We start from the raw sequence: 271606 nt of genomic DNA on the forward strand, positions 1-271606 counted from the left end.
ATCAAAGAAATCTTTCCATTTTTTCCAGAATTCCACTATTGGTCTATTGTGGACATAGGAAGTTAATTTAGCCATTGATGCATATTCGTACGTCTTGTCTATCCACTCTGGCAAGTCAGGGCACAAATCTGTTTTCCATTTTGCTGCATATAGTACTGTTGCTTACTACTTCAGCTGGCCCTAACAAACATAATACTCTACTATTGATTTCCCCTCCCCCAATAGACCAACACGGCTATTTTTATGTGCTAATGTAATGTGTTACTGTCCCTTTAAGATATGTTATTTTCTTATTTTTAAAGAGAGATCGCACAACAGAATTTGGGGGAAAGTCACTTCTCAGGGTGTGTACAGAAGCCAAGAGTTCAGTGAGCACATGTAAAGAAAGTTGATCTCTTAACAGCAATGCCACAATCCTCATTCAGGTTGGCCAGCAGCATGAGGGAGGAGGCCCACAGCTTAATTTGCCAGTACTGCTGATTTCTTTGCAGACTTGTGGCAGGCACTCAAAATGGAGACAATGCAGATAGAATTCCTCTGTACGGAGATACTGTAAAAGAAAAGGGGCTTCCTGTTGTTTTTGAGTTGTGTAAATGCTTACCTATATGGGATCTGTCACTAAGTGCAGCCTTCAGTACATACAAGTTTCCCCCATGGTGCAAACAGTGGCTCCCCTGGGCCATTTCAAATTGGGAAAATGGTGCAGGAAGAAGGCTGAAGCCTGCATTTCATAGTCCCAATTTGAATCAAGCCCCCATAACCTGGGAACTGAGTTCACAGCATGTAATTCCAGGTGCATGTTTGATCCAGAGACCTGACGGCCACTTTGACATCGTAAAGTGCTAACTGGCCCTCAGAATCTTAATTTCTACACCTGGTCTCTAGAGGACTTTTGAATGATTTGTTGCTTTCTAAATATTTGTAGCATTTTAAGAACAAACATTGTTACTTCTCTTTGCCCAAATAAGATTGGATACATTTTAAATCAGCATAACTAAAAAAAAAAACCCAAATGACCTGCAAGTCACAGCAGCACTAAGTTAACACCCACCTACAGTTGATATACTTCCCAGCGGCAGGAACTCATTTCCCATCACTAGTAACAACTCAGTTGTTTAGACCATAACTTACTGACTTGAGCAAGCGTGCAACTTTTTTTTCTGTAAGGCATACAAAACTTCTATGCAATCCATCAGGTTATCTATGTAGTTCCTTATCTTCAAAGATAGAGCCCTCAGAATTGCTGATGTATTATCTTTCATGTCTGGACCTAGCAAGAGTATTCATACCTTCATTAACTTAGGGATTGACTAAAGCAATGCACTCTGCCTGGGACTACCTTTGGTAATTGTTTGTTGTGATCTGCCTCCTGTCATGTGGTGAATCACTGGAATCAAAACAAGTGATTCAGTATCACAGTTGGCCCTCTAGTGCAGTGTTTCCCAAAGTTGTCTGGACCACGACCCATCTAAAAAAAATTTCAAAGTTCGGGACCCACCTAATACAATAACCATATATAATGCACCCGTGCCTAACATGAAGGAAAAAAAGCAGCGTTATATTGCTGCTGCAGCATTTTCTTGTTAATACATATCGTAACTATGTGAAGGACTGTTCAATTAAGAAAAAAAGAAAAACATCCAGTTATAATTGAAATTTTTACTTACTAAATATAAGATGTGATATTTCAATGAGAAGGATGTATTTGTTTCCTATTTCTTGCCATTACAGCTTTAGCGTCGACTTCGATTTTAGTCACTTTTAATCGCAATGAATTCGTTACTTCCAATTTATTTCGGTATTTAGTTTTAATATGAACCATGGCTGAAAATCCCACTTCACATAAGTATGAGGTAGTGAAGGGGAGGAGGACTTTCAGGGCTTCATCAAACAGGCAGGGATAGGTGTCAGCAACTGAAAGCCAGAATTTCGTTAATTGATTGCGATTAAAAGTGTTTTTCAGCGATGTATCTTCTGATAAATCAATCAGTTCTTCACTTGCTTTTGTTGACATTACAGTTGGTATGTTGTCTTGAAACGGGTTACAAATCCAGCTCATCGTGTCGAACTTTTTCATCTCTTCCCCGAAGTAGGCGTCAAAGTTATTTTTCAACTCTGTTAAATGAGTGGAAATTGCAGACACTACATTGATATCTGGCTGCACTTCGTTTTCTATAATGAAAGTTTCAAATGTTTCAAAACAATCATACTTGCCTTCCTCGATACATCTCTTCCACAACATAAGTTTTTTCATGAACGCTCGAATTTTATCGTGAACTGCAAAAATGTTGGATCCGTCTGATCCTTGCAGGTACAAATTGAGTTCGTTTAACTTTGAGAAAATATCCGCCATGTATGTGAGCTTGAGAATGAATTCTTCATCCAGTAGAGATTCAAGATATTCATTTTTTCCTTCCAGGTAAACTAACTTCATTGCGTAATTCCACTAATCTTGTCAGTACTTTCCCTCTGGATAACCAACGTACCTCTGTATGCAGAAGAAGAGATTTATGGAGACTACCCATCTCTTCGCACAGCTATTGAAATAAACATGTTTGTAAGGGTCTTGTTTTAATATAATTTACAATTTTCACAGCGGTATTTAATACTGTTTTTAAATCATCAGGCGATGGTTTTGAAACCAGTGCTTCTCTATGAAGGCTACAGTGTGTCCACAAAGCACTGGGACTTCGTTCAAGAACCCTCGTGACCACACTGCTATTTTTGCCGCACATAGCTCGAGCTCCATCAGTGCATATGCTGACACAGTTCTTCCATTCCAACCCTTTTTCTTTTGTATAAGAATCAATTTCTTTGAAAATTTAGTCGTCCGTTCCACGAATAATTGGTTTGCAGAACAAGATATCTTCATGCGTGTTGTTTTGCCATATATAACACACGAAAACAAGTAACTGAGATAGGCTTTGCACATCGGTAGACTCATCCAGTTGTAGTGTAAAATATTTACTACCAACTACTCTATGGATTAACTCATCCTCTGCCCATTCGGACATCTCGTCAATTCTTCGTGCAACAGTATTACTGGAAAGTGGTATACGTTCAATTTCCTTTTCTTTTTCTCCAAACATCACTCCAACAGCATCTTTAATCGATGGCAACACTAAATTCTCGCCAATGGTATGAGGTTTACCTGCTCAGGTGATTCTTAAGCTAATAAGATATGAGGCATAAGTAGCATTTTCATTAATATTTATGAAATGTGAAACAATATTCTTTGAAGATTTCATATTCAATAATTTTCTTTGAAAAAAATCCACGGGCTTATTTTTTAAATGGGAATGTTTCGTTTCTATATGATGTGTCAAATTACTTGGACGCATACTTTCATTCGCCAATATTTCGCAGCAAATAACGCATTGAGGGCATGGATCCACCATAACTTGATTCCACGTGACTCCTAGTTTCAGGTATTCGACATCATATTTTCTCACAACTTTTCGACGTTTTGTTTCATGTGAACTCGTAGAGGGAGCTAGTAGGTCAGGCTCAGTGTCACTTTTGTCATCCGAAATAACGTCTTCTATTTTTTCATTGCTCTGTACACAATCCGCTGCTGGTGGCATACTTTTTGCTATCTGTTTCAACCACTTGTCCATTATTTAGTTTTAAGAAGATAATAAACACACAATATGTGACGATGAATACTACAGTGACGACTGACGCTCGGGCTCACGAGTTGGCTTCGGCCGCCCCGCCCCGGCCCCGCGCCCATGACGAACGATCACACTCTGCACCACGCCGCGAGAAATTAAATTATTAGTAACCGTTCGGCTGCTGGCCAAACGACACGGCCTGGCCAACGTGTTGCGACTGTCACCCTACCAGTTTCAGGGCCCACCCAATATCCGCTCGTGACCCACCAGTGGGTCCCGACCCATACTTTGGGAAACAGCGCTATAGTGTCTTTCAGGCTCAATACAAGGCATAAATTATGATCCTAAATAGCCTGATCTAAGTATATAAATCTGAGAGCCAAACCAATGGGACAAATACCAGTTCTGCAAGGCCATCTCAGATTTGGAAAATGGTAGATAGGAGAGGCTTACCATCCTCTTCTGAAGTGAGGGCCCACTCACCTGCTCTTCAACAGGAAAAATGCATGGGAGCTTATTCATGGGACTCTCAGTGTGACAGCTGATTTGGCCCCAGGAGACATCCTCTCGGAGTGTACCCCATAGGATCAAACGAGTAAATAGACATGCTTAGAACTGCACTGAGCTACAAATGAAACTTCTGGTAGCCTGAGGCAACTTTTGCTCTCTCCCCCTCTCCTTTTATTGTTCTACCTTCCAGTACAGTATGAATTACTGAGATAATGAATGTAGCACTTTCTGAATACTGCATGCATGCTAGTATTACTAATGTCTACTGCCATTGATATTGACAAGATTAACTATTACAGTTGCAGCGTGGGCATACCTTTAAGCTCATTTTTGCCTAGTATTCCCTAAGCATCACTTCATTGATCCAAATGTACTAGGGCAATTAATTGTTGCAGGACTATTTGTTTATCAAGTAAGGATTTAAACTGCATGGCCTCTATATTTCACTGATACAGAAATACAATTTGTTTCATGTGCAGCATTTTGAATTCAAGCCTCTAATACGTATTTTCTCTTTGCAACCAGAATGAATCCATGCTGAGAAGATGTCAGGTTGGAGAAAAATGCTGAAAAGATGTCAGGTTGAAGAAAGAGTCTGCTTTCATACAGAGAGAGAGAGAGAGAGAGAGAGAGAGAGAGAGAGAGAGAGAGAGAGAGAGAGAGAGAGAGAGAGAGAGAGAGAGACGCACACACACACAATGCTGAGACCTAGCTCCAATCTGTTTCTAAGTGTTTTAAAAAACACAATAGCAGACACACACACACAATGCTGAGACCTAGCTCCAGTATGTTTCTAAATGTTTTTTTTTAAAAAACACAATAGCTGGAAAGTGTTGTAATGCTCCTCTTATGGAATTAGCAGAGTCACAAATATTTGACCCAGATGTCATACTTCTGCCCAGGGGTCATTTTGTAGAAAAAGAGCTGCTGGAACTTATTAGCATAACTCATTAGCATATGCCACGCCCCTTGACCAGGCCGAAATGGCCGGGATTTGGCTGCTGCCAGAGGGGGGAGTGTTCATCCACCTGGCAGTGGCCCAATCAGGGCCGTTTTGGCCCCAATCCAGGCCGAAAGGGTCCCAAAATGGCTCAAAATGGCCATTTTGGGCACGTTTTGGCCTGGATCAAGCCCCAAATGGCCCAGACCAGGTCGGTGCTGGGCAGGGGAGGGGTTCCCCACCAGGCAGTGACCCAATCCTGGCAGTTTGGGCCCTGATCCGGGCCTAAACGGGCCCCAAATGGCCAAAAATGGCCATTTGGGGCCCGTTTGGGCCGGGATCAGGGCTGAAACAGCCTGGACCAAGTCAGTGCCGCACACGGGACAGTTCCTCTGCCCAGCACCAACCTGATCCCGGCCATTCTGGCCCCAATCCCAGTGGAAAAGGGGGCCAAAAATGGCTATTTTGGGCCCGGATTGGGGCTGAAATGGCCAGAACCGGGTTGGTGCCGGGTGGGAGAGGCTTCCCCGCCCGGCACCGACCCGATCAGGACAGTTTCGCCCTGATGAAGGCCAAAATGGGTGCAAAATGGCCGAAATGGCCATTTTGGGCTCATTTCGGCCCCAGAAATTCCGCCTAGCCTTAAGCTTAAAGAGATATAGAGATTTGCTACAGCTTCTGTGACAGTAAAAGAGGACCAGATGATTCAATATTGTTCATTAGATACCTTCACAAGTAAGAACTGGGTCATATATCACTTTCTTTCTCTGCAGGTGGAAACTGGAAGCCATGACTCCATTGAAAAGTGAAGTGTAACAGATGATGTGAAAGTTTTACTTGTAGTGAATGTCATTATTTTAAGTGATCAAGTGATGGCCATGCCTACGTGAATCAGTCTGCAAACTGACTTCAGAGGGACGGAGTTAGTGTCAGAGAAAAAACTCTAATGGATTGGTAGATTGGGTAATCTCAGTCTGTATGAAGAGCAAAAATTAATTAATACAATTAAAAGTATTTTATCAAATGCCTCTCTCTTAGTTCTGTACAAGGCAAGCACTCTGAAGAAATCCTAGATGACAGTTCCTGTGCTGTACAACAAAGTTTGCACAATATATTGCTCTTGCAAAGGTAATTGTAAAAACAGATACTAAATCAGGCCAACAAAGAATTAGTCTTCCATGCAGCAGTTCAGGTTATTTCTAACAGGTAATTAGTTTTTGGTTGAGTAGTTTCTCTTTAATTCTCTAAAGAGAAGTGAAGAAATGGAAATGGTTCCCCTCCTCAGTATGAATCAGGAAATGGGAAAAGCACTAAAGGACTTGAGTGGGGATCTCAATTATGGTGTTAGAAATGAGGGGGAAAGTGATTTTTATCTCCTTTAGACAAAATACACTGACACTCTTGAGGAATACTTTCTTTGCAATAATATGGGAACATTAAGCCTATTTCATTTAAATATCATTTGAACAAAGAACATGGTTGGAAACAGCCGAATTAATAAGTAAGAAAAACTAACCATCATGGCACCTCAAAACTTCAGAAAAATCCGATCTATTTTGATATCTACACCAATGAAGCTGTCTTAGACCACTGCTATCTTTTCAAATGGGATTTAAATCCCACCTTTCTTTCATTATGACACTTGGCAACTTATATTGGATTTTCAGGAGTTCTCTTATTCAGGGCACTGCAAGGTTGTTGTGTTATGTACCATCAAATCATATCCAGTCTTTAGCTCTGTATGGTTTACTCTGACTGAAAGTAGCTGTCTGGCATATCATTTTAACTTCTGATATCAGGGATCGGATCTGGGATCTCCTGCATGTTCTGCCACTAAGTTATACCTTTCCCTGGTATTTTCAAGGAAATATACATTAGAGCACATTATTCTATTGAACTCTGAATGAACTTTACTGTAGATTTTTTCTAGTATGTTGTATAACTACACAGATGCACCTTCATCTTTGACAGCCAATTAAAAATAGTGGACAGTATCAGATAAATGTTCTCTAATTGTGATGATCTGCTCACTTAACTTTTCCTGTCATCTTTACTGATTTATCTCTCTTATCTTGCAGCTGGATATATTGTCACTTTTTGACGAGGAAGAATGTCACCTGAATTAAAATATGAATAATTAATTAAATCTCAAAGCAATCATAGTTTGTTTATGCTATCACATGAAAAAGATCTTAGATTTCTACATAGATAAAACATAAAGCTGTCAATCCAGATAGTAGATCAGAGTTTTGGCTGAAAGAAATCTCATGAAGATCTAGGTGAGAAACTTCCTTTTGTAATGTGTGTGATGGGAATTTCAATGTATTTCATAGTAAATCTGATTGATTTAAACTTAGATTTAATTGAGAAATGTTAGGAGACAATTCTTCTTGCCTTTATCTGTTCCTAATCTGTAGGTTTTTTCTTAATAAGCATTTATATGTTGATGTCTTGCTTTATTAAAAAGACTAGAGTTTATTTTAATAAAAGGAATTATTAAGACAAGTCTCTGTGTCTTGGTGGGGAGAGTACTGCAAGAACTCAATTATCTTGTACTGAAAAACAGTTTCTCTAAAAGGAGCAAAATCTGTTTTCAGGTCTCACTTAAAGGTCTGAACACTGCTCAGAATATAAGATAAAAACTTTAATCTGAACAGTTGGAAGCCTTAATGAGATGTAGATAAGCATACCACTACAGTATAGGGTGACACTTTCGGCATGGCACAGTCCTCTTGGAAAAGACAAACTCTTGGTTTCATGCTTTTATACTACAGCTGTAATTCAGAGTCCTCCATGCACACTGGACTCCACTACTACCTAAACAGAAGATGCTCTGTAACGACAATGAGCATCTTCCCTTTTCATTGTCAAAAACATGAGTGCACAGAGACACAACGAAGCCTAAATTAGATCTGTTCAACTTGGGAAATCTCAAGATGAACACAGTACACCAGTAATGTATGGTTGCAGGCCACCACCACTCCACCCCATCCCATCTTTGCAATCCTTGACAGGCAACAACAGAACTCCTGGGAGCATAGGAGACATAGTTGGGTTGACTTGAGTGAGGAGTTATATGTTCGGTTCTACTCCTTTTCTATAATATTCTCAACCAAATGCATATCAAAGGAGAAATAATCCTCCAATCACTAATTCTATTTGCTTAGTTCCACAATCATCACCACCAAGTTAGGAATTACGCTGGGACAGGAGTTTTATTTAGTAACATGTTTCTAGAAGAGACAATAACAAAATGCAAGGAAAAACTTTCCATTTTCATACTGCCCTAAAGCTCTAACAAACCAACCAAGCCCAAGAATTCATCATAAGAGTGCAGGAGCAATTTCAATGGTGTTTATCCTGAGAACAGTCTGTGGTACAATCATAACTGAAAGAGAATGGAAAAGTAAAAATCAAAGCATGGCCTTACAGATAAATTACCTGAAACGTTAACATAAATAGCCAAATAATGGAGAAATCCTCATCACAGAAGTACAGTTAAAGGTTTCAGTCATATGCATCTGAAAAGATTCTTGCCCAAGGCACTCAGGAATAAGCTGTTACTCACAAAGAAATGCCTTGTTAACATGTGAATCAAAGCTTGCCTAAAGATATTCTTACAGCTTATTAACATCTGTGGATTCATACATAAAGATATGCCCGAAGGGAATAAATATTTTATTGTAGAGAAAGCTAAACTAAGAAGGGTTTATTGGCAATATGGGTTATTCTGCCTTGTGCATGCAAGTGCACACCTCTCATTGCATTCTTTGGAAATCTGATTATTGTGGATCACACTCCTACATCACTTAGTTTTATATAGCACCAACTAAGTACAGCCACATCATTCTGTATTCTGAGGACCGAGAGATAAGGGATTACATATTTTTAAATCTTACTTCTCTTCCTCTGGAAATGGCGTTTTCGACGAAACCTCATGTTAATTTTTGGCCAAGATTCAGTCTTTTCAATAACAGTAGCCTCCACACGGACAAGGTCTTTTCTATGTAACAAAGCAGAGAGGGAAACAAACTAGCTGTGGATGTTCTGTTCTGATCAACAGGATTGCCTCAAAAAGTAAAGCTGAAATATTGTTAATAATAATAATAGTCATTATTATAACAATTACTATTTCCTTCTAGAGTGCCAAGCAATTTACTTAAAAAATAAGACATAAGCCAAGCCAGGCGTACTGCCTTAAAAAAAGACAAAACAAGAGAAGGGGGATGGACGGAAATCGTAGATGTGTGAGAAATTCAATACAAAGTGAGAAAATAAGAGGGAGCCAATGCAGAGAGCAGAACAGGAAATAACATGTACCACAGCGACAGAATTCAAGAAAGATATCTGAGAAGCTGTTGCATTAAATAAGGCAAGAGATGAGAGGAACAAGAGATTTAAAGAAAAGGCTGAACGTTGTACATATTAACATATTAATATGTTGTACATATTAATTCTTTTAATAGATTTTAAAATTTTTATCAATTGTTATCAACCACCTTGGATCCTGCCTGCATTGGAAGATGACATATATGAATAAATGTTACAAAAACAAAATTGAAAAAATTTAGCAAGTGAGTGAATATGTGGGGAGAAAGAATGAGAAGAACCAAAGGTTATGAGTTCGAGGGAGAGAAATAGTACAATTATCTCGGGTGGGAGAACGGAAGAGCACCAGAAATTCAACATTAAGAAATGTGTGGCTGCCTTTGAAGACTACTTGGAAACTTTAATGTACCGAATGTGGAAGCATGTTTGCTATCAGGGGATAACCACTGGCTGCATATTACTTTAATTTTGCAATCTCTTCATTGACAGACAATTTGTTTCTGGGTCCAATACAAGGTGCTGGTGCTTACCTTGAAAATCTTTCATGACCCAGGTTTGACTGAAAGATTGTCAGGGATGCTTGTAAGGAAAGCTATCCATCAGGCTCTCAAATGGATAATTTTAACACCCTGGTTCAGGCTCTAAGTTTACACAAGCCCAAGACTAGGCCTGTTTTGAGAAAAGTTTCTTGGCTCACTAATAAGGCACGCTTGCAAGTCCTCGCCATTCTCTTGAGAACTGGCCTTGGGAATCCTGGTACAGCACAGCTGTAATCACTATCATGCAGTACTCTCCATATTTCTCATGCTAGCACTGCCAATTAAGTACCTAAGCCCTGATTGGTTCATGCTCTGGTGGCCTGACATAACACAGGCCTAAAAATGACAGTTTGATTGTAATGTGAATCCTCTCTAGTTCGTATCTGTCTACCAGCATGTGTGTGTGAGAGAGGTTTTCCTTCCATGCCTCCTGATTTCCAGCATGACAAGAATTGCATGGCATGGACTGGACTCTATTGCTAAAGCCTTTGGCAAGAACCTCAGCCATGAGGCCAACTCAGAGGTCGCTAGACAGTCAGTCTGCAGTATTTTAGTTAGTTGAGTGTATTTAGAATATCCAAGCTCCTATTCTTTTGCACTTGCCTTAATGCCTATCTGAAGAGCGGTTCCTGCTCAGCAAATGCTCCTGAAATCTATCTTTAATAAAACTACAATAATAAAACTTTAATAAAACTATATTTACCTGCCTGTGTCCATAGTTACTTGCTGAAGAGTACGCACCCAGAGGCTGAAAAAGCTTCAAACAAACACCCCGAACCCTTTGAAGCTCCTAGGAGTCCTGGAAAGGCTGTGTTCAGCACCCAGGAATGGGAGAAGGGGGCCTGGGGTCTAGACAATACTTTATAAATAATGTCTGCACAATGATATTGTGTGGAAGCCCCCCCTGCCCCTGCACAAGCTACAGTTACGGTGAGAAGAGCGTGGAGCAAAACCTCCATATGGAAGCCACATTTAAAGTATTGTGCAATGGTACCTGGCCTTTAAAATAGCAAGATCAGCTGATGAGGAGCCTGGACTTGGAATACTTTTAAACATGTGCTATCTTTCATGTGGATTTAAGCATTTTGAGAAAACTTTGCATACAGTTCTTTTCACATCTGAATGAGTGTGACAAAGCATTATTTTTGCCAATTCATCTAATTTGGACAGGATAAGATACTGAACAACAAAAGTATCATGATGATTTCTCACTGTAACTTGATTTTAAGCAGTGCATATGTGCCCGCACGCACACACAAGCATGTACGCATGCGCACAAACACACACATCAGCAAGGGGCAGAAGATTCTGGATGGCAAGTCTGCGTGCTTATAAAATAGCAGGGCTGATGCTTTCTGAAATGATATCTAGTCCCATGTCTTAGGAAGTCTGAGGATTAATGAACCTAAGATCTGGCACTTGGTCATGTTTTCCTGTTCCAGAGAAGCATTAAAAGCTCATTACTGAAATCACTTTCCCGTTGAAGGCATTTAAAGATAACTTTGCCACTGAATGATTCCGTCTTAAAAAAAAAAAAAGCTAAAAAGGTCAACAAAGTTTAAGCGCTTTGATACATGAAGTGTCTGTGCCAATGCCTGCCTCCCTGCCTGGGATTTCAGTTGTAACTGTAAAGAAAGTGAACCTATAGAAGAGCAAAAGAAATCTTAACCTCTTGAGAGAGGCTAACAGCCGGAGCTTGCAGCTCTAAGAGGAAGAAACAAAATACCTAGATACACTCTATTTGTGGGAACTATTAGTATGAGCCAGTCTTTGTGCCATTGCCCCCCTCTCCTTCCATCACAGAAAATGATTGGCAGAATCCAACCCTTGACTCTCTTTGGAAGAAGCTTGCACTCCTAGCCTTAATGTGATGCTTTCCCTAATAGTCGGATTTTACATCAAATTGTAACACTGGAAACAAAAATTATTAAACCCTCACCACTTCATTAAACACAGTGATACATACTTGCATCATCTGAAATTCTTCAAGCAAATTAAGGATATTTTCTCTTTTTATGAAGTCAGTGCTAGAAGGCTTAGCACTGTATTTTTTGGAGAAAACTTTATGAACTCAGCCCTATAATCACACAACTGGAGTACACCAAAGGCAACATAATCCAACCCCTCCTTAACCCCATCACCACAAAACAGGCCCATTCGGTGCTGAGATACATCCTTTCCACTGTAACTCCTCAATCTATTGCACAAAATGCTACTAGCACAGACCAAGTTCATTGTGGATGAGTCAAGAAAACTAGATACTACAAACTTTAAAAAGAAAAAGGCAAGACACTGTACACTGGAAAGATCCCAACACCGAGCTGATCTGAAAGCTCTCTCTATGCCATTGCCAAATATTTGCTTTATTACCTCACAGAATCAATCCCAGGGGCCACTGTGTTGGGCCCACTCCCTAGGCAAGGCAGCTATAGCCACAACGAAAAGACTCTGAGTATAGGAATCAAAGTGGGAGGTAACAATCTTGTACTTCTGCCCCTAAACCTCTCTTACAGATACTGAGGCTTCACAGTCTTCAACTTGTGTGCTGTGGTGAACTGTATTCAGCCTGCTCTCAAAAGCAGAGGCACTCAATTAGACCCTTACTCTCCCCCACTCTTTTCTTCTAAGTGCAGCTTTATACTTTTTCAGTTTTTTACTCAAAGGACTTATGATTAAGACTTAGTTACATAGGCAAGTGTTTCTTTTTCTTCTACTCTCTGTCATGTTGGAGTGATTTGCAGACATTCCTTCCTAAGCCCTTCAGTGCTGTTTTCAGCAAACTGCACAGAATAGAAAACATTTCTATTAGGATGGCAGCTAACTTCAAGGACAGAACTATTCCAAAGTATACCTTACCCTAGAAGTGGCCTCCCAAGGAGAGTGAAGTCTTCTGTACCAACCAGCAATACCTAGGCAAGATTAAATGAGGCACATCCATCTTTATGTCATTGTTACAGTATCATTAATCAAAAATAGCATCAACATTTTTAATGCATATGAGGAAAACTCTTGTTAAAATGTGGTTTTGTCCTCTAGCCACAATTTACAGCCAAATATAATGCAAAGGCAGAGAACAGGCCAATACAATATAGACTGTATTAGCTGAGAACTGTTTGCACCTTTACCTAAGCTCACTTAGAGCAGAAAAAATATAATTTGCTTTTGAGAGATGACAGATAGGAATTAATAAATTTTAGCTATCTTCATATACAAAGAAATTCTGTCTGTTATCCCTACACACTTTGAAAGGAAAAGGGACTTCTTGGTAGCTCAGAAGACAGTATAGGCATAGGGGAAATGGCAGCTCTAGCTATCCCTTGGGTTCAGAGTAATTTAAATGGCTGCATCAAGAATACATTAAGAATGTCCGCCATGAGCCCGCTGATGTGGGGAGGGCAGAATACAAATCAAATAAAATAAATAAAAAAAAAATAAACAGGTAATGCCCCACTGCGGACAAGATGACAATTTTGCAAAGTTATTAAAATTGCCTTTTTGGGCCTACTTTTCTAATCAGCTATTTCATCATGCGCTCCAGTGTAGCAGAAGTACAAAGCCAGTTGTAAAAATGTATGTACTACCCAGAATGATGTTTTTGTTACAAACTATTCCAATTGTTAAAGATAAGAAGTGTTTTGACAAATGGCAAAGGAAGATAACAGATTTTGTCTGGGCAGGGAAAAAACCAAGAATTAAGATGAAAGTGTTGTGTGACGCAAAAGAGAGGGGAGGTCTGCAATTACCAAATTTGAAACTGTACCATGAAGCGATTTGTTTAATTTGGTTGAGGGAATGGGTTAAATTATCTAATCTTAAACTGTTAGCTTTGGAAGGGCATAACAACTTGTTCGGTTGGCATGCGTATCTCTGGTATGGAAAACATAAAATGGATGGCATGTTTCAGCACCATTTTGTGAGAAGGAATGTCTTCATAATTTGGCAAAAATATAAGAAGTTTTTTTGGGGAAAAAGGCCCATGTGGATTGTACGAGCAGAAGTGGTGAACCCAAATATGTATTATAAAGGAGAAGATTGGTTATCCTACAAAGAACTATTAGGGGCAGACAGAGATACCTTTAAAATAATAACTAAAGAGGAGTTACCATTTGACTATGGTTGGTTGCAATATAGACAAATTAAAGATGTATTTGAATCTGATAAAAGAAAAATGGGTTTTAGAACAAAAAATACAGAACTAGAAGAGATTTGGTTTGGAGAAGGAGTAAAAATGATTTCTAAAATGTATAAAATTTTATTGGAATGGTACACACAAGATGAGGTTGTTAAAACACAAATGGTGAAATGGGCAATAAATTTTAATAAAGAAGTTACAATGGAGACGTGGGAATTTTTATGGAGGAACACACTGAAGACATCTACATGTAATAATCTGAAAGAGAATGGATATAAGATGATGTATAGATGGTATTTAATGCCGAAGAAATTGGCAAATGCAAACAGTGATATGTCAAACAAATGCTGGAAATGTAAAAAACACGAGGGCTCTTTATACCACATGTGGTGGACTTGTGATAAGGCCAAAATTTTCTGGTCTAAGATCTATGTGGAAATGTTGTCAATTATGAAATGTAATTTGTTGAAGAGCCCGGAAGTGTTGTTGTTAGGACTAAATATGCAAAAAGTTAATATGGGAGACAGGACACTGCTATTTTATATGACTGTAGCAGCAAGATTATTGTATACACAATACTGGAAACAAGAAGACATACCAGAAGTGGAAGAATGGATTCAAAGACTGCTGTACATGGCGGAGATGGACAAAATGACAAGAAAATTGAGAGAGCAAAATCCAAATGAATTTCTAACTGATGGAAGGAAATATAAGGACTATCTGGAAAATAAATGGGAAGTGAGAGGACAATTGTGGACTTTAGAGAACTACTAGGGATGCAGAGAATGTATATGAACTTTACCTTTGATAATAGGGATTATAGTGTGAAGAGAGGTAATGATAAGAAATAAAGGGGTTCTAGTGCTGTTGGAAGTCAAAAGGGGAAAAGGGGGAGGGCAAAGGGATGGGGGGCATATATATCAACCTGAAGGGTAAATGAAATTGTATATATTAAAAGAATGTATGTTAACCCATTCAATAAAAATGATTTAAAAAAAAAAGAAGTACAAAGCCACGCAAAGCATATAATTGGAATCCTCTTAAATTCTGGTTCGTTGTCAGGATTTAACAATATGTGGTAAGGATTTACTGGAGGCTTAAACATAAAAGCAAGACTTTTCTGCCTTCCTAGCTATCAGATTCTTGCAAATGTCTCATCTCTTTCACACACAATCCGCAGAGAAGGCCTCTCAGTGTGGGATGCTACAGAAACTGGGTTATAAGGAACCTCTTTCCCTTGCTAGATTTCCATAAACAGGCACTTAAATATATATGCTGATCATTCACTTGTGGTATTTTATCTAAAACTTGGATTAGCCAGGTTCCATGTTAATATTAGAAGAGGAGTAAACTGGATATTCTGAAGTATGTGACCACAATTGTCATGTAAATGCTATCCAAAGCAGGTAGAACATGTCAATTATATAAGTGTACCAACACTGAACAGTAATAGATCAAATTGTCTGAAAGGCGTTTCTTATTAGCAGCATTATTCCAAAGGCACAGTTCTAATTTTGTAGCCATTTCTGTTTCTTTAAAAATGCTTCAGTGGCCTAATCCTTTTCCGGACTACAATACAGGGGAAGGATGGGGTCCTATCTAACCCCACACTGTTTTTCCAGACTGGACTGGAGAGAGGAGGCTCTCCTGCAGCCCCAAGCAGGACTGAGCCCTCAGATTTTAAAACAAATGTTTTAAACAAACAAAGTAAGTAAGTAAGTAAGTAAGTAAGTAAGTAAGTAAGTAAGTAAGTAAGTAAGTAAAGCAACAGAAATCCTAAGGTAAAATGGCTGTAATGTCTCCAGCTTGTCCTCAGGGTTGCTGTATCATGTAGTTGTGCCCTCAGTAAGAATGAAACCATTTACAGAAGAGTAGCAAATTATAAGTGTGTGCTCACGCAAAATATCAACCTACCTTACAGAATCTAGAAACCTGCATGGATATTTGTATGGGGACAGCTACAGCCACTTCTATAATTACAGTTGGTCTTTTTAAAAAATGGTAGTTATAGTAACAGCAGCAACAACAACAACATTCAATTTATATACCGCCCTTCAGGACAACTTAATGCCCACTCAGAGCAGTTTACAAAGTATGTCATTATTATCCCCACAACAAAACACCCTGTGAGGTGGGTGGGGCTGAGAGAGCTCCAGAGAACTGTGACTAGCCCAAGGTCACCCAGCTGGCTTCAAGTGGAGGAGTGGGGAATCAAACCCGGCTCTCCAGATTAGAGTCCCACGCTCTTAACCACTACACCAAACTGGCTCTCTTATAGAAAAAAACAAGACTAATAGAAGTAGAAGGGTCACTTAATTTTCACCATGCAGTCATGTACCCAATTCATAAATGCAGAGAAGTTAGCCGTGTTAGTCTGTGGTAGCAAAATCAAAAAGAGTCCAGTAGCACCTTTAAGACTAACCAATTTTATTTTAGCATAAGCTTTCGAGAATCAAGTTCTCTTCGTCAGATGCATAAAGAAAATGAGAACTGCATATATGAATGAGCTCAAACATTTTTAGGGATGTGAAGTTTTAAAATAGTTCTTCCATCTATTAACACAAGTGCTGTTCAGAGTTTTAATTTCCTAAAATATGAGGACCGTAAAACGTAAATTATTTGTATGGGCCTAAAATGTTTGCTAATAGGAAACTCACCTTCTCCATTCGGATTCTGTCTCCACATTCAGCAGGTATGTGATTTTCAACTAAAATCAAGTCTTCACTGGTTACTTTCCATTGTCTGCTGGCAAAGTGAACAACTGCAAATAGCCTTCCATATTGTCTGGCAGCAATTTGCTCATTCACTTTTTGCACAATCTCTGTGGGGAAATTGGTAAGTTAGTAAAGAAATGAAGTGAGTACGAATTCTGAATGAGCATACAGTTGGGAGAGGGGGTCCAGGAAGACTATCAGCCTTAAATAAAACAACTCTTTCAGAATAACATGACACCCATTTATTCTAAAGCATTTATATTCTGCCTTTCTCCCTAAGAATTCAAAGCACCTATCAACATATCATTAAAATCCATCTCGTTACAAAGACAAGATGCCAGGCAGTCCTCCATTACGCCTGGATCTTGCGTCAACTGATAGCGCCTTTCTCTGCAGCTTCAAGGAGACCATCAGAGGGAAGACTGGCAGGCAAATAAGAATCGCCTCTGCAAGGAACATTTCACTGAATTTTGTCTTTGGTTCTTGAGTTAATTTGGGAGCCAATTTTTGGTTGAAAAACAAAAATAAATGCTATGTTTTGTTATAATTTTCACTATACGAGGGATTAGGGGTGTGCACCAAAACAGATTTGGTAAATCCAATGTTTTTACTAAATTTGGGGGGGGGGGAAATTGGAATTCCCTGAATTCCAAATTGATTCTCTAATTTGGTTCAGCTATTTCTGAAAAAAAAAACTGATAATATTCAGCAATTATTCCCTATGGGGAAATCACTCTGGGGGCTATCTGATGGGCTGGGAGGAGGTCATTTTTCAACCAAACTTCACTAAATTTAGAAGGAACCTACTTCTGACTATCCTATAAATACTGTCTCATGTTTCATGAAGAATGGATACCAAGGGCCAATTTTATAGGCCATCAAAGAAGGTGCCCCCACCTTTCCTATGGGTGCCCTATGGGGGAAAATATCTAGGAGCTATCTGTGGGGATGAGGGGCAAACTCCACCAACTCTGCAATGGACCTACTCTTTGACTGTCTTCTAAAGACCCCCCCCCCATGTTTCAGGAAAATTGGACCCCTATAGGCCCCTGAACAAGGTGCCCCCAGCCACTCCATTGTTTTCTATGGGGAGTTAAAGTCGACTCTTACTGCAGAAACACACTGGGGCAAGGCTGCTATGGTCAAGGCACACTCCCAAATTTAAGCTGAACTCATCCAAGAGAAAGCCCAACAGAACTAAATTGAAGCACCTCATGACAATCACCCTGTGAGGTGGGTGGGGCTGAGAGAGCTCCGAGAAGCTATGACTGACCCAAGGTCACCCAGCTAGCTTCAAGTGGAGGAGTGAGGACTCAAACCCAGTTCTTCAGATTAGAGTCCTGCTGCTCTTTACCACTACACCAATGTTTTGGCAATGGCTTTCCAGGGTTCCAAGCAGCTCTTTCTCAAAGCAGTTTAATGAAACCTGGGGATCACACTTTGGTCATGCAATGAGAGCCCTTGAAGTACTATTGGGATATGACTGCGTGCTCCTTAGAACCTTTTTCTAGGTCTTGCTGGAAAGGTCTGGAAAAGATTCTCATACTTGGGACAACAAAGAACCACTGAGCTTTAGAAAAAATAATCTGCTACTTGGAAAATTCAAACTAGTCTTGTCCTAACTTAGTCAGGAAAAAGTTTAAGAATCTTTATGCTACTGGATTTATAAACAGTTATTTTTAATTAATGTATAAACATACAACACATATTAACAATATTAGGATGGAAAATATTCCAAAGAATAATAATTCTAATAACCAAATATAATTAAGCTAAGACAAAATATGACCTAGATAATCAGTTTAAATGCATATATTATAAACCCCCAAACTTTTACAATTTGAATGTAATACATTCTTAATTTAAACTGAAATTTCCTTCTTAACCTGTTCCTTTATAACACAAAGGTAAACCAACAATGATGAAATATTTCTTCTGACATTTAGTCTCCAGTTCACTTATATATTGAAATAGCATCTGTAATGATTCCAAGTAAATGTGTGTATGTGTTTTTAAATGCTTGGTTTGAGCTAGGTGAAGAGTGGGGGTGAGAGAGGGAAGAGTGAGTGATGTAACTAGTTGATGACTGAGAGTGTGGGAGGAGTGAATGCAGTTTAGACTGACAGTGCAGGGAGAAAGGTTTCAGTCAGAAGAAAGCAGGCTAGCTGTGTGCTGCCTGAATATGTTGAAGTGTTTTATGAGAGAAATAGAACCTGTGTGGAACCTGAACTGAGCATATTTGTGAAAGGACACTCAGTCAGGGAAAGAGAGGCCAGCTGTGTGCTGCCTGGGCAGGTTTCATATTTCTGTGAATGAGAGTCAGAGAAAGAGAGGCTAGCTGTGTGCTGCCTATATTTGAAGTATTTGTGAGAGAACTATTGAGTCTAGTGAAGGAGGCTAACTGTGTGTGAAGCCTTAGAAGAGATCTGTGTGAATGAGTTTATAGGAAGTAACTTTAAGAACTAAGAACTACTTTTATGAAACCAATACGCTTCTTGAAAAATAAACATTTATTTTGTTTTGTTATATCCCAGTGTAGCTGTCATTGCTATATCCCATTCATATCCTCAGGGCCACATAGAACCACGAAGAAGCCTGACGCTTAAACACGTTACCAAAGGGGAAATTTGAATAAAATATTTTGGAATAATATATTCCTGGTGGTAGCAAACTACCCAGAGGGTGTAAGGGGAAGATTAAAAGAAAAATCTACCCCAAAGAAAGTACAGGTCATAACAAGAGGAGGCATAGCGGTGGGATCTCAAACATCCTGAGGAGAAGAAAATATTTTAAGTGGGATATAATAGCCTGGGAGGAGGGAACATTCTGAGAGAAAGGCATTCTGAAGGGACAGAAAGCCAAAGAGACAGAGTGTTCAGTTAAATCCTATGAGGAATATAGAACTGTTATAAAGGAAAGACACAGAAGAACTAGTAGGATTTATAAGAGAACGTAATCTGGTGAAGTTTAGCAAAATTGTAGAAGGAATTACAAGTAAAAGAGAAAAATGGCAGAGTTTATGGGGATGAAAAAGGAGGCTCTGATTCAGAAGTGCAGCGAGTTGAATTTACCTCATGAGGGGAAAAGTGTAGAAGAACTAAGAGTTATACTGATACAAAGCAGTGTGGAGCCTAGGAGTACTGCATTTGAGAGAAACCCTGAGGGAATGTATAATCCTAGTCCAGAATATTTAGAGTTTCTAAGAGAAAAAAACCATCTTGAGAAGGAAAAGTTGAAAGTTGAAGCAGAACAAAAACAGCTTGAATGGGAAAAGCTGAAAGTTGATGCAGAACAAAAACAGTTTGAGAGGGAAAAGTGGAAAGCTGAAATGGAACTTAGAGTTCAAGAGATGGAAAGACACACCAGTTTGGAAGCAGAAAGATTACAATTAGAAAGAGAGAGACTTAAGAATGGGGACAAAAAGGAGGGAAACTCTGAACCCAGAGCTGATTTACCTCGAGTTACCCCAAAAGATTTCATGGTGTATGTGTCAGGAGAAGATCCACAAATTTTCCTGTCCACTTTTGAGCGATCTGCTCAGAACTGGGAAATACCTGAGACACAATATATGAAGTATTTACCCAGCTTAATTAGAGGGGAATTGGCTGAGATCTACAACACATTTCCCTCAGATAAACCTGTTGTTTATGCTGAATACAAAGAGGTAGTATATGACAGATTTAGGCTAGGTGCTGATTACTTCAGAAAGAAGTTTAGAAGCCTAGTGCCTCAGAAAGAGAAGTCATTTAAGTCTTTTAGTGCCAAACTGACAGACTATTTTGATAAATGGATTTCATCTGCCAAAGCTAACTCTAAAGAGGGAATAAGGGATCTAATGATTTTGGATCAGTTTTTATTTCAACTTCCTTCAGAGATCAGACTTCTGGTTAAAGATAAACTTCCAGAGAATATCAACCAAGCATCAGAGTGGGCAGATAGATTAACACTTAATAGAGGAGGATGGGATTGCCGTGAAAAGAAAGACTATTCTCATAAACCAGAGTTTAAATCAAGTAAAGGACAAGAGGGAGAAAGGAAAGGAACATATGAGAGAGCTGAGATTATAAAAAGTCAGGATAAAAATATAGAAAGAAACCAAGACGGATACTGGAATGATAAAAGATGTTTTGTATGTGGTCTGAAAGGACATTTAGCTTACAAATGTCTAAAGAACCAACCCAAGCAAACAACGCTTGAGCATGTAAGGAGGGTCACTAGAACTGACTTAGATGATCAGAGTGATGAAGATGATAGAAACTCCAGAAGCTCAACAAACACAAATGAAACTCCCAGTAAGAACACTGCCTTACCCATAAACACTGAAGAAATAGTCTACTTGTGTGGGGTAAAGATAGATAAGGTTGCTCAGGGTGCTGAACTGAGAGAGGTGGTACAAATAAATGGGAGAGATACTTTAGCCATTCTAGACACAGGAGCCTCAGTAACACTGGTCAGGGAGGATTTTGTTGATAAGAAAAACCTGATTCCAGATAAACAAATATCCTTGCAAGGTGTGTGGGGAAATTCTAAAAGAGTGCCACTAGCACGGCTAAAAATTAACTGGAGAGGAAAGGAAGAATATTTTCCTGTAGCAGTTATTAAAGAACAGAAAATACTAGTAGTATTGGGAAGAGATGTAATGGGAGCAAAGGCAAGAATTCAAATATGCACTGACTCCAATGATTTGCTACAAGTTGAAGCCAGGGGAGCAGAAGACAAGCCCCTAGGTATCCTAGCAACAGACACAATTGATACATTGCAGGAGGGAAAGAGAAAGAGACAAACTCCTGTTAGTATTACTGCTGAAATGTCCCAAGAAAAAGGAGGAGGCATAAATAAAAACTCTGAGGAGTTTAAAAAAGAAATTATGAAGGATCCTGAGTTAAAGGACATAAGAGAGGAGGCCAGGCAGAATAAGATGAATGCAGAAACAAACATTTTTGCATGGGAAAATGAGTTGTTACAGAAAAGGGTTACTAACCTAAAGCTAATTTGTGAAAAAATAGATACGTCAGAGCAAGAAAACTCTTATCTGGATATAGAAAATAGAATGCCGAAAAAGACTCTAACTAGCCAGAGAAACCTCAGATTTCAACTAGAGTCCTTAGAGAAACAGAATACACAAATTGATGAAGAGAATTTAGAACTCAGAACAGTTGAATCTTTGAAGAGTATGAACCTCAAGATGGCTCAGTTACAATTAGAAAACAAAGAACTGGAAAGTGAGAAACAACAGCTTCAGAAAAGTCTAGAGTTTATGAAAACCTCTTTTAAGAAGGCTAAACATTTAGAAGTCAGTTACCAAGGTTTGGATATAGAAAACCAAAGGCTGCAGAAAGCCCTAGAAAACAGCAACAAAAAAATTGCAGCATTTAGAAATGGTGATTTATTTTACCGTTGCTGCCTTTTTAATCGTCTTTCTACTAACGTACAGAAGCTATCAGTCAATTAGAAACAGACTTTATGTTGGAGGAGAGAAGCAACTTGATAGTAAAGTTGCTGCTGATTGAAGACAAATGGGAAGTACTAGAAAAGCTCAGCATGTGCAAAAACAGTATGAAGAGTTAAGAAACTTCTTGAAGGATGCTAGCCTTTTAAATGAGTCACCCAGTGCATCAAATATGAAGAGAGCATGTAAAGAACTGAGCTCAAACCCTGTTCGCAAGAAAGAAATAGACTGTTTAGGAAAGAACAGAATATTGATAAACAACCAGAAGAAGCAAACAACGACCTAGTAGAGAAGGCCAAAGCTGTGATGACTTCAGCCCAGCAGTGGAACATCCCAGAGAGCGAGATGACCTCAGCCCAGCAGTGGAGCATCCCAGAGAGCGAGATGACCTCAGCCCAGCAGTGGAACATCCCAGAGAGGAAGATGACACCCCAGCAGAGGAGGAACGCAAGTTAAAGAAACCCAAGACTTTAAACCAAAAACCACAGAAGGGTGAGAGGTGGACTTAACTGGAACTGCAGAGACAATAAAACATTCCCTAAGCCGGAGAAAGCTGCACACAACTCTTCTGAAAAAGAGATGTGTTCCGCTTAAGGAGAAGGGGGGGGGATTTGTATTGATTCCAAGTAAATGTGTGCATATGTCTTTAAATGCTTGGTTTGAGCTAGGTGAAGAGTGGGGGTGAGAGAGGGAAGAGTGAGTGATGTGATTGGTTGATGACTGAGAGTGTGGGGCGGAGTGAATGCAGTTTAGACTGACAGTGCAGGGAGAAAGGTTTCAGTCAGAAGAAAGCAGGCTAGCTGTGTGCTGCCTGAGTATACTGAAGTATTTATGACAGAAATAGAACCTGTGTGGAACCTGAACTGAGCATGTTTGTGAAAGGACACTCAGTCAGGGAAAGAGAGGCCAGCTGTGTGCTGCCTGAGCAGGTTTCATATTTCTGTGAATGAGAGTCAGAGAAAGAGAGGCTAGCTGTGCACTGCCTATATTTGAAGTATTTGTGAGAGAACTATTGAGTCTAGTGAAGGTGGCTAACTGTGTGTGAAGCCTTAGAAGAGATCTGTGTGAATGAGTTTATAGGAAGTAACTTTAAGAACTAAGAACTACTTTTATGAAACCAATACGCTTCTTGAAAAATAAACATTTATTTTGTTTTGTTATATCCCAGTGTAGCTGTCATTGCTATATCCCATTCATATCCTCAGGGCCACATAGAACCACGAAGGAGCCTGACGCTTAAACACGTTACCAAAGGGGAAATTTGAATAAAATATTTTGGAATAATATATTCCTGGTGGCAGCAAACTACCCAGAGGGTGTAAGGGGAAGATTAAAAGAAAAATCTACCCCAAAGAAAGTATAGGTCATAACAGCATCATTTAAGGTAAGAAACTATATTTTGCATGCCCAGACTGCAATACCTGGAAGTACCTAAACAGTTCAACATCACTTCCGGTGAAGATGGCAGAGTAATCAGAAGCAATTCTGTGCTGTACCTATCACTTCTCTGTTATGCATTGATTTGGACTTGTCTTCTTTAATGCAGCAGTAATTTGCCTTTATTTACTGTTCTGTATTTTCTCTTGTTATCTACTTGAAATAATTGAGCTTATAATATACTACTATGAGCTGTAAAGGGAAAGATATAAAGACGGCCCCTCCTTCCTCTCTTGGAGCTGGAGCAGAAACTCAGGAAGAAGTAATTTCTTTTTCAAAATATGGGGGCCTAGCTGGAAAAACAATCTGAGCGACTAAAACAACTTCACACTAATGATAAGGCAATTGTTAAGTCAATTCAAGAACTTTGGGAGTCAGCTGAGGTATACAAGTTGAACAGATGGAGATTAAAACTGCTGCTTTGGAAGACTGAACCATTGCTCATGAGACGGTTGTCTCAGCTTCACATAATGTCTTCTGTAACCGAATCTCTCAGCTAGAGATTTACACCCAGCCTTTAAATATCTTTGTTCCTGGACTCTTAGAATAGTCTGAAAAGACAGGACAGAAGAAGCTGCTTGAATTTATGGAGACATTACTTCACAAGTTTCTGCAGCTTTTTGTTGATTATCAGTTGCACACTTACAGGATTCCTCGGGCACCAGGCAGTGCAAACAAACCAGCTCCATTGATTGTCCAGTTTCTACGAGGGAGGGTGAGAGATCACATTTGACATTTGACAACAGAGAAACAGGACTTGTGTTGGGGTCTTAATAAAAAGCAGATCATGTGGTGGGCAGTTGCTGGCTGATTTATAGAATTATGATACTCTTTTACTATTTTCTGATAAGAATTTTACTTATAAGGTTATTTTTGTGATACCCTGTATTTATTCAGTGATAAGGGAAGAGACCTTTATGAATTTGATATACTTTGGGGGGGGGGTTATGTTCAACGTGATATCATGGAATGCTAAGGGTATGAGAGACACTACCACGATATGCATATGTCTCCAAACTGAAAAAATTTAATGCTGAAGTAGCTTTTTAAAAGAAATTCATAATGGTAAATGATAAAAACATTTGTAGATACTGGGTTGGAAATGGACCTTTGGACACTTACCGTGAAGGGTCCTTCTCCTCTGAGGATTGAAGAACATCTTGGGTGTTTCCCACCATCCAATCAGGGAGGCAGGAATTTACATATTTTTCTCCTTCCTGTTGGTGCGTTGACTCCCAGAAGCAGTACTGTCACTCCACAAAAAACTTGATAAACAACACTAAGGTGGAAGGAGAAACACAACGAAAGAACAAACGTTTGCAGAAAAAGCAACAGTCAGAACAACAGCCAGAACAGAAAAGGAAGACGAAGACCCTGGGAGGGCAAGATGTCCTCTGATCCTCAGAGGAGAAGGACCCTTCACGGTAAGTGTCCAAAGGTCCGTTCTCCCTCTGACGTGGAGGACATCTTGGGTGCTCCCAAAGCAGTTACATTCCTTTGGGCGGAACACGGTCTTCGTTCTGAATTATGTGCTGCAACACCCGCCTTCCAAAGGCAGCATCCGCCAAATCATACCAGTCCAATTTATAATGTCGTACGAAGGTAGTTACCAAAGACCAAGTGGCGGCTCTGCATATTTCTTCCACCAACACTTGATTTCAGAAAGCTGCATTGGTTGCCGCACTTCTTAAGGAGTGAGCCGTGATTCCCTCCGGAATCTCCTTATTAGACGCTTTGTAAGCTTCTGCAATACATGATCGAATGCTCCGACCTATAGCTACGGAGGACATCTTCCGACCTAAGTTGGGAGGACCCATGTTAACGAAAATGAAATCTGATTTCCTGATGCCCTCTGTTCTGGTCAGGTACGCCTTGAGTGATCTCCTCACATCAAGGCAGTGCCATTCCTTTTCTCTGGGGTGCCGTGGATCCAGACAAAAAGACGGAAAGCTAATTTCTTGTGATCTGTGAAATCTAGAGTATGCCTTTGGAAGAAAGGTGGGGTCTGTGCGCAAGACCACCTTATCCTTGTGGAATACACAGAGATGGGGTTTTAGTGACAATGCGCTGATTTCTGAGATTTGCCTTGCCGATGTTATTGCCACTAAGAAAAGAGTCTTAAATTTTAGCTACTTCAGTGGAATTTCCTTTACTAGTTCGAACAGGGGCTTGGTCAATGCTTTGAGCACCACATTAAGTCTCCAGGTTGGGAACCGATGTATCACTGGTGGGCTTAGCAGCGATGCCCCTTTTAAGAAGCGTTGAACGTGGGGATGTTCCGAGATCTTTAGACCTTTGGTGGTAGGTAGGACCGAACCCAGAGCTGCAATGTGTCTCCTTAGGGTAGCTGGTTTCAAACTGGAGTCAAGACAGTCTTGTAAAAAGGGCAAGACCGCACTCAAAGATGGATGAAGAGGGTCTACCTTCTTCCTTCTGGCCCATCTAATGAATGTCTTCCATGAGGTGTTGTAAATTTTTATGGTTGATCTCTTCCTGGAGGTCATCATGGTGTGAACTATTTTGGGGAGGTATCCCATTTCAGTTAACATTCTGCGCTCAACTTCCAAGCGGTCAAACACAACCGTTTCAGGTGCGGATACCAGATGGGACCCTGCAACAGGAGGTCTGGAGTTGTCTGAAGAGATAAAGGGGGTTATTCTGCTAATCTTTGAAGAGTCGAGAACCATGGATGTCTGAGACACCAGGGGGAAACCACTATGACAAGGGCTCGCTGTTCTATTATCTTCCTCAAAACCTCGGGGAGAATCGGAATGGGCGGAAAAGCGTATAGGAGACCCTGGGGCCACTGTGACGTGAGAGTGCCCGTGCCTTTGGACCAAGGATGGTAGTATCTGGACAGGAACCGGGGCAACTGATGATGCAAACAGGTCCAGGACTAGACATGGGCATGAACAGAACCCCCGCCCCCACAAACATGGTGTTCGCTGTTCGTTGCCATTCACGAACAACGAACACTGACAAACGTGACCTGTTCACGAACATGTTCGTTGTTCGTGGGGGTCAGCAGGCTCTCCTCCAGCCATCAAGATCCCTACCATGCTACTCCCAGAAACCCTACCTGAGCAAGCAGTAGGAAATGTACCAATAATAAATAATAGCTTGGCCCCAGAGCCTGGCAACAGCCCTGGAACCTGAAGGGGTAGATCCCTACCGCACCACTCCCAGAAGCTTTATCTGAGCAGGCAGCAGGAAAGGTACCAGTAATAAATAACAGCTTGGCTCACAGCCCGGCAGCAGCCCTGGAACTTGAAGAGGTAGATCCCTATCCCACCACACACAAAGAAAATTCAAGCTCCAATGCAGTCTCCCTGTCTCTCTCTCAAAATGCCAACAGCAACTGCCTCTCCCTCACTGTCTGCAAAACCAGAGCTGGGAGCCCCGCTCCCCCCTGCTCTTTGATTCCTTGTAACAAATTTGTAGCTCCACACTTGAAAGAAAGACCTGCCTATCAAGCTAAATTGGACTTAGATTGGGGTTTCCAGGGCAACAGCAGGAGTTCAGACAGAGTTCAGGCAGTCCCTGCCTCCAGTTGCCAAGGGAATTGACTGCAGGTGCCAGATTGTCTGGCTTGACGAATAGCAACAAACGGAAATGAACAAGGCTTGCAATGACCACCTGTTCATTTAGAATGGGGCCTCATGAACAGCTTGTTCACGAACAGCTGATTGGGCTGCTCGTGGCTTTTTTTAAGTTCGTATTGCTGTTCGTGCTTATCTCTATCCAGGACTGGCTGGCCAAAGCGGTCTGTTATTATCTGGAATGCGTCTCTCTTTAGGCACCATTCTCCCGGTAGGCTAGATTGCCTGCTCAGCCAATCTGCCTGAATGTTGTCCTGACCCTTGATGTGCTCCGCCCGGATCGATGCCAGGTGAGATTCTGCCCAAGCCAGGACCCTGGTTGCTTCCCTGTGCAAAGCAGATGAGCAAGTCCCTCCTTGTTTGTTGATACAGGACTTCACTGACATGTTGTCCGTACGGATGAGGATGTCTTTCCCTTCGATCTTGTCCAATAATTCTGTCAAGGCCAATCTGATCACTCTCAGCTCGAGCAGATTGATGGGCAGGGTTGACTCGCCGTCCCTCCAGGGATGCTCCCCAGCCTGAGAGGCTTGCACCCATAAAAATTTGGGTTACTTGGGGAGTCAGTAAGCTCTTGCCCTGATTCAGGTTCCTGTCTCTGGGCCACCAAAGGAGGCTCTCCTTGACCATTCTGGGCACTTGTATCGGCAAGTCCATCCTTGTCATGATGAGAAACTGGTAAGGCCTTAAGAAAGACAGGAGGGGCCAAGAATGAAACCTGCCCCCATGTATGGCTTCGCAGTTTGCCGTGAGGGTGCCCATGAGCTTGGATAGGATCATGAGAGAGCTCGCCTTGCTTTGGATTACTGCTATGATTAGCCTCTTGGTTTTCTGAATCTTGTCTTTAGGAAGAAAGATGCGACACCTCCTGGTATCCACTATCATGCCTAGGTGTTGTATAGTTTGGGAAGGTAGAAGAGAGCATTTTTTCAGGTTTATCTGGAAGCCGTGGAGCTGCAGGAAATGGATGTATCTTGACTCGCCTTCTGTGAGCTGGCTCTGATCAACAAGTTGCCCAGATATGGATGGATGTGGATTCCCTTTTCTCTGAGATGCACGATTGGACTGATGAGGACCTTGGTGAACACCCTCGGGGCTGTTGTGAGGCCGAAGAGATCTGAACTGATAGTGGTTGCCGCTTACGCTGAACTGGAGAAAACGACGATGCAATGTAACGATTGGGATGTGAAGGTACGCCTCCGTGAGGTCTATTGATGTCAGAAACTCCTCTGGCTGGAGAGCTTCTGCCACCAACCAAAGTGTTTCCATGCAAAAGTGTCTGATCTTCAGGAACTTGTTCACAAATTTCAGGTCCAGAATCGCTCTCCAGTCTCCGCTTATTTTCGGGACTGTAAAGAATAGGGAATACACACCTTGACCCCGCTCTCTGACAGGTACTGGTTCTATGGCGTGAATGTCCTGTAGGTGTTGAATGGCTTGCCTGGTGATATGCTTCCGGTAGGGGTTTTTCCTTACAGGTGAAGCAATGAAACGATCCAGAGGAAGAGACTCGAATTCTATTGAGTAGCCTTTGGAATTTGAGGTGAGTCATAACTTGGAAGCCTTATTCTCAAACTCCCTCTTTTCTCATCTATTCTGAAAGTGTTTGGTGGGCCTAGAGGTGAAGGAGCCCCTCTTGAAGGTGCCCTTTGTCGAGTTCCAAGATGAATGCTTGGAGTCCTGTCTTGGTCTGGCCAAAGTGTGAAAGGAACGAAATGGCTGGTTGAAGGGGCGTCTGTCAGGTCTGTGCAGGCTCATAGGTAATGCTTTTTTCTTGTCCCTTGTCTCCACCAGGACTTTGTTGAGGTGGTCCCCGAACAGCTTGTCTCCCTAAAGAGGATATGCCATCAGGATGAACTTTGACTGGATGCCGCCTGCCATGCTCTGAGCCACAGCAAGCGTCTGGCTACTGCTGCCGATGCCAGGGAACAAGAAGAGAAGGATATGGCATCCAGCGTCACATTCGCTGCAAAGGAACTAGCTTTAAGAATCCTGTTCACCCCTTCAAGCAACCGCCTGTTGCTCTCTGGAATCAATTGAATAAGTTTTCGTACCCAGACCATGGAAGCCCTTGAGACTACAGATGCTGTGGTCGAGGCCTTGATTGCCAAGGCTGCTGCCTCATAGGCCCGTCTAAGAGAGACCTCTGCTTTCCCGTCTAGGCTGTCTTTCACCACCCCTTGTCCGTCTTCGGAGAGAAGGCCTGATGTCTGGATAGCAGCCACTGGAGCGTCGATCCGAGGAACCTGCATCAACTCATTCGCAAAAGAGGGTAAGGCAGATAATTTTTTGGCTGCAGGGGAGCATTGTTTGTTGGCAGCAGGCATCTCCCATTCAGCTTTGAGCTGTCGCTCGAAGTATTCAGGAAATGGGAAAACTCTCTCAGAGGAGCTAGCTCTTGGGAAGAACTCTTTACTCCTTTCGGGTCTGTTAGCTCTTTTATCTGATCTGGGGTTGTCCTCCTCCTCCTCCTCCCCCATTCCCCTATTTTGTAACTCTAGTGCTGATAGGGATTTAGAGAGGAGGTACTGACAGTCTTCAAACTTAGTCTATTGGGCTGCTCTGGGACAGAGATCTCCTCCTCCTCTTCCTCAGACTTCCTCGTTCTCATCACTATCAGAGGAGACCCCCTCTGCCCAATGGGGATCAGAGTTGGACAGTCTGATCTGAGTGGCTTTTTGAGCTGCCTTGGTGGGCCAAGCTGCTGATGCAGTCTTTTTTGGCTTGTCCTTGACTTTGCCATGGGAAGGGTAAGGGGGTGGAGAAGATGTCACTGCAAGGCTGGCAGAGAGGCTGAGAGAGCTTTACCAGCTCATCCCTCATTGCTTGCCTAATCATAACAAAAAACTCCACCGAGGGCCCCCCCGACAGCGGGTTGTACATTACCCCTCCTGCGGGCCCCAGTCTCTGGGGATGGCTCTTGTTCTGAGTCGCGTCGGGTTGAAGAGGCTGGATGAATATTTGTCAGAGATGCCTTAGGCTGATCCTGCACTGGGCAGAGGGCTGGACTAGATGGTCTGTATGGCCCCTTCCAACTCTATGATTCTATGAAGACAGGTCTCCCATTGGGAGGGTGGAAAGCCCAGCGACTTGGCCCACATGGGAAATGGCGCACTTGCTACTGCTCTTTCCTGCCCTTTTACTCATCCATTCTCAGGTGCCGCGCTCAGCCTCCTTGCAGAGCTGCGCCATCGTTACAGCCTCCGACTCTGTCTTTGCCCTCTTGGTGGGCACACACGGCTCCAGAGCCATACCATTGCTGGGAGCCAGCTCCTGCCTTACAGGAAGGGTGGCACCAGATGACTGGTGATTTGCCACAGCCTCAGCAACTGGAAGCTCTGCTTCCTCCTCCAAAAAACTCACTTCGGACTCCATTCCCCAAGGACTGAGGCAGTCCATTGAGCTCTTAAGGCAGAAAAAACAGCGAGGGAGGTAAGAGAAAGGATGAGTAGAGGAATAGATAAGGTGAGGGAAAAATCAGAAGAAGCTGACTGGGAAAGTTGAAAAGAAAGGCTGGAAGTGAAAGTGAAATTAGGCTTAAGAAGCAGCTCAAAGGGCTGCTGCTACTGCTCTCCCTGGAGGCAGGAAAGGAGGGAAGGGTGACCAACAGGAAGGAGAAAAATATGTAAATTCCTGCCTCCCTGATTGGATGGTGGGAAACACCCAAGATGTCCTCCACCTCAGAGGGAGAAGGTATATGTTACAGATACATCTATTCAATCTAAGAGTGTGGCTATATTAATACATAGATGTGTCTCTTTTCAGGTTCAAGATGTAATAACAAACCCAAATGGTTGCTTTATTATTTTGGTAGTGAAAAGCTTTGATTTTGTTATGGTTATGATTAATGTATACAGTCCAAATGTGGATTCTCCAGATATGTTTCATCAATGTTTCAGTAACTTGGTAGATCTTAGATCTGATTATTTGTTAGTGGAGAGAGATTTTAATGAAATACTAAATACAGCCTTAGATGAAGCACCCCCCCCGCATAGTAACATGACAACATCAATTTGATCTGTTCTCACATGGTAAAGTAACATTATGGTCAAATCTAGATTTAAAAATTGGAAAGAAATCTTTCTTATGGAAAGCTTGGACAGATAAGGGAATTTTTACTTTAGATCAGCTGATAGGTAAAGGAAGATGAGTTCTTGTCATTTTTTTCAACTGAGGTTTAAATACGATTTGCCTCCTTCTGCTGAATGGCAATATTTACAACTGAAACATTTACTTGAGTCCAAATATGGTCTGACAGCTTTGAGTGCTTCAGAATCCCCCACTCTTTTGGAGATTCTTATGGAATCAATGCAAAAAGCAAAAACTACAATTATATATAATAAATATGATACAGAGAGCATTAGAGATGAATGGAATAATGATCTCGAACACCCAGTTTTGCTAAAGCAACAGGATAAAGGCTGCATGCCATATTCCTGTTGCTACTATGGATCTTAAGTTGCAATTTATTCAACAAAAAATTATGTTTACGGTTAAAAGGCTAATGCTCCGTTCATTTCCTCCCTCCCGGTTTTAAAAGCCAGGAAAGGGTTAAAAGGCTTCTTGGCGTCCTCCTTCCTGGCTATAAACACACTTTCTCATTTTTTTTAAAAGCCAGGGAAGAGTGCCTCTCTGTTGCTTCGTTCCTTAAACAGCTGTGCAAAATGCTCCCACAGAGCACCAGGAGGGAAGAAGTGAATGAAGCAGCAATGTTACGCCTCTTTCCTGGCTTTAAAAAAAAGAGAGAGAGAGAGCACAGCCAGGAGGGAGGAAGCAAACGAAGCAGCGGCATTACAAATCTTACCTCACTTTAATGATAAAAATCGTGGAAAAGGAGTTCAGAGAGCAGAGGAGGGTGGAAGTGGTTACCGGTGGGCAGCCAACCAATGAGCGCCCAGGAAAAGAAAAGTGGGGGGAAACACAGTTAGGAACTAAGACTTCCTGCACACACATAAGTTGCATCAGTGGTAATTCAGAGGCGGCTTCAAGAAAAAGTTGCTGTATGTCTGCAGGAGGAAAACTCAGGGGAAAGACAGACAATATTCAATTTTGTGTCCCATGACTCCCTTGCACATGTGGAACTCTGGAGATCATGGGAAGCAGAATGGAAACTGTGGAAAATGTCAGTGCTGAAAGTGTCTAAGATTCAAACATTCCCTATTGCCTTCCCCCACAAATTCCTGTAGCAAGCCAATATTCATGCTGCATGATGGCTAAGCTACAAATAAACCTTTTCACTTCCAAGTAGGAGCTTCTGCTTCCAGCTTAAATTTATTGACATATATCTCTTCCACTGCATCTCTTGAGCCTGTTTTTCCTATGCTGACTATATTTATGTGCTCCACAAAAGTTCAGAGCACAACAACAAATGACTGGCAATAAGACAGAGACCTAAGAACTGAAATGAAACTCTTCACTTTTGAGTTGTTAAATATTTACCTCTGTGTTGCTTCGCCTCTTCGACTGGATCTGGCAACTTGATTTCAGGCCATGGGGGTGAAGATAAAGATGTTTTTGCAAGGGCTCTATAAAATAATAATAATCTCTCATCACAAATTATGTAGCTGATTACTCACTCCTGTAAATAACAGATGTTTCAGACTGCTCTTAAATAGAGAAGGGAAAGCCTTCCCAAACTATAGAGAAACCAAAACTGGAGCTCAAACTTAGTTTCCTTATGTTTCATGTATTGCATCTGCAGCTGAAAAAAATTTCCTTCAAGTTTATCTGTGTGATGATCACCTACAAAGAGAATTTGTGAATTTTTATGTGAAATAAGACTTCTCTTTCCTAGTCAATATTATTCTTGCTGTCAAAATCAGGAATCACTGAGAGTCAGCTGAATAGATTAAAAGGAACTCTTCTCTGCTGAACCACAGTAGAACAACTGATGGAGTGCTGGGTGAGAGGGATATGGGGTATGAGAGGCTAAGGGTCCAACCAAAGGTTTGCATTTCCATAGCTCCCATTCCAGCAGTTTTTCAGTATTATTACTTACTTTATTTATAGTTTGCCTTTCTCACTGAGACTCAAGGCAGATTACACAATGAAAGTCAATATGAACAATGGCTGGAAAATTCAGTAAACAATACAATATGGTATGGATAACAGAAATTCAACACAGAACAATAACAACAGCAGCAACAACCACCCTGTGCTTATATACCGCTCTTCTGGATAGATTAGTGCCACACTCAGAGTGGTTAACAACATCAGTGTTATTATTATCCCCACAAGACAGCTGGGGAGCTGGGGCTGAGAAGAGTGGCTTAACCAAGGCTACCTACAGAGTTCATGGCAGTAGTGGGAGTTGAACCAACAGAGTGCTGGCTTGGAGCCCAACTATTTAACCACTACGCTACGGTAAAGGGCACAGAGCTGAAACAATGCTGAAGTAAAACATAAACAGTTTAATTACGTGGAAACTACCCAGTAACCCCTTTGCAGCAACAGATTGTTCTAGGGGTGTGCACAGGAAAAAAATTTGGTTGATTCGGTTTGTAATACCAAATTAGAAAAAAAATCCTGTAACCTGGACACTAAATTCATTCTCCAGTTCCGTTTGGTAACACAGAGCAAATTTGGCCATTATTTCCTATGGAAAACACAATTTAGAAATTTTGTTATTTTTGGACTAAATTTCACCAAATTTGCAAGGAACCTAATACTACCTGTCCTCTAACTACCCCCAAATTTCATCGACTCCAGGGGGACATTTTATAGACCCCAAAGAAAGTGCCGCAGCCACCTCCAATCTCCATTATTCTCTATGGGGGAAACAATGGGGGCTATCCAGGAGGCTGAGGGTGGCATTTTGCAAGTAAAACCCACTGAGTTTGCAGGGAATATATTCTTCACTGTTTTCTAAAGACCACCCAAGTTTCAGGGAGATTGGACCCCGGAGGCCACTTTATGGCCCCCCAAAGAAGGTGTCCCTAGCCACCTCCAATCTCCATTATTCCCTATGGGAATAAGCCAAACTTTATGCCACCAGAAAACAGAAACACCAACCAACTACTATAAAGAAAGAGCCCCAACATCAGGGGAAAACAGCACCCCTAAGAACTAGCAAAAATGTACAGCACAAAATACCCACAACAAGGGAAACCACAACCTCCCACAGAAGAACAAGTAAATCCAATAAGCAATTATAAAACAGCAAACAAAGCACTCGAATAATGGGATAAAACAGAAGAGCGTGTCTTGGAGCATGCCTTTGAAGCTGTGACGGGGTGGTTGAAGCAGAGTCGGTTGAAATTAAATCCCACAAAGATGGAGGTCCTGCATGTGGGTCGGGAGGCCATGGGTATGGGACTCCAGCTCCCTGCTCTTGATGGAGCGCTACTTGCACCGGTTTCCAGAGTTAGAAGCCTGAGGGTGATCCTGGATGCCTCCTTGACTATGGAGGCACAGGTCGCAGCGGTTGCCGGTCTTCATTTTTCTATCTAAGACAGGCTTGGCAGCTTGTCCCCTACCTATCAACCCATGACTTAACTGCAGTGATCCAAGCAACGGTCACCTCTAGATTAGACTACTGCAACTCGCTCTATACAGGGCTTCCCCTGGGCCTGATCCAGAGGCTACAGCTGGTCCAAAATGCAGCTGCACGAGTAATTGCAAGGGTCCCAATTAGGGAACATATAACATCTATATTACGCCAGCTGCACTGGTTACCAGTTGAGTACCGGGTCCGGTTCAAGGTTCTGGTGTTGACTTATAAAGCCCTATGCGGCCTGGGCCCAGCATGTCTGCAGGACTGCCTCTCCCCATATGTACCCCAGAGGATGCTTCGTTCAACAAATAAACAACTGTTGGTGGTCCCTAGCCCAAGGGAGGCCCACCTGGCCTCGACCAGAGCCAGGGCCCTTTCGGTCCTGGCACCGACCTGGTGGAACTCTCTGTTTGAGAAAACCAGGGCCCGGTGGGATTTATTGTCTTTCTGCCGGGCCTGTAAGACAGAGATGCTCTGCCAGGCATATGGTGGAGGCTAGGTTGGGCCCCCACTGGCCACACTAAAGATCTGTCCACCACCCTACATATGAGCCAGGGCATGAAAAGCAGTATTTTATCATCGCCATCTGAAGAGAAGCTGTATTGTATAAAGTTGTTTTTAATGTTATTTGTATACTGTTTTATCTGTTTTTAACTGTTATTTATGTAAATTGAAATGTTGTACTCCACCCTGAGCCCACCTGGCGGGGAGGGTGGACTAACAATCTAATCTAATCTAATCTAATCTAATCTAATCTAATCTAATCTAATCTAATCTAATCTAATCTAATCTAATCTAATCTAATCTAATCTAATCTAATCTAATCTGTCGAAGGCTTTCACGGCCGGAGAACGATGGTTGTTGTGGGTTTTCCGGGCTGTATTGCCGTGGTCTTGGCATTGTAGTTCCTGACGTTTCGCCAGCAGCTGTGGCTGGCATCTTCAGAGGTGTAGCACCAAAAGACAGAGATCTCTCAGTGTCGAGATCTCTGAGAGATCTCTGTCTTTTGGTGCTACACCTCTGAAGATTCCAGCCACAGCTGCTGGCGAAACGTCAGGAACTACAATGCCAAGACCACGGCAATACAGCCCGGAAAACCCACAACAACCATCTAATCTAATCTAATCTAATCTAATCTAATCTAATCTAATCTAATCTAATCTAATCTAATCTAATCTAATCTAATCTAATCAACAAACAAACAAACAAACAAACAAGAACCACCCACAGAAGAACAGCAAAATAAACACTAACTTTAAGTAAAAACCAGAAACCAAAGCCCCCCCTCCACAAAAGTCCAACCCAAACACCCCCACACACATACACAGCAAAAAAAACAGGTTTTAAATGCAAACAAAAAAACCATTTTTCCTTCCCTTCTCCCCGCCAATCCACCAGGCCAACCCCCCCACCCAGAGAGAGAGAAAACTCAGTGAGTCTAACGACTCTCAAACCAGTCCTTCAAGTGTGGTGAGTCCTAAGTGCAGGAGTCCTCTAAATGCAGGTCTCAGCAGCAGGAATCGCTCACAGTTGCAGAAGTACAAGTAGGCCAGCCATAGTCCCAGTCCAGAGCATAAAGAGAGAGGCAATAGCCAGCAGCAAGCAAGACAGTGTCTCTCTCTATCTCCAGGAGAGAGCAAAATGGAGGCTGACTGAGGCAAGCCTTCTAATTTTAACTCCATGCAGCAGTTTAAAAAAGGCACTCTCCTTCTTGAGAATCCCACTGGCCAAAGGAGGAGAGCTGCTGCAAAAAATTGGCCACTCACACTCCCCCCACTTCCCTTCTCCACCTTCTGTCTCTGACACACAGCCCTTCTCCCCCGTCTCATCTGGTTAAAAAAAAAAAGCAGGGAAGTGTTTCTTTGCTGTTCCTTAGCAAAAGAACAGCAAGGAACAGTGTTGCCACACTTTATGAATTTTACTGAATAAATTCAGTAAACTTAAATTTGGTATTTCTGTAATACAGAATCAAGTTCAGTAATACTGAATTTTACCAAATCAGGCAAAACCCAGTAATTTTTATTAAATACCAAACTCAAATTGTACATCCCTAGATTGTACACAGAAGAAGTGTTCACTCCTTATCCTGTTACCAAAGTATCTCTCTGAACCATTTCCTTACTGCACAGCCCTGTTACTCGTGTAAAAAAGCCCACCTGAAAGTGGGAACTGTGCTAACCTCATCGGCAGGCCATTCCATAAAGTGAGGACCATGACAGAGACTGTGTATGTACAGGCAGTTGTTGATTTTGCCCAACTGCAGGGTGACACTTGCAGAAGGACCTATTCAGATGAGCAAAGGTGTCATGGTGGAGCATGGGGGTGGTGGTGGTCCCACAGATATAAGGGGTCAACCCAAACACCCCCACACACATACACAGCAAAAAAAACAGGTTTTAAATGCAAACAAAAAAACCATTTTTCCTTCCCTTCTCCCCGCCAATCCACCAGGCCAACCCCCCCACCCAGAGAGAGAGAAAACTCAGTGAGTCTAACGACTCTCAAACCAGTCCTTCAAGTGTGGTGAGTCCTAAGTGCAGGAGTCCTCTAAATGCAGGTCTCAGCAGCAGGAATCGCTCACAGTTGCAGAAGTACAAGTAGGCCAGCCATAGTCCCAGTCCAGAGCATAAAGAGAGAGGCAACAGCCAGCAGCAAGCAAGACAGTGTCTCTCTCTATCTCCAGGAGAGAGCAAAATGGAGGCTGACTGAGGCAAGCCTTCTAATTTTAACTCCATGCAGCAGTTTAAAAAAGGCACTCTCCTTCTTGAGAATCCCACTGGCCAAAGGAGGAGAGCTGCTGCAAAAAATTGGCCACTCACACTCCCCCCACTTCCCTTCTCCACCTTCTGTCTCTGACACACAGCCCTTCTCCCCCGTCTCATCTGGTTAAAAAAAAAAAGCAGGGAAGTGTTTCTTTGCTGTTCCTTAGCAAAAGAACAGCAAGGAACAGTGTTGCCACACTTTATGAATTTTACTGAATAAATTCAGTAAACTTAAATTTGGTATTTCTGTAATACAGAATCAAGTTCAGTAATACTGAATTTTACCAAATCAGGCAAAACCCAGTAATTTTTATTAAATACCAAACTCAAATTGTACATCCCTAGATTGTACACAGAAGAAGTGTTCACTCCTTATCCTGTTACCAAAGTATCTCTCTGAACCATTTCCTTACTGCACAGCCCTGTTACTCGTGTAAAAAAGCCCACCTGAAAGTGGGAACTGTGCTAACCTCATCGGCAGGCCATTCCATAAAGTGAGGACCATGACAGAGACTGTGTATGTACAGGCAGTTGTTGATTTTGCCCAACTGCAGGGTGACACTTGCAGAAGGACCTATTCAGATGAGCAAAGGTGTCATGGTGGAGCATGGGGGTGGTGGTGGTCCCACAGATATAAGGGGTCAAGGCCATAAAGGGCTTTGTACGTGACAGTCAAAACCTTGACCTGAGCCCAGTACCTGATGTGTAGCTAATGGAGTGACTACAAAATAGCAGTCATATGAATGCGCCACCTAGCTCCTGATAACAATCGAGCTGCAGCGTTCTGCGGCAACCGGAGACTTTGAGGGGAAAGGGGTGATCATCTTAACCATATAACCTGCTCAGATTCATGAGAAGCGCAATGTTTTACCACACAGGACACCCAGCTTATAAAATCAGTAAGCTTCAGAAACCTGGACCGACCGGCCACAAGTAGTCTCTCTCTTTTGCAGTCCCTTCAGAGCCACAACAGGAGCATACAGAACATACTTAACTTCTCACTCCCAATTTACATTCTATGATTTAAAACTTTCTATCCCATTGAACATTCTCTAAATGGTGGTTTCAGCTGAAAAACTGTCTATACAAGCTTTCTTTTAAATTTCTGCAGGAGTATCCATCTGCAGTTTATTCACAGCACCAGTCATTTAATTTATTTATGAGGCATATGGGGGTCTGATTTGGATTGGGACTGTGTCACAAGGGGAAGGAATTGAGCCTTCCTTCCCCCTGACCTGAAATGGTCTTGGAGTTGCTATGTCCCAGTGGAGAAACTTACATAAAGCCCTACCTGAATAGGTCCCCATCTGTCTGATAATTACATCAGAAAAATACTGTGAGCTGTACAAATGCTCACATCTGGTTAGACCCTGAAATGAAGTTACATGATACCTGAGACCTTGCTTGATTATGAGTACAGAAATATTTCCCTTCCTAGAACTGGTGGTTCAGCTGGTTTAGCTGGCAGAGTATAGCCTCTACAGCATAGCTGAAATGGAGAATGCAACATGCACCATGTCCATGTAACAGTAGGGAATTTGTGCTAGTTGAAGCCAGATAAGAGAGAAACAGCTGATGGACAGATAGATAAGGGGGAAAAGACATGGCAGCTCATGTTTTGCACACAGAAGGCTAAAAAATGTTCAGGTAGCTGGTCTGAGAAAAGCCTGTCTGTGCCTTAAGGCCCTGGAATGCCATTTCCAGTCAAAGGAAATAGATGGACCAATGACTAGTGTTTCAGTCTTTTCTTGAAAACAGTGACATGTTTACTCACTAAGAAGAACTATGGAGCCAGTTACATTGAGGCTGATCTAATTTTCATATAATTAAACAGAATGCATGCACTTCTTTCAAAAACCTTTGCTCTGAATGAACAGTATCTCTGTATGTAATTATAGGATGGTCACAGGAAGCCTAAATAAGGGAGAAAATTCTCCTCCTGCTGCAAGGAATCTGTAACCTACTTTGCATGCTATTGTCAAATCTCAAAGCCATATAATGTCCTTCATTCAAGCTGCACTGAGGAGACTGAAAATTCATTGCAGCAGATAATTCACGGTCAGCTCTCATATGGGTGAGTATTCCAGCATTAAGAAAGTGGAAGATGTTTTGTGGCAATTTCAAAGGCTGCCTAATCACATACTGGCAATGTTTTACAAATAAATGCTTTGCAAATAAAGAAAAGTCATTTTGCTCATACAAAGGAGCATCTCTTCCCCGATCCTATTTAACAATATAGCAGAGCACAGAGAACTGCAGAAAAATGAAAGATGAACAAATTTGCACAAGCTAAGTGAATTAAAAAGCAAATGGTACAAGCATGAATCCCACTACCATCTGCAGACATGCAACAACATGGGTTAAAGTTGTCAACTCCAACATGGAAAATTCCTGGAGATTTGGGGGCAGTACCTGAAGAGGACAGAGTCTGAAGAGTGAGCTCAGTGGGAATATGATGCCAGAGAGTCCACCCATCAAAACTGCCACTTCCTCCGGGGAAACTGATTTCTGCAGTCTAGCAGAATTCCAGGCTCCACCTAGAAGTTAATAACCCTGCATGGAATATGCAACTTTAAATCAGACTGCCAATTCACTCTGCAATTTAAAATGATGGGGCTGCTCTGATGTTACTATTATACACTTCTGGCAAGACTGGGTCTTTGGGCCCTACGCCATTCTGCCTTGCCTCTAACCATACTATCTGAATACAGTATCCCCTACTTCAGACACATGGTAATATCCTACCACTCTGCTTAGCTAAATGTAGAGCCTTCCTTCAAATAGCCTCTTCCACTGGAAGAAGTATTCTCATTTAGCTGAGCAAAGTGACAGGATACAATCCAGTATTTCCATGGAGTGTGTAAATTCTTCTTCCATTATGTGACCTCCCATATTCTGTAAAATTAAGACAATTTGCATCTCATGGTACAAAAAAATTTTTTTAGCAGAATTTGGGATGTATCTTCTTAGGGTCATAAGGACCAAGAGAAAACTGAAACAATGTATCATAAAGGGCAAGGAGGGCACGGGCTAGGAAACAATGGGGAAAGGTTCTCCCTTCCCAAACCTCCCTATTCACATATTGGAACCACAAAAGCTAGAGCCATAGTAGGTATGATCCATCAGGAATTGCTTCTATAAAAGACTCCCTAAAATTATATATTAGTTGTCCCTCTTCCATGCTCTTAAAAAAGTCCAATTAATTTCAATGGGGCTTATGGAAGGGATGGTCCTTGCAAATTACACTAATCACTGTATCTGGCAGTAAACTGGCTGAGACTTGCATGGTTAATAAAAGCCACCCAAACTGAACCAACCAAACACAAGGTGGGGGTCTTTACCTACTTGGAGGACTCAAGTATTCAGAAAACTTAATCAAGCTAAAAATGAAAAACTCCTTAAGATCCAGAAGGGGTGGAATGTTGAGAGAAGCTGAGCGCCATTTAAAGGGAACAGAAACTAGCCTGATCATGGCAGTGAGTGCACAGGAAAATTTGAGACAGGAAAATCTGGGAGAGAAAAATTGCAAGATGTGGGGTGAGGTTTCCAAACTATTTCCACTTCCAGTGGTTTCTCAAAAATCTTGCCACTACTTTTAATGGGCAGCCCTTTTTGATAATGAAAGAAGTAAAACAAGGCCACCCACACACAACCTACTCAAGGGACGTAGAAAAATGTTTCCCTCTCCCTCCCCAAAAAGTTCAATTTGATGAGTACTGAAAATGCTCCAAAAGAGAAGGAACATTCAGAGCAGCTGAGCATCAGTTAAAGAGGGAGGGGAGCAACCTGCTCAAGTTTGTAAGAGCTGAGAAAACACTAAGCAGTTTTCTAGAACCATAGTGGCTATTTTCCCACATTGCTGCATATATAGAACATTCTGATGCCCACTCAAATTAACGGGAAAGTTTAATGTTGTTTTCAGGACAAGCAAAACTAATCCAATGAGCTTTGGTTGAACTTTTCAAAAATGACATAAGAAAATTAATTTCATAATCCTATTGTAACTTCCATTGGATTTTGAATCCAAAAAGGAATTAGCCATTTGTTTATCAGAGAAAATGAACTAGATTAACCATGAGAATTTGAACGCAGGTATCAAAATCAGATTAATGCCTTTAAATGAAGAATTAGCCTACTTTTAACCCTGCTATACAAAATCAAGAACCATTTTCAGCATCAGAAAATCAGCTGCTCAGCAATGATGTGACAGGACTGTGTGGGATCAACATCCACCTACAGTGGTTAGTAGGAAGGGGAGCAAAGAGAGCACGAGCTATCTCTTGAAATGTCAAAAAGGGGCAATACTTTGGTATTTGATATACAGACTGCCAGTAAAGCTGGCTGGGGAGGAGAAAGAGCTCTAGGATAGGATAAAAAGAAAGTACTATTTCTTTCCAATGAAGCCATATTCTCATGTTGCCTTTGAAAGATAGAAAGGAATAACCCCACATATTTAGTCCATGCAATGAAAAGAGATTTTTGTTGGAAGCATTCCATGTATTTTCTTATGTGTCATCCATTATAATCTTTCATGCCCCCCTCTGCCAATTGATTTTTTAAAAAGAGTCCTTCTTCTCTACTCCTCCCCTATGGATGCTTCAACCTTTGGCAGCACAAGAGTTTCCCCTAAGGATCTTCATCCCTAACAAGCATCATTAATGGAAGCTGTCATAACTTCACAAGCCATCCAAGCAGCTGGTTGTCAATTTCTAAGCAGAAATAGCTTTCTAGCAACCAGTTTTACCTTCGCTTACCTCCTAGAAATGTCAAATTTCTAGCACAGTGACAGCTGTGACAAAATACATTTGTCAGGGATGCAGTGAACGGCAAGAGACCCTGTCCTACTGACATAGAGCTCCTGCTCATCAGCTTTAAGAGGAATTTCTATGGGCATCCATCAATGTTTTGTCACTATTCAATGGACTCCTTTACGTTTGCACAAACTGTGGAAACCTGTGCCCTATACATTTGTCCAATCTTAAGAACATTTGAACTATATTGCTTTGATCAACTATTAAAATGCTTGAGAACTTGCAATAAATTAACAGCTGCAAATTCTCACTACATGGACCTGTCAGAGAACAGGACCAATTATTAACCCGTTCAAGTATTTCAGCGTAGGAAAAATATTTTCATTTGCAAAACGTTTAGGTAGAAAATTTAAATAATACCCACACTATCATTGCTTTCCGGGGAAGTTCTGGTTATCATGAAAACATGTAGACCAGGACCACCATGGTTCTCCAAGCAGTGTTTACGTTAGGTACATTGCAGAGCGAAAGAGCAAGAGGCAGGGCAAATATTTTAAAAATGTCAGCAATACTGGATAAAAATCTACTCGTGCTACTTAACAGTACAGTGTATTCCACTGTATGCACAATTATGCCGTTTTAATGCTCTTTTACTATTTTTGTTTATTTTGTATTGCTGCCAGTATTTTGAAAGATCTGTGCTGCTCTTATTTTACTAATAAAGTGTTCTAATGTTTTATTTTGATGTTGGAAGTCTCTATGCTAAGAGTTTACAGTGATAAAAAAACTTAAAATAGCTTTATTTTCATCTGCAGTGCAAAAACTATTGCCTACCAAAGGTTTCAAAACAATCTTGAGGCTCATACATATATTTTAATACAGAAACATATTATCTATCAACACAAGAAAGAATGTAGTACTACAGTGCAATCCTAAACAGAGTTACAGCCTTCCAGGTCCACCAAAGGCAACTGACTTAAAAGGGTGTAACAGTGCTTAGAATTACACTGCCAACCTTTTGAAATCTCCCAATTTATTACAGAGTCCATATAACTTGCTCTGAAAACAAAATTCAAAAGGCTTCATTATGTTTTTTTTTTTTTTGGAAATGCAGTAACATTTATTATTCAAGAGTCAGCACCATGAACTGGGTATAGTAGAAGTGGCAGAATTAACAAAAACACACTATTCTATTGCTTACTCTACATAAAGTCATCAACCAGTACCATGGAGAAAATTATTCAAACTACAGTATGCAGTGACAGACATTGCAGTCCATTTGGATGTTTGACTTACTTCCTAGTCACTCCTGTACATATAGTGTTCCATGTGGCAGCTGCAACCTGTATCCAAGTTCAGTACAACCAGGCAGATGTAGTTTGTGCCACTAAATTTCTAGTTCTCTCTTATGGATAGGCTGCTCGGGCTGCCAGCAGACAATTCCCCAAAATTTCAAATGATACATGCACAGGAAATTAACAGACAGCGTATCATTATGGCTGTCAAGAATCTCAACGAGGACTCAAAGACAAACTCCAGTCTATCAAAAGATTCTTGCATTAAAGCTTTTATGCATTTAATAAAAGGGAGCTGCAGTGTTGCTATTTAAATCCTAGTCTATTTGGAAAATCAGAAGTTTATATCTATGCTCCGTCATTACAAAGGGAAATTGCCACTCGATACTGGGGAAATGAAATGGCTGTTGCTCTAGATACTGAATGTGTTATGAACTGCATGGCAAGCAAACATAGTCTTCTAGTTGTCACCTCCATTTTTACCACCACAATCATAAGTTTTAAAGAAACAAAAGTCCTCTCTACATTTCCTTCTTTAAAGTAGTAACAAAAATGGGTGGGTGGGGACCTTAAAATTCTTCCCAAGTAGTGTGTGGCAACACTGGTGTTGGAAAGTGCTGTGAAGTCACATCTGACTTATGGCAACCTCTGGTGGGATTTTCATGACAAGAGACTAACAGAGATGGTTTGCCATTGCCTGCCTCTGTAACCCCGGTCTTCGCTGGAGATCTCCTATCCAATTACTAACCAAGGACAACTCTGTTTAGCTTCTGAGATCTGATGAAATTGGGCTTGCTTGGGCTATCCAGGTCAAGATATGTTGCAACATTAATCATATTTAAAACAAAAAGAAATTTAGATAATACAATGGGGCCATAAAAGGTCAATGGGGGGTGGGGGGATAATAGGATCACTCTGCTTAAACACATCCCTTAGAGTTAGATGTGACAGGGATGGCCAACTTTCCAACCTGGTAGTTACAACTAAGGGAGTAAAACAGGGACGTGTCTTAGTTCTTGCGTTATTCAATCTGTATATTAATGATATGATTAGCTACGTAAGCGCTGTAGACACTCACCTCCCTATTTTAGCTAAACGGAAAATTCCAGCTTTGCTATTTGCCAGTGATATGGTTATTCTGTCCAGAAACCCAGTGGGCCTAAAAAAAAGCACTTAAGGCATTCAGTCCCTACTGCAAAGAGACCTTATTAGAGACTAACTACCAAAAATCTAAAATTTTACCATTTGGCAAAGGTCTAAAAAGAAGGTCTTGGAACATCAATGGCCATAAGCTGGAACAAATATATTACTATAAATATTTACAGGTGATGTTCCATTCTTCCAGGAGCAGAATTGCCCACCATGACTACACTGCATCAACTGGGCAACACTCTGCACAGAGTATCATTAACTTTACACGCACTAAAGGAGCCATGTTTCTACCAGCAGCACTCCAGCTTTTTCAGGCAAAAATGTTGCCCCAATTGATGTATGGGACAATACTTAGATCCCCCTCTACTCACTTGCACCACTAGAAAAAATCCAATCAAGATTTCTGAGAGCTTTATTTTAGGTTCCTAGCTGTGTGTTCAGTGCCACTCTTTGCCTTGAGTTGAGCCTGGTAAAGGTGGAGACCAGGGTAAGCCTCACCTCCATCAACTTTTGGCTAAAATTGGCATACAATCTGAAGGGTATGATAGCCTTAGCCCTACAAGACAATTTTCAGTTTTCTTGGAAGAAGGCTATCTATTCTAAAATGCAAAGTATGGATCTCTCTTGCAAATCTATCCTGAGAATGGGCTATGATCGAGCAAAATTATTGATCAAACCAAGGTTGCTTTGAACGTCAAAGAGATATAAGCATTGTCCCAAGTTTCCCAATTCCAGACAAACTTAAATATGTTGTTGCCTTGGCACCTTATCTCTCTATCTTGGAGGTACCCAGTCAAACGAGAGCTTTCACTTTGGCAAGATGGCGAGTACTCCCCTCTGCAGTCTTAGAGGGGATATAAAAAGACTCCCATGAAAGAGAGAACCTGTCCATGCGACTCCAAGGAGGTGGAATCCATTGAATGTGTACTGTTCTACTGCCGTTTTCACCAGGAAGACCTGTTAAGATTAATCTCCCCTCTGTTCAATAAATACCAAGGTTGTTCTGATGCTGATATTTCAAAGAAGCTTTTAATGGGCGCTAACCCACAGGTTACTATTAGCTGTGCTAGATTTTTCTCAGCAGCCTGCAGAATTCATCGTCAAATTTTAGGCGTGGATTTCTAATTTTGAATTTTAATTACTGACCATTGGTCAGTTTAATCCTATTCTTTATAACGTGTGTTTTAAACATTTGGATTTGTTTTGTACTGGTCATTGGATGAATAAAAGAACTGATTGATTGGACAGTTGTAGTAAACTGCGCAGTCTCAGGTGTTGTGGAGCTGGGAGCAAGTTAAAACTTTCATGATGAAGGGTTAGGGTAGGTTATTCTTTAGAACTGCATCAAAGTGGGAAGAAATATGATTAGGCCAAGGTGCTAGCATACAAGATTCATTTTCTATTTTTCTCCTGGCTAAAGTAATACACACCCATCATTGAGTGAATGTAAGAGTTTGGAAAAAAAGAAGGGAAAATTCACAGCAAATGAGACCAATGGCTTCTGTTTAAGAAGAATTCGGGTAAACAGGATTCCTGAGGTTGTTGGGAAATGTTAAGGTACTACTGAGCTTCTATTATAGTGCCCCATCCAGCCTGCCTCTTTTCTGATAGGAACCCTAAGGCAGCTTACATTTATATAAAGACTGAAAAATAACATCAGCAAAACCCAAACACATAAAAAGTGACACAATTAAGTCAGCTAAGTAGAGTAAAGAGGAATTAAGAACAGACTTGGGGCAGGAGGCCACAAAGCTTGCTATTTTCTGAATGGAGGAAAAGGAAAACATTAGCTTGCTTCCTAAGGCGCCTGCTTCATGGATATACTGAAGGAAAGATTTTTAGAAGCTTTTTCACAAAATTCCGGTTTAAGACCAATTTAAAACCATAGGAAATTCCTGTGAAGATACGTTCTCAATCATCCTAAAGTAACTGCTTTTAGGGGTCAGCATACTACTCTACCAGACCATGAGACTAAGCAAAGAAAGGAAACTTAGAATCCTAGAAGTGAAAATTACACACAGACACTGCAATACATTGCCCTTACCCTTGCTGTACTGAAGTACTCTGTGAACTTTTTCGGGCTGTAAACCACAACAGAGAAGCTGAAACAGAAAGAATGAAAAGGTCACAACGAAACCATCCTTACTTTTTAATACTGAATTGTGCCAAATCCAGAATGAGTAGGAAAAGGCCAGATAGAAGAAAAAGAGATAGATGGATTTATATTGTTCTCACGTCTTTAAAATGTCTATTTAATCTGAGCAACAGGCATCAATTCAGCTTCAAAATAGTCTCACTGTCCTTCATGTGAGACATAAAAAGACTGGCAAAAGATGAGCTGAAAGTGGTTTTAATAATCCAGTGTTTTAGCTTTTCTATCTGAAATGAGATTAAAAGCTTAAGGTTAAAACACTGTTCTGAAATCACTAAAAACAAGCAGTAGAAATGATGAGAACACAGTGAAAAATGATGATCATTAACTTGACCAAATTAATGGTAAGATTAGTGAAAATCCTCTCCTGGAAATTGAAGCTAACAGCTTATTAGTTTAATCACATTTTTGCAGTCAGAGTATTGGACTGACTTTTCTCACAGGGAAAGACAACTCGCCTAGAGCAATTATTTATAGGAGATTTAATTCAAACTAAAGGTAAAGGTAGTCCCCCTGCGCAAGCACCAAGTCATTACTGACCCATGGGGGGATGTTGCATCATGACGTTTTCTTGGCAGACTTTTAAGGGGGTGGTTTGCCATTGCCTTCCCCAGTCATCTACACTTTATCCCCAGGAAGCTGGAGTAGAAGAAAAACTGAACAAGTTTCTAGTTGCTTTGTAGAAACCTGGGACACTGATTTTCCTTACCTGCCCCTCAGTACATACACACAGTTTGTCGGTTGCATTCCCCCAACTTTTAAAAGATCTATATTTAAAGTAAGATCATACATTTTAATAATAGAGCTTCCTTAATTATTTAGGTGACACTCCAGTGATGAAAACTATAGTTGATTTAAGTCACATGATGCACATCCCCAAATTGCTGAGATTTAAGGTTCATTACTTTGGGGCCCACTGGGGCCCACAAGGAATTACTCATGATATGAAATATTGGGAATTCTAACCTTCAAACCCAAAATATCTTCAAGATACTATACACTGGTTGTTGTGGGTTTTCCGGGCTGTACTGCCGTGGTCTCGGCATTGTAGTTCCTGACGTTTCGCCAGCAGCTGTGGCTGGCATCTTCAGAGGTGTAGCACCAAAAGACAGAGATCTCTCAGATCTCTCTCCGGCCGTGAAAGCCTTCGACAATACATACTATACACTGTCTGAGCAGGTAAATTCACCTCCTCCATCTACCACCATTTTTTCTTTAATTTATTATCAACATTAAAAGAACAATGTGCTTGCATCAAGACACTGAGGGGATTCCTTTTTTTAAATGTAGAAAAAAGTTTTCCCCTTAACAATCACATTACTAAGAAAGTCAGAAAATGTTTTTTAACTGAAACCAGAATTTTTAAAGAATTATTTTTGCTCTTTTTAATATCTGTATCAATCCTTAATTTTCACTAATAAAGTATTTATTTTTATAAACCACAAAGTGGACTATAAACACTTAGGATACGAAAACCTAAACTACTGATTTTGTAGGTCAAAGCTAGATACCACTACTAATCCGTCTTGTGGTGAAATTACAAGGCTGCTACGAGCAATGACGAAACTACGATGTAACAGACAACAAACAATTAGGACAAAATATATATGCGCAAGACGGGCAGAAAGCAGTAGAGTGCATACGCAGTAAATCTGGTAAGGTCTGAAAGCCGGAAAAACTAGAAACGGAGCGCCAGCGTTTGTGTAAAAATGGAGTCCCAAAACGAAGAATGGGACAAACTGCTTTGTTATTTATTTTATGTGCAGACTTGAGAGAGGCTAGCCTTGACTCGTCTAACGGGGAAAAGGAGGAACAGATTGGGAAGAAGGGGGTACAAAGCGTGGGCCAAAGCTTACAATAGAAAAGACCGCAGGCAAAACAACGAGAGTCTCAGTGAGAAAGGTGGACTATAAATGACATAAATAATATCAATAAAGATCAGAAGGAACGCAAGTACCAGCAAAACGACCACGAGAGAGGGAGGAAAAGAAGCAACGCAAAAGCAGACTAGAATAAAGTTACAAGAAAGTGAAAGAATCAGGCCACGACCGCGAAGATTAGCAGGGCAGCATCCACAGAAGGAGGCAACCGTTCCGCTCCCTGCTTCACCTGCTCGACTCAAAGCACGCCCATAGGAAGCCGCTATCGTCTCCAGTGCCATTGCCATTTCTCTGCGCCCTCGGCCCAGCGACGGAAACGGAAGTGCAGTAAGCAGAGACGGAAGGGGAGTACCACCATACTGGGGCCGGCAGGAAGCGAGCGCTGGGCTGTCGCGGGCCGCGGTGGCTTCCTCTCAAAGTGGTTACCTTCCCCAGTTTGCGCGGGAGTCTTGCGGGCACGCACCTGCGACTGCCGCCATGGGAGCGCAGGTACAGGACTTTGTCTCTCGGCAGCTGGAGTTGCTACAGGAAGAAAGAGAAGCCGAGATATCGGAAGCCAGGTACCGCCAGCGGGCACTGGGAAGACGGGGCTTCTTGTTGTATAGGGGTGCGGAGGCTGTCTAGAAAAGAGGACGGGTTCATTAAGTCACCCAGAAAAACGAATACTGATTTTTAACTAGTTCGCACTTCGAAAATCGTATATTTCCCAAACAAAGTGAACCATGCCTAGTTGCTAGAACAATTAAAACAAGCTGCAATGAAACAGAGCCTCTGTATAAATTTAGCAGCATAACCGAAAGCCTTTGTAAGGCTTTTGCGATGTAGAGTTCTATAGTTGCAAACTCTGGGTTTGGAAATTCCTGGAGATTTGGGTAGGAGGGAGTTCAGCAATGTATAATACCATAGAATCCAATCTCCAAAGAAGCCATTTTCTCCAGAAGAAACTGAACTCAGTGGTCTGGAGATCAGTTATAATTCCTGGAGATTTCCAGGCCTGGTTGTACGTTGAAACCATTTCTGTTTAAGTGCATAGAGTATGAAAATAATGAGTGTACATGACTTTTTTTGTTTCAAATGTTACCAATTAATATATAAGAAAAAATTCTAAAAAAAAAATAGCAAAGAAAATGTTCTAAAGAAATAACAAAGAATGATAAACAACTTTGTATGGGGAAAGAAGCCAAGAATAAGATTTAAAGTATTACAGGATAAAAAAGGAGGTTTAGCTGTACCAAGTATCAAATTATATTGCTAAATAGCTTGCACTAGTCTGGGTGTCAGACTGGATTACAAATTCAAATCAAAGGCATATTAAATTGGAGACAACTGATACTAAAGAAGGAATACATAACTACCTATGGACTGAGAAATCACTAAAAATAGTTCAAATACAAGATGGTAATCATATCCTGAGAGATGGTTTCAGTGCAGAAATAGAGTAAGTCCACCAACCTCACCACTGATGTTTATTGTGACAATAGTACAAGAAAGAAACTTGACCATATATCCTAAGAGTATATGATAGATAAACAAGGAAAAATAAAATCCTGTCAAGCAGTTCAAGATGAAGGAAAAAAACATTCCGTGGTTGTTATATCATCAAATGGTATCCAAATTGAAAGAACAAATAGCTAAAGAAAGGGGACGATTAAGAAAGAAAACGACTTTTGAACAATTAATCACCAGAGATTTAAGACACCTATTAGGAAAGATTTATAAAATGTTATTGCAATAGGACACTGAAACAGAGCAGATAAAAAACTGTATGATAAAATGGATGCAAAATTTTGGAGAAAACATATATACGAGTCAGTGAGAAAACCTTATGGAATAAGGAAATTTAAGTTTATTGAATGTCAAATATTAAGAGAGAACTGGTATAAAATGTTCTTCAGATGGTATATTGCCTCTAAAGATATAGCAAAAACAAATAAAGATTATAATGAGAAGTGCCGGAAATGTCAGAATAAAGATGCAGCATTTTGTCACATGTGGCGGACATGCAAGAAAGCAAGAAAATACTGGATAGATATACATGAAAAATGCAAAAGATACTAAAATTTAAGTTTCCAATGGATCAAAAAATGCTATTAAATACTTTACTAAGCAATATTACACAGTGAATTATTTAAGTATGTGGTTACAATGGCAAGGGTAATATTTGCAGAAAAATTCCAGACATTGAAATACCTAGACCTGAAGGAATGGAAGAATAAACTAAATGAATATGAGACAATTGCAAAATTATCATCTTTTATATGTAACAGACTGATTTCAGAATTTCAAGGAAAATGGAAAGTTTTTTAAAAATTATATGATTGAAAATCAACAACAAATTTAAATTAATACAGAGAATGATAGAAGGAAAGGGTTAGGTAATATATGTTTTAATAAAATGTTATTTGTTAATAAAATGTTACTAGACATGAAGATAGGTGGAAAAGACAGAATAAAAATACTTAAATAGTAGTGAAATATTAAAAAAGTGTAACTAAGTTCCATAAAAATGTATGATACTGACTATAAATGATTATAGTTTATATTTTATGTTAAACAATGAGTGTACAGCACTTTACACAAGGGAGGCTGGTCAAGTATTTCTCCGTTAAAAGCAATTGTTTGGGATGTTTGGTTGGCAGAGTCACAAATACTTATAATGAGTACATTGTGATTAAAAAGAATTGAAGTCTTCTGAGTCGGGTCCTGTCAGTTCTCCTTTTCAGGACACTCCAATAATATTTCATGACCTGTAGTATCAAATGCCACCAGTACATTCAAAAGTATTAGTATTGTAAATAGGAAACAACCAATGTTCGTTTAGTTCCAGATCCAGGATTGAAGCCTTATTGAAATAGGTCATGGGAAGATAAATCTTAGATCCAGCTAACATTGCTGTGCCACCTCTTAGTGGATCATTTTGCGTCCAAGTGGAAGGTTTAATACAGGCGTACAACTAACAACTCTTTTGGTATCAAAGCTAGTTTTTCCTGACAGCTCTATCATAACTTCTTCCAAAGCCCATGGGAAATCCCCTTAACTAGAAGAAAATGTGTGATTCTGGCAAGTGGCACTTTAATTTATCCTTGCAAGATTTACTGTGTAGTCCTAAACAAGTACACTGTTTTAAGCCCATTGACTTAGAAAGGTGTAGGTTTGTTTAGTATTGCACCATTAATTAATCAGAGTGGGCAGGGGTCCAGTCTGGAGGTGATGGCCTTCACAGCCCCAAGTGCCCTATCTGCATATGTTAGAGAGATCACTCCAAACTATAAAATTGACAAACGTGTAGTACAGTTCACAACTGGCTTGTGGACAATCTGGCATTTAGTTTGGACTGGCTCTGAGAGACTTGGAATGCCATCTTAAACAGAGTTACATTCTTCTAAAGTAATTGAAGTGAATGGGCTTAGTTATGATTCACCTGTTGATTAACACTGGACTACATTATATTTTTCAAGGAGGTTGGCTCAAGAGGTTCAGGCGTTGCGAAGTTAGACTGGATAAGATTCTGTTCATGCAATGGTGGTAAAGCTTTCTTTGCAACCACTTCATAGATATGCACATGAGATCTATGGTCTCTTCAATTCTGTATACATTTTCTGCCAATAAAGCTCCCCACCCATTTCAGCTTCCTCCCCAACTCATTTGTAACCAGAGAGGGTGGCAGGGAGCAACCTTGTATATTGCTCCAACAGTTCCTTGTTCCAAAATGTTACCAAGGCTTCAACAGAGTCACAAGATTTCAAAAAAACTCCTTTAGTGTTCTGGAATTCTATTGGACCTATTGCAGAAAGAATGGTTCATGTAGTAAACAGGATAAGTATTGCAGCCCATTATATGGAGAATTGCCACATGAGAGCATTTCTTTGGCGGTTTAATACATGTTATAAAGGCTTTATCATTTTTACAAAATAGTAGCTTTTTGTGATGCCATGTGTCAAGGCTAATCTGTCTTAATCTGAGAGATCTGCTCCCCTGCCCCCAATCTGGGAGCCCAAAGCAAGTCTCTTCATTATTGAAGAAGCTTAAAGTATCCCGGGTTTGGATCAGCAAGCTCACAGAGACTACCATAAAGCAAAGAGAGTTTTTATCAAAAAAGGATTTTAATCAGAAATTTCTAGCAACAATCCAGTTCCAAGAGAAGGCTCAAGTACACAAAAGAAACAAAACTAACTCTCTAGATACACTTATATAACATGGCTCCTGCAGCACAAATATTACTTCTTGATATTGCAGCCAACCAGTAGAGTGATGAGCCAGTTTGGTGTAGTGGTTAAGATTGGCAGGACTCTAATCTGGAGAACCAGGTTTGATCCCCCACTCCTCCACTTGAAGCCAGCTGGGTGACCTTGGGTCAGTCACAGCTTCTTGGAGCTCTCTCAGCCCCGCCCACCTCATAGGGTGATTGTCATGAGGATAATAATAACACGCTTTGTAAACCTCTCTGAGTGTGGCATTAAGTTGTCCTGAAGGATGGTATATAAATCAAATGTTGTTGTTATGAGGGTTGGAAACAGGCAGGGGAAACCCAAGGAAAAGAAAATATACAATATTTTTAGAAATACCAGCCATAAACCTTCCACCAATCATCATTCTATCTCCCAAAGCCAACTCCTCCCCTCCCATCCTATACCAGCTGCAACCAATACCCAATTAAGAGGCCTGAAGGAACAACCTTGATGATGATAGTTTCTGCTTAAATACATAATCAGTACCTGTTAAACATACAGAGGAAAGAAAGCCAAATTTCTTTCAGAAATGATTTCTTGATACCATAACAGACACTTCAGTAGTGCAAAATGGAGTAATAGGATATTTTTCAGGTTTTCAAAATAAGTCTTTTAGCCACGAAGATTTAATCGTAGTTGCTTTTCATTTGTTAATTTGGACTAAGCAGGGAAACTCCCAAGGCTCACTTTTATGAAAGGAAAAAAAATATGGGAAAAAATTGGATATGATGATGGAATATGTTCTGGCTCATAAAAGCTCCTGGCTCAATACATTTGTTGGTCTCTAAGGTGGCATAAGATGCTTGGTTGTTCTGGCTGCAGCAGTCTATCACGACTACCCATCTGGAATGTTTCAAGAAGTAACCCAAACCAATGCATTCACTTGCACATCAGTAATATGAATATGGCATATGCTAGCTGGACAGGTCTCAGTTAACACTCTTAATTACAAATGTGAACCATGCTGCATCATTCATTGAAATCTTGTAGTGTTTTTAAAACTATAATGAGGTTGAAAATAGAAACCTCTCACCTAATTCAGTGACACTTTGTGGGCATCTTTCTCCAATACGCATATGGTGTTTGCATTTGCTTTCCTTTATAATTCAGTGAAGGAGAGACAGTTTTGTGCACTCAAGAAGTTCTATAATGTGAAGTTGTAGATGAACCTTCTGTTGAAGTAAATAAGCAAGAATCTATGATCTTTGAGCAAATCTCAGTGCTTGTTTTAGGTTCAGCATCTCTAGTGGGGAGTGGCAGAGCATCTGTTTTGCGTTCAAATGGTCTCACTCTCAAGTTCAATCCCCAACATCTCCAGTTTAAAAAAAAATAGATAATTGGTGATGTGAAAGGCCTAAGATCTTGGAGAGCCACTGTAAGTCAGAGTAGACAATACTGACCTTGATGGACCAATGGTCCGCTTCAGTATAAGACAGCTTCATGTTTTCATGCGCGCATCTTTTCGATTGTATACTTATACCTCCAAGGGTTGGATACTTCCCCCCTTCTTTTCCAAGTGGAGGTTGTCAAAATTATAGCGGCACCAGTTTCCAGCTACCAAGGCATAAACATTCAGTATCAAATAGAGTACCTGTCCTGAGGGTCAGAAGGAGGAATTCTAACAGGTTCACTTCAGCAGTATAATGTGTGCCAGTTCTTCTAGTAAGCATTCAGAGTGTAAGCAAAGAATGTCATAAGATTTCCTTACATTGTAGAAGAAGCAACTGAAGGCTTAAGTGCTTTGAGATCAATTGTTTGGATTTGGTGTTTTGTTTTACTGTTATTAAGTAAAAAGGGCATATTGGTTTTCTTTCATACATTTGAGTTGAATGTCTGGCATCTTACCAGTTGTTTAAGGGAGTGAATCTTGGAATACTTACTGAAAGATTTAAGAACTTTAACTGAAAAAGTAAAGGTATTGAAATAATGATATCTCCAGGCTAAGGTCCATATCCATAGACACATACAATTAATTATACACACCCAGAGGGGATCTGGAATTGTTTCCGTAACAGAAGTCAGTTATTAATTCAAAGCATCTCTTGTTTGCTAGATTCCAGGGCCTACAGCAAAGAGGGGATGCAGCTTTTTAATGGGCATGGCCATTGTGAGGCAAGGGAATCTGCTCTTTGCCACACCCCCGATACCATTGTGTAGATGATAAACTGGTGAACTTGATAAGGAACTCCTCCTAGCCCTCCCCCGCACCCCCCCCCCCCAGTAATCTGTCATCTCTGTGCCTCTAGAAACCTAAGCACATTGCTAGATTAATCTCTGTCTCTGTGCCTCTGGAAACCTAAGCACACTCCTATATTATTTTACATTTTTGTGTGTCCTGGACAGTTTTTCTTAGCTGTCACCTGCTTTATCTTTGACAATCCTCTTCTGGGTTTTTGGAGCAGAGGGACAAACTTTTAAATGGTTATCATTTGCTTATTAACTTTATGCCTTTCTTGTCTTTCCAGGGCATGGCAAGAAAATACTTCCCTTAAAGAGCTGCAACGCAGAGGGGTCTGCTTGCTGAAGCTTGAAATAGCCAGTCAGAGAACTGGCCTGTATGGCCGGCTGCTTGTAACTTTCCAGCCTAGAAAACATGTCTCAGAACTTGCAGAGCTGCCTTGTAACAGTTTTGGGCCTGGTGAGTAAGTAGGTGTTGACTTAAAGGCTAAACCTAGCCTTAATTACTAAACCCAGAGGTGCATAACATCACAGTTCTTCCTGCAACTTCAATGATGCCAGTGTCTTGGAATTAAAGTGTAGCTCTAACAGCAAGGAAACAGGATAGATTGGTCCATAGTTTTACTTTAACCTAGAATAAGAAACCTACAGATATTAGAATGTAGCTGATCATTTTAGATAAGTAGAATATAGTTCAAAGTGATGGGTCCCTATTATGAGAGTAAAGATGGAATCTTTGTGGTTCTCATATGCATTTGCCCATGCTAACAACTGGCACAGTATACTGTGCAGAAGGCTGGACTGTACTAGGTTGTGTGGTGTTTGCAGTGGAGGAAATACAAGACAAACTTTCCAGTATAGAATGACTAGCTAGAAATAAATTAACTAAGACTGATATGTATTCTTGTCTCACTTGAATAATGAGTACCTTATTCTGGTTCAGGATTGTGAAATGGAGGAGGCAGTGGCTGTAGCCTTTTAATGTTCATTCCTAGAGTTTAGGGACAAGTACAGTTCGTATGTCTTTGGTACACCAGGGCAATTTTCACTTCTTCATGTTGAAGACTATAATATTAAATGAGTATTTCTCATTTGTATTGTCGAAGGCTTTCACGGCCGGAGAACGATGGCTGTTGTGGGTTTTCCGGGCGGCAATACAGCCCGGAAAACCCACAACAGCCATATTTCTCATTTAATAATAATAATAACATTCGATTTCTATACCGCCCTTCAGGACAACTTAATGCCCACTCAGAGCGGTTTACAAACTATGCTATTATTATCCCCACCACAAAACACCCTGTGAGGTGGGTAGGGCTGAGGGAACACCTAGACGCTGTGAGGACCCGAGGTCACCCAGCTGGCTTTTAAGTGGAGGAGTGGGGAATCAAACCCGGTTCTCCAGTGGTTCAAGTCCAAGCAGGGTGGTTCAAGTCCAAACCTTAAGGCCAAAGTCAAAGGGGAGTTCCAAGAGCAAAAGCCAAGTCAAACCGGTGGTCAGAGCACGAGATAAAGCCAGGAGTAAGTCCAGAGTCCAAGAGCGAGGTCAGGCACAGTCCAAGGTCAGTCACCGATAGTGTCAGGTCCAAAAGCAGGCATGGGCAAGGTTCACGGAACACAGAGTGGTTGCAGGCAATAGACACGTTGCTTCCACGCCCAGCAGTTCCTCCAGACTGGCTCTTATAGCCAGGCGTGGTTTTCAGCCAGCTGCTGGGGCTCTATCCTGCCACTACTCATCGTCACTCTCCAGCAGCTGGCGTTGGCTCAAGAGGCGAGCACTGCGCCGTCTCTCCTGCAGTTCCAGTCTCTGGCGCTGCCTGCGGCGTTCCTTGGGCGTGGGTGAACCTGGGGGGGGTGGAGGCTCTTGGCTGTGCTGCACCTGTAGAAGTTCCTGGCTGAGCTTCCTCTGTAGTATTGGAGCTAGGGGGTGCTGGTGCCTCAGCTGCTGGCTGTAAGCTCTGATCAGCCAGCAGCTGTTGCTCCTGATTGCTGGCTTCTGCTGAATCAGGGCTAGGGCTGGCTACACAAGGCTCCTCTTCTCCTGAGGAGTCCTGGCTGGCTACACGAGGCGTCTCTCCTCCAGAGGAGACCTCAGACTGGGCCATGACAAGTCCTATTTCTGTTATACAAATTTATTTCTAGCTTGATAGTGCTTATGCTGAGTCGTAAATTCTTTCTGTAAACCTTCCTTTTTAGAGCTTTCTAATGGGAAGCCACAGAAGTGCCATTAAATTAAGTCTGCCTTTTGACATGGAAACAAAAAAGCTACATAGGCTTTCCAAGATAAATTGCACAGTTGTTGTACTAAATTGCTAGCATGCTGACTCAATAAGACACAGTTAAACAGAATAATTAAACTGAAGCCCATATTTGAAGTAATCAGATTTGTGTTAAAAAAAAAAAAGAGGGCAGAAACTTCACTCACTTTTGTCCCTCTTCATTTCCTGTTTGCTCTATTGGTACCCCCGCGGAAGGAAAAAAGAAAACCGAAGCCTCAAAATGAAAAGCATACAATGAGCACACAATGAAGCCACAGAAACAGAAATATATCAAAAGTGTGAATATAATAAATATCACAGTTGGTGTATACTAATTAAACATCAAATTGTATATACCTAAACTACAACCATGCCAATAAATGCAAGTCCACTGAACACCAAGGTGCACACAGGCACCAAAAGGGGTAATACCAGTATAAGGGTGCACGCAGGCACTTCCTCACAAGTAATAAAAAAAAAATACAATGACAAAGGGGTAATATCAGTATAAGGGTGCACACAGGCACTTCCTCACAAGTAATCCAAAAAAATACAATGACAGAAACAGTATCAAGGTGCACACAGGCACTCACATAAATAAGAGACAGAAAGGGTGGTTGGAAGGAAACCACCCAAAAACAGACGCGGCTATAACGTCCAAAAGTAAGTGCAGTATAAAGAATGCAGAGGATGATGGAAATCAGATGTCCAACATGCAGTCAGACTTCATATGCCACGCCTACGGGATTTGCCAACATATAAAATCTCACCCTGTTTCGTGATTACTTCACTTCTTCAACAGGCACATATTTATTGTATACAATGTTGCTGTCAGGGCCTGTCGCTGCCCCTGCTGGGCGGGGCACCGGCTGGGCTGGCCCTGATGTCAGAGGGGCACCAGGGATGCTGCAGGACCCTGCTCTGTGGAAGGAGGGGTGGTATACATCACCCTGACTCCCTCTCAGTCCACTCGCTGGCCTGCTCAACCTGGCCTGCTTACCCCCTGCATCCTCCATCATCTCCTTCTCCCAGAACTCTCCCCCAAGCCTCCACTCTCACACTGCTCTGCTCTCACTCCACACCATCACTCCTTACTCACACCCACCACCTCAGAGCTCTTCCCAGTCAGCTTTTATAGGGCCATCTCTCACTACCCCGCCCTCCTTGCAGGTCCTGCCTGCCAGGCCACGCCCCTCTCTGGCCTCCCAGCATTGGCCTGGGCTGTCTCAAGCTGTTGCAGCAGGGGTAGCTGTCTGGGCTGTCTGGATCAGTAACAGCTGCATCACGTTGGCTGGCTGCTGGGCCTCTCTGGCTGAGCTGATTACTGAAGGTAGGCCCAGCTGTGGCCCCTTGGCTGGCTGCCCAGCTCTTCCCACAGAATGCCTTCAGCAGCTCCACCTGAAGGGGCTGGTTTCCAAGCATCTCCTGACCAAGGTTGCTGTCTTCAAACTGAGGTGGAGGCTGGGGCATGGCTCTGAGTTGCTGTGGCTGCTTCTCCTCCTTGGCAGGTAAGGGCTCTGTTTGGGCTGCTGCTGGGTCCCTATTCTTCCTGCCTCTGCCCTCTCCCTCTGTCCTGCTCAGCCCTCTATCCTCTCCCTGGAGGGTGGGACTAGCTTGCCTCTCCCTACCTCCTCTAGCTCTCTGGGGCCTTGGCCTTTTGCCCTCCTCCTCTGGTGTAGGCAGGTTCTGGCCCTGGCTGCTGGCTGAGCCGGCAGGACTGCTGTCTTCTGGCTGCCTCCCCCTGCTTCCTCCTGTCGAGGCCGGGGGCTGTGCCTCAGGCCCTGGACAGTTGCAACCAAACCAATCTCAAAAGTCTGCCTCAATGAAAACGCTCATAATGGTTTTAATGCATTAAAACCATTATGAGCGTTCTCATTGAGGCAGACTTGTGAGATTGGTTTGGTTGCAACATTGTATATAAGAAATATGTGCCTGTTGAAGAAGCGAAGTAATCACAAAACGGGGTGAGATCTTATATGCTGGCAAATCCTGTAGGCTGCACGTCGGACATCTGATTTCCATCATCCTCTGCATTCTTCATACTGCACTTACTTTTGGATGTTATAGCCGCTTCTGTTTTTGGGTGGTTTCCTTCCAACCACCCTTTCTGTCTCTTATTTATGTGAGTGCCTGTGTGCACCCTGATACTGTTTCTGTCATTGTATTTTTTTTGGATTACTTGTGAGGAAGTGCCTGCGTGCACCCTTATATTGGTATTACCCCTTTTGGTGCCTGTGTGCACCTTGGTGTTCAGTGGACTTGCATTTATTGGCATGGTTGTAGTTTAGGTATATACAATTTGACGTTTAATTAGTATACACCAATTGTGATATTTATTATATTCACACTTTTGATATATTTCTGTTTCTGTGGCTTCATTGTGTGCTCATTGTATGCTTTTCATTTTGAGGCTTCGGTTTTTTTCCTTCCGCTTGCGTTTGCACCGGGGCTGCCCCTCCTTTGTTTCCGCTATTGGTACCCCCAGCTGCCTTCTCTTCTTTCCAGAATCTTCACACAGATTACACAGGTTGGATCTGGGATCCTCATCCATGTTTGGAGGTAACACAATCATCTTCTCAGTTCCTGTGTTTGCAGTGTGTTATCAGGGCTTCAATGTTCTCCTCAGCACCATTTCCTACCCTGAAAAAATCCCAGGAGGGTGCTTTTATGGGAAACACACATGTTCCCTGGGATATATATAGGTTTGCTGAACAGGCCCATTAGCATCCCTAGGATTGTTTCAGCCTAGAAAAATGGTGCTGGGGAGGGGTAAGGGTGATGCTTCTTCTTTGTGTGCATGGTCCTATTCGTAATTGGGTACTGTACACACAGGAATTGAGAACCCACAACTCATATATGATTGTGTTATGTCTGACACTGGGTGGGGACCAAGGCCCAACCTGTGTACTCCGTAATGAGAGATCTAAAAGAGACAGCCCTACATTCAACTTCTAGTTTGTAGTTGTGGCCAGAACATGGGTTGTGCTCTGAAAGCTGCATGAAGAACCCTCCTTCCCCCAAGGAATTTTTTGTGGAGCCGGTGACTGGTAGCCAGACCCATGTGCTGCTGTATGAGCTGTGTGGTGAAGTTAGCATGTTGGAGCATGCTTTATTTCTCTTTCTCCTTCCATTTGAGAGAGAGAGAGAGAAAAACTGCATAGTCTTCCACATCTGTCTCTCTAAACAGTATCCAAAGGACATCTTCTTTTCATCCTTCCAGGAAGAGGAGAACTCCTAAGAGGGGAGAAGCCAGCATGAATTTTCTCAAATATAAGTTCTCTTTGTCTCTCATTTAACTTTAGAGAGCCTAAGGAGAATATGAACCTGGGGACAATTTTTACTTTTCACAGGCAGTGAGGCAAGTGTTTAGTTGCATATCAAAAATGGCTCCTTTGACAGTTGGCATGTATGATGGTGGTAATTTGAGACCAGCACCCTATTGTATCTGTGGTTACTTTGAAATAAAATACAATCTGGAAATATGTTGTGTGGGGATCAGGCAAATATGAGCTTTGAAAAGGGTCTCGTGAGCCTTTAAAAACACACCATCTCTCTGCTGTAGAAAAGAGCACCTATAAGACTAACAAAATTTGTAGTAGGGTATGAGCTTTCGTGAGTCACAGCTCCTTTCTTCAGATACCTGGCTACCCATCTCGATCCATCTCTCTGCTGTTTCTGAAAAAGCACTTCATTTCTGGAATGTGACTCCAAAGCCAGCATGAACTTAAAGATATAGTTGAGTTCACAGTTGCTTGGGACTGAACATTTTCAATTACAGAAAGCTGAGTTTTTCTTTTAATTAATTAATATTTGGAATGTGGAGGGAGGCAGCAGGAGAAAGACAGAGAGAAAGTTAAATGAAAATCTGGCTTTGCTGTAGTTGAAAATGAGGGACACGTAGTTAATGGCAGGTGGCATTTCCTCTAAGATTTAAGCAGAATAGGTTGATGTAATCATCACAATTTAAACCAGTGGCTTCTATAATAATTTAAGACACGTAACAGTCTAGATTTAAATCACTGCTGTTAATCAGTGTTGTTGGCACTTCAGTTACTTTCCAAAGCAAGCTGTATTCTTTGTTAATAGTTTTTTTAAAAAAAGCTTGAACAGTGATTACATTAAAACTTGGTATATTTTAGATCTGTATATATGAGTGTGAGTATATAAACATTTTTGATGATGTATATAGACATACACGCACCCTGGGATCTGGGAATCTCAGGTTCACATCCCAGATCTGCCATGGAAGCTCACTGTATGACCTTGGGCTGATCATACTGTCAGCCTAACCTACCTCACAGGGTTGTTGTGAGGATAAAATGAGGGGGGAGGAGAAGGAGGTATGCTGCTTTGGGTCCCAATTGGGGAGAAATGGTGTGGGTATAAATAAATAAACCTAGATAACCCAGGATCAGAGCTGGACCCAAGTGTTCCAAATCATTGCTTCTTGTTGTCTTGAATTGCTTGTCTTTTAAAGATCAGTGGTGGAGTTTCCTGTTTCCATCTTTGGCTTTTGTTTTGGTTTGACAGAAAATTTGCTGAAAGTCTCTCCCATCTTAGATTTATCTGTATTCTTGGTCATCTAGGAATTGTTGTACGTCTACTCTAGCACTGGAGAATACCCAGTCCACTATTATGTATTGCCTGTGGTAGTGTCAGCTTTGGACTATAGTAACAAAGACTTATCTGGATTTCCTGTTAGTGTTCTGGGATCCAGACAGGGACTCATGTGGTGTGAAAAGAAAATGAGATAACCCAGGAATTTTTAGTGAAGCTTCATGTTGAGATACATGCTGGTTTTACATGGCTCCAGAAGCCAATTTCTAATGCTTGTGATAACTGTGCTTGTCTCATTCCTTACAGCAAATCAAATGTTGGGAAAAATTACGAGTGTATAGCAGACCTGAACACTAATGTGTTTTTCTCCAGAGAGGTAGAATCCCAACATACAGATATAATTTAATGTGTCTTTAATTTCACTTGAGTAGCATCAACTTGTATCTGTCAACTATTCACTATCTTTTGTCTGGCTTTTGAAAAAGCCCATCTATAAGGTTACCTTTAATATTCTAGAATATTGAGGTAAATCAAAGACAAAGATAGGGATGCCAAAGTGCTCTTAAATTAAAGCAACGTTGCTTAAGTCCCATGTCATGCCTAGCTCTCTCTAATTTGCATCAGTGAATTGATTGTTCAACCAAATGCCTCACCTGCATCACTACTACTACTACTAGTGATAGAGATAGTAATAGTAACAACGCCAACAACAACATTCAATTTCTATCCCGCCCTTCAGGACAATGCCACACTCAGAGCGGTTTACAAAGTGTGTTGTCATTATCCTCATGACAATCACCCTGTGAGGTGGGTGGGGCTGAGAGAGCTGTGACTGATCCAAGGTCGTTCATCTGGCTTCATGTCTCTCCGCCGTGACTTGCCAGCCACAGTTGATTCAGTGAATGAGCTGGAGACCCCCTTGGCTGTCTTCAGGGCCAATATTTGATCATTTCAGCCCACTCTCTGGGGAGGAAATTGACAGGACCCTGCAATCAGTTAGGCCCACCACATGTCCCTTGGACCCATGCCCATCGTGGCTGGTAAAGGCCAGTGCTGAGGGGCTGTGGTCCTCGTTGGAGGCCATTGTTAACCTATCCTTAGGCTCCGGGGGTTTTCCTGGGCCATTAAAGGAAGCTGTGGTGAGGCCTTTTTTAAAGAAACCATCGCTGGACCCCACTGACCTGGTCAATTACCACTCGGTTTTGAACCTCCCGTTTCTGGGAAAGGTGATTGCGCAGGCGGTGGTGGAACAGCTGCAGGGCTTTCTGAAGAATGTCTCAGCCCTAGACCCCTTCCAGTCCGGGTTCCGTCTGGGACATGGGACAGAGACATTGCTGGTCGTGCTCACAAACGATATTCATAGACATCTGGATCGAGACGGCTTGGCGCTGCTGATATTATTGGATCTGTCGGCAGCGTTTGATACAGTTGATTACGATCTTCTGACTCACTGCCTCGCCGATGTGGGGATACGAGGGACTGCTTTACAGTGGCTTGTCTCTTTTCTCCATGGTTGGGGACAGAGGGTGACGTTTGGGGAGAAATTGTCATCCCGCCACTCTTTGGTGTGCGGGGTCCCGCAGGGAGCAATACTCTCCCCTTTATTGTTTAACATCTATATGCGCCCCCTTGCCCAGTTTGTGCGAAGTTTCGGACTTGGGTGTCATCAATATGCAGATGACACCCAGTTGTATCTGATGATGGACGGCCGGCCCGGCTCAGCCCCAAATGTCCTGGAACAGGCTTTTGCAGCTGTGACTGGTTGGTTGAAGCAGAGTCGGCTGAAACTGAACCCGACGAAGACTGAGGTCCTGTACTTGAGCCACGGGGGATTAGTTTCGGGACTCGGGCTCCCGGCCCTCGATGGGGCACCATTAGTGCCAGTTCCAAGAGCTAAGAGCCTGGGGGTGATCTTGGATGCCTCCCTGAAAATGGAGGCACAGGTCACAGCGGTTGTCAGGTCCTCTTTTTTCCATCTGAGGCAGACCAGGCAAATTGTCCCTTACCTGTCAACACGTGACTTAACTACAGTGATCCAAGCAACGGTCATCTCTAGGCTAGATTACTGTAACTCACTCTACACGGGGCTGCCTTTCAGCCTGACTCGGAGATTACAGCTGGTACAAAATGCAGCGGATCGTGTTATTACGAGAGTGCCAAATAAGGTGCATATAACACCATTCTTACGCGAGCTGCAGTGGAGTACCGGATCAGATTCAAGGTTCTGGTATTGACCTATAAGGCCCTGTGCAGACTGGGGCCAGTGTATCTACGGGACCGTCTCTCCCCATATATTCCCCAGAGGACACTCCGATCAGGGGACAAACAGCTGTTGGTGGCCCCTGGCCCCAAGGAGGCCCGCCTAGCCTCAGCTAGAGCCAGGGCCTTTTCGGTCCTGGCTCCCACCTGGTAGAATGCTCTGTCTGCTGAAATCAGGACCTGGCAGGACTTACTATCTTTTCACCGGGCCTGCAAGACAGAGTTGTTCTGCCAGGCATATGGCTGAGGCTGGGCCTCCGCCGGCCTGGAAAAAAGGGGTGTATAAAACCCTCCCTGTGAAGGCTGTCCACCATCTTGTTTTAAATGTGTTGTTTTTAATTAATATGAATTTTTATTGTATTTTTAATATGTTGGTATCTGCCCTGAGCCCGCTTGCGGGGTGGGCAGTATACAAATTTGAAATAAATAAATAAATAATAAATAAAATAACCAAACTGCTCTTAACCACTACACCAAACTGACTCTCTAGAACCAACTCAATTATGAAGTGTGTCCTTATGTCAATTTTTGCATCACTGTGAGGCAGCACATTCTCTTTTAAGGACATATTAAAAGTACAGTTTCATATGTTTTTAATTTATTTTTTTATTTATGTCATTTATAGTCCGCCTTTCTCATTGAGACTCAAGGCAGATTACACAGTGTGAGATTAGTACAGTCAATTTCAGGGACATTTCAATAAACAATGCCGTAAGGTAAATAAACACAGTTTTACAAAGACATAGCATTGGTAAGAATCCAATACAGAGTTGAAGAAATGCTGAAACAGAACATAAGCAATTCTAGGGCTGACATTAGAACTCGAGCCAAGATGAGAAGGAAACGGAAATATTTTAGGACTCGGTGCCCTTCCAACCAGTGTCCCATACTGAGAAATGCTGGGTGTGGAGTTAGGAAATTTAGTGCCCCTTCGACACTGATGTTGTGCAATACCAGGTCCATAAATAATAAAACTAGAACGCTGCTTGATTATTTTGTAGCGAATGATATGGACCAGGTGTGTGTGACCGAGACCTGGGTAAGGGAGGGAGAAACAGTTGCCTTGAAAGAACTGATCCCCCCGGGTTTTCGGTCCTACATGAGTCCCGAATGGGTGGCCGGGGGGAGGGATGGCAATCCTTGTCCAAGAGTCTTTCTCCTTCAGACCGCTCCCTGCCCCAGAGATCTCCAGTATTGATCATGTGGGCCTAGTGTGGGGTGCCGAGGAGAGTTTGGCTATCTGTGTGGTGTACCGACCACCTAGCGCACAAGCAGATACCCTGTCGCGCCTGTTGGAGGTGGTAGTGGGGTGGGCCTTGGAGTATCCGAGACTGATAGTGCTGGGAGACTTCAAAGTCCACTCCGATGCTGCTGCCTCTACTCGGGCTGCAGACCTGGTTTCCTCCATGGCAAGTCCACCTCTCCAAAGCCATCGATAAAATCGCCCCTCGTCGCCCTCTTCACCCCTGCACCAGATTGGCTCCCTGGTATACAGAGGAGCTATGATGGATGAAGTGGGAGCTGAGATGGCTTGAGTGAGGGTGGCGACGATCTCGTGACGAAGAAGCAAGATCATCTTATAGGACGTTTATGAAAGCCTATGAGATAGCGGTGAAGGCTGCAAAGAAAGATGTCTACGCAGCTTCCATTGCATCAGCTAGTTCACGCCCAGCAAAATGGTTTAATGTGGTTTGGTCACTGGGCTCCCTATCGGGAAGACCATCAAATTTTGAATTCAGATATTAGTTGTGAGGCTTTTGGGAGCTTTTTTGCTGATAAAGTTTTGTCTCTCCACCGTGACTTGCTGGCCACAATTGACACAGTATGTGAATTAGAGGCCGCTTGGCTGTCTACTGGGATGATATTAGATCATTTCAACCCACTCTCCAGGGATGAGATTGAAAGGACCCTGCAAGCAGTGAGATCTACCACGTGCTCCTTGGACCTGTGCCTATCATGGCTGGTGAAGGCCAGCGTAGATGGGCTATGGACTGCCCTGGAGGCCATTCTCAACATGTCCTTGAGCTCCCTCAGGCATTTTCCGGAAGCCTTGAAGGAAGCCATGGTTAGGCTTCTCTTGAAGAAGCCATCTTTAGACCCCACTGACCCGGTCAGTTACCGCCCAGTTTCAAATCTCCTGTTTCTGGGTAAGGTGATTGAATGGGCAGTGATGAAGCAGCTACAGGGTTTCCTGAATGATTCCTCATCCCTAGATCCCTTCCAGTCCAGCTTCTGCCCGGGACAGAGAGTGGAAACCTTGCCGGTCGCCCTCACAGATGATCTCCGCAGGCAGCTGGATCGTGGTGGATTGGTGCTGCTGATACTATTGGATTTGTCAGCAGCATTCAATATGGTCAATTATGATCTATTGACTCACCGCTTCGCCAATGTGGGGATACGAGGGACTGCCCTACAGTGGCTTGTCTCTTTTCTCCACAGTCGGGGAGAAATTGTCATCCTGCCACCCGTTGGTGTGCAGTGTCCCTCAGGGGGCAATACTCTCCCCATTACTGTTTAATGTTTATATGTGCCCCCTTACCCAGCTGGTGTGGAGTTTCGGACTTGGATGTCATCAATATGCTGATGACACCCAGCTATATCTGATGATGGACGGCCAGCCAGACTCTGCCCCAGATGTCTTGAAGCATGCCTTCAAAGCTGTGACTGGGTGGTTGAAGCAGAGTCGGTTGAAATTAAATCCCACAAAGACGGAGGTCCTGCATGTGGGTCGGGAGGCCATGGGCATGGGAATCCGGCTCCCCGCTCTTGATGGAGTGCTACTTGCACCGGTTTCAAGAGTTAGGAGCCTGGGGGTGATCCTGGATGCCTCCCTGACTATGGAGGCACAGGTCGCAGCGGTTGCCCGGTCTTCATTTTTCTATCTAAGACAGGCTTGGCAGCTTGTCCCCTACCTATCGACCCATGACTTAACTGAAGTGATCCAAGCAACGGTTACCTCTAGACTAGACTACTGCAACTCGCTCTATGCAGGGCTTCCCCTGCTACAGCTGATCCAAAATGCAGCTGCGTGAGTAATTGCAAGGGTCCCAGTTAGGGAACATATAACACCTATACTACGCCAGCTGCACTGGTTACCAGTTGAGTACCGGGTCCAGTTCAAGGTTTTGGTGTTGACTTATAAAGCCCTATGCTGCCTGGGCCCAGCATATCTGCAGGACCGCCTCTCCCCATATGTATCCCAGAGGATGCTTCGTTCAACAAATAAACAACAATTGGTGGTCCCTGGCCCAAGGAAGGCCCACCTGGCCTTGACCAGAGCCAGGGCCTTTTCGGTCCTGGCACTGACCTGGTGGAACTCTGTCTGAGGAAACCAGGGCCCGGCAGGATTTGTTATCTTTCTGCCGGGCCTGTAAGACAGAGATGTTCCACCAGGCATATGGTGGAGGCTAGGTTGGGCCCCCACTGGCCACACTAAAGATCTGTCCACCACCCTACATATGAGCCTACATATGAGTCAGGGCTTGAAAACCAGTATTTTATCATCGCCATCTGAAGAGAAACTGTATTGTATTTATTGCATAAAGCTGTTTTAATGTTATTTGTATAATGTTTTCTGTTTTTAATTCTTATTTATGTAAATTGAAATGTTGTACTCCGCCCTGAGCCCACCTTGTGGGGATGGGGGACTAAAAATCTAATCTAATAATGATCTAATTAAAAGAAGCACAAGTAGCTCATAGGAGCACGTATTTAAGTACGTAAGGCAACATAGTGGTGAAGTCTATGGTCTTTAACTCATTAGCGAAGCATCTGAGAGCCCCTCTCTATAATACAAAAGCTTTTTTGAATAATTCAGTTTTGTATCGTTTGCAAAAAACTAGGAGAGTGAGGGCTCTCCTGACTTCCTCAAGCAGGCCTTTTCACAGGGTAGGGACCACCACAGAGAGAGCCTGTGTACAGGCTGCTGTTGATTTCACCCATGTGCAGGGTGGCACCTGTAGGAGACCCTGTTTAGGTGAGTGAAGCTGCCATGGAGGAACATAGGGAGGGAGGCAGTCCAGTAGGTATTCCGGGCCAATGCTGTGAAGAGCTTTGTATGTGATAACCAATACCTTGAATTGGACACAGTAGCTTATAGGTAGCCAATGGAGTGACTGCAGAATGGGGGTGATGTTTGTGCTCCTGCTTACTCCTGATAGCAGTCACGCTGCAGTGTTTTGCATCAATTGTAGTCTCCTAGTTAATTTGGATGGGAGACCTATGTATAGTGCATTACAATAGTCAAGTCTTGATGTTACCATAGCATGGATCCAGGTGGCCAGGTCGGCCATGTTCTTTGTTTAACAATCTTGAGGTAAAATGGAAATACAAAATGTAGTCAGTGCACATACCTTTAAAATGCAGGTAGGTTTCTAGTAGGATTCATGCTGTGTCATTCCAAGCTGTGAAGCTGGAGTTAAAGCTATTGAAATTTCAAGATTTTCTTTATTTAAGTTACTTATAGTTTGCCTTTCTCGCTGAGATTCAAAGTGGATTACATAGTGTCAGTCAATATGATCTATGGCTGGTGCATTCAAAAACCATGCAATAGGGTATTGGATAGCAGAAAATTTGAAAACAAGTAGAAATCTGATACAGAGCTAAAACAATGCTGAAACAAAGCATAAGCAATTTATCATATTAAAAGATGCAAAAATTACCAAGTAGGATTATACTTATAGCAACATATAGTATACAGTCCCTAGCCCTTCACCAAAGCATCTTTCTGAATCATCTTGTTAAGGGGAAATTTGGCAGTGGATCTTGTTGGGTTTAGTGGATAAGTGGGGGAAGTGCTTAGGAGTCCTGAGAGGTGCAAGCAGCTAGCTGTGCAGACCTGGATGAGTGAATTGTACAGTCTGGGGGCAGGGCTTACAGCAAAATGTATCATGCATTCCTGTGAAGTGAGATGCTTATCTGTACTACTAAAATATTTGCTATTTTGTGCTCTGCATTTTCCTCTCTGTAATGATTTATCTTCCACAGGTGACATTGTGGGACTATATGAAATGGCTGGCCAAGGAGATCAGCTGGCAACAGGAATTGTCACCCGCATGGCCCCCAAGTCAATTACAATTGCAGTTGATGAGCCTCAGAATAGCCTTGTGAGCTTGGACCAGGAGAACGCATATCGACTGCTGAGACTTTCCAATGATGTTACATATAAGAGGCTTAAAAGGTTTGTTTATTTATTTACTTCATTTAAATCCCACCTTTCTCCACCAGTGGGGACCCCAAAGAAGTTTATATCATTCTTCTTTCTTCCACTTTAGCCTCACAGCAACCCTGTGAGGCGTGTGACTGGCCCAAGATCACCCATTGAGCTTCCATAGCACAGCAGGGATTCAAACCTAGGTCTTCAAGATCCTAGTCTTCAAGATCCTAACAATATATTTCTGGTGTATTTAATGGAGAGTAAACATGCCTTTATAATAATTGTAATATCTTCTCAAGTCCTGTTGCAGGTAAGAGGGGTTTTGTCTACCATGGGCTCCCCCTTACATGGGTCCTTTACCATCACCATTCACCTTGTAACGAGTCAGTTCCCGTGTCTAAAACCAAGTTTCAACTTGCCAGGAGAAAGATGGATCTCTCTCCGGGGAAGCAGAAAGCAGTTAGTCTTTAGACCTGTCAAACAGATAAGTTCTTTGAACCAGCTGTTTATCAGTACATTTATTTATATAGGGTTCAATATTGCTTTGCAACTCCTCATCAAACACACAGACACCAATCTAGAGTTTATTTCACTTTATTGAAAATATACCCTAGTTTTTTAATGAAGCAAGCAATCAAAATATAAATGGCTATTAATATGAATCCTGTAACAACAGAACATAGAAAGGCAATAAGAAATAAGTTCACTAACATTTCTCAATAAATCCTAAGTTTAACATTGCTCAAAGTTTCTATGAAATACATAGGTAGAAATAGTTTCTCACCTAGATTCTCTCAAGAGATTTCTTCCATCAGTACCCTGCTTATTCTTTCTGTGTTTGCAATGATATACCTAATCATATGCAAATATTTAGGGTCTATTCACATGATAGCACAAACAAATATTGATTGGTTTGACACTTCACTGAATATTCATAATTTCATAGTACAGCCTTCCAATTAGTTAAAAAATTATGTCATAATCTGTACTTCACAACAAAACTACAAATCTCCAACAAGTGTCAGGAAAAGTTAAGTTGGACGATCACCATTGGTTGAATCTCTGATAGAAGAACATCAATCTCGGTAGAGTCCACTATTTTAATTAATTGTCAAAGGATGAAAGCACACCTGCTGAATTACCTTATACATAGAAAAAATACACTGAAAGTTCATGTAAAGTTTAAAAGTTCATCTAGAGTATAGAAGCTAGGCCTAGTATTGTTCAGTATTGATTATTGGCATATGATTTTAATCTATATTGGCATAACAACCTCTCACTCCTACTTCTTTCATCCCTGGAACAGCAAGGGCCTTCTAGTTTGGGAGTTCAACTAGGTAGGGTCCGGAGTACCCCTCCTTCTTCCCTTTACCCTTCCAACAGCACCCCCCTACTGATGAGGGTGTTTCCAGGGTCCTGGTTGACCTTGAGGCATAAGGACCCAGACAACATGAAGCAAACTGCTTTATTAAACAGAGGCAATCACCAAATAGATAGGGAAAGAAACACTTGTGAGCACTAGTTAAATGGGATACGTTTACAACAAGTGGGGTAAGATTAGTACATAAAGGAGCTGGCAAGTAAACAGTAAAGTGGCTTCTAAAGTGGCTACACAACTGGTCCCTGCTGTACCTGGCTCTTCCTGAGTCCAATCCACCCTCCTTGGGTGAGGGATCCTCTCCTGCTGGTAGCTGCTTCTCTGCTACTCAGCTCTTGGGAAAATAACACCTTCTGGCCTTACATTATTTCTCTCATGGGCCAGCTTCCTTGGTGACATTTGGCCTTCCTTTTCCCTCCAATTTCAGCCGGCTCTATACCAGGCTTGGAGGGCATCTGGGAAATGTAGTCCCAGAGGGGAAATCGCAGCAAGGGCCCAGGCCTTCAAGTGAGAGAGCCTATAGGCCACTCGAATGTTCAGCCTTGGGCCTAGAGAGGGAAGGCCATGTATGAGTTATATAGCACAAGGACCTAGATTCATGACAGTCTTTTCAAAGTTGTAATAACTAATGAAGAGGAATACTCAGTTCCTTCTCCTTTATCTCTTCCACCCCAGTGCAGGACCACAAGCAGCGCAGAAATGGCCCAGATGCTATATCAGTTGTTGGAATAATTTGATCTCTATATTTGTAGTACAGTGCTTTCTTAGCTCAAAACAGATAATGCTGTAAGATGCCATTCCAGATCTGGACTCCATATCACAGCCACACTGGGAGGGGTGATGAGGGTTAATCCTTTCACCCCTGTAAATTTTTGCAAATCAAAATCAAGGATCTTGCACCATTATAGTCCTTTTTTAAAAAAAGGATGGTCTTAACATGGATACTCATCTGTTTTCCTATGAAGGACTAATAACCATGCTGGGAGCATGGTTTTGATTTGTGAAATCATGCAGGAATGGAAGAGTTAAATGTTCTCTCACCCTTGCAGCCCTCATCTGTTTCAGGTCTATGCATAACTTGTAATTTGACATTAACAATGCAATCCTAAGCAGAGTTACTCCAGTCTAAGCCCATTCAATTCAGTGGTCTTAGACTGGAGTAACTCTGCTTAAGATTGCACTGTAAAAGACTAACAGAGATCTATAACCTTTGCTATATCTAATTTGACCCTTTCTCAGTCTAGTGTTAAGAGGTGTGTGTAGGGGGTGTCTCTCCCCTTGTAGTCCCATAGGCTATAAAATGTGACGCAGCTCTCAGCACTGCAGACTTTTATAGCAGATGACTCACAGTAAAGAAAGTAGCTGGGCCAGATTGAATATATAGAGGCTTTTCTGGCTTTACGTGGCTTCTGTGTGGCTTCCCCATTTTCTGGTGCTGGCAACTGACAGTTGTTTTTAATAACTGAAATTGTGTTGACTACTTCAAGGGATACAGCAGTTTTATCATATAAAGCTTGCTATAAAGTTCTTGTACTGTGGCAGCTGTACATGATGATAACCTCTACCATTTTCACTTTTAAGATCAGATGACCTCCAGGTAGACAGAGCTGCACTTTGAGTTTTTTATTTGAAGAAAGGCAGCTTAAAAATGCCATGAATAAATAGCGTTAAAATGACCATGCATATCTATTGAGTACTTTTTCCTATGGCTGGAAACTGTGGTTAGAACGTGTGTATTTGTATAAAGAGCTCTGAGCTTGAAACAAGAAATAAAATATTATTTGGTGAGAGGGTGGAGTGGAACCTAATGTAACCCCACAGTTTCTAATGCTGCTGAACTCTCGTAATGTCTCTGTAGCTGTTCGTCTTTAAATGGCACTACATGAATTTTCAGTAATGAGGTGGGATGGTACTACTGCTTGATTTTTTATGTCTTTAAAGGAACTGTCTTTAAGAGCTCCTTCTTTGTGTTCTTTTTGGCAGGGCATTAAACACACTTAGTCAGTATCGTTCTGGCCCAGCATCTGGTCTTATTGATGTCCTGTTTGGTTCTTCTGAACCTAGTGACAACAATGATACAAGTAAGTGTCTTTTCTTTTTGAATGTGGATAAACTGTGGAACCCCTGGCAACTGAAGCAGTCACAGCAGAACATGTTTTCCCATCCAGGATATTGTACTCGTATAGTGTGGTCCTAAGCACAGTCACATCTTAAGTCCATTGAAGCTAGTGGGTCTAGAAGGGTGTAACTGTGCTCAGGATTGCACTGATAGTCTCTCATGAGTCCTGCTTCCCTGACACTTTGAAGAAAAAAAGCAAACTGAGGATCTAAATTCAGTGTTTACTCCTCCTCTGCCTCTTATCTGCTGCCTCTTGCAGTGGTACTTTCCCTCAGTCACTCTTGCAAACACCATTCCAGTGTAAATTACACAGAAGGGATGGGATTTTGCATCTATAGAAAGTTTTTTGAGGAATATCCATGTATCTGGAATCCTGACATCTGTCTCAGTGTATTCTTTAAACCAGAGGTTGGCAATGAGACTGCTCCACCCTATCTGTACCAGTCCTGCCATGTACATGATGCTCCCTGTTAGTCATCAAGCAGTAGAGGGATACTTGTATGCTTGTTAGCAATCACATATATGAGCTGAGCTGTAAAGTTAGCATAGCTGACTGAGAATAGTGCTAGGAGCACTCCCAGCTAGCTTCATTGGGCTAGTTGGTGACTTTCTTCTACCCACCAGTTGCTGGGCATTCACTGGTTAATGTGGTATTCCTCAGAGGAACAAGGATCATAGAAATGTTCTCTGAAGTTGTTGCAATCAGAAATTCATGGAGAACAGGTAGTCAGTGACAGTTAGCTAGGATGATTGCAAGATCCAAAGCTGAGGTGCAATCCACCAACTACTCATACTATGTTGGCTCCACTTATTTTAATGGGATCTGTACAGATATCCATGCTAGTGCCCCACACCCACAGTGTCATCCTTTGCAGAGTTACTCCAGTTTAAGCGCTTCGATTTCAAGGGGAAAATACTGGAGTTGATGGTGCATTGGGTAGTGCTACCAGTCTTAAGCCTTCCAGTTTGTTAGTTAATTCTGTCTTCAGAAGTTACCAGTGTTAGCTCATTCATGTTCTACTTTCAAAGTTCACCATAATTTATACAAAATAATAGGTCTTAAGTTACTAATGATGTGTTATAAGTGCTTTTCTTACTGTGTGAACAAAATAATCCAGTTGTTACTAAGAAAAAGGAAGAAAAAGGTCACAATCACTTAAATCTCCCGTCACACAAACAAGTCTTGAAAAATCTAATAAACAATGCAGTGCATATCTTGTCCAATGCAGCCACTGGGGAAAGCTGGCACAACCTTTCTTATGTAAGGATTTTATAGAAGATTTAGTAACAGTTTGACTATGAGCAACCTACATGTTCAGAAAAAAGCACATAGTAGAGCTCTCTTGAGACAACTTCAGTAAAAATGCAGGTGGGGGATCATATTTTAATATTTCCGCACATTAAAAAAAACTCCACCCTAACAACACAGAAAAACAAACACATCAAGGAGAAAGATAGGTTAGAACATGTAAAACTTGTACAATGACAGCTGATAGTCACCAGAGGTCAGTATTCTCCCATGAGCGGTACACATACAGCCATGCTGTTAACACTCATATTTTTATCATCATCTTTTCTTGAAATGGAATAATCATTTTGTGAAGAGTTCTTTATGATGGAACTATTTGTATAATTCTCATGATGATAGAAAAGTTGTGGTGTTATCAAGGAAGATCTGCAGTGTTTCCACATAGACGGGCTTATGTGGTTTCCTCATTGCTGGAGCAGCTACAGATAAAGTGCAGCGGTATATGGACTTCCACATGGTTAGTTTCCCTCCAGCTTCCCTGCCCCAGTCCCCCAGCAATGCCCTCTGGCCACTGGGACTTTTTTTAAAAAAAATCAGTATTGGAATATTGTTACATCAATATGTTCTTGTAACAACAGAGGAACACATTCTGTCAATTCCCAGCTTTCATTTTTTTTTTTAAAAAAGTAAGTCTCTAGCCCAGGGTGCCCAACCTTTTGGAGCCTGTGGACACCTTTGGAATTCTGACACGGCAGCTACTGCAGGAGGCAGAGGAAGCCACAAAATGTCAGGGAGTGAAGTCGTGCATAACTTTAGTAGTAACTCTTCAACATTTCAGGGAGAAGTTTTTTTTAACAAGTTACCATTAAAAATGTACATAGTGTTTTAAAATGTTTTTCCGCATACACACAGCTTTGCTTCAGTCACACAGTGAAGGTTCTTGTGCTATGGTGACAGATGCTGCCAAAGCACCTTTTAAAAAATCTGCATAGCCAGTCAGATATGCAGAGCCAGTTCGGTGTAGTGGTTAAAAAAGCCAATTTGGTATAGTGGTTAAGAGTGGTAGGACTCTAATATGGAGAACCAGGTGCACAAAAGAAACAACACTAGCTCTCTAGATACAAATATATAACATATAAGTGACAGCGTTTCTTTGGCAGTTTAAAACATGGTATAAAGGCTTTATCACTTTTACAAAATACTACCTTTTGTGATGCCATATGTTAAGACTAATCTGAGAGATCTGCTCCCCTGCCCCCAATCTGGGAGCTCCGAGCAAGTTTCTTTGTTATTGAAGAAGCTTAAAGTATCTTGGGTTTGGATCAGCAAGCTCACAGAGACTATCATAAAGCAAAGAGAAATAGCTGCTGTGTTTTTGTGCTTAATTTTCTCTTGTCAAACATGGTGAATCAAGAGCTCTGTCAGCAAAGCCTAATTCCATTTATCCCCACGATAGTGGGTCAAAGGAGTGACCAGATAAACTCTGTAGAACTGAGAGTTAGCTCTTGAGTCAAGAGTGGAAGTGGGCCCAGTCTCCAAAAGCCCAACTGGTTGGGTCAAAAAGAAAATAATTGATTCATGTGCCTCATAGGCTTCCATATTCCAACCACTACTAATCACCTAGTGAGGTCTGCTGGTATTGCCAGCTCAGCAGTATCACTCCAGGCCCAGTGGAAGAGGGCACCCTGTACTGCATCCTGAGCCACCAGTGAAGTTGCCAGTTCATACTGAGGTGACCACAGCAGGAATTGGTTAGAGTCCACTAGCAGCAGCTGGGCCTGGGAGGTGCTGTGCCTCTGAGAGCGAGTTGTGGGCCAAGCAGTGAGGAATGGCCTTCCCTTGCATGTCATGCTTGGGATTTTTCTAGGCGCACTTTTCTGTTCAGTGTTGGAATCAGAATGCAGTTTTAGATGGCCTTTGGTCTGATCCACAAGGCAATTCTTGTGTGAGTAAAAATTAGACCAGTGCTTAAAAGGGAGTTTCAATACTGTTGGTGCAATTGGGGTATATTGCTGACATTTAATAATCCAAAGGGCCAGGAAATTCAATCCAAAATCCTGTTTTCAGTAGATTAGGTGTCACTGTCCTTTTAAGGATCAGCCTAGTTAGAGAACCCACAGAGGGCATTAGTTTAGCTCTCCAAACATTACTCTGAGGGAAGGTACTGTTCCTTGGGTCAGTTTTATATGAAGTAGTGCCCTTTAGAGGGGAACTGCTCAGAAGCTTTCTGTTGTTAAAAAAACTTATTTATTAAATAAATTTGTCTGTTTCAGGCATGCTCTGCTTTTGCTCTGCCTTTCAAAGTACCTATGGATTCTGCTTAGAGGCAGGAAAGGAAACTGGAATTTAGTCTGCTGGACTAACCAACCTTTACGCAACAAGCTGCCAGTCTAAACAAACCATGGTTTATTATGACAAAAGCACTTGTGCTTTCAGACAGTACATATGAACACATGGAACTGTCTTATATGGAGTCAGACCATTGGTCTATCGAGGTCAGTATTGTCTACTGTGGCAGTCATCAGCTTTCCAGTGTCTTAGACTGAGGTCTTTCATCTCATCGAGCTTGTTACTCAGATAGGAGGGCTGTACTGTAAGGAGGTGATCTCAAAGAGATGCATAAGTAAAGGGATGGGGACTAAAGACTTTAATACCATATACTGTCTGTTGCTGTAAATATGAGCCTATGGGATAGTTCCTGTATTGTTTAATATGTCAGTCTTAGAATTGCTTATGCTGTTTTACCATTCCCTCCACTCTGTATTGGACTCTTTGCAAATTTGCTTATATACACTATTACATTGTTTGTTGAAATGTCTTTGAAATTGACTGTACTGACTCACACTGTGTAATCTGCCTTGAGTCTCAATGAAAAAGGTGAACTATAAGTAATATAAATAAATAAATATTGTTTACTACTTGATCTTATGTCAGGGCTTGAGCCTGTGACCTTCTACATGCAAAACAAATGCTCTACCACTGAGCCACAACCTTTCCCTCCACTGAGCCCTACAATATTGTGTTGAACTGACTTTACTACTTTAATAACATGTATTATGTATGCAATTGTAATACGAAAATATGAAAATGAAGTGATTAATATATTTCAGGCCCACCCATGTTCTTTTTTCCTGGAAAAAAGGGGGCTGTTTTCCGCCATATCTTCAAAGATTCCATGTGCAAAAATTATGTAAGGAAAAAACGTGTCTCAAAAATGAACACTTAATGGACATTGGTTAACTTACAGTGAAATCCTAAACAGAGTTGCTCCAGTCTAAGACCATTGAAATCAGTGTGCTTAGACTAGAGTAATTCTGTTTAGGATTTCACTGTAAATATACATATTTCAAAAGGAACAAAAATTTCAGGGCATAAGCTGAGCCCTGCATTAAATTACTGTAGAAAAGTACTTCCCGTGATTTGCATTTACATTATTTATAGTCGGTCCTTCTCACTAAGACTCAAGGTGGATTACACAGTGTAAGTCAACATGATCAACCACTGGGATATTCAGTAAGCAATACAATGGAGTACATTGCAGAAATTTTAAGACAAGCAAAAATCTAATACAGAGCTGAAACAAAACATAAGTAATTGAACATGACATATTAAATGATGCAGAAACTACCCAGTAGGAGCATACTTAACAGCAACAAACTACACAGTAGTATAACTTACAGTCCCTTTACCAAAGTATCTCTCTGAACCATTTCCTTACAGCATAACCTTATTACCTGGGTGTAAAAGCCCTCCTGAATAATTCAGTTTTGCATAGTTTGCAGAAAGCCAGGAGAGTGGGAGCTTTCCTGACCTCTTCAGGCAGGCCATGCCCTAAGTGGGGGCCACTACAGAGAAGGTACATGTACAAGCAGCTTTTGATTTTGCCCATTTGCAAGATGACATCTGCAGAAGGCCCTGTTCAGATGAACGAAGCTGCTGTGGTGGAGCATAGGAAGAGAGGTGGTAGATATGGGACCAAGGCCATGAAGGGCTTTGTATGTGATAGCCAATACCTTGAATTGAACCTGGTAACTGATGGGTAACCAATGGAGCGACTGCCGAATGGGAGTAATGTGTATACTTTATCTAACTCCTGATAATAATCAAGCTGTAGTCTTCTGCACCAAGTGAAGTATCCAAGTTGTCTTTGAGGCAGACCTATGTAGAGTGCATTATAGTAGTCTAGTCTTGATGTTACCATGACATGGATCCCGGCGGGCAGATCGGCTGTGTCAAGGTAGGAGGCCATCTTCCAGGCTAGCAAGAGTTTGTAGAAGGCATTTTTGCAGCTACATTAACTTTTAAGTCATTCTATATTAAAACTTTCCCTCACCAATCATCCTTCATTAATTCCATGCTACTCTTGAATCTGCTTTGCCAGCCAGTCCTAATTATGTCATAATTCTGTCAATTGGTAGCATATTGACAAACACAAGTTGAAAAATGTGAAGGTTTTGTCTCTTATTTTCCTTCTTTACTATGCGGGCGTGCTTCTCTTCTGTTCTGTCTCTGATGGACTGATGTGTCGATTTAATTTTCTTTGTATTCCATCTTGTGACTGTTTCAATTACAGTGTAGACTGTCAAGTGCAGCTAAAAGCTTTTTAGAAGTTCATGAAACTGTAAAGTGTGTGTGTTTCAACACGTTTATTAAAGAAAATCTATAGTATTTTAATGGTTAGGGAATAGTAGGGGGGCGATGTTTGTGAAATAGTTGTGATTTCATTAGAGTTGTTTTATGAAAACCTTAGGTGCTCATATTCATGTTGCTTTTCTGTAAAGTGGGCTAATGGGCCCTACTGAGGTATACCTGACCAATTTGAAAAGTTCAGCCACCTGTTGAAGGCAATATAAGTTGTTGTTTCAGTGTTCTCTTGACTATGACATCTAAATAATAGTGCTGCCTTGGAATTTTATTACTGCCTTTACTGCTTTCTTTGTTACATAATTCTCTAAGGGTTCAAGTGTAGAAAGGTTGCTTGTTTAATATAGGTTTAGAACTATAGACAAAAACCTTTTATATGCTATTTGTAATTGTTTAATTGTGGTTTAAGGTGGGATGACTCAAGGCTCCAACTGTGTCAAGGTTATGCACAAAAGGGAATGGTATTAGATTCACTTGTTCCAGTTATCAGGGGTACCTGATCCGTCTCCAGGCTCACCTGATATCTTCATATCGAATGTAATGTTGGAATATATAGGATGATTCATGTGATCTCCCCCCACCCACTACCACCTCCATTTAGTCTGTCTGTGTTGGAATCTATTCTATAAGTCTAGACTGCAGATATCAAGTGGGCCCCATTGCAACACTGCACTGTAGGTTAGATTGAGTGTGTGTTACTGGTCCAAGCTCACCCAGTGAGCCTCCGTGACCGAGTATGGAGTTGAGCCTTGGTCTCCCTGATACTAGCCGTACACTGTAACTACTGTGTCACACTGGCTATCATGTCCTGAAAAACTAATATTATAATGATTTTTAAGTAATAGCTTTGATGTAATGTATGGTGACCATTCTTGAATTTAGTTGCCTGTCATTATAATGGCTCAGACTTCTGAAGGGCATAACATTTTGTTGTAAGCCTGGAAGAAATTGGACCTTGAGACCAGGGTTCCCGCAAACGTGAGTTCCTGCGCTACGGCGCAGGAATTGTCACGATGGAAGGCGCTGGAGGAGGAGCCGTGGCTCTGTGAGAAGAGCTGCGGCAGGCGCCGGTGTAGCCTTTCCCTTGCTGGGCTCTGGAGGAGGCACCGCAGCAGCCGCCCGCACGGCCTTTCCCTAGCCCCTCGCCAGGCTCGGGGGGAAAGAGCCGCAGCAGGCGCCCATGCAGCCTTTCCCCAGCCCCTCGCCAGGCTTGGGGGGAGGGGAGAGCCGTGGCAGGCGCCCATGCAGCCTTTCCCTGGCCCCTTGCTGGGCTCTGGAAGAGGATCCGTGGCAGGTGCCTGCGCAGCCTTTCCCCAGCCCATTGCTGGGCTCTGTGGGAAGAGCTGCGGCAGGCGCCGGTGTGGGCTTTCCCCAGCCCCTCGCTGGGCTCTGGAAGAGGAGCCACAGCAGGCACCCACACAGCCTTTCTCCGGCCCCCCGCCAGGCTCGGGGGGGGGGAAGAGCCGCAGCAGGCACCCAAACAGCCTTTCCCTGGCCCCTTGCTGGGCTCTGGAAGAGGATCTGCGGCAGGCGCCTGCGCAGCCTTTCCCCAGCCCATTGCTGGGCTCTGTGGGAAGAGCTGCGGCAGGCGCCGGTGTGGGCTTTCCCCAGCCCCTCGCTGGGCTCTGGAAGAGGAGCCACAGCAGGCACCCACACAGCCTTTCTCCGGCCCCCCGCCAGGCTCGGGGGGGGGGGGAAGAGCCGCAGCAGGCACCCAAGCAGCCTTTCCCCCGGGCTGTGGAGGAGGCACCGCAGCAGGCGCCCGCACGGCCTTTCCCCAGCCCCTCGCCAGGCTTGGGGGAAAGAGCCGCAGCAGGCACCCGCGCGGCCTTTCCCCCCTTGCCAGGCTCAGGGGAAAGAGCCGCAGCAGGCACCCGCGCGGCCTTTCCCCCCTTGCCAGGCTCAGGGGAAAGAGCCGTGGCAGGCGCCCGCGCGGCCTTTCCCTGGCCCCTCGCTGGGCTCTGGAGGAGGCGCTGCGGCAGCCGCCCACACAGCCTTTCCCCGGCCCCTCGGAGGAAGGAGCTGCGGCAGGCATCCGCCCAGCCTTTCCCCCCTCGCCAGGCTCAGGGGAAAGAGCCGTGGCAGGCACCCATGCGGCCTTTCCCTGGCCCCTCGCTGGGCTCTGGAAGAGGAGCCATGGCAGGCGCCCGCGCGGCCTTTCCCCAGCCCCTTGTTGGGCTCTAGGGGAAGAGCCAAGGCAGGCGCCCACACGGCCTTTCCCAGGCCCCTCGTTGGGCTCTGGAGGAGGCGCTGCGGCAGCCGCCCACACAGCCTTTCCCCAGCCCCTCGGAGGAAAGACCTGCGGCAGGCATCCGCGCGGCCTTACCTAGGCTCGTTGCCGGGTGTGGAAGAGGAGCCACGGTGGGCATCCCCAAGGCCTTTCGCCAGCCTGCCAAGCATCCTCTCTGGCCCAGTGCTGAAGGAAAAGGTGGCAACGGCAGGCACCCATGCTATTTCTCACCAGCCCACTGAGCAGCCTCTCTGGCCCAGCGCGGGTGCTGGAGGAGGAGGAGGAGGAGGAGATGGCGGTGGCGTTTCACACTCCTAGGGTTGCCAGCTCCAGGTAGGGAAATACTCTTTTTGTGTGTGTGTGTAAATTCATGACTAAGGAAATCTATTTTACATGCACACAAAAAATTGACTTCCTAGTCGCAAAGACTTGCATGGCAAGGAAAATTCATGACACAGCTAGGGTCTGAATCTGGAAATTTTACACGTGCTGGTAAGACAGGCTGTCCTCTAGTTAAATTACTCCATGGGGAGTGGGGAGCTGCAGCCTCAGTTTTACCAGTATTTTTGTACATCAATGGCATTCTGCTTATATCTTCAGGGGATAATAGATCATTGCAGTACTGTGTAATAAAACAGAATGGCAAGCAAGGAGAAGGCAGGACTTCAATGCTGACTTTACACTTTATGACTTGATTTCATTTCAAAGATTCCATGGCCATAACTCAGAAAGAGAAAAGGAAAGAGTTTTAAAGCCATGAAGCCTCCAGGGCGACTAAAGGCCAGTTCTAGGCTGTTCCAATGAGCAGCTCTCAGCTGGATGATAAATAGGTGCTCCCCCTGCAACTTCAGCCAGCTTCCTTCTTCTTTCTGCAGACCTGGATACAGAAGAGACAGGAAATGCCAATAGACAGAGCAGAGGTAGAGGGAGGAATGACTGCACATCACATTCTGTTTAGGATTTGCTTGTGGGCAAAGAGGAACCCTTACTGAAGCTCATCTGCCTGATGTTGCCCAAAATGCAAAGAAAACTCTGGCAATACACTGATGCATGTGGAAAGAAATGGTGTCTGAGCCATTTGCAGGCGTGCTCACAACACCTTTTTATATAAAACATAGAAGGGAACAGCCAGAGAGTGACTCCATTGCGGGGCTGGATGATGCACAATTCTTCTTCTCCATAGATCCAGAGGAGTTAGCCATGTTAGTCTGTAGTTGCAAAATAGTAAAGAGTCCAGTAGCATCTTAAAGACTAACCAACTTTATTGAGGCATAAGCTTTTGAAAACCACATGCCTAAGTGGGTGTCATCAACATATTGATGGCACCCAATACCAATGCCTCAGACAACCTAAATCAAAAGTCTTTTAATCAAATGGATTCTGGTTTTCGAAAAGGCACACTCACAACTTGCAAGTTGCTGCTCACAAATTGGATTTCTGGCTCACAACACTGCACTGCTTAGAGGGAACATTGCATTTAATGGTAAAACACACTGTAAATGAAATGATTTTTTTTTACAGGACAGCTAATGTTTAAAATGCTGGATATGAACTGTTTAAGTTATCTAAAACTTAAAAAGAGAAATTGATGTTTTGGATAGTCACACTTTTTTTTAAACAAAAGATGGAAAGATTTAAGAAGGGTTTGTTACTTGGTTTTGTCCTCATTTGAGAGACTGTTCTGGCTGCTGAAATACCATCCTGTGCCATTACACATAGCTTTTTATTACATTTTGCTTCAAATGCCTCTGCTTGAAGAAGAGTTCTATAAACTTTGCTCCCAGCACTCTAAAATTATCTGATCCACTAAATATATTGTTGAGTGAGATCATCACAGTTAATAAGAACCTAAAATAGCAAGACCAGTAAAAAATAAGTAGTGCTAACAACTCTGTGCTTCCTCTAAAGCAGCCTCAAAGTCTGTTTCCTGTTAGTCATTGTAGCAGAAGTCTAGAAAGCTGAATGGGTTTGAAGATGGAGTTATTCTTCTGCTGCTTGGAATGTACAGTAATGGCTTCTGGCAGCCTAGCTAAGGAAAGGTGGCACTGGAGCCCCTTCTGATGCACCAGCTCCTTGTGAATACTGAGGATGTAAATAGCCCATTCGGTGTCTTTTGCCAGCCTGAAATTAAAAATGCCTGTTCCATGTTTCATTTGCCAAATACCGAGCGACAACTCCTACTTACCAGCTGTTCTTCTTTGTAAAATCCCCTTCTTATTTTGTAGTTGATTTCCCCTGGACCATGGAGACCAAATGTTCTGCTTGTTGCTGCAACACTGCCATCAAACAAGCTATAACCCCTTGCAAAATTTGCAATTGAAAGGGCAAAATCAGAATACTGATAATGAAAAAAGAATGCCTGGAATATGAACTCCTGAAACGCTTATCCAAGGGGAAGATATTGGTGGGGGGGGAGACTAGGACTGCAGCCCTGCTCTGGAAATGCTGTCACTGTCCAGAGACAAAGTGTGCAAAAATACTTTTTTTTAAGTTTGAAAATGGTGTTGGCTGTGCATGGTGCTTGGCTCCTCCCTCATAATGTCACCAAGAAATCTCCTACTGTTCCTGTCAAATCCCAGAACCAGTTTTGTACTTACAGAAATTTCCTTTCCCCACCTTTAAATTAATAAGGAACACAGATAAATTCTCACAGATTAAGCAGCAGCAAAACAATTGAGCCAATATTCTATTTACTGGTGTGTGTGCCATTTCTATTGCCAAATTTATTTTGATAGCAGCTATGGAATGTGCTGCATTTTAATGTTCTTTTAATTAAAACATTTCTATGCCACCTTCCCTCCCAACTCAGGTCCCTAAGGTCTGTCTCTGAGCCTAAATGGATGTTACAAACTACATGAATTAGCCACAGGGACTGGCAGCTATACTATTCCTGCTAGTTGGTGGTGGCAGCTCATGAGTAAAAGCACAGAAGGGTCTGAATTGGGCCACTGTGCAAGAGAGAGAGGAATTCCTGTGCTGTTTTTAGTGGCTGGAAAGTACAGGGACTGGTGGGGGGAATATTATTTGCTTCATGGGGAGACACGAGGTACTGGCTCTCAGCCAAGCAAATAACATCCCCGCCCCACGGCCCCTGGGCTATTTCAGCCACCAACAATGCCACAAGGAAGAAGGCGTAGCTGCAAGTTTCTGTGGCGGTGTCGCACAGTTTGTAGCAACTAGTTAGGCTCTTCATCCCAGTGAAGCTCACAAGTGCTTTGGAACTGTAAAACTCCTATTTTTTCATTTGTTCTGTACTTGTAATAATATGGGCATTAGTTCTGGATAGTCCCTGTTGCTAGAGTAAAACATGCAAATTTCTCAGTACTGGAATAATGAATAGGTACTATGTGGGAATGCTTTAATGCCTATACTAACAAATTGCATACATGTAAGGGAAAGCAGGCAAATGTTGGACATTTTTTCTTAAGAAATGGACATTTATTTTATTTTGGAAGTCAAATAAATGTTATCCTTGCAAATGCTTCAGTGTCTTCTGAAAAAGGATTGAAATGTCAATGTAAGAAAGGACTACACTGGGTTGAATCCAGGCATTCATCAGCAGAACATTTTTTTCTTTTGTTCTTCTTCCCCCATCAGTCCTTTTTGACCCCAGGAAAATGGATTCCCAGGGTCTCCAGAGCAGCATGGATTAATTGTCACAGGGGTCAAAGGGCTGAGCTATGGAGGGGGCAAGGATAGAATTAAGTTTCCTATTCCCTCAATGGAGTTGCCAGCAGAAGAGGTTGTTTTGTGATCTGGCCCAAGATCTCAGGTCTAGTAGCACCTTAAAGACCAACTAGAAGAAGCATTCTCTTCTGTTACAGACCAACGCGGCTACCTACCTGAATGTGGCCCGTTCACTCTAATTAAATATCAAAGAATTTTCAGGTGTTGGGATCTATTTCATTTTCAGACTATTGGATAAAATCATCTAGTATGACACCCATTTTACAGATGAAATTGAGGTTTGCAAACTGTGACTTGTTTGAGGCTACCTATGGAAGTTCTGGGTAAACAGAAAACAGAACCCGAATCTTTCAGTTCCAGGTCTACCACTCTGCCCATTTAACCACACAAGTGCCTTTGGCATGGTGCACTTGATACTTCCTGTTCTCTGCTTTGCGAGTTTCAAAGAATCATTTTATGAAGATAGGACATATGTGCTTCGACCTGTTAATGATGGTCAACATGTTTTTACAAGTCCTGGGAAGATTATGATGGGCCTACAGTAAAGGATACTGTGTTGTTTTTCAGATGTAGTCTCGCATACTTGTTTGACTTTCTATTCCAAGTGATGGCTTAATGAGACAGATGTTCTCTGAAATATGAAACTGAAGATATCTGCGGATAAACACACTGTCTTTCTTATGGGAAGCCAGGTCTTTGGGGGCGGGGGGCTCTCATACGGGGTCCTGACTTCCCAGAGGGTTATTCTTGCCATGTAATCTGACATGCCTCTTAGAACATCCTCTTATTTGTACTGTTGTGCTTGCTTTTTTGTGCAAATGTACTTTGTGGGGACTGAGATCTGAACAAACGCTTCTCCTGCTGCTTCTTACAGAGCTGTTGAAGTTCTACAATGAATCACTGGATGCCTCCCAGAAGGAGGCTGTTCGCTTCTCACTGGCACAGAAAGAGCTTTCTATCATCCATGGGCCACCTGGAACAGGGAAAACAACAACTGTGGTGGAGATAATACTCCAAGCTGTGCAGCAAGGCCTGAAAGTGAGTGAGTGGGTATAAATTCTACAGAGCTGCAGGACTCCGAATCAGGGGGATGGCTGTGTACTGTCCGTGGTTTGGCAGCAAATCTAAGATCCCATAACAGAGGGGGCCACTGCTCTGTGTGGGGGATGGGTTGGGGGTGCAGCTCCTTCTTTGCTGTAGATTTTGAGACCACGAAGAGACATTGTCTCTTATTGTCTCTTATTCCCAAGGGTAAAGTTTGGGAAATGGATCAAGATAACTTTGCGAGTCATGCCACTGGTCCGCCTCACCCAGTATTGTTTATTCTATGGTGACTACCATAGAATAAACAATACTGGGTGAGGCGGACCAGTGGCATGACTCGGCTTCATCCATTCATATGGGCTAGTTACCAGTGTGCTTCTCAAGGTCCTTTACCTGTCTTTTCCCTCCATCCTTCCTCTACAGAGGTCAGAGAAGCATACATGGTTCTCATTTGTCCTCACAGGAACTCTTTGAGATAGATTGGGCTGAATGAGCTTCCTGGCGATGGGGGTGGGGGTGTTTGAAATCAAACTTCTTATATTTTAGCCTGATACTAACCACCACACCTACACTGGTAGGGGACCTTATCTGTTCTGCCCTTGAACTACGAGCTCTCCCTATGTGACATACATTGGGAGTCTAAAATGCTAAGCAGGTATACATGTAAATAAATACCATTGAATTAATCAGGACTTACTACCAGGTAGGAGTGCACACAATTACAGTCAGAGTCTTCAGAGATTGTTGTATTTTTTTTTGTTGGTTACAAGTCTTCATGGAAGAGCAGTCTTAACACTTGTATGATTTGATAGCACCAATGATGAAGCAATGTCCAGACTCTTGTAGCAGCACAGTTTTACAGTCTCCATTGCACTTGTTCCTATCCTTCCTTTCCAGAAGCAAAATGATAGAGCTCCCTAGGTTTTCTGAAGAAGGAAACCCATGTGGAATCCACTTCAGCCTATTATGATCCACACAGTTTAAGGTTGCCAGGTCTTCTGAGGGTCAGGTGCTGATGCTTATAAGCAGAGTTAGGAAGCTGAAGGGTGTATCCTGGCACTTGGAGCCTGGTGAGGAAAGAACATGGCACCTTGCAGGTCAAGGAAGGAGCCTAGCTTTGCATCATGCCTCAGAGGATGGAGCCTGGCAGATGTTTGATAGTGGAGGAGTGAATACCAAAATCTCTCAAGTCAAGCAACAAATAGCCTGCTTGCCTCCGTGATTCTGATGTTTCACACTGGAGTTTTACTCCTTTCCCTGGAGATCTTGAAAAGGTGGCTAAATGGCACCTTCTGAAATTTCATGTTGAACCATGAGACCTGACAACCCTAGCAGTGACTTAGAAACAGTTTAGTGTTGCTTTTCTCGCCATGCCTGCAAACTGCTCCCCTCTCTTTCTGGCCCTGATGTCTGTTTTAAGCCAACCTTTCATTTGAGGCCACATTAGTGAAATTCTTTCTGTTTTCTCTCAAGGTCCTGTGCTGTGCTCCATCTAACATTGCAGTGGACAACTTGGTTGAAAAACTCACTGGCTGTAAGGCACGGATACTTCGCCTTGGTCACCCAGCTCGTCTCCTGGAGTCAATACAGCACCATTCCCTGGATGCAGTCTTGGCACGTGGGGATAATGCTCAGATTGTGGCAGATATCAGGAAGGAGCTAGACCAAGCATTTGTATGTTTTGCATTCCATTTTTCAGTCTTTTTTTAAAAAAAATCTACAGCTATTCTGAATATGTTGCCAACATGCGTCAGGTGTCTAGAAATTTACAGTGTACAGTCAGTTGAGCTATGTAGAATTCACAACCCTATGTGTTTTGTTAATTTTTAAGTAACAGCCAGCAGCTCGGCTTGTTGTGAGGGAAGAGGCTGGGGAATTACGAACACTGCTGGTTGCAGGGTCAACACCAGGAGGTGTGCCAGTAACAACAGGATAGAACGCTGTCTCTTTCTGGCCATTTTCCCGCCCCACTAAATACGTATTATTGTGCTTTTCCCCTGCATTTTAAATGTATGGGAGAAATGATGCCAAAGTGGCTCATTCATAGGATGTAATAGTGCAGGTGTGGAATTTTATGTGTGAAAACACTGATCCTCTGGGGTTGAGAGCTAGCCTCCTTGCTCCAACTTTTTCCCCATATGAGTTTGGTTGGGGCCTTTCAGAATGGGAATAAATACTTAATGTTTCAGACCCCTAAGACACAGATTCCTCAGCTGGCCTTATCAGCCTTCCCCTCACAAAACAGAGGCTCTGATATCATTGCTTTCCTCTACCACACTTCCCAAACTCTTTACTCTCTTGCTTATTTTTCCCAAGAAGCTGCCCTCCCAAATCTCCAGGGACCCCTTACTTTGAGGACCAACAGGTCAAGCTATTTTTTTTTTTAATTTTATCGTATTTGTATTCCACCCTCCCCGCGAGCAGGCTCAGGGCGGATAACAGCTTTAAGAACATTTAAAACATTCCATATAAAACATTTAAAAGCATCATACAAAAATATAAAAAATAGCAGCACTCTTTTTCCTGATGGCGGCAATACAGTTAATAACAAATAATGCAACAGTACAATTGAACATAGCAGCAGCTTAAGAACAGTGGTGGGCAGCTCTCACAGGGAGGGGGGTAGATTTTGTATCCTCCAGCCAGCGGAGGCCCAGCCTCAGCTGTAAGCCTGGTGGAACAACTCTGTCTTACAGGCCCGGCGGAAAGATAGTAGATCCTGCTCCTTCTGTCATCTTTCTCTTGAGCATCTTTGGTCCAGCTATGCAATAAGAAAGACAATCTCTTGATTGTTCACTGTTCGCACAATGGCCTGCACCTTTAATTCTTTTATTTCTGTTTCCTTTCACTTTCCTGAACTGCCCAAGAGCCTTCCATGGAGATAGATCAAGATGGGTAGCCGTGTTAGTCTGTCTGTAGCAGTAGAAAAGAGCAAAAGTCCAGTAACACCTATAAGACTAACAAAATTTGTGGTAGGGTATGAGCTTTTGTGAGCCACAGCTCACTTCAGGTATCTACACTACTACAAATTTTGTTAGTCTTATAGGTGCCAATGGACTCTTGTTCTTTTCTGCTGCCCAAGAGCCGTAACTCCAAACAATTTGATGCTTTCCGGTTATGACCTGCAGAGTTGCCTTAATGCTTGTTCTTGCTGGTTTCATTGAATAATATGAGGCCTTTTCACACATTACACAGCAGTCATCCTAGGTTTGCCTTAATTTATGGTTTACAGGGAGCTGCAGGCAAGCTGAGACTCTCTTATGAATGTAGCTGCATAATACATATTTGCCAACAACCATTTTTTTCAATCATACTTTGCATTTTAAGGTGCATATGCACATACATCTTTGATGTACAGTACATACAAAAATGTAATGTGAGAAGCTCCTAATAGTCGTTTTAGAACTGGTACATCTTGGTGTACCTGGGTATTAGATTCATTGGAACAACTGGGGAGATCGAAAGGTAGAAATTCTTCCTTACGGGAATCTAATGTGAGGGTAGTGGTGGCACTAACAGCCATTACTTGTTGCCATTACTTCTGGAGTTTCTTCTAGATCCTAGTTGAGTTGCTGGCTGAAGAGTTCAGAGGAATATGCAGTGAAATGTGTGTGTAAAGTGCCATCCAGTCACAACTGACTTTCGGCAATCCCTGCTGGGGCTTTCAAGACGAATGAGAAACAGAAGTGGTTTGTCATTGCCTTCCTCTGCAGTCATCCTTGGCAGTCTCCTATCCAAGTACTGACCCTGCTTAGCTTCCGAGATCTGACAGATCCAGCTATATCACGCTCTTGAGAAATGGGGATAGAATTAACAAGACTTTTGACAAGCCCTCCTTTGTTGGGGTGGCATGGAAGGTAGTCTTTGTGCTCACTGCCTTCATTCTTTCTGATTCCCCCAAACTGAGACTGCAACATTTAGAGATGCCTGTAGTTTTACAGCTTGAAACTCGAGATGATTCATTAAATAAAATATGTAACTGAATTTTGTTGGGTATTCTCCCCCACTTTCTCTCTTAGCTTGTCTGGCAAAACCAGCAAACAAAATTTTGGAGTATGTTGTCATCTTTTTAATTTAATTTCCTGTATTAAACTTAATTTAAAATGTGACACTAATTTAATTGGGATAATACATTTTAATACAAATGATTGCATTTCTTTCCCAGTGACCTTGTACAAGATGGTTTCATAATGTAATTAAACACATATTGCTAGGAAGTATCCTTTGTCACACAGAGGCATACCTGAAATTAGTTCCACAATGTGGCATACACCCTGTTATGTCTTGTTTCTTTGTTGCTGTTCTTATTTTATTTTTATCTGTTTGCTTCTGAATTACTTGAATCTCTGGCGAAATGATGTGATAATTTGACGTCTTGTGAGCTTCTTAAACCCTCTGCTGCTTTAGTGTTTTTATTACTATTTTTCATTTATATAACTTTTTTAATTTGCAAAGAGTGTTACACAGCCATTACCGTGTCTTGTTACAGCACTTCTACAGAGTAGGTGTATGCTGTTCTTCACTTTACAGATTTTGATCTGAGACTGAGAGAGAATAACTTGCTTAGGGCTATGTTGCTGTGGTGCTGGAACTTGAACGCAAGACTCAACATATCTGTGTGAACCTCATGTTCCTATGGTTATTTTGGCTCTCATCTGAGAGTAATTAAACTTTCTTGGTGATGTTTTCTTGATCCCTCTTCCCCTGAACCCCAGCCAGCAACTAGTTTTGCTGGATGGCCATTTTAAGTGTAAGAGTAGAAGATAACATTCCGAAAAGCATATCATACAAGGCCTGTGGCCAAAGCTATCATTTCTTCTGCCCATTCTCTGGCCTGTGGATTGGCACCTTAGTTTTAGAGTATACCCTTCAATAGGGTAGATTTGACTTTCAGGTTGTCAGTTGAATATCTTTCTTCATATCTACAAATGCAATATGAATATCTCTGCAGAGAAATGTGGTATGTTATTAGTTTATGGAGGAGTACTGACTTAAAAGGTTTGGGATCTATAAAAATTAATTTGTAGTTACACCCATGGCAGCCAGTTAAGCTTTTCCTGTAGGACTTTTATTTATTATTCTCAGTTTTGGAGGTTTGTTTCTAAATATCTATTTACAAGCCAGGCAGCGTTAATCTATAAATGAGTTTGGGGGTGGAGGATGATTTCCTGGGTATTCTGAATCATTCAAGGGTTGTAGAAGGGGAGTACTGAAGCAGGAGATAGGCTGGATGCAGGGCTCATTTGGAGGGGGAATGTGCCAGAACGGCATTCCAGTAGAGCTGAAAAGTGGTCATGTGGGTTTTGGCCCCGCCCACGTGATTCCTTTTCCTCCCCTCTGCCTCCCCTCCAAAAGAGGCTAAGCTGCTTCAGTTCATTCTGCTGCTTTATTTTCATGTGAGTGAGTGAGTGAGTGAGTGAGTGAGTGAGTGAGTGAGTGAGTGAGTGAGTGAGTGAGTGAGTGAGTGAGTGAGTGAGTGCAAGCTGGGCTGCTGGGCTTGGACCTCCAAAGGAGGCTAAGCTGCTTCAGTTCATTCTGCTGCTTTATTTTCATGTGAGTGAGTGAGACAGAGAGAGAGTGAGTGCAAGCTGGACTACTGGGCCTGGATCTCCAATGGAGGGTAAGCTGCTTCAGTTCATTCTGCTGCTTTATTTTCATTCGTGACGAGTGAGTGAGTGAGTGAGTGCGTCCATGCAAGTAGAGCTGCTGGGGCTGGCTCTCCAAAGGAGGGTAAGCTGCTTTGAGTCCATTCTGCTTTATTTTCAGGAAATACCTGGAGAATTTGGGTGAAAGTTGCCTGAGGGGTGGATGTTGCCTTCTGACACACTTCTGGTGATGTCAGGGATGTGGCAAATGCTAATGAGATATGCTAATGAGTTCCTGCAGTTCTTTTTCTATGAAATGACCCCTGGCTGGATGTATAGACAAAGTAATTTAATTCCATGCCAGTTTGAACAACATGAAGTTGTCCTATGAAGCCTAGTCTGGTTCATCAGTTTCACACATCACAAGATCAGTCAAGGAACATCTGTGTCAAGATGCAATTCCTGACCAGTCAAGTCAAGCAAAGCTCAGCACCAGGGACTTGGGAGCATATTGTGAATTGCCAGGTGCTGGTACTCTGGATAAGAGACTACTGTTAGGACAGAATATGGGGAAACAGAATGGCTTCCAGTTGGCAAAGAGGAAACAAAGCGGCAGTGAAAAACCAAACACAATATGGTGTATGCCACGTTCAGAGTAAAGGTTGCACATCAACATGACCAGATACTGGGGCACACCCTTTTCTTTTAAAACCATCCTTAGTTTTTCATGATCCACGCAGTTGAAGGCTTTGCAGCAATCTATAAAACACAAAATGATTTTCTTCTGAAAATCTCTGGTACTCTGCAGTACACTGCAATACACTAAATTTGCACTATGATCTCTAGTGCCTCTTTTCTGAATCCATCTTGAACATCTGGCATTTCTTGTTCCCTACATGGTAAGAGACTTTGTTGTAAAAATTTGAGCATTGCTTTGCTTGCATGAGAGATCATTACAATGGTTTTCAAGTTTATTGTTACGGTCTGCGACCAGCATAAGAAGAACATTAAAACGGTTTAGTTCAAATGGAATTAAATATAAAAGAAGGCAATAAATAGATATACAAATATAAAAGTAGAAGTAAAACATTCCATAGGTTAATTATTTACATAGTTAGAGCATGTTCAGACTGCCATATGCAATTTATGGTACTTACAGACCTGGGCACAAAATCTCACTACCTGGCGTGTTGTCTGATGATTCCTGTCAGACTAGAGGTAGTCAAGTTTAATTTTGTTCGATCTACCAGGGAACCTTTCTATTCGTGGACTAATATGCAATGGTTTGATAGTTGTTGTAGTTTTTGATGTCTCCTTTTTTGGGGAAATGGAATGTAGATCGAGCATTTCCAGTCTGTGCGCCTTTATTTTGTCTTTCATGGTTGTTGACATATCTTTGTTAAAATTTTGATGGATTCTGTTTCTGTAGCTTGAAATAGTTCTATTGATATCCCATCTACTCCCAGTGATTTGCTTCTCTCAGTTGCTTTGAGTACAGCTTTCACTTCACTTTCTGAAACTACAGGTTCTTCATCAAAATATTCTTCTTTGAAGGAATCTGTCATCATTTCATTTCTTCTGTATAGTTCTTCAGTGTATTGTTTCCATCTTTTTTTGATTTTGTCCTGATCAGATAATGTATTTCCATGTTGATCTTTCAGCATCCCTAGCCATGGTTTAAATTTCACTTTCATTTCCTGGATCTTGTAGAACAGATCTTTTGTTCTTCCTTTGTTGTGGTTCTTTTCTATTTCTTCGCACTGGTCATTGTAATAGTTCTCTTCGTCTGTGCATGCAAGTTACTGAAAAGCTAAATTTAGAATTCTGACTCTGTTTCTGTCACCTTTCACTTTTGCTTCCCAGCTGTCTTTAACAATTTTTTTAAAAAAAAAATTAAATAAAAAATGTCTTTAGTAATTTTAACAGTTTCATTAGTCACCCATCAAGGCTTTTGCTGTCTTGACTACAGTGAGAGTTTTTACACATTCTTCCTTGATAATGTCTCTGGTTTCAGCCCACAGTCCTTCCAGTTCATGTTCTTAGTAGCGCAAACCTGCTTCTTTACATGGTCTTTACATTCTTCAGGACTGTTATTTAGATTATATTTAGGCACTGATTGGTTTAGCTTTTTCCTTTGAATTGATTCTAATTTTTAATATTAGCAATTGGTGATCTGTATCTCATTCAGCTCCTGCTCTTGTTTTAGCAGAGAGAATAGTGCTTCTCCATCTTCTGCTTCCAATGATGTAACCTATTTGATTTCTGTATTGGCCATCCAGAGACATCCCCATATACAATTGTCTGTTCAATTTCCTGAAGCATGTGTTTGCAATTAACCAATTGTTGACTTCACAGAATTCTGTGTCACTCCTGCATCATTTTGTGATCCTAGTCCAAATTTCTGATGATGTTTGGTTCTACATTGTTTCCTACTTTTGTGTTACAGTCACCTATGATTATCAGCACATATTGTTTAGGTTGTGATCAGTTTCTTCCTGAACACTTGCATATAAACTTTCAGTTTCTTCTTCAGCAGTTGGGGTGTAAACTTGAATGATGGTTAAGTTGATAGGCTTTCCATGAAGTCTAATGAATACTATTTAGTCAGACTTTACATTATAGTTCCTGATTGCTTGTGCTATGTCACTATAAAAACAGCACCAGGTTGTTGTATTTTTTTTAGTTTGTCATTTCCAGAATAAAACACTGTAATTTTCTGACAGTGTCCTAATCCAGTCCACTCTACTTCACTCACACCCAGAATTACTATGTTTAAACATGAATTAGATCTGCCAAATCAAAACTCCAAAAATAAAAGACAAACCAAAGCTGTGATGGTTTATGGAGAAAGTGTGTTGAGAGATAAGGGATATCCATTATGATCTGTGGAGCAGTTCCAGATTAAATAATATATTCTGTTAAAGCACCCAACAAGCAACAACACAATGCCACATCTATTAACGATTGGAAGCTAGCAGTTTAATTATAAGAGAGATGAAGCAACTCAGAAGTTGTTTGTTCGAGAGCTTAGTGCCCATCCAACTGAGTTACACTAGAAGATAGCTTGCCAAACTCTGTACCTCAAGAGTTAGGGTTGGATGTTGCAAGCATTCTGCTTTCTGAATATTGTCATCACTATTTGGGGTTTTTTGGTTTGGTACAGGCTGTTCTTATACAGCTTGATCCTGTAAATGACAAACACAAAGCAGTCATGTGTGTATATCCTCCCCCACTTTTTGTTTCCCCGAGGCGCACCCCCCCCCCCCACAACCTCTGAAAGGGCACAGCAGGGAATAACCTGGCAGTGCCTTTTTAGGGGTCACATGGGTCTCCTGGGGAAGATCTCCCTTTGTGAATGCTTTGTGCTCCTGGTTTGTAGGTTCTGACCCACTGTGTTGTCCTAGGAAAATAAAAAAAGTAAGGTGGTATCTTTGTAACAGGCTTTATTCCTGGTGTGGCGGTGTTATACTTCTGCAACACTACACACACTTTTTTTTCTTGGTTTCTGAGCATTTTCAGTTGGCTGCCCAAAGGCAAAAGTAATTTCAAAACTATTTGCATGGAGACCAGATGGATATTACTTTTTAAGTGCCTGCAAAGTAATTTGCAATCTGGCACGCATAGAGAAACAGTTCACAATGACCACTCAGTCAGAATGGGCATTTCCTCAATTTGCATTAAGATCTGGCTGCAGCTTAATTTGTTAGATGAGGTACTGGCTCATGCAATCTGGTATTTTAGAGGCGTAACTTAAGGAGTCAGGCTTAAAGAAAGTGACTCACAGAAGGCTACACTTTGTAGCACTGTAGGATTTTGAACCCAGCTTTCCAAACCCAGCACTCTTTGCTTCTACATTGTATTGGCCCATATAGTTAATCCAGAGGACTCAAAGCCTTGTGGAATAATCCCACCCCTCCCCATTTATACAGTTATTTTCTGTTCGATTCTCCTGAACAATAAAGCTTCACTAACAAAAAAATCAGACTTATTTTGAGTAATTTGTTTTCATTGCTGAGGCCAGTGCTGTGATAGTTGTTTTGAACAATAATCTGCTTTAAGGCTGTGAAACATTTACTCTTATATATTGCAGTGAAAATATAGAATGTACGAGTTTGTATATTGTACAGTTATTTTTATTTGCTTTCTTTTCAGGGCTTAGAAACAGTGGGTGATATTCTTCTTCATTTGCTTCATTTCCCCCATGTTTTCTCAGTTTTTCCAACCTCTTCCAATCCCTGGAAAGATGATTCCCAGGGTTGCAGGACTGCCTGTGGGTTGGTGGGGCTGGACCAAGGAGAATAAGAAAATGAAGTAGCTTTTCCTTCCTCTTATGCAACTACAGCTCCTGGGAGGAAAGAGACTGAGTTCTCTCTTTTACTCCTCAGTGCAGTCTTCTGACCTTCTTTGTTCTTCTGCACAGATCCTGTGACCCCAGAAATTATTATTCTGGGGGTTGGAAAGAACTGCCGGACACGAGAGAAATGTGGGGAAACTATGTACCTTCTGTAAGATGGTAGGATATTGCCCATTGTTTTGAATATCAAGTTAAATTCAACAAGATTTTCAGGGTATCTGAGGAAAGGAGCTCGGACTCTCATAAGCTTACACCCTGAAAATCTTGTTGGTAAGCTTACACCCTCAAATCCTTCTGTTCTACTATAAACCAGCCAGGCTACCTAAAGTTAACGCTAAAGTTAAATTCGGGTCATTTTGTCAACAGTCTGTTGGTCCCTGGCAGTTAGATTCCCAAGTTCTCCACAGTTAACACACAGGTGGTCCAGTTGAATTAACTTTATTAGAGATCCATTCAGTACAAGGTGCTTACACAGTGGAAATTGGCAGAAGTGACGTATGTGGGGCTAGCAATATTAGTTATAGTCAGAGGTCATTTCGTAGAAAAAGAGCTGGAGAAACTCATTAGCACAACTCATTAGCATATGCCACACCCCTTGACATTGCCGGAAATGTGTCATTAGCATAACTGATTTGCGTGTGCCACACCCCCTGACATCACCTATCCTGGCTGCTTTGGACCCAATCCTGGCCATTCAGGGCCGGTATTGGGCCCAAAATGGCCAAAAAGGGGCCCAAAATGGTCAGGATTGGGCCACTGATGAGTGGGAGAGTGATCCACCACCCGTCAGAGGCCCGATCCGGGCTGTTTCAGCCCCAATCCAGGATGAAATGGGCCCAAAATGGCCAAGAGTCAGGTGAGTGGGGCCACCTGACATGTGACCTCTTTGGGGAACTGCCGGAACTGTGTTCCTGTGCGTTCCCCCTCGAATTGAGCCCTGGTTATAGGGAATCTTCCCACCTTGGGGAAAAAGGATCATTAATGGGGGGGGGGGGTTGGAGTGAGACATTGTTTTAGAGTAGACAGTGGGAAAGATTAACTTTTCTGTGGCTGTAAAGAAGGATACATTTCAAGCCAGTTTTAGCTAGCAGCCAAGGACACTGGCTCAGTGGAGCGAGAAAAAGAAAGTAAACATTTGCGAGATAACCTGCTAGCATTGCAGCAATAAAGTTCCCACACTCTCGGAGACCAGGGGCAGAGCCCATATACATTTATGGTCGATATGCAGGAGGCATATATGACATACTGCCCTCCCCAAGAAAGTCCCCCCATCTTCACAAAGGACCTGGCTTATTTGGATAAGCCTTATGAAATTTACATATCAGTCTGGGATGGTTTACATCTGAGGCTTTTACCCACTCCCTTTGTCCCTTATCAAAATGCTCCCAGTGAATTAAGTAAAACAATTCTCCTCGTTTTAACTTAGAGTCCAGAATGTCTTTCACTTCGTAGTGCAACTGTCCATGCACTATGAGGGCGGGAGGAGTTCCTTGATCTGGATGCCATTTATCAGGAGGGGGTGCTTTCTTCAGGAGGCTGAAATGGAATACAAGGTGGACATTTTTAAAGTTCTTGGGTAGATTCACCTCTACAGTGACATAATTTATTATCTTTTGGAGTTGAAAGGGTCTGAGAAATTTCCACCCCAGTTTTTTGCAAGGTTGCTCCCCCCTTAGATTTTTAGTGGAAATGTACACATAGTCTCCTATTTGTAGTTTCCATGGAGCTGATCGTTTTTTATCAGCCTGTTTTTTGTAATCCTCTTGGGCTTTTCCCAGTCTTTTTATAATTATTTCCCATTGAGCCTGTAGTGTAGACCACCACTCTCTTAGGTCCCCTGGGGCGTCGTTGCCTGGGGTCTTTACAAAAGGCACTGCTTTGCCCTCATAACCATGGGCAACCATAAAGGGGGAGGCTCCTGTGGAGCTGTGTGCTGTGTTGTTATAACAATATTCGGCAAAACTTAGAAAATCAGTCCAATTGTCTTGTTGGTAATTAATGTAGCATCTTAAAAATTGCTCTAGTACTTCATTAACCCTTTCGGTTTGCCCATTGGTTTCGGGATGATGGGTGGAGCTAAGCCCCTGTTCAGTTCCAGCCAGCTTCAATAGCTCCCACCAAAAGTTGGCAGTGCACTGGACTCTGATATCACCTTATCTGGAAACGGGTGCAGTCTGACTGTTGCATGAAAAGAGTGGCTAATTACTTGGTGGTTGGGATTTTAGAGCATGGAATGAAATGGGCTTGCTTGGAAAATAAGTCAACCACCACCATAATTACAGTCTTCCCTTGGGAAAGGGGAAAATCAGTTATAAAGTCCATTGAGATCACCGACCATGGCTGAGGGGCGGGGGGTTCCAGGGGTTGGAGGAGACCTGGTGGTTACCCCTCCCCCCCGGTTTTCCCCATCAAGCACTCTTGGTAAGTGGATACGTATTGAGACATGTCTTTTCTCATATTTGGCTGCCAAAATTGTCTTTGTACCAAATGCAATGTCTTTAAATAACTGAAGTGACCAGCCATTTTAGAATCGTGACAGTGCTTCAGCACCTCCCCCCTCAAACTAGCTGGGATGTATAGTTTGCCGTGGTGGTACCATCCACCTTCCTCTCTCTTTTCCAGTTCATCCTTAGGCAAGGCATCCCCCTCCTTCTCTGTTTCCTTTTTTGCTTTCTGCTCCCAGTCTATGACTGGAGACTCGTGTTTCATTGGCTTTGCCTGGCTGCGGGTGGTTACTGCCCCCCCAACTGGGTTGGTGAAAACATTGTGTCCACTATTTCTTCTCTCTGGCTCTCACAGTGGGGCATACGTGAAAGGGCGTCTGCCAGGAAGTTAGATTTGCCAGGGAGATGCTTCAGTGTGAAGTTAAATTTGGAAAAGAACTCCGTCCATCCTAGGTGCTTGGCACCTAATTTTCACAGGGTGCATAACGGTTCTAAATTTTTATGATCAGTCCAAATTTCAAATGGCACCTTCGCCCCCTCCAGCCAATGTCTCCAAGTGCATAAAGCCAGTTTGACTGCAGAAGCTTCTTTGTCCCACACCGACCAGTGCCATTGGCCTCAGAGAATTTTTTTTTGATACATAGGCACAGGGGTGTAGCTTCCCCTCCTCATCTGCCTGTAAGATGGCTCCTCCCATGGCCACGTCACTAGCATCTACCTGTACCATGAACTTCCCATTTTCATCAGGGTGATGCAGGACTGGCTCTGAAGTGAATAAAGTCTTTAGTTGCTCAAATGCCTCTTGGCACTCTTTAGTCCAATTTAATTTAGCACTGGGCTTCACTTTTTGTTTACCCTTGGTTTTCATTAAGTCAGTTAAGGGTAAGGGAATTTGAGCAAAGTTTTTTATGAATGGTTTATGGAAGTTGGCAAACCCCAGGAACGATTGCAATTGTCTCCTGGTTTGGGGGGGTTCCCACCCCACCACTGCTTTAATTTTCACAGGGTCCATTTTTAGCCCTTGCTATGATATTCTGTATCCCAGGAAAATCAAATTGTTCCTTATGGAATTCACATTTCGATAATTTCACTGGCAGATAATTGTCCCAGATAGTCTTTAGTACCTGACATACTAGTTTTACATGGGACTCATAATCTTGTGAATAAATCAACACGTCATCAAGATAAACAACCATGCCCTTATACAAATGTTTGTGTAGTACTTCATTAATTAGATTCATAAACACCCCCGGAGCCCCTTGTAATCCGAAAGGCATGACTTTGTATTCAAATTGACCCAAAGGGGTGTTAAAAGCTGTTTTCCATTTGTCCCCCTCCTTTATTCTCACGCGGAAGTAAGTGTCTCATAAATCCAGTTTCGAAAAAATGTTCGCTTGAGACACCACTCCCAGCAAGTCTCTAATCAAGGGAATAGGGAAAGCATTGGACATTGACACAGCATTAATCCCCCTATAATCAGTACAAAGCCTTAGCCCCCAGGGCTGGATCAAGGGGGGCAGGGGGGGTAGTCTGCCCCCGGCACCGCCAAAAAGGAGGCACCGGGCGCAGCCGCCAGCCACCGGGAGCGTGCCAGTGGCAGCGCGGGCGGCCTCATGGCTGCCTACGCCATTTGTCTGCCCAGCAGGACACGGAGCACGCAGCAAGCTGGCTGACCCCTCAGCCGGGCAGGTGAATGGCACAGAGAGCTGGGAGGCCACCCCACGCTACTCGCCTGCCCCACTGAGGGAGCAGCCAGCTTGCTGCGCGCTCTCTGTCCTGCTGGGCAAGCGAGTGGCACGGAGGGCTGCAAGGCCGCCCACGCCATTCGCCTGCCCCGCAGGACAGGGAGCGTGTGGCAAGCTGGCCGCCCCCTCAGCGGGGCAGGTGAGTGGTGCGGGGCAGCCTCCCAGCTCTCTGTGCCATTCACCTGCCCAGCTGAGGGATCAGCCAGCTTGCTGCGTGCTCCCTGTCCTGCTGGGCAGGCGAATGGCGCGGGCAGCCACTCAGCCGCCCATGCTGCCACCGGCACACTCCCAGTGGCTGGCAGCTGCGCCCGGCGCCCCCTTTTTGGCGGTGCCAGGGGCAGACTACCCCCCTGCCCCCCTCGATCCGGCCCTGGGGGCTAAGGCTTTGTACTGATTATAGGGGGATTAATGCTGTGTCAATGTCCAATGCTTTCCCTATCCCCTTGATTAGAGACATAGAAAGATAAACTTATCTGTGGCTCTCAAGAAGGATACATTTCGAGCCAGTTTCAGCTAACAGTCAAGGACAGTGGCTCAGCAGAGCGAGAAAGTGAAAGTAAACATTTGCAAGATAACCTGCTGGCACTGCAGCAATAAAGAACTTCCCACACTCGCAGAGCCCATATACATTCATGGCAGATATGCAGGAGGCATATATGACACAGTCTATTGGCTAAACGAAATTCAACTGCAGAACATGTGCTGTACATTCCTGAAGTGTGTACATTACTGCCTTACCTCGAGAGAATTCTGATAGATGCACCATCGAAGTGGGAAGTGGCTCAAGGACGTATTATCTCTCTTTTTCATCTCCCATCCCACTGTTGTTGGAGAAATGCATATGAAATTCAGCGCTGAAATGGGGGGAGGGTTGTATGTAATTGTATTTTAGGTAGCTTATTGTATGATTCTATCTTGCAGATGTCTGTGTTCTCTCCTTCCTAATGCTTCATTGCCTCCTGAACCCCTGTGTGTTGCTGGTCCGTTCTGAGCTGAGCTGCAAAAGTTACTGTGCTTGATTTTCTCCTAGCCAAAAGTGGGGAGTGAGGTGATGAGTGTACACTCTGCCCATTGCTTCCAAGACCTGCACTGCCAGTGGCCTGAGCCGAGCCCTTGTAATGCTGGAAATCCTTGCTCCCAACCCTGATACATAGGAGGAAGCGATGGCCATGAGCCTTTGGTTGCCTACAAATTTACACTGTCACTGACCTGATCTGAGTGGGCTCAACTTGCTCCCAACTGGCAATGGGGTGAGAGGAGGTGACAGGCACAGCCAGCCAGGCCTAAGACAAACTCGGTCCAAGCTGAGTCTTGCTTTTCTTAACACTTCCCTAGCTTGAGGACTACCTGGACTAAGTATATTGCTGTTGAGACTTTGCATCTACTTAGTAGTAATAAATTAGGGACTCAATAAAGTTACTTTGGGGGTAATGGCATATAAAACAAATTATTAAAGCCTGCAAAAAATAGGCATCTTTTCTGTGTCTTACATTGCTGCCAGTTACTTTAAATATGCATTTTCAGGCACTCTAGTCAAACAACTGTATAATGCAATGCTTTTCAAAGTCATCTTAAAAAATGCATTATCCGGTGTGCTTATTATGGAACACATTACATTTGCTTTGTTTAATCAGATAGTATTACAGTGTAGTGGCATGTTAATTATGTGGAATTATAGTGTACTGTTTTAAAAAAACATATAGGAAGGGCCTAGAAGTGACACTACATTTTCATTATTTGTTTTATAGCTCAAGATATTAGCGATAAAGATTGAAACATCCCCATGAAGGTTGTATTATTATCCATTGGGTATACATATTTTAGGGGATCAGTGAAACTGAATTGGATCTCTATTTAGATTATTTTTTTCTCATTAAACTTTGTTGTTGGGATGAGAATTTCACTGATACTAATCCCAGAAACTGTGCATTCATTAATAATGTCTCTAAAAATAATCCATATTAAATTTGTAGCCACAGTAAATATGAACTAATTATATTTCTTCTCTCATGTAGACTAAACCTGTTGGTAATTAGAAGCAAAAGGGTTAAGCATCTTCTAAAGAGTATATTTGATGGTGCTTTTGCAATACGTTGCAAGGTAATGGTTTCTGCTGCTTTAACCATTACCTTGACTACTAAACGTTGTGCACAATGACATGCTGCTCTATATGCTTTTAAAAAAATGGTATCCTTTTATTTCCTTTGGTGCAGGCAAAAACCAAAAAGACCAAAGACAAAAAGGAGAGAAGTCATTTTCTAAATGAGATTAAGACTCTGAGGAAAGAGCTGAAGGAGCGAGAAGAAATTGCGATGTCTGAAATCCTGACACAGGCCAATGTTGTTCTTGCAACAAACACAGGTTAGAGGAATGTTTCTGTCTTTACCTTTAAGGTCTGTTAAATCAAATTATAGGCAGCTACAGATTAAGGCTACTCTATTCTCCACTGCATTACTGTGCTTCATCTGGAACTAAAAAGATTGCACAATGCATCTTTGAATTGAGTCTCAGCCCAATAGCTGTAACTGTGAGCAATACTCAGAATTGCATCTAGCTAGATAGTTTGTCTTTCCCTTCTGGCCCTGTAGTTGTGTTCCCTGATTGGATGGCTTGTGTAAGCAATCAATACTGGGTGAATGTGAACAACCTATATAGCTGTACCATCATATTTTTACAAGTCATCGCTTACTTCTATATACCACCTAATATGGAGAGTGAATGGTGCATTATTTTTAGAACTAATCAAGATCCTGGACCAGCAAACTGTGAATTGCTTGCATATTTTAGGTATATAATTATGTGGTTCATTGGATCAAAACTGCTGCTGTTTGCTTTGGGAGTCATTGGTGCTCCACAAAGTATGTTTGCTAAATATTTGAATCATTGAAGATGGAGGTGGGGGAATACAATGTGCTCTCGTTTGCTGCTGATGCCTTGGTCAATACCAGTCTTTCTCTCTCTCAGTGGTACCTTCAGAGGCCCATGTGTATGTGTGATCCATTTGCTGATCAGGACACTAAAGCACAACTTTTGTCAAAATTTTTGGTAGCCCGGTCACACTTAATGTCTAGTTGTGTTAGTCTATGGATAGCATCCTGAGCAAGGCTACTGGTGACCTGGATAGAAGATAGCATCTTTGTGGCAAGGTAAATATCTAGGACAAATTTTCCCTGGACAAATTTACACTATTACAGGAGCTCTCGGTTTCTTTGTCACAGTGTTATTTCAACTGCATAGCCTAAATTACAGAGTTCTGCTTTGCAGAGTGATTGGCCCTCTGCAGCGTTTAAGAAACACAGCATCCTACATCAAAGGGAGGTATCATTCTGCCAATCCGCAATGCATTCTTCCTTCAGATAAGTTGGTCTGCCCTTGTTGTGTTTGGATCCTCAGCCAAAAGGTCTGGCAGGTGTATGTCTTTGTGTATAAATGAAGCAAAAGGCCATGGTTATTCTAGTGATGAACATGGCTGTCAGCTTTGTGTGAGATCTCATCATCTGCCTTGCCTTACTATTAAAGCAGCCTTATTATTAAAGCATATGAGTGTGAATGCAAGAAGCTAATAAGAAATATTTATTTTTTATCATTAAAATATTTAGATCTGACCTTTCTAAAAAACTATGTTATCTAAAGCCGTATCTCTGGGTAAAATTACTTGGAAAGTAATGTGGAGTAATTGTTTGTAAGGAAATCTTATGAATCCCTCAATTTTGGGATATGTAGATTGATGAAGATATGGTCTATGTTTTCACTGATGAGTCCTTGAGCAAAGATTTACCCACATGTAGAGCATACCCATTTTTGCCCTAGCCTCTGAGGTGTCTTGGCAGCACTTGTAATTACACAGCCTCCTAGTAATGCTGTATGGGCCAGAGGCATATCACATCCCACTGTCCCCGCCTACACTCAGAGGGTACAAGAGAGACTGCTAAACTAATGCTATATTTCTGTTTATATTCAATGGAGCAACAGAAGCTAAGCTTGATCCTGTTACAAACAGATGAGGGAATCACTTCTGATAGTACATCCAAAGCAATGACTGCAGGTTCTGGAATCTTCTTTGTGTGTAGAAAGGGGTTTGTTGGTGTCTCTATCATTCTTCTTGTTCTGGTAGGAAAAAGAACTCAGGAAAAATGCAATAAAACCTTACTTTGAGAATAATGCACTATACTTTTGTCAAATCCCAGTGGTAGGAATACTAATATGAATTTGTATGGAAGATACAAAATGGCAGCCCTTATCTGTGCATCTGTTTCTATATGAAAATAAATTGGTCCTGATGTTGAAGAATGGCACATAGGCAGGAACACTCTAATCTGCTTCTGGTAGCAATATTATTTACAGGACTTTTGGCAGCAGAGTAGTATGCCAAGCAACCATGGCGGTCTTTACCATACCTACTTCTGAGAGGTAAACCTGAATAATAAGATTTCAAGTGGCCTGTAATCTGGCCCACAGAAATATTGGTACTTGCATCTTAATCTTAATTTTGGTTTTCTTTGCCCTCAGGCAGTAATGGTATGTTTCGATGGACAGAACCTTCGTCTGTATATTTTGCTTTCTCTTTTGTGTTAGATATGTTGTCTCAGCTTTCTATAATTGCAAAAAAAGTGTGAACTGCTGTTCCATTTTACCTCTTTATAAGATGTGTGACAAGTTTAATTGGAAATCAGGCATGAACAAGTCTTTAGTACCTTGAAGGCTTTGCAGTATTGCTTTTGCAATGTGCTTTTTTTTTTTTCCTTTTCAAGACCCCAGGCCCCAGAACTCACCAGGGGCCGTCATTTGCAAGCTGCGCTGATGAGGTGTGGGGCAGAGCCACTGCCATGCCCTTGTGGGCCATGTGGGAGCCAAATGTTTGAACTGCCCCAGCCAGCCAATCAACAGCAAGCTGGCCAGGTGCAAGGGGTGGGCACTGCCACCGGACCTGTAAAGCACAGGCTTCACTCAGGTCCACCAGCAAGGCATATAATGGAGAGCTGGCCAGCTTTTACCTGCCATTGGTGCTGATCAGCAGCCAGGGCAGGCAGCAGCTCCTGACCAGCATGCAGCAAGTGGACCTGTGCAGGGGTGGTAAGACCTTCAGATGGCACTGGAGCAGTGAGCAGTAGCAGCAGCAGCCATGGCAGAGCTGTAAGAGGTGCTACACTGAAACAAAAAGAAGCATGCCCAGAGACAATGCCAGAGAAATAAACTCCGTGAATTATGAAAACAAAGACGTTTAATTATACAGTGTCTCCGTGAAACATAACACTACATAACACTGAAATTACACATAGGGAGAGAAACAACAATAACTCAATCCAATTGTGAATAATTAAAGTTCTTTAAAGTTCTAATGAAATGCTGAGTAGTGGCGAAAGTAACCAGCTGCAGGCAATTAAGCTGTGAAGTCCTTGGATCGATATGACGAGGTAAGATGGTAGCGCTGTTAAGAAGGAAGAAAACAGCACTGGAAAATGGAGGGGCAACGAGCGTAAGCCGGCCAAATTCCTCTTCTCTTGTTTCAAACCAAGATGATCCTTCTTCAGGCCACAATATCTATAAATTGATATTACACAATGATATCACAGCGCCACAATCTGAAATAACCCTAGCAAAACATTGGTTACTTACATCACATAATCAAACGATCTGACTTATTCTCAGTATCAAGAGTCCATATGCTCCAAGGTGAGAGTTGGACATCGCCCTACCCAATTTATGCATTAATAATTGATTAATTGATTGACCCGCCAGAGCCAGAAACGAAAGTATCAGCAAATTAAAGGTACAATCACATAATTACAACCATATATTGCACTCTTTCATAAGACAGATAATTGTATAATTTCATTATACAAACAAGTAATAAATATTACAGAGTTTATAAATACATTACAAAGATATCTATATATTGCACAGTTAAATATTACACATCCGTTCCAACTTGTCTATAGAACATAGCTTAGAAATACCAGCCCAGCTAATTAAACAGGGGAAGAGGAGGGAGGAAAAAAGGACCTGAAGGGAATAAAAATACATTTATAGGAAGGAGGAAAAATCTGTGTCGTGATTGAAGCCATGTGGGATCATGGTTTGGAGTCTGAAAATCCACTTGATCTCAGCCTGTAGAAGGAACCGGTTTGCAAAACCCGGTTTGGATATGACCTCAAGAACTGAGAACGCAAAGGACTTTTCATTATGGTGCTGCCTCTTAAAGTGTGTTGTTTCGGTGTGGTAGCAAAATACCCCCCCCCCTTTTTGGTTGCGTTACGGTTTTTGCCTGGGTAGTATGACAGACTACAGAGACACCTTTGCCTTTTCCCTCACTGAAAGGGAGAGGATTTTGTCCATTGTTCCTTCCTTGTCGGACAGTCGGGGTGGTGCTCCCACCCAGGATTGGGATCTTTTTACTGAACATTTAATGAAGCATACTAAGTTGACCTTACACGCTGCCTCACTTATCGAGTACAGTAAAGAAAATATTATCCCCAGGGGGCTCCGGATGCATAAGCCCCCTGAGATGTACAAAGATGATGAGACGTTCAAAAAGAGATGGGCTTCGATTCTAAATAAATGGTTGTTTGATTTAATGTTGTTATTAATCGAGTGCATAGCCCAAGAGAAGGATGAAGTGGGGGTGGAGGTTGAGAAATTGGAAAAGGAATTACAGTCTCACTACAGTGAAGAGGAATTTAAGAACAGATCAAATGAGGTCAATAGATTGATAAAAGATTGTGAACTGAGATTGAAAGATTTAAAGATGAAGAAGCTTAGTAGAGATAGATTATAGAGATAGTAGAGATAGATTATTCGAGTGGAAATATCTACAGTTGGAAGGAGCCTTCTTCCAAGAAAAGGGTTACATGGGCGGCATCAACTTCTGGGGGTCTAGATTTTGATACCACAGACCCCTCGGATACAGAGCAGTTTGGGGATGAAAGGGGACATACTCTTAGAAATCGAACTGTTCCCACCCAACAACCCAGATGCTCTTTTTTGGCGAGGGGCCGCCTTTCCCGCAGGGGGAGATACAAGACATAGTTTTTAATCTGTCTTCTCGTGAACTTTCCCCTGTTGAACGTCATGTTTTGAATAAAGGCTTAGGCTGTGTACCAACCTCGCAATATAGTGCCCTTAATACTTGTATAGATTTGTTCAAACTCTTTAGACAACTGAAATTAAAGAAATACTTCGGAAATACAGGTTTGGCTCCTTCGTATGGGTTGAAGAATAGGTCCACTTTTACCCCTCAGGTTTCTGATATTCAACTAGAAACCTTTGAGAAATTTGTTCTCAAAGAGGTGGAAGGGTTGGAGAGACAAGATTGTCATCTGTGGCATAATATGACTAGACAGGAGTTAGCAATCTTACGTTCCTTACAGCGGGATACAGACACAATGATCAAACCTGCTGATAAAGGGGGAGGCATTGTCCTGCTCGACAGAGCAGATTACCAGAAGGAGATCTTGTGGCAACTGGCGGATAGAGAGTTTTACCGCCCTATAGATCATGATCACACACAAGAAGTTAGAAAGGTGGTAAAAATAGTGGTTGATAATGCTCTAAGTAATAACTATATAAGCCAGTCTTTACATCGGGCTTTACTCATCCCTGACCCTAGAGTTCCCGTTTTTTACTGCCTACCCAAGATCCACAAGTCTTTGTCTTCTCTCCCCGGGAGACCTATCATTTCAGCTTGCAGCTCCCTTCTTGAGCCATTGGCTCTTTAGCTTGACCACTTGCTACAACCGTTTGTCACAAAGGTTAGATCTTTCATTAAGGATACCACCGATTTCATTCATTTAGTTGAAGATATGGATGTTCCACAGGGAGCTGTATTACTTACCATGGACGTCCAATCTTTATATACCTCTATTCCCCATTTGGATGCTAGGACTGTAATATAAAGGGTATTGGACCAGCGCACACATAAATTTCCTCCTACTAGCTTCCTATTGGACCTGTTAGATCTTATCATGGAAAGGAATTACTTCAGATTTGATTCCCAATTTTTTTATCAGATTAGGGTAGTCGCCATGGGTTTCCCAGCGGCTCCCAGCATCGCGGTGCTGTATATGGCTAATCTAGAGGAGCAATTTATCTACAATGCGATTGCTAATCCGTTTCACACTGAGATTGTTTGTTTTTGGAGGTATATAGATGACATCTTTTGCATTTTGCGCACTCCCAATAAGATAGCAGACTTTATGAAATGGATTAATGGAATTGATTCTAACATCCAGTTCACACACCAAAGCAGCTCGGAGAGTATACCGTTTCTCGATGTCATTGTATTTAAACAGGCAGCTTGCGGTTTGGGGGTGAAACCCTATCGGAAACCCACCGATAGGGCTGCTTACCTTGAATATACTTCCCACCACTGATCTGTTTTAAAGAAAAACATTCCAGTGGGTCAATTTTTGCGCGCTAGGAGAAATGCGACTTTTTGGCAGGATTATTGCAAGGAGGTGGCTTGTATGAGTACAGCCTTCAGGGCGCGTGGTTATCCTTCCTGGGTAATTGCTCAAGCCAGAAGGAAATCCGATAACACCTCCCGGTCTCAACTCTTGAGTTATTGCTCCCGGGATGCCCAAATAGAATCACCTGGGCACTGGACTATTCTCCCCTTTCTGGGGCCATATCGAATATTATCAAGAAAAACTGGCACATATTAGTAGACCTACCAGGATGCGACAATTTACCGCAAATCGGCTACCGCCTTACTAAGAGTCTTAAAGATCTTTTGGTCCACTCAGATTTTAAGAGTAGGACCGATGGGACTGGCTTACCACAGGGGCATCACCCCTGTGGTCGTTGCAGTGTCTGCTCATTGAGCATCGATTTGACATGCATTACACATCCTGTTACTGGCAAAAAGTTATACTCCAAATTTTTTTCCACCTGCAACACTTCTAATGTCATCTACCTCCTTAAGTGTGATTGTAACCAACTTTATGTTGGTTGCACCACACGTCCTTTGAGACAACGGATTCAGGAACACATCTCTAGAATTAAAACTCAGAACGTAGACACACCTCTTTACGAGCACTTTAAGAGGCAGCACCATAATGAAAGGTCCTTTGCGTTCTCAGTTCTTGAGGTCATATCCAAACCGGGTTTTGCAAACCGGTTCCTTCTACAGGCTGAGATCAGGTGGATTTTCAGACTCCAAACCATGATCCCACATGGCTTCAATCACGACACAGATTTTTCCTCCTTCCTATAAATGTATTTTTATTCCCTTCAGGTCCTTTTTTCCTCCCTCCTCTTCCCCTGTTTAATTAGCTGGGCTGGTATTTCTAAGCTATGTTCTATAGACAAGTTGGAACGGATGTGTAATATTTAACTGTGCAATATATAGATATCTTTGTAATGTATTTATAAACTCTGTAATATTTATTACTTGTTTGTATAATGAAATTATACAATTATCTGTCTTATGAAAGAGTGCAATATATGGTTGTAATTATGTGATTGTACCTTTAATTTGCTGATACTTTCGTTTCTGGCTCTGGCGGGTCAATCAATTAATCAATTATTAATGCATAAATTGGGTAGGGCGATGTCCGACTCTCACCTTGGAGCATATGGACTCTTGATACTGAGAATAAGTCAGACCGTTTGATTATGTGATGTAAGTAACCAATGTTTTGCTAGGGTTATTTCAGATTGTGGCGCTGTGATATCATTGTGTAATATCAATTTATAGATATTGTGGCCTGAAGAAGGATCATCTTGGTTTGAAACAAGAGAAGAGGAATTTGGCCGGCTTACGCTCGTTGCCCCTCCATTTTCCAGCGCTGTTTTCTTCCTTCTTAACAGCGCTACCATCTTACCTCGTCATATCGATCCAAGGACTTCACAGCTTAATTGCCTGCAGCTGGTTACTTTCGCCACTACTCAGCATTTCATTAGAACTTTAAAGAACTTTAATTATTCACAATTGGATTGAGTTATTGTTGTTTCTCTCCCTATGTGTAATTTCAGTGTTATGTAGTGTTATGTTTCACGGAGACACTGTATAATTAAACGTCTTTGTTTTCATAATTCACGGAGTTTATTTCTCTGGCATTGTCTCTGGGCATGCTTCTTTTTGTTTCAGTGTAGCATTTGGTGTGGTAGCAAAATACCCCCCCCCTTTTTTGGTTGCGTTAGAGCTGTAAGAGGTGGCAGCAGCAGCAATGTGTCTGGCCACGGGCCAGGATGCATGGCCATAGTGGGTGCCCCAGCGGAGGGTCTTTATATTGTGCTTGCAGGCCACCACATTCAGCAGCAGCTTCATTACTCTCCCGGCACCCACCCACTTATTGCAAACAATCGCACGGCACACTCTGTCCAAGGAAGGGAAGAACAGGTTCCCAGGTTCCTGCTGGGGCAGTCAAAAGTGAAGGTGGTGGGCATGCCTCCCAAGAGGATGACTGGGCCAGGTTCCCACAGTGGGGCCTGAACCCTGGAATGGCCTGCAAGGGACAGGGAAGGGGGGCAGCCTCAACGGGATAGCAGGTCCTCCAGGCCTGGAGCGGCAACCAGGCCTCCAGCACACAGCAAGCAGGGGAAAGGCCAACCTAGGCAATCACAGAGGAAGGCAGGCAAGTGAGATCCTGGCCTGGCACCTGTCCAACTACCTGGTGAACATCTTGCTGGCATGGGCCCTTGCAGGGTGGGGGGGAGGCCATCGAATATTCCATTCCATAAGCATGTTTTGTACAATGCCAGGACTCATTGGGATCTTATTAACCACAAGCTTTGGTTGTCACTGATGAGTCTGCACAAGAAGGGCAGGTCCAACCCTCCAAAGGCTGGGAGGTGGGGCAGCTGGTGGAAGTGGAGGCACCTGTTGGGACTACAACCAGGGCAGGTACCAATGCAAGGTCGACCACAGCTGTGATGGCTCTCTTGGCCCTCACCACTCATGCCCCAGGAGCGACAGGGGCCATCCCCTTTCAGGGGACTCAACCCTCCACTAATGGCGCCCGCAAGGAGGGAGGGTCCACTAGCGCCGCAGCTCAGCCCAGGGAAAATAGCTGCCAGTTTGGGACTGGCACTTATGCGCATTCGGAGGGAGACCCTTCGCCCCCCCCGGACACCTATCAAACCAAACAGGCAGCTGGCTACCAATGGGAAGGGTTCACTAGTGGCTTCTGCATCTCCTTCATGGGCCCGCAGGTGGCCACAACCTCAGGGAACCTCATGGAATTGCTGGTGGTTTTGGCTGTGAAAATCTCCAAGGAACTGGTAGCCAGGCGAATAGCAGGCCCCTTCCCCTCCCTGCCTCTTCCAAACCTGCAGGTTTCTCCCCTGGGGGTGGTCCCTAAGAAAGCCCCAGGGGGAGTACTGCCTTATCCATCACCTCTCCTGTCCTCAGGCTTGTCCGCTAATGACCCCATTCCTCCTGAATTCTGCTGTGTCCAGTATGCATCATGCCGTATGCCTGGTCAGGGCTCGTGGCACGGGGGCCTTTATGGCCAAATGTGATGTGTAGTCAACCTTCAGCTGCTGCCAGTACACCCTGATGACTTTTGACTACTGGGCTTTAAATTTGACAGCTGCTGGTATGTTGACAAGGCCATGCCCATGGAATGCTCTGTAGCCTGTGGAGCCTTTGGGACTTTCAGCACATTCTTAGAAAGGGCTATGAAGGGTCGAACGGGGTGCCCTCAAATCACTCACTGTCTTGATGACATAGTGGGGTCACCAGGTGGCACGGCATGTGCTGCCACCTGACAGGCTTCCAGGCCTGGCAGGCAAGGTAAGTGTCCCACTGGCCCAGGAAAAAAATGAGGGCCCTGCCACCTGCCTGACATATTTGAGTATTCTCTGGTGGGTTGCTCCTGCAGAGGTCCATCCGCTCCCATCCAAAATGCACCCTCAAGGAGCTACAGTCCTTGGTCGGGCATTTGAACTTTGCCTGCTGGGCAATCTACCCAGAGAGAGCTTTCAGCACTTGCCTGGACAGTGCCATGTCCTGGGCCACCTCTCTACATCATCACATCTGGGTCACTAAAGGCATGAGGGAAGATCTCAAGGTCTAGTCATCATTCCTTAGTAGGTACAATAGTGTTTCCTTCTGGCAGGACACCTGGTACACCAGTTCCTAGTTGCAAGTGCACTTTAGTACTGCTAGGAGTGGGGGCCTTGGCCTGCAGGACTGTTGGTGCACTCAGAGGTGGCCAGACCACTGGGCTCGGTCCAGCCTCCTGCACTACCTCACTTTCCTTGAGCTCTTCCCAGTTCTCATGGCTGTCATCATTTGATGGGAGCAGTTTAGGGATAAGCGGGTCCGTTTCTGTTGCACTAACCAGGCAGTAGTCAAGGTCTTTAATAGGCAGTCCTCATGCTCTGAGTGGGTTATGTGCCTCATGCACCAGTTCTTCTTGGCCTGCTTGCATGCTTACATTTCGTTTTCAACAAAATAAGTAGCGGGAACAGATAACAGCATCACAGGTGCATTGTCACAGTTCGAGACGGTGAGGTTCTTCACTTTGGCTCTGGAAGCCCATCAATAACATAATTCATTTATATACCACCCTTTAGGACAACTTAATGCCCATTTCAGAATGGTTTACAAAGTATGTTGTTATCCTCATGACAGTCACCCTGTGAAGTGGGTGGGGCTGAGAGAGCTCCAGGAAGCTGTGACTGACCTAAGGTTACCCAGCTTGCTTTAAGCGGAGGAGTGGGGAATCAAACCTGCTTCTACAGATTAGAGTCCTGCTGCTCCTAACCACTACACCAAACTGGCTCTCAAGACCCAGACCCATTCCCAGAGGAGATGTGGGAGCTTGGGAACGTACAATAATTCTGGGAGTACTTGCATTGGTGGCACCCTTTACTCTGCAGACCTACCAGCGAGCCCTAGCCAGCTTCCTGGCCAGCTTCTGTGCATAATGGGGAACCCACTGCCTTGCCAGTGGCAGGGACCATGGTACTGCATTATGTGGCCTCTCTGTAGGAGCGGGGCTTCACCCTCAGGACCATAAGTGGCCATCTCATTTTTTTAGCAAAGCTTAAGGTTTCCCTGACACAAGCGATTTCTTTGCTGCCCAGCAAGCCCTTGAAGGCTGGAAAAGGAGCACCCCACGCCATGCTGACCTCCATCATCCTATTGTTAGGGAAATTTTTCTCTGAGTACTCTGCCTTCAAATTATATTCCCCTAACAGCCAATGACTTTTCACAAATGAAGATACCAAAGACAGTGATCTTCAAAGGGATATGGGTTATTTCTTATATTGACAAAACCCATGACACATTGGTAAAAATGTGTAAAGACCAGTTCCGTTGAGGGGCTTTTATACTCTTCAGCTCTAATGGTTTACAGAATAATTGCTATTTGTTTACAGAATAAAAGATCAACGGCTAATATGAATAATTCTTCAGCAGCACATTCCTCCAGGAGACATGGCACCCAGCAAGTCTAAGAGACGGGACAAATCAGATATTGTAGTATAAACATATTTAAATATTTGGAGCCATACTTTTGTTATGGTTATAAAACCTTTCTGGGAGATTGCTTTTCCCAAGGCTAGTACTCTGAGCACAAAGTGAAAACAAGAGAAATTGTTGATAATGGAAGAGAACATTCTCTCCTCAATGTAGGGTCAAAGTAACAGGCAGTCTAAGCTGCTTGATGTGTGAGAAGGAATTTGCCTACCAGACAAACTTTGCCTGCTGTGTAAGTTTTCTGGCTTCAATTGTGCTCACATAGTTTTTGTAGGTGAGAGGTCCTAAAAAAAATCCTTAACACCTACCACCCATTCCGTCCTTTCCAAAGTAATAGGGCAGCTCCCCAGCACTTGCTGGTCAGCCTTTGAGACCGTGTTGTTTGAGGCCATCTTTTATGGGGCATTTGGGGTGGGGGAGCTGGTGGCCAGGTCTTACCAGGATAAGTCCAAGCACGCCCTAGAGCTCAGGGACATGTCTGTTCATGGTCCTAGGGCTTGCATCGTTCTCAGGCACTCCCAAGACCAATCAGAGCGGACAGGAAGCAAGCATCTCCTTGCAGGAATCCAGGTCTCCCCCTTACCCAGTCCATGCACTGGAAGCATACATGTTAGCCCATCTACCAGATAAAGGCCCTCTCTTGGTTTGGTCAGATGGCTCCCCTCGGAGTTCATCAGTGTCCTGCAGTCTGCACTGGCAACTGTGGGTCTGCCAACCAGAGAGTTTGGGTCCTATTCCTTCCGGATTGGGGCAGCCACAGTAGCCACAGAGATCAACCCCCCCCCCACACACACACATTCGGGGTGTGGGCAGATGATGGTTCAATGTTTGCAAGTCCCACATTCGGCTCAGGCTTTTAATCCTCCCTCTTTTAAGTTCAGGGCAGTGTAAATGGGTATGGATCTTTGGGCACAGCATTATACACTGGGTGGTACGCTACGCAGAGGGTTCTAGTTTGGACCTAGACCTGGGACTTCAGGATGCTATCTTCTTGAAGTAGTTCAACATGCAGGGGATGCATTGGGACTCATTACTTCTTTCTTCGGTTTGCGGAGTGGTGGGGCCTCGGGATACAGTTGTGATTCAGCTTGGAGAGAACAACTTGGGTGGATGGTCTAGACTTGACTTGTCACAGGCAATATTGGCGAACCTGGGAGACATTGTTGGGATGGTCAGGAGCAGCGCCAGGGTTTTTGGCGCCCGCAGCCAGCAGGCGGGCTGGGCGCACGCACGCACGCACGCCAGCCTGTGTGATGATGCCATGTGTGATGTCATCACAGGTGCGCGCGTGTGCAAGCTGGGCCGATTGCTGTGGCTGGGACAGCGCGTGGGTGGCCTCCCAGTTCTCCCGCTCGGTTTCCCTGCGCCACCCCAGACGCCTGCCCGCGGCTGCTGCGTCCGGCCGGGGGCGTGTGCTGGTGGCGGCGGCAGCACAGGGCGGGAGGGCTGGGAGGCTGCAGCTCCATGGCGCACACTCCTGCCCCCAGCGCCTCCTCCAGCACCCCCTCCAGCGCCCCGTGCCCTGAGGCAACTGCTTACCTGGCCTCAATGGGCACGCCGGCCCTGGAGACGGTTTCCAGGACTGAGCATTCTGTTGTTGGACTTGCTCGAGCATTGCTCGTTTCGTGGGGCTTCTTCCTCTGGGAAGATCAATCTGGCAAGGAAGAAAGTGGCCTAAGTGGTACGTTGATTTGTTGAGGCAACTGGGGGCCTGCTTATTCATTACCTGGACATCTCCTTTCAGCTGTAGGCCTTGTTCCGTCCTGATGGGGTACACCTGTCCATCTGGGAACAGGACATTTGGCTGTAGGACAGATTGAGGAGATAGTTCTAGGAGCTTTGGCAGGATCTGTTTTGGGGCTCTTCTGGCAGTTTTGGCATTGGGCATGGATCCTTCGGGGGGGGGGAACAACCTGCATGCTCTGTTTCCCCCATGGGAAAACAGAGCATGGGGAATCTCCTTAAGGGATCTTGGGGCGTGGCACAGCGAGGATAAGCTCAGCTTGGGAGTTGTCAGGAAACCATGCAGAGGTTTACACCCATGTGGAATCATACTTACTGTCATCCCATAGTGCCCTCCCTCAGCCAGCAGGGGGTCATCAGCTGGCAGGAGGGCCAGCTGATGCTTGGATTCATGCCCTATGCTATGCCAGTTCTCCTTCTGCTGTAACCAATAAAGTTGTGGCCTTTTTTCTCCAGCCTCTGTGCCTTTGCCTTGCCCCCATCCCTCGACCTCATGCTGGCCCTGCAAATTATGTTCCACTTGAAACAATTACCCAGTTGATACAATTGCAGATAGAGATCATTTTGGCCTCTTTTGTTCTACAGAGTCAGTATAAATTGACCTATTTCTGTCACTTTGTTGTCAAGTTCAACAGAAGGAGAACCTATGTACATCAGCCCTGAGGAATATAAATGATTGTTAGTTTACTAAGTTCAATACATTAGGATTCCACTAGAATGGCTGGGATGGAATAACATGTAGTTGCATAATTTTTAATTCAGATTTACTTTACCCAGAGCTTTGCATGACATCAAAACCCAAGTCAAAAATACTATGACAGGTAAATCATATCTAGCTTTATATATAAAGTAAAAGGACTATTTTGAGATAAAAATTCTTCTGTCTATTTGGCCGTGAGTCATATGCATATGAGTCAAACATAAAGAGATGATGAGATGGCTATATAAAACTGGAACTAAATATTTCCTGTCAGCTTATCTCTGACTTAGATCATTCTAGTGGCAGACGAGATGATATTCTTGTTGATTGTACCACTTTGAATTGAAGGTAGGGTCTACACTATCAAAGTCTTACGGGAAAAGAAATTCAGAATTAACATTTCAGGAAGAAAGGTGAGTTAGAGAAAGTGTGTCCCTAAACCTATGCAGAGATGGTTTTTTAAAAAATGGAGAAGTCGTGACTTCTCTCACTTTCATTCCCATCAGCTCTTGGAAGAAGTGCCCAATAGGATCAGACCAGTGGTCTGTCTAGTATAGCATCTTGTTTCATACAGTGGTCAACTAGCTGGCCAATAGGGCAAAGAAACAAACTTGGAGACTAAGGCCTCCTGGCTCTGGTATTCAGAAGTTTATTCCTCTGGATGTGGAGGATGCCTTTCGTCAACATGGCCATAGATGGACCTGTCTGCCCATAACTCTGCCAAATCCATCTATGCTAGTGGCCATCACTGTGTCTTCTAGCAATTAATTCCACAGTTTAATCATTTATTGAGTAAAGAAGTGTTACCTTGTATCTATCATGAATCTATTATCCGTTAAGTTCACTGGATGCCCCCCAAGTTCTAATATATGGGAGAGGGAGAGAAAAAACTTGCTTGCTCTCCACTTGCTCCATCCCATGCATACTTTGCTGCTTACAGAAATGGAGTCTCCTAATACTTGTCATAGAAATCACCATGTGCACCTTTGCCAGTTTGAGTGAGAAAATAAGACAAGGCGCAAATTTAAGACTCTCTTCTCTTTCATCAGGGTCTGTTCCAGTACAGAATCAGGGTGGAGGTACAGTGTAGGGACAGGAGTGAATGGTGACCAGTAATGCACTTTGAGAGGTGGGGCAAGGTGCTGCTGAGGTTATGGTCTACAAGGGATAGATTGTAACCAAGGGTGAAAGCCTCTTGCCAAGTTTACCAATGGGCTTGAATTCCTAACAATGGCTATCACTGCCATTCATTTAATATACTTTGCTGCTTATGCACCAAGGTTGGAGGTGTTTCATGGGATTTCTTTGCTCTTTTTAAAACACTGAAGAATATCCAGTACTGCCCCTACTCCATGTACAAGCTTTGCCTTCTGACTTGACCTACAAAGGGAAGTGCATATTTCTGTAAATATGGCTGGTTGTATGTACGAACATTCCTCAGGGTAGAATGTAAAGATCAAAAGAAAAAAACTGCTTCTGTCAGATGGAAAAACAGGGTTTCTCACCTGTAACTGTTGATCGTCGAGTCTCTTCTGTGCAGACACACATTGGGACTGCGCAGGCGCAGGCCAGCCGCGGAAAAGATTTTTCTAGCTTTAAGAGATGTGAAGGGGACGTTCGGATCCACCGCGCATGCGCGCCGGTGTTCCCGCCAATTTTGAATGCATATATATCCGAACGTCCCCGGCATTCCCTCAGTTCACCTGAGCCGCCGGAGAAACAATGGAAGAAACCAAGCACTCACAGCGGGGCAGGCGGGAGGGAATGTGTGTCTGCACAGAAGAGACTCGACGATCAACAGTTACAGGTGAGAAACCCTGTTTATCGTCTTCGTCCTTCTGTGCAGCCCCACATTGGGAGAGTAACTAGCATCTCACCAATGGGGGCGGGTGTGAGTGTCTACTTGAACAAGGACTGCAGGACAGCTGTGCCCACAGCCGAGTCACGTCGTGCATGCACATCCACAGAATAGTGCTTGATGAAAGTGTCTGCAGTGGACCATGTCGCAGCTTGGCAGACGTCCCGGAGCGGCACTCCTCGCAGGAAGGCAGCAGAAGCAGCTTGCGCTCGAGTGGAATGAGCGGTAACCAACAAGGGACACTGGACTCCAGCATGCTGATAGCAAAGTTTAATCGTAGACACAATCCAGCGAGAGATGGACTGGGCAGAAGCAGGTGAGCCCTTGCGAGGGCCAGAGTAACACACAAACAGGGCAGGAGACTTCCTGAAACATTTGGTGCGGTGCAAATAAAACAATAAAGCACGCTTTACATCCAATGTGTGTAGTGCTCGTTCCCCTGGGGATGAGGGTGTTGGAAAAAAGGAAGGGAGGAACACCTTTTGCTGTAGGTGAAATCTGGAGACTACCTTGGGCAGAAACTCCATGCTAGTGTGGAGCATGACAGTACCAGGGAAAAACTGCAGGAAAGGAGGGTCACACCGCAGGGCAGACAGCTCCCCAACACGCCTAGAGGACGTGATTGCCACCAGGAAAGCCACCTTCTGAGTGAGCAAAGGTAGGGGACAAGAAGATAGAGGCTCAAAGGGCTGGAGCATCAGCCGGGAGAGAACCAGGGAGAGACTCCATTGCGGAATGGGATGGGCCCTAGGAGGGAAGGTCTTGAACAGGCCCTTCAGGAACTGCTTGGAAAGCCAGTGAGTAAAAACTGTCTTCCCATCAATCTGCTCATGGAAGGCAGAGATTGCAGCCATGTGGACCTTAACACTGGAAAACGCAAGGCCCTGGGAGCAGAGTTCCAGGAGGTAGTCCAGGATGACAGGAAGCGGGCAACTAAAGGGAGAAACCCCCTTCAGGGCCAACCACCGGGAAAAACGTGACCACTTCCTCTGAAAGGACAACCTGGTAGACGGTTTCCGGGCATTCAAGATCACCCCAAGCACTCCAGAAGAGAGGCTCACTCCCGGTTGCCCAGAAGCCAGGCAGTCAGATTCAGTACAGCCACATCGTGATGCCACACCCCGTCCCTGGTTAAGAGGTCCGGGGCGTGAGGCAGGGGGAGGCATCGCCCCTGGGACAGGGAAAGTAAAAGGGGGAACCAATCCTGGCGAGGCCACCGAGGGGCAACGAGGATACAGTGGGTTCGGAAGGCCCTGACCCTGGAAAGAACCTTGTACAGGAGCGGGAAGGGCGGGAAGGCATAAAAGAGCCCTGGGGACCAAGGTATTTGGAAGGCATCCCCTAGGGAGTGGCGGCCAATGCCGGCCCGGGAGCAGAACAGCGGGGCCTGTTTGTTGCGGGCAGTGGCGAAGAGGTCGACCAAAGGCGTGCCCCATGTGCGGAAAACCTGGTCGAGGTAAACCCTGTTTAGGGACCACTCGTGCTGAGGCAAAAACACCCTGCTCAGCGCATCCGCCGAGGTGTTGAGATCCCCGGCAATGTGCACGGCTCTGGGAAGGACGTTGTTGACCATGGCCCAATTCCATAGAGTCGTTGCCTCCTTGCAGAGCTTGAGCGAGACCGTTCCTCCCTGCTTGTTGAGGTAGTAGCAGGCCGTGGTATTGTCCGACAGGACCTGAACCCTCCTGTTCCGAATGGCATCTGCAAAAGAAGCGAGGGAGTAACGGATCGCCCTAAGCTCAAGAAGGTTGATATGCATGGATGCCTCAGATGGGGACCAGATGCCCTGAGCCGAAAGCTGTCCACAGCGCCCTCCCCATCCCAAGTTGGAGGCATCGGTATAAACTGTGACCTCAGCTAGGAAGGGGCCGAAAGGACAACCTTCAGACAGGTTTCCAGGGACAGTCCACCAGGCCAGAGAGCGCAGCACCACCCTGGGGATGGAAAACCTCTGGTGCTGACCCATGGTGAGGGGGTTGTACCTCCGGACAAACCAGTTTTGCAGAGGCCTCATACGCAGGCGCGCAAAGAAAACCACCCCTGTGGAGGAGGCCATAAGGCCCAACAGAGTCTGAACCAAAAGGGCCGTCTGGTACCGGCAATGCATAAAATGCCGGGCTAAAGCAGAAAGCCTGGCCAACCGGTCTGGGGGCAGGTAGGCTCTACCCAGCAGGGAATTGAAATGGACCCCAATAAACCTAATGGCCATGCCTGGGGTCAGGATAGACTTATCCCCATTAACCACCAAGCCCAATCTAGCCAGCACGGACAAAGTGAGGGCAATATGGGCCTGGAGAGAGTCAGGCGAGGGTCCCACCAGGAGCCAGTCATCCAGGTACGGGTAGATAAAGCAACCCTGGGACCGCAGGTATGCCACTACGGTGGCCATGCACTTTGTGAACACTCTGGGTGCAGAGGCTAGCCCAAAGGGCAACACTGTATATTCATACACAGAATTCCCATACACAAACCGCAGGTATTTCCTGTGGCCCTCAAATATAGAAATGTGGAAGTAGGCATCCTTCAGGTCTAGAATGGCTAGCCAGACGCCCACTTCCAGGAGCTCCATGACCCGCGCCAGGGTCAGCATGCGAAACTTCTCAGCCTTCAAATAACCGTTGAGGCCTCGAAGGTCTAAGATAGGCCGGGAACCTCCACCCTTCTTATCCACAAGGAAGTATCTGGAGTAAAATCCCCATGGGGAAGTAGAGATATTGACCACCCGGACAGCACCTTTGGTAACCAACTCCATAACATTATTGTGTAACACAACATCACAACATGGAGAACAACGGGGAGGGAGAGAGAGAGGGGGTGCATCCGTAAACATTAACTTGTAACCATGGGCCACAATGGACAGGACCCAAGTGTCAGAAGTAACACGTTGCCAACAGGGCAAAAAAGGTCGAAGCCTGTCCAGAAACTGGGCAGCAGAGGAAGCACCCTCGGAGGCCAACAGGGGAGCGTTCAGGCGTAGTCAGAAGACCGAGGGCTTCTGCGCCGAGGTCGAAGGCTTGGGTGAAGAGGGCTGTTGCCTGCCCTTGGACCGGCCGGAGCGCCTGGAAGGGTGACGCTGCTGGGCAGAGTAGGATCGGTGACCGTAGGACTGGCCCGAGAAGAAGCGCCCTTGACGCTGCTGGTAAGGCTGGTAAGGGGTCTGGTAGGATCGGAACCGACCATAGCGATACCTCGGACCCGACGACTGGGCTGAGGGGGCGACTCCGAGAGACTTGGCCGTCTGCTGATTTTTCTTCATCAGGGAGAGGGACTCATCCGTTTTCTCCGAGAAGAGCTGGGGCCCCTCGAACGGGAAATCCTCCACCTTCGCCTTCTTCTCTGGAGGCAGGGCCGTGGACCGGAGCCAGGCGTGCCGACGCAGGACCACCGAAGTTGCCATCGCTCGCGCTGCAGAGTCGGCGGCGTCCTTGCCAGCTGTCATCTGCTGTTTTGACAGCTTCACGGCCTCGGCTTGGAGGGCCTTAACCAGGTGGCGGCGATCCTCCGGGAGGTCGGAGAGGTAAGAGGACAGCCTCTTCCACAGGAATAGATTATAGGATCCCATTATGGCCTGGAAGTTGGCAATACGGAATCCCAAAGACGCGGATGAGGAGAGTTTCCTGCCCACGCCATCCAGCTTTCTGCCTTCTCGGTCCGCCGGGGCCGACGAGGAACCGGAACGGAACCGAGCCTGACCCTCCTCAGCCACGATGGACGAGGGTTTCGGGTGATTGAAGAGGTACGGGCAATCATCTTGCTTCAAACGGTAGTACCTTTCTACCTTCTTTGCCGTCGCGGACACGGACGCCGGCATCTGCCAGAGCGCGAGAGCGTTATCAACAAAATCCTCCACAGGGGGAAACGCCACCGACGCAGGGGACCCGGAATACAGTGCCTCCAGCAGCTTACTCTTGGGCTTGGAGGTCGTGGAGGAGACGTCTATCTCCAGCGCGGCGGCCATCCGCACCATTTGTTCGGAGAAGAGCCTGTAATCGTCATTCGGGGACGACGAGCGGGGCCCACCCACGGTGTCATCCGGGGAAGGATCCGAGGCCGCGTCCGAAGAGCACTCCGACGGGGACGCCAGACCTTCCTCATCCTCGGAATCCGAAAACTCCAGCAAGGTTTGCGTCGGAACCGAAGATCGGTGAGCGGCCGGGGCCGACGGATAAGTTGCAGGAACCGACGGTCGCAGAGGCAAGCCCGGAGGTGGAGGAGCGGGTGCTGGGAGCCCGACTGGCTGAGCCGGAACGGAGACCATCGGAACCGATGGATGTTGCAGGAAGGGTAGCGACTGCTGGAACCACGCCACAAAATCCTGCCAGGAGGTCATGTTCCCAACCCCCGCGACCGGCTGGCAAGGGGGCAGAGGAGCAGGCACCGGCGCAGGCCAGCGAAGAGGCATCGGAACCGACGAGGTAGACGGCAGTGGAACGGAGGCCTCTGAAGGCGCCGGGGCGGACGGCAGGGAGCGCTCAAAAGATTGGAACGGTTCCGGGAAAGGCGGAAACGGCAAGAATTCCTCGGGAACCGACGGAGGAGGCGTGCAAGGAGGCGACGGGGTGTGGAGACTCACCACATCGTCGGGTGTCAGGACTGGTTCGGCCGGAGAACCAGGCAGCGCAGTCGGAGCTGGGGACAACGCGCGGCCCTTGGCCCTCGACTTCGCCTTGGCCTTCTTGGATGGGGGCTCCGAAACAGCCTCTGGAACCGAAGGCTTGGAGGAGGACTTCGGCTTGGGCGCGGAACGCTTCTTGGCCTTCCGGCTCGAAGGACGATCCCCGGAACCGGAATCAGGTCGGGCCTCCGGAACGGGTTGCCCCGTCGGTTCCGAGGGGAGCGGCTCTGGCGACTTACGAGACGGCGCCGGTGACGGAGCGGCGGAGCGTGGCCTATCTCCCGAAGAGCCCGATGGCTTGGGGGGGAGAAGGTTGGCATCCCACAAGAAGGCACGGAGCCTGGCCTTCCGATCACTCCTTGCCTTCGGAGCGAAGGACATACAAATGGAGCAGCGCTCGACAACATGCCCCTCGCCCAGGCAGATGAGGCAGAGCTCATGGCCGTCCGAGTGGGTCATCTTAGTGCCGCATTTATGACACTTTTTAAACAAAGATGTCTGCGACATAATGAACGGTATCTCCCGACAGATGACAAGGGGAAAATACCGACCAGCAGAAGAAACGATCCAAAACTCCGAAGAGACGCTGAGAACGAACGCTAGACAATAAGAACCTTTTCGACGGTGGCGAAAAAGGAACTGAGGGAATGCCGGGGACGTTCGGATATATATGCATTCAAAATTGGCGGGAACACCGGCGCGCATGCGCGGTGGATCCGAACGTCCCCTTCACATCTCTTAAAGCTAGAAAAATCTTTTCCGCGGCTGGCCTGCGCCTGCGCAGTCCCAATGTGGGGCTGCACAGAAGGACGAAGACGATCCCATATTGCTTGTCAGCATGACTCACTGAAGAAAAACCTACAATTTTTTTTCACTTTTGATATGGAGAAAAGTCTCAGTGTTTTTAAATCCTCTGTTTACTTAGGTGCCTCTTCTGATGGCCCACTGAAACTACTTTCTGAAAATCACTTTGATCTGGTGGTGATTGATGAATGCGCCCAGGCACTTGAAGCAAGCTGCTGGATCCCTCTGCTGAAGGCCAGAAAGTGTATCCTGGCTGGAGATCACAAACAGCTGCCTCCAACAATCATCTCTTACAAGTAAGGAGCAATTTTCAAAATAGGCCATTAATTATTGGAAAGAAAGTTGGGAAAAGGTTCATAGGAAGGAACTTTTCAGTTAAAATGTTAATGACACATTCAAGGGCTTGTTCGTGCAGTCCTTTTTATTTCTTTTCTGTTTTTTAGTTTCCATTCCCAGTAGGAAATAAGCACATAGGAAACCTATAAACTGTGTATTGTTGTATATACTGCTCTTACCATGTAAATCAGTCGTCAATTTTTTTATGCACATTAATTTTATGGTTCTCATATCTATAATGTAATATAACTTGTCAAGCACAGGCATAATATAATACCACTACAGAAAGCAAGTGCGGTGTTGCTTGTTTATAAGTACTATTTGTGTTGGGGGTAGTTATTAGTGACAACAAGAAGTCAGGAGACAACAAGTTATTAGTGACAACAACAAGTCTTTCTCTCCATCAGGAGGGGAAAAGGCACATCCGCTTTGTGAATCAGAATAACAATTGAATAAATATTTGCCCTTGAGAAAGCCTTTGGTGCGAAACAGTCATGGCTAGCAGGTTGTTGGGCGGAGTTAGTCCTGCTGGCGTTCCTCTTCCACATATGAGACTTCTACACAGATTGAAGTGCAGATTTATTGCAATTGTTCCTTTCCTTATATACCATACCGAGTGTGGTCGTTGTGGGAGCCTCCGGAGTTCTCCAGACCTTGAATACACTTTCTGGATGTGGACTGAGTGTTTTTTCTACCTGTTACTGTTTACATTGATTAGAGAATTATCTGTGGATGTGTATATGTGTATTGCTGCTATGTTTATACGGATGTGATTTATGAATTGGATGTATACTATTTATTAATTACTGACTGTTACTATTTATGAGCTATTGACTGTTTGTTCTACTTTGCACTTTGGCATTGTATTAACACATTGACTTCTGTTTCTCATTGTTAATTGTTGATTGGGAGACCCTTTTGCTTTTGGTAGTTATTAGTGGCCACAAATGAAATTTGGGTTCTCTTATGCCGGGTGCTGCACCCTATAGGAGAAAACAGGACTATGAAGCAATGTAGTGCTTTGTTTTCAGGCAGGTTAATGCCTACTGTTTTGTATGTTAGATCAATGAGGTCCATAGAAACAAATAATGAAGATGAGTCCCATGACAATTTCTCCTTGAAATGCTGCAACAATCTCCTTTTTGTATTGTCGAAGGCTTTCACGGCCGGAGAACGATGGTTGTTGGGGGTTTTCCGGGCTGTATTGCCGTGGTCTTGGCATTGTAGTTCCTGACGTTTCGCCAGCAGCTGTGGCTGGCATCTTCAGAGGTGTAGCACCAAAAGACAGAGATCTCTCAGTGTCACAGTGTGGAAAAGATGTAGGTCATTTGTATCTACTCAGGAGGGGTGGGGTTGAGCTGAGTCATTCTGTAAGAGTTTCCCAGGGTGTGGAATGCTAATGGCGGGAGGCTTCACTGTATCCTGAGGAGGTTTTTTTGCATATGGATTGGTGCTTGATGTGCTAATCTTCTCTGCAGGGCTATTGTCGGGTGTGGAGTGTTTTGTTGGCCTGGTGTTTTTCAGAACTGGAGCCCATGCTCTGTTCATTCTTAAGGTTTCTTCTTTCCTGTTGAAGTTTTGCTTATGCTTGTGAATTTCAATGGCTTCCCTGTGCAGTCTGACAAAGTAGTTGGAAGTGTTGTCCAGTATTTTGGTGTCCTGGAATAAGATACTGTGCCCTGTTTGAGTTAGGCTATGTTCAGCCACTGCTGATTTTTCAGGCTGTCCAAGTCTGCAGTGTCTTTCATGTTCTTTTATTCTTGTCTGGATGCTACGCTTTGTGGTCCCGATGTAAACTTGTCCACAGCTGCAGGGTATACGGTATACTCCTGCAGAGGTGAGGGGGTCTCTGCTGTCTTTTGCTGATCGTAGCATCTGTTGTATTTTTCGGGTGGGTCTGAATACTGCTTGAAGGTTATGCTTTGAATCAAATCAGGATGAATCAAATCAGGATGAATCAAACAACCAAGGAAAAACAGTCACCTACAGGAAAAGTGTTTTTGCCATATATCAAAGGAATTACTGATCAGATGGGAAAGCTTATGAAAAAGCATAACCTTCAAGCATAACCTTCAATCTCCTTTTTGCCATGTGCAACTCTTCTATAGTGACTCTAAGATATTGGGATAATTTCATAATAAAAGACAAAATCAAAAGAGAAGTAAGATCTGGGCAGTAGGAAAAATCAAAATAAAAAGAGAAGTAGAATCTGGGCTGTAGGAAAGGTTACTGGTGTTGTGATGGCTAGAGGAAGGCTTTGATATCTGATAATTAATTGTTGTAAGAGCTGCTTGGCTGATTGTGACACAGTAATGCAAAAACACTCCTACAGGGGAGATTGAACATGCGCTGGTATCCCATATGGAGAGGAAGTCAATGCTATCTGAATGGGTAGCTTCTGCTTCTTATACAGTGTGCCGCTATCATCCCAATTTAATCCAAACTTGTTTAGACAGCACAGTAGCAACTTTACTACTCTAATTCAAAGTCTTTTCTCCCAAACTGCATCATACAAGCTACTGAATCATTATTGCAAAACATCCCAAAAGCTAAAAGCTTTTCTGAATACTTCCCTGGAAAACAAGTAGCCATCTTCCTGACCAGATCTGGGACTTTATACTACAGGACTAGTGCTGCTGCAGTAAAGGCCTGAGATTGAATTCTAACAGCTCTGCAGAAGAGGGCAGCAAAGAGGAATTGCTAGGAGGATTGAGTCGATGCATGGGTGCATAATAGGAGAGAGAGTCCTTGAAGAACAAGACAAATTAAATAGAGGCAGGTTTGAATATATATTCTGCTTTTCGTATAGATTGGTTTTCGTGGGACCTGAAACACCCAGTAGATACGATGCTGTGGACAGCCTGAGTCCCAATTCTGAACGTCAAACTATGAATCTAAACAATGATTAAATAAAAAATTACAGAAAATAAAATACTCAAAAGGAAAAAAGAAAGTCTGCTTTTGCAGTTAGTTAGCTCACAGCCTATAGGCTAAGAGAGAGAGAGAAAAGAAGGTCAAACTATACATTTTAAACATACTTGTAAGTTTTCTTCAAAAGGGTTACAAGCACCTTTGGAGACTCTTTTCAGCAGGGAAGAAACACTTAAACTTCGCTGCTGTCCTCTCCTTTGTGAAAAAAGTTTTTGCATTTCATTTGCAAAATCAAAGAATATAAGTTTTTAAAGAGGCAAAAGGCATGTGTCCTGACTTCACTGAATGGCCTCCTGGTATATACTCTGCTGGATGCATGCTTTGCATTTCTTTATGTATATTCTGCTTTTCTCCCCAATGGGGATACAAAGCAATTTAGAATGTTGTTTTCCCCTCCTTCATTCTCCCACAACAACCACCTTTTGAGTTAGGTTCGGCTGAAAAATTTATTGGTCCAAGGTCACCCAGTGATTTGCCATGGTAGCGTGGGAATTCAAACCAGGATCCTGCTCTGATACACTGTCCATTAAACCACTCCGACTGGGAGCTTACAAGGAAATGAAGGGGTGCTTGGGATGCATGTCAGATTCCAGACCCTTGCTTGAGGAGTCATATCCTTAGCCTCAGTCAGAGCTAAACATCATATTGTTGTCTGGGTAACTTGCAAAATGTTCTGGCTTGGAGTGGGCTGCCTTGGAGGTCTATGAAGTTCCTGAGGCAGGATCTTGTTGGCTTGCATCTGTAAAAGAACCTTATGCTCAGAGTCGCTGGTATATACCACTTATAGGTATATACTGTGTGCAAATTGTAATGTCACAGCTGCAGCCTTCAAGATGGCCTCCTTCCATTCTTAAGAGAACTACTGTTTAGAACCATTGAAGTTCTGCACTATGGAGCTACAGTTGCAGAATTTATTTGAAATATTTAGCCAGAACTGAAACAACCAGAGATCCCTGTAGTAGCAATTATAAAATTATTGTACATGTAATTTATACATTAAGTCCAATTATTGTAGATTTCAAAGTTGTATTGTGAACTTCTGTATAAATATGAAAATTAGTTCCAGCATCTGCAACTGTAGCAACCAGAATTTGTTTCAAGAAATTCTTTGTTCTGAAGGCTTGCATTGGCACCCAGGATATTTCTGCTGAGAGTGTTGTCCTTTCAGCGTTCCTTTTCAGTTTGCTCAAATAACATAAATAAATAATAAAATTATTTTTGTCCCTTCCATGCTTATATTTAGTTAATAAAAATGTGTTTCAAGAGATGTAACTGCTTAAATAAGAGCATCCATTAAGACATGGAATTCCTGTCTAAGAAACTGACATCTTATGATTTTTTTTCTAAAGATGAGTCATTCACTAACATCCCAAGTGTGTGGTTTCCAGAGCAATAGCCTCTTACTTTCAAGATGGAAAGTTTGAAAATTTGATTATATTGCTCCCAAAATGTTTTCTCTTGCTCCGGGCAGTGGTTGTCAGATTACTGAACTTTAGCAAATTCAAGCATCACAGGCTGGGTTTGATGGTCCTTGTAAAGGCTCATCTGACATGGAGTGTGATAATTGATTTTTCTGAGCCCGTTGGATAGCATCAGACTGCAACAGAAATACTAGCTAAGTGAAGCTCTGTCGGAAGGAAATTTACAAATAACCTTGGTACCCAGCATTTACAAAATCATGTCAATTTATATTCCCCCCCCCTTCAGTTATACCTAGATGTTTTTTTTAAAATACGCATTTAATCTATTGCAGCAAACCCCAGCGTGACAACCAGGAGCAACATGGTACCCACTGATGCATTTCCTGGTGCCCATTTGCTGCTTCTGCAAAGAGCTTCTTGCCACTATTCTGGCAAAGAGCCAGTCTTTGCTTTCCTTTACCTCATTAGAGTAGAAGAATCCAGGAGACATCTACTTTGGGTTGGCAGACCACCTATCCCAAAACAGCTGCTCACATTGCAAGAGAACACTTGGCTTTGAGCCTCCCAGCATGTTGTGATTGCCCCCATGGCAGCTGTTTTGTGATTGGCCCTGCTTCCCTTGGGAGTCATTTTGTGGTACTGCCCACTATACTCTCTCTCAAAATGCCAAGAGTGCCCAGAGGATCCCCAGTGATCTGTTGTAGCCCATCCTCAAATCTTAATAATGGGGTGGCAGCAAAGCAGATTTCTAGACCTAGTGTTTTGGGCAAAGACCTTGAAAAATGTGGTCAGGATTGTTGAAATCTGAGAAATTAAAGGGTGTCTAGGGCTCATTTTTCATGGTCGGGGTGTCTCTCTTATGTGTTCTAGATAACATTTTTTCTTTCCTATGGGCTGCCATTTCTACATTCTGTATGCCAAAGTTTTCTTTCCCTCTCTGTTCACAATCACATGCATCCCTTCCTTAAAGTCTTAATAAAGTGACTGTAATAAATTGGATAGATTGCTCAGATTTACACAGGGCTTGTGTAATGTTTGTAGATACAAAATATTATTTTGCCTTGAGTACCACATATTTAAGGGTAAATCGTCTGTTTATTATTCTCTATGTTGTCTAGCTATTTTCAAATGTGTCACAAGATTTTTCTACACCCCATCAAATGGATAAAACAATCCATTTGAGACAATCCTTCTGAGACTTTCTGTAATTTGTGCTATTGACGATGACTTTTTTTTTTCCAGAAGAGCTACTTTACATCTTTATGCATTTTCCCCAACATTTAAAAACATGTATAAAACACTGTCTGGCACCCAGGCCGGACTTAGGAACCCTCTCAAGGCTGCACACCCCAAAAACAAGTCTTACAGCCCTCCCATCCTGCCCTGGCACCCTTAGCACTCACCCAGGGACGATAAGACAAGCAACAGAGACACTAAAAAGTGCCAAAAACACCGAGGATGCCACAGTTGCAGGAAGCCCAGTCAAGGCCTCGTCAGCAGGAGGCAGGCTAGGCGGCAGCCCCAGGGTCCTAGCTACCGACAACTTCCCAGCCAAGGCTTCAGGGAAGCCCTTTGTCTTGGCCCAGGGGAAGCTCTTCAGCCCAGCCAGAGGAAAAGGACACAGGAGGCAGAGACAGACAGCCAGAACCACCACTAGCAGCCGATCAACGGTGGCTAAAGTGGTGCCAGGTCACACCCCAGCCCAGAAGCAGACAGGAGAAGTGCAGCAGCCCGGCTAGAGGGGGTTAGAAATAGCCAGGAGAGGCAGACAGCAGAGCAGCCATAGGTATGGCTACTTAAGGCAGCCTCGGCAGCAGCCATGTTATTGGGGGTGTGACTAGGAGGTGGAGCCTGGGAATTGTGAAGGGATAAAAGGGAAGTCCACTCACAAGTGGGAGTGGAGAGGAAGGAATTTGAGGAGCAGACAGATCCAGTTTGGTGTAGTGGCTAAGAGCATGGGACTCTAATCTGGAGAGCAGAGTTTGATTCCCCACTCCTCCACTTGAAGCCAGCTGGGTGACCCTGGGCTAGTCACACGGTTCTCTGGAGCTCTCTCAGCCCCACCCACCTCACAGGGTCTTTTGTTGTGGGGATAATAATGACATACTTCGTAAACCGCTCTGAGTGGGCATTAAGTTGTCCTGAAGGGCAGTATATAAATCAAATGTTGTTGTCATTGTTGTCAAGACCAGAGCATAGTCAAGAGAGCAGTGAAGGACATCTGGGCAAAGTTAGCCCACCCCATGCTCTTTTTCTGAGACCCGGGTCACCTAGCTGGGACCTGCCTGGTTGCTGATGTTGCAGCTGAACCTGCTAGGGCAGGGCCAGAGCAGGGTTGAACCTCACAAACACTGTAATCTGGTTTAGGGTGAAAGCAGACATCTTGATTCTGGAGCTTCATCAGGGCCATTAGAAACATTGATAAAATCATTTGTCTACTGCAAATTATCTTTTTTATGAGTAAATTGAGTCTTAACTCTTGAATCAAATATTTTAAACTTAGATACAGTAGCACCTTTTGTGCCTCCTTTTGGCTTAATAAATTTAAAACAAAATAAAGCTTCAGAGAACATGGCTGCAATCAATACTGTTTTACAGATTTATATCTCTCACACTGAGTTACCAATAAGATATGGCCCAAGGAGCTCCTTGTATTAAATACAATTATTGTTAAAGGCATAAGCTTTAACCCAATTGCTGTTCAAACAGGATGCCTTGCAAACAGATCCTCCCTGATCTGCACTCTGCTTGGTTTCCAAAGTCTGTAATTAACATCTTATTCCTTGCATATGAAATGAGAGAACTTGTGTTTTTAAGTGATAGGCAATTTCTGTTGGCCACATAACAGCTGTAAAAGGGTGAGGGATCATTAGCATGTTTGGCTTAAAATCTGGGATCTGCTTGGCCTGATTTGGAATTGTGTTACACGCCATGTGATACAATACATGGTATCCTAGCATAGCTCAATATGCCACATATTGAGATCATGCATTGGTCATGATTCTCGGCTTACATTCGCTACCAGGGATTCACTAAACAGAAGAAGGGGTCTTCATTCATTACAGGAATGATGTCTGAATTAAGCTTGGAACAAGAGAGCAAAGAATGACAAGGAAGGTGTGTAGTGAGGGATGAAGAAAGAAAAGGATAGGGGACAATGAAGGAGCCAAAACTGATAAGCACATTTTATCAGCATCCTAGAAAAGGTAGCTGAAAACAAAGCTAGTGATGGTGGCTTCCACTGTAGATCCTGTGGGGAGAGTGCTGTGATAATGCTGGGACTAGATACTGTGCAGATGAGCAGATACCAACCGTGTTTCTTAGAACAGACCTGTCAGTAGAACTGTTCTTAAAGGGGGTGGCACTTGTAAAAAAACCACCTTTTTACCTAAAGCATAAATATTCGTTATATTTAAATGTGCTATTTTGTACTGCAAACCCTCCCCTTCGGGTTTGGAAAGGGAAGCAGGTGAATCCATGAGGCTGTAATGCTACCATTTCAGTCTGTTGAAAGACTGAGTTAAATGATGATTGAGAAGACTAACAGTGCAATCCTAAGAAGAGTTACTCCAGTCTAAGCCCATTGAAATCAATCAGTTTAGACTGGAGTAACTCTTCTTAGGATTGCACTGTGAATGAAAGGGGAAAACCAGACCTAGCTTCTATTTTGTTTGTGGAAATGCCCTATTGTATGCTAATAAATTGTTACTTTAAAAAGAAAAAAACCTTTGGCATTATATATTTCTTTGTTGTTAATAGAAGAATACTCTTAACAGCTGCCCTAATCAGGTTTTACTTGTAAAGAACAATAATGTCTGTTGTCCAGTGTTTCCATTAGATTAGCTGACAGAGTTTGAATAGATTATTTTTCTAAATGCAAAATCCAAAAAATTGGGAATGGGAACTGTAATAAGATGGAGGGGGGGATGTGGGGGAGAGGACTGGAAGAAAAGAATCAGTTTTAGAATGTCAAAGATTATTTTTGTTCAGATTAACCAGCAGGAAAAAAATATAGTTTTATGCATTCAGTCCCTAAGCATAGGTATCAGTTGCTTGATGTTAGCAGCAAGAAAAATGTTAATACAACAACATGATCCAGATTTTGATACAAATCAAATGTGTATATAAAGAAGATAATTGATGTAGAGTCACAGATACAGCTTTTGTGAAGTACAAACAGCAGCAGCAGGAAAAGGTTGTATAGAATCTACAATTTCTCAAATCCAGAACACAGTTTGCATATGTAGTAGTGGCTTTGGGTGTATGGAACAATTCTTTAGACATGTGCAAACCTATTTGGTATACTCTGGTGTGCTGGTGGGCATCATGTGTGTGTAAACATGCATGAGGATTTGATTTATTTACTATTTCTTGGCTATTTATATAGCTAAATAAAAGAAATTTTCAAAGATAAAAAGGAAATACATGCCTGAGAGTACTCAAGGGACAGTGGAGATCTTTGAGACAGAGGCTTGCCCTCTTGCCCCCTTCTCTCCTATTGTATGGGGTAGGTTGCTGCCACTCAAAGTCTGTCTATTCCTTACCATCAGTGGTTTGAGATTCTGATAGAAGAAACCGTATGTGTGTGTGTTATCACCACCCCTTTCCTCCTGCGTGCTAGCTAACTCAAGCCCAGCCAGGAGTTTCAGTTTATGCCTGATGTCTATACATGAATGAACGTTAGCCAAGGTTTGAGATCTTTTAAATAAGAAAAGATTTTCATTCATTAACAAGGAAATTCTAATTTCTAGGAGTACAGAAACAGAAAACTCAGAACAGAGCAGGAATGTTACAGAAACTAATCAAAAGAAACAAAACCAAGAAACTAACTAGGTTGTACAGCTGTTTTTACCTTGACGTTCCTTTCCAAGGAATGGATGCAAGGACAGCTGGAACTTTGAAATAAAGGCTGGTTAAAGCAGACTTTTCTCTATTTCTCCATATTCCCCAGTCTTTGGATTGCGCATCTTTCAAACAATGTGTTAAAGCTTTTAACTCTTTCCCTCCAAGCTGGGAGTGTTTCTCCATGACCTATCCTGGAACTGGATCAGTGTTCCCATGTGTGCTGCCTTAGACCTTTACCCAGTCATAACAGGGTATGTGTCCTCAACTTTTGTGGCCCTAACTCAGGATATCAAAACAACAGCAGTGTATCTTGCTTCTTACTGACAGATAAATGGGTGTTTCTGTCCTGCCCACTTGTTTCCATAAAGGGAAACCATCTCCTCTCATTCTGAAATCTGAGTTTATAGTTTTGTTCCCAGGAAAGAGGGGTCAGCTGTCTTGGCTAGCGTCTCTTGTGTGTTTGTCAAGGAATCCTACATTTCTTTGTGAAGCAATGAAAAGACTTCTGCAAACTAGAAAAAGGAGTCAAATCTAAGGATTGAAACAGAAAAAGAGCTGAAAAGAGCTGAATGGGGCTCCAGGAGACATCAAATGCTGTTCAAGTGACCATTAGACCTCTGATTCAGGCGAAACTCTAGTTCTGATTGGCTGATTACCTGTGTTCTCTTGTAGCATGTTCATTTCTTATGGTCATCTGCCATTAGCTTACATCATCTGATGTCATAAACAGGGTTTGCCATCCTTTGCCTCAAGCAGCTTCATGCTGGCAGAGGGGAGCTGTCTTGAGATCTCAAATTGTTAGCCACATGTGTGAGAACGAGGTTCCCCCTCTCTAACAGTTTTCTAGGGACATTTGAATATCATCTTGTTGCTTCAGTCTTGTTCAATAGCCTCAATTATTTTGATAGAAACAGGCAGAAAACCTGTTTTGCTTATGTATTTAATTAGACTGATTTTTACCTAACCCAAGTCCCAATTGTTTCCTTTGTTTAACAGATACTATGCCTAGCTTGGAACACCATTCTGGATATGAATAAAATGTAGCAAGTATCTCTCATTTAGCTATTTTTTTTCCTATTCCACCCATTGGTAAATTAGTAGATACTCCTTTTTAAAAAATTGCTAATTGTCCTTTCAAATTGTGTATGAAGTATTCAACCCTTAACTTCAAGCAAGGAGAAGCAAGTGAGTAGCCTTTGGATAAAAACGTTAATCTTTTCTTAATTTGCCAGCAAGCAAACCTGAGCCTTCACTGATAGCAGTAATTAACTTCTAGTATGTATTCCCTCAGAAAATGAGGTGGATAGGTGGTTGACATTTTTTCCTGCTTTTTTCTTGTATCTCCTGAATTGGTAGAATAATGGTAAAGGGTTGTGCAAACAAGTACAATTAAACCTTGAATGTCCATAACATTGAGTTCTTTTATAGGGGAGCAGGTGTTTGGATTATATCTAAGGTGCATTTCATAATCAAGAGGTGATATAGCCCAATGCACACTTTCAATCTATTCATTTTCATTCTGGTACTTTTTCCTCCTAATTTATAGCCCTAGATCATCCTCATTAATTCATCACCATCTTTATTTACTTGGCATTTCAGATTTTGCTGATGATTGTAATATGCCTTCTTCAAGGAGTTATTGCTCTGATGAACTATTTCTCGTTTTAGCCTTATTATTTTGTTTCCTTTTCACAGGGAGTCTGTTGATTTCTTACTTTCTTATTCTCAGCCCATCAGCAAATTCAGACTGTTGGAATTTAAAGCAGCTGAAACTAATGTTTCTTATGCAGCTACATACAGCAAATTCCCCCTTCTCTGAAAAAGGCCATACAATGCAAAGTGCAGTGGGATACTGAATGCTTAGTCAATTCAATAAATCTTCTGTGCACCTTCTAGAATCCTCTTGTGTTCACTTTCACACCAGTATAATCTCCTGTGCAAAGACTTAGTAGATTGGTTTACAGGCTGACATTTGGAAATAATTTTTGTTCAAATCCAAATCTCTAGTGATCCCATTTCCTCCTAACCTTTCAACCAAATGTAATGTAACTGTTAAGATGTTATACTAGAATCATAGCATTGGATGGGATCTCCAGAGTCATCTAATCCAACCCCCTGCACAATGCAGGAAATTCACAACTAGCCCCCCTCCCAGTAATCCCCTCCTCCATGTCCAGAAGATGGTAAAACACTTCCAGGATCCCTAGCCAAATCAGCCCGGTGGAATTTGCTTTCTGACCCCAAAGTGACAATCAGCATTACTCTTGGCATGTAAGAATGGGTCATGAGAATTAAGCACTGATGTAACCCTTCCTGCTCTCCTTCTTATGATCTGTCTAGGTTCACAGAATCAGCATTGCTGTCAGATGGCCATCTAGCTTCCACCACCTCCTGAGGAAACCTGTTCTATGAGGGACTGCTCTGTCAGGAATTTCTTCCTCATGTTTAACCAAAAACTCTTTTGATTTAATTTCAACCCACTGGTTCTTGTCCAACCTTCAGGGGCAACAGAAAACAACAACACACTATCCTCTATATGACAGCCCTTCAAGTATTTGAAGATGGTTATATCACCTCTCAGTCATCTCCTCTCCAGGCTATACATACTGAACTTCTTGATTCGGTTTCGTTTTCTCGGCCATGTCGGACGCTCCTCTCCGCAGGTCCGGGAGGAAGCGCCCGAGCAGCCTGACCGGGCGGCTGATCTGCGAAGATTAGCCCCCAGGACTCCCAGTGAGGGAGGCAGGGTCCGGAACGCGGCGGGAAGAGCCCCCTGAAATCGATGCAGGGGGTAAATTGCCCGTTTGTTCCTATGGAGGCCGGCAGACGTGCGCGGCAACTCGAGTGCTGCCGGGCCATGGAAAACGGCAAAGAGCAGAACTAGGCGGAAGCCTGTAAGTAAGCGAATCCCTTCTGTTATTACAAGTGCACGCGAAGGAGTGGTGGGATCTGAAGCTAAGAAGGCTCGTTCTTCCCCCTCGCTGAGTTTCAGAATTTGGTCGGCGGTCTCCCCCCCCCCCCCTAAAATGGCAGCGAAAAAGCAGAGTCCTGCTTTGGGCAAGTCAATCTCGGCTGCCCTGCAGGGGAAAGGAGAGTCGCTCGAGGACTTGGTGAAGAGGTCGGTTATCGAAGCCATAAAGCCCTTTGTTGACAAGCTGAATGAAACAGATCAAAGGGTGGGCTTAATTGAGAGTGAAGTGAAAACCATTAAGGAAGTAGCGGGGGGGCAGAGAAGTCTGCTCGGGAAAATGCGTCACTCGTGAGGGCAACAAACGAAGAGTTAAAGCTGGTGGAGAACCAGCTGATCGGGCTACAAGTAGAACGAACACAGACAATTTTGCGCCTCCAGAATGTGAAAGAGGAGGAAAATGAGGATTTAAGGGATCTGGCCTCGGAACTATTGGTGACACCTGCGAGGGCAACTAAAGAAGAGGTAAAAAGCGCCATTTTGGAAGTCCGTCGGGCTTCTTCAAATTATGCAACGAAGCGTCAGCTGCCTCGCAAGATCATCATCGATTTTTCATCTAAGAGGATCCGAGACACTATCCTATACAACTCATACAATGCGGATCTGGACTTTCTGGATAATAAAGTTAAGATACTGAAGGACGTTCCATTTTTAGTTCTGAAAAGGAGATTTAAGTATAAAAGGTTTGCAGCTCTTCTGAGGGAACGTGGAATAAAGTATAAATGGCTATTTCCAGAAGGTATCTGGTTTAGTTACAAAGATCAAGCTTACAAGATAACATCAGAAGATCAACTAAGGGATTTTGAGGACAAAAACCAAGAATTTCAGCAAGACACCAAGCAAGAAGAAAAGGATTTGAAGTCTGAAGGGGGGGGGAGGGAACGAGCACTGTGGTTGCAGTTGCTCAGAGAGAACTGCGTCCGAGGCCCGGGGGGGGGGGAGGAAGACTTAATTTGGATTGTAATCTGTATTTTGCAAGGTCAACCACTCCATCAATATCTTACAAAGTTTTAATTTCTTAATAATGGCAGTATGAAGGGAAAGCATTATAGTGTAGTGTTGTTATATGTTGCTGTTTTTTTTCTTTCCTTCCCCTGCCCCCCTTCTTTCCCTCTGTATTGTTAGTTAATGTAGGTAATAAAAAATAAAAAAAAATTAAAAAAACATACTGAACTTCTTCAACCTTTCCTCATAGAACTTAGTCTCCAGACCCCTCACCATCTTCATTGCCCTCCTCTGGACATGTTCTAGCTTGTCTATATCCTTCTTAAATTGTGGTGCCCAAAACTGAACACAATACTCTAGGTGAGATCTTACCAAAGCAGAGCAGAGGGATAACATCACTTTATGTGGTCTGGACATTATACTGCCTTTGACAGAGCCCCAAATCGCATTTGTCTTTTTAGCTACCATGTTACACTGCTGACTCATATTCAGTGTATGATCTACTAAGACCCCTAGATTCTTTTCACACATACTACTGCCAAGAAAGGTCTCCCCCATTCCAAAATTATGCTTTTGATTTTTCCTACCTAAATGCAGAAATTTACATTTATCTCTGTTGAAATTCATTTTATTTGTTTTTGTCCAGTTTTCCAGACTGTCAAGATCATCCTGTATCCTGACTCTGTCTTCTACTGCGTTTGCTACCCCACCCAATTTAGTATCATCTGCAAATTTAATAAGCATTCCCTTTATTCCTTCATCCAAATCATTTATAAAAATGTTGAACAGAACAGGTACCAGGACCCATCCCGGAGACTCTCCAGTTGTCAGTCTTCTCCAAGAGCATGAGGAACTCTTAACAAGCACTCTTTGGGTGAGATCTGTCAACCAGTTACAAGTCCACCTAAAAGTAAACATTTTACCAACTTGTCAACAAGGATGTTATGTGGAACCTTATCAAAAGCCTTACTGAAATCGAGAAAAAATATGTCTACCGAATTCCCCTGATCCAGTAAGGTAGTAACTTTATCACAAAAAAAAAGCAAAGGTTAGTCTGACATGACTTGTTCTTTTGAAACCTATGCTGCTCTTAGTAATCACAGCCATCCTTTTAAAATGCACAAGAACTAACTGATGATTTGTTCTAAAACTTTTCCAGGTATAGACATCAAGCTGACGGGTTGGTAGTTACCCAGATCCTCTTTTTCCCCTTCTTGAAGGTGGGAACAACATTTGTCCACCTCCAGTCTTTTGGCACCTCTCCTGTTCTCCAAGAATTCTCAAAAATAATGGACAGAGGCTCAGAAATTTACATCCATAGGTTCTTTTAGTACCTTTGGATGCAATTCATCTGTCTGTGACGATTTAGTTTCATTTAAAGAAGTTAGGTGTTTATGTACCATCCCAATGCCAATCTTAGGCTGTAACTCCCTTCCCTCATATGTTCTATTATTGCCATGTTGAGCACCATTTCCCTCTCAGGAGAAGACTGAGGAAAAGTAGAACTTGAGCAATTCTGCCCTCTCTTCGTCACCTGTTACAGTTTCACTTTCCTGTCCCTGCAATGGGCCTACCATGTTCTTACTCTTTTTTTTTTACTTTGAACATAAGCAAAGAACCCTTTTTTGTTGTTTTTGGCATCTCTTGCTACCCTAAGTTCATACTGAGCTTTAGCTTTTCTAACACTCTCTCTACAAGCACTGGTTATTTGTTTATATTCATCCTTGGTTATAAAGCCCTCCTCTTTCCTAAATGGGTCTTTTATTTCTCAACTCTTTTGAAAACTGCTTATGGAGCCACCTTGGCTTCTTTAGGCTCCTCCCAATTTTCCTTCTCATAGGACCAGGGAGATTATATTCAAAGACTACCTCGGCCATAAAACTCATTGGATGACCTTGGACAAGTCATTCATTCTCAGCCTCACCTACTTTAATAAGTTGTGAGGAGAAGACGGAGGAGAAGTGAATTTCCTTGAAGAATGGCTGGATAAAATGTGATAGAGACATTGTGTCATTAGTCCTGGTGATATGTTGTCATGCAGCTTTCTCACTTGGTGATTTTGGTATGGATTCATGTTTCCCTTATTATTCTTTACATGTAAAATCAATTGTCTTCTCCAGTTCAGTAAAAACAAATATCACATTCAAATTTAATGATAATGCAAAGCCCCCAAGGTCCCTCAGAGACACTTTATTCAAGAGAGATTAATTTTTCCTTTCAATAGTTCTCTGTTGTTTATGAAAGGGTTTCAGAACTGAATGCATAAAGAAGACTGTGGTGAACTGCCATCATGGGACTCTGGCTGGCTGATAGGATCAGCTTCCATAACATTCTTAGTACCAATGGAGGAATAGTACCAATGGTAATAACTCTTACAAAGCCCTACAATATTCAACCATATATTTCTATAGTGAAGCCAAACGGTATATTTGGGGCCTTGGTAATCAAGTACAAGTTTTCGAATATGAGTTAAAGTCAGATATCTTGAAATCTCCAAGTTAACTGACCAATTATACTAGTGTTGCTATTGGAGTCTCTATGATTTGAAGGTAGATGTACACAAATAATATGAGATCTACCATGGCTCTCATTTGCAATATTTTTGTGGTAGTTTGTGTAGTATAAGGATCAAAAGTTGGTGACTAGGGATGTGCACTCAGGTATCTTCTGTCCAAATTACAGATTGGCATGAACCAAAATACGAATCAAAATTCGTGACAAACCAGGCCGGTTCGTGGCATTTGTCAGATGCCATTTCTGACGAACCACCACGAATTTTAGGCTGGTTCGTTTGGTTCATTTTTCAGTTCATCACTGCAAACAGCCTGGCACCGATCAATCAGTTTTCTAGGCAACAGGGGTGGACTTCCTGCAGACCTTCTGCTGACCCAGAAGTGACATTTTCATGAACCAAAACGAACCGATTTATGAACTGGGGCAGGTTTGTGAAAGTTCGTGGTTCGTGAAATGTGACAAACCACATGGTTCCTTTTTTTTTCTGGTTCGTGCCCATCTCTAGTCCAAATATATATCTGAAAAATTCCTTATTGGTATATTTCAGATGTGGTATTCAGATCAATATTTAGGTTTCTCAGAATAATGGTAATAGGGTCCCAACCATTACTGGAAATATCCAGGGTAGGCATTTTAAGGCTTTTAGGTTTCCTAGGCAACAGGTAGGGAGGGGAGAGGGAGCAGCTCTCCCAGGCAATGAGATCAGATATCTGAACTATGTCCCTCTCTCAGTTCAGAATTTAAAAAAATACTTAATCCAAATCCTGAAATGGTTGTATCCCGCCCTGAACCCGCTTGTGGGGAGGGCAGGTTAAATATCGAATAAACTAAACTAAATTATATAATCCAGAATACAAGTATGGAAACTGCTCCCAAAATCTGAATCTGAATTTTTTTTTCAAGAGCACATCCCTAATGACAAACCATGGCTTTTTGATACACGAATAAGCCTGAGTAGCCTTGAGTTCATGTCTGCTCCCCGCCCCTCTTCTCACACAGTTGGAAAATTAAGCACTTTTACACTTTTAAGCTCTAGTTTGTGGTTATGTCTGAATTTTTTTTCCTCTCCCAACCAGGATTCCAATCTCTGGTTTAAAATTAGTTTGAAGAGAAGATACCATGGTTTGTAGCTCAGACAATCTGATAAATTATGGTATGCTATAAGAGAAGAAGTATTTATTTTCAAACCGTACACAAGGAGAGGAGGTGACAAGAGGGCATGGCAACTCAGTGATCCTTGTCTATAGCAATAAACTGTGGATTATTGTTCCTTCTCAGTCCTTGAATTCTGCTGCAGCAAAGTTGTTCATCAGAGAAACTGAAGCTCCCAAATTATCTGGAAGAGCCTGTTTTGAAGTATTATCTAGTGATCTAAAGCTGGTCTGTAAATTCAATGCTAGCATTGTTGTTTTAAAACATACCAGGTAGAAAGTGCTGCAGTGTGTAAATAGAGCCATCAAATAATGCTGTTTCTAGGCTTAGATTGTTGACTATACAGCAACTGCAAGCCAAGAGACACATTTGTCTCCAAAACACTCATATATTCAATGATGCTGAAAATTGAGAATTGATCTTATCAATCAGAGCCTACTGTCTATGGCCTGGCTAGACTGAACTGCAATAATAACTTGAATTGAAGGACATCTGTCTTTCCCACTACCACCTGATATATAATTTTAAGCACATTTTTAAGAATCACTTCAAAACATTATTTCAGGACCACAGATGGACCACTGATAATGCCAGCTTTGTTCACTGCACGCTCAGCAGGCGCCGCTGGTGCCCAGAAGCCGCTGCTAGTTTCTGGAAGTGGCATGGAATGGGCCCTTTAAACTTCAGCTGGCAGGTGGTGGGGAAGAGGAAAGGGTATAGGAAAAGAGGAAAGGCTATAAGAATTTTCAATGAAGGGAAAGAGAGAGATAGTAGTGGGGGAGGGGAAAATGAGATGCCCCCACATGTCCTTGCATGTCCCTGCTTGTTTTAATGTAAATTAATAGGAATTCCGAGTATTGGTTATACTTGGACCAATGAGACAGTTGTTGGTTTTGAATGTCAAGGGTATCCCATACTATTTAAAAATTCCTCTAGGTGAGACTGATGCGTTTTCCTGAATACATAATTGGTGTGGGGGAGAATGCCCATGACCAGCAACACTCCTTAATAGAGGCTGTGAGAGAAGCGCAAAAGAGACTAGGGCTGTGCATGGGTGAGGAGATTCGGTATTCCCGCTTTGGGTTTATTTGGGATATCCCAAATCAGGTTTTGGGAATCGCTTCGGTATGCTCCCCACCACCACCCTCCCTGAGGCAACCCCTCTACCCCCCACCCCCAGGGAGTCCCCTCCACCCCCCACCCAACCCTGGGGAGACCCCTCCAACCCCCACCCACTTACCTGGCGGCGGGAGGGTTACCAGCTGGGCGGCGGCAGCACAAGGCAGCATGGCCTAGAGCCAACCAGCTCCTCTGCCGCCGCACTGCCACCTGAGCCTACGGGATGGTGGGGAAGTCTGGAGCCACCTCCTCTGGCCCTTCCTGCCCCTCAAATGGCTGTGGTGCGCCAGCACCACATTGGCCATTTGAGGGGCAGGAAGGGCTTTCTCCGCCTCCTCCGGCCCTTCCTGCCCCTCAAATGGCTGCCACGGCGCTGGCGCACTGCAGCCATTTGAGGGGCAGGAAGGGCCAGAGGCGGCGGCTCCAGCCTTCCCCACCACCCCGCAGGCTTGGGCAGCGGCGGCAGCTGAGGAACCAGCCTGGAGACACCGCAAGGGAGGTGGAGGGAGGTGGGGGGGTTAATGTTTAAAGGGCCCCGTAGTTGGAGGGAAGTGGGGGGGTTGATGTTTAAAGGGCCCCGTCACTGCTTGCAAGCAGCGGTGGGGCCCTTTAAACAAGCCCCAAAGCTTACCGCAGCGACCCGAATCACTTTGGTAAGCTTAGCTTCAGCATGCTGGCCCCGCTTCAGGAATGCTGAGGCTTGCCGAAGTGAAACCCGAATAGCACAGCCCTAAAAGAGACTATTTTCCTAAACCTTCCTATTCCTCTGGAAATGGGAACTTGTAAACTTCCATGCTCCATTTAATAAAACCCAAAGACCACTTGAAACATTTATATTTTGTTTAGAATGTGCTTGTATTAAGGGCTTTCCTTTAATATCTGGTTCATTTTTATAATACATAATTTGGGCCTCTGGTCCTGCAGGATTTAGTGCACTCATTCAGAGAATCTACTGAACACATCTGCTTATATATTAATATATGTGTGCTTACGTATAAACTACAGTTGGTGTTTACGCTCTTGTTCAAACACTGGGGTTTCTGGGAGATCAAAGGATTAACCAGTGGGAATGCTTTTCTTTCTTTTTCCCCTCCGAATCAGCTGTTACTAACAATAACTGGAGGTGAAATAATACCAAATCTTATTAAAAGGTGAAAGATCTCTTCATAATTAATTCATCATACAATCTTACAGGTCCCTACAGTGAATTGCACAGTAGCCTGGACATGGTGGTAGTGATGTGTACACAAGTTTTATTTGAGGTCCATGGTGAGCTTTATTGCCTCTCCTATGTTTTACGAGGTTCCATTAAAAGGAATACTTTAGAACATTTACTGCCTAGCATTAAAACAAAAGGTTTTTAACTGTGTGAGCTGACTACAGGCTTGCTTCTTAATTCATTTAATAGATTTGTAAGGAAATTAACAAGTAGGTAAGGCAGAAATCACATTATCCAGAGGCAGTGCACGCATCAGATTTGCACAGGCACTAGGGATTTTTCCATCCTCATAGCATCAGTGCCATTTGCCATGGTGTCAGGGTCAGCCTAGATGTAATAGGAGCAGGGCTTTTTAAATTCATGCATCTACCCTTTCAAATATAAAGTGGAGGCAGCAAGAGTAGTATATGCAACAAAATGGAAGGCAGAATCTTGTCTAAATGTGACTGAATAGATGAACAAATTTTTTGTATATGTGTCAATGGCTAAATTCTTATATACACAATGGACCAACTTCAGAATTTCAGGAAAAATGGAAAGTTTTCTTTGACTATGTAGTTGAAAATTAAGATTTTTTTAAAAAATTAATTATTATTAAAAATTTATCAATTCTTAAATTAGATTAGATCAAAGTGTTGAATGCCAGGATGTTGAACATGTATTTTAATATAAATAAGCACAGGGATGGAGTTGAGAAATATTTTGTAACTTTAATACTCTGTTATATGTTCACTATCTAATCTAATTTTCTGTTACATTTTCTGATACTTTGTTCACTGTCTAACGCTATTTTATGTTTTAATAAAATTAAAAAGGTATACAAAAGTATAAAGTGGAGGATGGGAAAGCTATTTTTTATGTCAAAGAGGGAGTACAGGTATTTCTATTGGTCTGGATGCTTTCCTCTCAGCCCACTATTTTTAACATAACATTGCAAATAAGTGAGCAGAAATTACTAGCCAACAACACATGGCATATGCACCCATGTGTATCTCTGTTAGTCATTTGTAGCACATTAGTGATTTCCATTTTTTAGCTTGTAGGCCAAATCCTGTAATTTGTTTATTTTATTTATTAAAATATTTGTATCCTGCCTTTCTAACTGAACATGGTGGCTCAAGGTGGCTTACAAAGGCCTGCCCAGCAGGAAACAAGCCAGATTCTACAAACAATATCCTATGTCAATAAGCCACCCCCAGCCTCCAGTGAACACCCTGTAATCCTTAACCTCTTGCCAAAGGCTTATCTGAATATTATAATCTTGCCTCTCTTATGGAAGCAGGCTAATGCAGTGGCTGCCCTACAGGAGAGAATTCCAGAGGGCTGGGGCTGCTGCTAAGAGAGACTAACCTGAGCAGTGGCCAGTAGAACAACTTTGACGGAGTATACTGTATTGGGAGGATCTGAGATGGCACTCAGGTACATATCAGGAAAGATTAGCCACTGGGAACTTTTCAGGTAGGCAAAAGTTTCCCTGCTGGTTGCCTGAAAGAGAATGTTACTTGTCACAGACAAATGGTTACCTATAAATCTGATTTTAACTTACTTTGTTCTTGATAGAACAGGAATGTTAAGAATAAAGCACAAGCAGTCTTACTTCTGGTGTTTCATAACCTCATTTGTGTGTAGGGGGTGGTGGTTAACATAGACTGTTTCCTCATAGAAGTCTTGCTCAGGTTTAGTGTCCAAACTAGAATGCTGTTAGTTTAGAGGGGGTTTTGCATCCACATGAGATTATCTTCTTTTTGTCCTGTTTCCATGCTTTTCCTTGCTATCCTGAAATTTTTCCTAAACCTGGATTGCTATGATCTTTCTGGAAAGACTGAGTGCATTTGTATGCTGTGTGGATGAGAAGTGAAGATTTTTTAAAAGTCCTGTCCATTTTAGCACCATTTTCCCAGCCTGAGCTCCCACCATGCGATGGGTTAGCTTTAAAAAAAAATCCCTGTCCAGGAGACTGTCTGCCTTATTCTTTTTTTTCAAAGATGTAGGTTTTGCCTGGCACATAACTTATGTGATGTTTTGGACTAACAGTGCAATCCTATGCAGAGTTACTCCAGTTTAAGTCAATTGAAGTCTGTGGTCTTAGACTGGAGTAACTCTCCATAGTATTGCACTGTAAACTGACTAAAACCCAGAGAACTGTATGTGCAGCTGAGTCCCATTGTGAGTTATGGAGGTAAAAATCTGTAAGCAAACAGTGGAAAAGCCCAGCTGCACTCAATGTATTCACTGCCTGGTTCACAACCATTCTTTTATTATAAAACTCCTCTCAATCTGACAGGCACACATTTGGGGGGGGGGGCTAATGATAGCCCCCTTTGAAGTTGTCCTAATGAATTTGCTCTTTCTTATTGTTGAGTTTACCTTGTTAATTGCTCTCTTGGTACAGAGCTGCTGCTAAGGGACTTTCTCTCAGCTTAATGGAACGTCTGATTCAGAAATATGGTGATCACATTGTGAAGATGCTCACTGTGCAATATCGAATGCATCAGGCCATTATGCAATGGGCTTCCACTGAGATGTACAATGACCACCTCTCTGCTCACTGCTCTGTAGCACAACATTTACTGAAGTAAGTGACCTGCAGTTTTTCTTTAAACTTTTCAGCAGAAGAGCACCATTGTCAATTAATATTTATGGAGAGTTTGCAGGTTTCCTTCCATGGTTTGCAATAATCCTTTTGCTCTAGTCTTTTCTTTTAGCAAGCAATAGGTGGGAGGGAGAAGGGGGGGAAATCCTTTTTCATTTAGCAAGTATTGATTTTGGTTTCCCCTGATCTGGTCACAGAAAAGAGGTCCCCAGACTTACGCTGTATTTTTTTAAGTGAAAATGAAGTTATACCGCAGCTAGATATATCTTGAGGGCCTGATTCTGCAGTCACTGCAGCACTGTTAGCACTACTCTACACCAGTATTTGAGGAGAAAAAAGATTTGCTAGATAAAGGCTCAGTCCAAAATTGTTAAGTGCACTTAAGCCCACTAATTTCAGCAAACTCTAAGGCATTTAAGACTGAGTTGGATTGTGGCCATAGCATTCATAGTATTGTATATATTAAGAAAGAGATGCATTCATTTTGAAGAACATCTATTTTACATAGCGCTCTGTTTATTTAGAATCACATCCTGCTCACATTGCAGCAAGTAGAATTTATTTCAATGAGATCAGTGATGCAGCCTACTGTATCTTCCTAATGAAATGCCCTGTTCTTGTAAAAATGCAAGGAAAAAACCAACCCTTTTTGATCCCACTCTTATTCAGTTAATAGTTTGCATATGATTTACTTTACATGCTGGAAGAAGAAAGGAATGAAAATAAGATTTTAGAACTAATTTTTTTTAATCAGGATTTTTATTCTGTTATCAAATTAATGGAGACTAACCTTCAAAAAAAGAAAAAAGACATCCTATAAATTAACATTATTAATTAGAATTACTAATACGTATATATAAATTATCTTTAGTCAAATCTGCTTTTATATATGTTTGTTTTCTTACATTCCCATCTATGTGCATAGAAGTCAGTTCCCAGGGAGCTCCCCAGTATTTCCACTGGGTTTGCTTCTCTTTTGAAATGATCTTGCCATCTCCATGGATTGGAGCTATTGGCTGGGATCTAAAGAGCTGTTTTAGGTGGGTCCAAAGGCTTACAAGAATACAGAGTAGAATTCTTCAGTACCCCATCCCCTGCCTTTGAATAGCTGTTTCCCCCATATAAACTCACATACTGTTTCTGAGTCTCTTCTAAGTTTCAAACACAGTTTGCTGAAGGCCTTTTGTTTTGGGGAAAAACTGTAAAGCCTTCCCAGAACTGGCTCTATAGTTCTTTGGATCCTGGCATTTAATTGCAAGTTCCCGTGCAGACCTAGAGTCCCATATCTCTGTCATCAAACCCCCTCCTATTGTGAAGAACATTTTCCCTATGGAATTACACCCCTGTTCCATTCATAGGATCTGTTCTGTGTTGTGTCTAAAGAAGTGAACTATCTATGAACTGTGTTCAGGTATGAAATTTCCTAAGGATTATTTTTTAAAAATGACACAACAAAGCAAAAGACATAAAATATCCAGTACATAGAAGAGTCCAGATTAGAAAAGTTTGATAATCTGAATGTTTTACTGACATTTGGTTTAGATACAATCACATACTGTGGTTTGTTACTATGAGAGCAGTTCCAGGGAATGTTTGGGTTTGCGTGTTCCTCTTGTATGTGGCCAGCTAATGAAAGGCTTCTAGGTTTGAGGCGAACTAATTTGCTCTTATACCTGATCCACACACTATGGTTTGCTCTCTTTCTCACAAACCAGGTTTCCATACCAGGCTTAAATCATGCTTTAGAATCATGATTTGTAGAGAAGAGAGCAGCTTAATTATGAACTGTGGCTTGCCACAGACACAGAAGTCTCATTATTGAACCATGTTAAGGGGGGGGGGGAGTGCATAAGCCCCAGAACCCCCTTGGCTCACTTCAGTACAAAACATCCCAAGGTTAGTTGTGTCTGAATCCAGCCTGTGTGCTGCTTTGAAATTGATCAGTGTGTGCTCTTTCAATTTGTAATAATTGGTATAAAGTTATCGTCAGCTGTGATTATGATAGAATAGTTGGGGTACTTTTCTTCTCAGCCACTGATGTACAAAATGGAACAAACAAAGAAGGCCTTATCTATGAAGTGATTTCAGACAATGAACAGTTTGTATTCAGAGAATACTGTCAGCAAGTTAATGGGAATATTTTTAGTAGATCACATAATGGATTTAAGTCATCAAGAAGATAATTTCAGCTTGCAGTATTGATTGCAATGGCAGTGAAATACTTTCTAAAGAGTATGAAAGAAATTGTCAACAATAAAAATGAATTGTTGCTTTAAATGAAGGAAGATGTTAGCAGTGCAGTCATGGTCTGATGCAGTATCAGCCTGAAGGCTACATAAATTCCCACTGATTTCTGTGTGCTCAGAAGCACTCTCTTAACCCTGAGATATTCTTTGTCCTGTCTGTTATCACCATATTATAACACCCTATTGCTGAAATCAGTGGCAAGTAGGGTTTTTTGGCTCAATTTTACCCAAAAGCAGACAAAAAAAATCCCCAAAGTAGAAGAAATCACATAGTTAGGAAAAAACATTTGATTAGCATAGCCTGAAATGCCATCTTTGCGACTTGACTTGTAGGGGGTAGAGATCTTTAAATGGTTGCCCCTTGAAGCTTCCCAGTCAAATACAGTTGCAAAGATGATGTACCTAATTGTGCTAACCAACACTTTCTCCCAATGATGCGATTTACTGTGACTAGGGAATGAGGAATACCTAGTTTGGGAGGCCTTCAGACAAATCTATTTGCTGTTATGTCCATATTCAGGTGCTGTAAACCAATGGTAGTTTGTTTCTTGTCTTTAAACTGGGATGCTAAACCACAATGTAATCCTGGTTGAAAACCCTGATTTGTGGGCAAGGAACAAACCCCGGTTTGTTGAAATACCTGACTTCAGACATTACAATAGATTGAGGTTAGATCAAAGATTCCTAAACCAGGCAGACATTCTTGGCTTCTTGCTTGAGGTGAGCAGCAAGGGGGAAGGGAGCATATGAACCTGAAAATAAACCAAGGTCAAACTAGTCATGATGTCAGAATACAGCTCGGGTTATTTCCTCCAGGGGGAGGGGGGTTGCTTTCATTTGTTAGCTTTTATAATCTCAGCAATCAGCAAGCAATATCCCAATTGTCACTTTATGTATGAAAGGAGATGGATGGAGCCCTGATACCAAGATTTAGATCTCTTATTTTATTGCTCCTATTCTCTTTCTGATCTTCATATTTTGACCTGCCCTGAGTAAAGATGTTGAACAGAATACACACTTTAAAAATGAATTATGGCCTGCTTTCAAGAGCTAGAAAAATGTTAAAATACTAATAAAGAAAAGGGTTCAAAACAAAATGGGGTTAAGTTTTCAAATAGACTGAAAATTGAAGAGCTGTACCTGTATATGGGGAGAAAGCACTTCATAATATATTAACAAATAGGCTTATTTTACTTGTTGAAGAAGAAAGGAATAGCTGAGTGGTTTTCTGTGTTTCTCTCTAGGTCATATATAGCAATGCAGTAGCTTCCTAACTTTCCATAATATTGAATCAGCATTTCCTATATATGTTGCAGTGACAGCATTAATATTTATGTGCATCACTTAGTTCATAGGGAATCTTTCTTTTTCCCCAGAGTAATTAATACTGCTGGATTATTCCAGAAGCTGCTCTGCTTCTTTTGCAGTTGCACATTGCCCCTTTAAAACAGCTCCCAGCCTTATTATCCTTGGTTTTGTTCCTGTTCCCCACCCCCCATCCCCATTTGAAAGCAGTAGATTAACACTTGTCTTGCAGTCTTTCCTGAAAAAGAAAAGAAGAAGATTACTCTTGCGGTAATGTACACCCAAGAAACCAAAGAAATGAAATTATTTCTTGATTATGTTTGCAGAGGTCAGGAGCAGGAATAAGTAGAGGTATATGTTCCAGCTTCAGCTAAACGTTAACTGAAGCATGACTTCCTCAAGGAAAGGATGAATCCTTTAATGGTAGGGACAGTTTCAAGAGTGAATATACTATAAAATAGTGCATCTATGAAAAGCAGACACACCTTTCTATATAACATTGCTATTTTACAGAGTGATTTCAAAACATTGCTCTTTTACAGAGTGATTTCAAAATAAAACATTGCTCTATAACCTGAGTCACGAAAGATAAACTGCAGAAATGACTGATTCCAGAGAGATAGCTGTGTTAGTCTTTTGCAGCAAAAAATAAATAGGAGTCTTGTGGCATCCTGAAAGCAAGATTTTATTCCAGCATATATTTTTTATGGACTAGAGACCACTTTTCTCATGTGCGGTGTACTGGGTCATCACTGGGAAGACAGTTATATAAGATGGGGGTGGGGGATTACAGGGAGCCACACCAGGCTTCCTTCCTCCCCATAACGTCAGCAGGGCCTGCTTTGTCAGCAGGGCCTGCTTTGCCTACATTCTCGCAGACTCCAGCCTGCTATTGTAGCCCACCCCAACCTTGCCTTCCTTGGGTAGCTGCAGCCATACACACACTCCTGACATAATTCAGCTTTGCTGTCACTGCAATATCAGCAGCTTCTCCTCTAGACCCCCGCCCTCCCCAATCTGGCTGCTGTTAGAAGAGAGTTCAGGAACATATCTTCAGTTAATGAGCTGTCCTGTGAAGGGTTTTTTAAAGCAGGCTTGGAGCATAACAAAAGTGCGCAGTCAGTCATTTAAACTGCCTCTGTCTTTCTGAATAAGGCCCCAGAACCTGGATAAAAAAATCTGACTTGTATACAGACAACAGGTATGTCAAGTTTGCATAAAAATCTGAAAAGTTTTAAAAGGGAAAATGGTTGTTCTAGAAACCCTAGACCCTAATAAAGGAAAATGAGATCTTGCCATACTGTGTTATGAGACCTCAGCTGTCATTTTGGTAGTTGCCTAGCAACTCCAGAAATATAGCTGCAGCAGGGACAAAGCTATGGAGGGCAAGGATAGGGGAAAGGGCAACAGGACAAGGTAGAGAAAAGCAGTGGCAGGAGGGCAAGAAGAGAAAGATGAGGAGGAGGCAGAAGAGTGAGAGGGAAAAGGAGGCAAGGAAGAGGAAAAGGAGGAGGGGAAGGGAAGGGGGAAAGGGACGGCAGTGGTGGCAGGAAGGCGAAGAGGGGAAAGTGAAGAGGAGGAAGCAGAAACCAGCAAGTTCCCCCGTAAGTTCCTCACAGGTCCCTGCTTGTGGAATTGATTTCAATGGGCTTAGCCTGGAGTAACTCTTCTTAAGATTGCACTGTAAGTGGTGGCAGGAAGGCAAAGGGGAGAAAAGTGAGGAAGAGGAAGCAGAAATCAGCAGGTTCCCCCATAAGTTCGTCACAGGTCTCTGTCTGTGGAATTGATTTCAATGGGCTTAGCCTGGAGTAACTCTTCTTAGGATTGCACTGTAAGTGTGGTACAAGATCTGGAAGGAAGGCTGATGAAAAGATGGCTGTGCACAGGATCAGTTTAAAGATTGAAAAAAAGAAGCCCTAACAAGAGCAGAGCAGGGTATGTGACTGAGATTGAGAGAGTAGAACAGAATATCTGGGACTGAAAAGAGACCTTAGGAAAAGTATGCATGTTTTGAGATACTGCTGAATTAAACAGTGAGGATGTGAAATTCAATAGGGAAAGGCATAAATAAAGAGCCACCCAAATAAAACAAATTGTGGAAAGATAATGGTACAATCTTTGGCCGCCATCACAAATTCAAATATATATATGAAATCTGTAGCTGACGTAACTTCAGATGAAGCGGTAATAAGGGTCAATTTTTGTCCAAGTGCAAGGCTAAGGGCTGCTACTGAATTTTGGAAGTTGCTGCTTAATACTGTTTGAAAGCAATCTGTTGTTAGTCAGTGTTATAAAAATCTCAACATTTGGAATACCTTAAGGCCCTGATTTGCTGACTCTTCATTTTGCTTCCTCTAAGCACCAAGATATGAAGCTCAGATTAATTTAAGAGGCTCAGATCCAGGCTAGATTTGGAATGTGCTGGGAATTCAGTCTTTATAATAACTATTCATGAAGCTAGAGGAAAATACTTAGCTGCATACTTTGTAAAAAGATGTCCATTTAAGACTGAAGAAACCTATGATGTAGCAAAAACAATCTTGCTATCCTAACAGCTTTTGTAATGTCTTGAGGATTTCCTGAGAATTTGGGACACTGCTTGCTGAAGGAGATTTTACTGCTTGTGTCTGTGTGAAGTGAAGTTATCTTCTCAATACAGAATAGAAATGTCAGCAGCCTGTCAAAGAAAAGACCTCAGAAATGTGCTGAGTATCACCCCTATTTCTTGACCAGTGGCTTGTAGGCTACTGTGCAATTCAGGCATTGCATCTGATCAAGAAAAGTAATGAAATACTGAACTACTTAGAAATAATTGGCAATTGTTTACCTCTGCACAGAAGATCAGGCTTTGGGGGCATGCAGGCAAGCCACAAAAGAGAACATTCAAAGGCAGTTGAAAGAAGTATATAAGAAAGTTTGCAAACTGAAATGGGAATAACCTTCCAAGCCTGAGCTAATTGTTGATGGCTCACTTAATCATTCACATGGTTAGAGGAGAAAATAAGAAGCCACTATTCTCCCTTCTTGTGTCTGTGTCTGGAATTCTGTCCCAGAACAGTGAAACTGGATCACCTCTCTGTCACTGGACAACCTCTCTGTCACTCACTCAAATTTCCAGTTTCTGTGATGTCCAGCTCCTCATCCCCATAACAAAGACATTTTGTCCTTCTGCCTGTCTCCCTATTCTTCCTTGTGTATCACACAATCAAAACTTAAGTTCCGCAACACAAGGCCTAATCTTTTTTGCTTGTGTTACACTATAGTCCTAAATGAATATATAACCACCAAAGTAAGAGCAACATTAACAAAGCAAGAGGACAAAAAAGAGACGAAAGTGCCAATGTTTTGGCCAGAGACTAGATAGAAGGAGAAAAGGATAAGGAAGACCCAGAAACTTGACCCAGTTTACATTCTTGGACAGAAATCGGGTGGTATGATGATCCCAGAGAAATAGATATGGAAGAACGAGGTAAACAGTAAGGAGGATTATTGCTGGAACTCTCTTCAAAATGACTTTGGTTTCCCCAGTTGGGGCTTCCAATAGCGTAACTACCCTTGATTAAGTCTTGGTCCTTGCTTTCAGTGTGAGGAAATGCAGTGCAATAATGGTGAATGTAACAGACAAAATATATGCAGAGTATCTTTTCTAAGCAAGGAAATAATAACATGCACAGCCAGTTTACGCATATCTGGCATAGCAAGTTGGGCTCCTGGGGCATAGCTTCCAAGCATAGTGCTGTCAAACCTAGGTTTGGAGTAACAGCAGGAAGACTTAGCATTTAAATAGATGCTAGAGATTCACCAGCATGTTCTTCTCAGGAAGAAGTGTGACTTTTCTTTCCATTGGAAGATTCATGAAGCTAATTATCTTCAGAAATTGTTTCCAAAAATCACTCAAATTAAGATTGCTCCTGGAAGTTTCAACATGTCCAAGTACAATCAGTGTCCTCCAGGAACACACACAGAAGAATCTTAATAATATCTTTATACCCTTGATGAAGACAGATTGTTCATCATGACTGAGAGGAATAGCAGAATTCCAGGGAGTGTAAAGGTAAAAACAAAAAACCAAACCCTTTGCATTACACAGGACTCCAGCTTCTTTTAAAGTGCTCCTGGAGAAAAAGGCAATTTGCATTTGAAGAAGGCATAATTTAATTATGTACTATTTTAAAGAGGTGATAATTAAGTGAACTTTCCAGCACAGGATTATTAGAATAAAATTGGCCACTTTTAAAAAAAAATGGGGAAGAGAACTCTTTAGACCAGAGTAGTGATGTTGCTGAAACTTGTAATGTCTTTTTTGGAATCTGAATATGTTCAGCTTGATACCATTTGCCCAAACAGTTATTCTGTGGCTCAGAATGTAAAATGAGATTTTGTGTGTAATTGATCATAGCAGATTACATGCCCAAAGCCACTTATGTGATAGGCACAAGTGCAGAAGACCTTTGAAGTTAACCACTTACTCTTGATGAATCATACATTGCGAAGGGCCTGATGGTCCATCTAGGCCAACCCCATGTTCAAGCGGAGAAAATCCAAACCTAGAACATTCCCAATAGATATTTGTCCAGTCCCTGCTTGAAAACCTCCAGTGATGGATAGCCTCCTTCTCCATGCCACCCCCAGTATGTCAGTGTTCTTACCAGTAGGGAGTTTCTTCTAATGATCAACTGAAATCAGCCCTCTTAGATTTAGTCTTGCTTTGTGGAGTGGCAGAGAACAAGTCTTTGCTCTTTTCTATGTGATAGCTGTTCAGATAGTTGAAGAGTGCCATCATGTCTCCCCTCCACCTTCTCTAGGTTAAAACATGCTCATTTCCTACACCCTTTCTATGTTAGGTTTGTTTTCTAGGCATCTAGCTATTTTCATTACGTTTTTCAGAACCCATTCTAACAACTTGTTAAATTGTGGCACCATAGAACTGGATGCAGTACTCTAGATAAAGTCAGATCCGATTACAGTGGAATGAATACTTCTTGTGACTTGTATACTTCGCTTCTATTAATGCAGCCTAAAATAACATTAGCCTTTTTAGTAGCTGCTTCACACAGCTGCATCATGCTCAATTTATGAATGATTGTATCCCCAAGATCCTTTTCACATGTACTGCTGCCAAGACCGGTATCACCCAGGCTGTACCTCTGTGATTCTTTTTCCCAAAATGCACAACTTTGCATCTCTGTCTGCAATTTTACAGTCTTCAACCTAACTTTCCAACTGTCAAGTACAATTTGAATTTCTTCTAAGGTGCTAGCTATCCTTCGCAGACATGTGTCATATTTGAAGACACAAATCCCTCTCTACCTCTTCATACATGTTATTGATAGAAACGATGGCAGCATCAGTGTGTCTGTATCAACACTATCCGGTAGAAATGGGCACAAACCTAAATATGAACCAAAAAAATGCACGAACCACGCCGGTTTGTGGTTTATGAACCAGTGGTTCATGGAAGCTCGTTTCCACAAACTTTCACAAACTGTCTACTGGTTCGTTTGGTTCGAATTAAAGGGGCAGTTTAAATGGCCATTTCCCTGGGGAAATGGCCATTTAAACTTTTCCTTCTGCTTGCAAGCGGCAGGGCCCTTTAAACTATCAGCTGGCAGGCAGCAGGGGGGATTCCCTCCTCGCCGCGTGCCAGCTGATAGTTTAAAGGGAACTGCTTGCAAGCGGCAGGGCCCTTTAAATGGCCCAAACTCTGCCCCCCAGCCCCCACCCCAATCCACACACCACCAGCCCCACACTTATGTTGCTGCTGGGGTGATGGAGCCGCCCTGTGGGCCCGCGGCCACCTCCTACGAGGGGCGGGAAGGCCGTTTTTGGCCTCTTCCGCTGCTACACGGGCCCGCAGAGCAGCAGAGGAGGCTGAAAACGGCATCCTTGCCCCTCAAATGGCCGCCGCGGGCCCATAGGGCGGTGAAGGAGGCCAAAAATGGCCTTTGCGCCCCTCAAATGGCCGCCACAGCCATTTGAGGGGTGCAAAGGCCGTTTTTGGCCTCATTTGCTGCCCTGCGGACCCGCAGGGCAGCAGAGGAGTCCGAAAACGGCCTTCCCGCCCCTTGCAGGAGGAGGCCATGGGCCTGCAGGGCGGCTGGGCCGCAGCCTCCACCACCCCAGCAGCAAGTTAAGTGTGGGGCTGGGGGCTGGGGTTTGGGCCATTCAAAGGGCCCTGCTGCTTGCAAGCAGCAGGTCCTTTTAAACTATCAGCTGGCAGGGGGGAATCCCCCCTGCCGCCTGCCAGCTGATAGTTTAAAGGGACCTGCCTCTTGCAAGTCACAGGAAAGGGCCCTTTAAATGATTAAATGCCCCTTTCCCTGTGGCTAAGCAGCCAGAAAGGGGCATTTAAACCCCACAAACTGGTTGGTGAAAACCCACGAACCCCATGGTTCAAGTTTGTTTTGATTCGTGTCCATGTCTTCTCTCCAGTAATGCTCGATGGGAAAGCTCTTCATTATTGAGTCAATTCTAAATAAAGCTAAGGGAAGTACAGTCATCACTAGTCCAGCGATAGACATGAGAAATTATTATTAGATGTTCCATAATTGAACATACATCAACAAGTTTTCCAGTCTTCTCAAGTTCTGAATTATTATGGTTAGCGCATGTAAGAGGAAATGACAGTTGATTTGGAGAAAGAGGGGCTGGTGATGCATTTCTGGTACTCCCTCCATCCAACCTGTCAAGGAGCCAATGTGCCAGTGAGAAGGAAAAGTTGGGAGTTGTGTGCTAATTAAATGATGGACAAAACAAAGGCAATGGGGAGTGGAAGAGCTGGAGCCCACCCTTCCTGCACCCCCCCCCACCAAATTTCATATGTTTATTTAGCATGCAATACAGGCTTTCTGTATCGTGCATTCTGAGTGATACACATACTTCTTGAGTGCCCCTGGCCATGCCAGGAAATTTGTATCAGACTGAGTCCAACCTGTTTGAAGAGTTGTGCGGTATGAAACAAATGAAGCTGTCTGAGAGTCTCTCTAGATGAGACATCAGACCATGGGCTGATGTCAGTTCAATTTGTCCCCTCTGATTGGCAGCACTCTCCAGATGCTGAAGTGCAGGGGAGGGAGCCTTTTTCAGCTCTGCTATGCAAGGTATTTACAACTAGAGCTGTCAGGGATTGAACCTGCGACCTGATGCATGCAAAGCTCTAAGAGTAAGCCACAGTCCCTCCACTAGAAGGCTTTTGAAAAATAAGTATCCCTCACAATGGAAGACATTAGTGACTTTGGTTAGTAGCAAAAGTCTCTGTAGTCACTGTGCAAGGCCTCTCCTCAGGCTTCAAAATAATGAAGAAGCCTCTAAGCCAGATGTTCTGTTCTATGATCTAAGTGGCTATTGTCATTAACCTGCCTGAGCCAGACACCAGTGCAGTTTCTTCAAATGATGACCAAGACGAGCCAGAACCCATTATGAGGGATGACCGGGAAGCTCAGACAACACCCAGCACCACTAGACCCCTCCTTGACCCAGAGCCTCTTCTGGACTTGGGCCCCTGGATCCCGAGGCCTCAGTCAAAGAACTTACTCCTAAATGCTCAGCTCCAGGAAACACTGCCAACATGCCAGAATCAAGGGCAGGCAGTCCTCAGCCTTATAGGGCCAGGTGCTGGACAACTAGTCCTCCAAGTTCTCCCCTCACCCGACAGAGACGGCAGGCCCATGAGGAGGCAATGCAGCAACAGAGAAGTGCCATGTTCCATCGACTGAACCAGTGACCATCTTGAGATTCAAAGAACACCATGGCTCAGTTCATATATCACTAGACACTCTGGTTTATTTTAACTATGATTAGTTTGTGAAACAAGAATTCAGCTTGCAGACAACCACTCAAATCCAGGTTTGCCTCAGCAAATTCTGTTTTCATTTCCTTCTTTTTTAGTCTGGGAAGAAACCAGGATTACAGAATGCCTGCACTTGTATACCACACAGAGTTAGAACTTACTATAGTTAGTAATCCATCCTCAGATCTGGCTTGATATACCCTAACCATAGTTGGTGGAGTGGCCCACATTCTGACAATTACACTTAACTATAGTTAAATCATGTTTCATGTGTTGTCTGAACTGAGCTTATTCCTTTTCTGGATCCTGTGCATGCTGCACAGATCCTGTATGCATCCAAATGGAGCCACTTTTGCTGAGCTCTCCAGTTGAAGGGCAGGTGGAATGTTTCCTAATATATTTTCCATAAGTGATGATGAATAACAATGGACCAGTGGAAATCATCCTGTGTATGTGTTTTGGTGGACCACTAACAATATCTCTAAGCTAAGTAGAAGTCAGTTTTCAAAGATTTGAATCTTAAAAGATTATTTGAAAAATGGGACTTGAACTGCAAGCCCAGTGAGTGGACTCAGAAGGGTATATTATGCTTACATTTGCACAGTAGATGTGTTTACTGTGGATGGATTCAGTACAGCTTTTTTTCAAAGAAATATTGTTAGGATTGGCATGCTACAGGTTTGTTCCCAGCAGAGTGCAAATGTAGCGAAGAATGCATGCGTAGTTTAGGGGAATGTTCCAGAATAATTGTGTGAAGGCCTTTGTTCATGTATTTTGAAATTCTGGGTTCTGTTCCCAGATCAGCAACGGATTAGAGGCATGCAATTCTGGTTCAGGATTCAGGAAAAGGCTGAATTTTTTGCTGATTTGGCAAAATTCAGCTTTCTCGAATCAAATTAGAGAATCCCAAATCAGATTCGGGATCCCAAAATTTTTCAACCAAATAAATTCAGTTTAATTCAGGTAAATTTGGGAATCACTAGTGGACTGTTTCCATTACTGTTTCCCTGCAAAGAAACAGCAGTTCAATACTTTTTTTTGCAGGGAGGGAGTTAATTTTTTAAGCAAACTCCACCAAATTTACAGAGAACCTACTCCTAACTGTCCTCTAAAGACCCCCCTCTCCAAGTTTCATGACGATTGGACCCTGGGTGCTAATTCTATGGGCCAACAAATAAGGTGCCCCCAAATAAGCCACTCTCCATTATTCTCTATGGGGAAAATTTTCTCTGGTGTTTCCTCACTGGCTCCAACTTCTGCCTGGCTGCTATGAATTAACTCAGCACTTTATCTCTACACATAATCATGAGCGTGAATTTAAATTCTCAGTGATAGAGGTGCTCGAGTCAACCAGATCACAGGAAGTCCATCGAACACTGCTACAGCTAGAAGCTAGGTGGATTTTTAGATTAGATTTTAATACCACAAGGCTTAAATCATGAACTAGACTTATCACCTTTCATATAATATAGTTGTTTACAAATTTATTAAATAAATTGTAAAATTATTTATGAATTATATAAAAAAATTTAATAATGGTATTTTTAAATAAATTCTAGATGTGCAACAAAATTTCCATTAAAAAGCGTATAAAAATGTTTTAAAATTGGATTATAACTAATATTTAATATTTAAAATTAATATTTGTATTATCTATAAATTTAAAATTAACATTTGTACTATTTATAATGTTCATTATTTATTGTTGTTCCTTCATTGTAATAATAGGTTGATAAGTAAATAAGGAGACCGAATGTTGTACTGAATCAGACAAATGTGGTTGTAAAAATTTTCTGGGGAAACAAACGAACTGGGCTAATTTGATAGCCAAAACTTTTTGTATACAAGCCTGTTGGGAACAAATGAACGGCAGCGGTCACTTTAAAGCAAGGATGAATGGCGATGAGCGCCCCTTTAAAAATACATCTGTTAGTACAGAAGCCACCTGATTACAATCTGGTTGATAGAACAGTCAAGCGACCATATGGAAAAACTTGGATGAAGAGACTATGTAAGTTTATATTATTTACAGTTTTAAAACAGAAGTATCTTACAGTCCATAGTAATTAAAAGTAGTTAAAATTACTTTCATTATATTTATAGTGAAAATTTGGCCTGAAGAAGAGTAAATACAACACTTGAAACGAGTGATTTTGATGCCGGGCAAACTCGTAGCCTGCCTTTAGTCCACGACTCTAAATTGATGTCATAGCCGAAAATAAAGTGCAAACCGTCCGTTCCTTTGGCGCCCCTGAGGAGTGTTTCTCCCGCCTTTGTGTGTACCTTTCCTCATGCGGTTACCTAATACTACTTGAGGGAGATCCACTTCATAAGGACGTTTTTTCTGCAGCCCACAAATTCAGTGTGGGGCCCACACGTTGGGAGACATTGCCACTTTAAAAATCATTGCCACTTTAAAAATCGCTTCCTAGTCCTCCTCATCGTGCTCCAGCGGAGAACACACGCCATTGACTCAATCAACGGATGCTGTTTAGCACTACAACTCTTCGGCAATTCTCTTTTGGACTGTTTGAATTACTATAAATATTGTATCACTCTAAATATTGACTCAATCTTTAACGTCCCTCATTGTATGCATTTAAGGTGTCCTCTTGTCTCTAGAAGGACAGGGGTTCTTTCTTTCACCCCCATTGAATATTGCTGAAACAGTGACGGAATTTGATAGAGAGACAGTTACAATTAAATAAATTGTGTTAAAGTGTAAAAGAAAGATCTTTTTGGGATTTCCTTGGCTTTGTAGCCTCCCTTCGGTTACTTGACTGCTATGAATGACACACTGGTTCTGCTGCGCTACATTGCAACAGTGTTCCTTGCTTCAGTTTGGCTTGGGTAGAAAGGATGCGATTCTCTGGTGTGATGTTGGTGCCCTTGTGTCACTTTGGTTCTGGGGGGGATTTCATTCCCTTGCTTCAGATCAGTTCTGTTGGGCTTTCCCAGAGAGTGGCTGGGGGCACCTTGTTTGGGGGCCCATAGAGTTGGCCCCCAGGGTACAATATTCATGAAATTTGGGAAGTCTTTAGAGGATAATCAGTAATAAGTTCCCTGCAAATTTGATGGTGTTTACTTTAAAAATGACCTCTCCAGCCATCTGGATAGCTCCAGATTCATTTCCATAGGAAACAATGGCCAAATTACTTCAAATTTCTCTGATACAGTCAAATGGAATTAGAGAATCTGTCCTGAATTCTGGGAATTCCAAATTTTTGGGGATCCCTGGATCCTGAATCCATATTTCTTGGGGGGAGGGGTGGAATTTGGTGCACATCCCTACAACACATTTCTCTTATCACCATAAACAATCAAAGCTGGTTATTTTCCACAACATTCAAAAAACCAATAAATATAGGTCTCATTAACTCACAGTCATACTGAGATCCCTTTTAAAAGGCTTTTACAACAAATGTAGGTTTTAATATGGTTTCTTAAAATTGAGGACTAATGTTTAAACAGCATCCTGTTTGAGGTTACCAGGACTGTGTGTTGTGCCTTTTTCTAATATCACAACTGTCAAAACATTGTCTCTTATAATACATCAAAAGACACTTCATTTGCCTCTGAGTTTTAAAAAGTACAAGCAGCTACATGGTGGAAGCATGGCATTATTGAAATGAGATTCAATTCTCACATGATGTATTTATTGAGAATTGTGTTATTTTTACAGCCAGAAGTTTTGATGCATTCTTTTTCTATATTTGAGAAGGAAGAGCTGGAGCCTAAAGAAGTTAGTCCATATTCCTGTCAGGTGATCTGAGGTATTCCAAAGAGGACATGTGTGTTTTAATATAAGACTTGTGGGCCCATTTAAAACTAAAAAGCCCTCATAGCTGCAGGAAAAAAAGATTTCTAATGGGATAGCACAAATACTATAAATTAACCCTTTGCGATAAGTAAACAATAGCCACTCTGTCAGGGTTACTAAATCCATGTATTAATTTTTTTCATAACTGGACTCAAGTATTCTAAATGTCAAGATAACAATTTCTGAATAATACTACCACAGAATGTGCAGCACACTTGTAATCTGTTTACACAACCAATTATCCTACGTTAAAAACTCTTAAACACTTTCTTTGTTAAGTTCAAAGGGTGAATCGGAGATAAAAGTGAATTAAAAGTAGATACCAGTGAATTAAAATACAGTAGTTCCGTTCTGTTTAGGGTTCAATCCCTCTCCTGGGGATTTCATACAAAGATCTTTCATCAAAGATCAAATGATGGAGCATACTCCCACAAGTGGAAAAAGAATAAATTTTTCTTCCCTTCAGTTCTTTTACTTGTTTACTTGAGAACCATAAACTTTACCGCCTCAGAGATGTTACTGGTTATAGGATCACTTATTCTATGACAAAAGAGAGGCAAGGCAAGAGCTTTAATGTTACATGTTGCCAATGCCCTTTTAACAAGGGATGATTGCAATCAAAACAGAGTCCCCACTGATTCAGACTGTTCATTTGATCAATGTCATTCAAAAGGCAATCAAGTGTGAACCTGAGACTTGAGCCTGTCTTTTAGATGATTTTGTAAGTGCTCGGCTCAGAGCCCAGGAGTATATACCTATAGCTTCAGAAATGCAATCTAGGCACTCAGAGAACGATCTCTGAGTATAATCAGAAACTTCCCCCAGTGTCCATAATATCCACAGAAACTGGAGATTCTCGAGTAAACAAGTAAAAGAACTGAAGGGAGGAAAGGTTTATTATCTTTATGTAGATGGTAGGAAAGGGTTGAATCTTAGGCCAAAAACATTTTAATCTTGTGTGAACAAATGTAGTTTGACACCAAAATATTTGTTGTAGTATTTGTACTCTTTTTGCATGTGACTTTGTATGGAAACTAACTTGTAGATCATGGTATGTTTCATGGTATGTACAGCCAGTTGTCAGTGCTAAAAATAATCGCACTAGAACATTTTTTTTATGATTTCTCGCTTCAAATGTGTAGTAAACCTAGATTTGGGAGAAGAAAAAAATAAACTTAAAAAAAATTAAATTATTACCTCAGGATTTAGCATTTACACAGCAATTTGTATTGACAACTCTGAATATGAATTCTGTAATGGCAGTTGAGTGATAGGAAAACAGGCAAAGAACTCAAGAGTTTTATTCTGTGGTCTCTTCATATATTAAAAATATTACATATAAATACATGTAATTCCACTTCAATTTTCTGCTCCTGTTATGTTTCCAGTGCAGACTTATCTCCTGGATATTTGTGGGATGGGTGGGGGATGTGCACACTGGAAAGGTAAGTAAAATTAAGCAATGGTGAATTGATGCCTCTGGGCAGAGTGACAGCAATTCTGCAGTGATTTTTGTTGTAGAGTGGGATATATAATTCTTAACCACATGATAACCTATCAAAATGTAGACCTTCTGATCCCATTTCCATTGCTTGGCACAGAGCAGAAGTGACCAAGGGCATGCCGCTAGGTTCCCTTAGTCGTGAGATGAAGTGAAGGAAAAAAGCACGAGTTTACCAGACTTTGTGGTGGACTTGATTCTCTTCTCCGTGTACTTGACCTTGTGGCATTATAAGCTGCTACAGACCGTGTGAAAATAGGAGGTTCCATGCTAGTAAGTAATGAAAGAACTTAATAGAATCCACAGAGTCAAGGATCCGCTGAACTGGCTCCTGGAGACTTTGTAGAATATTCTTCATCAAATTGTGTCATGGTTTAAAAAGCAGATTAGTTCTTTTGCTGGTCTCCAAATAATACTTGAATGATGTTAACTCCTTGCTCTTTGTAATAATTTGTCAGGGACCTTCCTGGAGTGGCTTCTACAGAAGACACTAGTATTCCATTGCTACTTATAGATACAGCTGGCTGTGGCTTATTTGAACTCGAAGTGGAAGATGAACAGTCTAAAGGGAATCAAGGTACGGTTTCTTTGTCTGCTACTAAGAATGTCCCCCCTACCATTGGAATCCATTATGGCTCCCTCTTTGCTTTGATCTGGTTTTGGCGTTTAATAGCTTGAATGCAAATTACTTGATGGACCACATCTACTTATGTGAATCTACCTGAGATCCGAGGTTGATTAGTAGGGCCATGCTGATAAAACCTTTGTCGAGGGATGTGAGGCTGGCATTCTTTGTTGCTTGTCCAGGTTGTACACTTAGAGGTACAGTTCACACGTCCCTTTTGGCTTTCTGGTGTAAATTGAAGATGTGATTGTTCTGGAGAGCTTATTCTTAATGTTTTTATTACTGTGTTATTACTGTTTATTCTTTGGAATTTTGGAGCAATGGTTGATCTTTCCTCAGAATGTTTATCTTTCTTCAAAGCCTGGCATATCGTTCTGATTTACAAATGTACCAAAAAGTCTAATAGTACATATAGAAAAGTCAATTGTGAGTTCCAGATCCTCAAGTATGCATGTTAATTTAATTTAATTTAATTTATTATATTTATATTCCGCCCTCCCCGCTTTCGTAGGCTCAGGGCGGATAACAAAATACAAACATCACCCACCATTAAAACATTTAAAAGCATTAAATAATAAATTTAAAAACATTTAAAAGCATTAAATGTTACGGTTCATACTGCACAGCGGTTCATACCGCCATCTGTGTTCGCATAGGGGTGATGGTTTCACCCCCCCTCCATGGGGGGGGCACCGCCCAGCGTCAGCCATATGCCTGGCAGAATAACTCTGTCTTACAGGCCCGGCGAAATGCAAGCAAATCTTGCTGGGCCCTTGTTTCGCAAGAAAGAGCATTCCACCAGGCCGGGGCCAGGACCGAAAAGGCCCTGGCCCTGGTCGACGCCAGGCGGACCTCCCTAGGGCCAGGGAAACTTAAAAGATGTTTTCCACCAGAGCGGAGAGTCCTCCAGGGCTCATATGGTGAGAGACGGTCCCTCAGATACGTCGGTCCCAGTCCACATAGGGCTTTGTAGGTTAACACCAAAACCTTGAACCTGATTCGGTACTCCACTGGCAGCCAATTCAGCTGGCATAGCACCGGTGTAATATGCTCCCACACCGGTGCTTCAGCAATGACCCGCGCTGCTGCATTCTGTACTGGCTGTAACCACCGGATCAGGCCCAAGGGAAGCCCAGCGTAGAGCGTGTTACAGTAATCCAACCTAGAGGTGACCATTGTTTGGACCACTGTAGTCAAGTCACGGGGAGACAAATAAGGGGCAAGCTGCCTGGCCTGCCGAAGATGATAAAAGGAAGACCTGGCAACTGCATGATCTGGTCCTCCATCTTCAGGGATGAATCCAGAATCACCCCCAGGCTCCTAACTCTCAGGGCCAGTGTAAGTGCTGCCCCATCAAGTGTAGGAAGCCAGGGTCCCAAAGCCATCTCCCCACGACTCACATACAGGACCTCCGTCTTCGTGGGATTCAATTTCAGCCGACGTTGTCTCAACCAACCAGCCACAGCCTCAAAAGCACGCTCCAGGGCATCAGGAGCCGATCCAGGCCGCCCGTCCAACAACAGATAAAGCTGGGTGTCATCCGCGTATTGGTGAGACCCAAGCCCGAAACTCCGCACCAGCCGGGCAAGGGGGCGCATATAGATATTAAATAATAATGGAGAGAGCATCGCTCCCTGTGGCACACCATATACCAGTGGCCTACGAGATGACACTCTCTTCCCAAGCGCCACGCTCTGTCCCCGATCATGGAGAAAGGAGACCAGCCACTGCAGTGCTGTCCCCTGAATCCCCACATCGGCAAGGCGGTGGGTCAAAAGCTCATAATCGACCGTATCAAACGCTGCTGACAGATCCAGTAAAATCAGCAGTGCTGATCCGCCCTGATCCAGATGTCTGCGGAGATCGTCTGTGAGGACGACCAGCAATGTCTCGACCCCATGTCCCGGGCGGAAACCAGACTGGGAGGGGTCTAGAGCCAAGGTCTCCTTCAGGAAATTCTGCAGTTGCTTCTCTGCCGCCCGCTCAATCACCTTCCTCAAAAACGGAAGGCTGAAAACCAGTCGGTAATTGAGCAGGTCAGCAGGATCTAATGATGATTTCTTCAGAAGAGGCCATACCACAGCTTCCTTCAGCGCCTTGGGAAAAACCCCAGAGCTCAAGGACAGGTTTATAATCACCTCCAAGGAATCCTGAAGCCCGTCAACACTGGCTTTCACCGGCCATGACGGGCATGGGTCCAAGGGGCATGTGGTAGGCCGTACCATCTGCAGAATCCTGTCCACCTCTTCCCTGAAAAGAGGGCTGAAATGATCTAATATGGGTCCCAAAGACGGCCAAGGGGCCTCTAGTTCATTTACTGTATCAACTGTGGCTGGTAAGTCGCGGCGGAGAAGCAAGATCTTATCAGTAAAAAAGCTCGCAAAAGCCTCACAGCTTATCTCCAAATTCAACTTTTGATGGTCTCCACCTGATTGGGAGACCAATGAACGGACTACATTAAATAATTTAGCTGGGTGTGAGCTAGCTGATGCGATGGAAGCTGTTAAGAGTCCAGTCATATAAGGTATACCTAGAAATAAGTCTGATGTAATGCAGTTGAAGTTCCTTTATAGAAAGCAACCGCTGAATTCTAGCCTTAACTTACCCATAAAAGCATAGATAGCTACTTGCCTCTTAAGATGTGGCAAATGGTGAGCAGCAATGTGCTTTCTACCTTCCTTCTGACAGGGAAAAGCTGTGGAAAACTTGTGGTTGATTAATCTCCGCCTCATTGGAGACTATTCAATGATACTTTTCTTTCGGCAGTGACCTATCCTTTTTCTTTAAAAGTTTGCTTACACAAGCTTAGCTAATGTAAAATGTCAACCTTGTGTGTCTCTTAAGATACATCCTGCTGCAGCAAAGGTTTACACTGCTTTTTAAGGGTGCTTCTCCCTTTTTAAGCAAACAGTTTCAGTACTTTTTTTATAAATAGACTTCACTGTAGAAATCTATCCTAATGTCAAGCTTTGCAAAGGCTGCAATAAACCAGTTATATAAATAGTAAATATAAGCAATGATGAAAGCTGCTTTGGTTTCCTTGTAACCTAGAGTGGAAAATAGGTGTTAAAGTATTTTACAGGGGAGTAAGTCATAAACTATATTGACTGCCACTCTGATTCCAGCCTCATTTCAAGGTGGCCTTAGAAATGTTTAAAGCCCTTCGCAGCCCAGGACCTCCTGTCTTAACAAACATCTCTTCCCAAATGAGCCATCCTTTGCCTACTTAGGTAATCTTTGAGAGCTATTGTTCATGCTCCTTACAGGAACATCTATAGCATGTAACAGGATCTTTTCAATGGTTGCCCAAGATTGTCAAGTGAGCCTCGTCAAGGGATTCAGTTATGCCTCTCATCTGTGCACTTCAGAAAGTGCCATAAAGCCAATCTGTTTGTCAATGCTTTGTGATGGTGATTAGTTAGATTTCTCAAATAACTCTTGACTGCTACCCACTGAGAGGTGATGCTTCTGTAGTTTTGTGTTTGTACTGTTGGTTACTGTTCTTGTAATCCTCTTCAAGCACACAGAGGTGGATAGAAATGTTGAAACAAAGAAATGTATGTATCAGTTTACCCAGATTGGCTTACAAAAATATAATTTAAAAATAATATAAACAAACAACAAAATTCCCAAGTACAATATAATACATCCTGGACTGAGCCTCAGTTCTCTGGTCAGTTCACTCAGGGCCACAGGCTACAAGCCAAGGGCTAAGAGAACTTTGGCTCTTGATAAAAGGCTTGTGCCTCTGGCTACACCCAAAGGTTTTTCAGCCGCAAACAGGAAGGGAAACAGAAGATCAGCCTAAATGTACACAGGTGTTCCCAAAATTCCCCTCCCAACTGGCCATAAAAGATGGATGGATGGATGGATGGATGGATGGATGGATGGATGGATGGATGGATGTTCGCTCTCTAAAGGGCAAGTGTGTGACTTGTAGACTCCTGAGAATCTAATTTGTTTTTAAAGTAAGGGTGACAGAAAGAAGTCAGTGCATTTTTTTCAACACACATATTTTATTTGACAAGTTCTGAATAATAATATATTGTAGAATAAGAACAGGGTTATCTACTAAGCTGTAGTTTGGCACTAATTTGTGGGTTGACCGTAGGCCACTAATGACTGCAATCTTTTGGATTATATTGTTGCTCCCCCACCCTTGCAAAAGGGAATACAGTATTGCCCTGATCCCCATTTGGGATCAAAATCTGACTTCACTAGTCAGTGTTTATTGAGACCCTGCAAAATGGGATCTTGTGCATTTTCTGAATAGGAATGGGAAAGAGGTAAGAATTGCTATCCCAGTGCTGAAAGTTTATCTAATCCAGGCTCCTGGCCTTTCAAGTAGGGTGAAGGGAGTTCAGGAAAAAGACAGATGAGAACGCTTGAATTGCAACACAGACTGTGAAAGGACAGGCAGTGCTTGAAACATTCTCACATGCTTTGAGGTACTGCATAGCTGAAAAAGAGCTTTTACTTTAATTGCCTCAGCAAATGGAACTTTGTCAGATCTTTTCCTATACAAGGCAGAAATCCCTGCAGTTAATGAGACAGCAAGTGCTTGACTGTGCTAATGGCATATAGAACAAGAAGGGAAGGCCCCAGCCCTGAGCATTAGAGCTGTAGATCAGCTTAGCAATGCTATGAAGTTTTGTCTCTGTCTTAAATAAACAGAACAGTTTCTGGCATGACTGGAGACCACTAGCAGTATAGAAGCATTCTTTTGGGAATTTTAGACTGTGTTAACAAGAAACAGGTGATGGATGGTGGGGGCATCTTGTCTGCATACAGTTTTCTGTATTCTCACAAGAACACAATGGGAGATCACATGTTTAAACTGGGAAGCCTCAACTGAGAAGAAGAAATATGTGCATGAAAAGAAGAACTTATAAAGAAAGGCCCAAGTTGCGGCCACTTCTTTTGATATGTGTTTAATGAGTCCAGTTCCTAGACAGAAGGCACTTCCACATAGGACTGAATGAGAAATCAGTGTCAAGATCATAACCTGCAAAAGTCCTACAAATACTATTTTTATTGCATGTTCATGCAATCCACACCCATCCCAGACTATGTACATGGGCAAAAATTTGTGTCAGATAAATGCATGAGGTGGTCAACATATACAAGCATGGAAGCACTCTCTGTGTAGGAGATGGGGTGGCCATTGTTTATACCCTCAGCACCTGTATTGAAATTATTAACATGCCTGGTCGTTCAAGGCCATTTATTAACATTAATTAAAAGCAAGCAATTATTATAAAACAAATCACTAAAACTCAGAACCCAAGAAAGTCCCAAATGATAGTCCAACAAATGTTTATGATGTACTCAGTGTATATTATGTATCTGGTAAATAATTTGCAAAACGATTTGTCTGAATATGTCCCATCTTCTTTGGTTTCCTATATTTTTTACTGTTCTGCAGAATGGTCTGAAGGTATATCATGAATTTAAAGACTGGATTTTAGTTAATATGGGAAATGAAAAGTTGCCTTTCTCCACTACTTGTCAAATTGGATATTTTATCTTGAATCAGGCTGCTTGTATGCAGGATAATTTTCTGGCTCTTGAATCACAGCTGGGCTTGGTTCTACCCTTCTAGGTGAAGTGCATCTTGTTGGCTTGCATGTACAAGCTCTGGTAAGAGCTGGTGTAAAAGCAAGAGACGTTGCTGTCATAGCTCCTTATAATCTCCAGGTGAGTGCATCTGTTATGGCCCCCAACATTTAAAAAACAGTTAAAATCTAGTAGGAAATCCAAGTTGCCCATCTAGATAGTGCTGAATATTCCAAATGCACAACCCACCCTTTCAGTGTCTCTAGTGCTACAAATCCAGTGTACCAGTGGAAACCACATCGCCTGCATTTTCCTTGACTTTGAATGGGCTGAGCTTGCTCTTTTGCTCAGGCAGTCTTATAGAGGTAAGCTTAGTTCTGACCCTGTTTCTCAGCTCATCTGTTTTGATAGTTAATTAAATTAATCAAGAGTGGTCATACTTTACACACCTTAGGGAGGGAAGTGAGAAGGAAATGAAAAAAAATGCTTCATCATTCAGTGACAAACCAAGTAGAGAAGCATAAGAACTTGCCTATATGTGCATAAATGGTAAAATAATCAACATTAGCATTTTATTGATTGTCAGCTACTTTTGTCTATGCCAACAGCCGTGTGTGTCACCATGTGCTGTTGGGGTCAGCCTTGTGCATCTTATTCTCTGAGCTTAATGTGGCTCATGTGTTATTTCTGTGAGATTGTAAAAAAGAGCAAGAGTCCAGTAGCACCTTATAAGACTAACAAAATTTGTAAGTTTTGAGCTTTCGTGAGCCACAGCTCACTTCTTCAGAACCTGAAGATAACAAGAGTGGACAAATAGGCTGATATGGGAGAAGGTGGTCCTTAAGATATTCTGGTCTCAAGCCTTATACAGCATTAAAGGTCAAGATCAGCACCTTGAATTGAGCGCAGAAGCAAATTGAGAGTCAGTGCAGATGGAACAAAACTAGAGTTGGAGTGATATGGTCCCTACAACCCACTCCAGTCATCATTCTGACTGTAGCATCCTGTACCAATTGCAGCTATCAGACAATTTTCAAGGGCAGCCCCATGTAGAGTGCATTTCAGTAAGCTAATTTAGATGTTACCAGGGTATGCACGATGTTTTCTGCCCAGGAAGGGGCGCAACTGACTCATCAGGTGAAGCTGGTGAAAGACAACCCTGGCTGCTGCTGCTACTTGTTTATCCAACAGGAAACCTAGGTCCAGCAGCACCTCCAAGCTATGAACCTAGTCCTTTAGGGGGAATGCAAACCCATCTGGAACAGGAGATAACCCACTTCCTGGGTCAGTTGTTCCCCCACTAATAGTACCTATGTTTTGTCAGGATTAAGTTTCAGCTTGTTAGCTTTCATCTATCCCAAAACTGCCTCCATACAGTTTCTACAGCCCCCTTGAGATCTACTGGAAGCCAAGATAGAGCTGAGTGTCTTCTGCATATTGTTCCTGTCATACTCTTTGTTCCAGAAATGTCTTTGTTTTTCAGGTGGACATGCTGAGAGATCTCCTGAGTCATAAGTACCCAGAGCTGGAGATTAAATCAGTGGATGGATTCCAAGGCAGAGAGAAGGAGGCTGTTGTCCTCTCCTTTGTGAGATCCAATAGAAAAGGTAAATGTTCCCTAATAGGCTGTAATTATGGACAATATAGAATGAAAATAAGCTGAATTGTAAGTATATTAAACTATTGATGTGCTGAGATGTTGCTTCAGCTGGTGCTCCCTTAGTCTGCGAAGCTTCACACAGGCTTCTTGTAACATAGGAGTTGCTTCTACATAGTATAGTGTAGTCCCATTGTGCAAGGATTAACAGAACTCTGCGCAAAGGGTGTTTCCCATCCAACTGGCGCCCTCTTTCCCAACTGGATGCCAAATATGAGATTTACATAGTTGGCTTTGCCCAGACAGTTGTGGTGTTCATACATGCACACCTTCAGCATGGCATCTACACTATGTGAATGCAGCTTCCACATTGTCAAGAAGGCTACTATCACCTTCCCAGAGCAGAGATGGTTCCCAAGGAGGCTTTGCTGTGCTAGGTAACACTATAGAGCAAAACCAGTACACAGAAGGAAGCTTGTAGGGGGGGGAATCCTCACCAAGTTAATGTAACAACGTGGGACTAAAAATTGAGTCCCTTGGTATTCTTTGCTGCAATATCAAAAGGGTTGTAACGGCAAATGAAGCTAGTTGCCTGAATTCAGAGGACTGGGTCATCACACCCAATTATTTGGACTGATGCTGTGGTTTGTTGGTCAGAGCCTAGTAAGTTACCTATATGTCATGGAGATGATTAAAAATCTATTCAGTTGTAACATACGAAATTCCCTGCTGTGTTCTGGAGAGCTTAGAAGAGAATGTGTCCGAGAATGGGTTTTCTTATTCAAAATCCTAATTAACAGGCACATGTATGCCAGAAGGCAGAGTAGTTTATGAGTAGTTAAAAGAGTGTAGGAAGAAGCTGTGGAAGAAATAGGAAGAAGATCTGATCAAGAGGGAAGAGGTGGCAGTCATGCTGTTGATTGTTAACCAGAATGTTTCATATGGTCAGAGTTGGTTCAACAGGGACTCAATACCAATTTCATGGTTTGTGTGCACATTGCAACTATACATTAAGATGATAATCACACAATTAATTTTTCTGCTTTTACACATACTTTATTGCATCTATAGCCTATTACCACCCCACCACACAGTTGCTGCATGTTTGTTGAGTGCACACAACATGACAGTGACAGATGATTTGGGCCCTTTTAAAACGTGGGGATCAATTGGTAATGCTTTCTGTAATGCTTGTCATTTCTCAGCTTATTCTAAATGAGCACACTTTCCAACATCTCATACAGAAAGTCTATCAGATATTCAATGGACAAGAGCTCATCTTTTAAGTTGGGTTTTTTATTCTTATTTTTTGTTCTGTTGTTTGTTCTTCCATGCTTTTTTGGTTTACTTAGAGATTAGAACAAAGAATCTTTTTAGTGGCAAAGCAGTTTTTGAAAATAAATTATATATCCAGCCATTTCAGCTTCTTTTATACTACTTCCTGTTGCTATTTTGTAGAAGGGTTTTGCAGTTTTTGAGTTTGTTACTTAATGTATTCCCAAAATTGTTCAAAGAACCCTTGGGTACCTTTTAAATTGGTAGGCAGGGTATAAATACTTTAAGCATTTGTGGGATGTCCTACTGGCAGCTTCTTATCTGTAAAAACTGTGGGATGTTGCAGACTCTAGATTTTTGGTTTTCATGAGCACTAGACAGAAAATAAACACCAGTACTGTTGCTGATTTCGAAGCAGTAGCCCTTTACCTTGGTGTATTCATGTTCTGGGCTGAAGGAAATTATGGTACATTGTTGCCTCTGCATTCTGAAAGGCTCTTGACTCTTGGTAATTATTTCCCAGGTTATTCTGAAGCAGATGTTGCCGACTAACACAATTTAGTAAGAAAGCCAGTTTTTATTCTAAAATGTTATACCTCTTGGGACAATGATAGAAACAAACCTTTCCCCCACTGATTTGCTTTAATGTTTGCTTTTTCTTTTGTTTCTTGCTTAGCTGCAGGACTCAACCACCCCACTCCCTGAGCTTGGTGGCTGAGCTGACTCATCTTGGCATTTGCTATCTGTTATTACAGATCCTTGAAAAAATAATTAGCTTTTAGTGAAGTCTCATATCTGTTGTCATTTATAAGCACTTGCTTGTGTGCACTGGTTCATTTCCTTTTTAAAAATAGCATAGACTATATATATTTCTACCCTTTATGAAAGTTAAAGCTCCTGTCAGCAACTGGAGACAATATAACTGCAGGGCTATGTGTAAGCACATGCTATTTTCTATTGGCACACTAGGGATCTGACCTATTGCTTCAGCCCAGTTTCATTGCAAAGATGAACTTTAGTTAGGCATAATGAATCAGCTTGAGCCATCCATGTAAATATTCCCACAGTTCCATTTCTGGCACAACAATGTGAACCTAGAAAAGGCATCACTGCCTTATATACTGCAGCAAGCCCCAGAAATTCTGGGTTTTTTTTGTTCTTGTGCATTTGACTAGACCACCATAGGACAACAGAATAAGTAGCTGTCAACCAGTAAAAGAATTGTAGTTGATTGATCACCTGTTTTTGATGTATCAATCAGTTAACGAATACATAAAAGATAAATACATTAACCTATTACCAAAATTGAAGCATAATTTTTCAAAGATACTCAAAGATGTGCATTTGCAATATAATATTAATTACATTGGTTGTTGTGGGTTTTCCGGGCTGTATTGCCGTGGTCTTGGCATTGTAGTTCCTGACGTTTCGCCAGCAGCTGTGGCTGGCATCTTCAGAGGTGTAGCACCAAAAGTCAGAGATCTCTCAGTGTCACAGTGTGGAAAAGATGTTGGCAGGTCACTTGTATCTACTCAGGAGGGGTGGGGTTGAGCTGAGTCATCCTGTAAGAGTTTCCCAGGGTGTGGAATGCTAATGGCGGGAGGCTTCACTGTATCCTGAGGAGGTTCTTTTGCATATGGATTGGGGCTTGATGTGCTAATCTTCTCTGCAGGGCTATTGTTGAGTATAGAGTGTTTTGTTAGCCTGGTGTTTTTCAGAACTGGAAACCATGCTCTGTTCATTCTTAAGGTTTCTTCTTTCCTGTTGAAGTTTTGCTTATGCTTGTGAATTTCAATGGCTTCCCTGTGCAGTCTGACAAAGTAGTTGGAAGTGTTGTCCAGTATTTTGGTGTCCTGGAATAAGATACTGTGCCCTGTTTGAGTTAGGCTATGTTCAGCCACTGCTGATTTTTCAGGTTGTCCAAGTCTGCAGTGTCTTTCATGTTCTTTTATTCTTGTCTGGATGCTACGCTTTGTGGTCCCGATGTAAACTTGTCCACAGCTGCAGGGTATACGGTATACTCCTGCAGAGGTGAGGGGGTCTCCACTGTCTTTTGCTGATCGTAGCATCTGTTGTATTTTTCGGGTGGGTCTGAATACTGCTTGAAGGTTATGCTTTTTCATAAGCTTTCCCATCTGATCAGTAATTCCTTTGATATATGGCAAAAACACTTTTCCCGTAGGAGACTGTTTTTCCTTGGTTGTTTGATTCATCCTGGGTTTGATTGCTCTTCGGATTTCATTTCTGGAGTAGCCATTTGCCTGAAGTGCGTGGTTTAGATGATTAATTTCCTCATTGAGAAAGTGCGGCTCACATATCCGTCTTGCACGATCCACTAATGTTTTCATTATGCCTCTTTTCTGTCGGGGGTGGTGATTGGAGTTTTTGTGTAAGTACCGATCAGTGTGAGTTGGTTTCCTGTAGACCTTGTGACCTAACTGAAAGTTTGCTTTGCGGATGACCAAGGTATCCAGAAATGGGAGTTTTCCCTCGATTTCTTTCTCCAGTGTGAATTGTATGTTCAGGTGGATGTTGTTGAGATGATTCAAAAACCCTATCAATTCTTCCTCCCCATGGCTCCAAATGATAAATGTATCATTCACAAACCGGAACCATGCACTAGGTTTGTGGGGTGCTGATTCTAGAGCTGTTTTTTCAAAATGTTCCATGTAGAAGTTTGCTATAACTGGGCTGAGAGGGCTCCCCATGGCCACCCCCATCCATCTGTTCATAGAATTTGTTATCCCATTGGAAGTAACTGGTTGTCAGACAATGATGGAATAAGGCTGTTACATCCTCTGGGAAAATCTGATTTGCCTCCCGCCTCCCGCCATTAGCATTCCACACCCTGGGAAACTCTTACACGGCAATACAGCCCGGAAAACCCACAACAACCATCGTTCTCCGGCCATGAATGCCTTCGACAATACATTAATTACATTGTTTAAGAAAAGGCTGTCTTCAGTTTTTAAAAATTTCTTCTTACATTAACACACCAGAACCAAAATAACTTTAGTGTAGTGTAGTGTAGTGTAGTGTAGTGTAGTGTAGTGTAGTGTAGTGTAGTGGTTAAAAGCAGCAGGACTCTAACCTGGGTTTGATTTCTCACTCCTCCGCCTGAAGCCAGCTGGGTGACCTTGGGTCAGTCACAGCTTCCTGGAGCCCCCCCCCCCACAGGGTGATTGTTGTGAGGATAATAATAACACACTTTGTAAACCGCTCTGAGTGGGTGTTAAGTTGTCCTGAAGGGCAGTATATAAATGTTGTTGTTATTATTATTATTTAAAAAATAAAATGTTCCACCAATGAAAGATTATCATCATTAATTAAAATTGGAATTGGCCTCTATCTTATTAATAAATTAAAATAATATATAATAACATAAAGTATATATTTATAATAAATATGTTATAAATATATCACATTTGTAATATCTATTTATTAATAAAGACTTTAAATTATTAATCAGTCTTTTAAACTCATTAAACTGCGTGGTGGGATAGGGATCTGTTGTGTTACAGTTTATACAAAGTATCCTTAGAATTTGTTCAAAATATAATTTTTTAGAAATATTTATTGAATTCCATAAAGGACACAAATCCCTGCTGATGTCCCCACAGGGTAGCTGAAAAATCTTGAAATGGGACGAAAATAAAGCATAGCTTTTAAACCAGAGCCTAGGCCAGGAGCCTAGAATATTTATTCTTTTCACTTATATGATTGACAAATTTAAGGGTAAATATCCGTTATGCTATGCCTACTTTAGAAAACTAATTTTTTTTTACTTATTTATATATTGTTAGTGTGTCTTCTGTTTAGAATGTTGTGTTTTTTTATCCTTTATGTTTATTGTTTATGTTATTGTTTATAATTTATAGTTTAAATAAAGAAAATTCTACATAAAAAAAAGAAAACTAAAATGAAAAAATTACTAGAATACAGACAGATGTTATTTCACTAATCAAAAATAGCATCCAGACTTGTTATGAACAATCTCTGGTGCTGATCTGTAAATCGGATATCAGCTGAGATGTCTATGGCGATCAAGTATGGTAGGCATGTGTGTAGTCTGCACTTCCTCAATCATACTCCAGTAGAATTATTTATTTATTTATTTACATTATTTACACTGCATTTCTCACTGAGACTCAAGGCAGATTACACAGTGTAGGTCGATAAAATCAACAGCTGGGACAGTCAAGAAACAAAAAAAAGTGCAAAAAATTTGCTTCTGAATCAACTCTATATAAAGAATATTTCTGTTTATCTGAACATCGGATTGTTTCTCCGTTGCCATTCAGATACATGTATTAAGACCATTAAGTATTCAAATACAAGTATGCAAATACTAAAAGTAATTTAGCTGATCATAGTAACTAAACTTTATATCAGAAAGTAGCCCAATTTACAGGCTTCTGGTAGTAAATGCTGAAGTGATATGCATAGAGCATTTAGAGAAAGCACAGAACAAATAATAGGGTTGTAATCCTATGAATACTTATTTGGGAATGATCCCATTGAAAATAAATGTGCTCAAGATAGCAGGGTGCATACTGCTTTCAACAGGTTAGTTTTGAATGCCTGATGGCTTGTTTTTAAATTTATACATAGGTGAAGTGGGATTCCTTGCAGAAGACCGGAGGATAAATGTTGCAGTTACACGTGCCCGACGCCATGTGGCAGTGATCTGTGACTCTCGGACCACTAGCAATCATAGTTTTCTAAAACGGCTGGTAGACTACATGAGTGAACATGGAGAAGTACGCACAGCTTTTGAATACCTGGATGATATTGTGCCAGAAAACTATTCTCACAAGAACTCTCAAGGTCTTACCGAACAAGGAAAGAAACCTAAAGTAATTATTCCTCCTATTCCAAAGGCTGATGGTGAGAAACCAAAAGAAAAGTCAGCAAAACAGGCTGATCAGAGACCAGTAGAATGTTCTGTGCAGAGCACAGCTGGGGCTAAAACACAAGAAACAGAGATGAAAGAAAATAAACATAAAGCAAGGATATTGGACTTTTTGAAGAGTAGTGCTACACAACTGGATTTCCCATCATCATTGAACGCTCATGACAGATTGCTTGTCCACCAGTGGGCTGAGGAATATGGGCTGCAGCATGTAAGCACTGGGGAAGGTAAAGGAAGATACATAAGCATATGCAAAAGAGTTGCTACCACAAGCTTACCTCAGGAAGTCAGTGAGGCCCATGAAGAGCTTTTACCTCACAGGTCTCCAAGTCCCCCAACAGAAATTCATTCCTATGAGAAAGAAAGCAGTGCTAGTGCAGGGAAAGTGGACCTGAAAACACTGCACATGGAACGAATACAAAGAGAGAAGGCTAGGCGAGAGGCAAAAGCAAAACTAAATCGAGAACTGAATGCAAATCTTCAGGAAATTGCTGAGAAGAAACACACAAATGAAGCCAAAGGTATGTATTCTACCATCTATCAATTTTGCATTTTAAGTAGCCATTTCTATTCCTTTATAAAGGTTTTCTATTTTGATACGTATAAAGAATTCCAGTGGTAATTTATTGCTACCTCATCACTTGTTATCCCACCCTATGTAGACATTCTCCTGCAGACAAAAGCCAGTGTAGTGTAGTGGGTAGAGTGATGGACTAGGATTTGAGCAACCCATGTTAGATCCCCACTCAGCCATGGAAGCTCACTGTGTAACCTTGGGAAAGTCACACAGTCTCAGCTTAACCTGTCTCACAGTGTTTGTTAAGAGGAAAAAATGGAGACGAGGAGAATGATGTAAGCCACTTGGGAGAAAGGCAGGGTGTAAATGAAGTAAAATAAAAAATGAATAAATGCATCGCATCCCGGAACATCTTAGTCCTGTAGGCACTCTTCAGAAAATTTCAGCTATAACAGGAGGCCAGGGAGTCTTATGCTTCCACCAATTCTTCAGAAACTCAGTGCAGTCTGTTCACTGTATTTACACCCCATTTGCCCAGTCTCTTGAGCCCTTTTCTGATAATTACATCCACACATGCTGGGAGCATGGCATCTGCAGGTATCAGGAACGTGCACTGCTTGCAATGTTCTTGATATGTGTAGTTGCCATGTTGTATGAACTGGAGTAATGTGTGTATTCTGCATGTGTGTATAGCTTCAGTATGAACAAATGAGAACTCTGGAAAATCCACTGATCAGCTTGTGGTTAGTGAAGCTGTATGTGCATATACTGTTTGCACAACATGGGGACCTCTTGTATCATATAGGATGTACATGCGGATGTAATGTCTGAAAAGTCTCTGAGATGGACTTTCTTCTGAATTAACTGCTTCATTTGACAGCTCTTGAGATCCAGAATTCAATATAAGTGAACTGCTCTGATCATAGTGTTTGTTCACCCAATAGGCTTCCTTTACAGATTTTACCATCATTTGGGTTTATACCTGACAACTAGTCCAGTTTCTTAATTTGTTTTAAATAATATGGCAATAATTATAATGCCATGAAACTTTTATATCAATTGAGAAAAATCTTCGCATATTCATTTAAACTGAGCTGTCAAGACTGTCCATTGATGAGGAGAAGCGTTTGTCACTGCAGAAATATGTTATCAGTAAGGAAACTTCAGTTTGTCTGCTCTCTCTTACTGCTGAGAAGTAGAACTAAGCCTTCATCCTAACACACGTGAACGCATGCACACATACATGGAATTTATGTACTTCTAGATCCCTGTAAAAACAAGAAGTGCCCATTTATTCATTTTTTTATTACGGTCCTAAAATCAGGATACAAATAGATCAAGTGAGGATACAATTAAAAGGAAAAAAGATCAACTTTAAGAAATTTTAAGATACAATTCCCATAATTTAAAAATTAATGCACAAAAATTAGTGACTTTATGTGTAATCCTAACATTTTTATCAGATAAAAACCAGTGGACCCCTGCATTATTGGTGATTATATCACCAGGGATCATATCAAGTAATGGAGTAATGAATCTGAGACAAACTTCCCTATAAAATGAACAACTGAAAAACATATGCTCGACCTCTCCTAGGGGGCATGAGCACAACCTTTCTTGGTAGGAGACTTTGTTGTACCTGCCTTCGAGCACCGAAGTACCCATCTATTTTGTGATGCCAATGGGCTACAATAAAATAGCAAACTTAATTCCCTTTGGAGATGTGAATGAGCACAAACCTAGACACTGCAGTTGTATAAAGCACTACCCAAAAGTCATCAGAACCTAGCCCCAGATGTTTGAATCAAAAGAGGCAATAAATGGGCAAAAATTTCAAATTTGGACCCTTCAGCTTTTGTGGGGTTTTTCCCATGCTGTTAACTGTTTATTCATAGGAGTTTCTGATTAGAGAATCCCTGGTAGCAAAGGTGGAACCTTGGAGAGTCTCTGACAGTCAGTACTGGACTAGCTGGACCACTGGTCTTATTTAGCATAAGGGGATGTCACAGCCCAAAGCACCTAATCCCAGGGGGAGCAGAGATGGCACAGGAGCCCAGCCCTAAGAAAAGCAGCCACCCAAGGACAGAGCTGGGAAGGGAGCCAGGTGGGGCAGCAGCAGTGAGGGCCACCAATACTAGTTCCCTTTTGAGCAAAGAACTCATCTGGGGTAAAGGCCTCCTTGAGAGGAAATACTTGCTTGGAGTAAGAGCAAGGAATTAGGAACTAGGAGTGGCCAGGGGAGAAGGTTCCAGGCATGGAAAGCAGTCCTAGCAGCATGGTGGGAACAGGTGACAGTGAAGAGTTGTGTGTTGGCTGGGCCATGGGATGGTGATCGGCAATGTAAAAGAAAAACCATTAAAAGTGCAAACTTCAATGTTTGTATGTGTTGTCTCATCTCTGACCTAACGGAGAAAAGTTCACATGGACTCTTCACAGGGGGCATCGTATATGTTCATAACTGTAGATCACCACAGTGTCACTTTTCCTGTACAGACTGCAGCCAGATATTGCCACAACCCCACTTCATATTTGTGACTTCTGTATAACACCTTATCCTCTCCTCTTTGTCCAGTTTCAGCCTTCTAGGCAGGGACATTATTATGTTTACGTTCTTCTGAATGGCTCTATTTGTTCCTTCGCAGCTTAAAAATCCATCTGCTCCCTTGTAGGCATATATGAGGCCAGACTGGTACCATTCAATACGTCTGAGGTTATAATCATTCTGTTGACTTCTAGTTTTGCTGCTTCTGGCAAAAAGAACCAAATATTTTTGCAGGCTCTAGTAGGGGGAATGGAATAACGCAGCTCAGCCTCTTGATGTTCATAATAAAAAAACTGAGTTGGCATCTTCCATGTTTTGTTTTGTTTTTAGTAACTGTTCTCCCCTCTCCTTTTTAGGGAAAGCTGCTGTTAAAACAAAACTGGAAAATGTAACTGAGGAAGATTTTGATGCTTTGATTTCTGCAGCAATGAAAGCTGACAACATCTGTGGTTTCCCCAAGTGCAAAGCCAGTGTCATGACCCTGGGACAGCTCTGCCTGCATTGCAACAAACGCTACTGTCTCAGCCACCACATCCCTGAGGTATTGTTTGGTTTCTCCTAGTTCAGAGTGGCTAACGATCACTAGAAGTTCAGTTCGCCATCATGTTGATAACATAATATAGACATGCAGTGCAACTCACAAAGGAACCATGCAATTTTTTGCCTCTAGTTAAATATTCTAATGATGAGAAAGACTTCCCCAGCTGGAGATGGAAGTAAAAAAAGAAACTACTCCAATAAGCTGCTTTTGCCCATAATCTTTAGGAAAACTGAAGTGTTTTCTTTGTTTTCCCTTTGGGCACTTTTTATGGATTTAGTTTTTATGAGGAGCCTCATTGTATCTGGAAAAAAATTCCCCTCACCTTTCCTTCACTAATATAAGAACAGTTTTATTTACTTTCAAGCTTCAGGACATGTATTTTTTTACCTTCTTTCCAGGCATTTAAAAAAATTCTTCCACACCCTCCTTTCCCTGTATCTGCCTTTATAATAGATGTTGTATGTTTAGATATAGATAAGGATTGTGTGTATGTATATATCTTTTTTTTCATCAGAATGAATAGAATCTGAGCAGATGCAAGTCCTTGGCTAAAATGAACAGGCTGAGCCATTAAAAGGCACTCAGCATTGCAGAGTAGACATGGGCACGAATGGAAATAGAATCATAGAATCATAGAGTTGGAAGGGGCCATACAGACCATCTAGTCCAACCCCCTTCCCGGTGCAGGATCAGCCTAAAGCATCTCTGACAAGTATTCATCCAGCCTCTTCTTGAAAACTACCAGTGAGGGGGAGCTCACCACCTCCCTAGGCAGCTGATTCCACTTTTTTTTTTTTGGTTAATAAATTTTTATTGGATGGGTCAATATATAATCAAATACAAATACACTCCATTTCAATACCTCTGTATATATTTCCCCCCTCCCCTCCCCCCCTTTTCAATAATGACTTCCAACAGCACTCCAACCCCCCGTTATTAATAATACCTTATTACTATATTAATATTATTCTTTTCTTACTATTAGTAAAGATCTTAGTTATATCTTATCTTACTTAATTTCTTTAAAACCCCTCGAAAGACCATAATTGTCCCTTAACATCCCATTTCTTTTCCATATATTTTTTCAGCTTTTTCCAATCTTCCAAAAATTCTTCTGGATCTTGCTCCTTCAAATTTCTTGTTAGTTTGTCCATTTCAGCCATGTACAACAATTTCCCTGTCCGCTCTTCAATTTCAGGTATTTCTTCTCTCTTCCAGTACTGAGCATATATTATTCTAGCTGCTGATTATCATATAATATAACAATATCTTATCATTTCTATTAACATCTTCCAAATGCAATGATAATAACAACATTTCTGGATTTTTTGCAACATTATAGCAAGTATCAAAGACATCTTAGTACATATTTTGGTCCAAAAGTCTCTAGCCTTACGACAAGTCCACCACATATGAAATAGAGAACCTTCATGCTCCTTACATTTCCAACTCTTATTGGATAGCTGTTTGTTGGCTATGGCTAATTTTTTTGGTGTTAAGTACCATCTATATAACATTTTATAGCCATTCTCCCTAATACTGGTACATGTTGATATTTTTAAAGTATTTTTCCATAAATGTTCCCATGCTTCCATCGTTATTTCATTATTACTGTTTATAGCCCACTTTACCATTTGCACCTTCACTGTTTCATCTTCTGTAAACCACTTCAATAACAATTTATACATTTTAGAAATTATTTTATTATTATCTCCCAACAATAATTCTTCTAACTCTGAATTCTTGGTTCTAAAGCCTGTTTTTCTTTGGTCTGAGTCAACTAAGTCTTTAATTTGTCTATATTGCAACCAACCATATTTAAAAGGCAACTCCTCATTTGGTTTAAGCTTCAACTCATTATCTGTTACTTCTGTTAAATCTTTGAGGGTAAGCCATTCCTTTCCTTTATATTCTAAGTTTGGGTTGATCACCTCAGCTGGTATAATCCACAGTGGTTTCTTCTGGTCTGTAAATTTTTTGTACTTTAGCCAAGTCGATAATAAATTTCTTCTTAAGTAGCGGTTCTGGAACATTGCGTCTATTTTGTGCTTTTCATACCACATATATGCATGCCATCCAAAAGATTTATTATAGCCTTCCAAAGTTAGTAATTTATGATTGGTTAAAGACACCCATTCTTTTAGCCAAACAAGGCATATCGCTTCATGATAAAGTCAAAGATCAGGTAACTGCATTCCACCCCTTTCCTTGGCATCACAAAGAACTTTCATTTTTACTCTTGGTTTCTTTCCTGCCCACACAAATTCTGATATTTTCTTCTGCCATTTTTCAAATTGTTTTTTGTCTTTTATAATCGGTATTGTCTGCATTAGGAACATCACTCTAGGTAACACATTCATCTTAACTGTGGCAATTCGACCTAACCATGATAGGTTTAACTTATTCCATTTTATCATATCCCTTTCTATTTGTGTCCAGAGCTTTTCATAGTTGTTCTTAAATAAATCAATATTTTTCGCTGTTAGCTCTATTCCCAGATATTTAGTCTTATGTACCACTTCACACTCTGTTAATTCACTCAGTTCATGTTGCTTCTTTTTGGTCATATTCTTGGTTATTATTTTTGACTTCTTTTTGTTTATATAAAAACCTGCCAGATCTCCAAATTCCTTAATTCTCTCAAGTAGTATTGGCATAGCTTGTAATGGATCTTCTACTATAAACATCACATCGTTTGCAAACGCTCTTAGCTTGTAAGAAGATCCCTTTATTTTTATTCCTTTTATGTCGTCATCTTCTCTGATCTGCCTTAGTAATATTTCTAAGACCATTACAAATAACAGCGGTGATAGTGGGCATCCTTGTCTTGTACCTTTCCTTATTTCAAACCTTTCTGTCAGGTCGTCATTGACACAGAGTGTTGCTCTTTGTTCCTTATATATTGTTTTCACTGCTTCTATAAATTCTTTGCCTAAATCCATCTTTTCCATTGTTGCATACATAAAATCCCAGTTCAGGTTGTCAAAGGCCTTCTCTGCATCCGCAAAGAAGAAGCCTACTTCTTTGTCAGGTCGCTTATCAAAATATTCAATGACGTTTATAACCACTCTCAAATTATCTTTTAATTGTCTATTTGATAGGAATCCAGCCTGATCTTCTCCTATAAAGGCCTTTAACCATATTTTAAGTCTGTCTGCTAGTACTCTTGCCATTATTTTATAGTCATTGTTTATAAGCGAAATTGGCCTATAATTTTTCATGTCTGTCAAGTCTTGTGATTCTTTTGGGATCAAAGCAATATTCGCTTCATTCCATGTGTCTGGAAGACCTTTTCCTTGAAGAATATCATTCATTATATTTTTTAATATCGGTATAAGTTCTTCCTTCATTGCTTTATAAAATTTAGCTGTGATCCCATCCGGACCTGGTGCTTTTCCAATCTTTGCTGCTTCTATTGCTTGTAAAATTTCTTCCTCTGTTACTGGAGCATTCAGTCTCTGTTTCATTTCTTCTGATATTTTTGGTAGGTCTATTTTTTGGAAATATTGATCTATTTCTTCCAAATTCACTGCCTTGCTTTGAAATAATTTCGCATAATAATAGAAGGCCCGTTTAATTGCTTGATGATCCTTCAATTCCTTTCCTTCCTCAATTATCTTGCTAACAATTTTCCGCTCTTTTTTCTTCTTCAGTTGCCAGGCTAGGTACTTTCCTGGTTTGTTTGCACCTTCAAATGACTTCTGTTTTAATGCCTTTAACTTCCATTCCAATTCCTTGTTGCTAATGGCTCTTACTTGCACTTGCAGTATTTTGATTTCCTTTCTTATTGATTTTTTCCCAGGTTTTTTCTTTAACTCCTTTTTGGTACAATTTATCTTGAATTTCTTGCCATTTCTGTTGCTTTCTTTTCTTGTCATTATTTAAGAAAATTAAATTTCCTCTTATTACTGCCTTACATGTGTCCTATACCATCTGGATTGAAACTTCATTACTGTTATTTATTCAAAAAAATTGCTTTGTTTCCTCTTTCAAATAGTTCAAATTATCCTGATTTTGTAGTAAATCTTCATTTATTCTCCATCTTAACTTTCTCCGACCCATTGTTGCTTTCCATAATATTGGATTATGATCTGAACTCACCCTAGGCAAAATTTCCACTTTTTTTGTATTTAAAGCCAGCTGTTTTGATGTCCAGATCATGTCAATTCTTGAAAATGATAAATGCCTCGCGGAGTAATATGTAAAGTCTTTGGCTTTAGGATTTTCTTTTCTCCATACATCCTCAAGTTGTTCTTGCTGGACCAAGTCGAAAAATACTTTTGGCAGCTTTCCAGATTTCTTGTTGCCTCCTTTAATCTTCCTGTCCATCTGTAAATCCACGACAGCATTAAAGTGTCCTACCATTATCATCTGTTCATAAGAGTCCTGATCCAGTTTGTCCATTATTTCTCTATAAAATTGGTCTTTTGCACCATTAGGTGCATAAAGACCTATTATCAATGTTTTTTGGCATTTACATTAATTTCCACAACCACGTATCTTCCATTCTGATCTTGAAAGATTAATTTAGAATCTATAGTCTCTTTAATATAAATCACTACTCCTTTTTTCTTTTGCTTCGACGATGATATATATTCTTTTCCTTTTTTAGGTATTTAATATCTTGATCTTTAATATGAGTCTCTTGTAAACGAATTATATTGCAATTTTGTTTTTTTAGCCAATGAAAAATTGTTTTTCTCTTTTGGGGTGAGTTTATTCCATTTACATTCCATGATATTAATTTGTATTCCATTGTGTTACTATATTAATGTTCTGGGAAAATCTTCTGCTTTTCCTCAAAATTTTTTTCCATCTGCTCTCTTGTTTTGATGATGACTCTTAAGGCTTTATAGTATAAACAATCCTTCTGGTAGTCCCCATCTATACCTGATATCCTTTCCTCTTAATTTCTGGATCAATTCTCTGTATTTTTTCCTCTCCTGGAGAATGCCTTTTGGCATTTCTTTCATAATCTGAATTCTGTTTCTGTCCACTCTTAATTGCTCTTCAAAATGCCTTTTGATAATTTCTTCTTTCATTCTCTTTGTTACTAGTTGGACAATAATATCTCTTGGTATTTTCTTACGTTGTACAAAAGCTGAATTAATTCTATATGCGAGATCCATATTTATTGATATTTCTTCTGATTCTTTATGTAAAAATTCTGCCAGTATTTCTGTCATTTGTTCTTGTGCGGATTGGGTATCTGATTCTTTGACGCAGCGAAATCTTAATTGCCTTTCCATTGCCTTACATTCCATCAACGCCATTCTTCCTTGTATCCCTTGATTTTCCTGTTTTATATCTGTTGCAAAATCCTTGGTCTTTTGCTCAACCTCCTCCACTTTTTTATTGGTTGCTTGCAATTCCCCTTTTATTGCGTCTATATTTTTTGCCAGTCCCGCTACTTCTTCCTTGATAACAACTTTTACCGCCACCTTAATAGCATCTTTCATATCTTTTAAGTCTTTTGAAAGCATTTCCTGCATTTTTTGCAACAATTCTTTGTGATTCTCCGCCACTCTTCTCTAATCCTTCGATCGATGCATCCACTTAGGCTTGCCACTCTCTTTCCGCTTTTTTTCCAGCCATCATGGGGCTCTGCTTTGCACCTCCCCACATATCTGCTCTTTTTCTTAAATCCGTTTTGACTTCTATAGCCCCTCTCTCCTTTCAGTATATTTAAATGTCTTTTTTAACAGTTTAAAAATAGTTTCTTTTATATCCAAAATGTCAGGCGTTTTTTCTCTATGGTTTCTTAGCCTCTTCTCTTTGGTTACTGGCTTTACTTCGTACCTCACTTAAAATGGCGTACTTCCTGTTCCTGAAGTCCTTGTAGCTTTTCCAGTAGTTCCTTTGTTTTGCTTCCGGGTCTTCCTTCTTCTAGTCGATCTTCTTACTTCCTGCCCTCTGCTGTCTTCTCTAGGCAGCACCTTATCTGCTCCCCTGCTTACTTCCCATCTTGCGATGTTTCCTCCAGCCCACAGCTCCTCTCTCATGCTGCTTATCTCACTTCTAACCGCAGGTATGTGTAAACAATATTTCTTTTCCGTTTTTTAGCACTTAAAACTTCACCAGCATCCAAAATTTTACTCAGTAATTAATCCTTGACATTTATTCTATCAGATTCTGTCCCTTTAACTTTTTTATCTTGGTCTTTTCACTGCCGTTTCAGTCTAAAAAGTCCGATAATGATTTTTACCTTTCGACGTTTCTGCGGGTTGTCTGTGCTGTTTCATTCACTTATATTTGGTCAAAGCTGTTACTGAAGCTTGGTTTCTGCTGATCTTATGCCAATTAAATGACTCCTGAGGTAGTGCAGAGTTGATAGCTCACCCTTCTCCGAGGGGACCTCAAGGTGGTGGGGAGAATCCTTGATTCAGAACCCCCCCCCCCTCACCGAGATCACACTCTCTCGGGGTTGCGAAGTGTTCAAGCCCAACTTCTCCCTGAAGTTGGGTCGGCAGCAGGCATCTAGGTGCCTCACTTTCCAAAAAAAAACAGTGCCTCGGACAGCCCAGACTTGGGCTCCTTCAGTCCATCAATCCCAAGACGGAAGTCGGCAGCTGATTCCACTTTTGAACTACTCTGACTGTGAAAAAGTTTTTCCTAATATCCAGCCGGTACCTTTGTGCATGTAATTTAAGCCCATTGCTTCGGGTCCTACCCTCTGCTGCCAACTGGAACAGCTCCTTGCCCTCCTCCAAATGACAGCCTTTCAAATATTTAAAGAGAGCAATCATGTCCCCCCTCAACCTCCTCTTCTCCAAACTAAACATTCCCAAGGCCCTCAGCCTAACCTTGTAGGGCTCAGTCTCCAGACCCTAAATACAAATCAAATTTTGTGACAAATCAGACCAATTCATGTTTTGCGAAACGCGTTTCGTGGGGCCACAGTTTTAATGAAATTCATGACTTTTTGGGCTGATTCGTTAGATTCGTGAATTATTCATGATGCCAGACAGGCTGGCACCGATTCATTCATTCCCTAGGCAACATAGGCCCGGAATGTCTGCAGACCTTTTGTTGCCATTTGAAACCCCAATCTTAGCCCACATAACCTTGATAGGCAACTCTCCCTGCCAATTGGAGAGCTTCCATTCTGCCCTATACAGCAAGGAGCAGGAGGGTTAATCACCTAGGCAACTAAGCAGATGAGCCTTCTGTAGCCATGGAAACACCAATCTCATCCCTACAAACCCCGTTAGGCAGGTCTGTCTGCCAACCAGAGACCTCCTGTTCTGCTCTATGTGAGCATTTCTTATATAAGGCACAGCTCTCTGCCTCGTGCTTTTCAGTTCCAGTAGACGGAGAGGGAGGATCTGGAGTGAGAGACTGGAATTGGGAGCTTTTGGCTGGATTTGCTGCTGCTTTAAAAGAGACTGAAAAGCCTCTTTCTTATTTTCAGCTCTTGGCCTTGCTGGAAAGGTCGTTGGGTGAGGGTGCCTTCTTTCCTCCACCCCACCCAACCCCAGTCTCAGGGCATTCACAAAACTAATTAATCATTTCGTGAAAGTTCGTGATTTGTGGAATGCAACAAAACACAAAACACTTGTTTGTTTTTTTCCCCATTTCGTGCCCATCTCTATTGGAGAGCAAGGGATCTGTGTTTACCAGTGTATCACTGTTGAAATAATAGGATTCTTCAGACTCCTTTCCATCCCACCCAGCATCTGAGTCATTTCCTCTGTGCAAAAAAAACAAAGCACCTATTTACTTTTCACCTTGCAATTCACATTCATTCCCCACAGCTTATTTGGATGGTTATCCGAGGCCAGTGCTCTAGAAAAAAAGTATGCGTTTTGCACCTTTCTCCCATATCACCCCACCCTTCCTAATTGCTATGATGGATGCGCATGCAAGCCATTTCTTGATTGTCTGCTGTGATATGAACTAAGAGTAGATTTGAAGTGAGAGAGCTATATGCAGAGCCTCTCCCTTTCTGAGCCAAGCATCTGGCATCACACCGGTCTAAAAGTTGCCATACGAACAACAGCTGACGGGTGTAGTAGGATTTGTGATAGTTTTTTCCATGAGATTTTTTTGAAAACCGCAGCTGAACATTCTCATCTGCTCATCTCTGTAACTCCAGCAAGCATGGGGGTGGGATATTGGAGTTAAATGCCTGAGGTGCAACTCCAAGGTGTGTGGATGGTGGAAATGTTTCCTTCTATCTCTGTAGATTTGTTAAGTCTGTCCACATACTATACCTCTGTAGCATACAAAAGTGTACAATATGTGCCAAAAATGAGGTAACCAACAAGAATTGTTTTCAGAGGTCCTGCTCACTCTGTCTCGGATTTATTAGATAGTTAATTAGATGCCCTCTTAGTCCTGTTGGGAAAAGTGTCGTAGCTAGCATTTTGATGAATCGTATCGGAAATGTATGGGTGGGGGGACTGTTAAGGATTTACTGGCATTCTGCTGTTAGTTGTTACACAAACCAGAAGCAAATATAGCAAGATTCATTGATAGCTGCTTACGTTGCATACGATAAAAAAAAATAAGAATTAACATGATAGTGGTATTCTGACAGATATATTTACTGTTTGGCAGTTGTTGGTGCCAAACATTATATTGATAGTATTTGGTTAATGGAGATTTTTGTCTTTTCCACCTTTTTTGGTTTTCCACCTATGTTATCCCATAAAAATTCAGCAACACTTTCTTAAGTAATGAGAAGAATGTATTATTTCCTCTTTAAACTTAGTGCTGCAAGCAGTGCACAATATGGTTTATTTTAGTTTGAAAATGCCCAAAATGTAGCACATTTGAATGTCGAGGATCTTGTTCATATAGACATTCCTGTATGTTTATGATTGCTGTCATTATCATCAAGAGGGTAAAGAGTCCAGTAGCACCTTTAAGACTAATCAACTTTACTGTAGCGTAAGCTTTCGAGAACCACAGTTCTCTTCGTCAGATGCATCTGACTTCCTCCAAATTATTTATTTCTCTGCAACTGTCAGTGATGCATTTTATTAGGGCTGGCTGATTCTTGACTTCCATCCTCTCTTCTGATTTTTCTGAAGAAGGTGGCTTCATAATGCTGGGTATTAGAAAACAGCGGTATTTATTAGCCATAGTGATAAAGGTGCCCAGATGATAAAGTGACGCCTCCCTCCATTTTTAGAGTTTGTGAAGAAAATACTTAAGCTGTCAGAAAGGGTGATTTAATTTCACTGTAGGTTCAATGGGGAAAATGACCTTCATATTTTTGTTTTTGGTATTAAGAGAGCCATCAATAAACCAGTGGGTTTTTATGGAGCACAAATTGTGTTCAAGTTTAGGATAATATGATGAAGGGCTCTAGCTGTATCAGTCATTTGTATTATGGCAGAATGTTTCAAAGCTGTTTGGTTTCTGCTACTAAACATTATGGCTTTGTCTCCCACAGATTCATGGGTGTGAGGAGAAGGCCAAAGCACATGCCCAACAGAGGATCAGCAGAGAAGGTGTTCTGTACTCTGGGAGTGGTTTGAAAGACAGGCCTGTGGACCCTGCCAAAAGAGCTCACCTCCAGAGGCGCCTGGACAAGAAACTAAGTGAACTGACAAACCAGAGAAAGGGCAAAAAGAAAGACAAAGGAAAATGAGAGGATTCCCTTTTGTAAAGACACCATCCCAGCCAGTCTGCTGTTGAGGCACTGTCTTAAAGTAGCAGACCCAAGCTCCAACCATAAAGCCCTTCAGCCTTTGGGCTTGTTTTTTCTTAAAGCCAGAAATGTGCTTCTCAGAGGTCCAAAGGCTATTGAAAAGGCTTGTCAGCCTGAATCTAACTGCACCATTCAAACTATGCTCAGGTTGGACCTTGTCCTATAAAAATGAGTTTAGACCAGTTATATCAAATCCATACAGCACTGCTAATTCAGTAAGAAGGTGGGCAGCTTTTGTTTGGAATCATTATCTTTATTGGCAAAGGTCATATGTGTACACAATGTAAGTGAACAGGTGGTTTTAAAATAAAAGTATGATAAATAATTTGAGCAATGGATTGTGAGTTTGATGATCTATGGTAGGCAGTATTAGTAATCATTGACCCTACGCAAAAGTCTCTTTCTAATAAAGCATGGGACCAGTCAAAACAGCAGCACTGTATTAATGTTTGGAAAACATTAATACATGAAAGTCAACATTAGATATCTCCTTAATGCAAGTGAATATTCAAGAGGGAAGGCCAAAAAAAAGCATTTATGTTTCTAGATGCTGAAAAAGCGTTCAATAATGTGTCTTGGAAATTTCTTATGAAAGCATTGCAAAGAATGAATTATGTGACTGAGTTCCTGAACTGGATGCAAAGTATCTACAGTAACCAGCAAGCCGCAATCCTAGTTAATGTTTCTTTTACGGAGAAAATTGAAATAACAAAAGAAACATGACAGGGGTTCCCAATATCACCACTACTGTTCATTATTGCCTTGGAAATCCTAGCAGTGAGAATTAGGCAAGACAGCAGAATTGAAGGAGTAAAGGAGGGCAAAGAGGTATATAAAATGAAAATCTATGCAGATGATGTGGTCATATCAGTGACAAATCCAAACAACTCTCCGTCTTGTGTGTGTGTGTGTGTGTGTGTGTGTGGTGCCCTCAAGTCAGAGCTGTCTTATGGCGACCCCCTAGCAGGGTTTTTATGGCAAGAGACTATCAGAGGTGGTTTGCCATTGCCTGTCTGTGCAGCCCTGGTCTTCATTGGAGGTCTCCCATCCAGTTACTAACCAAGACTGACCCTGTTTAGCTTCTGAGCTCTGATGAGATCAGACTCACCTGGGCTATCCAGGTCAGGGCTCTGTCTTATGTAATGGAACAAATATCAAAATTTGGACAGTATTCTGGATACAAGTTGAACAAAAAGAAAACAAAGATAATGTTACTTTCTTAAAAACATTTTTTATAAACTTTATTTAAAAGAAAAAAAGCTGGGGGTGGAGCATTGCGGCCTAAAATGGCAGGCTCTTCTTTCTGAGGCTCCAAGCATGTCCTGCGCCTCATCCAGCAATAATAGCCTTAGAAGCGCTCCAACAGCATGGGAAAGACAGGGAGGAGCAAAGGTAAGCCCCCCCCCAACAGCAATCAGCCTCCGTAAAAGCTTACTTCACCCCGGGTGAATTAACCATGCCAGAAGAATCTCAGGCCAGTAAGGCACCTAAAATGGCTGACAGAAAGCCTAACGCTGACTATTTAACTAAGCAAGTTCTTAACCTATCGCTAAAAACCCTAGAACAAAATATTTCTTGTGTTATATCTTCAAGCCTGGCTGAAAAAATAGATCGCTGTCTAGAACCAATTTCTAAACAATTAAAGGAAATTCAAGAATATATGGCAGCAGTTACACAAACTGCAGATAAAGCCATGGAATTGGGACTCTCATTGCAAGAAGAAACAAAGCAGATAATGATTGTAGAGGACCTACTTGCAGCTAAGGTAATGGAGACAAAACTGAAAGCAAAGAATTTAAAAACTAGAGGAATTCCTGAAAAGGAAGAAGCAAACGCTGAACTTTCTATAGCCACGTGGCTAGCTGGCGAAATTCAGCTTGAAGAAGGAGTCGCTCCCAGTATTGACGTGGCTTATAGAATTGGTTCCAACGCTGCAAACAAAAGCAACCTGCTCGGAGACATTCTAGTCACCTTTAGGGACTACAGAACAAAAGAGAAAATTCTACAGGAGGCTAGGAAAAAAGGGCACCTCTTATACCAAAACAAAGAAATCCAAGTGTTTCAGGACCTCCCAGCTGAAACTTTAAAGATGAGAAGAGAGCTCAAGCCCATTACAACTGCTTTATCAAAAGCAAATATCAAATATAGATGGGCTGGCTCGTCAGCCACACTTTCTGTGCTCTATAAGGGCACATTAAGATAAGCCAAAGATCTAGAGGAAGGCCGAACACTACTACAGGTTCTAGAAATAAAGACTGAACCTGACGCTGGAACCAAGGCGGCAGCAAAAGAGACAAGAATCCCAAGAACAATGGATAAATGGAGAAGAATCCCCCCCCCAAAAGTGGAACTTGATCACTGAACTTAACTTTTCTCTTATCTTCCTTGAAAAGGAGCACAGCTTTAAATTTTTTGTGTGTGTCATATATTAATAAGCTGGATTGGGGCAGGGGGTTGGGGGTAGGAGTTCCCTAGAATTACCTCACTTTTCTGTATTTAGTTTTAGATCCCTCCAGAAGTAGGGGCGATGTCCCTTACCACTTCAGCCCTCAGTGCAAGGGTGAACTCAGGATGGGGTATTTATTTTTGGATGTTTTATGTCAGTTACTTTAGTTCTTGTCTCCTTTTCTACTCTCAAGCTGTTAAGGAATTTTTTCTTAAAAACAAAGGATCCTGGAGAGGGTTGTTTGGAGGTGATGGGAGTGTGTCTTATCCTTTTTTTGGACTATACATGATTGTTAGCTTGTATGCAACCTTTTTAATTTGGTTGGGATTGGAGGGGGAGGGGGAGGTCGGGCCTGTTGTAGATAGATCTCTAGTTTTGTTATTACTTATCAGGTTACCAAGAATTTGGCTACTTCACCCAAAATCTACAGGTAGGGGAAAAAATCATTCTTGGACTCCAGTTAAATTTTTTTACTTCTTATTGTTTTGTATAGTGAATTTGCAGGACGTTTTTGGTATCTGTATGGTTAAGGGAATGGTATTTGTTTACAGAGGGTCTGGTACAATGGAAAATATATGTGCAGACAAAAAGGCTTGGTTATCGGAAAAGAGAACAATATATATATTTCAATCCTTTGCGCTTGGATATTATGACACAACATAATTTTAAGATTGTCTCGGTAAATTGTAGAGGGCTAAATAACAAAATCAAGGCTAAGAGAGTAGCCTCAACCCTGACTAAACTAAGACTCTCTTTTTTGTTTCTACAAGAAACTCACTTAAAAAAATCGGCCCTATCAGCCTTGCGTTCGAACTGGTTTAACCAGCAATTCCAATCTTTTGGGTCATCCAAATCTAGAGGTGTGGCAATTTTGCTTACAAAAAGTGTACATTATGTCGTGTCTGATTCCCTCAGTGATCCCCTTGGAAGATACCTATTTGCAAAAGGCCAACTGGACCAGGAGCAAATTACGCTAGCAAATATTTACGCTCCAAATCAAAACCAACTTTCCTTTTTAGAAAATGTATTAACTAAATTACAATTTTTTGCAGCTGGTAAAATTATTATTGTGGGAGACTTTAATTTTATCATGGACTACAATGTTGATAAATCCCAGAAGAAGGGCAAACGTACCAGACAAAAGAAAGGAGCCACGGAACTGTTGCGTTTAATGACCAAAATGGGGTTTCTAGACATTTGGCGTCTGCAGAACCCATCAGCAAGGGATTACACTTACTTTTCCCATATCTATAACATACATACAAGGATTTTTTTCTTTCACCTGTGTTGGCCAGGCACGCTGTTTCGTCCAGCATTGGTGAAAAACTCTGGACAGAATGTACTTTTTCTTTAGGTAACAAAAAACAGTCACACGCAACTTGGAAATTAAATAATTCACTTTTATTTAATACTAAACTCTCCTCAGAAATCTCCTCAGAAATTAAACAATATATGGAATTGAATTCTGGTTACGGAGTTGCACAAATCTATGTTTGGGATGCAATGAAAGCAGTCCTTCGGGGGGAAATTGTTTCACTGGCTACCTATTACAAAAAGGGAAAAGGAAAAATTAGATCTGAGACAATAATCAAAATTAGGAAATTAGAGGAAGAACATAAAAGATGAGGTTGTAGGAAAATATACAAGCAATTGTTAATTGAGCGGAAAATTTTAGAAATTACGGAGACCTGTCAAATACAAAAACAACTTTTGTACACCAAACAAAAATACTGGCATAGGTCACCAAAATCCCAAAAGTTACTGGCACAAAAGGTAAAGGAGAAAACCCTTTTTCATTTAATTAAATATTTACAAGATAAAACTGGCAAGCTACATTCTAAGACAGAGGACATTACCAATACTTTTGCTGACTTTTGCTAAACTCTTTACACTTCCAGCAATCCCAAGCACGATTTGATGCTAAACTATCAAAAAATGGAATTGTACAAAAAATCTCACAAGAACATATGTCAATTATGGAACAACCTATCTCTTTTTTTTAAAAAAAATTATTAGGTGAGTACATGTCTACAATCAATATTTCAATTATTAAACCTAAATATCAAATTTCTCCCACCCTTTCCTCCCCCCCTTTTCTAGTGACTTCCAACAGTTTTCCAACCCCTATCTTATTGTATAACCTATTCTTCTATTCTCCCTTTATATAGTTAGCTTTTTTTACATTTATAAACTAAATACTTTCCATTATCTTTAAATCTATCTAAAATTTAAATTCTACCGTAATTAAGATTTTTCTTTAAATGGTAAAGATTACTGTCCTCACTAAATTTCCCTAATAGCTTTCAAATTGCCACAATTTCCCCTTCACGTCCCACTTTTTTTCCAAATACTCCTTCAGTCTCCCCCAGTCCTTGAAAAATTCTTCAGCATTCTGGTCTCTCAGCCTTCTTGTCATTTTGTCCATTTCCGCCATGTACAGCAACTTTTGTATCCAATCTCCAATAGATGGTATTTCTTGCACTTTCCATTTCTGCACATATAATATTCTTGCCGCTGTTGTCATGTAAAATAACAATGTTCTATGTTGTATAGGAACATCTTCCATATTTAAGTTCAGTAGCAGGAGTTTTGGGTTCTTTATTATTGAAATCTGCAAAATCTCATTTATCATTTCTAAAATATCTCCCCAGTACTGCCTAGCTACCTCACAAGTCCACCACATATGATACAGTGATCCTACATGACTTTTACATTTCCAACATTTATCAGGCATTTTAGCATTTCCATAAGCTATTTTTTTGGTGTCAAATACCACCTATATATCATCTTAAAAACATTTTCTTTAATACTGGTACAAGTTGAGATCTTTATTGTATTTTTCCACAAATATTCCCATGACTCCATTGTTATGTCCCTTTGACAGTTTATAGCCCACTTCACCATCTGGACTTTAACAGCTTCATCCTCTGTATGCCACTTCAAAAGAATTTTGTAAATTTTTGAAATTTTCTTCTTACTTTCTTGCAATATAGCTTCCTCCAGTTCCAATTCTTTCCATTTAATTCCGCTTTTTGAACGATCCGAGTTATATAAATCCTTTATCTGCCTATATTGAAACCATCCATAACATGAACATGAACTGAGAGATCTCTGTCTTTTGGTGCTACACCTCTGAAGATGCCAGCCACAGCTGCTGGCGAAACGTCAGGAACTACAATGCCAAGACCACGGCAATACAGCCCGGAAAACCCACAACAACCATCGTTCTCCGGCCGTGAAAGCCTTCGACAATACATGAACCTAACTCTTCTTATGTTTTGATTCTTAACATATTTTGTTCCTGAATGAGAATCTTTTTATAGGACAGACATTGGTCTCTATTGTAAATAACTCTCGGGTCAATAGATTCATATGGTACCACCCACGAGGGGATACCTTCGCCCAGGTAATTTTTGTATTTTTTACAGACTGTGACGAGACTCCTCACATAATGATGCAAAAACATGGAATCAGCTTTCAATTTATCATGCCACAAATAGGCATGCCACCCAAACAATTTTTATAACCTTCCAAAGTTAGTAGCTTACAGTTCTCCAGTGACATCCAATCTTTAAGCCATACCAAACAAATTGCTTCATAGTATAGTCTGATATTCAGCAGTTGCAATCCACCTCTTTCCTTGACATCACACAAAACTTTCATTTTTACTCGCGGTTTCTTGCCTGCCCATACAAAATTGGAAATCGTCCTCTGCCACTTTTCAAATTGCTTACTGTCTCTGATAATTGGAATTGTTTGCAGTAAAAACATAATCCGTGGTAACGCATTCATCTTGACTGCCGCTATTCTTCCCAGCCATGACAGATTTAATTTATTACATTTAATCAAATCTCTATCGATTTGCTGCCATAGCTTTTCATAGTTATTCTTGAACAAGTCAATATTCTTCGCTGTAAGCTCAATTCCTAAATATTTTACAAATATGTCTTACTTCGCAATTTGTAATTTCCATCAGTTCTTGTTGCTTTTGTTTGGTCATATTCTTACATAATATCTTAGATTTTCTTTTGTTGACATAAAATCCAGCCAGCTCTCCGAATTCCTTTATTTTGTCCAACAGCTTTGGCATGTTTTGCATTGGATCTTCAACAATAACCATTACATCATCTGCGAAAGCTCTAACTTTGTAGGTGAAATCTTTAATTTTTATGCCTCTTATTGTATCATCCTCTCAAATCTGAATCAACAATATTTCCAAAATCAAGATAAACAACAATGGAGATAATGGGCAGCCCTGCCTTGTACCTTTCCTTATTTCCAATTTTTTGGTTAGCTCGTTATTGACTACAATTGCTGCACATGGTCTTTATAGATCGCTCTTACTGCTTGAATAAAGTCTTTTCCCATTTGCAGTTTTTCCATTGTGGCGAACATAAAACTCCAATTTAAATTGTCAAAAGCTTTCTCAGCATCCACAAAGAAGAAACCAACTTCTTTTTCACAGTGTTTGTCGTAATATTCTATCACATTTAAAACAGTTCTCAAGTTGTCTTTAATTTGTCTATTTGGAAGGAAGCCTGCTTGTTCTTCTGCAATAAATTCCACAAGGCCTTCCTTCAGCCTTTCCGCCAGTATTTTTGCAAAAATTTTATAATCATTATTCAACAACGAAATAGGTCGATAGTTTTTAACATTAACAAGGTCCTGATCTTCCTTTGGTATCAATGATATGGTGGCCTCATTCCAAGACTCTGGGACCTTTTGTCCCATTAAAATTTCATTCATTACCACCTTCATAAAAGGTACCAGCTCATCTGCCAAAGATTTATAAAGTCTAGCCGTAATTCCATCTGGACCCGGTGCTTTGCCTAATTTAGTCGCCTGAATAGCTTCTCTTATCTCTGTCTCCGTAATTTCTGCGTTTAATTTTTCCTTCCAATTCTCTGATATCGACGGTAGTTTAACTTCATCTAAATATTGCTCAATAGCATCCAAATTTACTTCTTTCCTCTGATATAATTTTGCATAAAATTTAAAGAATGCTCTACTTATCGCTGCTTGGTCAGTCAATGTCATTCCACTTTCTTGAATCTTAGTTATTACCTTTTTCTCTTTTTTCTTTTTCAACTGCGATGCTAAATATTTCCCAGGTTTGTTTGCTCCCTCAAACGACTTTTGATTCAACTTCTTCAATTCCCACTCCAACTCTTTGTTCTCCATTGCTTTCAGTTGCTCTTGCAAAATTTTAATTTCTTGAAATAATTTCTTTTTCCCTGGTCTTTTCTTCAATTGTAACTCCTTATTTCTTATATTGTCCACAATTTCTTTCCTTTTCTCCTCTTTTTTCTTTTTATCCCTTGCATTCAAATCCATCCTCCTCTAATCCATACTCCTCTAATAACTCCCTTATAAGTATCCCAAACTTTGTGAGTTGGAACGGTATTGTTCAAGTTATGCTGTATAAAGAATTTGGTCTCCCTCTGTAGCAGTTCTAAATTGTCTTTTTGTTGCAGCAAATCCTCATTTATTCTCCATCTCCGTCTTTTGGTGCCTTTTCCAAATTTCCACATAATTGGATTATGATCTGAGCCTATTTTTGGCATTATCTCCACATCTTTTGTCCAAACAACCAAGTCTTTAGAGGCCCAGATCATATCAATTCTTGATAATGTCAAATGTCTCGGTGAAAAAAAGGTATATTGCTTTACCTTGGGGTTATTTCTTCTCCAGGTATCTTCCAAATTCTCCTGATCCATCATTTCAAAGAAAGATTTTGGTAATAATCCCCTTTTCATGTGAGCACCCTTTGTTTTCTTGTCCATATCTAACGCCGTAACTCCATTGAAGTCACCTGCCAAAATTTTCTGTAAGTTAGTCCATCCAGTTGTTTCTGTAAGTCCTTAAAAAATTGTCCTTAGCTCCATTTGGTGCATAAATTCCAATCAATAAAATCTTTTCCGTATTCCAAATAATTTCCACAGCTATATATCTTCCTTCCACATTGTTAAATATCATTTTAGGTTGCAGCTCATCTTTAACATACAAAACTACTCCTCTTTTTTTTTTGCTTCGATGAGGCTGCAAATTCCCTTCCCAATTTAGCATTTTTCAAATATTTCACATCTTACTTCCTAATATGAGTCTCTTGTAGACAAATTATATTGCAATGCTGTTTAATTAGCCCGTGGAAGATAGTTTTACATTTAAAAGGTGAATTAAGTCCGTTTACATTCCAAGATATAATTTTGCACTCCATAGTCATATTCTAGATCTTTTAGGTAAGTCTTTTTCATTGTCCATAAAGAACCTCTCCATCTCGTGACTGGACCTGATTGTTTTTTTAACTGTTTGAAAATCAAAGCTCAAGCCCTCTGGTATTTCCCATCTATATCTGATATTCAAATCCTTCAGCATTTGAACCAGTTCTCTGTATTTCTTCCTCTCCAACAAAACTCCTCTAGGTAATTCTTTCATTATTCGTACTCTGTAATTTTCAGAGGGCTTTGAAACTGTTTACTCACAATATCTTCTCTTGTTCTTTTCATTGTAAATTGCACTATCATATCTCTTGGGAGATTTTTTTGTGCTGCATATTTCGAGTTGATTCTGTACGCCACATCCAGTAAAACCACAATTTCTTCCACTTCTTTATCCAAAAATTCTGCAAGTATCTCTAAAATCTGCTCTTGGGCTGACTTTCCTTCTACTTCTGGGACCCCACGAAATCTGAGTTGTCTTTCCATATATTTACATTCCATCACGGCCATTCTTCCTTGCAAACCCTTAGTTTCTGTCTTGAAGGAAACAGACAAATTATCCACTTCATCCTCCATTACCTTCACTTTCAACTGCGTTGTTTGTAACTCCTTCTTGACCTCATCGATACTCTTGGTTACTTCCGCCACTTCCGATTTAAGTGTCTCTTTAAAGTCTCTTGCCATGTCTCTTATCATATCTTTAATTTCCTTATTTCCATCCGCCACTTTCTTGTCGAGACTCTCCAACGCCAACTGCCACTCCTTCTTCGACATCGTGGGGCTGGCTTTAGCTCACTCCCACGAGTCTGCTCTCTTCCGCAACTCCATGGCGTTGGTAATTTATTATTTTTCAACTTAAGTCCTTTATTTAAAACAAATTCTTCTACGATTAAATAATTCCAATCTCCAAAATGGCGGGCGTCTTTTCTCTATGGTTTTTAATCGAAGATTCTGCCCTTACCCTTCTCCAAGATGTCCCACTTCTGCTTGACTTCAGGTCTTGCCCTTTTCCTTTTTCAAAACGGCGCTCTTCCTTTTCCAGGTTTCCCTTAGCCGCCGCTTCCAGCCTGTTACTCTATTGCTTTGACGCACTTCCTGCTCTGACACAGCCGCCCAGCAGTTCTCGCACTTTTTCCGATTTCCCACAGTTCACTATCTCTCTTAGACCGCAGGTATGTAAACAATAATTACTTTCTTCGCTCTATGTCCGGAGCGGGCCCCGCCCGTCCCGGACTGGGCCCACCCTGACCCACCACCCGCCCCCTCGGAACCTCGCCCCCCTACCCCACACCCCCGCCAGCAGCCCCCACTCACCTCGGAGCACGGGGTGATAAGCCCGAGGCTGGCCGCGGCCTGGGAAGGTCCGGGTGCACCTCTGCCAGTGCGGCGGGGCCTGTGGAAGCCGGCGTGGCCGCCGGAGCAGCGGGGCCCGCCACCACCGGCGCGGCCACCGGAGCGGCAAGGCCTGCTGCGGCCACCGCAGCCACCGGAGTGGCCGGGCCCGATGTTGGCGCCGCGGCCGTCGGAGACGCGGGGCCCGCCAGCGCCGCTGGAGCTGCACGGCCCGCCGCCGCCAGGGCAACGCGGCCCGCCGCCGCTGCCGCCGGAGCAACGCAGCCCGCCACCAGCGCCAACGCCGGGGCAGCAGGACCCGCCGCCGCCACCGCTCACGGCGGCGGGGCTACCAGGGCCGGGCGGGGCGCCCGGCGACCCGGCGGCGGGGCCGCAGGACAGGACTGCCGGGGCATGGACGGCTGCGTGGCTCCCGCAGCGGCAGCCCCGGACGGCGTCTCAGGGACGGGCGCGGCCGGGCGCTGGGAGGGGGAGGGCCAAGGGAACGAGACCAAGGGGAGGGAATCCCAACTAGCCCTCCCTGCCGTGGGTTGGCTGGCTGGCTCCTGGGAGGGCTCCCTGGTGTGAAACGCCGCTGGGGATTGGAGAGGGGCGGGGGAGGGAGACTGATGGCCCAGGGGAAGAGCCGAGGGTGGTGAAGGAGACAGAAGGAGGCGGGGGCCAATAGGGGATGAGAGACAGGGTGACGGGACAGGGGATAGCTGCACCGAGGGAGGGGATTGGTGAAGGGCCAGGGGTGGGACCACCAGAGGAAATATAAAAGAGGCACTCCTGGTGATGCCGAGGAGAAGGATGACTGGAAAGCGGGCCAAGCGAGAGAGAGAGGGAAAGGCTTCCAGGACAGCGGCTAGGAGGCAGAGCTTGGTGCCAGAACCACTGCCCTAGCCAGTCTGAGGCGGAGGGAGCTCCTACACCTCCCCTGGTGGCGGCCCGAGAGGACGGCAGGGCGAGGGGAGGGTGCGGTCGGCGGGGCGGGGCCTCACACACTGGTGGAGAATGCAGGCACTAGCAGCCCCGTGAGGCACCCGCGCCTGCACCTCCCCACCCCCGCCGGCTGGAGCAGCACCTGGCCTCTTCTGCGCCCGGCAGTACTGAAGGCAGGAAGCGCCAAGCCTGCCGTGAAGGCCGCCAGCTCCGCCATGGACCTCGCGCAATTTGGCCAGTGGCTGACTGAGCACCAGGGACAATTGCTGAAAGAGGTGGCTCAGCAGCAGCTGGACGCACAAGCCGCATTGGCCCGCCAGCAGCAGGATGCCCAGGCGACCCTCATCAGAGACCTCCAACAGGCGCTGACCGGCGTGGGAGCCGGTGCTGGTGCCGGACCCAACTCCCGCCCGCCATTTCAACTTGCTAAGCTGGGCCCCGAGGATGATGTGGACGCATTCCTGGAGGCTTTCGAGCGCACTGCGGAAGCAGCGGGATGGGTGCCGGCACAGTGGGCCTTCATCGTGGGGCCCTACCTCACGGGGGAGGCGCAGGCCGCCTTGAAGGCCCTCCCCAAGGCAGAGAGCGCGGACTACGCCAAACTTAAGGAGGCTATTTTGGACCGCTATGAGATCACCCCGGAAACTTACAGACAAAAGTTCCGGACCCTTGCCTTCCAGAAGACGGACCGGCCTCGCACCCTGGTGGCTAAGCTCCAGGATGCTGCCTACAGGTGGCTGAAACCCACGACGGATGAGGGCCAGCGGATCGCAGACCAGGTGGTTCTTGAGCAGTTGTTGAACGTCATCCCCGCTCGAGCCCGGAACTGGGTGGCGTACAACAAGCCCGCCACCTTGAAGGATGCCACCGTGTTGTGGGAGAATGTGATGGCGGTGGAGGCCCGGGAACCCCCAAAACCAGAACCCCACACCAGCAGCGACGGAAGTGTCGGCACAGGCGGAAAAGGGGGACGGGCCCGGACGGGCCTGTGCCCGCCCGCCCCCACCTCCCTGGGTCGGACGACCGGGGGGACCCTGTCGGGGCCCCGGCTGGCCCTACCGCCACCAGGGACCCCCGCACCCAAGCCGGCGGACCCGGGCCGGGAGCCAGGAGACAAGGGGCCTTGTTTCACCTGCGGGCAACGATGACACTGGAAGAGGGAGTGCCCCCTCATGGAATGTGACTGGGGATGGGATACCGCCCTACCCGCGACCACACGGGCCCCCCGCCCTCCCCCCATGCTCGTCCTGGTGTCCGTGTTGGGGAGGAGGCTGACGGCGCTTCTTGACAGTGGCAGCTCGGTGTCGATGATCCGCTCCCACCTGTTGCCCCCCGACCTCCCGGTGGTCCGCCAAGCCGTTATCGCATGCGTGCATAATCACGTGGAGGAGTGTCCAGTAGTCCTGGTCCCCGTGACCTACCGCGACTGGACTTGCGAGACACCCCTGGCCCGCGTGCAAGTCTTGCCCTACCCAGTCTCCTCGGAAGAGATTCCCCCCACTTCCGCCCTGCCATGAGGACCACCATCCCCCCCGACCAGGACGGAGCGGGAGAAACCCTGGCCAGGGACGACGGGGGCGACGACGGGGACTCCGCAGAGGACGGGGAAGACGGGAGGGGCCCAGCCCAACTCTGCAGGGGATGGGGGACGGAACCCTGGTTCGCAGCCGCCCAGGCGGAAGACCCCTCGCTGGATGGCCTGCGCAGGTTGACCGCGGTAAGTGAAGGACGGGTCCTCAACCCTCGGCTGGGGGGGCGGCTGCCGCGGGTCATCTGCCAAGGGGGGCGCTGGTACCGCCTGGTGAAGGGAGAGCAGGGGGAAGTGGCCCAACTGTTGGTCCCGGCCGCCTACCACCCCGAAGTCCTCAAAGCGGCCCACGATCATCCCTGGGGTGGCCACCAAGGCGCCCGTGCTACTACGGCCTGGATCGAGGCCCATTTCTTTTGGCCCGGGTTGACCAAGGAGGTCAGGCGATATTGTCAGGCGTGCCCTCTTTTCCAACGCCAAGCCACCCGCCGCCCGGCCCAGGCCCCGCTGGCCCCCCTACCCATCATTGAGGAACCTTTCTCCCGGATCGCCATGGACTTCGTTGGTCCGTTCCCACGGACCCCGAGAGGAGCCCATTATATCCTGGTCCTGATGGACTACGCGACTCGCTACCCCGAAGCTGTCCCCCTCCGGGACATGAGGGCCCCGGGCGTCGCACGAGTGCTGCTGCGCTTCTTCGCCCAAGTAGGGCTGCCCCGGGAGGTGCTGTCGGACTGCAGGAAGCCCTTCACGGCCCAGCTCACTAAGCACCTGTGCCACGCGCTACATGTCTGCCAGATCTTCACCAGCATCTATCACCCCCAGACCGATGGGCTGGTGGAGAGGTTTAACCAGACCCTGAAGGCGATGATCCGTAAACTGGCCCACGACCGCCCTCAACAGTGGGACCTGTACATAGATCCCCTACTCTTTGCCGTCCGCGAGACCCCCCAGACTTCCACAGGGTACACTCCCCCTTTGAACTCTTGTACGGGCGTCAACCCCGCGGAATACTGGGGCTGGTAGAGGAACAATGGGCCCCACCGACCGCTCCTGAGGGGCGACCCGCCCCCGAATGCGTCCAGGACCTCCAGGCACGGCTCGAAATCTGCCGCACCACCGCCCGCAAGCACCTACTGGCCACCCAGCAGGTCCAGAAGGAGTACTATGACCGGGGGGCCAAGGCCCGGGCGTTCCAGGTGGGAGAGAAGGTTTTGGTCCACCACCGGGTCATGGGGCCGGGACCAGGCGACCCTTGGAGGGGCCCCTACCCTATCACCAAGGTGCGGGGACCCCTGTCGTACAAGGTACAGTGCGGGCCGAGTCCCTGACACCGGAAGAGGCTACACGTCAATGAACGGAAGGCGTGGCACGAGGCGACGCCCCTCTGGTGCAACCTGTCCCCTGATCCGCTCGAGCTCCCGGCAGGCGAGTTACCGTGGACCCTAGGGGGGCCGGCCGAGGAGGAACCCGTCCTTGACCCGGACCTTCGGGGGGAACAGCTGGCGCAGGCGAGGGCAATTATCCGCCAGAATCCGGGACTTTTCTCATGCCGCCCAGGCCGGACCGCCGTGTTGGCCCATCACATACCCACCCCTCCAGGCCAGGTGGCGCGGGCCCCCTGGAGACCTCTGCCCTTGAAACGTTGGGAAGTCGTTGCCCGTGAAGTAGAGGACATGCTCCGCCTCAATGTGATAGAACCCTCCCGCAGCGCATGGAGGAGCCCTATCGTGTTGGTGGGGAAGCCGGATGGTTCCGTCCGCTTTTGTGTGGACTACCGACAGGTCAACGCCATTGCTACCTTTGATGCCTACCCCATGCCCCGGGCCGACGTGCTAATTGACCAACTAGGAACCGCCCGGTACCTGTCAGCCCTGGACCTCACAAAAGGGTATTGGCAGATACCCATGGCTCCGGAGGACCGGGAAAAGACGGCCTTCGCGACACCCCAGGGCCTGTTCCAGTTCAAGGTCATGCCCTTTGGGCTGCATGGGGCGGCAGCCACCTTCCAGCACCTCGTAGACCACGTGCTGGCCCATTGCCAGGGATTTGCCCGGGCCGACATCGATGATATCATCATCTTTAGCCCTGACTAGCCGTTGCACTTAGAACACCTAGCCGCGGTCCTGGAGGCATTGGCCAGCGCAGGCCTACGAGTGAACCCGCGCAAAAGCCGGATTGGATTCCAAGAACTCACGTACCTCGGGTTCCAGGTGGGGTGAGGGGTCCTGCGTCCGGTACCCGACAAGGTCACTACACTGGAACAAAGCCCCCGCCCCCGGACTAAGCGGCAGATGCGGCGCTTCTTGGGGCTGGTGGGCTACTACAGTAAGTTCATCCCCCACTTCGCCAGCCAGGCCAGCCCTCTCTCCGACTGCTTGCGGAAGGACCAACCTGCTACGATCAGCTGGAACCCAACCCGCCTCCGGGCCTTCGAGACCCTGCGGGGGGCCCTGTCGGGGGCCCCGGTCCTGCAGAACCCCGATTTTGGGCGGCCCTTCCTGGTTCAGACGGATGCCTCCGACGTCGGGCTGGGGGCCGTTCTCTCCCAGGAAGCCGATGGCCAGGAGCACCCCGTGCTCTTCATCAGTCGGAAGCTGCAGCCCGCGAAGGTCAAGTACGCCACAGTGGAGAAGGAGGCCCTGGCCGTAAAGTGGGCGGTAGGCGCGCTCCAATTCTACCTCGCCAACAATCCCTTCACCCTGGTCACCGACCACGCCCCCCTGCTATGGATGGCCCGCATGAAGGATCACAATCCACGGGTTCTCAGATGGTACCTCTCTCTGCTCCCTTTCAGCTTCAAGCTGCGACATCGGCCAGGCCGGCTCCACGTGAATGCGGACTATATGTCACAGATCCCGGAGCACCAACCGGACCAGGAGACGCCCGGCCCCAGGGGGTGTGTGTGTCTGAAGCGGGCCCCGCCCGTCCCGGACTGGGCCCACCCTGTCCCACCACCCGGCCCCTCGGAACCTCGCCCCCCTCCCCCACACCCCCGCCAGCAGCCCCCACTCACCTTGGGGCACGGGGCAATAAGCCCGAGGCCGGCCGCGGCCTGGGAAGGCCCAGGCGCACCTCCGCAAGTGTGGCGGGGCCCGCGGAAGCCGGCACGGCCGCCGGAGCAGCGGGGCCCGCCACCACCGGCATGGCCACCGGAGCGGCAAGGCCTGCCGCGGCCGCCGCGGCCGCCGGAGTGGCCGGGCCCGATGTTGGCGCCGCGGCCGTCGGAGCCGCGGGGCCCACCAGCGCCGCCGGAGCTGCACGGCCCGCCGCCGCTGGGGCAACGCGGCCCGCCGCCGCTGCCGCCGGGGCAACGCGGCCCACTGCCAGCGCCAACGCCAGGGCTGCGGGACCCGCCGCCGCCGCCGCTCACGGCGGCGGGGCTACCAGGGCCGGGCGGGGCGCCCGGCGAGCCGGCGGCGGGGCCGCAGGACAGGACTGCCGGGGTATGGACGGCTGCGTGGCTCCCGCGGTGGCAGCCCCGGACGGCGTCTCAGGGATGGGCGCGGCCGGGCGCTGGGAGGGGGAGGGCCAAGGGAACGAGACCAAGGGGAGGGAATCCCAACTAGCCCTCCCTGCCGTGGGTTGGCTGGGTGGCTCCTGGGAGGGCTCCCCGGTGTGAAACGCCGCTGGGGATTGGAGAGGGGCGGGGGAGGGAGACTGATGGCCCAGGGGAAGAGGCGAGGGCGGTGAAGGAGACAGAAGGAGGCGGGGGCCAATAGGGGATGAGAGACAGGGTGACGGGACAGGGGATAGCTGCACCGGGGGAGGGGATTGGTGAAGGGCCAGGGGTGGGACCACCAGAGGAAATATAAAAGAGGCACTCCTGGTGATGCCGAGGAGAAGGCTGACTGGAAAGCGGGCCAAGCGAGAGAGAGAGGGAAAGGCTTCCAGGACAGTGGCTAGGAGGCAGAGCTTGGTGCCAGAACCACTGCCCTAGCCAGTCTGAGGCGGAGGGAGCTCCTACACCTCCCCTGGTGGCGGCCCGAGAGGACGGCAGGGCGAGGGGAGGGTGCGGTCGGCGGGGCGGGGCCTCACACTCTAATTCTTCTAAATAAATTCCTTTTAACTCAGTCACTTTCCTGGAGCTTAGCCAATATATCCTTAACACTTAGCAACTTTTATCTTCCAAATTAATTCAATTATTCTTATCGAATTTCTTCTCAAAAAGAGAGATAGCAATCTTTACCTTAATAGTTCTATTTGCGGGTTGTAATCGCTGTTTCAATACTCACATTCTTCCAAATTAGTCCCAGTTAGTTACTGAAGCTTGGGTACGGTGTTCTTAAGCCAAAACAATGACTCCAAAGCCGCTGCAGAGATCTTTGCCGTCCTTCTCCGGGCGGGACGTCAAGACTGGGTGGGAGATCATTGCGCAGATCTCCCCCCTCAGCCGAGATCAACGCACCCTCTGGATCCTGAGCGTTTATGCCTGTTCTCCACCTGAGAACAGGGGGGCCCAGGCGATCTAGCACCCCGCTGGCCCTCACAAACAGCGGCTCGGACAGCTCCGCTTTTAGAGCTGCGTCAGACCACCATGATCCCAAACCGAAAGTCATGGAACAACCTATCTCGATTGCGGAAGTCCAGAAAGTTATTAGATCCTTAAAGAACAACAAATCCCCAGGCAAAGATGGCTTTACTGCAGAATTTTACAAAAAATATATTGATTTAATTTCAGGCCCTCTCACACAAACTTGCAACTCAGTCTTGATGTCTGGGTGTATTCCACCCTCTTGGAAAGAATCAGAGATCATAGTTATCCCTAAAAAGAACAAAGATGAGATTGACACCAGGTCCTATAGACCAATCTCTTTGTTAAACCAAGACCAAAAAATATTTACGTCCATTTTAGCTGATAGGTTGGCCAGCTTTATAACTAGCTACATTCATCCTGATCAAGCAGGATTTATGCCCTCTAGGCATTTATTTGATAACTTAAGGAAAACTTTGAATATAATTAATTGGTGTGAAATACATAAGACCCTGGCCGCACTTCTCACATTGGATTCTGAGAAGGCGTTTGATAGGGTGGAGGTCTTATACCTTAAAACTCTATTAACTACAATGGGCTTTGGGGAACATTTCATGAATGCAGTTAATGCCTTGTACTCATCGCCAGTAGCCACAGTCCAAGCCAATAACACACAGTCCTCTGTACTACACATTTTACAGGGGACTAGGCAAGGGTGTCCCCTCTCCCCAATCCTTTTTGCCATTGCTATGGAGCCTTTGGCCTCAGTTATTAGGGGGAACTCCAACATAAAAGGTATAACAATAAACAATCAGGAATATAAGATCAGCCTTTTCTCAGATGACATAGTACTCTACATCACCAACCCAAGGCAATCTTTGCCCCACATTGATTCAATACTACTGGAATTCAATCAGGTATCAGGCCTTTCAGTCAACCAGTGTAAATCGGAGTTATTTCCACTGCATTTATACTAGGAAAGTATCCATTTTATTAAACATAACCACAAGTATAAATGGGTCAAAAAATATTGGAGCTACTTAGGTATTAAAATTCCCATCAAAATAAGTGAACTTTGGTCTCACAATTATGAGGAGCTATACTCTTCTCTTTCTAAATTGCTAGCTAGTTGGGAAAAATTCAACTAACATGACTGGAAAAAATTAACCGGATTAAATGTATTATCCTCCCCGAAATTCTTTATTTCAGAGCCCTGCTACTAAAAATCAAAGCAAAAGCTTTAGATACATGGCAAAAACTAGTGAACTTGTTTTATTTGGGAAGGAAAGAGACCCAGACTTAAACGCTATGTTATGTGCAATCCTATCTTGGCAGGGGGCCTGGGCATACCTGATATAAAACTTTTTTATGATGCAACACATCTAACCTACCTCAGCCTTAGGCTTGACAATAATTTTCAATCAGAACAGTCCTACACGATCCCTGAACACCTTCCAGAAAACATCTGGAATAAAGCTTCAGAACGCCCTCATCCCATTAGAAATAATACTTTTTTACAAGCCACTCTAGAGGTGTGGGACAGGCATAGATCTCACCTAGCCCCAGGGGTTTCCCCTTTATCTTCTTTTACGGAACAGGGATGATTTAAACCAGCTGTGTCTCAGGACTCCTACACTGTGTGGAAATCAGGCAATTTAACCAGATTGATAGATATATCACACAAAGGGCTCACCCTCTCTAAACAGCAACTGGAAAATAAGATTAGTAATAAAATCCATTGGTTCCAATACTTTCAAGTTAGCTACTTGTTTAAACAACCTATTGTGAAATAATCTTTAAATCGTAAGTTAACAGAATTCAAGAACTTTCTGTTACCAGTCAGGAGGAATTACAAGGGTCTCCTATCAAACTTGTATAAAATTTTGCTTTCTAGCCCTAAAGTATTTTCTTATCAAAAAGCTTGGGCAAAAGACAGTAATCTTAATTTTTCTGAAGCTCAATGGTCCAAAATTTGGTCCTCACCACTTATCAAATCAAGATCATTTAATATTAAATCCCGATCCTTAAAAATGATAACGAGGTGGTACATTATGCCTCAGAGGCTTAGCTATTGTAATAAGAACATCCCTTCCCTATGCTGGAAGCAATGCGGCGAGGTTGGCTCCTTTCTTTACTGCTGGAGGGAATGCAAAGTCATTAAGGCATTTTGGATTGAGGTGCTAAGCAATATCAAGTTGATTACTGGGTACGAAGTTCCATTAAAACCTGAGTTAATTTTATTGAACCTTTGGATGATCTGCTCCTAAAGAACTTATAGCATCTTTAATTTCTATGGCTAAATCTACAATAGCATCCATGTGGAAGAACCCATTGGTTCCTAACATCACAGCCTGGCATGATAGATTGTGGGACCTATTTTTCATGGAAAAAAATTCATACAAGCTTAAATTAATGGATTCGACAGATCTACAATCTAGCTTTTGGGAAGACTGGTTACCGGTTATTGACTATTTGACATCTTGAGGAGTGAGCTCGAGACGTGCTTATTCTCTTGACCCCTTTACCCTCTAAGGAACATCTGGCACTGCGGACAAATAACTCTTCTTATGTATTATACAAAATAACCATCCTCTGTGTTATGCAATTTACTTGAATCGGTACCTGTTTCATTCTAGTTTTTGGTGTTATAAAAAATTGTAAAAAACTTTCAAAAATTAAAAAAGAAAAAAAGCCATTTGACAGCGCATAAAGGATCTTGAACAAAGAATAAAATAATAATTTAAGCTACAACAAAAAATATAAGCCAGATTGTTACGAACCTCTTTCTTTTTCAGTTAGATTTTTCCTTTAACCCTCTTCTTGCACCCACTGGGTAGATTGCTGCCAGCAGGAATTATATTCCAAAATAAGTAATTTAAATTTTCCTTTTAATAATGTGCCCAAGCATCAGGCTCCTTCGTGGGACTATGTGGCCCTAAGAATAGGAATGGGATATATAGGAATGACATACCCTAGGATTAAAAAACAAAAATAAACTTCTGTTTTTACAAGAAGCATATCGGTTTCACTAGTACAAATTTGATGATTTCAAAGTTAGTTCTCAGTTCTTAAAGTTTCCTCACATAGGCTTAGTCACACAGATATACATAAACTTTCTCTTTCAGGCGGACACAGTTTGCCTGCTTCAGATGTATCAATCACTCATTCAAATATACATCGACTTTTACTCTCAGGCACACACAGTTTTCCTGCTTCAAATATAATTAATATTTACTCTCACAGACACACACAGTTCAGGATTCCACACAGGTTGCCTGCTTTGCCCAAACTGAATACTTTTCTTTCAGAAACACACAGTTAAGGCTTCACACAGAGTGCCTGACTGAACTCATATGAGAATTCTTTCAGGCTTTCACACAGATTGCCTGCTATACCCAGATTGAATGTTCTGTCTCTGCTCAGTAACTAAAAACTGCAGTTTACTCCACCCACTCTCTCAGTCATCAACCAATCATCTCACTCGTCACTCTCTTTCACCCCCACTCTTCATCTGTACCACACCAAGCATTTAAAGACATACACACACTTAAAATTGTTACATAGATACATAACAACATAACAAAATTTCGTAATATTGCTCCTCTCCCTCTCCTCAATTACTTATACCCAAAATTTTATACTCAACATTCTATATTTAGTCCTATACATCACATTTTATATTCAACATTTTTAAAATCTTAGTTTTAACGTTGATCTAATCTATGTTAACTATTCTTAATATTTCTTAATTTCCAGCTGCATATACAAAGAAATCTCTCCATTTTCCTAGAAATTCCTGTGTCTGTTATGCATATAAGAGGTTAATTTAGCCATAGAGGCATATTCATACAATTGATCTCTTGTGTATATAAAAAAAATTCATCCAGTCATGAAAATAAACAGCATTAAGGATGATATTGAAGAAGAGAGAAATAAAGAATATTCTATAACATAGTTGTGTAACTCAACAGTAATTGTAAGTAAAAGTTCCAAAATGCATCTCCCCTCCATCTCCATTTGTATTTCTTTCCTCCGTGCCTTCTTCCAACTTGCATGCCTTGAGTTGATTCTAGTAGATTACTCAGTTTCCAAAAAGCCATATATTCATTGAGTCATCTCATTGTAAGGAGCCGCCTGGATCAAAGTCACCTTGCACTTTCAAACAGCCTCATACTAACCCCCGAAATGCACTCTCTAAATCCAAGTCATCCAAAGTTTCTTGGATTTCGTGAAGATTATTGCTTATGAATTCCATTTCCAAAATTTCCATTCTCTGGTCTGCTCTTATGATGGGCTTGCTTGTAGTGATTCAATTTTTCCTTATATCTCTGAATTCTTTCTGCTACATCTTAATTTCTTGAATGTCTTGATTATTTTCTTGGGTTTTCTGATTTACCAAATAATATTAAGGTTCAAATAACAAACTTTTAAAGAAGCAGTGCTTTAAAAGGAAGAACAGAATTTGAATTATTAATAAGCGGTGACCTGAAGCATCTATTAGGGAAAATTTACAAAAATTTATTACAACATCACACAGAAATGGAACAAGTTAAGATCTGTATGTTAAAATGGATGAAAAACTTTGGAGAAACTATCCTTATGAACCAATTGGAAGATCTACGGACTAAGAATATTAAATTCACAGATTGTCAGTTGTTAAGAGAGAACTGGTATAAAATGTTTCTAGATGGTATACTACCATCTAGAAAGATGTCGCAAGAATTAGTAAGGCCTATAGTGGACAGTGTTGGAAATGTCAATGCACGAATGCAACATTTTATCATATGTAGTGAACATGTAAGAAAGCACGAAGATATTGGATACATGAAGAGATGCAGAAGATTCTTAAGCTCAAGTATGAGCTAAATCCAAAAAATATGCTATGAAATAATGTAACAAAAGAACAGGAAGACCTTTTCTGGTACATGGTGACAGCTGCAAAAGTACTATATGCAGCAAATGGAAAACAGAATTGTGCCCTGACACACTAGAGTGGATAGACAAGATTTACAAATGTGCATCAATGGCCAAATTAACTTTTTATGTGCACAATAGACCAATGGCGTTCTGGAAAAAATGGAATGACTTCTTCGATTAGGTTAAAACTAATATAAGTTAAAGTAATATGATACAAAGATGGGAAATGTAGGCATCCTGGTCTCGCAGCTTCGCTCTCTGACTGCTGTCCAATGGACTTTTCAACTGTCACTTGTCCAACATTCCGCCAAGCTGCCTACATTTCCCATCAAAACTTGAGGGAAGCTGACAAGTGTCCAACCTGTGCCTTTTGTCACTTGTAGTTCCGCTTTTAGTGGCCAATCAGTGCTCACTCAGTTGGTTAACTGGCATTGCTAGGCTAAAAAATAGATAGGGGTGTTTGCGCCAGGCTTCTCAAGGCCAGCAAAGGCTTGCAGGTGCATGTAATTAAAAAGCCTGTGCATACTGTTTCCAAAGCAGGCCAAGTAGGGCCTGCAAAGACAGCCTAAACTCAAGTGATGAAACTTCATAAAAATAGGTCTGATAGCATAAGATCCTGACAATATATCTCTCATTTTCTCTTAGAAATATGCGTTCCTTTTCATTTTCCTCAGAAAGGAACTATACAATCTATCTGGAGCAGCATGACATATCAAGCTGTTGTCAGAATCAAAATTAAAAGTGAAATCCCCTGAGGGGAACTGCAGCATTTAAGAAATAGAGGGGTGGGTGACAGGAACTGGGTAGAACATATAAGGAAAGTCACAAGGCTGCTTGAATCGCCATGCAAAAGAATGCACGCGCACACACTCTCCCCCAAAGTAAGTGCCAGGCCCCTATCCCCCGCCCGGAGGTTGAGGGGGTCTGGCAACCCTATGTGTAGCAGTAGTTGCTAGCTGTAATAGGGATAGGATAGTTGACTACATATAGAAGAGAGTTGTCAGTATCTAATGTATGCATGTTACCACTTGATTTGATTCACTTAATTATTCTGGAATAAAGGCAAATTTGCTTCTCTTTTTTCTGAGGCTATGACATTGATTTTCACCCCGCTATGGGAACATAAGCGAATAAAATGGAATATGGTTCTGTTATCTACAATTATAAATCCCAAATTCCTTTGCTGCAAAAGTCCCAGATGCTTTCAGCAGGTTAACCTCTGCCCTAGGTATAAAAGCTTTGGGGCATCTCTTGTGCCAGTGTTAAACTTGGGCTTGTTACATCTCCAAACTCATTTCTGCTTTTCTTACAACTGATGTACTCACTATCTGTTGACAGCTTTGAAATATACAGTGCATTTTATGTTTTATCATCTAGATCCTAAAAATTGGCTTCACGTTGCTTGTGTGATGCTGATAATGATACAGCTACAACCTTGATTGCGCTTGGAGTCTGAACATGTTATTTATGAATAATCTGAGTCCCCAATAATAAAATGAAATTGCTTTCATAAATGAAGACAATAATTATGTTCTGCATAAAATTAATGTTCTCTGTTTAGACAGAAGCCATGTGACACTTCTGATGAAATTCAGAAGAGTTCATTCAAACCGCATAGTGACATAAGGTCTAAAGTGAGTTTTAGGTATATTGAAGCTAATTGTGGTACTTCAGTCAGCTTAGTATGTAAGTATAACTTATGGGCAGTTCTAGTGTGTTTCATTAGACTTATAATGTGGGATTTAGAAGACCAATTATTTTTATTTATACCCCACCTTTCTCCCTAATGGGGACTTGAAGCGCCTCTCATCATTCTCTTTGCCTCCATTTTCTCCTCGCAACAACCCTGTTAGGCAGGTTAGGCTGAGAGTCTGTGGCTGGTCCAAGGTCACCCAGCAAGCTTTCATGGCAAAGTGGAGATTCAAACATGGGCTTCCCAGGTCCTAGTCCAACTACTAAACCACATTACAGCTTGCCCCTCGTGGGATTGGAATAAAGAGCACCTTTGCATTCCTAAAAAATAACTTGAGGAAGGGGGGCGTGGCATCGGAGCCTTTGGGTATGGATGCACATTGAAAGAGCTCCGTCTCCTCCCTCCCTGAAAGCCCCCCAAAACAGCTGATATCGCCTACCTTACACTTTAAAATGAGAAAACTGGACCAGGGGAAAAAGAAAAACTACCCAAAATCGGCAAAAAACCTGCAGCAGCTTTTTCAAACCACGACGGAAACTGTTCTGCAAGAACACAGTGAAGCTGAGCTACTCAAAATGGCCGACGGAAGACTTCCTGGATCAGTTGCTGCAACAAAAAACGCTGATCTCTCCCTTGAAGCACAGTTTGCAAGACTGGAACAAAATTTACTCAGGCAAATGAAGCTGCTTATCCAGCCATTAACAACACAGCTAGCAGAGATTAAGATAGAACTTCAAAGAACAAATCAAACAGCTGAAAATGCTTTGGAACTCAGCATTATATCTCAAAGAGATGTGAGAGAAATGCAAAGCACAATCGAACAACAGGAGGAAAGAATCCTTAATCTGGAAGTGACTGCTCGAAATAAGAACCTTAAACTTCGCGGAATTGAGGAATCCCTTTTGGAAAATGAGGACATAGCCAAAACAATAACAACTTGGTTAACAAAACAACTAGACTTGGATGGAAAAGCAACCCAATTTATAACCAAAGCCTATCGCGTGGGATCCATAAATCAGCAAAGACAAAGAAACATGCCAAGAGATATCATTGTTGAAATACCAGACTCTACCATCAGAAAGAAAATAATCAATGAAGCAAGAATTAAAGGCTCTATATTATTCAACGATACTCCAATCCATGTATACAACGAGGACCTAATGGAGTCCTCTTGAAGAGAAAAGAATTAAAATCAACTTCTAAAGCTTTAAGGAGAGCTAAAATTCAATACAAATGGCTGAACTATACTAAATTAACGGTTTTCCACAAAGGTCATCGCCTCGTTGCCTCAGACCAAGACTCTGCAACATCAGTGTTAAATGACTTAAATTTAGAAGCTCCAATGGAAACAAGCAAACCCAATCAAAAACGGAAGTTTCCTCAATCATCATCTTCATCTCCCGAGAAGGGAAGTAAGATACCTATAAGGGACAATTGACTTAGTTATTTAATCGCAAGGCTAAAAAGCCAATGGTAGAGCTATCATAATTATTACTATTTAAAATAACAAATGGGGCAAGAAAGGGTGGGGGGAAGTTCGGTCCTTTCATTGTAACTCCTATAAGTTAAGCCCAATAGCTTTGGTACATACCAAACTAGTGTGTGTCTAAAATACACTAGCTAAAGGGGCTTTTGCAAAAAACTATTATTCAAGTGTATTTTGTTTTAACTAGCCAAGGACTTTGTGGGAAAGAAGGGAAGAGTAATTAAGGGAAGGGAAAGAGGGGGTTAAGAAAGGGAGTGAAACATTTGAAGTACATTTATATTGTTGGTTAAGATTAAAAGGGGATATTAAAGTGGGTTAGGGGGAAGGGAGGGAAAGAAAAATTGAGAAGGGGTGGGAAGGGAGTGGGGGAAGAAACAAAGCAAGTCCATTTATTTAATTTAAAAAAAAGGAAGCACAAAAGGAAAAATTAGGTGGAGAAAAGGGGTGAGTTGTAAGAGAAAACTAGGTAAACTCTTTTTATTTTACTTGGACTACCTAGTGTGAAATTGCAACACTTTAAGTAGATTTAATTTTTTTTAACTAATTTTATTCTTTAACACAAGCTTAAAAGGGGGTAAGACCCCAAAATTTTATTTTTGAATCAATGGAACAATATCGAAATTCCACAAATTAGAAGAGAATTAATCAGTAACCTCTTAGTTGTAGCTAAGAATCTGATAGCCTTAAACTGGAAATCAAAGAAGGTACCCTCAACAGACAAATGGCTAGAGAAAGTATGGGATCACTACATTCAGGAAAAAATATATGATAGATTATATCAAAATGAACACTAGCCAAAAGAAACTGACTTTATAGCAAAATGGTTACCATTTATTGAATTTATAACTATTACTAATCAACAACCCCCTAAACATTTATTCTTTGTTGCACAAGACTGAAGAAATGGCTACTAAGTTTATAAAGCTTTAGTTTTCTTTGAGTTAGCAAAGTGGTTTATCATTCACCATCTCTCTTCTTTCTTTTAGTATAAAACTATGTATAGAATCAATAGAAATGACAAGTGTATATCTATATATATGGATATGATTGTTTGTTCACTTGCAGTTGTTTGTTAACTTTGTTTATTGAATTTGGAAATTTAAAATAAAATATTAAAAAAAAACTTGAGGAAAATCTCTAAGATATTGTGTGCATGAGTGCATATAGGGGGGAGGGACAGAATTTATACATACAATCTTAAGATGAGATACTTTGGCCTTAGTGGGTAGTGTTCAGATAATTAAATAGATATAAGAACCAACCTACATGATCAGCAACTCCACATTGCTGGACATATACCACTGGATTGCAGGCAAGGGCTGAACTTTTGAATGTTTCTGCACTAGCAAAAGTTCCTGTATGTATAGAACTAACACAGTTGGTGCTAACCCTTGCCTGTTGTTTGGGGTGCTAGTTTTTATTGTGCAATGAGTTTTTCATATAAGGAAACACTCAAGTATTCAGTCCCCCATAGCTTGAAATGGTACAGTCTATCAATTACATCATCTAAGAGTGTGTCTTGCTTCTATGAACATCAGATGAACACTATCAACAGATTCCTCAATGTACATTAAAAAAAATCTTTCTGGAACAAAGTTTCCCATCAGTGTTATTTTAATACTGTTAGAACAAGTTTGATGTACCCAGAGTGCAAGATGGGCACACAAAATTGCTAGTACAACTATCACCACAGGTTCTGCTCATTCTTCTATTAGAAGCATCTAAATCTGAGAGGAGTGGTGCACAAATGTTCATGAGAGAGGGATGGGAACATAAGAGCAGCCAGGCTAGACCATGTCAGTGGTCCATCTAGTCCAACATTCTGTTTCCAATAGTGACCCATTAAATGCCACAGAGAAGCCCACAAGCAAGGACCTCGAGCACTTGGTGCTTGCCCCCGGAATCTGATAATCTGAGGCATTCTGCCTCTGAACTGAAGCATGGTGCATTGTTGTGGCTACAGAATAGCCTCTTTTGCAATACATTTTAGTGTGTCTCTGTTGATATAGAAACAAGGGTTGTAGTTATCTTAAAGCTAATAAAACTGTGTTGCAACCTACATTTTGTTTCCACAAGAATTTCCTGTTCTCTCTAAATATTTTGATTAAATTTCCTTGTATTGTGAGCCATTTCACTCAACCTATGAATGGTTGTCCTAAGGAATAGTCTTCTCTTAACTTGCTGTGTACAAATGCATACACACAGACATGCATCTTGTAATGTTTCAGGTGGGCAGCCATGTTGGTCTGCAGTAGAAGAGCAAGATTCGAGTCCAGTAGCACCTTAAAAATCAACAAGATTTTGAGGGCATAAGCTTCCAAGGGTCAAAGCTTCCTTTGTCAGGTATCTGCTTACACTCTGGAAATCTTGTTGGCCTTTAAGGTGCTACTGGACTCGAATCTTGTTCATCTTGCAATGTGTTTGGCCATGCTTGTCAGGGTTTGCGATCATCCCTGCTTTCCATGGAACACATTGCCGTGAGAAACTCCTGCAAAAACAACTTCTTTGTAACCATGACTAATTAATCCTGGCAGTTTTCACATGCACCTATAAGCCTCCGGAAGATTGTGCAAAACTCATGGCACGAAGCATCTTCCTAGCATGATTCCCCGGCATGATCCCTTTTAATGGCGCAATGACATCAGAAATCACACCATTAAATGGGATCGTGACAGGAAATCACACTAAGAAAATACTTTGTGCCGTGAGTTTCATGTGATCTTCTGGAGGCCTTGGGTGTGTGAAAATGGCCCTTATTGATTATAGTGGGATTAAGCAAGACTAACCTTACTTGGGTCAAAGCCAATACTTATTAAGCCATTTACTGGAAACAACTGCCAGAAACCTTCCTGCTGGAATCTGATAGCAGTAGTTTTGCCTCCTGCAGAAAAGAACGTAAGAAGAGCCCTACTAGATCAGACTAGTGGTCCATGTAGTTCAACATGCTGTCTTATGCTGTGGCCAACCAGTTGTTCTGGAGGGCCAGAAATAGGGCATAGATGCAGAGGTCTTCCCCTGAAGTTGCCTCCTGACACTGGTATTCAGAGGTTTACTGCCTCTGCATCTGGAGGTTCCCTTTAGTCACCATGGCTAGTAGTCACTGATAGAACTATCCTCCATGGATCTGCCTAACCCTTTTTAATGTTGTCTGTCCCTGTAGCCATCACCACATTCTATGGCAGTGAATGCCACATCTTAATCACTCATAGTGTAAAGAAATATTTCCTTTTGTCTGCCCCGAATCTACTGCCCATCAGCTTCATTGGATGCCCCTATTTAGGAGAGGGAGAAAAAGTTCTCTGTTCAGTCTCTCTACTGTGTGCATAGTTTTATAAACCTCTATCATGTTCCCCCCTCAGTCATCTATTTTCTAAACTGAAAAGTCCCCGCCTCATAGGAAAGGTTCTCCACCCCCGTAATCATCTAGGTTGCCCTCGTCTGTATTTTTTCCCCAGCTCTGCAATTTCCTTTTTTAGATACAGTAACCAGAACTGCACACATTATTCCAAATGAGGCCACACCATAGAACTATACAGGGGCATTATAATATGGCATTATAATATTGGCTGTTTTATTTTCAGTCTCTTTTCTTATAACCCCCCTCTTGGAGATTGCCCTTTTCACTGTTATGGCACACTGGGTTGATGTTTTCATTGAACTATCCACTACAACCCCAAGGTATGTTTTTCTCTCAATCTCACCAAGTTCAGACCCCATTAGCATGTACTTTAAGTTGGGCTTTTTTTTGTTCCGGTGGGGTATCACCAACACTGAACTTCATTTGCCACATGTTGTTGCCCACTCACCCAATCTGTGAAAATTTTCCTGGAGTTTTCACAGTTGACCTTGGTTTTCATCCTGAATTATTTGGTGTCAACTGCAAACTTGGCAACTACATTACTCACTCATTGCTCATCCACTACAATTATGAACAAATTAAATAGCACTGGCTCCAATGGCAATCCTTGTGGGACCCCACTGCTTACCTCCCTTTATTACAAGAACTGTCAATTTATTCCTAGTCTCTACTTCCTGTTGTTTAACCAATTTTTAATCCATGAGAGGACCTGTCTGGCGGGGTATCACCAACAATAAGAGGACCTGTCCTCTTATCCCATGACTGCTAAGGTTGCTCAGGAGTCTTTGGTGAGGTACCTTGTTCAAAGCCTTTTGAAAGTCCAAATATATAATGTCTACCAGATCACCATTATCTCTATGTTTATTCACCTTCTCAAAAGACTCCAAAAGGTTGGTGAGGCAGGTCTTCCCTTTGCAGAAGCAGTGCTGATTCTCCCTCAGTAGGCTTTGTTCCTCTGTGAGCCTAGTAAGTCTATCTTTAATTAGTTGATGACAGTTATTGCTTATTTGCTAGGATAGACATTAGATTAACTGTCCTGTATTTGCTACTTTCCAGTCTTCTGGTACAGTGGCTGATTTTAGTCACAATTTACAAATACTGTTTAGTAGAGCAACCACAACCAGTATATGTAACTTATCACAATTTTTAAAAAGGAGTGCAGAGGGGAACAGAGAAATTACAGGACAGTTAGCCTAATGTCTATCCTTGACAAATTAGTAAAAGCTGTAATCAAAGATAGAATTGTTAAACACACAGAGGAACAAAGCCTGCTAAAGGAAAAAATGCCAGAGGTTTGGCTTTACATGTTACTTGTTTTACTGGGTAAAACAATGGTAGGTCTGACATTCTTTGTGCTTTAATGCCTGTCTTGTTAGCAGCTACAGACTGAATTGCATTTCAAATTGCTGGGCAGCTAACTGCATGATTAAAGAACCTGGCTGTGTTTGAATTTATAGTATATACTGCCTTCCCATGCTATTTTGTTAAATAAGCAACTGATTACTTTAGCAACCCATTCAGCTGTGTAATGATGGGGGGGCTGAGGGGCTCGAGTCCCCCCAGATTTGGCCAGGGGGGGCCTGAGCCCCCCCAGGCGACCGGTGAACTACATGGGGGCTGAGGGGCTCAAGCCCCCTTGAATTTGGTCAGGGGGACAAGCAATGACAAACTCATATGAGGGACTCAGTTATAATGGCAGATGAAGCACAGGACTGTCCACCCCTCAATTTCCATGATTCTTTGGGGCTTTGTTCCTGTTTTTTGCCCTTATGTATTTCTGTGTTTATTAAGAATTTATGATTTTTAAAAAGAGTTGCAGTTTATATAAACAATTTACAAAGAAATGCTACAGAAGAATTAAGAGACTCTGACGGAAGATATATGATTTTGAAAATCAGGCTCCTGGAAGGCAAGATTTACACACCAGCAACAATATATGCACCAAACAATGCAAGAGAAAATTTGTATGAAAATGTTTTCCAATTCTTTTTGATTTTCAAGCAGGTAATGATCTTTGGATATACGAATGGGGTAATGGATCGAAAAAAATGATAGGTGAAAAAAACCAAAGGCAAACTTCCCCAAAATGTGTTTAATTATATGGAAATGTTACAATTGGAAGATGCTTGGAGGATCAAAAATCTGAAAACAGAAGACTATACTTTCTTTTCTGACAGATGCCAAACACATTCAAGGATTGATAGATACTGGATATAAAAAACCCTGAGTTATTTATATTGTTTATTATATGTTTACTCTATCATTTCTTTTTCTTTTGATGTAATTATAATTGTGCTAGCATTTTTATTTTATTTTCTCTGTTCTGCTTATATTTATAAAAATAAATTTTATATAAAATAGAATTTATACAATGCCTTAAAATGCCTATGGCTATGGCCAACACTAAGTAGCTTAGGCCTTAATCCTGGCTGGCTCCACCCACATTCAATGTAGCAACTGTCAGATTGCAAGGCTTCTGTTGGACATAATTGCAACATAATTGCTTGGCTCCAACTTACATTTTTAAAAAAATGGCCCACAGACTGGAAACGCTCAGTCTACATTATAATTCCCCAAAAAGAGGATGCCAAAGAGAGCAGCAACTATTGATCGATCATGTTAATTTCCCATGCAAGCAAAGTGATGCTCAAAATTCTAAACCAAAGACTCTTACCATATCTGGAACAAGAAATGCCAGATGTTCAAGATGGATTCAGAAAAGGAAGAGGCACCAGAGATCACATTGCAAATTTATGATGGCTAATGGAACATATCAGGGAATTTCAGAAGAACATCAGCTTGTGTTTTATAGATTACAGCTAAGCTTTTGTCTATGTGGATCATGAAAAACTATGGAGACTGTTAAAAGAAACGGGGCTGCCATAACATCTTATTATTTTGATGTGCAACCTGTACTCGACAAGAGGCTACTGGAAGGACAGAACATGAGGAAACAGAACAGTTTCCAGTTGGCAAAGGTGTCAGACAAGGATTCATATTATCTCCCTATCTGTTCAACCTCTATGCAGAGCATATCATAAAGAAAGCTGGATTAGATCTAGAAGAAGGTGGAGTGAAAACTGGTGGAAAGAACATTAACAGTTTGAGATATGCAGAAGACATCACATTACTGGCAGAAAATAGTGAAGACTTGAAACAACTACTGATGAAAGTTAAAGGAGAAAGTGTTAAAGCAGGATTACAACTGAATATCAAGAAGACAAAAGTAATGACTACTGAGGAATTACACAATTTTAACGCTGAGAATGAGGAAATTGAAATTGTCCAAGTTTTTCTATTCCTTGGCTCAATCATCAACCAAAAGGTAGACTACAATGAAGAAATCAGAGGAAGATTGAGACTTGGAAGAGCAGCTGTGAAGGAGCTAGAGAAGATCCCTAAAAATAAAGATGTCTCTCTGGGAACCAACATCAAGATAATCCAAACTGTGATATTCTCCATTACTATATATGGATGTGAAAGTTGGAGAGTGAAGAAAACTGACAGGAAGAAAATGGATTAATTTGAAATGTGGTGCTGGAGGAGAGTTTTACAGATACCATGGATAGCCAGAAAGACAAAAAGGTGGATACTAGATCAAATCAAGCCTGAATCCCCCCTACAAGCTAAAATGACAAAACTGAGGCTATTGTACTTTGGTCACATCATAAGAAGATAAGACTCTCTGGAAAAGTCAATAATGCTAGGAAAAGTAGAAGGCAGTAGGAAAAGAGGAAGACCTAAAACAAGATGGCTTGACTCAATCAAAGAAGCCACATCCTCCAGTTTGCAGGATCTGAGCAAGTCTGTTAATGATAGGATGTTTTGGAGGTCTTTCATTCATGAGGTCCCCATAGGTCGGAGGCAATTTGATGGCACATAACAACAACAAGACTTCACTTCTAACGCTGTCCTTTTCTTCAAGTTTCAGAAGAGGAGAAACCAGAGAGTTAGAAAGATAGACAGGTCAGGGCATCTGTTTACTCCTTTACTGCCCTGAAAAATCCTTTGATGTGTAGATTGTTAATCTCAGAACTTTCTCCTCAGGAATAGATCGGTAGATAGGAATTTTCTCTCCACTTTCCTATCAAAGTACAGAAATCCTATAATAAAGAACTCTTACTTCTTTTCTAAAACTAAGGCAAGTATAAGTTTATTTTCTTTCTCTTTTACACTGACACCAGCCAGCATGCTCCAACCACCAATCATCACGTTTTCTCTGCAATCAATGCTACTCTGTTAAGGAATAGTTTCTGTTCCTTTTAATAGGGAAAAATGAGTCTATTTTATTTTACTTTTCAGTTACTTTATCATTACATTGTATTTTGGAAATGGAACACTGGGAAGGGGTAGACCTTGTTTCCTTGCTGAAATAGCTTTGTTTGTTTGTTTGCTTGCTGTTTTTTTGTGGGGGGGCTGGGTGTGGGAGAACAGTTAGTTTTTTCATGGTAGTGTGTGGGGGTGCTTCAGCTTAAGCTCCTCTTTCAATTTCAATTCCATTTTTAAATGGAGAGGTGGTATCTATTGCCAAAAAGGACAGTTCCTAAAACGGCAGCCTGAGTGCTGTCTCTCTGAAACAATGAAAAAGCCCATCTGCATGAACAAGATTTGGGGGTGGGGATGCAGATCAGCCTTTTAAAAATTTCCTTTTGCCCTGTGCAGCCTGGAGAGAACATTGACAAGGAATGTGCACTTAATTATTATGTAATTTTGTTAATAATGTATTTTGAATGTCTGTGTTTTTAAGGTCGAGTTTTTAAGCAGTGTGCTAAGAAAGCAAGGTATATACAATCCTAGGTAGTATAACTGTGAGTTTTCTTCGGAATCGTGACTAGCACTGTTCTAAATTGCCTCAAAATGTGCTTGTACTCTCTTAGCAGATATGAGTTTGAAGTGAGAAGAAGGAGATTGCTACTACTCTGAACTCTGTACATTGCTCAGAAATGGAGTGCACAGCAACTGTTTTGTATTCTGCCCTGGTTCAAATTTCAACCACACATTTACCAAGTGAAGGCATCTGCAATGCTACAATTTAGTAAATTTCAGTACTAAGTCACCCTTATGAATAAGGCAGAATCAAGACTCCTGTAAATGAATGTCCAGGAAAACTTAACAAATTTTCCCCTACAGACGTTTCTGTGTTAACTTTCTTAGTGTCAAATTTGTGACCATTAGTTTGTCCTAAAGTGACTATCCTAAATGTGAATTTCAAAAACAGGACACAGCGGGAGATTGCTGAGATAGCACTATAACCACTGGCCAACTCCCACCTTTTCCTAGGTTTGGCCCAGCCCAGGGGGATTGTTAGGAGGGTCCTCATGGGTGTCTGGGTCCCCCTAAATTTGTGGGGAGCCCCTCCCTAAATCCTCCATGGCCCCGCCTCCATAGATGGTGGTGATGGAAGCCCCTCCCTATGATGTAATTGGCTCCTCCCTATGATGTCACTGGACCCCGGTTCTTTTAAGGACTGGATATAGCAGTGCTTCTGGCCCAGCCCCAGCCCCGCCCCCCCCCGGGAAAATGGAAAGTCTACGCCCTTGGTTGTGTCAGTTTCTCAAGCTGGAAGACTGGTGTCATATTATTATACTAACAAAGTCCATTATCTGAAGCACAAGAGATTAGAAGGGAGAAACAAGGTCTACAATGTAATGTTATCAATTCAAGCAAGAGGAGAATTCCTGCAGTACTTTGAGCTGATAAAATGTATCTAGAAAGAAGGTATTTTTTAAAAAAAAATCTGAAATGGACATTTAGCCAAGCAGTTAGAACTTTCCTGGGCTTCTTGCCCAGAATCTCACTGATCTTCATTTTCTCATTTAATTTTTTCCTAACAAATATACAAACCAACCAGGGCAAGGGATGTCACCAGCTGAAATGATGAAACTAAATTATTTCAAATCACAATAAAATGAAACAGACTACAGATCTGCTCCTTTCTACCCATATATCCAAATTCCTGGTCAACTTCTGTGTGAATCTATTCTGCCACTGCATAAAGGTCTTGTACACAATGGGGTTAAACTATATGGTATGTTTCTGAATGACCAATGATGGAATATACAACAGTATTCTGTTGTGTATAGTTTACTTTGTTGTTTTGGCAAACTGTATCTAACCATAGTGTTCTGAAGGCCTAATTGCACATTTCTCATGAGGGGCATGGGATTTCTACTGATTTCCCCCCTTCCATTGCAGCCCACTAAAGCCCATCCTCAGTTTTGTTCCTCCTGGCTCCAATCTGTTTATTGATCATAAACACGCATGACCCTACACAAGAACAACGATGTCTTGTGACTGGCTGTGGTTGTTGCTAGCTAGGTGGAGAATGGATGCATACTGCCTTCTAACGCTTTGCATTATAATTATGCAATTCAGCACGGGATAGCGTAATGAGATATATTCCCCTCGCAGCTGTGAAGTAACCTGCAAAGGGAGCTATCCAGAGTTCTGAAAGACCATAATTCTCGTTGTAAAGCTATTCTGGTACAAGTTAAGACATACAATAAACTCCATCTGAAAACGTTATGTAGGGTAACATGTTTCAATATTATTTGGGTGAAGAATTCCTAAACCATCGAGAGGAACTCTAAGTCACCCAAATACCCCCACCTATGTCCCATCAACTCAGTGAAATCATCATAAAGTGAATCTTGGAGGAAATACATAAAGAATTAGAGAAGTTTGCAAAGGAATCTGGATGTTGACAGATGACCATATATGCCACATGAGAGAGTTACAGATCAACAGCAGTAGTCCAGTCACAGAGTTCTATCATTTTAAAGTTATGCATGGTTATTTATTTATGCCTGTTATTAATATAATAATTTCCAGATGCTACACATTTCTGTTTGAAGTGTGTTTTTTCTCATGAAGAAACTCTCCTGCATCTTATAAACTAAAGGGAATTTAGAAGAATCCAGATTTGCAGCCTCTTTATCTGTTGATGGCTCTACAGTGCTGGTGTGAATAGAGAAGCAATAGTTTTATTTGGTCACTAATAAGGGCTTGGTGTAGCCTTTTTTTATATAAAACCCTGTTTCAATTGGTTTGCACTCATTACTAAAACACAATTTCCCTCTGGAGGTGTCAGCTGTGTAGAATCCAGTCAGTCTTGGTAGGATTTGTCTGCATCACTGCTAATAAAATGGACTGGCTATTTTTGCTTTTAAGCTTTCAGCTCCAACTGTAGCCACTCAGATCCTGGATGCTTCTATTGCACAGATGCAGGCAATCATAGCACATTACGGGTGGAAGCTTGATTTTATCTAACAGCTCTATCTGTGATGACCAATCATTAATAATTCAAGCACAAAGCATGAGATCATGCCATTCTCATACCCACTATAGTGCATTAACACTTGCATGCCATGATGTAGTTTGGCCTCTGATGAGCCTGAGGCACACAACAGCATAACACTGGCAAGGTAAGTATGACTTCGTACAACAGGTAGCACATAGGCTCTCATGCACTAGTTCAGAAATGCCATAATCCATTGATCTCAATGTGTTGCTGAGGGGTGCTGTGTCTTTCACCAAAGTCTTTTTTAGTGCCTGCTTGTTTCTTGGGAATACAAGGGTCTTGAATGGAGCTGAAAATAACAGGGAGCTTCAGTCACTTCCTACTAGTGAGTGTGTAGCAAAGCATTGAGCTCCTCCTGGGTAGGCACATCACAGCTACATGCTCAGTTTGTCCATAAAGACAAACTTTCTTAAGTTTCTGGACTTGGAAACCCAAGGAACCTTCTTCTTTGGAAACTGAAACCAAACTGTATCTCCTTCCCAAAGCAAATAGCCAATCTCAGCTTTCCTTTGAGTCTTTGGTACAAGAGAGGTTCAAAAAGCCCACATAGCAATATTTTCTGCCTCCAGGTGTGCCCATTCAAAAGCAGCTGTCTCTGTTATAAGAGGATGTGCAGCTTGGAACACCATAACATGTTGTAGAACAGTTTTCTGATTGGTCTGACATTAGCCATTTTATTATTGGCCTTGCCTCTGTGCCATCTATTTTGTGGTGGCACCAACTACCATTTCCCATAACTTAAAAAGTGTCCCAGGCTCAATAAGGTTGGGACGGCCTAGCATATACGCTCACCACAAATACTTCTAGTAGTGTTATGCTTAAAGTTGTCCCCTCAAGAGCTATGGTATTGTACGGTGCTTTGGGATATTTTTAAGAAGCCCAATCTGACCTAATTCAGGCATTCCCAATTTCAGCATTACTTAAATTTGGCTCAAAACAGCATAATCAGAAGTCTCTTTGGGAGACATCTTTACCTGAGTGTGACGACAAGTTTATCAAATTATACCACATTTTGTCAAATGCGCACAACAAGTGACTGCAGACACAGGCTAAAATAAAATATCTTTTGTTTATTGAATACAAGTTACAGAGAGTGTTTGCAAAGCATAAAGCACTCTTAGGCAAGATAAACAAATAACACTTTTGCTAGCTAGACCTATCTGACTAAACACTTAAAAGCTTGCTATCTTAGCTGCTCTGACATAGCTTCTTGGCTGACAAGTTCTCACCATTAGGTTTAGCAAAGAAGTCCATTTCTATGACAAGTAAGTCGAGCCATGTTGTTGGTAACAGGCATGGAAGCAATCTTCTCTCACACATGATGGTAATGGAATAATGCCTAGGAGAAGGAAACAGTATACAGGGGAGAGCAGAATATAAATTGAATAAAATAGTAATAAAATGATAATAAGGGAGTGCACTTGGTTAACTGGCAATGCTATCCTTGTGAAATTAAGGAGTACAGCTAGGGAGGGTGAGAGCCAGTCTCCAAGGTCGCTTCCCTTGAGAACCAGCAGAGGCCCACATGTGTTGGAAATTTACAGGCCAGCCCATTTTTCTCAGCTAGGCCAGAACCAGGCCTGGAACAACTTACAGATGATCCAGAGTTCAGTGACAATATCCAGGATTTTAAGGGTTGAATGAGCCTGATCCTTACAGTCCCCCAACACCTTGCTTTCCTCTCTTGCTATTTTTCTTCTTCCACCTATAACACATTACAATGCAGCTTGAGTTTGTGTATAAATTGCCATCAAGTCTCAGCCAAATTATGGCGACCCCTGCTGGAGTTTTCAAGGAAAGAGACTGACAGAGGTTTGTCATTGCCTGCCTCTACATAATGACCCTAGTTTTAGGGCTTACTCCAAAGTAAATGTGTACTATATAAATTGATAAATGATTCAGTGCTCCTCTTCCAGCTACCACCCCCTCATCCCTTGCTTATGTTTCCTCCTCAGTTGCTCTTCACAATGGTTTCTATTGCTCCTGTTTCTTACACCTCCTCATCATAATAGGAAATAACATCAAGAGCAACCTGCTTCTTTACAAATCTGTTATTGAAAAATGTTTCCTGCTGGCAACAATTATGAACTGAAAGTGTAGTACTATGGCTTGGATCCAAACATCTTTCCCACTGCTACAAAAAAAGGGGGGAGGTCTCTTTGATCACCAAAAAGTCTGTGCTGGGGATCATGAGACCTACATGGATAAAAGGCAGGTGGGATTGTAATGTGGAAAGGAGAGGAAGCAGAAGAGATTGACTGAAAAACCTGGAATGATAGATGATAGGATGTGGTATAGATTTCACTGCCTCCTCATGCCATTATCTTTAGCAGGTTACACCACAAACCACCAGCCTGGACTCCCTTAGGAAATGGCAATCAAGCTTCATTATTCATGTTGGAATATGTATGATAAAGGAAAGCGTCAAATCCTGCTATTCCGTGTTCAAAAATGTACAGTGCAGCATTCGATTGATCACAGCTTGGATAAGGATTGCAGAGCAGATGAATGAAATGGGAGAATTATAGGCAGAATTCTAATGTGATTAAAAATTCCTTTGTTCCAAAAAGATGCAATGGGAGCTTCATGTCTGCAAAGACTTGCATTTAGTTTCTTTATCTTTGTCTAACATAAATGATGCAGAAATATCACTGATATAGGAAGAGGTTCTGGAGTTCTCCACTAATCTCCACCCCATTTTGCAGCTGGAATAAATAGTGTTTATTTGTAATGGATTTATTTATTTATGCCATTTATAGTTTACCTTTCTCACTGAGATTCAAAGCAGATTACATAGTGTTAGATTAGTATACTTTACATTGTTCATCTTTGTTAATAGAAGGGTTAGTGGAAACAACAAGAAGAAATAGGATTGGATCCTGTGGGGGAAATCTGCATGCACAAGGGGGGATTTTCATCCACCACCCAGCCCAACAGTGGCAACCCTTCAACTCCCCCTTATATTGCTCCTATGGCTCCCCTATTCCCTAGGAGCAGCATTTGGGAGGAATTTCAGGCTGCAGTAAGAGGAGGGAGGTGAGGAAATTGCATTTCCATGTACAGAATTTAAGTGGGATTCTTCCTAGAGACTCAAATGGACATGGACAGAAGAACATTCCATTGCACAGAAGTGAAAGTTACAGTGCCATCATAAGCAGAGTTACATCTAGGGATGTCCATTTGGATATTTCCAGTCTAGATATATATCAAAATGTCTTTGGGGGACATATTTTTGGATATATTTCAGATACGTTATTGGATATATTTAGGTATCTGGAGCGATAGTCAGGATTGTTGGAATAACAGTAATCAGGTCCTGAAAAATTCTAAAAATATATTTGTATTAAGAGTTTTATATAATAAAAGACAAAATCAGAAACTACAATTACACAAAAACTAATCAATCAAACAAAAAACAACTAACCAACAAAGAAGAATAACAAACCATACAAATAATACAAAGAAACAACATAGAAATAACAAGTTATATACTACTACTAATAATAACAATATTTGATTTATATACCACTCTTCAGGACAACTTAGCACCCACACAGAGCAGTTTACAAAGTATGTTATTATTATCCCCACAACAAACACCCTGTGACGTGGGTGGGGCTGAGAGAGCTCTGGAAGAGCTGTGACTGACTCAAGGTCACCCAGCGGGCTTCAAGCGGAGGAGTAGGGAATCAAACCTGGTTCTTCAGATTAGAATCCCACTGCTCTTAAATGCTACACCAAACTGGCTAAACTAAAAAGAAGGCTTCCAATTTTCTCTGCAACTAATACTGGTATCATTTTCAAATTTATGCTTACTCTAAGTAATGATTAAAAGCTATCTTTTCCCTAACATCTGAATTCCTTAGTCACACCAGTCATCATTGTATATTTCATGTAAAAAGCCTATTTCCATTAATCAACAAACAAACTTATTGAATTTTTTCTAATCAGTAAAGCAAGTTTTGCCATCATTGCAAATTCCAACACCTTCGTCAGCCAATCCTCCATTGTAGGCAGTGTCGAACTCTTCCTATTTTGTGCATATAATAGTCTTGCTACTGTAATCATATACAGGGTCAGAATTCTGACACTTTTTTCCCAACTGAATATCCATCATTCCCAAAAAAATGGTCTCTGGTTTCAATTGAATTTTAATCTTTAAAATCTTCTGAACTGATAACTGTATTTGTGTCCAAAAGGTTTTTGTTTTCATACAGGTCCACCACATATGAAAAAAATATCCTTCATGTTGAGCACATTTCTAGCATAAATTCAACTCACCCTTATACATTCTAGCCAATTTCTCAGGAGTCATATACCAACGATACATCATCTTATAAAAAATTTTCTTAAGACTGTAACTTAATGTAAATTTCAATCCTTTTAACCACATATTTTTCAATTATTCCATCAATATTTCATAATCAAAATGTTTAGCCTATTTAATCATACATTTTTTTACTTGCTCTTCCTCTGCCTCAAATTTCAACACGAGTCTATACGTTTTAGCAATAACATGTTCATCGTTTGTACATAATTCTGTCTCAAATTCAATCTTAGATTGATCAAAATCATATTACCTCCTGTCAACTTTAAACTTTTCCACCATTTACATATAAGTAAGCCATTGGCAAGTTCATCTGTGTGCTCACCTTTATGCTTGTTTAAAATATCTCTGCTACCATTCACTATTGGGTCTGTTTCCCTGAATGTCCTAATTGTTGTTCATTATTGTACTTTGCTCATGTCCTAGCTGTCAATTATATTGTATTTTCATTTGCCCTGTTATATACCACCTTTCCTGCTTCCTTCAGAGAGGCAGCCCTTCCAAGGAGAGGGAGGAAGAGTGACTGGAGGTGGCACAAAAGAAATACAGAGGTGCACTCCATGGTGCTGCCACCTCAATCCCTTCTCCCTCAAGAATCTCCTCCAGTCCCTACCACCACCAAGGGGATGTCAAGTTCTGCAGGCCGCTCTGGGATGCCTGTCCTTGCTCTACTGTTTCTGCTAGTACCATGCTAAGCAGGACCATGGTGCTCTCCTTGCTTAGGGCTGCCAGTGACCATGTGAAAGTATACTCACCCCACACTTGTGGGCAAGCCATGCACTTCACATCCAATATTTGGATCTGCTTTTCAATACAGCATGCATACCTCTAACTGCACACTGATTGCAACCTGAGGCTGTTCTGGGTAGAGTGGGAAATCCAGCACTAGGTAGGGTAAAAGGGGATGCTGTGCTGGCTGTTGCCAGTCTTTGCTCCACACCAAGGAACGGGATGAGGACTACATGGTGGTCAACATCTCTGCTACTATCAAGAAGCAGTTAGTGTCACGAGTATGCAAGGATATTTCCATGGGTTATATGGTGACTGATGGAAATGCAAACATTAGGGCAGCAGCAGAGGCTGTGGGCCTGAAGTATATTTACTGCACAGACCACCTCCTCCATCTGGTGGTGGATACCCTGGGCTTGGGTGCTGCAGAGAATCCCAGATTGGACACTGTGACTCATGATTTCCAGGGTCTGCTCTAGGTGTGCCTGGCTATCACAAGTCACTTATTGTGCAGTGAGAGGGCTACCCATCTGCTGCACCAGAAGCAGGTGATGATGGGCAAGCCAGAGCACCTCTGATCACTGATACCAGGACTTGGTGTCAGTGTCTTGCCACGTCTGTCTGGTGGCCTTGGTCGTGGCTTGCCAGGGTGGTTTTGCTGGGATTCTTTGGTCTGGCGTTGACATTAGTTGTGCTGGGCTTGCCACATTGGTCTGGGTTCTGTTTTGCTTTGATTCTGTGGATTGGCATTCAGGAGCATGTGTTATACAGTCTGACAATTCCCATGTTCACTTCTAGAGGGCCTTAAAGACATGGAACCTGAAGCACAAGTGGTGCAACTGATGGGAAGCACTGGACTGAGTGCTTAAATACTCTCTCGCCACCTGCCTCCCTATTTGGGCTTCTCTTTCCATCTAAGGATGCTAATTGACTCTCAGGGGCAATTCATTGGAGCCCTTTTTCATCTTTGCTCTGCCCCATAGTTGACACTGATATGCTACAGCCAGTTCTGATTGTCTTCATTTCTTTTCCATTGATAAACCTGATTGATGAGGTTGTGTCAAATTCAGGGCAAAAGTCATTCTTGAAGCTATGCCATTTGGAGTAAATGGAATGAAATTACAGATTGTGCCAGGAAAAGAAGTGCTGGCTTTGCATAAAGTACAAACCAGCTTTGAATCTGTGGGAAAACAGCTGAACACTCATCGCTAATGGTCATCTAAAGCGCAGAGGCAGGTTCATATTAGGTGACTTGTTCCTGATCCAAAGCTTGGTCGTGGAAGAGGAGGAGGAGGAAGTGATGGTCAAAAGACCATTTTTGCTGCCCTACTTCAAGATACTATTACACAGGAATGAAACATTTACTCTTTAAGTTGGTGACCATTTGGGGGCAGTTTTCTTGCATGGTTTGTTGTATATAATACTATTTTTGATCACACTGTTTTAAAAGTTTGTATTCTATTCTGAGACTCAGCAAGAAAGTAGACCATACATCAAATCAGAAGCCCACTTTGGAACTTCAAGAGGGAGTAGTGACTGAGCACCATCCCAAAATCAGTTCTGCAGGAAGTGGAGCCAAACCCAAAATGGCTTCCAAAGGAGGTGGACCCAAACACAATACCTCCCTCTTTGCTTTGCAAAAGAATCACAGAAAGGGAACAAAAAGACACAAAGGAAACCATGGCTGGGAGGAAGGGATAAAGAGAAAGAGAAATAAAAAGTGAAGGCTGAAGAAGGAATGGAACCACAACCTGGGTACTTGCCAGTACTCTTGATCCTCCAGACTGCAGCAGCTATTGCAACCTCCAGAGACTGCAGCAGCTATTGCAACCATGGAAAACCCTTTCAGTTAATTGAGGACAGCCAATAACAAGCTGAGCCTTGCAATGGCCCCATTCAGTTTCTCAAAAGCTCAGTAGTTGCCAGGAAAAGTACCCAGGGGTGCCTTGTAGAGAAACCCTGCCAGTAAATAAATCAATAAAACAGGACTTGCTGAACATGGAGAGATTTATTTCTAAATAAATATGTATCGGGCTGCACAGCTTTGATGTTGCCTCTGTACACTATATTGCTGATGGGAACTGTATGTGTGCATGCATGTGTGTAGACTTAGTCTATGGTTTGTGCTTATTGAAGTGGTAGAGTAATGTGTGTGTCAAGTTTCAATAGGATTGTGAGAAGGGTTTCTATATATGAATATGATGAATGCTCAGTCTAAATTGCTCTTTTTTGTACATGCAATCCTGGCTGTCATCTTTCAATCAGCCCTGCCACTTTAAGGTCAGCTGAGATTATGGCTGCATGCTGCCATTGGAGCTGCTGGAGGAAACCATGTAGATGGCCATCTAGATGTTGGCTAGATGAACTGAATCCCTGGCACTGGCAGGCTTGCTCCTGCCAACAAGGGAACAGTAGCCTCACCTGGCTATAAAGCAGCAGTGATAATAATTTGAGGTAGTGAAAATTAAGAGTCCTTCTATCAAATGAGCAACCAGAAATAGATCAATTAAGCTCTGTCTCAGGATTATACCAAGCCCCCCCCCCCGCCCCTTTGTACACTGCAGTGTCTAATGAGACTATTTATAATCTTCACTACAAATTGGTGAAGGCCCAAGAATAGAAAGTCCATTCTCTCCATATAGATCAGGCCTGTTAAAAAAACACAGTTTTATTTCTCTTCTTCAGTACTCTCCATGATCAATGCAATTACAGCAATCCAGATCAACGCCATTTGGATAGGAAGAAATGTAATTAGCTAACATAAATCATGTTCAGCTTAATTCCACTACATATTAAGCAGAGCAGAATGATTTATTCGGCACTTCAACTACTGAAGGGTTTTTGTAAAGCTGGAAGTTAAGTCACTGGTGGTATAAATAAAAGGGAAAGCCATTAGGTGCTCCACAATATAATTTTATATATATCACTTTAAGCAGGATGCTTGACTCTATCTTGGTAAGCCTTTGTGGAGAAGACTGGCCAGCACTGCTCTTCCTGTTTTGTAGATGTACAACAGGCCATCCACCTCTAGGGAGCTCTCGACATGGCTGCAGTCATGTCTCACCATAGCAATGTGAACCTATGGCGAACAGACATTCCTTTCTTTCTGAAAGCAAAACACCTGGAATACAAGCTCTTGTTGACAGCAAGAGTCACTCTAAGATCCAAGTTACAAGTGATGCCTGACAGGAGTTGGACACGTGTCAGTTTCTCTCAATGGTTGATGGGAAGTGTGGATGTCACTTGTAGCTGCCCCAGCTGGAAGCATGAACTTGCCCAGCGTCTGCCTCTGCCCCCTCTCCTGGAGCCCTATGGTGTTGGGCTGCAGCTCTGGCAGCACAAGTTCACTCCTCACCACCCCCTGCAGCTGCAGCCACATCCAGTCCCCGTCCCACTGCCGCAGTTCGGAGGCAGCCGCCAAGGGAGTGCATGCCTCCCCCCACCCTCTCCCGGAGTCATGCACTGTCATGTGCAGCCCAGCTGCAGTGTGAGCTCGCCCCTCACCACCCCCTGAAGCCACAGCCCCATCCCTCTGCCACACCTCGGAGGTGGCCACCAAGGGAGCATGGGAAGCTGTGGCCCTGGCAGTGCTCCTGGCTCCTCTCAGCCCAGCAGAGAGAGGGTGGGAGGGTGGCAGACAGCGGGCTAGCTTGCTGTCAGCTTCCCAAGCTCCAGGAGAGGGTGAGAGGAGGTAGATGCCGGGCGAGCTTGCTGCCGGCTTCCTGCACTCCAGAAGAGGGTGGGGGGAGGCAGATCCCAGGAGAACTTGCTGCCAGCTGGGCACGGGAGCCAGGAGCGCTGCCGGAGCCACGGCTTTCTGTGCTCCCTTGGCAGCCACCTCCGAAATGTGGTGGTGGGATGGGGACCAGAAGGGGGCATGGCTGCAAGGGGGGGTGAGGGGCAAAGTTGCATTGCCAGCCGGGTAGCAGCCCGACACCGCAGGGCTCCAGGAGAGGGGGTGGAGGCAGACGCTGGGCAAGTTCATGCTGCCAGCCAGGGCAGTTACAAGTGACGCCTACTCTTCCCATCAACCATTGAGAGAAACTGACACGTGTCTAACTCCTGTCAGGCGTCACTTGTAGCTTGGCTCTAAATGTAGAATCTGTGAGCTGGCCACAAAATCTTGGTGGGTTAGCCAAGTAATCTACAAATGATCTGAAAAACAGTTGATGATGTCCCACCCCCATTTCCATTACAAAGAACTGTATCTGAATTGGCATCAGGAGATGTCAAAGTTCTGTAAAGCTTGGTCTGAAATGGGTCACGGACCCATGGAAATCTGTCAGGGTTGTCACTGCAAAATTAAGGCTAAACCCATCTTTAGATGCTCTGTTCTAGTGAGAGTGATCCACAGCTTACTGCTTATCAGGAATTCAAAAACATTCTGAAAGAAAGGGGGCATATTTAATGGGAGTAGGGGGTGAGTGGAAACACTATGCCACCACATATGTACCACCTACAAAATTAATAGCGTTGTTTAGCTGGGAGGAGAGGAGAGCAGTAGGCTCAATGCAAGCTAAGACATTATCCATGCTATTGGAGTCAGCAGTGCTAATAATCTATGAGGCAAAAGGAGGAAGGATTTGGGGCATGCAGATAAGTACAGCTCCTGCTTCACTTCTGTGTAATGCTTAGAAGTCTACTTCAGCCATCCGGACTACATGTTTTGAAGCACATCTAATTTACCAGAACTGGTAGTAATTTCACCCCAAGTTTTATATACAGCCTCACAGAGTGATAAGCTGCAGTACTGCAGTCCAAGTTCTGCTCACAACCTGGCGGAAGCTGGGTTCAGGTAGCCGGCTCAAGGCTGACTCAGCCGTCCATCCTTCCGAGGTCAGTAAAATGAGTGCCCAGTTTCCTGGGAGTAAAGTGTAGATGACTGGGGAAGGCAATGGCAAACCATCCTGTAAAAAGTCTGCCAAGAAAACATCGTGATGTGACATCCCCCATGGGTCAGTAATGACTCAGTGCTTGCACAGGGGACTACTTTTACCTTTATCTACACATTAGATCTATCCAGGCAGCCACAAAATACTCTGCTAGGCCTGACTTTTTGATCATGCAAGAGTTACTTGATGGAAATAAATCATTGGTGAGCAAAGTCACTGCTGAGCAAAGTCAAAAGCCTCCCTCCAGACTATGGGAGCCTTCATCCCATAGAAGAGCCACTTATTGGCAGAAGATTGCTTGGGTTAGGGGAAATTCCTCCAGCCTAAGGTAGGATGGATGCCATTGTTTTCTATAACCACTTCTCTGGCATCCTCAATTGTCTATGTAATGTCTGAAACTCTGGTTCCCTGATACAAGGCAATTGTACAGCAAATGTCCTCAAGAAGTCATCTACCATCTCAGTGAAAATATGCTATAAACATGCATGAACGTCATTGATTGACCATTCATGGTGTGGCCTGAAGAAGAGAGTCATCTGTCTTTTCAGAAAAGAGGGAGACGCCCTCAAAAGGGAAATCTTCAATTTTACTGCGCTTATCTTGTGGTAAAGCAGTGGAACGTAGCCAAGAATGATGACATAAGACAACAGAAGAAGCCATAGACCTACCTGAACAGTCAGCTGCATGTATTGTCGAAGGCTTTCACAGCCGGAGAACGATAGTTGTTGTGGGTTTTCCGGGCTGTATTGCCGTGGTCTTGGCATTGTAGTTCCTGATGTTTCGCCAGCAGCTGTGGCTGGCATCTTCAGAGGTGTAGCACCAAAAGACGGAGATCTCTCAGTGTGAGTGATCTCCGTCTCTCTCAGTGTGAGAGATCTCCGTCTTTTGGTGCTACACCTCTGAAGATGCCAGCCACAGCTGCTGGCGAAACGTCAGGAACTACAATGCCAAGACCACGGCAATACAGCCCGGAAAACCCACAACAACAGTCAGCTGCATGTTTACCTGCTGACATCTATTGCTTGGCTGGTCTTGTGGCCTCATCTTGTAGGACTCTCACAAGTGCCTTCTTGTCCTCAGGTAGATCCTGGACATAGCTGTAAAGATGGTCCCACAGGAATAGGTTGTAGGAGCCCATTATAACCTGATAGCTATTCAGAATATAAGTGCTGCAGAGAAATACATTTTTCTTCCTAGAGCATCAAGTTTTTGCCTTTTTTTGTCTACAGGGGAGGAACGAGATCCATAATGGCATTCTGATTGGATCTCCTCAGCCACAAGAGATGAAGGGCGGGGATGATTAAAGAGGAATGCACAGTCCTGTTATTTTAAATTATAATAATTCTCAATCTTGAGAGAAATAACCGGTATGGATGCTGATTTTTCCCAGATGCCATGTGCAATATCCAAAAGGTCCTTGACTGCATGGAAGGCCATGGATGCTGGTGAGTCCGTGTAAAGAGCCTGGAGGACCTTACTCTTTGGCTTGGGTGTCACTGTGGAAACAACCAATTTGAGAGCTCTTGCCATCCTCTTTGTTTGGAGAAGAGGCGGAAGTCATCACGGGGGGAAGATGAGGCAATCTCTCTGATCACCTCCTCAGGAGAGGAGTTTGATGCTAGTTTTGAATTGATATGACATCTGAATGGGTGTTAACTTCTCCCCTTCCTCAGAATCCAAGGGAGTCAGGGATCTATTTGGAAGTCTGCAAGACGGAACCGATGTTTCAGCTGGAACCTAGGAGGTCAGAACTGAGAGATTCGTTACAGAAGTGAGCAGGGGTGTAGCCTGAACCTAGGACAATAATTCCCAGTCTCTGGGTTCATTCTGGGAGAACTTGCACACAAGTGCAACTCTAGACACCAGGCTTAAATATATGTTGTTTATTAAGTTCAGAAGAGTGTTTGCAGGTCAGGAACCACTCTATAAGGCACAAGCAAAAGGCAATAAAATAAAAACAGCTTACCTAAGTTCAGCTAAAACTATCTGACTCAACATGAAGCCGGCTAACTTGCATTCTCTGTAGTAGCTTCCAGGTTGCTCATACTCACAAACAGAAAGAAAGTCTAAACCCATACCAGGCAGCTCTGGTCGTCGTAGGGCTTGGCATGGAGCAAAGTCCCTCATGTGCTGATGGAATAACAATTGGAATAGAATTGAGAGCTGAGGATCTGAGAGAGAGATCTGAACTGCTGTGAGGAGCCATCTTTTCTGGGGCCATCAGCCAATCAGGGCACACTTCGATATCAGTGTTGCTAGGCCTGACAAAGTGCAGAGGGTGACCGGAGCTGAGACTTCCTTTCCACCCAAGGACATCTTGCTTTGCAATAACAGGCTGTAAGTGCAGTTAATTAAGGAGCCTGCTCATTCCATTCCCAGGGTGGCTAGCCAGAACTGGGCATGTGAAAACTTATGAGCCTGAACCAAAGTTACTCAGGCTAAGACATGTGAATACGTGGCTATACTATACAGGTGTCCAGTGGCCAGGGCATAGATAAAGCAAGAAGTACACCTGGTAGAATCTATGGGAGGTTCCATGTCTGTGGTAAAGACTGAGTAGGTTGCTGCTGAATCACCTCCTGCATTGGCAGTTGGATGAGTGCACCTGTCATCGGATTGGAGATTATCAGAACTGAAAATGTTGGAACAGATGATGATGGAACAGACAGAGTTGGATGCATGGTAAAGATGGAGTAATTCTTCAGTTGGGCTCACATCCTCTTCCTCATGGTGTAACGTTGGAGTAGGTGGAGGTAAAGGAATAGAAGGAGATGTAATTATCTTATCCTCAACAATCAACGAGGGGGTTGAAGATTGAAAATGATGGTGTTGATGATGCAATGAAGTAGATGCTGGTCTTTTAAGATGTTTGGTCTTGGTCTTTGCCTTTTTTGCAAGCAGTGCCAATGCAGCATGCTTGGATCTGTCTGGCAATTAGTGCTTGGCAGTTTTCACTTTGCTTTTTGGCCATCAGACAGGTGTTGATGTTCAAGACGGGTGATTCTGCAGGTGGTACATTTGGAACTGGTGAATGATTTCTAATCGGATCTGGTGTATGGGATTTCGAATTCAATGGGGACCATTCAGATAGGGGATTGGGTTCTTGCTTGGCAGAAGGCTTTGCTGCTGGCCTGTCTGAACCTGACAAAACCATCTTCCACATTGCTGCCTTCAGTCAGGAGGCCTGATCACTCCTGGCCTTTGAGGTGAATTGTTGACAGTGCCAACAAGCAGAGAAGGTTATGTGATTCCTCCAAGCAAAGAAGACAGAACTCATGCTTGTCATTATGTGGTATTTTGGTATTGCATTTTGTGCATTTTAAAGAGAGCTTTATTTGACATACTTATCTCTATAAAGCTTTTCTAGCAAGAAAATGCTGTAGAGTAAAACAAAGAGTGATCATGAGAAGAACCTTCCTCATCAGCGGTGAAGAAGGAACTGAGAAATACGGGGTTGTTCCACCTAGAAATGCTGCCTTTCAGTGGGAAAACTTGCACACATGTGTGTTGAGTGGGCAGAGCACTCCCTACAGTTTGAGAGCTTGAGAATCTTTCTCCGTGGCTAGCCGATACCTGCACAATCCCAGTGTGGGACTGCACAGAAGACCAGTGATGAATTAACATTAATCAGTGATGAATTGATGATTTGTGCTCTTCTTACCTCCATCATCCAAGCTGTTCAGTGTTGCAGCCACTAAATAAATCATTCAGCTTTACTCATGTCTGAGTAAATGTACTAAAACCACCCCTACAATTGCTGGAAGCTTTTCTCAGAATATCTTAAAAGTCAAAATGCAAGCCTGAAAGTCTAAAATACAACCTGTTTGCATTTGCTTGATGGTTCTTTGCTAATAACTTTGTCATAGCTTCTAATTAAGACTTGCTGCCACCGAACATTATCAGGGACTAAGCAAGCCTCTAAAGGATTATTGATGAAAGGCTGAATAACTTGACTGACTGACAGGCACTGAGGCCAGATAATGCACATGGTCTGCTTCATCAGAACATAGTCATGCAGCTTCTTATGTTACCCATGTAAAAGTTTTGGGGTTGGATCATATGACTCCATTCCACCAAGTCTTGCTACAAAGGACAAAGACTTCCTTTAACAAAGAAAGACTTTTTTCCATCAGTGGAAGCCATTCTTCATTGGAAGAAGTCATTCTCCACTGAGGAAAGATTTAGCAAAAGAAAGTCACAGGATCCAACCAGGGTTTTTTTTCTGGGGAAAGAGGTGGTGGAACTCAGTGGGTTGCCCTTGGCGAAAATGGTCACATGGCTGGTGGCCCCGCCCCCTGATCTCCGGACAGAGGGGAGTTTAGATTGCCCTCCACGCTGCCAAGCTTGGGCAATCTAAACTCCCCTCTGTCTGGAGATCAGGGGACGGGGCCACCAGCCATGTGACCATTTTCAAGAGGTTCCGGAACTCCGTTCCACCGCATTCCTGCTGAAAAAAAGCCCTGGATCCAACCCTTGATCATGTGAAAGGGACTTGGACCAGTGGGTGCCCAATTTTTTCAATGTACAGCCTGATCCTAGTTATGTCTATTTGGAAGTTTCAGTGACATATAAGTGCCTTTAGGATCACAGCCCTGATGCCCAATCTTACTCTTGTTAAACTGGAAACAAGTCCCATTGAATTGAATGTATTTGGTATGTTTTTATCCCACCTTTCCTGTGAAGAACTCGGCAGTGTACATCATTCTCACCTACCCCATTTTATCCTCACAACAATAATGTGAAGTAGGTTAGGCTGAGAGCATGTGATGGTCCAAGGTCACCTAGTAAGTTTCATGGCAGAGTAGGAATTCAAACCCAGGTCTCCCTGATTCTAGTGTGAAACTGTAACAACAGTATTCAGTTTAATAGAATTACATCTCACATAAATTAGCACAATATTGCAGCTTTTAATAGTTTTAGCTTAATGATAGTCCTAAAATTGGTAATATAACTTAATGATATAATTGTAAATCAAGCTTGCATTCTTCTACGTTTCCAAATGTGGGGAAATTTGCCAGTAGCACAGAGTTGCTAGTGTGGTGTAGTGTTTAGAGTGCTTGATTAGGATCTGGGAATCCCAGGTTCGAATCCATGGAAGCTCACTGAGTGACCTTGGTCCAGTTAAATACTTTCAGCTTAGTCTACCCCACAGGGTTGTTGTGCAGATAAAATGGAGGAGAGGAGAATGATATAAGTAGTTTTGGGTGTCCAGTCAGGAGAAAGGTGGGATATAAATGAGTAAAATAAAATTTAAAGGTAAAAAAAAAATGATGTGGAAATCAGAGGATCTTCTCTTTCGTTTTTAAGAAAGCAATCTTTTAATCCCCATGACTGTTAAGAGATATTTGTAAACCTATAGAAACACCCCTGTTCAGGGCTGGTGCTTCTGTACACTGCATGGCTGCATGCATCTCCTCCATGATCTCCAGCTGTTTTCCCCTAACCATACACCTTTGTTCATAGAATCATAGAGTTGGAAGGGACCATACAGACCATTTAGTCAAACCCCCTGCCCAGTGCAGGATCATCCAACGCATCTCTGACAAATATTCATCCAGCCTCTTCTTGAAAACTGCCAGTGAGGGGGAGCTCACCACCTCCCTAGGCTGCTGATTCCACTTTTGAACTACTTGGACCGTGAAAAAGTTTTTCCTAATACTCAGCTGGTGCCTTTGTGCATGTAATTTAAGCCCATTGCTTCGGATCCTACCCTCTTCTGCCAACTGGAACAGCTCCTTGCCCTCCTCCAAATGACAGCCTTTCAAATATTTAAAGAGAGCAATCAGGTCCCCTCTCAATCTCGTCTTCTCCAAACTAAACATTACCAAGGCCCTCAGCCTTTCCTCATAGGGCTCAGCCTCCAGACCCCTGAACAACATCCTCATCGCTCTCCTCTGCACCCTCTCGATTTTGTCCACATCCTTTTTGAAGTGAGGCCTCCAGAACTGCACACAATACTCCAGGTGTGGCCTGACCAAGGCAGTATATAGAGGGGCTATAACCTCCTGCAATTTCAACGCTATGGCCTCTTTGATACAACCCAAGATTGAATTAGCCTTTTTTGCCACCGCATCACACTGACTGCTCATATTTAGTTTACAGTCCACTCTTACCCCAAGATCCCTTTCACATATACTACTGCCCAGAAGTGTATCCCCCATCCAGTATTTGTGCTTCCCATTTTTGTGGCCCAGATGTAATACTGTGCACTTGTCTTTGTTGAATTGCATCCTATTCACAGCTGCCCACTTCTCCAGAGTATTCAGGTCTTGTTGAATTTTAATTCTATCTTCTTGGGTGTTTGCTACTCCTCCCAATTTGGTATCATCAGCAAATTTAATGAGCAGCCCTTCCACTCCTTCATCCAGATCATTGATAAAAATATTGAAAAGTACCGGGCCTAAAACCAAGCCCTGCGGCACCCCACTGGACACCTCCCTCCAATCTGATGAAACGCCCTTGACCACCACTGCTTGGGTGCGGTCCTCTAACCAGTTCCCTATCCACCAAACTGTCCTATAGTCCAGTCCACAGTCTTCCAGTTTGGCCATCAGAATGTCATGGGGGACCTTATCAAAAGCTTTACTGAAATCCAGATAAATCACATCAACAGAGTTCCCCCGATCCAGTAAGCTGGTCACTCAATCAAAGAAGGAAACCAGGTTGGTCTGGCAGGATCTGTTAGGGACAAAACCATGCTGACTTCCCTGGATCACTGAGCAGTCCTTCAGATGCTTACAGATTGAACCCTTTAAAATCTGTTCTAATATCTTCCCAGCAACAGAAGTCAGACTGACCGGCCTGTAGTTTCCCGGGTCATCCTTCTTCCCTTTCTTAAAGATTGGGATAACATTCGCTCTTCTCCAATCTTGTGGCACATCCCCAGTCCTCCAGGAGGCCTTGAAGATGATGGACAGGGGTTCTGCAAGTTCTTTAGAAAGTTCTTTAAGTACTCTTGGGTGCACCCCATCCAGCCCAGGGGATTTGTATTCATCCAGTGCTGCCAGATGCCTCTCCACAACCTCTCTGTCAATGTCAATTAGCCACTCAGGTGTCCTGCCACATTTTCTACTATCTCTAGATGTGCCTGAGTTCTTCAGGGAGAAAACAGAGGCAAAAAAGTCATTAAGCCTGTCTGCTTTTTCTCTGTCCGGCATTAGAGTTTCTCCATCTACTCCCAACAGCTGTTATCACTTTCACATTGGTCTCCTCTAGGGTTGCTACTTGAGGAGCTTCATATCAAGGAACACATTATGAAACCATAAGAAAATGACATTTTACATGTGTCAGAATATCACTGGTACTTTATTTGAGCATGTTTTCCTCATAAAGTCGCTTATTTCTAGTTTTAGCCCATCTCTTCTTTTCCATGAATATTTCTGAAATAAATAAGGAATTGTTCTCTAAAATAAGGAACAGGTAACCAGCTTACTCTCTTCTGGCTACCTCAGCACTCCTTGTGAAATACATACATACATTTTCTTTAAATCCGAATCGAACAGACTAATCTTGCAATCACAACAGCAAGCGCAATAAAATCACCAAGACTTTCTTCTGAGTAAACATGTTTAGGATCTGCTATAAAGTAAGCAAATTGGAAGCATTTATGCAAAATAAGCATATTAACATGTAGTGAAGCAACTTCTTAATTCCTCCTAGGCAAGAAACTGAGTTTTCTGATACAGATTTCTTAAGCAAGCAAAGAAGTAAACCTCAAGCCAGTGCCTGTAGCAGAACATATTAGTTCAAACCAATGCAATGCCTTTTGACAAAACACCATTCTCAGGAGCCTCAATGACAAGTGCTCCTACTTCAAAAGCTGCTTTCGCAACAATTTTGTTCAACTCAATGTTTAATCGTCTTGATGTTCATGTACAAAGGAAACCTGTAAAGTTTTTTCTGTGCCATAGATCCTCTTGTAAAAATAAACCTGCATTGTACATAAGTGACACTTTGATAGGAACCCCACATTAACGTGCAATATTTTACATCAATAAAACATGACCCATACTCTGAACTATCCCTGCTCATATTAAAAATATTCATAATCAGAAATGCAGGCCTGTCAGGCTATGGATGACATGCTATGGCAGATAGACCCCTGTACCCTCACAACAAGAAATCCATGATCTTGGTTGAAAGTCTTTATTCAAGAATCCCATCAAATCCACAGATATGTCCATAGGATTGCTCAGGAGAAAAGCTAGCAAACAAGCAGGTTGGCAAGAATACTTGAAACGTGTGAAAATCATTCTATTATAGAGCATGATTACACTTCCCCCCTCCCAACCGTAAACATAACTTCTGGCGCGAGACTGCCCTGGGAACTCCTCGCATATTTTACATATCAAGTCTAGACACTATGAAAGTACAAGATTAAAGTTGAAACACAGTAAGTCATGAGAATGAACGGTTACAAGGTCAGAAGCCCTGGGAGCTTCAAAGGAATTAGATAAGGCACCTGCAGCTTCATTAGGCTTGTGAAAACAAAGCAGTTATGGCATTGGCAATGTGACATCAAGACACAGCATTAACAATGGTTCTTAGTGACAGCTCAGCTGGGAATAATGGCATGGATGGGGTACAGACACAACAGGACCCATATCCGTGCAATTCAGTCTTCATTGGAAGATGTGATTCATCATAATTTCTCCTGATGTAGAATGTACACGTCTCAGGATATTGCAAACCTTGATCTTAATCAAAGTTGCAGTCCTTAGATCCTGGAGAATTTATTTATTTACAGTATTTATAGTCCACAAGGCAAATTTGCAGAATTTGAAAAAAAGCAGAAATCTGAAACAATGCTGAAACAGAGCATAAGCAATTTGACCTGATTTATTAAACAACACAGAAAATACCCAGTAGGAACTATTTCAACAGAGAGTACAATATCCGACAGTCCCTATCCTTTTCCCAGTGCAGCTCTTTGAACTATTTCCTTACATTGCAGTGTTACCACAGCCCTGCAAACACGTGAACTTGCATATTCAGACTGGTATGGGGAATTAGCTTACCTGTTTGTGCAAGGAGGGGAAACAAGGATCTTTACCTCATGAGGTGGCTGTGAGCAGCTGTGAAGAGCATGATTCAGTAGGAAAAGGAAAACAGAAACAGATTTTAAAAGTTTAAAAAGGAATATGGAGTTTATTGGGAGATTGGGTACAATATTAGGAAGGGGTAACTTATCCTACTAGTAAATATTGAAACCAAGTACAATCAACTAGCACATTTCCAAACAATATCCAGAAAGCATCAACTGAAACTATTCCAATTCCATTTGCAGCATCAGTGTAAATGTGAAAGAAAATGGGGAACAGGATAGTAGAGATGTCTCCAGTCCAACTAACAGAGAAAAGCAGAATGTGGTGCAGTGTGAGCTAGAAAATAAGGGGAGATAGATGAAAGATGGGGAGCAAAGATATACCTTTCCTAGTCTGTGTAGAAATCAGGAGGAAGAAGGAAGGATCCAGTGCCCTGGAAGTCTGCCACAATCCTTGGGAAGCCCAAAGGAGACTGATTTCAGCAAGGGCAGCCAATGGTTTGAATATCAGGTAAAATCCAGGAACCAGCTACAAAAGTTTGGGGGCTGAGAAGTAGGTTTTTTACACCTGTAATTGTATTGAAGGAGGGCAGTTTCTGTAACGTGATAGGATTGGGTCCAGGCTAGAAATCTGATTTGAAGGTTTGGATTTTAGGGGAGTGGAAGGTAGAGACAACTCCAAATACGGATGTGACTAGCTGCTTGATTGACTTAACAAAGGCCAGGAGATGGCTAATATTCTAACCTTCCTTATGATTAATTAGCTCAGGGAACTCTGCATTGTAAAACAGATTCCTTGACGGGCCTGGAAAACTATAACCCAGCAAACTCTAATCTTTAAACATGGCCTGAATTGTGATGACCCTCAGGAAGCTAAAGAATAGAACTAGTGGCAAGGAAGCATCCAGGACCCCAAGGAAGCCTGGCTACCTTCCTGTCTGTGAGTCAGCCTGATCTTAATGTGTTCGTTTCATATCAAGCATAGTGTCTCTCTCTGTCCTGCAATCCCAGATAGCATATTGTCTGAGAAGTCATGGAAGTCACCCTTTGGTGTGCGGGGTTCCCCAAGGGGCGATACTCTCCCCGATGTTATTTAACATCTATATGCGCCCCCTCACCCAGTTGGTGCGGAGGTTTGGGCTGGGTTGTCATCAATACGCGGATGGACGGCCGGCCAGACACGGCCCCAGACAATCTGGCCAGAGCTTTGGAGGCTGTGATGGCATGGTTGAAACAGAGCAGGCTGAAATTGAACCCAGTGAAGACAGAGGTCCTGCAGCTGGGACGGGGGCTGCCAGATGTTGGGATCCAGCTCCCTGCCCTGGATGGGACCACTGGCAACTTTGCCAGTGGTAAAGAGTCTGGGTGTGCTCCTGGATGCCTCCCTATCGATGGAGGCCCAGGTCACGGCGGTTGCCAAGTCTGCATTTTTCCATCTTCGTCAGATCAGGCAACTTGCCCCCTACCTGATGCCCCAGGACCTGGCTATAGTGATCCATGCAACGGTCACCTCCAGGCTAGATTACTGTAACTCACTCTACGCTGGGCTACCCCTGGGCCTGATCCGGAAACTACAACTGGTCCAGAATGCGGCGGCACAGGTCCTGACTGGTATACCTTACCAGTCACACATCACACCTGTCCTGCGCCAGCTGCACTGGCTTCCAGTTGAATTCCGAATCAGGTTCAAAGTGTTGGTTCTTACCTTTAAAGCCCTGAGTGGGTTGGGACCAGCATATCTTCGGGACTGCCTCTTCCTGTACGTTCCACGGAGATCACTTCGATCAGCGAATAAATATGTACTTGTGGTCCCCAGCCCTAAGGAAGCCTGCCTCGCTTCAACCAAGGCCAGGGCCTTTTCAGTCCTGGCCCCAGCCTGGTGGAACGCTCAGTCAATGGAAACCCGGGCCCAGCAGGACATATTATCGTTCCGCCGGGCCTGTAAGACAGAGCTGTTCTGCCAGGCGTTTGGTGATTGAAGGGGGCGGTGCCATGTCAGCCTCCCACCTTTGGGGTGGGGAAGGTTCTCCCCACCACTGCACCTTGTTAATTGTTTTATTATTTGTATATTGATTTTAGATTTGGTTTTATCGATTTTAACTGTTCACCGCCCAGAGCCCCTGGGGATGGGCGGTATATAAATTGAATAAATAAATAAATAAATAAAGTGACTAGAAAACATGGCTCCTGCCCAGGGTTCCTTTCAGGTTTAAAGCTGAGCACGTGTACGATTGTTGGGGGCAGGAGCTGCTGCATTCAAGATGATCAGGATTGATTAGCTCAATGGCCTCTGTGAGTCATAGTAAGCCAAAAGGACTAACTTCAAAACTATTTGTACAACTAAAACTATCAAACTAACTGTTGAACTCTTCCAAAACTTATCAAAGAATCATCAGCTGTGCCTGCGCAACCCAAAATAAATGTACAAGTAATTGTGATCAAACACACACTCAGGGCCAGCGCATCCATGGAGGTGGTGCCAGCAGGTGCCTCGAATCCTGGCCGAGGGGGCACACGTGCTGTGGAGCTGGCAGCAGCAGTGCCGGCAGCTGAATGGGAGGGCTGGGAAGCCGCCTGCATGCCACCCCGGCTGCCTGCCGTGCCTGGCCCACACCTGAGCTGCTGCAGCTTCCCAGCCCTCCCGCTCAGCTGACACATGCTGCCGCTGCCTCCAGCACGCACTCCTGGATGGGCACAGCAGCTGCAGGCCAGGTGGCCAGGGTGGCTCACAGAGCAACTGAATGGGAGGGCTAGGAGGACACACGTGCATCGCCTCGGCCGCCTGACACACCTGGCCCAAAGCTGCTGTGCCTGGCCAGGAGCGTGTGCTGGCGGCGGTAGCACAGGGCAGCTGAGCGGGCAGCCTCCTAGCCCTCCTGCTCAGTTGCCCCATGCTGCTGCCACTGCTGCCAGCACACAGCTGTGGGACAGCCAGGCGTGGCAGGTGGCCAGGGTGGTGCGTGGCAACTGAGCGGGAGGGCTGGGAAGTCACCCGTGCAGCGTTCCAGCTGCCTGCCACACCAAAGGGGTTGCTGGCTCACAGCAGCATACCTTGCGTGATGACATCATGCACAGTGACATCATCACACAGTCTGGGTGTGTGTGCACATGCGCAAAGCGCGCGCACATGTGGGGACAGGTATCTGGCCTCAGGTGCCAAAACCCCTGGCATCAGCACTGCACACACTAGAAAATCACACTGAAAATCTTTTAGCAAAATGTCTGGTTGAGGAAACAAGTAAAACTAGCCAGAGTTCAGAATAGAAAGTATTTTCAGAATGCTAGGGGGTTAGCTGAAGGTATGACATTGAGTCATTCCTGTGGCAGTAATTTTGGGAACAATGGGAAGATTTGAATTGGGGATTCCAAACTGTCACGATGCACTTAACATCCAGATTACATCAATGGTCAGTGATGACATCCCATGTGCCAGACAGTACAGAAAAAGGTGCCTTTGTCTTCCAAACTGGTGGGGCTTGAGTTTATTAGTCCTGCTTTGCAGTTTCTCTTGCAAAAAGGCTTTGACTTCAAAAGTACATTCAGGCTGGGAGTGGGGTGTAAAAATGGGGAGGGCTGGCAACAACAACTCTCTTTCTACCTATGTAAACAAATCCTCCTGAATAATTAAATTTTGCACAGTTTGGAGAAAGCCGGTAGGCTTGCCATTCCCCTGCCGGGAGCAGAGGATCCCCTGCTCCCACTTCCCACCCCCTTCCCCCACTTACTGGGCTAGCAGGGGGAGCACACCCTCTGAGGCGCCCCCCCCCAGCAGCACAGTGCACCCCCAGGTGGCGTGCTTCCGCGCCCTGCAGCGGGCCCATTTCGCACTGAATCAGGCTCCACAGGAGGGCAATTCAGACCTTCATAAGAGCGGGAGTGCTCCCGGGCCACACTTTGACCCGTGATGATGTCACTTCCTGGAAGTGATGTCATCATGCCAGCCGGGAGTGAGGCACACAAGAAGGAGGAGGAGAGGTAAGAGCCAGCATCCCAATCTCCTGTCGGGGGAGTGAAGGGACCTGGCAACCCTAAACCTCATCAGGCAGGCCATTTCATAAGGTGGGAGCCACCCCAGAGAATGGACATGTAGAGGTGGGTGTTGATTTTATCCAACTGCAGGGTGGTATCTGCAGAAGGCCCTTTTCAGAGGAGCAAAGCTGTCATGGTGGAGCATATCTGTGGCAGTTCCACAGATATGAGGGACCAAGGCCATGAAGGGCTTTTTATGTGTTAGCCAAAACCTTATTGAGCCTATTAACTGATGGGCAGCCAGTGGACTGAATGGAGAATGTAATAGGCATGCTCCACCTAGCTTCTGATAATTATTGAGCTTTGACATTCTACACCAACTGGAGTCTCCAAGTTGATTTAGAGGGGACACCTATGGTCTGTTATAGTTTGTTTGGAGTAATTTTTGAGCTAACTGAAACAAATATTAATAAGATTGGAGAGGATCTGAGCCTGCCAAACAAACTCTTTATTTACTTATTATATTTAATCTCATCTTTCCTCCCAGGAGTTCAAGGTGGCCCAAGAAATTTCCCCCATTTTTATCTTCTCAACAGCTCTGTAAAGCACTCTACAGTGAGCAACAGCATCTGGCCCAAAGTCACCCAATGAACATAGCAGGGAATTGACCCCATGATTCTCCAATTTTAGTTTGACACTCAGACTCAGTAGTACTCACTTCATGGTTCAAGAAGAGACACATTTGTAATTACCATTAACCAAATGAGTCACACGGCTACTGTATGCCCTGTATGCCACGCCACTAGACACAGACATTTAATAAGATATAACTATTAATATTAAATATAGCCTTTTAAATGACCGGATTATGTCTGAGTATGCAAGGTTGTCTGTACCCACCACTGCTGAACCTTAGTCAGACCTTGTGTCTCTGGAAAGAGGCAAAGGACTTCCCTTCTCTCTCTCCCCTCAGTATGAGGCACAGCAGCTCAGGCAAGACAGCAAGAAGGCCAAATTGCCTGAAGGAGAGCAAGCTAGCAGTGAAGAATGGGAAGTAAAATCACCACCACCTCACTGAGATCAGCTTGCTCTTTTTCTGGGTGCTGCCCTGGTGGTTGTGATGGTTTTACTGTCTCTTCTCTGTGGCCAGCTTGCTCCCCTGCTAACAGCCACCTGGGTGGAGAGATAGAAGTGCAGATGCTGTGAGAAAGGTGTTGTTGGAAAGGATGTAGATCAAGAGGGTTAGCCATGTTAGTCTGTCTGTAGCAGTAGAAAAGAGCAAGAATCCAGTGCACCTATAACAAAATTTGTGAAAGAGTATGAGCTTTTATGACTGTTGAATTGCAACTGATAATAAAATCTCAAGACAATTTATCAACTTGGATTGAATCATGACCTAGGCTTCCTGTCTCATTACCAGTGCTGATTTCTCCACACCTACCACCTCTTTGCATATCCCATCTAATCCAATCACACCTACTATTGTCATTCACCGGCTATTGTCATTTACCTTCTATTGTCATTCGGCATCTGAAATCACTCCACTCTCCAAGATAAAAGGACAAATGGACTCACATTCTAGCTGTATCTGAAGAAGTGAGTTATGATTTATGAAAGCTCATACCCTACCACAAATTTTGTTAGTCTTATAGGTGCTACTGGACTCTTAGTCTTTTCTGCTGTTGGAAAGAATGGGCCTTTCTATCCCTGGCATGAGGCCTGCAGTTTTCAGCTTCTTCATCTTCTAGTCCCCACACTGGCAGCTGCTTCAGGGTGGGAACCACCTGCCCCCCCACAAGCCCTACTGGGCAATTGCCTTGCTCACTTTCTTGGAATGTGAGAAGGGTGCCACATTGCAGAACAGTGTCCAGAAGAGCTGAAGGAGGATGTCAAAGAGCCACATGCGGCTCCTGAACTTGTGAGTATCAGTGCTCTAACCACTATACCACTAGGGCTTTCCAAGGGAATTTTGATTATACATTTCCTTTAAGGTCTCATGTCTCCAGAGAACAATATGTGTGAACTTACAGCAAAATGTACCCAGGCAACTACAGGAAGCAAACACATTTGCTCATTTGGAGAATAAGATCTGGCTGAACAAAGGTGACTTTATTTTTCTATCAGATTGGGAGTCTTATGCATGATGGAAAACAGCTTCCAGAAACACCCTTATTATTCATGACCATCTGTTCAAACAAAACATATGACAAAAGAGGAAATGTCATTTTAGATTTATGGAAAGAGTGGGGCAAACCCTGAAATGCCATCTGTAACAACTGAGATTCAGGGGTGAGTGGGTGGTCACCAAGAAGAGCTGGTTATATCAGAAAGTAGGTGGGAGAAAGTGATTGATGAAAACACAGGGAGCAGGCATGGCATGACTAACTCAACAAAGACAAGGCAATTCCTGCCATAATTAAGACTTGCAAAAATATCCACAGAAGTTACAAGTGAGCTGAGTGACTTGCCTGTCTACTCTGAACTCCTTTTGTTATCTGTGTCTTATGGATGGTTTGCAAGAAAAAGTAAGCAACCCTTTTCTCATTTACAAACATTTCTCCACCTGGCCACTTAGTGACAATTCACAGTCACCATAGGCCAAGAAGGTAAGAAGCTGCTCAAAAGCCCAGCTATCTCTACAACAGAAAGGCTTCAAAGAATGTAGGCTTGGCAGGACATGGGCATTTTTACCAAATCAGTAGATTTGGTAACAGTAGATTTGGTACAACAAGACAGTGCAACAAAAGACAAAAGAAAGGGAACAAGATGGTAGCAAGAATGGAGAACTCAGCATGGGTTAGATGGATCCAATGAATGTTCTGCTAATGATACTGCTTCCCTCTGGCATAAAGAGCATTCTACTGACACAAGAGGCTCTTCCATTAGTGGAACAGATCTGTAGAAACCAAGTCTCTGTGTGTGGATCATATCTGGATGCACTTTCAACTCCTGTGCATGCCTACATGTGTAATGCAAGTGTGGTGTTAACAGGAACAAATGAATGTGAGCAAATATAAATGCAATAAGCTTCTGAATATCTTTTATTTTCTGCCTAATATTGGCAGAAAATAAAAGAGCCTGTTTGGTGTAGTGGTTATGAGGGCGGGACACTAATCTGGAGAGCCAGGTTTGCTTCCCCAGTCCTCCACTTGAAGCCAGCTGGGTGACCTGGGGCTAGTCATAGTGGAGCTCTCTCAGCCCCACCCACCTCACAGGGTGTTTTGTTGTGTGGATAATAATGACATACTTTGTAAACCACTCTGAGTGGGCATTAAGTTGTCCTGAAGGGCGGTATATAAATTGAATGTTGTTGTTGTTATATTTTTTAAAAGTTTTCAGCATTCTCTGTTCCCTTGGCATTCATGAAGAAGTAAATCAATGGGAGGGTGGACAATATTACCCACTCCGCAGGATAGACTAGACTAGAAATTAATGAATTTAAGTTATCTCCACTATTTGCCTCATTTTATATGGGAAAAAATTTAAAACTATCAATAAGTTTATACATACAAACATACATAAAGAAACCTTCCCCTAAAAGCAGAAATGTTATAGTTATTGAAACCAAAGAAAAAGACTCTTGTGGCACCTTAAAGATCAACTTATTGATATTGTAGGATAAGCTTTCATGGGCCATACTGATGATGTAGGCTGTGGTCCACAACAATTTGTGCTACAAGCAGTCAGTTATCATCATCTGTTTTGCCATGTCAAATTGCTTATGTTTTGTTTCAACATTGTTTGAGCTCTATATCAGATTTCTGCTTGTTTTCAAATTTCTGTAATCTATGCACTATAATATTGTTTATTGAATGTCCTAGCTGTTGTTCGTATTGAATTACTATGTGTAATCCACCATGAATCTCAGTGAGAAAGGTGGATTATAACTTGTGAAAATAAATAAATAAATAAATAAATAAAAAATAAATAAATAAATAAATAAAAAATAAATAAATAGAAATACATCTGTTAGGGTCATCAATTAAAATACTTGTTTCCAATCTTTCTTTTGCTTCTCAAGGCAGCTTATAATTTCATATTAAAGCCATCTACAATATAGTAAAATTCCCTTAACCTCTCTCCCAGAAAATGCCTATAGCCTTGGCCTTATGAAAAGACTTAGCAAATAGAGTGGACTTACAGCTCCTCTTAAGTCTTTTTAAAGACAGATGCTAACTCTATGACTGTGTTCCCCCAACAGAAACTTTTTTCATCCATAGAGATAGAAAAGTCCCAAACCATCAAATACCAACTCCAACCAGTGAATAAGGATAGAGTAGTCAACTGTATCAAATGCCAATTGCTAGATCTCATGATCTCAACAGAGATGACTGTCTCATGTCTTGTTGGTTTATGGCTCCAATCTCTGAATTTCCTCAAATCAAGGCTATTAGTATATAAAATTATTATAAACAATTGTTCATACAATTCCTAAAATCAAGGCTATTTGTATATAAAATTATTATAAACAATTGTTCATACAATGGAATTTTAAGATAGTTGCTTATACTTTTTGCCCAATTAATTTGTACCAAATGTGACTAAGGCTCAGAAGCAGGGCCTTTTTTCAGGGGGAATGCGGGGGAACGGAGTTCCGGTACCTCTTGAAAATGGTCACACGGCTGGTGGCCCCGCCCCCCGATCTCCAGACAGAGGGGAGTTTAGATTGCCCTCCACACTGCCAAGCAGCGTGGAGGGCAATCTAAACTCCCCTCTGTCTGGAGATCAGGGGGCGGGGCCACCAGCCATGTGACCATTTTCTCTGAGGGCAACCCACTGAGTTCCACCACCTCTTTTCCCAGAAAAAAAGCCCTCCTCAGACGTATACTTAAAATTCTTTATTAAGGGGAGAACCTGATAATTAAAGCTAGGAAAACAAGGCATGTAGTATATGAACTTATTAACCTAACAGATTCATGACCCATGTTCTTGAAGGTTAAGGTAGTCTTAAGTAGTCAGTAATTTCCCATATCTGAAATGCTTTGTCAGAAAAGTCTGCTACCTGAGCACTTTTACTAGAAATGCTTAAATTGCCCTTTAAATTTACATGTTCTAATGTTGGCACTGGGACTGTTACAACAAAGACTCCTGCACAATTTTATAAATACACACAGGCAAGAGCCTTCTGTTCTATAGTCTTAAAAATGGGATTGTTTAAACAAGTAAAGTTGTCCAAAGTATCAATGGGGAGTGGGGTGGAAGAAAACCTTGGTGAGGTCAAGCTAAGGATGGTCAGTGTACATCTGCACAAAAACATTTAACTTCTCATCACTAAGATACATTTGGGTTGCAATCCTAAGAACACTTTCTTGGGAGTAAGCACACTGAATAACACACTGCTTACTGTTGAGTAGGCCTGCTTAAGATTCCTGTCTTGGTGACTCACACTGAAGAGGCAAGCTGATCCTACTGAATAGCATTGTTTGAGCTGATATATGGTAACAAAAGTTCTACATGGCATTTGGTCTGGAATGGCTTATGCCACTACCCAGCTCTTCCCTCAGTTCCTTGGTGCAGTCATGCTAGGTCTGCTAGGCAAGCAGGTGTGAATATGCTCCAAGTTTAGAAGTAATGAAGTCAGAAAGATATTCCCTAGCCTCAACATTTGTGTGCTTGAGTAACAGCTATGTCTAGGACCGAATATAAGCATGCCAATTAGAATTGCAGTGGCTATTACTAATACTGCCATGCAACAGGGGAGAAATACTATCCCAAGTATAAAGAGCAGACACATTAAAGCAATTATCTCTAAACATTAGACACTCCCACACAAATATAAAACACACTCAAACTCTGGTTCTGATTCCTTCTTTCAAAACAAAACAAAAATGTCAAATAGCAGTTACTTCAAATTATTTATTTACTTTTCAAATATATTCAGTTTGAACAATGTACAGCAACTCCACATTTTTAATGTGAAGCCATTTGATTTTTTAGTGCTTTATTCCAGTAGAATGGCTAGCATCTTGGGACGTGCACACCAACAGTGCGATCCTAAGCGCAGGTACACCCTTCAAAGGCCATTGACAATTGTATTTAGAAGGGTATAACTTTGCTTAGGATGGCACTGCTAAAAATCAAGCCTAGTTTTTTAAAAAAGTGTTCTATATTAACTCTGAAGGACTTATTTGCATTACAAGGTCACGTGTAGTTAGAGCTTCTCTGCAGCAAGTCCCATTGCCAGAGACAGGTGGCCATTGAGAATGGGATGCCTACTGAAAGTGAGCACTGCAGAAGCAAGCAAGCTCCCACTGACTGTGCAGTGTCCTTACCAGGTTTAATTTTGTGTCAAATATTTGGTGATGTGAGCGTGACTTTGTCGTGCTAGAGCCTGTGCTATAATGTTCAACAGCTGTCTTGAGTGTAAATTATTTTGGATTATGGCCTTTGTGCCACATAAATAGGTACTAATTTTCATTTAATACCCCCCTCAGACCATTATCAGGATTTTTAATCTTTTGTTAATCTGACTATATACACACCCACCTATTCACAATTTTCATTAAAGTTAGGATCAAAAGGAAAAGGAGAAGGGAGAATCCTGGAAAATAAGCAGAAAAAGATCCTGATGTTCTTTGTCCAACTTCAGCATTTTTTTCTGCTTTTGAGCATGCCTCCCTATTTTGCCCGTCATTTCAGCCATGCTCTCTCTCTCCCCCCTCCCCCACTTCATTTTTAGATTCTACATACTTCAGCGTAGTTAGTACCTACAGAGCAAGTATGCTGTGTATAAACCTGGATTTTAAGAACACTTTCCCCAATAATTTATAATTTGGGAGAGGAAAAAGTGCACACCAAATGTAAGAAAAGGTAAAATGTACCAAAAGTCAGTAAAGAAAGTGAGCATTACAGCAGAGAAAAGATTAAATGCAATGCATCAGAAAACATTTTGCACAGGAAGAGGCTGGTGGGCGTGAGGGCTGCCCTGTGGACACAACTTAAACAAACACACAAAACAAGAATGGTACATTGTATTTTAACAACAGTGTGATGGTTGTCTTCTCCCCCTCACTATCAGCTGCTATCCTAAAATACAGTGATAAAAACCAGTGAGCTGGAACATATTAGAATATCAAAGTACAAATGTAATTACAGGTGTCTTAACAACATATTCCTGCACTGCAAAGAGATTTGAAGCTCAGTCTTTATCCCCAAAGTTAACAAATCCTGCAGCCATGATCTTTTAGCAAGCTGATGATAACCAGCAGCACAGTCATCCTCCCCAAGCCCCTGAGTCTTATTGCTCACATGGACTCTGGCCATGGTATCCAGGCCATGTGATATGAATGATCCAGGCTGAACAGCAGACAAGACAGAGATTGTCATGGGCAGTAGATAATGTGATTACATGGTAGGGAGTCAGAGAGAGGGAGATTGGCTGGTCACATGGGTTCATGGCTTTACGCCTGGTCGCTATACCCGGCCACCATACCGGGAAACCTAGTTGTAGGGATAGCTAGGTGTGCTTTTTGCCAACTTCACCTGACAAGAAAGTTGCAACTGTTTTTGTTCAGTACACATCTAGCAATCATCAATGGTGGGTTTGGGTAGCCTTGAAGATAGATGACTGAAATGTGTTGTTAACTGGCTGCTTTCTATTAGCTGTTCAAGAACTTTGGGTATTTCAGAATATAGCTTAGAGTCAGAGATCACCCTGAGCACATTCCACTGGAGCACCAGCATCTGTATCAACTCCCTTGTGTTTTACAGGGACAAATGCTGCAAGCAGTCTTGAAGGCCCATGGTCAGATGAAATATAAACATTATTAAAATAAGGTAGGATAAAACCATAAAAATAAAAGAATACATTTCTAAGAAGCTAGTTTTGACTAAAAACTCTATACAGTCTAACTTCGACGTTGTCTTCTTCCCTAAATTCCACTCAAATCTTTAAGATTCACTGAGGATACTCTCTTGGGAATACCACCCATAGCTAAGTTAATACAATGGGATCATGAAGAGAAGCATTCTAGACAGTTACTTCAGAGCTATTTTATTATCTCTCCCTGAGAGATAATGGATAGGAAAAAACATGGTTAAGGACATGACTGTAATGTTGATGTTTGCACTGAAAATTGGGTATTTTATTTATATATTTTACTAAATTTTGGTTGCAGTGTTGTTGTCTACCTTGGGCCACTGGGGTGCTGAGGCCTTGAGATGCAATTGCATTAAATAAACACCATATAAATGATTCAATATTTATCTAGCTTCTGGGCATTGCTCTTGTTTAAAAATATTGCAGTACTCCCATGATTTTTTTCCTTATCCTACTTCAAGGATGATGCCTGATTTCGATGATGCCTGATTTCTCCTCATGATATATATTACTACCTTCTAGAATTTGCCAAGGCAAGTGAGACCAGGATTATCCCTAAACAGGCAACATTTCCATCTCCACTGCAGGAAAAAGAGAGCACTCTGGATTGAAGGACCCATACCTAATCTTTCCAACTAGAGTAGTATCTTATATATTAATAGCCAAGTGACTGTGATCTGTGGATACTTAAATCTGGAGACTGGAACCATGAACAGAAAGTAAGATCTTTGTGATCACCTGGAAAATGCCCAAGGTTTGTAGAAAAATCTGAAATCTAAAAAAAATACACTGGAGAGTTAAAAAAAAACCCAAAATGGTAAGAAGAGCTTCTGTAGCTTTAACCAGAAGCCCTCAGTGGCTGTTGCTAGGCAACCAGTATTCCATGCTTGGTTTCTTGGTAAAAGGCAGGGAGGGGGCATGGCCCTTTCCAAGACTGTTTTGGCCTTTGAGGGAGGACTCATTGGAAATAATGTTGGGAAGAGGATACAGTAGAGTTCCTAAGTGCCAAACTCCTGACAGTTGCAAGCCACCCAGCAATCACCTACCACTGGAAGGCATCCTGAACAAACAGGTGCACACACCTCTGCGCCCTGCCATGATGACATAACTTTTGGAAGCGATGTTGTCACATGGGGGGCAGGAGCAAGTGTGCACTTCACTCCATGGCTAAGTCCTTAAGAATTGGCTCATTGCAGTGGAACGTGGAGGCATGTGCACAGGGGACACCAAAGTAAGTGCTACATGCAGGGCTGGCACCTCCATTGGGGCAGGGCCAGCAACCACCTCCAGTGCTGAGGTGCTGGAGGGGGTGCCAGGGGCGAGGGTGTGCACTGTGGAGCTGGCAGTAGCAGCATGGGGGTGGCTGAGCAGGAGGGATGGGAAGCCACCTGCGCGTTGCCCCAGCCACCTGCCATGCCTGGCCTGCAGCTACTGCAGCCTCCCAGCCCTCCTGTGCTGCCGCCAGCATGCACCCCCAGCCGGGAGCAGAAGCTGCGGGCCAGGCGCAGCAGGCATACAGGGTGACCCGCGGAGCAACAGAGCAGGTCTGAAGGATGCACACGCGCCTCCCCAGCCACCCGCCATGCCTGGCTGGGAGCGCACGCCAGCGGCAGCAGCCAAGGCAGTCTGAGCGGGCAGCCCTCCTGCCCAGCCACCCGGGTGTGCACACGTGCAAGGGGGCAAGAGCAGACCTGAAGCTGCCCCCAGCCTCAGGTGCCAGAAACCCTGGCGCTGGCCCTGGCTATACCCTGCACTAATCCCCACCCTCCCAAACTCCTGGCAATTCTAGGATACAGGCAGGGTTGCCAAGTGGTATTGAAAATAAAACCAGAGCTACCTGTTTACATGCCTTTGCACAGATTGGTCTTGCTGAGGGGCAGAGCAGCAGAGCGAGGCCCAGGTCCTGATTTTCCTCAAAGGCTGTTGCCAGGTGTCCAGTATTTTGATCTGTTTTCCCCTGGACAGTCTGAGCAAATACTGGACTCTGGGTCAAAACTGGACACCTGGCAAAACTAGATTCAGGGGAAAGTTCTTGCCAGGTCCCTACCATGCAACTGGGCCCAGCTCAGCTGGCACCACACAACTGCGCTACAGGGGAGAGGCTGCCAGGCAGGGGGAGGGGGAAGGTGAAGTCAGGGGGAAGGACAGAAAGAATTAGGAAACAGGGAGAGGCTGGGGGGGGCAGGGAAGGGAAAGTGGACATGATGGAGGAGGGGAAATGAGATGCCCCTTCAAGTCCTTGTGGGTCCCCCACTTGTACAAGATGATTTCCCAGTCTCCTCTACCAGACAGGACAGTATTTTCCATTCTTTTTGCTGCACCGACAAAGGGACTTTGTCCTCTTTCAAAGTTAGCTTGACTGGTGGATTTGGAAAAGAAGATATCTAAAATGGTCAGGAGTGGGCAGGGAGATGAAAATATTTCTGATTTTTTGTGGGTGCAAATTTCTCCCTACTTGCTATGGGGATGAGGCACAGGCACAGAATTTCTGCTGATTGTGGAAAAAACCCACAATTAGCAAGCAATGCGATTTTATTTAAATGTTTAGCAATGGCATCCTTGCTAGAAATAGAGTAGCCTGCTGTGCAGGCAATGAAAAGAGGGAAATGAGAAGCCAAATAGCAGTCTGATTGTGCAATCGAAAAGGTAGTTAGAATACGTTAAGGTTAACTAATACATGTTAAGTGATCATGTATTAGTTATTCAATGAGCAATTGTGAAAAGAGTAGTAGACCTTGATACTTTATGCCATATTATTTCACTTGTAATAAATGAGTGCACGTCCTTAGAGGTGGAGAATACAAGATACAAAAATGCCAAAAGCAGCAGAAGTACCATATTTTTTATGAAGTCTAACTCAGCGGTTCTCACTCCTCTGCTTGCTGACAGCCATATTCACAATTATCTTTGACCAAAAGAGCCACTGTTACTTCCATCCTGGCCAAGTCCCACACTTTAAGGTTTTCAGCTTACCTGTTCCTCTGGAGGTGGCTGTTTCAAGGTGGGAACCACCTGTCAATTACAAGCCCCACTGGGCAAGGGCCTTACCCACTTTCCTGAAACATGGGGCATGTGCCACACTTGGGAAGAGTCCTCAAAAAGCCAAAGGTGGCCTGTAAAAGAGCCACCTGTGCCTCTTGAACTATTGAGTGAATGTCACTGGTCTAATTAAAACATCACCAAGTAGTGAACAAGCTTTCAGCCTCCTTGGAAGTCCTCTTCAGTACAGCAATTTGTAAATCCGATCTTCTGTAGTTGGTATTTCTTGTACTTTCCATTTCTGCGCATATAAAAGTCTTGCTGCTGTAATCATGTAAAATAACAATGTTCTATACTGCATTGGAACATCTTCCATTCCCAAGTTCAGTAGCAGCAATCCTGGGTTCTTATTTATTTGGGTTTGCAAAACCTCATTAATTACTTCAATTATATCTCCCCAGTATAGCTTCACTACCTCACAAGTCCACCACATGTGGTATAATGATCCTTCATGTTTTTTACATTTCCAGCATTTATTCGACATATTAATGTTTCCTAGCGCAATTTTCTTTGGTGTCAGGTACCAACGATAAATCATTTTGTAGACATTCTCTTTAATACTTGTACATGTCGTAATCTTCAAAGTCGTTTTCCACAGGTATTCCCATGCCTCCATTGTTATTTCTTTGTGAAAATTTATAGCCCACTTCACCATCTGGACTTTTACTGTCTCATCCTCTGTAAACCATTTTAAAAGTACTTTATAAATCCTTGAAATTTCCTTTTTACTTTCTTGAAAAATTACATCTTCTAATTCTGAGTTCTCCATTCTTATTCCTCCTTTCAAACAATCCGAATGATAAAGATTTCTGATCTGTCTATATTGAAACCATCCATAACATGGAGACAACTCCTCCTCTGTTTTTATTCTCAATTTTGAAAATTCTACTCGTGTTATCTCCTTGTAAGTTAAACACTGCTGCTCATTATCGACAGTTCTCGGATCTATTACTTCATACGGAACCACCCAGGAAGGAATTCCGTCTTGTAGGTAATTTTTATACTTCTTCCAAATTGTGAAGAGGCTTCTCCGAATATAGTGGTGCAAAAACATAGAATCTGCTTTTACTTTATCATACCACAAATATGCATGCCATCCGAATATTTTTTTATATCCCTCCAAAGCCAGTAATTTGCGATTCTTCAGCGTCATCCATTCTTTTATCCATGCCAAACATATTGCTTCATGATATAGTCTTAAATTGGGCAGCTGCATTCCACCTCTCTCTTTGGCGTCCTGTAATACTTTCATTTTCACACGGGGTTTCTTGCCTGCCCACACAAAATCTGATATTTTCCTTTGCCATTTTTCAAATTGTTTGGAGTCTCGGATAATTGGAATTGTTTGTAACAAGAACATCACTCTTGGCAATACATTCATCTTTACTGCTGCAATTCTTCCCAACCATGACAAATTTAACCTATTCCATTTTATCAAGTCTCGCTCTATTTGTATCCACAATTTCTCATAATTATTCTTGAATAGATCTATATTTTTCACAGTCAGTTCAATACCCAAATATTTCACCTTATTTGTTACTTCGCAGTCTGTTCTTTCCATTAGTTCTTGTTGTTTTTGTTTGGACATATTCTTACATAGTATCTTTGACTTGCTTTTATTTACAAAAAATCCAGCCAAGTCTCCAAATTCCTTTATTTTCTCCATTACCTTTGGCATATTCTCAATTGGATCATCCACAATTAACATTATATCATCCGCAAACGCTCTGACCTTGTAGGAAAACTCTTTTATTTTTATTCCTCGAATTGCATTGTCTTCCCGTATTTGAATCATCAATATTTCCAAAACCAAAATGAACAACAATGGTGACAAAGGGCAACCCTGTCTTGTACCTTTACCTATTGTTAATTTTTTAGTCACATCGTCATTCACCACAATTGCTGCACTCTGGTCCCTATAAATTTCTTTCACTGCACGTATGAACTTTTCTCCCATTTGCAGCTTTTCCATAGTGGCAAACATAAAGTCCCAGTTCAAGTTGTCAAATGCTTTTTCAGCATCCACGAAGAAGAAACCAACTTCTCTATCACAACGCTTGTCGTAGTATTCAATAGCGTTTATAACTGTCCTTAAATTATCTTTGATTTGTCTATTTGGCAAAAATCCAGCTTGCTCCTCCGCAATAAATTCAGACATCCATCCTTTTATTCACTCAGCCAAAATCTTCGCAAAGATTTTGTAATCATTGTTCATCAATGAAATTGGTCTATAATTTTTAACATTGTCAAATCCTGTCCCTCTTTAGGAATCAATGATATATTAGCTTCTCTCCAAGTATCAGGGGTCCTCTGATCTCGCATAACTCCATTAATCACTTCTCCAGGAAAGGCGCCAGTTCATTAGCCATTACTTTATAAAATGTAGCTGTTAGTCCATCCAGGCCTGGTGCCTTTCCTAATTTTGTTGACTGAATTGCCTCTTTTATTTCCTCTTCCGTCACTTCCCTATTCAATTTTTCTCTCCAACCTTCAGAAATTGCAGGGAGCTTCATCTTTTCCAAATACCTCGTTATAGAATCTTTATTCACTTCCTTTTTTTGGTACAGCTTTGCGTAAAATTTTTAAAAAGCTCTACTAATGGCTACCTGCTCCAAATATGTCTTATTCTCCTCACAAATTTTATTTATAATTCTCTTCTCTTTTCTTTTCTTCAGTTGCCACGCCAAATATTTCCCAGGCTTATTTGCACCCTCAAACGACTTCTGATTCATTCTCTTAAGATTCCATTCCAATTCTTTGTTATTCATTGCCGTCAATTGTTCTTGTAGGATTTTAATATCCTGATATATCTTCTTTTTTCCTGGTCTCTTCGGCTTTTATTTTCTCATGATCTCTAACCTCTTCTCCTCTTTTTTCTTTCTAGCTCTTGCATTTAAATCCATTAGTATGCCTCTAGTCACTGCTTTATGTGTCCCATACCTTATTAGTCGAAACTTCCTTATTCATATTATGTTGTATGAAGAATCTGGGTCTCTCTTCGCAACAATTCAATGTTTTCTTCTTCTTGCAAAAGATCTTCATTTATTCTCCATCCTTTTCTTTTATTTCTTTTCCCAAATCTCCACATGATTGGGTTGTGATCTGAGCCTACCATAGGCATTATTTCCACATCTTTAGTCCATAACGCTAAGTCTTTGGAGGCCCAGATCATGTCTATTCGTGATAAAGTGGAATGTCTTGCAGAATAAAATGTATATTGTCTAGTTTTGGGATTCTGTCTCCTCCACACGTCTTCTAGAGTCTCTTGTTCCTTTGTTGCAAAAAAAGACTGTGGTAGTAATCCTCTTTTCTTTTGTGCAGTTCCAGATTTCTTATCTTCATCCAAGTTAGTAACTCCATTGAAGTCTCCAGCTAAAATTATCTGATCGTAAGATAGTTCATCCAGTTGTTTTCCCAAGTCCTCAAAAATTTTTTCTTTTGCTCCATTAGGTGCATATATTCCAATCACCAACAACTTCTTTAAATTCCACATAATTTCCACTGCTAAATATCTGGCTTCCTCATCACTCACTACTAATTTTGGCTGTAATTCTTCTTTTATATACAACACCACACCTTTTTTCTTTTTTTTTGAAGCAGCCACAAATTCACTTCCCAATTTTGCAGACTTTAAGTATTTTATATCTTGCTTTTTAATATGAGTTTCTTGCAAACATACAATGTCACATTTTTGTTTTAATAGCCAGTGGAAGATATTTTTTCTCTTATTAGGCGAGTTAAGTCCATTTCCATTCCAAGATATTATTTTGCACTCCATAATCATAATCTTGTTGTTGGTAAGTCCTTTTCATTGTCCCTAATGAACTTTTCCATCTCCGATTCAGATCTGATGCGCTTTTTAGCTCCTCCGAATTCGAAGGACAATCCTTCTGGTATTTCCCATCTGTATCTTATCTTCATGTCCTTCAAAATCTGGACTAAATCTTTATATTTTTTCCGATCCAACAGCACCGATCTGGGCAATTCCTTTATAATAATCACCGCCTTGCGTCGACCTCTAATGGATCCTGAAATTGTTTACTCACAATCATTTCTCTTGTGTTTCTAGTCGTGAATTGCACAATCATATCTCTTGGTAATTTCCTTGGGGTCGCAAATCTTGAATTTATTCTGTATACCACGTCTAGGAAAGCTGCTATTTCATCTTCCTCTTTCCCCAGTTATCCAGCCAAACTTCTGTAATCTGTTCTTGGGCAGATTTTCCTCAATTTCCGGCAAACCACGAAATCTCAGTTGTTTCTCCATATGTTTACTTTCTGCGACAGCCATTCTGCCTCTCATCGCCCTCATCTCAGTTCGTTGCGTGTCTGCTAAGGTATCCATTGCATTTTCTACTACATTAACCCTTTGCTGTGTGGCTTGCAAGTTGTTTTGTATTTTTTCCATACCTTTCGTCAGTTCTGCCAGTTCCTTCTTAAGTGTCTCTTTAAACTCTTTCACCATCTCTTGTATCATATCTTTAACTTCTTTGTTTCCTTCTGAAACTTTTTTATCCAAGCTTTCAATTGCTGCTTGCCACTCCTTTTTCGACATCGTGGGGCTAGCTTTGCCTCGCTCCCACGAGTCCGCTCTTTTTCTTAACTCCGTGGTGTTTAACTTTATATTCTTTTACTTTTGAAAGTCCCGAATTTAATTTATTTCTTAAAAAAACACATTTACACAGTCCAAAATGTCGGGTGTCTTTTCTCTATGGTTATTTCAACTATACTTCTAATCCAAGATGGCCTACTTCCTCTTCCGCTGAAGCCACAACCTTTCCCTTCTTCAAAATGGCGTTCTTCTACTTCTGTCACATAGAAAAGGCCGCTTCTCTCCAGCTTCTCTATCGTTCTGATGTACTTCTGTTCCTCTGCCACACACAGCAGTTCTCGCGATGTTGAGACTTTCCCACAGTCCACTATCTCTTTCTCTCCGCAGGTATGTAAACAATAATCAACTTTCTCTACTAACTCCGTTATACATAGTCCTTTTAAAAAAATTTTCTTGCCGGAATTTCCCCTCCTTGTAATCAATCTGTGGCAGTTTTTAAATTCGCTTTAGTACTTTATTTCTTAAAGTAATCTGTCCCGTTTCAAGAGATAGTAATCTTTACCTTCTTAGTCGTTTTCACGGGTTGTAATCACTGTTCAGTATTCAATTCACTTCAAGTCCCCTTGTCTCTGTATGAAGCTTGGGCATGCAGGTCGTATGCCAACCAAATTGGCTCCAAAACTGCTGTAGAGATCTTGGCAAAACCTTTCTTCGGGTGGGACCTCAAGGGACAGGAGAGAGTCCGTTGCGCAGGAACCCCCTCGCCCGAGATCAACGCGCCCTCAGGTTCTTGAGCGTTCTACGCCTGTTCTCCGCCTGAGAACAGTTGGCTACGGCAAATCCTTGCCCCTCTAGCCTCCAAAACAGCAGCCCGGACAGCTCAGCTCTTAGAGCTGCATTAGACCTTCATGGATCCCAAACCGGAAGTCGCCCTCCCTCAGTTCTTCATGCAGTAAGCAAGTTGTCCTAAATGCAAAAAAAAGGATTTTTTTAAAAAAAATTAAAAATCACAGGTTGCACCAAGGCTACTCGGACAAAAATTAAATGGTAACTCTTCCTTTGAAAATACAGATGCTGTCCTACCGCAAACAGTAAAGCTTTTCTAAGTGCCCTGAAAATCATTTCTAATAAAGTGGACTAGTTTGTGTGGACATTCAGTGGCCATCTTTCACATGACTACATTTTTTCACATCCTGACACCTCCTGATTACCCTTGTGAGTGTACAGAGATCATTATACCAGAAAAATGTCATTGAAGGGCCAGCCATCATAAAAGCAGTGGATCTTAAACATCATAAAAGTTATGGATCTCTTAACAGGCAACTATTTTAACACTGAGAATAAGATTTTTTTAAAATCATACAACCTATAGATACTCAAACCCAGAGAAGCAATTGGTATTTGACAAATAATATTGTTCCTGGGCAAGCAACAGAATCTGTCCCTCCCTTCATCACTGTTCTCACTGGTGCTATTCATCTGCCTGTTGACAACTTAAAACTAACTGGGAGTGACAAATAAGCAGTCCTAGCAATGAAATCCATCAAGAAATTTATCTAAATATTTATGCAGTGTATTTTGAAACAGTGTCATACCAACATGGGAAGATGTTCTCATCAAGGATGTTCTCAACAAGGTGGTTTCCTTTACATTTTCTTCAAGCACATACTGCTGGACAGACCGGGGAGAATATTTCTTTATCACAGACTCAGTGCAAACAAAAAGCATTGTATCTGTAGTGACAGCAGTGAATAGCAGATGATTCTTGTTTAGAATGATGGAACAAAGATTTCTGGGACCCAAAGAAAACATACAGCCAAGACAACCGTCAGTGGCTGAGCTGGCATCACCACCAACAATCTAATTTGTGCCACTAGAACAGCAATGGAAAGCCTCAGATGTACGTCAGGATTGCCCTAGCACTGACACAAAGTAGGGTTCAAGGTCCCAGCAGCAGCATGAAAAGGGGGGAATAGTGCTACTCCAACTATACCTTAATGATTATTTTCCTTTTTTAAAACTATAAAATAGCAACGGAATTGGTATACAAATGCATTGGGCAATATTGCCTTTGTCATCATCATGACATGTCAAACAGAATGGCAAGTATAGAGAATGTTTTCTACCCACATTTTATTGCAGCCTTGTGCCTCTCCCAACATAGGTGGATACAAATCTGATGTTATCTTGCGGTGATAAATATTATTAGAACCACAGCTGCAAAGTGTGGGCAAACACAAATTTAGTGGCCCTCTCCAGCCAGTTCCTCTTCCAGTTGAGATGGGATTGTCAAACTGATTGCCTTTCATCCCAAACTTGGGACATGCAACTCACTTTTAAATGGTCATATACATTCCTTTTTTCCTCCTTCCTGTGAGATGCCATAAACAGAGAACAGAACTCTTGTACCTTAATAGTACTTCCACCACAGAGATTCCTTGGAGGACAGTGAAGAGCAGACCACCACAAGCCAGCAGTTCCCCACCTGGCCCTGGTGCAAGTCATGGGAGCTGATGCCATCCACAAAGAGGTGAGGATCATCACAGATGTTCTTTGGCCGTTTCCACTGGATATACTGAATCTGTGACTTGTAAAAGAGGAAGTAATTTCTATCCAGATCTTCCGTCTTCTAAAGGAGTGCCCACCCTACTAGCCTGTTCCCAGGATCTCAGCTGAGGAGAGTTGCAATCAACCCATTTCCTTGTCCGTAAGCTCTATTCTGACAACCCTTGTCTGAGCAAAGAAAGAGTTCTTCCTCACCTTAGCCTGCTTGTTTATAAAATCTGGATGGCAGCTTCATGTAGCTTTAACCACGTCCTCTTCTGTAATGCATCTGGGATTGAGAGGAGTGTCCCTGTCACCAGGAAAATTACGATGTGCCTCTCCAGCTCATTGCCTCAGTATCATCACAGTTGTCTGGGTTGCAATGGAAATTGACACTATTTTGCCCGCCCGCCCAATGCTCATCACAGTTTCAGCACCTGGTTGGCTTGACAAACCGGTGCTCCATTGACTAACCTAAAAGCTCTAATTAGGTTCTTGCAAGTGGCTCCTGCTGGCTGGGATTCTTGATCTGACCTGTTCATCTTACATTTGGCTGCACTATACAGATAATTAAGCCATCAATATATGCCTTATGCCTTGGCACATGTCAATGAACCTTTGCAATGAACGTCTGCAGCACCATGCAATAAAATGCCATTACCATAAATAAAACAAATGATTGCAGATGGTCAGTGCTGTCCTCTCATCTTGGGGCCACAGCAGAATTTGCCAGTATTCCTTAGCAAGGACTAGCTCTGTATTATCAGACTTTTCTCAGTAGCTGAGTAGTACACCTCTTCCAATTTGACTACCTGCTTCATGATACTAAAGGCTTTTCTACATGGCACACTTTAAGCCGGCACTTCAGAATATTCATGCCAATTGGTGCTGAATCAGCTTGGGCTCCCTGTATTCTGCACTGCATGATTCTGAAGTGATTTCGCATCTGCTTTTTTCATTCAGGCATGTTAAGATGTGTCTGCTTGAAGCTGCCTTTTACAGGGGCTACATCTGATGTCACTTTGAAAAAAAATTAAAGTGCTTACATTGTAACTTTGCAATGTTGGAACCCAGTGTGCCTACCATGCCCATCCCTCTCCACATATTCACTGATTGGACAATTCCATGCCCACCATTTTTTTTTAGAATGATCATCACCTAGCAAACTTCTGGAAAGGCCAGTATCCCTCAAATCCTTTGCCTATGCAACAGCTTGAAGTGTGTAAAACTGTGGATAATTGCAGAAGTTCCCTCACAGTGAACAGCGCTCAGCCAATGTATAGGTGCTAGCTCAGTGTCATATGCAATAGCCCTCATGCAGCATCGCCTTCAGGGTCTGGTTAAAGTACTCAACTAAATCGTATGTTTGTGGGGAAAGACTGATGGGTACAATGAGTAATTCTCAGGAGTTGTCACAGTATTGATGATATTCCTCTGTTAAATTGCATGGTATAGTCCTTGGAGATGGATCCATGAAGTCCTTGGTGATTCTCTCATATGGTATTCCATTTGGAATATGGAAAAGGGAGCTGGGTAGATCCCTTTTTTTCAAGTAGGTGAGGTAGGTATATTAAATACTACTTTTTAATATCATGGAATATCAAAGGCCAAATACATTTCAAACAAACAAGCAGACTTCCTTGTATCCTTGAGGTCCTGCACATCCATGAGTATTTTCTAGGATCCACATCCTACAAAGCAAGATTTAGAACTAGCCAATTGCTGCTCTACCCGAGATGCCCCACATTAAATACCACCATACTCTTTGATCTTTGCTCCAACTACAGAAGGAACACTGATCACCCACAGAGTCTACTATTTCCTTTTTAATCTGCAATACTGTCTCTTCAGCCATTCCAGTATTTTGTCCAAGCTGCCAAAAATGCAGGCTGTCCACTAGTTATAGCTCAAAGTTAACTCTTTCTCCAATGGATGATTGTGAGACTACCCTCATGGTGAACAGTGCTGGGCTAATGTATAAGTGCTATTCAGTGCAAAAGACAGCAGATGACTTTTTTCTTCCTGAAAATGTATATCCTGAAAATCAGAGGCATTAGAATAATAGAATAATCATTCATTGCCTTTTCACTAATACTGGGATCATGAGGATGGGCATCTGCCAATATCAGGTGAGTTTTGAGATTACTTTCTATCAGACACTATAGTATATGCCATGAATGGTCAATCCTGCAGATAAAACAGGGAAACAGAGGAGGCACCTTGATTTTGTCTATTCCATCCCCATCTCCTCCACACGTCTTCTTGATCTCATTCCCAGGAGCTTTCACAGGGATGTTTGCAGGGTCTAGCACTCCTTGTACTTCTGGGGTTCTAGTCAGATGCTCAGTGTACCACAGTGTATTCTAGCAGTGTATTCTAGAATGGAGACTCCAGGCTGTGCATGCCTGCTGCCACTAAGCACTCTTACATGAATTCCCTGGCCATAGTGAACTTCTTCAGATAGTTCCCTACAGCATGGGTAGTTTACTTAACAAAATCCAAACCTATGCCTAGATACACCCGATTTAGGAAGTTCTTAAAGAAAGATTTCCTTATCAATTGAACCTCCTCTTCAGTAAAGTTTCCAGTCACCTCAGGACCATCCCTTTCAGTTAATTTGCTACAGCTTGCAGCTGGTCAACCTTGTGGAAAGAGAGGAACCAAAACTGCTGTCTGTAGGTTTTACCAATCTCATAAAGATTAAGTAATCTTGCTGTTTTAGCTTGTTGTGATCAGCTGCTTCTCATACTACCAGACTCCACCATGCATCTGGACAAGGAACACCGCCAAGGCTGGTATCCACTGGGGTTTGGAATCACTTTGCCATCTCAGTTGTGCTTACATACGTACAAAAGATTTGAAATCATCCTTGGGTGTTAATTTTGTCAAATGTAAGAAAACAATTCTTCTGATGTCAGGACTCACTGGGCCATCCACTAGAGGAACTCAATGGTTGCCTGTCAGATTTTTCAACAATTTCTGCATGATCCTGGACTAGGCCTCTATCAGTTGCTTTGCCAAGACACAGTAATTTGTCCTGATGTTTGATCAATTACTTGCTGAATTGAGTCAAGCAGAGTTTCGCATTTTAATAGAGCACCAGCAACATCTTGCCCACCCATATTATCCTACAGTTGTGGGGGGTGTATGCCTGCTGGACTTTCTGTGCAGAAGTCACATGTTTCCACTGTGCAGAGAAATTGTTGTTCCAGTAGATACTTCCTCACCTCAACTTATGAGGGTGGAGGTGGGATCAATTGCAATGTTTCTTTCTCATACACTGCTCTGCCCTCTCTCATCAGAGCCATGAAAGAATCCTCTCTAGTTTTGGTCTTCTTGTTTTGTTTTTAACTTGAAGGCATCACATGCTTTCTAATAATAGCAATAATAACAACAGCAGCATTCAATTTATATACTGCCCTTCAGGACAACTTAATGCCCACTCAGCTTAATGCCCTACCTCACCCCTTCATACAATACATCCATGGCTGCATGTCTTTGCATGTCATGGCTGCATGTACCTCCCTGGGTTATCCCAGTGGTTTTGTGATTGCTTCAGGAGGTTTCCCACCTGTTTGGGTCTAATTGTTTATCTTTGGGAACATGACAGATTATATGGAACATTGCTTTCGCAGCATTGGACTTTACTTTGTATTCATTTACTTTGTACATGGGACTTGATATTTCAGTCAGCTGAATGATTGTGTGTTATAAATGAGCTTAAAACCTTTGAAAATTGATATTAAGGTGTTTCTTTTTTGATTCTTGTACCTCCCTGGGTTATCCCGGTGGTTTTGTGATTGCTTTAGGAGGTTTCCCACCTGCATGTCTTTGTTGCCAGGATGTGTTTCTGTGTCTTATTTGTTCCTAGTGCCTGCTTTCCACAGCAATGGGTACTATTTTGCCTGCATGCTAAGGCTCAGCATGGCTTTCATTGGTTGGTATCTCTTGGTTGTTTTGACAATGGGCATTATGTTGGGAACTTAAAGAGGCCCCATTGCGGCTCTTGTCAGATGCTGCTACTGGCATGTATTCTTGGTCCAGCCCCAGTTTGCCCTTGAGTTGTATTTGGCAACCCAGGCTTGTCACTACTTTGCCTCCACTATAACCCTCTTCCATGCTCAGAGAACAACAACATTAACATTTGATTTATATACCCCCCCCCTTCAGGACAACTTAATGTCCACTCAGAGTGGTTACAAAGTGTGCCATTATTATCCTCACAACATCAATGGGAAAACATGTGGGTAAAGGGGCTCATATTAAAGAACATTTCTATAAAATGATGTATCAGTGGTGTATCTCTTCTGATAAATTAGCAAAAATGAGTAAAAGTATGTCAAACAAATGTTGGAAATGTGAGCAACATGAAGGAAAGTTTTATCATCTTTGGTGGACTTGCCCTAAAGCAAAAAAATTTTGGTCACAAATTCCTATAATACAAAAAATGTTAAAGATCAATTTGTAATTTAAACCAGAAGCCTGACTTTTATATATGCTAAAATGGAAAAGTATTGCCTTCAATCAAGGACTGGATTGTGGAAATGATGGAGTTAGCAGAGATGGCTAAACTTACAGAGATAAAACATTGTCTACCTTTATGATTAACTGGAAACCCCTTATTGAGTTTATGCGTGAGATGAAGAAAAATGAACTGATGATTTGTGGTTTTGATTTCTAAGAAGATAAATTTGGGAAAAATAAATAGAATGGAAGCAATATTGAAAATATAAATTTTGGAGATATTTAAATTAAAAGTATAATGTTTGTTAAAATATGATAGGTGTTGTAGAGAAAAATGAAAAATGAAATATGTATTATTTGTCTTTGTTATTTTTTTCTTTACTTTCCTTTTCTGTTTTTCTGCCCTTTTTATTGGGCTTCTAATCTTATTAATAAAATAAAAAGTATTTCTCAAAATTATTATGCTCACAACAATCACCTTGTGAGGTGGATGGGGCTGAGAGAGCTCTGAAAGAGCCGTGACTTACCCATGGTCTCCCAGGAATCAAACCCGGTTCTCTAGATTAGAGTCCAGCTGCTATTAACCACTACACTAAAATCAGAAATACTGATTTTGCTAGTGGTACTATTACGAGTTAATTCCCTGCACAAATACCTCATTAGAGAAAACTAAAGTCTTCAACCTAGAGAGGAAGGATAAGCAAAAGGTCTCTCAGTAACTGAAGCTATCTGAATGTATTATTATCAAATCCTTATGCAGGAATATGGAAACACTTAATGGGATTCAGAAGGATGATGTCAGTTCATGAAATTTCACACAGAATTCAATGAACTGGATTAAGGCATGGAAACTAATATACTTGCCTTTGATGCTTAGCTACAAGACAGTTGAAATTAATACATATCCATAAGAAGTTCCACTCACTCCCGCAATATATAGCACTTCGTCTACTTAGTAAGAACAAATAAAATGACGAAAGCATTTTTCAACTAAATTATCCTGGAGACCCATGAGCTTAGTGAATCTAGATGTCCCTCCGTTTGATTATTCTGTTCAGATGCTAAAGCTAGCCCTGTTGTGGTTTTTACTTGCACAGAAGGAAAATTAAATGGCTAGTTAGCTTTACTAAATGTGGTGGGGAATATTTTCTCCTCCCATCAATGCAAAATCTATCATATTAGCACATGCCTGCTTGGGCCTTAATGACATAATACATGTTGACATAAGGGAGATAGTTAAGGTTCAAAAGACCAAAGAGCAAAGTGCGTCCTTGATGAATTCCCCAAATCAAATGGATTTATGTTCAACATGTACTTTAACAGCCAAGACTCTGCTTTTCCATGGATAATGTCAATCAACTACATTATGTTAAGATCATTAACTGGAAAAGTGAAAACTTGAGACCAACATGATTGGTGGTGCTTTTCAGATCACTGAGGCACGGTTTTATCCCCCCAGCTGTGCATGGCCCTTATTAATGCCAGGCAAAGCAACACATTCTGTGAAAGATCTTTCAAAGCCAAGCTCACATGGTTCAAGTTGAATGGCAGAACTGTCTGGGAGAAAACTATGTTGAGGTATCCATTTTATTGACAT

At 42.7% G+C, this 271606-nt stretch overlaps 2 protein-coding genes across 2 annotated transcripts; one reads left to right on the forward strand and one right to left on the reverse strand.

Annotated features, from left to right (window-relative positions):
- Positions 1-7714: 7714 nt before the first annotated feature.
- Positions 7715-49057, reverse strand: MRPL21 (mitochondrial ribosomal protein L21). The gene is made up of 7 exons (XM_054969854.1): positions 48977-49057; positions 46760-46817; positions 32703-32788; positions 16722-16885; positions 12789-12841; positions 8964-9067; positions 7715-8452 (listed from the first exon to the last, which is right to left on the reverse strand). Exons 1-7 carry the CDS (start codon positions 49032-49034, stop codon positions 8388-8390), a joined length of 588 nt encoding a protein of 195 aa, XP_054825829.1. The 5' UTR covers positions 49035-49057; the 3' UTR covers positions 7715-8387.
- A 108-nt stretch (positions 49058-49165) lies between these two features.
- On the forward strand, positions 49166-189265 carry IGHMBP2 (immunoglobulin mu DNA binding protein 2). The gene is made up of 15 exons (XM_054970107.1): positions 49166-49307; positions 55442-55614; positions 69215-69407; positions 72745-72842; positions 85565-85728; positions 87208-87408; positions 102076-102223; positions 123130-123304; positions 144851-145033; positions 162171-162289; positions 167940-168034; positions 169377-169500; positions 175377-176198; positions 179093-179277; positions 188678-189265. The coding sequence occupies exons 1-15, from the start codon at positions 49225-49227 to the stop codon at positions 188873-188875; spliced, it is 2961 nt and encodes a 986-aa protein (XP_054826082.1). The 5' UTR covers positions 49166-49224; the 3' UTR covers positions 188876-189265.
- Positions 189266-271606: the final 82341 nt, after the last annotated feature.

This window comes from Eublepharis macularius, chromosome 2 (assembly GCF_028583425.1).
Source record: "Eublepharis macularius isolate TG4126 chromosome 2, MPM_Emac_v1.0, whole genome shotgun sequence".
Lineage (NCBI taxonomy): Eukaryota > Metazoa > Chordata > Lepidosauria > Squamata > Eublepharidae > Eublepharis > Eublepharis macularius.

What these genes read in the sequence shown, in the direction of transcription:
- MRPL21 (XM_054969854.1), bottom strand. Translation starts at nt 49,034, where the DNA reads ATGGCAATGGCACTGGAGACGATAGCGGCTTCCTATGGGCGTGCTTTG. An exon ending in AGAGGCGAAGCAACACAGAG is followed by an intron (nt 16,886 to 32,702) that starts GTAAATATTTAA and finishes ATTTCCCCACAG; the next exon opens with AGATTGTGCAAAAAGTGAAT. An exon ending in CCATTTCCAGAGGAAGAGAA is followed by an intron (nt 8,453 to 8,963) that starts GTAAGATTTAAA and finishes ATTCTCTTTCAG; the next exon opens with TTATGATTGTACCACAGACT.
- IGHMBP2 (XM_054970107.1), top strand. Translation starts at nt 49,225, where the DNA reads ATGGGAGCGCAGGTACAGGACTTTGTCTCTCGGCAGCTGGAGTTGCTA. An exon ending in ACATATAAGAGGCTTAAAAG is followed by an intron (nt 69,408 to 72,744) that starts GTTTGTTTATTT and finishes TCTTTTTGGCAG; the next exon opens with GGCATTAAACACACTTAGTC. An exon ending in TGTGAGATCCAATAGAAAAG is followed by an intron (nt 169,501 to 175,376) that starts GTAAATGTTCCC and finishes ATTTATACATAG; the next exon opens with GTGAAGTGGGATTCCTTGCA.